General features: G+C 49.1%; 10 protein-coding genes and 1 long non-coding RNA gene across 41 annotated transcripts in view; 3 read left to right on the plus strand and 8 right to left on the minus strand.

Annotated features, from left to right (window-relative positions):
- Positions 1-1,262: 1,262 nt before the first annotated feature.
- On the minus strand, positions 1,263-42,496 carry MAN1C1 (mannosidase alpha class 1C member 1). 2 transcript variants are annotated; one of them, XM_015883364.3, is made up of 13 exons: positions 42,278-42,496; positions 41,014-41,942; positions 29,020-29,116; positions 17,233-17,348; positions 15,647-15,727; positions 13,601-13,695; positions 10,173-10,296; positions 8,616-8,709; positions 6,160-6,275; positions 5,787-6,006; positions 3,644-3,816; positions 2,745-2,860; positions 1,263-2,115 (listed from the first exon to the last, which is right to left on the minus strand). In XM_015883364.3, exons 2-13 carry the CDS (start codon positions 41,545-41,547, stop codon positions 1,992-1,994), a joined length of 1,890 nt encoding a protein of 629 aa, XP_015738850.2. In that variant the 5' UTR covers positions 41,548-41,942; positions 42,278-42,496; the 3' UTR covers positions 1,263-1,991. The 2 variants fall into 2 exon arrangements, with proteins under 2 accessions (XP_015738850.2, XP_085374530.1); XM_085518404.1 differs by having other exon boundaries at positions 13,430-13,695.
- A 6,433-nt stretch (positions 42,497-48,929) lies between these two features.
- LDLRAP1 (low density lipoprotein receptor adaptor protein 1) lies at positions 48,930-63,470 on the minus strand. 2 transcript variants are annotated; one of them, XM_015883372.3, is made up of 9 exons: positions 63,322-63,470; positions 62,625-62,767; positions 61,176-61,288; positions 58,832-58,946; positions 56,114-56,186; positions 55,652-55,735; positions 54,238-54,368; positions 52,330-52,364; positions 48,930-50,967 (listed from the first exon to the last, which is right to left on the minus strand). In XM_015883372.3, exons 1-9 carry the CDS (start codon positions 63,404-63,406, stop codon positions 50,823-50,825), a joined length of 924 nt encoding a protein of 307 aa, XP_015738858.2. In that variant the 5' UTR covers positions 63,407-63,470; the 3' UTR covers positions 48,930-50,822. The 2 variants fall into 2 exon arrangements, with proteins under 2 accessions (XP_015738858.2, XP_015738859.2); XM_015883373.3 differs by lacking the exon at positions 52,330-52,364.
- Positions 63,471-64,645: 1,175 nt separating this feature from the next.
- Positions 64,646-80,094, minus strand: MACO1 (macoilin 1). 4 transcript variants are annotated; one of them, XM_015883361.3, is made up of 11 exons: positions 79,781-80,094; positions 74,901-75,042; positions 74,104-74,230; positions 72,348-72,471; positions 71,109-71,287; positions 70,130-70,625; positions 67,972-68,130; positions 67,614-67,796; positions 67,169-67,289; positions 66,639-66,813; positions 64,646-65,850 (listed from the first exon to the last, which is right to left on the minus strand). In XM_015883361.3, exons 1-11 carry the CDS (start codon positions 79,858-79,860, stop codon positions 65,648-65,650), a joined length of 1,989 nt encoding a protein of 662 aa, XP_015738847.1. In that variant the 5' UTR covers positions 79,861-80,094; the 3' UTR covers positions 64,646-65,647. The 4 variants fall into 4 exon arrangements, with proteins under 4 accessions (XP_015738847.1, XP_085374534.1, XP_085374536.1 ...); XM_085518408.1 differs by lacking the exon at positions 79,781-80,094 and adding an exon at positions 77,817-77,848; XM_085518410.1 differs by lacking the exon at positions 79,781-80,094 and adding an exon at positions 75,135-75,443.
- Positions 80,095-81,558: 1,464 nt separating this feature from the next.
- On the plus strand, positions 81,559-87,430 carry RHCE (Rh blood group CcEe antigens). Of its 4 annotated transcripts, none has more exons than XM_015883370.3 (10): positions 81,559-81,786; positions 82,666-82,852; positions 82,951-83,101; positions 83,412-83,553; positions 84,136-84,293; positions 84,568-84,705; positions 84,934-85,064; positions 85,496-85,575; positions 86,059-86,132; positions 86,596-87,430. In XM_015883370.3, exons 2-10 carry the CDS (start codon positions 82,716-82,718, stop codon positions 86,620-86,622), a joined length of 1,038 nt encoding a protein of 345 aa, XP_015738856.1. In that variant the 5' UTR covers positions 81,559-81,786; positions 82,666-82,715; the 3' UTR covers positions 86,623-87,430. The 4 variants fall into 4 exon arrangements, 3 of the variants coding, with proteins under 3 accessions (XP_015738856.1, XP_085374538.1, XP_032304813.1); XR_014935286.1 differs by lacking the exon at positions 81,559-81,786 and adding an exon at positions 81,918-82,119 and having other exon boundaries at positions 85,320-85,575; positions 86,596-86,924; XM_032448922.2 differs by lacking the exon at positions 81,559-81,786 and adding an exon at positions 81,940-82,119.
- A 794-nt stretch (positions 87,431-88,224) lies between these two features.
- Positions 88,225-92,514, minus strand: TMEM50A (transmembrane protein 50A). 3 transcript variants are annotated; one of them, XM_015883376.3, is made up of 7 exons: positions 92,487-92,514; positions 92,236-92,339; positions 90,870-90,982; positions 90,005-90,072; positions 89,717-89,809; positions 88,962-89,022; positions 88,225-88,695 (listed from the first exon to the last, which is right to left on the minus strand). In XM_015883376.3, the coding sequence occupies exons 2-7, from the start codon at positions 92,326-92,328 to the stop codon at positions 88,650-88,652; spliced, it is 474 nt and encodes a 157-aa protein (XP_015738862.2). In that variant the 5' UTR covers positions 92,329-92,339; positions 92,487-92,514; the 3' UTR covers positions 88,225-88,649. The 3 variants fall into 3 exon arrangements, with proteins under 3 accessions (XP_015738862.2, XP_085374545.1, XP_085374544.1); XM_085518419.1 differs by having other exon boundaries at positions 92,459-92,514; XM_085518418.1 differs by having other exon boundaries at positions 92,415-92,514.
- Positions 92,515-92,728: 214 nt separating this feature from the next.
- RSRP1 (arginine and serine rich protein 1) lies at positions 92,729-97,620 on the plus strand. 8 transcript variants are annotated; one of them, XR_014935288.1, is made up of 7 exons: positions 92,729-92,910; positions 93,056-93,111; positions 94,202-94,825; positions 95,142-95,296; positions 95,911-95,953; positions 96,195-96,686; positions 97,107-97,620. XR_014935288.1 is itself a non-coding variant. In XM_085518413.1 (6 exons), exons 2-6 carry the CDS (start codon positions 93,073-93,075, stop codon positions 97,287-97,289), a joined length of 1,170 nt encoding a protein of 389 aa, XP_085374539.1. In that variant the 5' UTR covers positions 92,729-92,910; positions 93,056-93,072; the 3' UTR covers positions 97,290-97,620. The 8 variants fall into 8 exon arrangements, 4 of the variants coding, with proteins under 4 accessions (XP_085374539.1, XP_085374540.1, XP_015738857.1 ...); XR_014935289.1 differs by having other exon boundaries at positions 96,606-96,686; XR_014935287.1 differs by lacking the exon at positions 95,911-95,953 and having other exon boundaries at positions 93,056-93,199.
- Positions 97,621-98,010: 390 nt separating this feature from the next.
- Positions 98,011-101,425, minus strand: SYF2 (SYF2 pre-mRNA splicing factor). Of its 2 annotated transcripts, none has more exons than XR_014935290.1 (7): positions 101,362-101,425; positions 101,181-101,285; positions 100,016-100,141; positions 99,366-99,483; positions 99,176-99,285; positions 98,524-98,622; positions 98,011-98,421 (listed from the first exon to the last, which is right to left on the minus strand). XR_014935290.1 is itself a non-coding variant. In XM_015883374.3 (7 exons), exons 1-7 carry the CDS (start codon positions 101,413-101,415, stop codon positions 98,256-98,258), a joined length of 759 nt encoding a protein of 252 aa, XP_015738860.1. In that variant the 5' UTR covers positions 101,416-101,425; the 3' UTR covers positions 98,011-98,255. The 2 variants fall into 2 exon arrangements, 1 of the variants encoding a protein (XP_015738860.1); XM_015883374.3 differs by having other exon boundaries at positions 99,176-99,266.
- Positions 101,426-131,991: 30,566 nt separating this feature from the next.
- Positions 131,992-174,233, plus strand: RUNX3 (RUNX family transcription factor 3). 2 transcript variants are annotated; one of them, XM_085518074.1, is made up of 6 exons: positions 131,992-132,049; positions 145,104-145,348; positions 146,097-146,253; positions 149,677-149,781; positions 162,530-162,694; positions 170,984-174,233. In XM_085518074.1, the coding sequence occupies exons 1-6, from the start codon at positions 131,992-131,994 to the stop codon at positions 171,505-171,507; spliced, it is 1,254 nt and encodes a 417-aa protein (XP_085374200.1). In that variant the 3' UTR covers positions 171,508-174,233. The 2 variants fall into 2 exon arrangements, with proteins under 2 accessions (XP_085374200.1, XP_015739219.2); XM_015883733.3 differs by lacking the exon at positions 131,992-132,049 and having other exon boundaries at positions 144,752-145,348.
- Positions 137,969-141,044, minus strand: LOC107324054 (uncharacterized). Its single transcript, XR_001559396.3, has 2 exons — positions 140,882-141,044; positions 137,969-138,999 (listed from the first exon to the last, which is right to left on the minus strand). It is a non-coding gene; the product is annotated as an uncharacterized LOC107324054 (long non-coding RNA).
- Positions 174,234-186,353: 12,120 nt separating the features above from the next.
- On the minus strand, positions 186,354-203,979 carry CLIC4 (CLIC family member 4). The gene is made up of 6 exons (XM_015883625.3): positions 203,815-203,979; positions 195,969-196,078; positions 192,646-192,771; positions 191,992-192,098; positions 191,026-191,207; positions 186,354-190,503 (listed from the first exon to the last, which is right to left on the minus strand). The coding sequence occupies exons 1-6, from the start codon at positions 203,884-203,886 to the stop codon at positions 190,339-190,341; spliced, it is 762 nt and encodes a 253-aa protein (XP_015739111.1). The 5' UTR covers positions 203,887-203,979; the 3' UTR covers positions 186,354-190,338.
- Positions 203,980-209,345: 5,366 nt separating this feature from the next.
- SRRM1 (serine and arginine repetitive matrix 1) overlaps positions 209,346-218,559 on the minus strand; it is a 15,028-nt gene continuing 5,814 nt past the window's right edge. For 2 of the 12 annotated variants that reach the window (XM_015883626.3, XM_015883635.2), the window contains 13 exons: positions 218,152-218,352; positions 217,456-217,659; positions 216,856-216,975; positions 215,154-215,425; positions 214,927-215,007; positions 214,518-214,604; positions 213,990-214,134; positions 213,426-213,467; positions 212,894-212,998; positions 212,096-212,557; positions 211,027-211,213; positions 210,523-210,717; positions 209,346-210,336 (listed from right to left, as the gene is read on the minus strand). In XM_015883626.3, the coding sequence (XP_015739112.1) occupies positions 210,232-210,336; positions 210,523-210,717; positions 211,027-211,213; positions 212,096-212,557; positions 212,894-212,998; positions 213,426-213,467; positions 213,990-214,134; positions 214,518-214,604; positions 214,927-215,007; positions 215,154-215,425; positions 216,856-216,975; positions 217,456-217,659; positions 218,152-218,352 (2,206 nt within the window). In that variant the 3' untranslated portion in view covers positions 209,346-210,231. Of the gene's footprint in view, positions 210,337-210,522; positions 210,718-211,026; positions 211,214-212,095; positions 212,558-212,893; positions 212,999-213,425; positions 213,468-213,989; positions 214,135-214,517; positions 214,605-214,926; positions 215,008-215,153; positions 215,426-215,998; positions 216,037-216,855; positions 216,976-217,455; positions 217,660-218,151; positions 218,353-218,559 lie in introns of all 12 variants that reach the window. The other 10 variants (XR_014935296.1, XR_014935294.1, XR_014935297.1 and 7 more) reach the window with 10 other exon arrangements.

The raw sequence follows: 218,559 nt of genomic DNA on the forward strand, positions 1-218,559 counted from the left end.
TCCTTGGAGCCAACCTTTACTCCTGTTAAATGCAGACACTCTTAATGCAATGCCTGTGATTAATCCACTGACTTGAGTGACTAACGGTGAGTATCAGTAAGCACAGCCAGGGGTATGTGCACAACTGCAGTCTGCAGGAGTGGAAATTTTAAGGATGGCTGTTTGCAACAAAAAGCTTTTTGTGTGTGTGTGTGTGTGTGACTGGTGCCAACCTCCATATGAGTGGTAAGCAAACTTATCCATCAATAAGCTCTACATCACCAGGCCTGCCGGGCAGCTAAAGGAACTTATTGGTAATGCAGCCACTGAACTGCAAAAAAGCAGTAGCTTTCCTCCATAAGTGTGTGCAACTTTACTAATACCATCCCTGCTCAATTGCGTGCAAGAGCAGAGCAGAGTTTTAACCCTGATCCAAGGGTCTGTTTCTAAAGAAAGACAGAGATACCCCTATTGGGAGTTATGCTTTACCAGGCAAACTGTTCTGAGTGACTCCAAGAACACAGATTTTTACATATGGAATTCCTTCAATCCATTATAGATATTATCTGGGCTCAGCTGACTTGCCAGAAATCAGATCCCTCAGATAAGCCCATTCGTTCCCAACATGTTTATTTACCAATAACCATTCCTCTAGATCAGACTTACCAGTCTGCAGCATTACCCAGGGAACAGAGATAACTCTATATTTGATAACCTGATTTCTCCTGGGCAAATTCACAACCATGGATTTCAAAACACAGTTTTTGTCCCCACAACTTGCTCCAAGCAACTCCAAATGGGGGGGAAAAATGCTCCAACTATCGAGGGCTGTGCAGCTTTGCAATGGCCAGAGGAAAGACAGGCAGGAGCAAGCAGCCCACATCCAGCCCCAGCTGCAAGAACTGCTAACCCACACTGAGATCCCAGGATCTCAGCACAGCCATCCTCTGCTCAGAGTCACACACTGAGCACACACAGGGCGAACAGCAGGGACACACAGAACAATCTGGCTTCCATTTTTTGCTTCCTTTTTTCTCCTGTTACTTCATTCCAGAAGCAAACTTACCTGGGGATTATTCATTTCATTTCTGCTAGAAAATAAGGTATCCAGTAGAACTCCTGCTAACCTATAGCAGTGAGCAAGCAGTTTAAAACAGTGGTGCAGATGGGAACTGCTGTCTGTATTCTGCATAAATAACGCTGGAAATCAACGTATCTTGAGCAACATTCCTGAAATCAACCAGTCATTTCAACAAGCACAACATAACAAGCCTTTGGCCTACGGCTTTAAAGTAGGATCAACCCAGAAATGCTTTTTATTGAACAAGACCTATATTCTGTTTCACGGATCTGACTATTACAGCAGTGGAATTATTACAAGGGATTCGTAACATTGAGTTCCAAATAAAAGTAGAAAAGCACAAAAACGATACTGGAAAGTTAAATGGGATTTGATGTGTGGTAAATGTGTTTTCAGAGCACAGGGGAGAAAAAAAAAGACGACTATAAAAATACATCAGGATAAAGAATTTCGCTGACAGGTTTTGCTTCAGTTACAGTTTTGACACCACTTGGAAAGCACAGGAGATTGAAAACTGATAATTAGAAAGGTGATAAATCCAATGGTATATAAAAGGCAAAAATGAAACAAAAAATGAAAGGAGGAGTGTGTGTGTGTGTTGTGGGGAAGTCTGGCTCACGGAAAACTTCCAGTCCTTTGGCCACTAGAAAGCAAAGTCAGTGGATTTCATATAAATTCTCTGTAGAAAGGAATGTCTATGAACTGTGTACAGTATGGCCCAGAATAAACATCTCATTATCAGGCTATTAGAGCTCCTCACAGAGGAAAATAAGGTGCTTACGTCATGGTTTCATCTTCCCAATAGAATACTGTCCGGAATTGGACTTGTGCCCCAAAATACCATTTCAGGAACGACACAAATTCCTTTAATGGAAAGGAAATGCAGTAACCTGCCGATGTTGTGGGCGCAGGGTGCTGGGCAATGGCCTCACTATTGCACGCTTGCTTTAGGTTTAAAGTTTGAGTGGTTGACTGGCAGGGGGTGAGCCTCCGTGTTGAACACCCAGTCGTCCAGAGACAGCACGTCGTCTTCACAGAACAGAAGGTAAAGGTACCTGCAGCCATCGGGGCAAGAGGGAAGGAGATGGACACAAGGGGAGATTAAAAGAAGCTCAGCTGGGACTCCAAGCATGCATAAGAGAGCCAGACTGCGATGGGGCTGCTGCCAGACTCAGCTCCCACAACACATGGTGACAGGTTTCCTGACAGCCTGCTCCACTCTCTTGCTGAAAGCTGCCGTCCCTGGATGAAGCACAGCAAAGTGGTGCGAGCACCTGTGCTCAGCCACCCCACAAACGCTACGTCAAGACACTGCCAGAGGCAGATCTGCAGCAAGGGACAGCAAATCCACACCACAGTCAAACCTCCCCTTTGTGTGGGGCATTAAATTGACAGAGGGGACAGCTGACACTTAAACCACCAGAGCTTCCCACTCATTTAGAATAGCTCTGGGTGGAAGGAAGAGTTCTCTAAACCCATCATGTAAGAAGAGTCCTGCAGACTGCATCTAACAGCAATAGTTCTACAGAGGATGTTACTAAAGCTTTGCCACACCCACACCCTTGGCCCAAATTTCCCCACAGAAAATTAAAAAGCTTTCCTTAATAGAGATTTATGCAGGCAAAATTGTTGATCTTGCAAGAATTGTGCTATTCTGACATGACCTTTGTGATACCAGACTTACTTCAGAGTCTCTGCAAGGAAAAAACTCTGCTGCATGTTGTCATGGGTTGGGACCGTGGTGTAAACATCTCGGATGCCAGAAAAACCAGCCTCTACTCTGCAGTGTTTTTCCAGGGCCTGAGAAAGGAGAAGAAATCTCAGTAACATACAACAGCACGGACCAACACATTAATGGTGGTCTGCATTGAAAGTCCACTTTACAAATCAAATCCAGAGTTCGTAGCAGGGTGAGGCAGAAGCTGAAGTTAACTGGTGGTTACTCCAGCCTCCAGGAATAAAGCTAGCTCTAATGCAACAGCAAGAGGAACATAAACTGCCTCAGCTGGGTGATTGATTGACCTTGACATTACACACAGCAAAAACAGATCTCAAGTGGCAACTCCAGCTGCTTGCGGAGCCTCTTTTCCAGCATACCAGGTGAATGATGGATCTGCCACTGAAATGCAGTCCCTGCTACGATGCAGGGCAGCAGCCAAACAATATGAGCTAGGAAGAGGTGAGGGGTTTTCTGGTTGGGACGTTGTAAGGAGAAGAAGACAATAAGACAAAGGGCAAAGCCAGGCTTGCTGATTTCCCTGGTGAAACCAATGGTTCAGAGCACTCCATATACAAGGCTGACTCCTCTTTGCAGAAAGCTGTCACATCAACATCAGTTTTTGCTGGCTGCAGCACTCCCTTCTCCGTGAACTTTGGCTCTGTTGACTGATTTCAGTAGAGCCCAAAAGGGTGAAGAAAACATTCACTACAACCAGCAAAGAAGTGGCACAGAATGAAGCTATTTTGTTTCCTTCTGCCCCACTGCAAATGCTTTTCAATCCCTCACGTTTTAAGTAATTCCTGCTCTTTTTCCTAACTCAAAGGAGAGATTCTTGTTAGAAGAAGAGAGTTTTCCAGCCATACCTTCACGACCTCCCAGCCCCACTGCCTGTACTTGACATCGTGTGTCAGCCTCCACATGTACACGTAGCTTTCCACCACTTCTGGGCGCAGGATGTAGTAGCGCTCGCTGAGTCTGGTTGCCATGGCTTCAGTTCCAGCATCAAAACGAAAGGCTTCAGGGCCAAGTTTGGTATCTAAACAAAATCACACACGGTAATAATCAGTTTGAGCAAGCAAGTAAACAGACTGTCCAGGTGCTTTTATGCTGCTCAGGATGCAGACACTTGACTCAGGCTTGCATGAGGTCAGAACAGAAGATCAGTCATGCCTGTGTACACGTGTCAGAGTTGCTGCTCATCCTGTGGTGTCTGGCTACCATTTAAGCTGAGGATGAAATGTTTTTGGGGGTGAATACAACTGACAAAAAAACAAAGACCTGGACCAGATCTGAGTGTGGAGAGAGGAGAGTTCATCACTGCAAACAAACTTAGGGTCCAGGTGAGAGCATACAGAGAGGCTGACCATTTCCTAACGCCTCAAAGAGAAAAGTCAAACCCTGTGACTGAACCTGCCACCACTGGGATATCAATGCACTGCTCCCAGACTGGGGGGTTGTTGTTTCACAGCCACCAGTAGAGCAGATTGAGCCATTTCAACTGCACTGGTGCATGGAAGCTACAAGGGGAGGTACCTGGGACCTGCAACCACTTCCTCTGCCTTTCCTTCTTGACTACTGACAGCCGTAAAAAAAGGACATCATGTGGATGGGGAAAGCTTAATCCGTTTCACTGATATTCATGAATAAAACATGACAAGTACCTTGATTTTTTTTGAGTGCCCCTTACACAAAGCTCTCAATCTCTCACAAACATCAGCTAGCACTCAAATCACACCTTCAAGAGGTACTTCCATCACCATGCCACATCAGGCTTCTCTTGCTGCACCTACACATCATGTACTACATGGCTGTGTTTCAGGTAGTCATTTTATTTTTATACATACTTTGCACACTTTCTCTGGGCCCTCCTATCTACATGGGGATCTAATAGTGTCTGCGAGTTGTGCTATTTGCTGAGAGCTGGTGCACAGACACTCTGCACACAATGAGCCTGCAGAGATGACAGCACTGTAATCAGTGTGGGCAGGCCTGCCATTGTCCTTTTTATGCTGATGGATACTCTTAAAGGTGAAAATTGGCTGCAGGCACTCACAGCCAGAGGATTTTTAGTTTGGGAGATTTGCTTTATTTCTCTAAGTGCTGGGGGGGGGGGGGAGAACACTAAAAAAATCACCTACCTCATTTGCAAATATAATGTCAGGTTAACCTAAAGCTTGTTAGACAAGTGTGCCAGACCACAACTGCCAATACAGTCTTGCTGATTTGGTGAAACAATCTTTGCAAGCAGTGCAGACAGGATGTGTTTGACAAGGTCTTGGAAAGGTGACTGCTGCTTTTCTGCCTGCAGGCTCAGAAGAGCTATAGAGATGCTTTCAAAGAAGGGAGTAGAGTCCAAAGCAAGCTTATCTTGCTGAAAGCCCTGTAGGCAGAAAATTTACCCAGTCTCTCATTCATTGCCAGTCACTGCTCTCCCAAAGCACTGACTGATAAGCACACTGTGTAGGTGAAATACATTGTACTGGACTTGTGAAAATGAAAGACTTAACCAGTCTCTCCTTAGACAGCAGGGAAGGGATGAGTAATTTCATTTTTCCAGTTCCTATCAGCAGCTGCAGGTCTCCTGCTGGCCTTCTCAGCTGCTCTGCTCCATACAGCGAGACACCTTGCAGTTAACCACTGTTAATCTCCTACTTTTGTTTGCACAGGGATGTGAAAGGATAGACTTGAACTGTAGTCTTGCTGGGAGAAGGCTACTTCTGGGATTGCTCTGGGACTGGGAGGCAGGCCTATGATTCAGCTCTGGCTTCATCTCCCAGCTCTACCACAAGAGCACACATCTCTGTCCCTATGCTCCCCTTATCTCCCTCTGCTATGCAAAAGACAGTTTTATCTTCTAGATAAAAAACAAGTGAAAATTAGAAGGAGGGATGAAGTTGTTGCTGAAGCACAAAACACTCTGTTGCAACCCTCTGCCACATGAAAACTGAGTCTCTCAAGCTGCAGACTCTTCCTTACTAATTATTTCCAGGCAGCCCACAGGTTTACCTGAGCGTGCATAAGACTCATGACACGTGTTTGTTATTTCTGCAGCAAGATCCATGTAGTGTTGCTTCTTCTCCTCTCCACCATGCTCGGCTCCCAGTGCTATCATGCCCCCAGAGAAGCAAGCCAAGTGGCCCATTTTGTGGTCCAAGATGCCGCCCCTCCATTCAGCGATGTAGGTCAATCCTCCCGCAGATTTTTTGACCAAGTGCTTTTCTATTGCCTAAGGAGGTGAAAAGCAGGATCTTAGGAGACTTAGTGGGTAGGGTGAGGAGTGAATATCAGATGAACTCAAAGACATACAACACTTCTAGCAGAAACAATCTGATGAAGAGCATCCCCCACCAAAGACACAGTGCACCACCCCGCTCCTTACCTCTAGTGCATCATCGTACATCTTTTTTGCTTCAGAGTCCTTCTTGTCTGACATCAGCCACGACTTGATGAGGTACTCATAGAAGCTGTCTCCGAGCCCTCCAATAGAGACATGGTCTGCAGTGGGAAAGCCAAAGAAGAGCTCAGACTCAGGACATGCAGTATGTAGCTGTGTTAGCAAGAGCAAATAACCACGTCCTGTTTGATGCCTTTTTCTTTCCTCCTTTCCAGTTTTCTCGGAAGAGTTTTCAGCATCACTTCTTTAGAAAGGAAGAAAGGTGGAAAGTGCAATCCAAAGAAAAGCTTTCTTTCCCTTTATAAAACATTTTACAAGTTCACTGAAGCCATCTGGATGTCGTATTTTCCAAGTTATTGGTACTACAACTTAGAGATACTTCTCGTTTATGAAGCAGTCATCATAAATCCCAGTCCCATAAACAAAGTGCAATGGCAGGTATTGACAGACCTCCACCTACACGAAGCTGCCAGGTGCTGTCTCCCTGCCTCAGGAAAATGCATGTTAGATCAGCTTAGCTGCCAGAAAGGGACTGCTGCAGGGACCTCCAGGTTCTGCCATTGGTATTCCTGTCTCATAGCGGGATGGGAAAGGCAGCTGGTGTATTAAAACAGCAGTGTCAGCTATAAGGATGTGTACTGAGTATTTTTCTTCTGGAGAACTCCGACTTTCAAGGCTACCTCATCAGATGCTTTGACCTTAGCAGAGAGGAGGACGCGAACAAACTGCACACTGACACAGGAAGGACAGCTGCAGGTTTCTGCAGGGAACTGCTGGATGGATGAATATCTTTAAACCATACCACAGGGGAAAAAAGCAACAGCAACTCTCTGAAGCAGCCAAGAACGCCCCTTCTTAGAAGAACAAGAGAAATTTCCCCCTATGGACTGAACAGTCCCTGTTAATTAACTCTGTCCACCTCTGTGCCTGCACGCTTCCTCATTTTAAACATAAGCAGGTGCAGCAGGGTTTTGGAGTTAGCTGCTCAGATTTTTATTTCCCCTTTTACTGTATGTATCTAATGCCCCGAGGCTTGTTCTAAATGCTAAGTCCTACCAGTAGGAGAGAGCAACAGCCACACATTTTCCTGACCTTAAAAGCAAACATGACTTGCATGGTATGTCCAACGATCCATGGAACAATCCATAGCAGGCACATGGATCCAGGAGAAAAAAACAACAACAAAAGAGCCCAGAGTGTTTACAAACAACGGCTGCACGATCTGTCTCCAAAGAGATCTCTGTAATCTTAAGTGTGTCGCTCATAAAATCACCAAAGCAGGAGCTCTGGTACATAATTGCTTTCCATATGGCAGCAGCTCTGCCAGTGTTTTCCTCCGAGGCACCACACACAAACAAATCTTTCCTTTCAGCAGGGGACTGCACCCTGATATCCTGAAGGTACCAACTACAGATACAGCACTACCTCTTCGTTTAGAATTGCTGCCCAGCCAGGTCAAAGATTCGCCTCTTTAGAAAATCACTGCAATTCCAAGAAAAACATCTTCCTGCAAAGAGCTTTAATGATGAGAGAAAATGAGAGTCTGGCACCTACAGGGAACATCTCTGTGGCAGACAGCAGCTGCCTCCCCACTTTGGCCCTAATCTATCTTGCATCAGCAATGTTGTAGATGCAGAAGAGGCTGATTAGCCTTTTCTCACTGGAATATGGATTCAGACCACAAATGTCACATTATGATCAACAGCCACAGCAGTCTGTGCTGTAAGGTGCCCCCATGACGTGACAGTCTAGGAGAATGAACACCCATACTCCTTTTGTGTAAGCTTCTGTACCCCAGAAAAAATAATCAGAGGCTGCTTTTAATAAGCTGTGAGCACCAGCAGGCAATGGGTCTGTCTGTATGTCAGCAAGGAACAGGAGTTCAGAATAACAAAGCCAAATTTGTGGACAGAAATAGAGTTAGTGGTAGAAAAGATTAATCCTGAGTATCAAGCTGAGTATTTTAGACATCTGAATTAAAAGCACAGCTCCTCAGTTTCCCAAAGATTCAATCAGGATGAGTTATGGCAACAGCAGGTCGAAGAGGCAGGCGCTCCTCCTCTCAGTGCTAACAAATAGGAAGCATCAGGGCTGCATCTGTGAAGGTGTCACATCAGCTGTTGGGAGTAACACAAAGGAAGCAGCACTACAGGGGTAAAGGAGAAGACTGGAAATTCGTTTTCCAGGTGGAACATCTCACAGCAGCTCTGCAGAGATAAATGTGGAAGGAAAGCTGAACTGCTTAGGAAGGGATTGGAATGAGTGGGAAGATCAATCCGTGGGACAAAGAAGCTCTGGTTTAACGAGACAGCTGCGCTCATTCGAGATACTTTGTTGGGACTCTGCTCAAGCCAATCTCTGCCCCTGACAACTGCTTCCTCAAAAAGAATGGACAGACCAAAATGCAGCACGCAGGACACTGAGCACAAACTGATACCTACGCTGCACCCAATTCCCCGTCACAGGGCTGAGAAAGTTGGGATAAAGGCCCTGTGGTTTCTCCACTCTTTTCAGGACTTTGCGGATGTTGAGCACCTAGGAGAGAACAGAGACAGGAATTATGTTACTCCACTGCTGAAAAAATCCAACATCAATTGGATTTCACCATCATGGAGAGCTCTGTCATTCACCAGAGTCACCCCCTGGCTGAACACAGCCACCATTGCAAGCAGAACATGCTGATGGTGGCTCTGCAGTGAGAGACCTTCGTGCTGCACTCCTCAGTGCTATCCAGTTCTGTGGGATTCTAACAGTGGTTCTAAAAGCCCTGCAAGGCCCCAGCTCTGCAAGCATGAGAAGTGCTTTCCCAGCACTAGCTCAGAAACAATCCCAAAGGGTGGAAATGGATGGGACAGGGAAGGTGATTTATTTTTTCAAGACACAAATGGACAGGACAGGATGAGTGACTCACGTTCACCATGTGGTCACTTCACAAGATGAGCTGGTGCCTTCAGTTCCAACAACCAACAGCCCCTTTAATATGCTAGAACAGTCTTGCACTCCCAAGCCTCTCCTGGCTTCACCCCAATTAAATCCAACGAGCCTTTCCCATAAGGGATGCCATTAAATGGGAAGCGGCATAAATATTCTACTAAAGCCTACAGAGCAGCTAATATACTCTATAAACCTTTTATAAAATCAGACAATCTGTGTGTAAAAGCTGGCTGCAGCCCACAGTTGATACTTCCAACTAAGTCGTCGGGCTGCATAATATTTACTGACTTTTAGTAGCATGGTGTTTGAATAAAGACGCAGATGGATTTTACTCCTGCTAAAATCACACAAGTCCCAAGCTGCAAATTAATGAGTTGATCTGTTTCTCTGAAGTCATCTCCCACAGGATGAGCTGTTTGAGCCCCTATCATCCTACGTTTTCTCTCTCAGAGGGGATAAAGATGAATGGCATACAATTTCTGTAGTACAGAGCAGACATGGGCAGCTCAGGGGAGTCCAATAGAAAAGTTCTGCCCTTACAACTCCACAGGCATAAGAGGCAAAGAGGAAAACACTGGGGACAGTGGCTTGGTTTGGCTCCAAATGCCACAGTTCGAACCTGGAATACAGATGCAATTTTGGCTGTCAGTGTTGCATCTTCTTGCACTTATGTTTCCAGTGCTCCCCTCTCCCTTCCTTCCTTACAAGTTTTGGAAAGAGGCGGACAAAGGGGCTGGCAGCAAATGTAAATGCTCAGAGAAAACATTGGGGTTAATGCTTTACAAAGACAATTGGTGTGATGGGACCCATGAGAAGAGCTATTAGCAACCCTTTTAGGAGCTGGTGCATGGGATGCTCTGAGCCTTGTGACCTGTGCACCTTGCAGGACAGAGGTTCCTCAACTCATGCCCCACTCCGGAAGGTTTCTCCTCTGCAGACTTTACTGGTGTTGGGAAGAGGGGACAGCTGCTATGCTCCCTGCTGCGGGCAAACCGAAGTGCTGCTCTAATCCAGCCCCGCCCAATGAGGATGAAGTTACCAATGATGGAGTTGGAAGTACTTGCCTTTTCTGCAAACACTGGGTTTCCAGAGAGCTCGGTGAGGTGCAGGAATTCTAAGTGCAAGGTACCAAATTCTGCTAAGATGCTGCTTCCGGCAGATGCCCAACCCCAACTCCAACTCATGCCGCTGGAAGGAGAGAAAAGAGAATCTTCAATGCCAGGAAAACACAGCCAAAGCCTGAGGTCACCCCGCTGCCCCAGTGCAAACCATGCCTTTCCTTCTTGTGCTCTGCACCTCTCTGAGAGCTGCACAGACACTGAAGGTGACCTCTGCCCCTGGGTCAAAATAGCCTCTGCAGGTTCTTGCTGAGGGAAGCGGGGCTGAGCTGCCTCAGAAGCAGCACGGCTTTTATTTTCACTTCTCTTTGCAAGAACTGCTTGCGGTTGGTACAGATGAGGCAGCACATTTCCAGTGCTTTTGGGGGAGAATAGTGGATAGCATCTAAAAGCCAGGCTATGAAAACAGAAGCACTTATGTTCTTTACAAAAGGCTAAAACTAATGATCTTTCTGAGGCAAAAAAAGGTTTCTCCTCCATGTGGTCTAAGGAAAACCATTCCAGGTCCAGAGCAGTTTGCATCACCTCCAGGCAAAAAGAGCTATTAGATAAGCAACATGCTTCCAGCTTCAGACAGCTCAGTCACTCAATGCCACCCACCAGCCTTCTATCTAAAGGGTCAGAGTGCTCTACGACCAACTTTTGCTTTGAAAGCATTGTGGCTAAAATGGGTACCCCAATAACATCAAATGTCAATGGATGAAGGTGTTTATGGATGGGCGGAAAGGCTCAGAGTGCTCTGCCCAGAGTGACACTGGCGTGGGTGACACGTTAGACACATCTGCTGAAGCTGGCAGGAGCTGCCCCAAGGATGGGTGCACTAATTGATCCCTAATTGATTGGTGTTCTCTTATGTATCGCTAATTACTGCACTGAAGGTGGGTTGTAACAAATATAACCTCACAAGCAAACTGAGCTCATTTAGATGAGAGTTCGGAAGCAGCTGAATGGGGCTGTGTTAATTGCAACAGCAGCTCTGTGGGGTCACAGTGGCTGACAACTCTCCCTTGGGAACTTCCACCCAAAAAATGCAGCAAGCTGCTGCCTGTAGGAGCCCTGCTGCCAAGAATCCAAGCTCTGGGTGACAAATCACAGTAAAACTCAGGGATAAGTAGTCTGGAGGAAACAGAGCATGTCTGCTATTTGCCCTGGGGTTAAAGAACAGCCTAAAAATGACCCCTTGCAGGAAAACATTTTTTCAGCATTAGACTAGACAAACTGGATCTTCACACGTGCCCTATTCTACAGCATCTCAGAAGAAACCACCTTTTCAAGGATCCTTGTCTACAAGACAAAGGAAGATGCCTCTTCACAGCCCCTTTGTGAGTTTGCCTTTAACACTGCCCAGTGCAGCAACACCAAAAGTAAATGTATTATCTTCCCTCAACCCAAAGTAGCAAAACTGCCAAGCCAAAAGAGAGACCAGGAGAGGGGGGTGATGAGGAAGGATCTGGGGATGCAGAGAGCTTAGGGAAGCAGTGAAGAAGAAGAGACAGGGAGCTGGAACAGGAGAGGAATCACAGTGTAACACAGAGCGCAGAGCAGCAGCTTTTGTGAAGATGATGTACTTTAGGACCTGGCAGACAACATGGCAATCAGATCGCCAGGATGGAAAACAAGATCCTCTATGGGATATGATACTGAAGCCTGTGTGAGAACACATAGTAATAGGAAACTCATCTCTGGGGAGGGGACAAGAGGAAAATGCCCTGTGAGGTGCAGGAACAGAGAACAGCAGCTAGCTATAGGAAGAGCAGATGGAGATGTCTTTCTATTTGGGTCCTCAAAAACTGACTTAAAGCCAACTTTAGTTTGCTTCCAATTTCTGAACACCGTTCCTAGCCACCTACTAAAGCTACCACCAACAAAAGCCTACAGGTGCTACAAGACCTGTGCTTTTGAGCTGATGAGGACTCTGCAATTAACATGTACTTGGAGAAGTCGGACTGGTGAGGCAATCCCTCCCTGCAAAACTCCTCTGGGTTTTGGCTTGACATGCAGGTTCTCACAGCACCACTTCTTTGCTCTGTTTCCATTTCCACACGCTATCTCAAACTGAATAACTCCCATCACATTCCAGCACCAGCAAGACAACAGATTTAGCTCACATCATCCTTACTCCTAAATCAATTGATGCTCTGAGCCCTCACAGCAGTTTCGTAGCCCTGATGCCAGAGCCCATGCCATTACCATGGTGGATTGAGGGCTCAGTTTCATTCCTATTTTCTTTGCACTTAGAAAAGGTCATCAGCAAAACATTTAGGGAATGTCTAGCCAGACACAGATGGTTTCAATTGTCTTCACAAAGGGCACGGGAGGATTTGGCATTTCTGTGAAAGGTTATTCTATGCTGAGTCTTTATCAGTTACAGAAGAAGCAAAATGTCTCTCCTGTAAAAAGAGACCAAGTCCTGGTGGCAGTGGATTGAATTTGCAGCAGAATCACATGCAGATGGAACAACCAAAGGGTGACAGTGGGATTTAAGCAATGGATCACTAAGAGCCAAACATCTGACAGTCTTGCACTTCACAGATGGGAGCCAAACAGGAGATCTGGGCTGAGAGATGAGTAATGATTTTCATGGCTGCTGTTCTGAATTTGGCAAGGGGGGAGAATGAAAGGCTTTTGTTAACCCACATTTCCTGCTGTCTGTGTCTCAGCTGGCACGCAGCTTTTAGCCAGGGGAATTTGTCAGTAGGCATCAAGAAGAACCAATGAGCCCTTATTGGCAGGGAACAATGTCTGCTGGTGAGAATCAGAGACTGTGAGTCCAGCCTGCAAGTTTGTCTCTCTTTTCCAAACATCCTTCAACAAGCTATTTAAGCCAGCTCTCCAAAAGCTCCACTCCAGCAAGAGGCCACCACCTACCTAAAATCAAATGCTGTGGCTCTAAGTGAAGGCTACACACCTTGCTGAGAGCTGCCAGCAGGGAGAGAAATAGAGGATCTGTATCTCCTCCCTTTCTCGCACAGAACTGTTAGTCAGGCCCATCCCATTCCTTTCCAAATCTCTACAGCAATGGAACCTGGATAAATTCCTGTGCATCTGATTGGGCACACTGCAAAACGTACAGACTGCAAATAACCTTTTCAAAGAAAATGAGAATGAAGAAAACGTTACTGCAGCGGGGAGGCCTGCCAAGAATTAAAGGAAGAAACTGTGGATAGTCCAAAATTAATAAGACACAGCTGGCTTTGAGTCACCTGCAATCTCTGCCAAGGCACTTCTTGGTTCTGAGTTGGCAAAACAAATGACCTCGAAGAATCTGCACTAGAGGGGGGGGCAGCTCTGAGAAACTGCTGCTGCTCCTGCTTGGGTGCTGGTCTTTTACATTCAATAATAATATGACATGCTTGTAAGGACACGTGTCTTGCCTGCCCAGATTTATGACGCCACGTGGGATACCAGTAGGGGTGTTAAAAGCTGGCAAGAGTTTCTCTCCGAGTTCCAAAGCTTTACTCTTGAACACCTGTCAAAAGACAAAGAGAGGATAAGTGTTTGATGGGCTGCTCATGAACACGGGTCACCCTGGACTCTTTTAAGCCCACCTTTTCAAACCAGCCATTATAAAAAACTAAAAAGCTCTGTCCCACACGGCTCTACCACTTCAGTGATCTGACCGATAAACCTCAGTGATCTGAACTGACCCAAAGATTGTTCTTTAGGCACAAACTCTGTGATTTTCCCAGCATGGAAGTGCACACTGAATTAAAATCGAAAGACATCTTCCTAGGGTGAAGCCTTGTCAGATTTACAACATGTTACTCTACTTGTTGTCAACTGCAGCCTCAAAACACACCATTCCCAACTTGCAGTTCAGTTCCATGAGGGATTCCGAGTTCCATGGCTAAGCTGTTCCCTTCCCATTCATAATGCCTGAGTTTTTGAGCTTTCAAATCAAATTACAGCTTATGGTGCCTCGCAGCACAGAATCATCATACATAATTATTTTGGAACAAACTGCTGTAAGCACTAATCTTTGCTCCAGAGCTTAGTCCAGATCAAGAGAAGCTTGTAGGTGACTTAAGAGATAAAGCAGAAGCCTTTTACCTCTACCCCCCTCCTGTATCAGCCCAAGCTGTCACAGTAATTCCAAGAAAGAAGGAATTTACTGCTCTAAAATCACAGCACTGAGGAAACCTGAGCTCTCCTGGGGGCTATCAGCCTATTGATATGCTTACAAGGAGGTAGGGATTTGACTCAGAAGTCAAAGCCAGAGGGCAGGGACTTGAATTTCTCCAGGCTGAACCTGGTGCATATCTGACAGGTGCTGCCCTGGCTGCTGACTGCACTTTGTGAGGTCGCTGCTGGAGTTTTACAGCTCAATGTGGTTTCTTTTTGCTGTTGACCTGAAGGCTGCCGAAGCTGTGACTGGGCATGGCCTTGAGTGAGGGCACTGAGTCTTTGAGAGCTTTCCCAGGGCAGAAATCAGACAGAAGTCATTCCTGGAAGTCATTTAAATGCAACTCAATTAACAGAGCGGCTGCAAGGATCAATGGTGCCACTTTGCAGTGATAAGCCATCTCATCCAACTACAGTGGGCAGAACACAGCCACAGTCAGCGTATGGCACAAGAGTTAAAGTCTCATTTAATAGCCAGTCTTACAGCTCTTTCACTCACAAAACTCCCTCTTGGAACAGAGTTGTTGCTTCCCTAAGGCCTCTGGGGCAAAGCAATGACCTCTTAATCTCTCTACAGCCAGCTGTAAAATTCCAGTCTGGTTGTATTACAAAACAGATTATGGCACTAAGCCCTTGCCTCTATCAGGATTGAGAGAAAGAAGGGAAGCGGGAATGAGAGCCTCCTGCTTTAACCAGCGCTGCAGGAGGAAGGCAGCATCCATAAATGGCCGCTCCACAACACCATGATGTGGGCTCAGCCCCATAGCACACACCTGCTGGGCACCAGCACACAGCATGGAGCTGTACCACTTTGTCACATGAGCTGGCAGGATACAGGAACCCTGCCTGGCAGTTTGACAGGCCTTCCTTCCCTGTGCCCCAGGGCACTTCATCTGACAAATTAATGCTGCAGACTGTTCAGGCAAAGTTTGGAGCAACTGCCACCAACCAGTTGCCTTCCTTTGGTTGGAAAAGGACTAGGAGTGATGTTTGATGTAATACTGCCCATGTTTAGAATACAAAGGAACAACAATAAATACAAACATCGCTGCAAGTGGCATTTCAGTGCAGAGCAACGTATCCAAACTGCCCACAAAAGGAAAACTCTGTGCAAATGAGCCATGCAAAGTAATGACATGAGAATTAAAGAATATGAGTGGCGTTCTGATATACACAAAAACAACAAGTTTAGCCTGTTGTTATGGTGAGATCATCCGACTCTCAGAGAAAAGCTGATGGAGAAACCCTTTCAGCTCAGCCTTGGTAACAGAGTGATACACAGAGCTGCTGACACAAACCTCTTCTCCAGTTAAGTAGTACGCAGCCAGGAGTCCTCCGATGTAGCGGATGTTCACCTCGAACAAGGATGCTTCTCCATTCTGAAAACACACAACGATACACCTGAGTGCCAAGTCCACACACACAAATGGCAGCTGAGCAGACTGCAGACAGATCCCAAAGTCTCCCAGTCCCAGTGCAGGACTCCACACCTTCCCATCTCAATGTACTTTGTCTGCTCTACAATGATAGCAGGAGGAGAAGCACCCAAACTGCCCATTCATCCCCAGCTAACAATATCTAAATCAGTTAAGGCAGATTTACAGCCCAGCCATTCAACCCTGTCTTGGGTTACACTTTGCAAAACTCTATGAGATGTATGCTTTAAAGAACAAATTGCACAGCCATATGGAAGAACACTCTCTGTTTTTTGGTGAAGGCTGCATTGCGTTCAATAGAGTCTCCATTCAATACCTTCCTGCACAAGGTAGGTTCTGTCATCCAAGGACTCAGCCCAATTCACAGCATCAGAAAGGCCCACAGTGTGCATGCAGCCATGGGTGTGCTCAGAGAGAGGCAAACTGCATGACAGCCATCTGCACCACAGCCAGCAGACAGAGGTGGATATGGTTCACTGAACCAGTCACTCAAGAACCACTCACCTGGAGCAAGTGTTGCTCTACCTACCCAACCAATGATGAGCAAATGTCAGAAAGGACTGCATTCAAAACAGAATGCAGGCTCCAAGCTGGTCAGTCTGCATGATAAATGATTCCTACCCTCATGCAAATGCATAAAGCTGCAACGTGGAAAGATAGTTTGCCAACACAGCACTTTCAGTGAGCAAGGCAAAGTGAAGGGACAGCGGGCCCTGAGCACCAGGCTGTTCTCTCTGCAGACTACAAACCAGAGCAAATGCTCTCTTGAGATGAGGATTGCAGGAGGCAGCACAGGGCATCCAGTTTCAAGCTGGGCCCTGTGAATCTCTGCCTCGCTCTTTGGGGCTGTCAGAGTCACTTGCACAGAACCATTTTGACTTCACCTCCCTGTTCCTCTCTGCTGGGCTTTCTGACACCACCAATCAACCCACAGCATTCATCCTTGTCTCTGCAGATCAGCCTATCCCGCAGACTAAGATTAAAAGCTTTTATGAGATCCAGATGAATTATTTCCCAGTTGATTTTGTCCCTTGTTTATCGATTCAGTAACGTGCTGAGAGCATTCATCACGTTGATCAAATGTGGTCTTCCTTTCATGAATATGTGAATGCCAGTCATGCCCACTCACACAATGAGGTAACTGCATGCATTTTTCTTTGTGCCAGACAACTAAGCTGGCATTAAAACAGAGAAGTTGGAGCTGTGGTTTGATGTGAGCACTCTCTGCATTCCACTGATGTGATTCCATCAGCTCTCCTAGTAATCACAGAATGGTTTGGGTTGGAAAGGACAGCAGCGATCATCTACGTAGCTTGCTCCAAAAGTAATGCACCTTTCAAAGCTGCCCCTGCTCAAATGACTTTTAGAAAAGGCTCTGCAATTAGAACTGGCCAAACATGCACTGAGGGTTCCGAGATACACACAAGCACTCCCAGTAACAGACTCACCACGTTCAAGTCAAAACTCTTCTCCACCCATGTTTTTGCTTCTTGGAATTCCTCCTCCAGTTCCATGATGTACAGAGTGTCTAAGGCATCTACTACCGTCGCTCCTCGAAGACCTCCTGCATTGCAAACAGAACAGTGTGATGAAGGCAATCTTTTTTGTCCCTACGTCATTCTGATGGGGCTGAGATAAGCAGGCGTTCCTAGTCCCAGTAATGGGGATACCTGGATGGGACTCAGAGTGAACACAGCTCAGGCTCAGATCTTCTGGGAGGATCCATGAGCTCTGAGACCCAAAAGATGTTACATTGGAGAGGCCAATTTTCAAAGGCCTGATGCTGTTCAGAACTACTGCCTCTAAAGAGCAGCTCAAGATCCACACTTCAAACATCAGTCATGACTGTAACACTTGGACTCGTTTCCCAGCTCTTGTCCCAGACAAAACATTCAGGCAATTCCAATTCTAATGTTCGCTCAGCTGCAAACCCAAATGCAGCCTGTTCCTAATTCAGTTCTAAGCATAGCCCTCTTTTGAGGGAAGAGGGCTGCATTTGCACTGTGCAGGAGACCAGGACAGGACTCTGATCACTGTGTCCTGATGCAGTGTTCACTATCCAAGGCACAAAGTACTTTTGTACCACATCACAATGCAAGGTTTGCCATTAGCACAACGTGCAAACGACAGAGCTGTGGGTATCTCTGGGGATGGCACATGGAAGGCAGCAGTTTGGGCACTTTGCAGCTTTGCTGTCATCCCTCTGTGGATGCAGTGCAGCAGGGCCATAGATATGATGATGTTTTTATCACATCAGCTCCTTTGTTTTGCTACCTGACTTTAAAACACCATCCCACATTCTGCCAGCAATCCCTGCCTGCCCACACCAGGCTGGCACTTTCTGCAACACCTTCAGTTCTACTTCAGCTGTAGTTTTCTTTGAGAGGAAAACCCAGCCAAGGAACTACCGGAGAGAAGAGAGGAAGGCAAAGGTGAGACACGTGTCAGAAATCTTAAATATTTGGCTTTTCTCATTGAAAAGAGACATCATACCCCTACCCAAAGAATTGCTCATACCCACCCATTTCTTGCGGGGCTCGTTTATGCTTTCAGCACTTGTCTCCTGCGCAAAAGGCATCCTGCCTTATTTTGTTGATGTTACAAGCCTGCAGTTTTGACACTTTTTCAGCCAGTCAGCACATCATTGCTTTAATAAAAACCCAACCAAGACTTCAGTGCTCAGCCAGATTGCTGGCTTTCGGACGCTGTCTGCATGAAAAAACAGGGACTGTGGAGAAGAGATGAAGGCAGCCTCTAGAAATCCATTTATTCCTACCAGGCTTGCAGAATGTTCATCTAACTGAAGCTGTCTTCCAGCGTGCAATAGATGGAATCAAACAGCCTCTCGATCAACTGATGGCAACCAAAAAAGTCAACCGAGCTGAGGTTTGTCGTGCTTTCCAAAAGCAGAGGTGATAACATTGCTGCAGTCAGAGCTCTCTTTATCGACTCTAATGATCCTTCAGTATTAATGATTACGTCTTTTTATACTTACATATAAAGAAGAAAACGTGGACACAAGCAAAACGTTTCTAAAAGAGAAGGAAGGGAAGCAAGCACTACTGGAGGAACAGCCTGTTACTGTGACAATTCTAATAACACCAATGGGGTTGGTTTGATTTGATGATATCCCTCCCAGGTCTCTGCTTGGACTTTGTTTCATCAGATCACGACAGAGCTCATGACACAGCATCCAATGGCTGGGACTGCACTCAGCTGCCCAAAGGCAGCGCTGAACACATCCTGAAACGTTTGTCAGATTGCACACACAGCCATTGATACCAGCAGGGATATTTGCTTGCCGTGCTGATTAAATTGAGAGACGTTAAAAAAGAATCCACTTTCCAGATCTATACAATACAATGTGATGGATATGACCAAAAGAGAAGCAGGTTTGGAAGGAGAAGGAATCAAAACCCACCATCACTTCTGACTTTTTCTGATGCTCCCCTGCCCAGCAGCCACTTCCATCCTCACTGCACTCCAGCTGAGGGTTCTGAAGCACAAACCCTCACGTGCAAACCTTCCAAACGTGCCCCAAAAACGTAGCAATGACATTTAACAAGACTTTGAGTCTGAGTTTCTGAAGTCTGAGTTACTGAAGGACTTTGCAGTATGACGGCAAGCAACAGGGGCTCTGCCTGGAGCTCCATCTGCGGGAGAATGCAGCAGCTCATGGAAGCAACACAAACGTTCATCTCTGTGGCCCCTCAGACTGAAGGAGGTCCTGTACCACCGCATCCCAAGCTGCGAGCATTCTCTCCTTTATGCACGAGAAGAATGGAGACAGCCATGTAGGCAACAAGGCTGCTCTGTTCCCACTCCCACCCACCCAGGGCGATCACCATCCATCCCCTCACTTGTGAGCACTGCTACAGAAATCACAAACAAATGTTACATTAATTAACATAACGCCCGTGAAAGGTGCAGAATGGAGCATGATGCAGAGAGAAGGAGGCATTGTATGACTGCTGTCCCCCATGGAGCCTCTGTGGGAACACGCTGTGATGTCGGCCTAAAGGAGCCAGACTGTTCAACTGATACTATCTCAGAGGGGCCTTTAGAAAGCACCCATAAAGCCCTTAGCAGCTCCTTCCAGTTCGAGGTGCATCAGCTGAATAGAAGGTCTCAGAATCCACAGCTCTCCCTCTATCCCTGAGTCCTTTCTGGTGCCTGCTAGCTCATGTGCCCATTAAAGCCACCTGCAGCAAGAGTTTGCAGGACAAAGCACACACCCAAAGTTTCACTGTGAGGTTTAACACACATTCACCAGACCAGAAGGGCAATGCTTTGGAAGACACACACTGAATCTCAATAAACAGAGCCCCCTGACACGTGCACAGGTTTCACCCACTTGCACATCCCACAGCCCTGCTCCTTCTTCAGGCTCCCAGCAGGGCCTTGTGGGGAAGAGAAAAGGGAACAACACTCTTCTTCTCAATGTGCCATTTAAAGGGAGGCCATGAGAGGCAGTCAGAGGTGGAGAACACCAGCCCACCACCTGCCAAGCATGCAAAGACCAACTGCAGCCTGAAAAGCACTGCAAAGCACCAAGCTGGGACTTACACCAATGGTGGTAACTCAACTGCTGTTGCATCTGTACCCCTGGTTTTTCTCTCCTTCAGCCTCACTGAAGCTATGCAGAACAGAACGCAGTCATATCAGAGACAGCTGCAAGTTTTCATACAGCTTCTTGCAGCTCAGAACAGCCTCTGTCTCCACTTCTGCACCCTGCAGTGCAAGGGAAGCACACAGAACTGCCCAGATTTAACAGCAATTTTGTGACCAAGGAGCAGAGAGCAAAGGACAAGAGCCAGGGGAAAGGGACAGAAGTGGACTGTGTAGAAAGAAAAACGACAGTCTGCAGAGCGCTTGCAAAAGCATCCAGGATATTTTCAATGCATTCCCTTGGCACCAGGAAATAAATTGCAGCTCTGACTGTGTTCAAAAAGTGGTTCACCTTCCCTGGCTGTGCTGCTGCTCCATCAGTTCCACCTGCTGAAGCACTGCCTGTAAGTGAGGCGACCTCCCAGCTTGCTGGTGACAGACCCTGAGCTTCGTGCGGTCCTGTCAGCTGCCATCCCAAAAAAGCCCCATTGCACACCTGTAAGTGGGAGCAGGGCCTTCGTCCTATGGCTGCTCTAACAAGGTGTCAGTGACTCACTGACAAGGGAAGAGAAGATACTTAGGCAACAGAGTGACTCACCAGCAACAAAGCATGATTCATTCACCTTCATCCTTCCTCAAAGGCTCTGTATGAAGCAGGATGGAGAACAGCAGGCCCAAAGAGAAGGGACAGCTGGTGCAGCCGCTAACATTTCAGGATCTCTGTCCAGAATTGCATGACACACTCCTGCATGCTCTCCTCCCCAAGGCATTCCCAGCTCCAAACAGCTCTCCTACCTAATGGACAATGCTTTGCAGTTGCACATTCAGGGGGTCAAACAGCAGCCATTAACCAAAACTAGTGATGGTGTGGTCCAATGGGGTGTACAGGAAAGCTGGGTAGGGGCTTCTTTGTCAGGGAATGTAAGGACAGATAAGAAGATAATGGTTTTAAAGTAGAACCAGGTTGGATGGGATCCTGGGCAGACTGATCTAGAAGAAGGTGCCCCTGCCAGGGGTGGAGTAGAAGCAGGTTAAGGTCCCTTCCAACCCAAACCATCCTACAATCACACTGCTGTTACAAACTGACACAGAGACAGATGGAAGCCCCAGCTAACCTCAGCATCACAGCCACCCAGGAGGCAGCGCCAATGCACCAAGCCACTATGGCAAGCCAAAGAAGCTAAAGAATATTGTCTCTAAAGTACTGGAGACAGAACCTGTGGGGCCCTGCCATACCATGTGGCACATCATTCATCATGAAATTTCTCAGTGAAGAGAAACCAGATCCTGCATTTCCAACAAAACCATTTAAAATAAATGCATATATCTGTACAGGAATGCATTGTGCCAGTGCTTAAAATGAACAGTGCAAGTCATAAGGAAGCCATCGTACCTCAGCCTGCACACAGCAGAGCTGTGTAAGTGCTACAGGAGAGAGCGTCAAAAAGCTTTTTTGCTAATTATAATCACCAAGTTTGCAAGAGAAAAGCAGGAGGATGAGGGGATGGAATTCAGATCAGTGCAATGCAGACCCAGATCGAAAACGAAAGGGCTCGACTCCCACTGTTCCCATGTCACATCACATTTGTCAGAACAAAAATTAGTGCTGAAATCTTGTTAGGAATAAAAATTTGGATGCTGTTCCTACCAAGTATGACAAACCTGTTAACTATTCAGGCACAGGAGACTCCAGTCATTAATGGCTATTTATCTTCACCTCCCGGAGGGTCGGCAACACAGGGCAAAACAAGAACGAGAAGCACCGAGATCCCTTCTTCTCATCATGCTGCTGGTGAAGGCTTCAAAAGATTGAGCTGGCTTTGATTAAAATCAGTGCCTTGTTAAAACAGGAGTCTGACAAGCAGCCATCGCTGAGCACTGCTTTCCTTGTTCCCTTCGGTTCCTTTTGAACATTGATACCGCTTGAAGACCAGACTCAACTCCTGACATCTATCAGGAGGTTTGTGCAGGCTGGGAGCTGCAGCCAGACTGCATCAGGAAGGATGGAAAAGACCTCTAAAATCACCCAATCCAACCATCCACCAACCACCAATAACCCCTCACTAAACAACATCCCTCACTCAACTCAGTACAACATCTTTGATCATTGAAAACATGCTCTACATGAAGATTTACCTCTTTGTGGGGTGCTCTGGGCCAGACAAAATGAATGGTTGGGAGACTGGTCCTTCTGAGATATAGATCTGTACTTAGGTCAGAGCTCCCTACTCACTCCAGGCCTCTCTTATTACCCACTCTTATTTTTCAACCTGCAAATCGGGTAGCTGTAACACAGAGTAATTTTGTTTTCTTTATAACTACATCTGAGCAACAAGGAAGCAGCAAATACAGAGAAAGGGGACATGGAATTAGTTTGAGACTTAGAAATGACCTGTTTCTTTATCAGTATGTTCTCAAGCTTAAAAACGAAAGGTTCTGCAAGCTTTCAGACAACCTCATCTTTCTTTGCTTTCCAAATAAAGCGCTGCACCTGTACTTCATGGAAAGGAGGAGAACAAAATAAAGGTGTTTGGCACGAGAATGAATTGCTCACCACAGTAACAGCCTTCAGGTAGTTACCTCCTTCAGTGGAAGGAATGACATAAGAAGCATGTACTGCCAAGTGATTATTAAGCATTGAATACCTGGCAGCACCCAGTTTAATATTTCTCCCCCAGTTTCTCCAACCACTTTTTGATGTGCAGTGACCCTCCATCAACAGGTGACATCCCACCATCAGGTGACCCCAAACTCCCCAGTGCTCAAATCAAACTGTGTCTGCTTGCGAGTGCCATGGAGGAAGAAGTGCTTTGCCTGAGCCTCGGGAATATAAATCTCAATACAGAAGAGATACTGCAAATCCGCTCACCGTGTGTATTCAGTTTCCCATGGCACAGATTCTATTGCAGGCAGACTAAGTTGGCTACGGAGAGAGCTCAGCGGAAAATGGAAAGCAATACTTGTTCAAAAGCCCCTTTGGGGAAAGAGATTTTCTCCTTTGTTTTGGCTGTTGGTGAGCCAGCAGGGATTGTTTTGGGGAAAAATAGGTAATTGGACAAGCAAGGAGTAATTCTGGGTAACACAGCTGAAGGAGATTAAAGGGAAGATGACAGCAGCAAATACAGGTGGGGAAAACACTGTTGGTTTCTTCTGGATGTTTGAAATTCATTTTAGGCTGGTTAAAGGTAACCTGATTATGTTAAAGGTAACCTGATTATGCATTATTTATTGCTTCGTCATACACCTCCTTGAAGACGTGCTTCATTTAACATGAAGGGCCCCAACAGGCCCATTAAAATAAACACACACATTCTACCTGCAACTATTATCCACGAACTTTGAGAGATATAGTCATCAGTTAATGAGCAGAGACTGCTAATTGATGTTAGAATTCAAAGGTGAGACGCTTCATTATAATAAAAGAGAAGGTGCCCTTCTACCTTCCTATCACACAGCCCAGAAAGTGCCCATGGCAGATGCGTTGTGACAACACAAGAGGGAGATGATCAGAGACAAGTCAAGGCAGCACTTTCCCTCAGCAGATGAGACTCATCCTGGAGAAGCTCTGCAAAACAGACACTGCCTTTCTAGGTAGGGCTCTAAAGTCTTACAGTCTGGGTTTTTACCTGCAGTCTAGGTGAGCAAACATTGCTTCCCATTGTGTGTTCACAGAAATGCTCTGGTCCTGAACAAAGTCCAGTTGTGAGAGCACACTTCAGAGATGGAAGAAACTGCCTTTTGCTTCAAACATGAATTTAATAGGATTACTTATGCTGTTCATTATGAAACTGAATTGCAAGATCTGCATTTGGACACCTGCTTTCAGACCAGATACAGTGAAGCTGTCATTACTGGTCATGAGCTGAGCTAGGTGAGCAGGGAAAGGATCTAAATACGCACTGTTTGTGAATGCAGTGGGTCAGGAGAATGCACACGGTCCATTACCACATCTAAGCCGATGAGCAGGAACACAATTAAGCCATTTCAACTCGGAACCATCTGTCCATATTCCTTTCTTCTCCCATGAGGAGAAAGTCACACCAACAAGACTGCAGCTGAAAGGCTCCAAACGCTCTCCAGTGTCTTACAGAACAGGATTATGTTTCAAGATAACCTTGAAAACTGGGAAAAATCTTCTGAAATAACCAGGATGCAATCCAATTGGAACACAAAGTATTTCGCCCAGAGGGAAGAACAACAAAGCCTAAGGAATAGACGGTTAGACAGCACTCTGCAAAGAACGATGCCAAGACTACAGCAAATAAATTCAGCTCAAGTTGACGTTGTAATGTTGCAAAAGGAACAAAGCTCACCTCAGGATGGGTCACTGGTGTGTGCTGCAAGTGAGACATGGAAGGGCTCTCACACTCCACCCTGGTGGAGCCTCAGCTTGAACAGAATCCACGTCAAGAAGCACACAGCTCATGTAGAAAGTTTGGAGGGAAGCAAAGAGCAGGAGGGCAGGGTCTTAAAACTAAAGCATGGAGGCAGAATGACTCTACTGAATTCCCAACATCTGGTATCTTAAGAATGGAAAGACTAAATGTTCCTTTTCATCCTGTGATCACTCGTTAAGGTGAATGGGGATTGCAGGTGAGCAGGAAGCCTCGTGAATGTGCCCTCCTGGAGATGCACCAAAGCAGTGCTGTAGAAAGGAAGCGCTACACAGAATGCTTTCTGATCCATGCAAACCCCCGAAGCTATCTTAGTGACAGAGCACATCACAGCACAATTTTGGATGTACACAGAAGTCAGGAAATTAAAAGGGCTGGTTCCCACAGCAACCAGGATGCAGCCTGCCAAGAGAGAAGGAACGTTATAGCCTAGTCAGAAAGTGCTAATTTTAACACCTACGTGGGGCAGCTTCCACTTCCAGGTGCCTGAAGAGGGCCTCAATGAGGGCGATGCAAGTTCTCTACTCTCACCTGCAGGGAAAAGCTTGATCCTTAGTTTCCTTGATCTTGAATTATCGGCTCCTGTTTGCAGAACACAGCACAGATTTGAGTTTGGAAATGAAGATATGACACAGACAGATGATGGCTGATGTGAACAGCATCACCTGGAATGCTGTGCTCATGGACCACGCTACACTGCAGTGCTCACTAAGTGCCTTCCTAACCTCCAGCTCCATGAAGAAATGATATTGCTGTGTCATCAGATAGTCAAATTGAAGCACTATGGTTAGAATTAAGCCTAACTTAGGTGTTCTTAACTGCGTGGCTCCATCAGAGCAAGGATATTCTGAGCACGTTTAAATTAGTATGGAAACAATCTCATGAAACACCTTTATTTTCCAGCACTGACCTTTTTTCCTCATTATTTCTATTGGGAGCTGCAAATACAGTGGCAGGGAGTAGCAGGTTGGGTTTTTTTTGGGGTGGTATAATAAAACATCACAAGAATGATGATTGATTTTACTAAGCACCAAAAACCCTCCCAGATTTTGCACACTGATGCCTCCAGCAAAGGCTAAGCTGTTTTCCTGAACTTACATAAAGGAAATTCTCCCTGGAGAGATGAACAATCATAAGGGCTGAAAGAGTGCTTTTAATAATTATAAAGGTCCTCAAATGGAACAAATGCCCACCCCAACACATAGACCAACCCTGAGAACGCTGAAAGCTGATGCCCTGTGGGATGATGTAACATCTGCTGATCAAGAGAGGTAAGAGACCTCCCTCATCCCAAAAGGCAGCAGAGATGAAAAAGTAATAATACCAGAAATGAAAACTTGGCAGAATTATAGAAAAGGAATTTCTGTAGCAGAAACCATTTTAAATGCAATCTCCTGGAGGCAAACAGAAAGCTATCAAAGTTTAGCAGCAATCTGGATGAGTAACCAGTGAGACAGGCAACGAAGGTGGCAAGAAACTCAGCAACAGCACGAGAAAGTGTGTGATAAAGCAGTTTAGTTCTAGGTGAGAAATCCAACACAGCAAAGCCAGGTCTGAACCTGTCTAATCTCTTCAGAATTTTCAAGAGTGAATTAAAAACAAAGAAAATAAATGGGTTTTCTGCCACACCATTTAGAGCTATCCGTCCCCTCTGAATAAATGAGGGAAAACCAAACACAGGAGGATAAGATAAGAAAGCCAGAAGCCCCCGGATAGTTCAAACATAAAAAGATGGCACTGAAAACATGGCTTTTAATTGTTAACTCCTTCTGCTCCTGGTGGCAAATGTCTGCAGGTGGGTTCGTGCCTGCAGCAGGAATTACACACAGTATGAATGGGAGCAAGAAGACTAAATACCCTCAGTGCTTCTGCAGCTCGTGCCCTTTCCAAAGCAGAGGAGCTGAAAATGTTTGTATTCAATGCAGCACATCCCACATCATCACCCAGCTGGCACAGAGGGGTGCCATAGAAATACCTGGGCTGGATGCTGAATGTCAGCTCAAGCCAGCTGGAAGGGCCAACCCCCACATTGCATTTGCTGTAGGGTTGCCACCAATACCTCTGTAACCTGGAGAAGCAGCAGGGAAGGCCAGCCATGCTCACTCCCAGTTGTCTGCCTTTTAATCACACGCTCAATAACTCTGCAGATGAGACAATTATTTCTGCATAATTAATGCCTGGAATGAGGCACAAACAACACATATATGGGCAGCATTAAAAAGGAGCCTAAAGACAAGCTCATTGTATCCTTAGATATGTTCCCCAGTGAGTAAAATAAAGGAGAAAGCAAACAAGGGTTTGTCCCAGCCCATCCACACAGCAGCTCCTCTGCGCTCCTCAGCATCTTGAAGAGAAGGCCCAAAGAATGTTCTCTAAGCACTGCAACCCCAGAGGATTTTCTCCCTTCTGTTTTCATTTGCTGCTCTATTGGCCGTTTTTCCTCATTTTGTTTGTTTGTTTCCTTATCCTCCCTTTTACTGCTCTGACAGATCCCAAGACACTGTCCTACTTTTAGGCCTCATTAAACTCAAAACTGTGCTCGGGGTCAATGGGAAGTTCATTAAACTCATGAAGGAGCATGGGATGATTAACAGTTTTACTGAGGTAATGTGAAATTTGTTCCATTTCTCACCAAAGACAGGCCAAGACCAAAGCCCAGCCATCCAAACTTTGCAGCTGTCCTCGTATCCAAAGAGCTGAAGAGAGATTGCAGATGCAAACACAAATACTGGAACGTGCACCCATGCTTTGCTTCTTAGGCCAGGACTCTTCCCCCAGGTCTGCTTTTATTTTCTAAGACTTAAACCTCAATCTTCAACTCTGAAGGGACTTCAGTCTACCTGGTTCAAATCAAACGTTTTCAAGAGCTGCTGAACACAGCAAAGCAGATCTGGTCTACATCAGCCCCACAATAAGGATGTTAATAGTGAAGGTGTTTGAAGAAGCCCACAGGACACGATGTGACATTAATAGTGCTTTTGTTTTTCTCCTGTTCCAGCTTTTCAAATGAGCATTTCAAGCTGTAATAAAAACGTAAAAGCTTTCACTATTTTTCTCTGTTCTGTCTTCAAGCTCCTTCAGGAATTTTGACACGCGTACTAGAAAGAAGTTGTAAAGTGCTTAACTAAGAGCTGAAGTTAATGCAAATCCTCAACTCTGGGTATTCTTGGGGTGGAAAAAGAGGAAGGGAAAGGAAGAACAAACCCAAATCACCGCTCCTGACAGAAGTGAGACTATGTAAGTGCAGTATCTGGGCATACACAGCCTGTGCAACACAGTGCTCACTTCCCAAATTGCATACTTCAGGACCCCAGCAACTGTTAACACAGCTTCCATACAACATACAGATACCGCAACCAGATGTAATTAACTCTTCTGGTATCTCTGCAGGAACAAAAGAGACAAGTGCCTCATCTGCGGCAACAGAAGGATTTGACAGTGGTGCCACAAGCGGAACCCACAGGTTTCTCCTCCCACAGCTGTGGTTGAACTGCAATGCAGCCCTTCTTCCTCTGCCATCTCCACCAGGGGATCTCCTCAGCCAAGCAGCACTGCTGCTCTTCAAGGTTATGGGCACCGTAGGGGACACTATTTCCACCTTCAAACATCCACTTGCACACATCTCGAGCTCCCACAAGCTAAAGAGGCTCCTACAGGAGGCCACATGTCATACAACCCACATTAGAAATGGGCTGGGACACCTGGAGAGCATCACGTCAGAATGAGCATGAGAACAGCACTGCAATTATGCAAGTGGCTCACAAAGGGAAAAGGTAATTTGCTAAAGAGCAGAATTATGCAAGTAACCACGTGGCATAAAGAGCCTGAAATATTCATTCACTCGTTCAATATTTCATGGAATTCACGTCTTGCTCAGCAGTGGAGCAATGACAGAAAAATGCTCAGTTTGGTCAGGTCCTGAGATATATAAACTTAAGCAAAACAGTGGAATTGACAGATTTGGACCGACTTTATGTTTTAACAAACATACAGCTTGGTTTTAATGTTAATCCTGGATGTGTTTGGTGCCAGATCTGCACACAGAGATGATGCAGGTTGAGCACTGAGACTGCCAGCAAGAAGGCATGGGTAGCATGGAAGGCATGGTGCATCACTTCATAAAATGGAAGAAGAAAGATCAAATGTGCTGCAGAACCCTCACTGCATTGGTGAGAAAGGAGTGATGTGGACGTGTAACCTTAAAAACAAGACTGAAATGGATGCAGAACTCACCAAACATGTTACCGATGTGGCCGTTCTTAGTCAGCGGTCGCAGCTCATTCTTTCCAAGCGCGTATTGCTTGTAGTTATCCCAAGCAAATTTCATCATCTGCAAAAAGAAAAAGTGAATTATAGCACTGAGCTCAAAGTTTTCGGAACTTCAGTTCTGGGAAGAGATGATATTTTCCCAGATGCTGGTAGAACTGGCAGCTGATGGCTCGTTAATTATAACATCCTTAATCCGCATGGAACACCGAATGAATGGGGCTGCTTTCAGTGCAGTGCTGAGTGGCCTCAAACTCAGCTCCCCGAGTGCATTTCTGAAGCACTGCAGTGTTAAACATACCAAGAGCCTGTTTTTACCCCACACCATACAAACCAAGCAGGAGCTATGGAAATGTGCCTCAGGCTCTGAATGACCAGCACCTACTGGAGGAGCACTGGGGTTCTGGAATGGTCATTAGAATGGGCTAAAAATGTAAGGCTGAACCTGATGTACATCTAAATACAGAGATGTTCATTTCAGAGTTTACACATTTCTTTGTGATATTGACAACAGGAGTCAATTGAAATGTAAACCCACCCACCTGACAGCAGGGACATGTACAGCTTTGGCAAAGAAGGACACAATGTGTTCAATACTGAGCAAGCAGAAAAAGAAAATGGTCTCTAAGGATTGCAGAGCAGCTTTTCCTTCTATTAACAGAGCACCTTCACTAGGAAGAAAGGGGAGATCCAGGGCATTTGGGCATCTCCCTATCAAAATTCAGCAGTGCTTTCTTACCAGAGGCCTGCAGATGGGCTGGGTGTTTTCTGAGGACCCCTTCCAAGTCAAGCAATTCCTTCTGGGCTACATGAGCCATCCTGCCCACGCTCAGCACATGAACCTTCCCTGGAGGACTGCAAGGTTTGTGTGTGTTCCAACACACGCACCAGCACAGCTTTTCCTCTCCTCCTGCCCCTTTGGCTTCATCTCATTGGAAAAAATTAAACTTCTCTTTAGCTAAGAGAGACCAGGATTTGTCAGCTTCTAAGGAGCGCTTCAAATAAAGCTCCCTTTTATAAGGCACAGCCCAGCTCTGAGCAAGTTCAGCCCCAGCATCTCAGCGACCCACGTATCCTTTGATTCAGAAAACGAACTACATTCTTCTCCAGCATCATTCAACAAAGAGTCTTCCAAAATCCTTCAGGCAAACAGGAAACGTGAGAGAACACAACAGTTTGAAACAAACCTCGGAGTGATGCTGCCCAGCAGCTATAATAGCATTCACTGCTTTATTTCAGGACCAGAAGACACAGGTTACTTCGGTCTGAGGTTCCTGTTGTCATTTCAGCTCTTGCTTTTGTCCTCCACTCTGGCTGTGTGTTCTACAAACCCAACACAGCCTCAGGCACAGCCCTACCTCACCAGCACGTGCACAGAATGTCCATCTCCAGGTTCCATAGCAGAATTCCACCCAGCTGGTCACATGAACTCAGGAAAACATGCACTGATGGATAACATTCAGACCCCCACACTGCCAGGAGAAGGAAAGGGGGACAAAGCAAGTCAGCCCAGGCTCTGAGCACTCACTGAGGGTTAATCAGTCGCTCACATTCACTGTCCCGAGGAAAAGAAGTAATGATGGGGGAAGGAAGAAACCCTCCATAAAACGCACTTGAATATACACCAACCATCTGCCTTGGGATATTCATTTCCTATAGATCTGGTTGTTTTGTTTTTCTCCAGCGGCAGCACTATTCAAAATGGGGAGTTTTCTTCCTTTAGCATCATAACAAAACTGATCTGTAAGGAACCCTGAACTCACAGCTTCACCTTGCAGCTTTCTGCAGGAAAGTTGGTTTGGTTTTTTTCCCCTCCATAGAAGTGACTGACCGGGTTTGCACGCAAGAAAGGAAATAGGTGGGTAATCATCTTTGGGTCATTTCTCTTCTAAATCAGAGCCTAGGAAGGACTCACCCTTCCCGCACATGGACAGGATGTGGAAACAACTACTTTGCTGCACAGAACTCCTCACACTGTAATTCTGAGTCAGCAGCATTTTAAGCCAAGTAGGAAATTTCAAGCTATTTCCTTCCCTCGCCAGTTCTAACCCTTCTATTTGAGAAGGTCAGAAGGCTCTTCCTCAAAGCACGCAAGAAGCCCAAGCTGCATTTTTCAGGATGGTACAAGAAGTCCCACAATGAAATGGTTCCCTGGGCTGTGCTGGCTGTGGTGCCTTCAACCTTCCTGCCCTCTCCTGTCCCGTGCTGCTGATCAGGCACACAGAGATGGATGAGGCTGGATCTGCTGCCTACTCATACTAAAGGGCTGTCAGTTTTCCTTTGCTCATTGCTTTTTAACCCCATGCATTGGAAAGGCATGATGCACAACACGGAGCTTTCATTTTCCAGGATCCAGCTTTCACTTTGCCAGCAAAGTGCTGTTCTGTTCCTTCTGCTTTCTGCAGTTGTATTTCCATTCCAAATTCATGAGCGCATCTTCCAGACCACCAAAGAGATCCATCACGTTTCTAGAAGTGGGGACTTCACGTTTCTAAGCTGTATGGGGGACTGCGATGTACTCTGCAGGATTTTCTTCCTGCCAAGTCTCCAAGCACCGAGCTGAAACAGAAGGGGCTGGAGCCGAGATGTGCAAGATGGAAAACTGCACAGTACATCCACATAAACAAGGCATATTTTATGCCATTCTAATCATGATAGATCACCACACATCAGCAACAACGCAATATCATTTTAGACGTGAAAAATGGCACCAGAACCACGAAAATCACAGAGACTGATCTGCAATTTTAGGTTCTGTTCTTACCATGCTGCCTGCCATCTAACAGGCAGCAGTCCCAGCTTTTAGCTGATTTATAGCAGATGCTTCCAGAATCATCAGAGAACAGCTGGGGGTGGAAGAGACCTCCAAAGACAACCTTGTGCCAACCCCCAGCCCTAGGCAGACACCTTCCATTAGGTTGCCCATCCAACCTGGCCTCAAACACTTCCAGAGATGGGGCACCAGCGAGTCCTTCGGGCTGCCTGCTCCAACATCACACCATCCTCATAGTGAGGAGCCTCTTCCCAACATCAAACCCCTCTTTCAGCTTTTGTCCCCCCTTCTCTGCAGCTGCAGGAATACCAGCTGCCACATCAGCTCTGAAAACAAGACCTGCTCTTTCCTATCTCCTCCCCATCTCCCTGCCAGCTGCCCCACAGCTCTGTTCAAACCCAGACCTTCTCTCCTGCTGTATGATGTTGAATAGTTTCCCCAGCTGGGTTAAATAGATAATTTGACAGATAACAACAGACAGATTCATAGAATCCTTAGAGTGGGAAGGGACCTTTAACAGCCATCTAGTTCAACTGCCTTGCCACGAGCAGGGACATCCAGAGCCCCATTACATTGCTCAGAGCACATCCAGCCTAGCCTTGAAAGTCTCCAGGGACCACTTTTATCTGCTGCTTTCTCAGTAGTACTTCAGACTTTAAAATATCCGCATAAAAACCACGTCAGAACATTAGAAGGCAGCTAGAATTTATCTGCAAGTCTGCAGCAAAGCTGAGCTACCTCTCAAGCAGCTGCTTTTGCCATCGTTCTACCCAGCTTTTCCTTAAACACAAGGTAAAACCTCGTGTTTCCATACCCAGAGCCCCAGCCTGAGCACACAACTGCAGCCAGGTGCTCCAGCTCCTCCTAACAGCATCCGCTGCACAACTCAAACCCTTCTCCACTGAGGGACATTTATCTGCCTATGGTTTCATGTTAGAGGGTAAGCAGACACTCTATGTTATTTGCGTTAGACAGGACAAAGGCAAGGCCAGCAGGCTGCTCTACACCAGAGGAAAGGGAGAACAGCACAGAGTGGCCCCAGTGCTGTTACTGTCAGCAACAAGGACAGAAATAGAACTCAAGAGTCTCTTCCTGACGCACAGCCCCTGCTAGGAAAGCTGAATGGGAGAGAGAACAGAAAAACAGAATCAAACTAGCTCCTAATTAAACTCTTAACGCAACTAGATTTAACCATGTCAAGAGGGAATAAAAACACAACCATTTGATGGGACTGTCTCAGGCATTAAGACCCAGCTGGATCCAGCTGCATCTAAATCTGGAAGCATCGCAGCAAGAACAGCTGATTCTGCAGATACAGTTCCTTAACGAGATGCCGGGATGTAAAAGGATGTAAAAGGTTTGAAAACAAACTTGTAAGCCTGGACCAAAGCACAGGGCACTGTACAGAGAGGAGAAAAGCTGCAGTCCCATCTTCTTCACTTCGTAGAATCAAAGCTTATGAGAAAGTCTATCAGAAACAGAAGTTACTTGTGCTCTTGGCCCCTCCACAACAGATCAAACAACTGATGTTCCACAGTGCAATCAAAGCAGATGCTGTAGTAACAAAAGCAAACTGTTTACAAGGGTGAACAGTGAAAGGACAAGCGGGAATGGATTTAAACTGAGACAGGGGAGATTTAGGTTGGATCTTAGGAGGAAGTTTTTCCCCCAGAGGGTGGTGACGCACTGGAACAGGTTGCCCAAGGAGGCTGTGGATGCCCCATCCCTGCAGGCATTCGAGGCCAGGCTGGATGTGGCTCTGGGCAGCCTGGGCTGCTGGTTGGTGACCCTGCACACAGCAGGGGGTTGGAACTGGATAATCACTGTGGTCCTTTTCAACCAAGGCTGTTCTAAGATGTTCTGTGAAAAACAGCAGTGATAAAGATTCCTCTGCCCCTGTGCTTAAGCTGCTTTTCAGGCACTTGCTGTCACAACGTTCAGAGATTGCACTTTGTGATGTACAAGTTGCACCCAGAGGAACCAACTCTCTTAATTGTGCACATCTGGAGCACTACAAAACGCTTTCAGAGGCAGAAGATAGCAGAATGCACAGAAACAACAGCAGAAAGCAGGACATCCATTACCGAGAGGGTATTTTAACTTGTGAGAACATACCTATGAGCCACACCATGCTGTGTGATGCCTCCATGTGATGCTAGTCTCAGGAATTACTGCATGTGCTGCTGTTTCCAAGTGCAAAGTTGCCATATCCACATGAACACATTCAGACTTTCATGCACAAAGAGGCACAGCAAGCAAATGTTTTGCCCGGCACTACTGCAACGTCAGAAACCATTACCTTTACAGGCTAATGTGATGCTTCACCTCACAAACCTATTTTGCTAACAGTCACGTATCAGGAGACGCCTGTCAAACATGCAACGATTATTTCCAGTGCTGCTGCTGGGGTGGATGGACAAAGACAGGCAGCTAGAACCCAAAAGTGAGCAATGTGCTTTGTGTGATGCTGTTACTTGGGTTCCTTTTCTAACTCCAGGTTGGACAGTTTGGTAATGGCTTTTCTTAGTGACTACTACTTCATTGCAGCATGCTTTGAGGAATATCTGAGCAATGAGTTAGGCAGTAATTGTACTTCTACAAATGTCACCTTGAAGTTCCCCTCTGGAGTTCTGTGCCTGCAGTACAAGTCATGCAGGAACCCCCCCAGCTCTGTGCTGTACCCACAGGCTGCCTTAAGGCTTCCTACATCTCAGGTTCATCCCATCACACACACAGAGTCTTCCTAAATCCCAGTTACACACAAAGACTACAAATTCTCTTCAGAAGTGACCAACATTCCAGATGGATTATATACAACGAGCAGCTGAACCAAGCCTGAATCCATCTGCTTCTCACCAAGTACCTCCACATTCACGGGCAAGGTGGGTGGAACCACAAACACTGAGCAAGATTGCTTTCCCAGACATGCATTACGACAAGGCAAGCCATTTTCACGTTCCCTAAAGACACCATCTGAAAGAGATTCTCATTTCTGGAGAGCCAGAGCCCAAGGGGATGCTCTAAAAGATGCTGCTGCCATCACTAATCAAAAATGGGCAGATTGCAAGGAAAAAAAGTGTCATGGTCCCTTATTTTTTTTTTTTCCCCCTTTCTAGAAGGAAAATAATAAATCAAACAGGAAAAAACCCCACGTATCTGGAAGGTATTGAGCCTGTCTGTTGGACAGCCTGGGGGACAGATGTCAAACAGATGAATTATAAAAAGAAACAGAAGATACAAGGCTTTGTACTCCTGAGCTTTGGATGTGCGACCACAACTGGCGTGCTTTGTTGGTATGGAATATAATTGCCACCGGAATGACTAAACAGGGGCCAGAATCTGTGCATAAATCTGCCCTTGAGCCATACTGAAGTCAGCCAATAAAGCCTTCCTTGCCCACAGCAAAAATACCCATACAGTCACTATGAAGCACGGTTATGAAAATTACAGTGCACCAGAAGGCTCTGAAAGCAGCAGCCCAAAGCTCTAGTGCAGCTGAAGCCAACAGTTCCAAAGTGTCTTCATATGTAAAAAGTGAAGTCCACCCTCACAATTAAGCACATCCTTCCCCAGGAAGAGGAGATTCTCAGCCTGGGACACCACAAAATGCTTTTGAATGGGAGAAAGGTGGAAGTCAGGATAGGGAGCCAGGAGATAAACAGAACTGATTTACACCACAGCTTGAGGTGCAGTCTCTGCCACTGATGATCTGAAATAACTGAACCTCTCACATCCTTTAATCAGGAAACGTAAATCACAGCTTTGAATGGAGCTTTGATCCACGCTATAAGAAAGGAGTCCTTCTACACTGGGGGAAAAAAAGAAAACAGAAAGGTTAGCACAGTCACAGGTTCACTCAATGGCTCAACACACACTTCATTCTTTCCATTTCAGGACCAAGTATTTGATCTGCCCTTCCAACACGAGCAAATTGTCAACTGCTTGACACATGAATGATTCAGGAGCCCAAAAAGCACAGTCATAAGCAGATGAGAGAGCTGGAGGAGGAAAGAAAAAGAAACCAAAGGGAACATACAAGCAAGAGGTAACCTGTATCACTGCACACAATGTTCTGCATTGGGAGAACTGACACGGGGAGCAGAAGAAACGTGTTTGAAAACTGTCTTTGTCTCAGCTTAACCACTAAAAGAGAAAAGAGGGAAGAGCTGCTGGCACACCTGGTGCTTTATCTCACTATGGGATGGCTAAACAGGAGAGACTGGGAGAAGCAGCTGAGTTTCATCATCTCTTGCTTGATCACCTGCTGTCCATCTGTCTTTGCAGTCCCTGCTCAGAGGGACAGATTGAAGCACCGCTGTCCTCTTCCCCTTTCAAGAACTACTTGTGATATGAACTTCTGAAGAGAGGAACAGAGCAATCCTTAAGCATTAAGCAGTCAGTAGAGATTAGTTCAATGATTTATCAAAGGTAATAGCTAATAAAATGTACAAGAAACTTAGTCGCAGCCTTCCTATGGCCTCTTGTATGAAAGTACTGGAAGAAACTCTTAAACCACGGTAGCAAGTTTATTAACCAGAAGCTGATAAACTCTTTCAAGAGACCCTCAGTCAACAATAAATCACACAAATGAGCTTGCAAGGACTGGATCTTTAATAGAAACGGAGTTGGTGGAGTGGATGTTAGAATGCTGCTGGCAGGAGGAAGAGGAATCACTTTCACATAGCCTCCCATCACAAGAAGGACTAGGACTACTTCTATTCTATGACCTGGCCCCAGCACCATTCCAACACTGTCTCAGACAGCTGCCACAGGAGAATCATTAACTCAGCAGGCAACGGCTTCCTGGTTGTTGGAGGGCTCACAGCACTCAGAACAAATGTCTGATAGATAAGATAACCAAACACAATTATGACGTTTCAGGACTGAGAAACCCGGTCCATTATTCTTTGCAGCTTTCCTCTTACATCATTCCATGCACTAACAAACAAAAACACAGCAGCTGAAGGAGTACCTGACAGCAACACATTGCCCTCTTTCAGGTTCCTCAGTGGTGAACCACACAATGGGAAAGCAGCAAACCAACAGCAAATGGCTCTCCACCAAAATCCAGTCCTGAGCACATTTCTATTTTTGTCAATTACCTCTAGTGACAAACTGTCAAGATATTTGCATTTAGAAGACTGATCTACCTTAGTATGTGCCTGCTAATCTGCAGTGATGCAGAATAACTGCGTGCATGGGCTCTGACAGCCTTCTCTCCCCTGGGATCTGATTATCAAAAGCAAATGCATCTTTAGAGCAGCGTTAAAAGAGGCCAGCAGACAGCAAGGAGAGGCAAAGGCAGGTGGAGATGAGAAGAAAAGCCAGGATGAAAGGAATTGCTGCGTAAAACAAATGGGTTTCAGTATTACCAGTCCTGGAGGACATACAGCATGTGTTGAACCTTAGAGCACTGCACCAGAGGAGGAGTAGAAAAACTGACTGAATTTGGCATATCCCCCTATTCAAAAGGGACAAAGGACTCTGCCAGGTTAAGGGATGGGGTGTGCTCCAACATCAGGCAAAGAAACTTTCCTTTTGTACCTGAAGAGTAAAAGAACCATTGAATCTACTTCACCACTCACATTTTTTCCTCCATCTTCGTGACTGGAAGAAAGCCAGCTCGTTCCACTTCATCCACAGACACTTTCTGGTCCAGCTGCTTGCAGTGGTTGCTCTTAAGCACTAGATGGTATTAACAGGGTTGGTATAAAAATACTTTACAGTAACGCTGTTCTCTCTCCCCACTGCTTCCTCACCTATGAGACACACAAGAGCACGACTGCAGGAAGCAGTCTGTTCTGCTTCATCCATCATCAGCAAAACTGTCAGCTCAGCTCCAACAGCAAAACCTTTATTACTTGTTATGATGCGAAAGGCAGAAACCACACAGTATGATTTTCCCAGATCTGAGGCCGAGTTTGCAGTAGCAGCAGTTGGAGGGGAAATCATTCTGACTTTGCACTGAAGCAATTTGATCTGAAAATTGTTGAGAGTGAATAAATATGGAATCCCACTGTGGCGTTTTTGCAGTCACTTTCTGACTACAAACAGCCCGTTGTTGTTGTTGCCTTTTGAATACCTGTTATTAGCTGGTTTTTGACATGTGTTATTAACACATACGATGTACTATTCCCTCCGAAGCCATGCACGACTGATTACAGAACTAATATGTTTTCAGACATCACTTTAAGAGGTGAATAATCAAAGAGACCTCTTTAAAACGTCCCCACCTTCAATGTGGGGAGATGGTTATTTGCTTCTATTGAAGTTATCTGCAAGAAGTCTGAGTGCCCACAGTAACACACAGCTGCACGTCCCAGGCAACCCTCCAGGTGACCAAGGACCCTTCACAGAGCACAGCCTATGCAATACAGGTGCTTTCCTTTTCCTTCTCTGGAAAACAACTGCTTATCGATGCCAGACTTGTCTTCAACGAGACAAATTGAATCTAAGGAGCCTACCACTCTAAGTTACCCTCCAGTGCAAATGAGAACACTTGCACGCACACGTCAGCTCAGCTAATTGCGGTACTTTCTCCTAACAGGCTTCAACACCTCATTTAAACTTACTAATCTACTTCCTCTCTGTTCTGTACCACCGTTAAAACAAAGCACAGAGTCAAAGAGGATGCATACCCCCTATTCAGACTCAATCTGCAGCCAGCTCTGCTGCTCCTACTGCTGCCTACAGCTCTCCCAGACAGCAGCCGAGCAGAAGATACTGAAGAGGTGAATTTTACACTCCAGACAACATTATATTTTAAGCAGAACAAAATGTAGCAGTAACACATTAGTTGGCAGCTTACACAGAGCCTCAACACTACAACCACATCCTCTTCTTTGGTAGAGCACCAAGAAGTTTAGATGTGGGGTGGTGAGGAGGACGTTCTTGAATCACACCAGGTTCGAAAAGACCCTTCAGATCATCAAGTCCAACCATCACCCAATGCTACCCAGTCTGTTAAACCACATCCTTCAACACCACGGCCACACAGCTCTTGGGTGGACTCCAGCACCTCTTTGGGCAGCCTGTTCCAACACCAAGCATCCATTCTGCAAAGAAATCCTTCCCAACACCCAAAGCAAACCTCCCTGATGCAACGTCAGGCTGTTTGCTTGGGTCTTGCCAAGTGAGGAAAGGGACCAAACCCCTCCTTGCTCCAATACTGATGAACTCCCAGGACTTCTCCTTGCATCACAGCTTTGTGCCTGTCCACGACTTTGATTTATAACAACATGTTCTGGAGACAGTAACCTAACGTGTCCTTTTCTTGGCTATAAATTACCCTGCCCCTCCAACGCAGAACTGCTCTTCCAGCAATTTGGACACATTTCCTGCACATTTCCTGTGCCCAAAGCTACATCATCACATTTCATTTCCTCCCGAAGAAATACCATCAGAAAACCCTTAATCACTGAGTTTTGATCTTAATCACACGTGTGTGTGGCCACACTTCAGTTCAATGGACTAGAATAACCTGATGGAAGTTTTTAGTAGCCTTATGTCATTATGCCTGTCCATCTCATGTCAGAACAGGAGTGCTGGGATTGGATATCGGTAAGGAACCTACAGAGGAAAGAGAAATAAAACCAAGCATGCATTATCGCTTCCTTATTCCTCCCCCCCGACAATGTGGTGAAAAAACAGAATCTATAGTTCTTGGTTAACTGGGTCACGGATTGCAGTGCAATGTCTGTAAGGCTGCCAGGCTTTTACGCACCAAATGTGGGCATGAGGCCAAGCTCTCCCCTCCATCACACCCACGTCACCCTGCTGACGATGGTACCAGCCTTGTTGGGGTCTGAACCAGCACTGCAAGCAGAGCCCCGAGGATAACTCCACCTGTAGCAAGCGACAGAACAGCCTGCAGAACAGTCAGCCCCAAGCCTTAATGAATCATCATGTCTGAGCTTGGAGGGAACCTTAAGGATCATCTCATTCCAACCCCTGCTGTGGGCTGGGTGCACCCCACCAGCTCAGGCTGCCCAGGATCCCATCCAACACAGCGCCCCCAGGGATGGGGCACCCACAGCTCTGCACAGCAGTGCCAGTGTCTCACCGGCCTCTGAGTAAGGAATTTCTTCTTAACACCTATCAGAAATCTCCCCTCTTTCAGTTTAAAGCCACTCTCACTTGTCCTGTCCCTCTCAGGCTGTGTCAGTCAGTCCCCCTCCTGCTTGTACTCCTTCCAGTACTGAAGAGGCCACAGCAAGGTCTCCCTGCAGCCTCCTCTTCTCCAAGCTAAACAAGCCCAACTCCTTCAGCATTCCTTCATAGGAGGTGCTCCAGCCCTCTGATCATCTTCCTGGCATCCTCTGGACCTGCTCCAACAGCTCCATATCCCTCTTGTGCCGGGGGCCCAGAAACGGGCACAGTGCTGCAGATGGGGCCTCAATGAGGGCAGAGCAGAGGGTAACCCCCCCCCCCACACACACACACTGCCACCCCTCTGCTGATGCAGCCCAGGGCACTGTCAGCCTTCCAGCACACACAGCTGGCTCACACCCAGCTTATCCCCCACCAGGGCTGCGCTCAAGGAGCTCATCTCCCAGCAAAGCCTTCTCTCTGTGACCACGAAGGCACATCCATCTGTACATCCCCACAGCCGGGCACGGTTCCATCATCTCCCACCAGCTTTCACGTTTTCAAACACCACATCTCGGGTGGGAACCTCTTCAACAACCACACAAGCATGTTTCTGAATAACGCTAAAGCTGAAATCTCCCTTTCACCTGGATTCGGTGCTTTCCAGCCCCATGCTGTTACACTACCCTAAGAGTAAGAGGTGTGCATGTGTGCACAGACATCACACCTGCCAACGTTGTCACGAGTAGAGATGCTCCCCCCACAACTCATCATCCTCCCTGGATGGAGAAGGGAGAGGTGATGGCACCTGGATTGGGAACTCAAGGAAATGAGAGATGTGTGGGCTGACAAGGGGTGATGAGGACAGAGCTGTGAGGGGATGGATGGAGTGATTGAGCAGGGCAGGGCTGTGAGTGGGACAATGCAGCTGCGAGGTGAGGAAGAGGAGGGGTAGGAAGGCAGTGAGGGTACCCATGGCAGGGGGATGGGGGGAAGGCGCCAGCATAGAGGGCATGAAGCTATAAGGTGCATGAAGCTATAAGGTGAGGGCAGGGCTGGGGCACGAGGCTGTGAGCAGAGCGGTTCGTGCGGGTCCTCACCTCTTTGATCTTCATCTTTCGGGCTCGGATGTCGGGGTCCTGGTCGGGCCGCTCGCCCCGCACCGGGTGACGGAGGCTTTGGCGGAACCGCTCATAGTCGAAGCGGAACGGAGCTCTGGACTCGCGGGGAGCCCCGGTACCGACCTCGGCCGGGCGTTCGCCGTCGGGTCCCTGCGGGCGGGATGCCGGGGCCGTGTGTGCCGCCGGGGCGGCGTTGCGGGCTCGGAGCTTCTCCCGAAGGCGACGCGGGGCTGCGGGGCTGGCGTGGCGGGGCTCGGCGGCGGCGGGCGGGCTGCGGGGCAGCTCGGTGTCCCGCGTGGACGACGATGATGATGAAGAGGAGGATGAAGAGGTGGCCCGGCGGGGCAGGAAAAGGCGTTTGAAACGAGAAGAGTCAGGCAGGAGGAAAAGGGCCCCGAAACACAGCGTGAGCAGGCCCGAAAGGAACAGCAGGAAAAGGAACTTCTGCGGCAGCCGCAGCCCCAACGCAGCCGGCCAGCCCGGCATCCCCGGCAGCTTCCGCGGCAGCACCATGGAGCGGCGGATCGCGGCCGGCGGGTGGGACCCTACGGGGTGGGACCCTCGGGGGTGGGACCGTCCACCGGCAGCACCGCAGCCAAGGGCTCAGGGCTCAGGGCTCACGGACGCGGCTCCGCGGGGCCGCACGTGTGTGGGTGCGGGGCTCGATGCTCCGCTGGGCTCCGCCGCTGCCTGGTGTCCTGCGGGCGGGCGATGCGGGGCGGGGCGGCGGCGCTGCCCGAGGGGTCGGCGGGGCGCGGAGCGGCGGCTCAGGGTCCGGCCGGCCGGCATGAAGGCGGCGGGCAGCGCATCCCGGGTGCAGGACGGCGGCTTCCAGGCTGGGCTCACCGGGAGGTGCCGGGCAGCAGCGATGCCGCCCGTTCAGGCGGTGGGTTCATGCTGCGGCATCGCTGCGGGAGGACAAGGGGAAGAGCGTTAGAGCGCGTTATTCGCACGGAGGAGCCGCAGCCCCCCCGGCTGCTCCCCCACCCTCCAGTCTCGTTCTCCCTCTCCCATGGGCTCCATGGCCCGTCGGATCGCTCCTGCCCGGCTGTGCTGTCCGGAGCGGAGCTGAAGCGTGTTATTTAGCTCCAATAGATCTCAGCACATCACCGCTCTCTCAAACCCCATCTCTGTGTTACTCACATCCCCTCTGCTCTCCAGTTTAACTTTCAACCCACAAAGCAAGATCCCACACCTCGCTTCCAAGCCCCGCAGCGCTCACCCGGGACAGCCCGTTACTCACCACACGCTCCGCTCCGGCTGACAGCGAGCACAGCCCGCCTCGTTACCTCAGGAGGCGGCACCGGGCATCACCTGCCCGTATCTCACAAGGGGAGCTCCGCTCTCCTGCCTGCATGGCTCAGGCCGGCTCTAAGCACATTCAACCCGCTCCTTATGGGCTCTTAACCGCTCCGTACCGATGAGCCCCGGTCCGTACCGTGGCTCCGCCGCCGCTCACTGCGCCAGCTCCCGCAGCACCGCCCCTCCTCCCGCCCGCGCCAGCCCAACGGCCATTCTGGAGCCGACCAATCAGCAGCCCGCATCCTGCCCGCCGTGACGTTAGCCCCGCCCATCGTCTCGCCCCGCCTTCGCTTGCTATTGGTTAACGGGTGGAGCTCGGCCTCGCTCATTGGTTGTTCTGAATGTCAGGAAAGCCGCGAGGCCCGCCCGCTTGTTTACCACAGTTGCTGGGCTCGAGGAGGCGGTGAGAGTGTGATGGTTGGGGGGCTCTGAGGGGGCGCGTTGTGGGCTCTGAGGTACCTTGAGCTGAGAGAACACGTTTGGGGAAGCGGGCTCGATGCCTGAGGGGCTGCACGACCCTTACAGCCCGTCCTGGTCGAGGCACCCCTGGAAGGAGCCTTGTCTCTGTGGGTTGACAGCCACTCCTCCCTTTCTATAGATAACTCCTGCCATGGAGCACACCTGAGGCCCAAATCCTTAAATCCTCATTGTGCGCTACGCTCACTGCACAGACAGCAGCTCAGTCTGATGCTCACCTCATGAGTTACCACCATACCTGAGGTGGAGGCAGCAGGCTGAAGTGTTTCTCCTCATTAATGCTTATTAAAAGTACATGTCTGTCACAGGATGAGAGGTGAGAGTGAAATAAAGGCCCCCACCCAAACCTAAAGCACTCTGAGGATGCTGACGAGCAGCACCGGGGGGTGGAGGGTCTATTAGGGGGAAGAGTGATAGGATGAAGGGGAATGGTTCTAAGCTAAAAGAGAGAAAGCCTAAAGTTGGATGTTGGGAGAAAATTCTTGCTGTTCTTTGCTGCCCAGAGGAACATGGGTGTCCCCCCACCACCCTGAGGTGCTCAAGGTCAGGTCGGATGGGTCTCAGGTCACCTCCAGCCCAACCATTGTATGGTACAGAGCAGCAGCAGGAGGGCGGCTCCCAGGAAAGGGTAAACCACAGGCACGGAAGTATTGATGTGCCTAAACTTAGAAAAGCTAAAAGAGAACATTTTGTAGGCTGCAGAGGAGCTGTGAGGAAAGCAATCATCTGCTGTTTGCATCTTCCTGCGTACAGGGAAACAGGAGCACGTTCCTTCCTCATGAATAACTAAAACCACAGGAGAAAAAGAAGCGCTTTGATTTCTGGGTCTAGCAGGGGCCCACGTTTTAAACGGTTCAACCAATAATTGGTTCTGCTGACATTTCTTACTCAAAGTGCTGACGGTGCTATGAAGCAGGGAGGCAGAGCAGGATTGTGGGGAGGCTGTTGACCCAAGGCCTGTTAACCATACAGCTTTACCAGCCTCCTTCCACCCACATGACAGCCGCAGGTCTTCATCTAGTCAAAATAAAAATAATGAGTAGCTCTTGTGCTTTCAGATCGCTGCTGGCTGCCCTGTGAACCTTGGCCTCATATTCCCTCAGAGGCAAAGCTGCACCTTGATGATGGTTTGGAATCTGCACCATCTCCTGTGGTTTACAGGCAGGACCAGTTTGGCTTGGGTAAGGAAGACGTACAGACCACTTTCTCTGCTTGCTCTTCTGTCTGGAGCAGCTGCTTGAGGAGCGCTCAGTGCACTGCTCTTGTTTCCCTGCCCCATAGCTGCACTGGGGGGAGAGGGGTACACGTGGCTGCTCTGTTGGACAGGTTGCATGGGAGCCATGCTGAGTGCATCAGACACTCCAAAGGCTCCTTGGAGTCTCTTTGCAAAGGATATTTTGGCTTTGCTTCGTCATACACTTTCATAATGCAGTTCAGAAGATGGGAGGAAACCTGAAAGCCACCTGCCAGCTCTGTTATTTTCAGCACTGGTTCAGTTGGGAAGGCTTTTATAGCCTGTCTTTATCAGGGACCTACTTACCAGCACTCCTCTAGGGAGCATTGCTCCGTGAGCTTCTATCATTCCTTTTCTGATCTCTTTAACACCCAGCTTCAGCCTTACACTGAAGAGGAAAAAAAAAAAAGCATTCACCTCCAGATCTCTTCCCTGGGGAGGCCTCGAGCAGCAGACTGCATCAAAACAAACAGAACAACAACAGCATTCCCACTATTGTGGTGGTTCCTTGATCTTAGTGATGGCCCCAGGACTGTAAAGGTCAGACAGCGCTGCCTGCTAAGAGGATCTGGCAGCATCAGGGAGGGTAAGAAAATACGCAGCTGAGAACAAATCGAAGGGATGCCTCTCTTGGGCTGGAACAGCACTCATCCATAGCCAGAATGCCTTCAACTCCAAAAATCCAAAGATTTTTAGGTATCACAGCAATGACAGGTTAGAACAGGCAGATGGAGGACAGGCTCTGTATTGGTTTGAGTTAAAGTGGTTAGTTCTGCAACCAACCAGAGGGAAACAAACCCAACAACAAAACCTAACCTCAAACCACCCTTCCTCACCTGCATACAGCGAGGCCCGGTGTCTATTTAAGCACTTTGGTATGTGTGAGCTGTTGTGGCTCTCATCACTTTATCTAGCTGTGATCAGGAAAGGGAGAATCCATACAGACAAACTGGCAGATGCGTTACGCATACAACAGCCTGAAACTATCTTGAAGTGGGGCTCATCTGCACGTGGGGAGAATGAGCACAGCAATCCCTGAAGGCCTGTAATGACTCAGAACAGAAGAAATCCATCTGGTATTGATTATTCCAAGGTTTAAAGGCAAGCGGTGAGGACACAAGAGAAGCCTAGATAATTAGAAACTTTGTTACCTGCTATGTGAATGGGAATTGCAGATGCACAAGCCGTGTAGTAGAGTGCTAGTGGAGTCTGCTGGTAGCTTATAGCACAAAGCACTACGGCATTGTTAGGTTAGACCAGGTAATGATGCATTGCTGGGATTGGTTTGGTAGGAACTATTCTAAAAGACGCCAGAAAGGCTTAATTGTAATAATAGCAGGATCGTGGCAATGCCACCACAGCAGTACAGATATACAGCCAGATGTGTTCAGCCAACAGCATGGGTTCCCTCCAACGACAGCGTGGAGTACCAGTCTATGCATGGCACAAGAAAACCAATGCATAAAGTAGCTGATAAAGATGTAATGGTGCTTTGGAGCTGCCTTCCTTTACCTTCCCCCTTCACCCCAATGACCCTGCCATCATCTGCTGGTCATCTTGTGCTGCTAAGGAGCAGGCTGGCAGGCTGAAAGCAGAACAGGACCTGCTTAGAGTCACTGCCATGTGTTACAGATGTTGGGCAGAAGCATCCAGAGCTGCTCGTGGGTTTCTGGTTAGCCTGATGTTTTGTATCCTGAGCTTTGCTCTGAGGATGCTGTATTTTTAAATGTGATCACTGTAACTCTGCTATGTCAGGTAGGAAGTAAAAAGAAGCAATTTGGGGCTCAGCAGGAATGCACCTCCTTATGCAGTTTGGGTAATGAGACAAGAGAATGCCTGTAACTGAAGAGTTCTGCTCCTGCCTCTGCTGGCTCTTCATTAGTCCTGGTCCCGACAGACTGTGCCCTCATTTTCAGAGCATGAAAAGCAGAACTGGAAAGGCACAGGGCATCAAGGGCAGAATGAAACACCCGTGAAATACAGTGAGCTGCACTAGCTAAGATTCTCCCATCGCAGTTATAAAGCAACTTGTGTGCTTACCCTATTTGGGGCCCATTTCAATAGCTTTACTAGAATCTTTTCCCATTCTTCCTTCACAAAAGGAAAGGCTTGGCCCTCTCAGTGCTGTTTGTGTCCATGGACAGTCATGTCTTGCTGGTTAACTCTCGCCTACTGCCCAGGCACCCACCTTACCAGCAAAAGCACTCCCAGGTAGCTGAGGACACAGCCTCTGGGATTCATTTAATTACTCTGAGAAATGAGAATATGAGCTCAGAGAAACCTCGAGTTAATAAGCTCCACCTAAAGGTTAGAGAAAACCTGCTGGATCCTATGCCTGACACTGCACAGCTGAGAGGTGAGGCCAGAGAACTGCTGGCTTTAACTTGCAGTCTGGTAGCAAAGGTCAGGGCTCAGAATATCTGTACGACTCTGCATGCTCAACCTGAAAGGAACATTTCTGACTCCTGCTGGACCCAGGGCTTTAACAGAACATGAGAGTGAACTGGATTATCTTCTGGCTCACGCTTCAATCACAAAATTACAGGTTTCTGTTGAAGACCATGTAAGAGTCCCGTGATTTCATAGCAGACACAAAGAATGTGATTTTAAAACATGAGCCAGATCTGCAGGTCTGACATATTTTTTTGCATCATTCTGCCTTCTTTGCCCACCCACCTTCTTTTTTTTTAACATGCATACAAAACCAATTTGATCTAGAAGCCACTGACAGACACTACAGCAAGTTCCTGTACCAGCATTTGCTTACCATCACCTTGATGACAACTACCTTCAGAACCTGAAAGCTGTCTCCTCCGAGCTTGTTCCTTTTCATGCTCACATGACACTTCCTTACAGGTAAATCAAAACAGGAAAAGAACCCCAACACATTCTCTTGTTTCTCTCGGCGATCCACAGCCACTCGTTGGCACATCAGCTGTTCTTCTGCGGAGGTTAAATGACAAGTAACGTTCTGTTTGTCGAAAGATTGCTTCATTCAACAGTAATTTGCATGTTCTGCTCTGCACATCTATCATCCTTCAATTGCAGCCTCCTCTGGGGAAAAATGCAGGAAATGATGACCCAGGAACGTACTGCACAACAGTGGGAAATGAAGGACATAAAAAGCAAATTGCTGAACATGAGGAATGTCAGATACACACAAAGCTTTGGTGTTGTTATGCATGTGAACACTTATTAAGTCTCGATTCTTTGCCTGAGATTTCTAAGCATGTAAAGAAGTTTACTACCACAATTTCAACTGCAGTAACACAGGAGCTCAGAGGAAGGCCATCAGTGTGGACTGGTGGGGCTTTTCTCCTGAAAGCTAGAACTGCTTCAGGTCAGAAGGAGATCAAGGAGACTCAGATGTAGAGACAGCATCCAAAAGATGACTGGGCACAGTTTCACACTGATGGGCTTTTACGCATCAGCTCTGTTGGAGTGACTTTCAGGGGATAGCAAATAAGAATTCTACAAGGAGAGAACACAAGATCGACTCGAGTTGCCATCTAACAGGCAGATTCCCAACAGAGCAAGCTGAGCAACCCTTCCCCTCACCTTGTACTTTGCCTGAACACTTTAAAGCAGAATTAACACCAGCTGAACCTGATGGAAATTCTCCTGTTTGACATGATTTAACCAGAAGGCTCCAACTCAGCTGACAAAACCTCACGTGAAGTGAGGATTGTGAGAGCAAGCCTGAATTCCCAACTCTGTGTAACGAAGCACGCTGGCAATTATTAGGTTTAGATCTTTGTGTAAGGAGAATATTGATGGAGAAAGTGCTGTGTATACAGTTGTTTATCTGAAAAAACAATCCACAAAATAATCCATTAAAACCCTGCACCTCTGGGACTGCCTTTGAAAGGCATGTGATGTGACTCAAGTTAGAGAAGTGATCAGCCTACAATAATTCCGATGTTCCTGTTGCTATGGATACTTTTTTATATTTCTTTTTTTAAGTGAAGCATACCATTATAATTTCAATTTCCACTAACAACAACCCAAAAAGCAGCATACTAAAAGTAATAAAAAATGCCAGCCACAAAATTGTTTTATTTTTTACTGTCAAGTTTTATGCTCGTGCTGTGACAGCACCCAGAAGTGATAAATTTGCCACATCTTAATGCTGTTACACTTCTTTTTGTGCATGGCTCTGGCTGGGGCTCACGTTCTGAGCGTGCAGTGCAGGCGACAGCCAAGTGACGGCCCTGCTGCTGAAATGTCACGCTCAAATTCACGCTGCTCAACAGGAGGGTTTTGTTTGAGGCAAGAACTGAGAAGAAGCAAGTTTGGGGGCTGGGGAGGCTGTTAGGAACATAGAAACACAATGGTACGAGTCAAGTAGCTCCTGCAAAGCATCCCTGCATTAAAAAAAAGGGGGCTGGAGTGGCATGACCAGAAATAGGATTATTAGAAACCGCCCCTGTGATTTGCGGGGAGAGGGCGTTTCTTTGCTGATTGCAGGCAGTGACAAAACTTCATCCTGGGATGCTTTCCTTTCACACTGCTTGAGACTGGAGTTTTTGTTAGGGATGAAAGCGCTGATGGTGATGGCTGGAAAGAGAAACAACCTTCAGAAGCACAGAGTGGGAAACCTGCATTTCAGCTTGCAGAGTGGCTGAAAGCCCCAAGGGCACGGGATCACCCAGAGCTCATTTCAAAACAGCCACATCCAGCAGCAAAATACGCTATTTCATGTGTAACCACCAACGTCCTTCTGCATGGATGGCCCTGCAAACAAGCTCCCCTTCTCCAGTTGTTTCCAGTTGCTCACTGCTACGCACCAAGGGAGAAAGAAAACCCAACCAGGTAGAAATACAAAGTTTTCTAAGCATTAAAGATGCCAGGGTAAAGAAGTGAAGTCAAACCAGCACAAACATTCAAAGTAATAATAATAGTAATAATAAAAAAAGGTAAAGCTTTTATTTTTCTCCATACATTCTTTTTTTTTTCTTAAAAAATATCTACATACATATATAGCACTGTGTATATCAGCGTATGCTCCTCGAAACTCTAGAAAATAAAAGAATATCGTCGTACAGAGAAAGCCCCACAGTCCATTCCTGCAACACCATTTCCTTCTTAGCGAGATGAGCACTCCCCAGAGCTCAGCACAACTCGTTTGCTACCACTTCTGTTCTCTTAGCATTGCTTCTGCAATGGGTCCACATCCCTAGCTCTGCAGAAAGGGCAAACTTGGAGTAACTCCCTCAATCACAAGAGACTGATGCTCCACGTGACATCAAGTCAAGGGCACAGTGCTTTGAGGACTGCTCTGAACACAGACCTTGTTGCCTGTTTATCTGCAACGTTATTAAGAGATGTGATGAGCTGGCTTCACAAGTCATCAACACCTCATCGGGGTAACAGGCAAAAAAATCAGATCTCAGTGCCATTGAGCTGTTTCCTAAGAAATTCCTATAGCTGACCAAGATCTTTGTTTGTTTGTTTGCAAGCAGCCTTAGGAGTTACAAAGAGCTGTCTGGGGAATGAATTAGTGTTTCAAAACAAAGTTCTGAGTTACAAATCTATAAAACAGCTTAGTATACTTCACAGAAGGCCACAAACACTGCAAACTGTCAGTGCGACTATTTAGGATCATTAAACTTAATCTTTTAATTGGCATAAGCTTTATACCTCCATTACTTTGTTTAAATTCCAGGAGCAGATGAAAACAGCTTCCCAAGCCTCATGGGAGATGCAGCTGTCGGAGGAAGGAGTGGAGCACCACTGACAGGGGCACCTTCTGCTCATTAAACATACAGGTATTGGTCTTGCCTAATCCAATTCCTTTCGAGTCTATTGAGCAGGCAACTACCAAATGTTTCTGAGACTGTCAAAAGGCATGCACAGCCAAATCCACTTAGCACAGCTCAGAACACAGATCTATTGTGCTACACAACCTGCAACTTCCAACGCACTTTAGAAAAACAGATTATTACTGCCTGCTGTTTTTTGCTTTTAAACCAACCATGCAACTGAGCCTTGGTATTTCAAGTCATAACAGAAACAACGAATGTGAGCAGTCAGTTTTGATACAGCTGCAGCACCACGGTTTCTTTTTGGGGGTGGGGAGGGAAGGAGCTTCTGAAGAGAAGTTACAGGCACTGCTTACTTTGCCATTTTGGACCATTACTTTCAGCTCAAGTTTTAAAGTGCAAAACTTATACAGTCTTTGGATAAGAAGTGTCAATTCACTCAAGAAGCTGGCAAAGGAAAAGCCAGAACATGTACGGGTGATTGACAACTGAGAGTATCACATTCACAACAAAAGCAAGATCTGTGCTACCTCTTTCAGCACTGATAGCAGCTGCTGCAACTCTCCTCCCCTCAGCCTAGGCAGGTGTCATGTTGTTCAAGAAACAGTGGTTGTGCTTTCATCTGCATTTCCATCTGCAGACCTTTGTCTAGAAATGTGTATACAATATGTATGCTTTGGTGTTGCATAGTATTTGTCAGGGAGGAGCAGGCACTACTGATGGCATATTGCCACCTGATACTGCAGATGCTCTACACGCCTTTCAGTAATATATGTAAACGGTAACAGCTATGAATAAATACCTTCAGGAGCATCTCATAGTTTAGATAAAAGTAAGGTAAAAAACAATCCACGTTAGATGTCTAAAACTTTGGTCTAAGCTGTGCTGTAACTTCATCTGACTTGGTAAAGACCCCTCAGAAGAATCCCTTGTATACAGCACCTGGAAGAGCACGATTTAGTCCACAGACTTTTAGTGGTTATTCTGTTAACAGCTGTTAGATGAATCTGACTTCAGAACATGAACAGGTCATCTTTCTCGCCTGTATTTGAATCTATTTTATTCCAATCTACAGACGAGAGCATTTCTGCACTCTGGATGTCTTGAGCCGTCAGTCCTGTGTCGAGAACGTAAGGGTTTGTTCTTGACTGAGCAAGCCTAAGAGGGGAGAAAAACAAAAAGTAAGAACACAAATGCATGTAGTTCATAGCTCGGATGCTTGACACAACTGTAATGCCGAAGCCAAACTTCAAAGTCCTCCAACTGAAAGAAGTAATTCAACAAGGGGAGAGATGACAACATTTGCAGCTCTCTCAGGTTTGTTGCAGCTTTTCTGCTTGTTCATCCCAGCATCACCCTAAATCCAGGGAATTTGCAGTCTGCACATCCCATACATTCACACTGTGACACAACAGTGCTTTTTTTCCTCCTCTGAGCACTTCCTGGAGGCTGCATCACTAAATGGGATCTTATCTCAGCATAAAGGCTGCGTTGACCAAAGGAGCAGCCTCACTGCAATGACTCAGTAATACTGCCTTACCCAAAGGCCAAGGGTAATGTGACGGCTCCATGTCCAGCAGTGCAAAAGCCTGCAGCCAACACTTTAGTTAAGCAGAGCAAGGAACAAAGCTGAGAAAACTGATGACATTACGTCAACATCAAGCAGTCCCTTTACAGATCAGGTCTTGGGACAGGGTTGCCGTGGAAATGGAAGCTGTAAATCATTCCCAAAACGTGAACATGACAGAGAGCTCCATTTCCTTAGGGCTAAGCAAGCAGTTTTTTCACTTGGCCATGTGCCTGTCACCCTCTACAAGCCTGCTTGCACGAGGGGCAGAGAGGGTAACTCACCTGAAAGAAAATGGATTTGTTTAACATTGCTGGATTGCTTGGTGGCAGACCCCCCAAGGGCAAATCTTAATCTGGACTAGAAAGTGAATTAAGCCACATGGCTTTATAGCCTTAAAGTCTGGATGTTCTCAGGTACATCAGTTCAAAACTGGTGCATCAGAGTTGCCTTGATGTGACCAAGCTGCAACAGGCACCAATACAACATGATTCGTCAGGGAGGGAGCATGTTGCCTACAGCATTTTGCTGTTGGTTTGGGGAAAGATAAGACCAAGGTGCCAGGATTTGGCCAAACCACACTTAGGGAAGAGAGTAAAGAGTAAAGATCCCCATACCAGAAGCTGGGACCAGCACTGCCACACCTATCACAGGGGCTTGAAACAATCTGCTTCAAACATCTCTGAAAAGCAAGGGTGGACATGCTGGCTGCTCAGGGAATTAGATTTCCTATCACACACAGTCTCTCTTCATCCTTAAAAGGCTGTCAAAATATATGGCTTATCAGCCAGCCGCAAAGCCTATCTTTCAATTAAGAGTTGAGGTACTGATGGGGCTTGCTGCCTAGGTCAGATCATGACAGCTGATTAGATTAGAAGCATTATTAAAAAACACAGGCCCCCCTGGGCTAGTCCCCAGTGGTGTGAACTTGTAAAGGGTGTTATTAGAATTACCTTGAAAATGCCTCGTCGAGATCATCATCCATTTCCTTTTTCAAAGAGATAAAAAGAGAGAAAAGTAGTTGCTAAGGGAATGCACAAAAGTGTATTTAGAGATCTGGCTCCACACTTCAGCACAGCAGACAAAAATGTATATACGGACCTCTGAGTGCCCAAAGCAATGCTCCTATCAGCAATTTGCCTCCTTAAGCAAGCTTTATCTCACTCTCCACGCAAGCCATGGCATAAAAAGAAGTAATTCTGAGCAGTCCAGGCTTGCTCAGAGCAGGTCTCAGGACTTAGGCTAGGGATGCTGCACTCTCCTTGCAGCTCTGGGACAGAGGAGGGGATTGTCTCTTTCTCACTGTCCCCAGACCAGGCTAGTACTACCTTGCTGCCTGTACACACTGGATCTGGCCTATTAGATGAAACAAATTCCCATCTGGGCCAGCCAGACCCCTCTAAAGAAGCCAACACCTCCCAGCTCCTTGCTTGAAAATTGCCACCATGCTCCAAGCCGAGAACTGGTTCCAAAGCATCTGCATGCTGAGCCCTCCACCAACCCCAGCCTGCTCTGCTTTCAATGCAAAGCATAAGATATTGTTTTGACTGAAAGCATCTGTCTGCTCTTTATGCAGGAAAAACATTTTGGGCAGAGCTGATAGGCAGCAACTTAGCACCAAGCAAAGGGAGCCGTTGCCCTCAGCTCCTGCCATGCAACTGGCACACACTGTAGGTTTTTGCCAGGAGGATGAATCTGGACAAAGCTCAGCAAGATGTTTTGGGCACTCCACAGGGCTTTTCTGGATCAAGAACTTGGAAAGCAACAGTGCACCAGCAAAGGGCTGGACCTGTGTTGTCTGAAAACAACTCTGTGATCCTTTTTTCTCTGATCTGTTCTTTGGAGGGTTCCAAGGAAAAGCTTTTGAATTGATCAGGGGAGAAAGGTTTCCTGTGCAGGAACACGGCCCTTTGAGAGGGCTTTGCTACGGGCAGACTTGACTATGCCCAAAATTTTATGATGCATTGGCAGGTGATGTAATAAGTAAAATATGAGAACTCTGCAAGAAGGGAGGATCAGAGACTGCTGATAAGCCTGCAGGCTTTGGAACTGATCTTCAGGTTTAACCTGAAAAGCCTCAGGCTCAGACCTGGCAGATTCAAGAAACAGGCGCCATGCAAAGGCCATTATCATTCAGCTCCCAAATATTAACAGTGTGTATCCAGAGAGAAAACATGGCAGGGCCCAGGTCACAGGTTGGGGATGGTGGAGGTTCCAAGATCAGCCCCTGCCTTGTTGGTGATGCAGCATTTTGGTGTGCAAGAAACTCCCCCATGGATGCACACCCAGATACATCACCTAGATCGTTACTTTTCTATGACTGGTCCATGAAACAGCTGAGCCAGATGACTCTGGACATTTTAGAGAAGCCATCCATGTTCACACAAACAAGACAGTTACAAACAGGAATGAGGTAAAACTAAGATTAATAACAAACATTAACACAACCTGGTTTTAGTGAGCAGTAAACAAAAGCCATCAGCATAGTGTTTTTTCCCCCTGGACAGGATAGTTAGGCAGTCTCTCATTTAAGTGACAAACCATTGAGAAGCACTATGCAAGAGTAAATAATATTCAATTATCTGACGGTAGCATTTTTTCACAGTGGCTTGCAATTGCTTTAATTTATTTGCTGATCCTAACAAGGACTCACAAACTAAGCAATCATTTCTAGTAGGACACCAAAACCCAGCTCGCTTGGGCAAGTCTGAAATCCTTAATAAGCAGCTCAGCTGCCCAAGAGCTCCCAAAGGGTCTTGTCCAAGAGAGGGCACCAAAAGAAGACCTGGAGCACACAAGGATTGAGGTAGCATCACTCCCTGCCAGCTCAGCAGATTCTGTGGTGCCCTGGGCAAACTTACCCACACCACGTTGTTATTTACAGAGGAGCTGGGCCCAAACACGCTGTTATCTAAATGTGTGGGGTTTTCACTGCTGGTGAGGAGCAATTTGGCAGGATCTTCTAAATCCACCAAGTTCCCTGTGGCTGCAGCTGTGAACAGAGGAGAGAGGGAATGAGGCACAAACATAAAACCAAGCCTTTTCTGCAGCAATTGCTTTCCCTTGAGGGGAGAAGTCAGGGGGAGGCAGTGAATTCCTTTCAGCACAGCCCTGAATTTTAGTGTGGAAAAGCTGCATTCATACTGGTTTCCACCCACATAATTCAAGATGCTCCTATCAGGCACCAAAGACCCCCGAACAGGGATGCAGGGGAGTCAGTCAGCTTGTCCCTCCACCAGCCATCAGGGAAGGCTCTTGGGTATGTGCTTACATCCAAAATGGGTAATGGTCAGACTATGGCAAAGCTGAGACATCCCACCCCAAAGCTTCATAGCCCAGGGCTGGGCTGGGAACAGCAACCACAGGGTGGGAACCTGGGCAACATCCTCAGCTCAGCTCATGGCATCAATTCAGCATCTTGCAAAGAGGCATCTTTATTCCATAGGATGAAGGGGAATTCACAGGGTAAAGAGCAGTTCATAGCCTGATGGCCACTGTTGTACCATAGGCTATGTTCTTTCAGGGAAGCTTTCAATCACCCCCCATAACCCGGTGATATGGGCAGATGCAGAAATGCCCCAGCTGCAAAGCATCAGCATGTGGCCAGGGAGACAAGAGAGCCCATTTCTATACCACTTGCAGCCTTGGACCTCATTTGTTCTGATCTGCCACCATTTGTGACAGATTCCTCCAGTCCTGGGCCTTCATATGAAAGAATGAGATGCTCCAGTCTGGGATTAAGCCCAGTTTAATGCTATTTTCCTCTGTGTCAAATCCTCTTATCTCCGAGGCCAGCACAGAAGGGAGATTAGCCTTTTGTCCCATTTCTCCCTGGCTATACATCTATAGCGTTTCAGAGGACCCCTGGCCAGACACTGAGCTATGAGAGCTTTTACCATTTGTTTTATTTTCACGCAGCCAATAGAACAGCAAGTCCTTCAGGTCCAACACAAACCCCAAATTAAACTTAGCATGTGAGGACCCACGCAAAGTTTGTAAAGACATTACAGCCAATTTGCCTCAGGCAAAAGTAAACAGATTTGGGGTGACAGCAGCTGCGTACAAAGGGATGTAAGAGATACTTAAAGGGAAGATAGAAAGATCTGGCAGGCAGACACTGAGTCCAGGGCAACATCTCTGCTACAACCAGAGTGTTTGCTTCTTATTGATCAAAGCCCTCCTAGGAAAATGCCCATGCAGGAAAAAACCCACAGACATTAGGCTGCTTCCCATCCCCAAAGCTGAAGAAAACCTTTGCTGCTGATTGTGACTTACATGCATCAGGGCAAGAAGGGGCAGCTGAGTTTGGGCTGCTCACCCCTTCTCCTTCCAAGATGGACCTTTCCCGTTTCTCCTTCTCTGCAAAAGAAGGAAACCCCGTGACTGCCTGCAGAGCACATGCCTTTTGCAAGGAGAGCTACGACAGGCCACTTCTGCCCAGAGCAGCCCAGGTCTGAGTATGTTTTATAATCTGCTGGAAGGTAAAAGCAAAAATATCCACAGTGGTGGGGTCTGAGGTACTACAGAGAAGCACTCAGCTCTCCAAACCCCACTTACAAGAAAGGAGCACAGCCAAAATTCAGCCTGATTTACAAGGCTGTCTAGAGATGGATGATGCTTTAAATCATGCCAGAGATTGGACCAACCTTAACAGCAGCCTTGAAATCAGGAGCTGGAAAAACCCAAAGTCATTCCTTGAACTTTCATGTGAAGAGTAGGAAAAGGAATAAAACTCACCTTCCTTGGAGGCTTGCCAGAACTCAAATGCTATTTTGAATGCCTGAGCTACAGTGAGGGTGACTGCCTGGGCCTGAAATGAGAATGGTTAAGCAACATGTTAGTAGATGGGGTTCTGCTTTGCAAATTGACATTAACGTGGATCCAACCAGTCCTCCGCTCCGTGCACTCCCCCACTGCCTGGCTGTGGAGGGGTGACAAAATATTGATGGAAACAGCAATTTTCTCTATGTAGGACATGGAGCCCATTGGAGACATGTCTTTAGCTGTAACAGCAAGATGGAGGAGGCAGGGAGATGGCTGTCAGAGGCATCCAGCTGACAAGCAAGGAGAGAAAAGCCCCTCCCAACCACAGGGCGCACAGCTCGTCATGCATCCCACACCTAAATACAATCTCAACAAACACAACCGCTGCACGGCTGCAGGCTTGTGCTCGTGGCTCTCTGCTACAGGGCCAGGCTGTGCAACACCCACTGCAGAGCATCACCCACCAGAACAACCAACACTGCCAAGGGACTCAGCACCCAAACAGCCCGGACCACACCGCTGTCAGCAGGACACGCCAGAGCCAGGGCAGGATGTCCACCCATCCCACTTCAGCACTGTGCCAGTCCACGTGCATGAGAACACTCTGAGAGCAGCAGGCAAAAGGCAAAGTGAGATCTTCCCCCTTCCCCCAAGCTAAGCTGGAGCCATACAGGCTTAAAGCAGTAATTCAGGTTTGCTTTGGAACGGCCTTGAGCTGGACACGCACACAGCCAGGGCTGCAGCAGGATACCTTCACCTTCAGTCCCTTCATTCCTCCCTCAGCTGGGAACCTGAGTAGCATTTAGGAAAAGAAAAAAACAACACAGCAACCAAGCATACCTTAAATAACCCACACTGCTTGAGATATATAAATAGTGACATAATTGCCAGTTTCATTAGGAGAAGGCAGATCTCACTGGCAGCTTAAAGTGCAAGGAGATAGCAAGTAACACAGCAAGGCTGGAATGCTGTACGAGCCTTGAGGCATAAGTTTATGAAGTTACAACCCAAGCAAACCCAGATCCTGGAGTGTAACCCACACACAGCCCCCTGTGGGTTGAGGGGGGAGCACTGAAGAACAAACTCCTCCCAGAAGCCACGTGCTCCAGCATGGGAGGAAGAGAGGAGTCACAGCAAACCTATGTGAGCCACTTAAGCCTTGCAAGACAGGAGAGCTCATTTGAATGTCAGAGCTATTTACATCTTTCATCAAAGTGCAAATGTTTTATGGGAAAAACGTAAATATGGTAATTAAGTATGAAACTCCTCACAGCTGTTTACAATTTAAGCTGTCACATCTGAATCCAGTTTAATAGACCCAGCTACTGTTGAGAATTACTCATGAACTAAAAATACAGACTAATTATAATGCTGTTGACTGCTAGCAACGCGTATGTTCAAGGACCCTGCCCTGGGGAAGGGGCAGTCACTGGTCTGGGAGCAGGACAACACCTCACCAGCACGACCTCCATGCATTTTACAGACAAAGAAGAAAAGTATTTCTGGTTTTTGCCTGAAAAGGTCTTGGAGAACTTCATTTTGGAAGGAAGTATTGAGCTGATGTACCACCAAGGTAAGTCCTTCACAACTGGAGAGAGTTACATTTCAATTTGCAGAGCAAGGTTTATCTTCACCATGCAAGGACAGAAGAACAGGCTACAGATGGGAGCTACAACTTGTAGCTTCCATTATTGCCTCCTTACAGAAAGAAACAAAGAACTGGGCACAAGTCGTGCCATTGGCTTGCCAGAGACAGATGCTCACAAGGTCCCAGGGGTTGCTGCTCTGGATTGCACCAAAAGGAACAGCTCCTGCAGCTTCTTGGGATGTTGCCTCCCTGCTAGCAAGGGAGCAGATCTAGGCTCATTGCTCAGGCCCAACAGGTCCCTCCAGAGGAAAGATTGCTGGGGCCAAAGGGTCTGATCTATCCCACCTCTGCCATTTATTGCCAGACCCAGATCTTGCTCTACTTGAGATCCCTGAGGGCTTTCCCCTTGTCGCTATGTGGAGACAGTGCACACTGACCCACTTCTCTCCCCTGCTAGCTTGCAAAATGCTGGATCCTTGCCCAACTGAGAGCCTTCCCTCCTCAAGATGCACTGAATCAGCAGGAAAAAATCCCAGAAGCAGGTTTAAAGCAAGACAGAGACTGGTTTCAAAGAAAACAGCATGGTAAGCCTTATGCCACTGGCTAAATGCCTCCCATCACCAAGGCAGCCCCCAGGCTACCAGCCTCCTCAGGGACCCCCTCACCTGCCTCTCCAGAGAGCCAGACTCCGGCAGCTCTAGGAAGTAGCTGCTGAGCAGGGAAAAGAATCCCAGAACCTGTGACTGCAGCAAGGCAGGAGGATTTCAGGTCAATCGTTCTCACCCCAGCTCCAGATCCTGGGGGCAGAAGGGCTTTTCTGTCTGAGTGAGACTAGCTGAATCCAGCCTTGAGTTCTGCCTCCCTCCTCCCTGCATCTGCTCCACAGCAGTGCTGGGTCCCTCTGGAGACCAACTGCTTGTCCATGGGCAGCCATTAACTGCCTGCAAACAGGTAGCAGCACTGCATTAGAGCAGTGGGTGCCCTGCCATGGTCTTTGGATGAGGAAGAACCCTCCTTCACTACACCTATGTGCAAAGCTGATATTGCAGCCCCTCTGCTTCCTCCTCCTAAAGCCACATCCCCATTTCTTCCTCTGAACTGACCATTTTCCGTTTGGTACAAAGGAAGGCATGGCACTCCAGGTTCTCATTGAGCTGGTTCTGGGCAATGTAGGCAAACACTTTATCGTGGATCTTGTCTGCCGTGCAGTAGGATATCCTGAAAGACAGAATGAAACGTCTTGTCTGGGGCACTGCACGCACAGATCAACCAACCTGTCCAAAACCTGCTCCTGCACCAGGTCTTTGAGCAGCACGGCCAAGCAGGGAAGGCATAGGGAGCACAAGAGCATTACCCAGCTTTGAGGTGACAGAGGAGTTAATGCCACTGGTTTAACTGCAAGAGATGCTCAGTACAACTGCTGGCCACTTTGCAGCCAGCCACAACACAGCACGAACTGTGCATGTGGCACAGAGGTAGGAGAGAACGGAAAGCATTTCACCTTGCCAGAAAAGGATAGGTTCAAGAAGGCAAGTGAAGACTCTGCGGTGTAGCAGTCTGGGACTGCCCCTAACAAATGCTCTGCCTTCAGAGACTGGACATTTTTCCTTAGAGAACAAGCTTACAAAGAGAGAAAAGGACTTGTTCTTGGGGTTCCCACGTGCTTTCTTGAATCAGGGCAGGAAACTGAAGCAGGAGCTGTCAGAAAGGCTGAAATTCAGGCCTTGAGACCTACAGCAGCAGATGCACGGGGTGCTGCAAGAGCCCTGACTGAAGATGAGCCCTGACCAAAGGAGGCTCAGCATCCCTTGTGGGAACATCCCTGCTACAGGTGCATCCCTCCCAGTCCCCCAGCGGGGCTTACTCCAGAACACTCAAGAAGGCTCTGAGAAGAGCAACAGGCTGAACAGTCTGGGGAGATCTTGTTGAGACCAAGAGCTCAGCTCCATTCTGCAGGGCAGCACGTCCCTTGTCACCAGCCACTGCCATCTCCCAGGGACCTTCTGGACCAGAAGCTTTGGGACCAAGCACTTTGTCTGAAGGCAGTAAGCACTGGCTGGAGCAGCCCTGGACATTTAGAGCAAGGAGGCAGGAGCTAGCAGCAAGCAAAGCCTCTTCCCTGAGCATGCAGCAGATCTAACAGGTAATACTGGAGAGAGAAAACTCAACAAATAAATAGAACACTTTCACCAAAGTTCTCCTATTGCCTGGCGTCGCCTTTTCAGCTTGTGTTTTTACTGCCCCAAAGACTTTGCAGGGAAGGGACAGGAACATCTCAGTTCCCAGCAGATTCTGAGACTTAAAAAGACACATTCTGTATTTCTTTACACCGCATTAGTTTCTCACTGTGTGTGAGGACACCTCTGCTCAACAACCCGTGTTGTGTTGTATAGAGCTGAGCTGTGCTCTGGATTAGAGAGGCACTTGGAAATTACTCCTTTCTCCCATTTACTCTCAAAGAAGCATCACCGCTCTTCTATGAACAGTGACACAAGCTATGAAAGGTCACCTACACAGACAGGTGGCTGTTTTCCTGCAAACCTTCTGAACATTTGAGGCCCACAGCTCTGCTCACATGAGGTTTTACACCATGCAGCGATACTGGTTTTGGTGCCATCATGCTCAGGGCTGCTTCACTCAGCTCCACTCTTAAGCAGTAGTTTCATCTCTGTGGGAGGTGGCTGCAGTCAATGCTTAGTAAGCAAGTAAGTTAATAGTCCTTCTATAGAGTGCCCCAGCCCAGAGCTCCCCATGTTACATTTAGCACAGTGGCACAGCACATGAAGAATGAAGGACAGAAAGTGGAGCGTGTGACGAGTGAAAGGAGAATGGATAGAAGTGATGGGAAGGGACAGATCTGGACTTAGCTCTGCTCCTCCAGGCCTGCATCTGACTCCAACCGGGTACTCTTTGAAAATATACTTACAAAATCCAGGATTGAATATGGGATAATCCAGTCTCACCCTCCCCTCCCACACTGGTATTAGGTCTCAGCAGCTGCCTAAGCCCTGCTCTTTGTCAGAGTGATGTAAACACATTAGAGGCAAAAAGCAGGGCGCGCAGCAGCCAGCCCCAGAGCCTGCGTCCTCATCTGTTCAGCAATGCTCCGACCATCCTCACATCCACCTCCTGCCCTTACCTGCTTCAGCATTTCTTCAGCCAAGCCACACGTGGCCACGGGGTGCTTGGCTACGGATCAGCAGCGTGCCCACACAGAACATTCAGGATCACATCTTTCCTTACCCCGCTGCTGGACACATTTAACACAGGAGACATCTATTTGTCTTAAATTTAGCAACCACATTGCTTTGCTTTAAGATGTGATGGCCAGAGAGATGTCAGCTCAGGCCCAAATGGAGGTCAGAGCTCAGATGCCAGCACAGACTGGCCCCTTATGCTGGACACGGGCAGAGAGGAGGGCTCAGGGCAGGCTGTCCCATAACACACCTGTATATGGAGACGTTCTCAATCAGCTCGTTAGTTCCACTGTCATTTAGCACAATCCCTCTGGGCGACACTTTCAGTGTAACTTTCTGCAGTTTCTTTCCACTTGCTTTTGCCTTTGGAAGGAAAAGAGGGAGGGGGAAGTTACAGGCTTTAAGTAGAGATATCCAAAGCTATACCAGCACAACAGAAGGCACCAACCCTGATAGAAGCTGTGCTGAGGGCAGGGCAGCCCTGCAGGATGTGGGATCCCAGGCAGCCAGCTCCGAGATGCACTACCACATCCTGTTCAAGCAGCAAAGCACCCTCTGTACCACGGACAGGATGCAAGCTTAAAAAGTAATGACTCAAGTAGCACTTTCTCTTATTTATTACCCTGCTTTCAGGAGTCAGGCTACACACAGCTTATTGCTGATCTCTCCTAAGAAATATCTGTCTCATTGCAGCCCAAAAACCTGAACCAATGGGAGGGTCACCAGAGCTGCGTCCAGATCAGCTGATGGTGAGTCCTGCCCCCAGGGGTGGGCTCAGCCCTGGGGCATTTATTTAAAGGCTCCATTCTCACTCTGTCAGAGCAGACACAAAGGGCTCTGCCAGCATCTCCCATCTCATGAGAGCACTCCCTTCCCTTACAGCTCAGCATAAGTCAGGAAAGGATCCGTTGTTACCCAGCACAGTTCACCACTCCATTGCGTCCTATGGCAGTTAACGGCACCATTGGGTCTCTGACTCATTCAGAGTTATAATGGCTTAAAGAAACATTCATTTTATTTGGACAGCCCAGCGAGCAGGGGCACTGGGGAGGCTCTATTATAGGACAGCTGAAAATTGGCCCCTCTTGCATGATGAGTGGTTGCACTGCTTGAGAATTCCAGGCTGGATGTGGCTCTGGGCAGCCTGGTCTGCTGGTTGGTGACCCTGCACTTAGCGGGGGGGTGAAAATAGATGATCACTGCAGTCCCTTTCAACCCAGACCATCCTGTGATTCCATGGAGTAAATCACCCTGCTTCCTTCTCCCTCTCAGTTCTCCAAATCCTGGGAAAGAAAGCTCAAAAATGCAAACCAGGCCCAGGCCCAGAGCTCGGTCACGTGCTGGCAGCTCTCAGAGCACTGTGTCTATCTTCCATGAAGAGAGCCTGATGTTCCCAGGTCACAGCTTTCCTCCACATCCAGGGTCAGCCAAGCTTATCAAGCAGCACCAGAACCCAGACACACCAACAGCTTCCTGCAGCACAACCCTGGCCTGAAAGGCTTCCCAGCACAGCCCTGCATTACTACCTGCAGCGCCAGATACAGCAGGGATGCCCTGCTCACCTCCAGAAGGTGAAACCCGCAGCCCTGATGCTCCCCAAGCCTGCAGGTGGAACCCTTTGCCTTCAGATCTGCAGCTTCTAAAATAACCCCAATGACAGGAGGTGACGTGGGCCTGTTCTGCAGCCGCAGATACTCACGGTGGCCACGATCCTTTTGACAGCAGCAGCAGACAGCTCCTCACCCTTCGGCTGCTCCACCAGCGTCATGCCCAGGTACTTGAGGCTGAACAGCACCCCTTCCAGCAGCGTCTCTCGGGTATCGGTCCAGTTCTCCGGGAGCTCTAACAAAGCAAGAAAGAAGCCCTCAGAGTTCCATACAGACAAGAAGAGCTTGCTGGGTGGGCACTGCATTTTGTCGCCTGCGACCCATCTGTCCTGCCATGCTGGATTTCATGAGGCATTAGTGGAGTGTCACAGCCCCGTCCTGCAGTGCGGGGTGACTCAGAAGGAACCTCCATGCTGCGATACAGGGAGGTGTGCGCTGACAGGCAGGTGCTGCTCGGCCCCATTACAGCACACACAAGCTGTAATGCAGCAGGTTGAGTGTTACCCCATAGTGCAGCCCCACAGCCCGGCTCAGAACGGGCTTTTCTGCCTCACCTCGTGCATCCGGCCCGTACAGAGCGGGGCAGGGATGGGAGCAGCCATCAAGTTGGCTCCAGCCCTGCAGCCGCCTCCCCATCGTGCGCTCCGTACAGCCCCGGAACGTAGCGCTGATCCCGACCCGACCCGCAGCGCCCCCCACCCCGAGCCCGGGGGCAGAACCGGGCCCGAACCGCGCGGTGCGGGACGGGGGAAGGAGGGAGAGGGGAAAGGGGAGTTGAAGGGCTCTCACTGTGATGGCGGCCGGCGGCCCAGGGCGGTTTGGTGGCGCTGGGGCTGCGCAGCAGAGCGCGACCCGCCGAGCGCAGCGCGTCCATCCCGGTACCGGACTACGGGACTATGAGACTGCGGGACCAACTCCAACGCGCCGCCGCTCCGCGCATCGGGGGCGGGGCTTAAAGGGGGGGAGCACAGCGCCACGGCGTGACGTTACGTTACGCAATGGGACGCTAAGTGACGTAACGACGCAACGCCAGGCGGTTGGAGGCGGTTGGAGGCGGTTGGAGGCGGTTGGAGGCGGTTGGAGGCGGTTGGAGGCGGTTGGAGGCGGTTGGAGCCGGTTGGAGCCGGAGGTTTCCACAGGGCCTTCCGTCTGGCGCAGCGCTCTGTGGCAGCTCAGCTTCTTCGACTGGGATCTAATAGAAATGGATTCTCGCCCCTTTTTTCCCCCCTTCCCGTAGAGCCGATGCATACGGGGTCTGTTGTCTCAGTACTGAGCTACGGTTGCATACGTGGCTGCAGTCAGAGCGCAGGCCTTGAGGTGAGAACGCGGCTGTGCCCATAGTGCTGTTTCCCACCCTCACATTGGCTGCAATAGGCCCCACAGGGCTGTGCTGACAGCTGTGACCACACAGAGATAAGGACACGGCCAGGGCCAGATAGTGAGTGCGAACGGTGCTGAAGGAGGCAGCAAAATGGGGAACCTCAGCAGCAAAGAGATGGGGATGATATTCCATCATGGGAACCTCCAGCAGCTCTGAGTAACACTGCTATGGTAAGGATTGAACCCCTGGTGGTACAGGTTACAGCCCTGGTGGGGCTCCAGGTTTATCCCATAAGGCAATATCCGTGCTGGAAATAATGAAACCTTAATGCTTGTACTGCCCTGTGGGTCCTGTGTCCTTGTTTCTTCTCATCAGCTGCACCAAATGGCAGGAAACCTCAACAAAAAGCCTTTCAGAAGCACTTTGTCTTTCCAGGCTCCACAATATTAGGTTCATTCTGCTCACTCTGCTCATGCCTGATGCAGTTTTATCTCCCATCCATCCAACCCACCCTCCAAATCACCTGCAGCCCTTTGGAAGTCAGCAGTGCAAACGTTTGTTCTGCCAGCCTACATTATGGTACTATGGTTAAACTGGTTGGACTTGATCTTTGAGGTCTTTTCCAACCTGGGCAATTCTATTCTACACATCTTAATTTAAACCTTTGTGCAATTAAAAAAGCCTCTTTAAAAACCTCCTCGGCACAAAAGGCTGAAGAAATGAAACATTCAGCTCCGTTTTAAGTTTTCACACTTGGGGGTGATAGAAAAAAAAGTAATGATAATAAAAAAAAAAACCAGAACTGCAGCTTTTATTAGCCAGCTTTACAGTCTCTTGTATACAGTACATTGCACAGCTCTGCCTTCACAACGCTTCCTGGGTTAATATTGTGCCTTCTGTGATGCTGTATCAAGGCAAGTTACAGAACACTGCTGAGTTTCTATCGAAATGAACAGGAGGTGGAACCTTGGTTTATAATGAACATCCAAATTACCATGTACAATTTGCAGCAGACTCTGTAATGAGCTTGATATAAAGCTAGATGACAGCGAAGGGGGGAAAAATAGTTTATAAACTATCAAGTTTCCTCTTGAAATGTCTTTTCCCAAGGCACTGTGAACAAGACTGTCAGCAGTTCTCAATGACCAGAGACACCAATGGGAGCATAAATAATTCACACAACGACCACCTCACCCATTTCCTCCTCCTTTCCCTTAAACAACACCCCTGAATTTTGTTTGGTCCTCGGAGGGGGGGGGACTCAAATTCTCTTCCTCAACACCGTATGCTTGTATTTAACACATCTAGCAATCAAAGCTTTGTTGGATTATTTCACCCTTTCACTGGCAAAACAAAAAGGTTTTCCCTCACTCAATGGATCTGATTGGCAAATTCAACTCAATCGTTAAAATAAAATAAAACAACAGGAGAAGAAAGGGTTCCAAACCAAGCAAAGCCCTGTATTTTCAAGAGGAAACCATGCACAAGTACATAAGAAGGCAAAAATTGGCTACTTGAAAACCAAGAATTGTTTTTAATGCATTGGCCAAGGAAAATAAATTGCAAAGTTCTGTGAGGTTCTCTAAAAATTTACAAGAAAAAACTGATGTTCAGCTCCGGTCGATCCAGATGGGTGATGGGTTTATTATTTTTTTTTTTATGTTTTTTTTCTTGTTTTTAATGACAACAAATAACAGTCTCACACGATACGATTTCATCTCGGACTGCAAAGAGACGCTCCTGTGTGAAGCCTTCGGTACGACAACGTCACCGGGCAAAACCAAGAGTTGGCATTCATTTCTTCATGGGCTGATAAACGGAGGCGTTGGGATCAAGTCCAGAAGGGCTGGTCTCCACAAATTTGGAAGAATAATGTGGGGAAACGGGGCTCAGCGTGCTGGTGGCTGCGGTGTAGGTTATGCTGGGCATCACCGCCATCACTTCGGCAATCTTCTGTTTTAGCTCCTTGATTTCCTGATCTTTCTGAATGATTTGCCCTGAAATGGCAAAGAGCATCGCTGAGGAACAGCCGCACCTTCCCACCTTCCTGCTCATCCCGTGAAGCCAAACAGCCAGAAGGGATTCAGCTTTTTGATATCCTAACAGCAAAAGCAGACCCGGTGGAGCTGCCCCTCTGTGCAGATGAATTACATTTAAGGTACCACATCGCACCAGCAGATCCTCTATTCCATTTTGCAATGTTTGGATCCACAACTGCACAGTGCCAAAATATGATCTTTATTCTGCACTGTCCCGTTTGCATTTCACAACCACCTCAAGGGGGGGTTATTAAATGCATTATTTCCCTTATTTTCAAAGCTGTCTGCACTGTTTTTCTACACCCTCCCCCAAGTTGTGCACACTCACAAACTCATTACAGCTACATAAAGAGCACAGGAAAAAACACTCTCATTCTAAGAAAACCTTCCTGCAAAAGAAGAAGAACTTCGAGGAAATTCAACAGCTGCTAAACCAAGAGCTCACTTCCGTTTGCTGCAGGGCCTGCCCAGCTACCAGACAGCCCAGCAGGGTTAAGTGCTGGCTCCAAGCGCCCTCTGGTGGCACTCCGACACGGTCACCTCTCTGCTCACCAACAGGGGGACTTTTGGGTTTTAATCCCCTCATTTCATTTTATTTTCTTTAGGAGATTCATGGACAGGGCTAACAGACAGCTCGGCTATTTTCTCTTCTAGCTCTTCCAAAGAAGTTCTCCAGCTCTGAGGAACAGGGCGGTTTGGGACCCCAAGATTCCCCAGCCCCAACCCTCCCCACCACCGTGTGTTACCTTGGGCAATCTCGAGCTGCCGTTTTGCATCTCCTAATGCAGAGAAAAGATCCAGCTTGATCCGTGTCTCTGCGCTCAGGCTGTTCTCTAAGTGCTGTGTTTTATCCTGCATGGCTGAAAGTGCTGACATCAACACCTCCGTATCCTTCTCGTTTTCCTTGTACTTCCTCAGTTCCTGTAGGAGCAATGAGGACAAATATTATTCCTGTAGGTTTCATGGATGAGATGTACTGAGAAGTCTCCCTTCCCTACAGTGCACCACTGGGCCTGGTATTAATACAATCCAATTAAAATGATGGTTAATTGAGGATGCTGTAATATCACCTGCAGTAATTACACACGACCATCACACAAGCCATTAAAGCCATATTGTACAAAGAGCAGTTACAGTGCAGTGAGCAGGTTCCATTTCTTCTGCTCCTCAGCTCCTTACTGTCTGTACCACTGAGACCTTTTGCTCGTCCCTTCCAGCTGAGAGTCTCAAAGCACTCGCTGTGAAGCTGCTCTAAGCCCTGGCACTTTCTTGTTACCTGAACTTTCATTTCTAGCTCTCGTATCTGATCTTCTTTCAGCTTGATGTCAATGGTCAGCTTCTTGCACTCTGTCTCCAGCTCTCGGATTCGATTCCTTAAAGTTTCGGTACATTCTCCTCTGCGGGAAAAGTATTGAAAGAGAAAACTGAATAAGAGCAGGAGGCTGTCAGCTCATTACATGACAAGTACTATCGGGATTGTAGGGTAAGAAAGGAAAGGTAACTTTGTTCTGTTCAGTAAGAGATTTTCCCCATGGCATTAATAAAGAACTCCAAAGAGTTGCCCAACTTTACACCTCGAGGACTGGGAAGTTGGGGGTCTGACCCACACAGGGCACAACAGCTCTCTGCCAGCACAGCCTCCATACAGCTGGTAACTCAGTGCCTCCATCATCTGAGACATTCTGTGGAGCTGATGTTCCTAATGGGGCAGATCCACATACCTTGTAGCAGCAGCAAATGCAACAGCACGTGCAGCGGTGGCTTCTTCCAACTTCTTTCTCTTCTTTTCTTCCATGAGCTGTTTTTCTACGAAGGCTCTTGCCTCTTGCTCTGCCTTCAGTTTCTTCTCCAGCTGGCTGATCATCTGCTTGTCTTTTTGTTTCATTTGTACAGCATTGTGCAATCTGGAAGGTGACAGGTATGAGATTTAACACAGGTTTTCACTTACAACACTTGTTCCCAAGCGAGTCTTCCTTTCTTGCAAGCAAGCACCTCCTACTTTACAAAGACTTAACATTTCCCCCTCCAGCAAACTGCAGCCATCAGCACCCAACTCACACAGCTCTGCAGAGCACCTACTTGTTCTGGAGCAGTTCGTTTTCCTGCCGGAGCTGTCCGATCTCAGACCGAATTCCCCGCTCTGTGTTACTCAAAGAGCTGATCTGGCTGCGCAGCTCCTGCTCGATCTGCCTGCTTGCTTGCAGGTCAGCCTTTAACTTTTTAATGTCTTGTTCCAACCTAAGACAGACAATTTGAAAAGAGAGCGTTCAGTTTAAAGGACTTTCCTGTTACCCAAAGGTTCCAATGCATTGGATGATCAGCTCGGAAATGATGCCTCTCTTTGCTGCATCACCTCGTAGGTAACTCTACACATGCAGCTCTACATACAGCTATGCACACACTTTGTAAACCCACAGGAATCCTGGTCCCCTCCATGCACTGCAGCACTGTAGAACACGTGATGGAATCACCTCCATCCCTCCAAGCAGAAACAAAACTGATAAGGCTGAGAAACCCCCATGGCTGACAGGTGACCACAAGAGCCCATTATTGCTTTTCTCACCCAATTCAGGCTGTGTTGACGTCGCACCGCACTCCTGAATTCTTACTAAACACAATTGGGTTTTTTCCTTGAAGCACAAGTTGTACATGTGTCACCTTATCCATAATTCAGGACTCGGTGAATTTAGTTTCAATTCCTCCTGAACTGAGAGAATCTGCCACACTCATCATTGCAGCCTTAACAAGTCATGCAAGCTTATTAATAGATTTTCATCCCAAATGAGTTAAATAAACACAGTAGTTTGTAAGGAGAGGCCTCCAGCTCACCTCTGTGCTCCCCACAGGACTAAAAAAATACATCCTAAATGTACGCATAGGTAGAAGAAAAACCATAGTGGGCAAACAGGAATGGCACGAAGCAAATGAATGCTTCATGCTGAGGACAACAAGTTATTTCTACACCTTGAGCTTCAACATGAATTCAAGTGCCCTCCCCATATGAGTTAGGAAGCCAATAACCCATCACAGTGCAAGGACTGAATGTTTCCTGCCTGCTTTCTCTCATTAAGACATCAGATCCTGCATTCTCTACTGTGAGCCACATGCTCATCTTCAGCCCCCAAATGCTCTGCTGTAAAAAAGCAAATCCAAGCTCTTCTCTGTACACAGACACGAGGCTGGTTTCTTTCATTTCTCATCACCAGAAACACGGACATGCTTTCTCTTTTCTTAAGCGCTGCTGCCTATCATTACCAATCTCAGTAATGAAGTACATGACTGAGCAGTCACCTCCACAGTGGCTCGTTTCCCTTATTGCCTTGGGAAGGCAAAGCCAGCTTAGGCTGCTGCTTCCAGCTGCCCATAACCCACTGATGAACCGAGTGTCCCTTCGCTTACAACTGCTCCATCATCACCTGGCTACAAAAACTGAAGCTCTACGTGACCCAGTGTGCTTTGCTATGAGACCTGTCCTTTGTTTTGCTCTCTCGTGGCCCCATCTGTTGCTGTGAGCCCCTGCTGCCAATGAGAGCGTGCAGCACTGCAGTTCTGCTGTAGCAGCTCCTCAGGGCACACTCCAGGTGAGCAGACATCAAGATGTGAGCTCTCCCATCTTCACAGCTCTGTTAAAGCACCGTGGCCTGCATTTAAACTGATACGTCAGCAGTAATGCACACAGCAAGCTCAGGTTGTGGCTTCAAGGAGTCGCAGGGCAGCCGACACTTTGCATTTGTCCTTGTGAATTAAAAGCAAAAGCCAAACATTTCAAGGGGGGAAATAGAGAAACCCCACCACCAAATGAGACACCAAAACCTGCCCAGGTACCACCGAACCCCTCCGAATTCCCTGGAGGTGGAAAGGTCACCTGGGAATGTTTGCTAAGAACACATGCACCAAGCTCTGCAATGAGCATCGTCCATGTTCTCCTCACGCCTTCCCTCCAATGACTGGCACAGTCACCCACAAAGCCCCACAACACCCTGTGAGGTCGGTGAGCACCACATCCCAAGGGACACAGGAAGCTGTTTGATGTAGTCTGCACGGCCAACAGGAGGTAAAAGCCAGGAGGAGAAGCCCAGCAGGCTGCCTGCTGCCTTACCCCATCACAAACCAGCTCTGTCCTCTCTATGGGATGATAAGTTACATTTCCCTTAGAAGACCAACTAAGAAAATAAAACCCCAAACAATCCCAATGGCACCACGAGAGGCCAGGACGCTGCAACCCAATGAAACTCACCTCACCAACGCATCTGGTTTGCTGAGCTGGTTATTGGGAATACAGTTCTCCATTAAGTCCTTATGTGCGCTCGGGCTCTTGCTCGGACACTTCTGTTTCTTCTCATTCTTAGTGGATGCTGAAGGGATGCTCCCATTGGTCGCACTGTGGCTGCGGGGGGAGGAGTTCACAACCCCACTGACATTTTTGTAGTTTTTGGACGAGGCAGTGCATGAGTCCTCCTTTAAGAGGTTTTCTGTACTTCCTACAAGGTCGTTATTTAACCTTTTACTATTGATATGGTTTTCCATATATTCGATCTCTTGTATTTTAGAGTCTACAGGTTGCAATATGTTGTTATTGATTCCAAGGTTGTGTTTCTTAGCATCCTTGTCCTTTTCTTTCCCTTTTTCTCTATATTCCAGCTCTGGTAATGTTGCAGATAACTTCTTATTTGCTGGAATGCCTCCATTGTGCTGCAAAAGCATCGAGGAATCCATCTCAGATAAACCTTTGGCTGCAATACCAAAGAAAATAAAGGAAAAAACACCCATTAGTTCGTTAAAATCAATCAATATTACGACACAAAGAGAAATGATGGAGTCTGCAACCATCTCTTCTGCAGAAGGCAATTGTTAAGAGTCGGCTTAGGGGGACAGGGGAGGTTTAGGTTGATATTAGGAGGAAGTTTTTCACCCAGAGGGTGGTGTTGACTGGAACATGTTGCCCAAGGAGGCTGTGGATGCCCCATCCCTGCGGGCATTCAAGGCCAGGCTGGATGTGGCTCTGGGCAGCCTGGGCTGCTGGTTGGTGACCCTGCACACAGCAGGGGGTTGGAACTGGATGACCATTGGGGTCCTTTCCAACCCAACATTCTATGACAAGACCCACCCCAACCCAAACAAAAGGTTTATTTCAGCCTTCCTTTAGGATCACAATGGATGAAAGCAGCAGAACTTTGAGGTTCTGGCAGCATGAAAAAGCAGGAGGTGCAGCTCACCTTCCTCTGCCTCCCTCTCCTGTCGCTGCAGCATCTGCTGCTCCGGGGGCAGTGCTTGCTGCAGGAGCTGCATGTAGAACTCGTTCTCTTTCTGCACTTCTTTCTGTTTTCTTAAACGCATTTTGTAGCTGACGTAGCTTTTAAAGCCAAAGCCCAAACTGACGACAGGGTAACCAATGCTAAAGGGGAAAAAAAAAGAAGAGCAACTTTATTATTCCGCATGGAAATTAATGAACTTTTTTGCTGTGCTAGAATTAAAACGTAGAGACTTTGTTACCAAGCCTCGGTTCGTTACAGACAGACTAATTGTAACATAAATGATGACAACAATGCAACTGCAGGGTGCATAGCAGTGCCAGCTGCTGGACAAGCACAAGGTGCAACTGTGCATCTCTCCAGGAGGTAACAGCCAACTGCAATCCAGCTTGTTCCTGAGGGGCCACGCAAACATCTCCATACAAAAGTACAACGTCTTTGGTAAAGCCTTGTAAGAAAGCACCACGAATCTGCATTCTGAACACAGAAGGTGTCCTACACTGGGGAGAACTCCCATCTAAATGACTGCATTAACCATGGAAGTCTTCCCACTCCTTGCTCAGTAACAGCACTGTGCAATCTGCATTTCTAAGTACGCAAGAACCATTTGCATATGCATCTGCCAAAGCTCCTTTTGTGATGCTGAGCAAAGCCAGCTGTAGCTCCAGTTTGAAAACCCTGATGACAAGCTGAGATGTCTGCATCTAATTCAGCAATAGAAAGACTTTTCTTCGCAGCTCCTGAGCTGGTTTTGTAACCTGAGCTGAATTCAGTTCGTGTTTAAGGGGTTTATTTGCACAGAGTGGACAACAGAAATGAAAACGACAGATGCCAAATTAACGAGGGCCATCCCACAGGGAAACAGGACCAAAGTCTGAGAACAAAAGAGGGCACGCATTAAACCCAGCACAGCATCGTGGTAGAGAACTGCACCTCTGCTTCCTGAAGGAGGGGACAGAGAGGGATCCTTCATTAGGGAAAATCTGCTTAACATCACAAATCTCTTCAGGATAACCACACTTGGTTAACATGTAACATGTATTATGGATGCAATGCCTAAGGTGAGAGCTGTGAGAGGGAGAATCAAGCAGCCAAACCCTGAACCAACATCCGAAGCCTTGAGTATCGATCCCTCTGGTTTAATAATCTCTGGTTTAATAATAAAGGCTTAATAACAAAAGTCAATGAGCAAAGGGGACTTACCAGTGTGCTGCGAAGGGACGGCAAAGGTCCACATGGAAGTTCTTTAAATCTTTAAATCTAATTGCTGCTTCGATATAAACAAAGAGTATCCACAGTGATACTGTTGGTAGACACACACCCCTCTCTGCGGAGGGGAGAGAGATGGAAGGAGAAACAAAGGGAAAGAGAGAGAAACACCTCAGTATTATACTACAAGGCATTCTGAAGTCAGTTTTAAAGGTTTCCAAAGGACAACGGGCAATTTTCAGACATTTATAAACGGAATGGTGAGAGCCTGGGATGCTTTTTTGCTTGGTAAAGTATTGAGGGTGTCTTTAAAGCTGTTCTGAATGTTTGCCTCCTTATCTTGTTCGATTACAACCAGCAGAGGTGGAGCAAACAGCACGGAGCGGCACAACACCGTATATAGACTGGGAATGTGAGTGCAAGGAGCTGCAGATGAGCTCATGTTACAGCTGCCAACCTCACAGCCAGCACTGCTTCCCCACCCCGAGCTCAGGATCTGCCAGGCCCAGCACTGAGCAGATGGGCTCCAGGAGCCGCTTATGGCAGAGGAATGGAGGGCAGCACATGGATCCTTCCAAGCCAAGCAGAGCACAGCTCAGCTCTCAACCCCTTTGGCCAATGGAAGCCACCACTGCTGCCTGTTATTGCTGCTGTAGGATCCCAGGACTCAATTACAGCTCCGTGCCCCAAACTTCATCAAGTTCTTGGCTACGCGCCGACGTCAATGTCTCGTGTGCTTATTTGGAAACAGGTCTCCAGTTTGGAGCTGTGGGTGCTATTTTGAGGCCCTGATGTGATTTGCTTTGCTCTATTTACTATGCTCTCTACTTTGGTCTCTCTTGAAGCGCTTTCTTTGATGCGAATTGGAGACCTGTGGTAAAATCCCTCTGCTACAAGGGATGGCTCTGGTAGGTAAAAACACTACCTAAAAAGATACCTAAAAAAGAGCATATTCCCATTGACTTAAATTAGCCTTAAAGAAAAATTAACTCCTAAGGCTGCAGGGAATCAGAGCTGAACAGCTGAAGTTCAACCCGGCCCATCAGGTTCTGCCTTTACTCTGTGAACAACTCAAGACAAAGCTTCGACATCTTAACGCAAACCTAAAAATAAACCCAGGTTTGGGGTTTTATTTTTAATCTATTTTACATTGGGCAGCAGCTGGTTCAGAGTCTTTTCCATGAACTCCCACGCTGTCATTATTACCCACGATTAACTCGTCAGGGAGGCACCAGCAAACTGAGAAGGTGATCTGTGCCACCCTGCAAGCTCCCATCATCTGACTGCAAGACTAACACACAAACACCACCAAAGCCCCAACCATCAAGGTCCTGGGGGACAAAAAGCTGCCTTTAAGCAAAGCAAGGAGTCTGCCTGTATTAAATCCATTGGGATATAGGGTGATATCCCAATTAAACTGCGTGTTGGTTGAGCAGTGGGAAGGGTACGGTATCATTTCAGAGCTCTTGTATTTGCTCAGTGCTTGTTGAGCTGTGCAGGAGAGCTCTGGAGTCAGGAACTCCTGCTGACAGACCTTCAGTTCCAGCAGTTAATCATTAAGTGATGATTAACCACAAGATGTACAAAGAGAGACGACATAAAGATACCAAGGATAACAAAAAGAACATTTCTCACCTGGAAATAAAGTACATCAAAGCAAACGTCACAAATAGGGGTTCAGCACGTTATTAAGAACTAATTAAGATGCATATTCTAATCAGTATGTTTTAGTTGAAGAACAGTGACCTACCTGTGTGCCAGACATACTGTACCCACACATACGTGCTGGCAGCAAAGAACAGCCATTGTATCGGGATGAAGAGCAGACATATTATATTTGATGTGAACGCCACACAAACAAAAAACACTGAAAAAGCCTAAAAAGAAAAGGAGGGTGGGGGGAAAGAAGAGAATTTCAGTTTATTCCAGCAAACAACACCAGGGAGGCCAGCATAGAAACGAGTGTTACTTATAGTCAAGGTAAAGAAGTGACTGCACCAGTAGGGTTGGGAGGGATCATGAAGATCACCCAAGCAAACAGAGCAGCCTGGCTGATGGCAGGGCACATCTGTCCAACTATGAGCCAACATGTGCAGTCAGACCATATCCGTGTCCCATCCAGTCCTCCTGCATGGCCCCAAGCTGCTGCATTTACTCCTTGCTTTGTTGGAAGGTCACTGACACACAGTGTTGATGTTGTCTTATCATGACCAGATTCTACCACATAATAAAAATCAGCGGCGTCACTTACCCTCCCCGAGCGGTAAATATTTAAACAGGAAAGGGCTTAAAGAAAGCTCTAATAGAGGAGGATCCAAACAAATGCCCTTATCTCAGGAATTCAGACGCTATCTGCCTCCAGTGAATACTTGGATAGCGATGTGTTCCGCTTCCACAGCAGATGAAAGGGGCAATGTGAGAAGGAAGAGATTTGAGCTCAGGTCACTTTGTGGAGCTGAGCATCTAAACTGCCTCTAAACAAGGTGTGGAACATAGAGATCACCCTGACACCTAACAGGAGATCCATCAGCTCCGTGCTGTACTCACCAAGCCCTGGTATCTGAAGGAATCGTAAACGCTCCTGATGAAGAGCCAGAAGGGCCACAGATACTCAAATCTGAACTCCAGGACAAAGTCTGCTAACAGCACCAGCGCCCAAACCACCAGGAACTTCAGGTACAGGAAGGTACTGCAGGGAGAGAAGAAAAGTCACCTCGGTCAGCACTTCCAATGAAAGGCTGGGGGAGAAAATACAGTGAGCAAACAACCGTATGAACTTACCAACTCTTTGATTTAATGAACTAAAAGGTCAGGAATAAAAGCTGCCAGTAACAGGAGGGAAGATTTCATACAAAATAATCCATCTACAGGCTGTCTTCCATTAAAATCAAGCCTCGTCTCACACATTCAACTGCATTTATTGTTACAGCAGTAAGGAAGGCGGCGAGTTGCTCTGACCATCCGCTCAGCCCCCAGCTCCCTTTTGCTTTGCAGTGTGTTTGTCCAAAGCAAAGCCAGGCAAACAGAGACGCTGCCACAGCTGCAGTGCTCTGCTCCGCTCCTGCTCCACGCTCCCCCATCCTCGGGGCTGAGACGTTTCTGCCTCCCCCTCCTCACACCGCAGCTGTTCTCCCATTGTCTGCTGCGCTGAGCACAAACCCCACGATGGCCAATAAATGAAGGTATATTTTAAGCCTTTAACTACAGCCATCGGGAAGAGTGTTTTGATGCCGAGCTGTCAAAGGGGTATATTTAAACATATCTACGTTCAAACAAATACATCCATGTAGGGGAAAAAAAAAACAACCAACAACACCAAAAAGCCAACAACAAAAAGGGTGTATTTGCAGCACGCTGCAGCTGGGGGGGATCCTTGGGAGGAACACACAGATCCCATCCACAAAGGCACAGTGACACCCTCCAAATGGGATTATGTGCATAGAACCACGGCCCAAAGGCAGCAGTAGCCCCCTCCTCCCCCTGCTTTCTATCAGCCCTTCCCAGTGCTGCTTCTCCCTCTATTGTCCCCCTGTGCCATACGCTGCTGCTCTGTGACCCCACACCTGCAGCTCTGACACCCACTGATGCTGCTGCAAAGGAATGCATAAATCCAGGCAATCAGTTTGCTGACCCACAGGAGGAGGATTCCTATGGGGGGAGCATGGGATGAAGGGGGGGGGGCTTTACACCAAGAGGTGAATTGAGGTCAGGTGTGAGCAGGAGCTGCTTTACTCAAAGGTCAAACGGCAACAGAATGGAATGGGGCTTTGGTGGGAAGGATCCTGCTCTGTTGCACCACTAATGGGACTCAATGGGGACCAAGCAAGCAGCACTTTGAAAGACATCAAGGAAGAGGAGCAGCAACAAGTCAACTCCGATTGCCTCGACAACAAGCAGCCACAAATACCTCAATGAACAGCTCAAATCCTAATGCACGTGCAGTGCCAAAGACAAAAGGATGCTGAGTGTAAAATGATGGCAACGGAGCTGAAAAGGCATAAAGCAAAGGTCTGAATGTCAACTGTGGAGACAAGAGACCTCCTGAGCCCACTCACCAGCCCTTGGGTGGCTCTGAAAGCACGGCTATGTCCTAAAGATCACAGCATCCCTTGCACAGGTAATACCTGTACATTGCTCAGGTCTTTGCTGTGCTTTATATGTGATATTAGCTTGGCAGGATAAGAAATGATGGCACCCAAAATACAAGGAGCAGCTTGAAGGATACAGAGGGCTGCATGTTTGCAGGTTGGTTGCCATGAAGGGCTGAAGGAATCAGCTCCCAAACTCTCCAGCATCGCAGCTCTCAGCTCCGCTCCCCACTATGTGAGTTCAATGAAGGTCTGGGATGAGGGTGGGACAATTGGGCTTCAATTAAAAAGCAAACACAAACCCTACAAGATTCAAACACGCTCATCAAGCTGTTTGCTCAGCCTCTGCTCTGTTTGTAGCGCTGCGATGCTGCCCCCTGATAGCTGCACTGACTGGGTTTGTGCAGGGCAGCAATTAAGATAAGTTGGGTAAATAGCTGCAGTAACCAGAGTCATTTTAATGAGCTGGAATCCAGTCGTTATAGAGACGCTGCCTGTATGTGACATCCCTGAATGATGAGGAGAAAGTGAGGGCAAAAACCAACCTATGGCACTAAGGCAACTCACATAATAACTTCCAACCATCGCTTTAACCATCCAGGCATCACTTTAACCATCCCAGCATCATGTACTAACATCCAAGCACTGCTTGCTCAACAACAGGAGCCCAAAACAAGACGCTCCCATATCAAGCAGAGCTTCCCCAAGAGGTGAGGAGCTCATGGCAATGACTGTCATACACGGAGCTGCCCACCGACCTGCTGCCTCCTATAAGGCAGCAGCTGCAGGTTGGGGCTTAGTGAGCAGCCAAAGCTCAGCGGGGCTGGAAGCAGAAACAGGACGCTGTACTGATACAACTTTATGAAGCCAGATATCACAGATTTTATAGTTTTCATAGACTTTATAGATTCACCAAGGTTGGAAAAGGCCACTGGGACCACACAGCCCAACCGTGGCCTTATGACCATGTCCCTCAGCTCCACATCCACTCTTATTGCAGCCCCAATGACACTGAGCCCCCAACCCCCTCCAGCTGGTGACGGTACCATCACATCGCTGCTCTCTCCCAGCTCTTATCCCCCCATAAACCATGGGGCCGCCTGTTACCTGTGCTCACACAGACTGGGGGGCTGAGGCTGGTGCCCTCCCCTCTCATACTCCCCCACTCCCCGCTCCATCCATTACCTGCTGTATCTCCCATTATACCCTGCTCTATCCGTTACCTGCCATAGATCCCCATCATGCCCCGCTCTATCCGTTACCTGCCGTATCTCCCATCATATCCGTTACCTGCTGTAGATCCCCATTATACCCCACTCTATCCATTACCTGCCATAGATCCCCATTACCCATTATACCCCATTATATCCGTTACCTGCCGTAGATCCCCATTACCCCTGGCCCACCCGTTACCTGCCGTATCTCCCATCATATCTGTTACCTGCCATAGATCCCCATTATACCCCACTCTATCCATTACCTGCCATATCTCCCATTACCCCTGGCCCACCCATTGCCTGCCGTAGATCCCCATTACCCATTACATCCCGCTCTATTATACCCCATCATTACCTGCCATAGATCCCCATTACCCCGCTCTATCCGTTACCTGCCGTAGATCCCCATTCTACCCCATTCTACCCATTACCTGCCGTATCTCCCATTACCCCCCATCATATCCGTTACCTGCCATAGATCCCCATTATACCCTATCACACCCCATTACACCATTACCTGCCGTAGATCCCCTCAGCGATGCGGTTCCATTACATTACCCATTACCTGCCGTGTATCCCCATTATACCCTATCACACCCCATTATACCCTATCACACCCTATACATATCCGTTCCCTGCCGTAGATCCCCATTATACCCTATCACACCCATTACCTGCTGTAGATCCCCTCAGCGATGCGGTTCCATTCCGTTACCCATTACCTGCCATAGATCCCCATTACCCCCCGTTATATCCGTTACCTGCCGTAGATCCCCTCAGCGATGCGGTTCCATTCCATTACCCGTTATGTTACCCATTACCCCCATAGATCCCCATTACCCCCCATTATCCGTTACCTGCCGTAGATCCCCATTATATCCTATCATACCCCATCACACTCGTTACCTGCCATAGATCCCCATTATACATTACCCCCATAGATCCCCATTACCCCCATTACCCCCCATTACCCCCATTATATCCGTTACCTGCCATAGATCCCCATTATCCATTACCCCATAGATCCCCATTATATCCTATCATATCCGTTACCTGCCGTAGATCCCCTCACCGATGCGGTTCGATTCCATTATCCATTACCCCCATAGATCCCCATTATACCCTATTACACTCGTTACCTGCCATAGATCCCCATTACCCCCATTACCCCCATTCTATCCGTTACCTGCCGTAGATCCCCTCAGCGATGCGGTTCCATTCCATTACCCATTACCTGCCATAGATCCCCATTATCCATTACCCCATAGATCCCCATTATATCCTATCACACCGTTACCTGCCGTAGATCCCCTGAGCGATGCGGTTCCATTCCATTACCCGTTACATTACCCATTACCCCATAGATCCCCATTGCCCCCATTACCCCCGTTATATCCGTTACCTGCCGTATATGCCCTCAGCGATGCGGTTCCATTCCGTTACCCATTACCTGCCACAGATCCCCATTATCCATTACCCCATAGACCCCCATTATACCGTATCACACCGTTACCTGCCGTAAATCCCCTCAGCGATGCGGTTCCATTCCGTTACCCATTACCTGCCGTAGATCCCCATTATCCATTACCCCATAGATCCCCATTACCCCCATTACCCCCGTTATATCCGTTACCTGCCGTAGATCCCCTCAGCGATGCGGTTCCATTCCATTACCCGTTACGTTACCCATTACCCCCATAGATCCCCATTATCCATTACCCCATAGATCCCCATTATACCCTATCACCCCCCATCACACCGTTACCTGCCGTATATCTCCCATTATACCGTATCACACCGTTACCTGCCGTAAATCCCCTCAGCGATGCGGTTCCATTCCGTTACCCATTACCTGCCATAGATCCCCATTACCCCCATTACCCCCCATTATCCATTACCCCATAGATCCCCATTACCCCCGTTATATCCGTTACCTGCCGTAGATCCCCTCAGCGATGCGGTTCCATTCCGTTACCCATTACCCCATAGATCCCCATTACCCCCATTACCCCCGTTATATCCGTTACCTGCCGTAGATCCCCTCAGCGATGCGGTTCCATTACGTTACCCATTACCCCCATAGATCCCCATTACCCCCATTATATCCTATCATATCCGTTACCTGCCGTAAATCCCCTCAGCGATGCGGTTCCTCCTCAGCGGTCTCCTCAACTTGCTGCACTCCGCGCTCCGCCGCTTCATGTTCCCCGGCCCGTCACGGCACCATGCGGCCTCGTCTCCTCGTCTCCTCCTCCTCCGTCCTTTTCCCTTCTGCCGTTTTTTGGCTTTTTTTCCCTTTTATTCTTTTTTTTTTTTTCTTCTAATTTTTTTTTCTTTTTTTTTTTTTTTTCTAACCCGGGAAACAAAGAAATAAAAATAATTCCTGGTCCGGCCCTCCCCGCCGCGGCTCTCCGCGCAGCCGCCGCGCAGCGCCCCGCCCTCCCCGGCAACACCCAATCAAACGGCTGGTGACGCAAGAATGACGGCTCTGTGGACCAATCAGCGGTGGGAAAAGGCAGACGGACGGCTGAGATGCCCTATGAGAGTGCCGCGATGTTGGTCCCGCCCCGCGTCATCGAGCGTCCCGCCCACGCGTTTAATTGACGGCCGCGACAGCCTATCGCAGAGCAGGGATTGTGAACTGACGGCTCTTCAGCCAATCGCGAAGCAGCTCTCGCTTTCCTCCCGCCTACTGCCCGTCAACGCTGGTTCCGTCCGTGCTGTGATTGACAGCAGCGCTGCCCAATAGGAAAGAGGAGCGGAGCTGAAAGGACAGCTCAGCCATCCAGTCGGAAGCGGAAGAAGGCGGGCTCAATTTCCTCTGTCTCCGCAGCCCCGAAGGGCCGCCCCTCAGATTGATTGACAGCCCCGCTGACAAATCACATCGCAGAGCTCAGGGAGCGCCACAACAACGCGGCTCTGTGCGGACAGCAGCACGGAAACACATTGAGGAGATTGACAGGAGAGCGGACCAATGGCGGAGCAGGAAGGGGGCGGGGCGTCTCAGATCGGCCCAAACACGGACGGCGTTGGGAGACGAGCCAATCAGAAGCCAGGAAAGCAGCGAGCCTTCGACCAATGGGAAGCCCGTCCCTAAGGCAGGGCCTGTGGGTGGGGGGGGCGCTCAACTAATGGGAAGAGGAGGCGGAACCGGAACAGGCCTTAACCCCGCCCCTTCCGGTTAGGCCTGCCGCGTCATGGGGTCGGGGCCTGTCGGGGCCTGTCGGGGCCTGTCGGGGCCTGTCGGGGCCTGTCGGGGCCTGTCGGGGCCTGTCGGGGCCTGTCGGGGCCTGTCGGGGCCTGTCGGGGCCTGTCGCCTTTGGGATGTGTTCTTGTGTTCCCCCATTGTTTGTGCTGGAAGAATTTGTAGTAAATGTCCGAAAAAAGGGGGAAAAAAAGGGGTAATTTTGTTGAACTTCACACATCCAGGATGGCGGCTGGAGGGCAGGATCCCGGCTGTGGTTCCCAGGTTGCAGATGGCAGCGCTGTGATGGTGAAGTCACTGCAGCCCCAGCTCTGTTTGTTGCTGTAGAGCTGATAGTTCTAAAGCAGCTCAGCTGACATTGAACAAGGTCTGAGTTACCCACCAAAGCTGCCAAACCCCCCCCAAAAGGAGCTGGGTGGGATGGTGGGTGTCCATTTAACATGGGATGCAGCAGCTTTGCCACACAGCCCTGTGCTGTGTGCCCCAAATGCTGCCTTTAATGGCTCCTTGTTTAAAGAAAATACATGTAAGGACACACAAAGCACAGGGCACCTCACAGCTGCGCTGTGGCAATAGAAGCTGATGCAGGTTAGGATGGAATCAGGCTGGTTCGCAGTTAAAAGCCTGCACTGTGTCTGTCTGCAGCTTCCAGGCCTGGCGTTACCCAGGGGGATGTTGTGGCTGGTGGGTTGTAGATTAACAAAGGTGAGAAGCACAAGTGGAATCTCAGCAGAGCCTTCCCTGAGGTCACAGCGGTGCCTACAAGCAATATAAAGAAACAATGATATTGCATGAGCCTTCTGCTCCTGTGAGCCTGTGTTCTGCTCTGGCCATTCAGCAGATATGAGGAGCTGCAGCAGCTGGACACCATGGGATAAATATCCATTAGAACTCCAGCACTGACCATTTACATGGCTCTGTTTGTGAGTATGTTTGAGTTTAATCCATGTCAGCTGAGTCTGGGTTCCTGACGTGCACCAGATAAGGACTGCTGGTTGCTGATGCCTCTTTGGCTTTTTATCTCGCTTTTATTCCCACTCCCCCCTCCTTAACTGTAGCTTTGAGGTGACACAAACACTGTTGATAGGAGAAACTCTTAACGTGCTTGTGCTGAAGTCTCACCTGGTGCACAATGCCTGCTGCTTACCGCAGCTTTCGATGCAGTGTGCCATGGCTGATCCTCTCTCTGGAAGCTGCCTTCATCGTCCTCTTTTACTTCTTGTTCTCAGATGTGGGTGCAGGAATTCATTATGCAGGTAAGACCGTGATAGGATGGATTGAATGCAGGCTTATCTTTTGCATTGGGATGTATTGTATTCGTATTGTATTCATTGTATCATATTGGGATGTACTGTATCATATTCATTGTATTCATTGGGATGTATTGTATTCATTGTATTCATAGTTACATATATGAAAGCAAAGGCAGTCAACAGAGTGCTATGCAATAGAGATTGCATTGCTCATCCGTTTTCCGCTGTCCCTATGTGTATAAATTCCATAATATATGGGATATATTATAGATATAGGAGTATAAGTAACTCCTGAGGACAGGCAGTGCTCTGGGTGCAGAACTGCTGAGGTCTCAGCATGGGAAAGGGCTGTAAAACTAAACTTCAGTGTGGCATCATCTTTCTGTTTCCACATGGAGGAGAAATAAAGCTTTGGGTTTCCTTAAACTAGTTACTAAAGGTGCCTGATGTTTAATGGAAAGATTTCTTAGCTCATTGTTGTATTTTTAAGGCAGAAATGCAGCCTGTTTGAATCACTTTCCTGCTCTTCTGCTCTCTTCTGTCACACAGCCCTGCAGGATGTCAGCCACGTGCTGGTTTTTGGCTTTGGCTTTTTCCTGATGTTTTTGAAGCGATACAGTTTTAGCAGCGTGGGATTCAACCTCCTGATCATCGTCCTTGGTGTCCAGTGCTCCATCCTGATGGAAAATGTACCAGTTCTCCTGAGTGACAGAACACTGGAAGGCAGCCTGAGCAGGTAATGAGTTCTGTTGTTCCTTCTTCATTGCCTGAGTACACTCCTGACATGGAATTGTAATGTTTTCTTCTTCTTTTCTTTCCTTCTTTTCATTATAGCATAGTGCAAGCTGCTATGAGCATGGTTGCTGTGGTCATCTCCATTGGAGCTGTTCTTGGGATGATTAATCCCATGCAATCAATTGTGATGACAATTGTAGAGATCATAGTTTTCTGTATGAGCAGATGGATCAACGAGAACATCCTGGAGGTAATGGGGGGGGAGTTTCACAGGGACGTTGGAAATGTTGCTGTTTCCACTGTGAATGATAGATGTGTACAGTAGAGGTAGAGTTGCATTTAACACAGTGTCAATGCACTCCAAGCTCTCTGTAGATGAACTGTGTGTGTAGGAGCTACAGTGAGCTCATATAAATTAACTTGGCATTAAAAGCTCACGTTTAAAGCGTAAACCAAGTGACTTCATAGGGAGGCTGCATGAGTTGACTGTATCAGGATCTGCATTGAAGGGCTCCAGTGGCACAAGATAACTTACAAATGTCATTGCTCTATTGATGCAGGTTTCATACCACGTGAGCATGATGCACGTTCACTTGTTTGGGGCATACTTTGGTCTGGCTGTATCCTCACGTTTCTCTGAGCCATCACCAAGGTCTGACAAGAATGCAAGTACTTCACAATCGGACTTGTTGGCAATGTTGGGTGAGACATTTGGTTTCATGTTTCAGCAGGGAAAAAGAGACTGCAGTGAGAGCACAAGGAAAGCAGAACAGCAGGTTGACTGTGCCCTCCTCTCTCAATTAAGTTGTCTCTTTGGGGTTTGTATGGACATGTTGGTCAGGGACTTGTGCTCTGAGGTTATGGCTTGTATTTCAGTAGTGCTTACAGTTCCCATCTGGGGCTGAAATGCTGTTTGCAAAATCAAGGTGCTGTAGTGTGATATGGCAATGCAGTCCCTGCCTAGTCCTGTGAGCGGTAAGATAAAAACATGCTGAAGGGGGGGGAACGGGATACAGACAGGAGTATGAGAAGAGGTCTGAGTGGTGATATTAGAGTTCCATTTTATTCCTAAAGCAGCCATGTATTTTCTTCATTAGTGTGACTTGTGCTGTGTAACTTAGGCTGCAGTGGCATGGCTGTCTGTACTGCAATGGGCAGGAACTTCTCTTTGAATGAAGAAGTTGAAATGAATGCAAAAATATGGGTTGGAACCATCCAGAGACAGTCAATAGTAGATTTACTGTGTTTCAGGATAGGTAATAATTGCTTGTCTTTGTCTCCAAGGCACTCTCTTTCTCTGGGTGTTCTGGCCAAGCTTCAATTCTATACTGGCACTGGAAAAGAATAAAGCAATCCTCAACACCTGCTTAGCACTTGCAGTGAGCGCCGTAACTGCCTTTGCCTTGTCTGGTCTGACCACAAAGGATGGCAAGTTCAGAATGGTAAGACATGAGAGAGAATGACGGTGTGGAAAAGCTGTTCTGTTACTCTCAGTAATACATTGAGGGGTATAATAGCTATTAAATGAAAGCAAATCCGAGTTTCCAGCGTGTCAGTTATAATTAAGCTGCCAAGCAGAAGACTGAAGAAACTAACTTAGAAATGGTATTCTCTGATGGAAACTCACTGTATACAAAGTCCAAAACCAGCCTGATGTACTGTGTACAACAAGCAACCACTGAATTTCCCCTCTCTATTTGTTACTTTGTTTTACAGTCCCATATCCACAGGGCAGCAATGGCTGGTGGGGTGACTATTGGTTATGCAGCAAGCAGCATCAACTATCCCTGGATTGCAATGATTTTGGGTCTGCTTGCTAGTGTGATAAGCATATTGGGATCCTTCTGTTTACAGGTAACACTCAAAACCTGAAATTCCTTTTTGTATAAACGTTGTAAACTTATTTTCCAGTGTGACGTACCTCAAGGTCAGCTTCTTTTTAGAGAAGATTAAACCTGAAGTCTTGAGCAGGATGTGGGATTGGAAGTTAAGAGACTGAAGTTAATTTGCTAACTGGAAGATAGGCACCGTCCTGTTATCAACCTGTGTTCTCATATATCAGGTTTTTTTCTCTCTTCCCAGAGTTGCTTCAACCCTCCTCTCAAGATTCACGATGCATCTGGAGTTCATTTCACGTTTGGTTTGCCTGCTGTGCTTGGAGCTCTTGCCCAGGTTGTTTTCTTTGTAATGGAAATCCAGACTACGTTACCGAGGTACGTGAAGGTTTGTCCTTAAGTGTAAAATAAGTTTATTTAATCGTTACTGGAGGGTGCCCTGAGTGTTCTCATAATTGCAGAAGGCTTGGAAGACTTCACAGATAAATCATGTTAGGTTTTAGTCCTAGATTTGGCCCTTAAGAGCAGTGTACAGAGGAGATGAAGGCTGGGAAAGTGCATCCTTCCCACAAGTTCTGTGGTTTTCTCAGCTTACACAGGAATGAATCACAGTGCAGCATAACTTGGTTGTAGGCTCCTGCTCAGCTCTCTTAAAACAGCCAACTGCAGCTGTATAGAGATCTGGATACAGGAATTGAGATGTGATGGCAGCAGATCCGTGCACAGGGACCACGTGGGGCAGACACATCCACAGGCTGAATGTTCCAGTCAGCAGCTGTCAAAGGTGAAACACTTGTTTTGCTTTTCAGCATTGGTTACCAGGTCATATTGAACATCGGGGCTTTCTGTTTCACCATCAGCACTGCCTTGATTGCAGGCCTTATTACAGGTAAGCATGAAAAACATGTTTCATCTTCCATGTTTTCCTTTGGAGAAGGGCTGTGTCTTCCTATTGCAGCTGTTACCACGTCAGCATCCTTTGCAAACAGACACCAGTATAACTGGGGTGCTAATGGATAAATCTATGGATAAATATTGACCTAGAAGCAGTTGGGAACATTTAACACCAAGGACTCTTCATGGATAGGCTTTGAAGAAGAGACGTATACAGACATTTCATGTGAGAAGTTAAAGACTTTTTATATATCCTTAGAATCTGGTAGGTTGTTTAATGGGTTTTTACCTATAAGCTTCTCTGTAGTTAAGGTCAACTTGAGCCACGGGGCTCTGCTGAAGTGTTTTGTTCTGATCTTGTGTTTTAGCCTATGTTACATTTGGATGTGTGTTATTAAGAAGCCTTCAGTTACACAGCCTTCCCCTTTCCATGATACATGTACAGATATACATCCATCCTATGTGTTTTTACAACTAGGTTTAATCCTAAACCTCAAACTGTTGAAGCCCACCCCTGTCTCCAAGTACTTTGACGACCAGATGTACTGGGAGGTAAGTTCCTTTTCAATGTAAGATTAACCACATGGCAGTACGCATAGCATCCATTTCAGGGTACATTTGAATGCCCTGTTTGTTCAGCTTTTTGAAGCCACATATTCTTCAGATCTCATTCCTGTTGGTGGGCACATGGCTAAATGTAAGATGATCTTTGTTGTAACACATAATATCCATGCTTTTAGATACCCTATGCTTCATAGACAGGACCTTGAAGAAACTAGAGTGGCCAAGAGAAGGATTTTTACAAGGCAGTTCTATGGGTGGAAGGCTCTTTTTATGACAACTCCTGGCCTTCATTGAGTGTTGAGTGCATAAACACAGACCTTGTGTGCATTTAGGTGCTGAATGTGACCCGCTACAGAACCAGCTCCTGATAAGGTTCTGCATCACCTCTTCCATGCGTTGATTTGATGTTGATTGATGAAATGTTCTGATATAAGAATATCTGTCTTCACAGTTTCCTCATTTGGCTGTTGGATTTTGAGTGGATGAAACCAAAAAGACCTGACTGAGATCTGTATTTATCGCCTGAGAGAATGAGTAACTACGATGAAACAGCACTTAATTATCAATTAACACACTTAAAAAAGCATTCCCAATGGACACGTGAAAAGTCTGCAATAAAACGTTCATTATTCCTGAACAATCAGGACATATATTTACAGATGGAGAAATGTATAATCCATTTTCTTCTGTTTTGATAATTTTACCTTAACTATTTTTGTAGTATATGTACAGAAAGCTGCTGTCATGGCTTATCAATTAAAAGGTGTGGAAGCTTTTAAAGCTGTATTTAGTTCAAATGTGCGCAGTGCACTTACTCTGATCCAGCGCAGTGCTGAAGTTCTTGTTTATAATTTAATTTATATATATATATCGAAGGCCTTGTTAAGCAGAGATTTGATGACTGAGATGGAACTCCACGCTGTGCCAGAATGAACTCATATTATCTCTATAAAGAAAAACCTGTTGTTGGCTCAGCCTATTTGGAAGATCTGATGGCAAGAAATGACGAGCAGAACCCCCTGGGTTTCTACTGGGGGGGCAGCCAACCTGGCAATGATTCCTTGAGTACTGCCAGCTAAAGGCCTTCCTTTTGATTTGAATGAGGTAAAGCAGATTCCTGCTCGTAGAGTACTCCAGCTGAGACATGCAGGGGCTTCGGTGCTCAGAGGATGCTGTGAAAACATGTTTTTAAGTGGATGTTGGTCTTAATTTTTTTCTTCATTTCAAATTAGTTGATGGTTTTTTTTTTTTTCTAACTGCTTACATAATTAAAGAAGTGGACCCTTGGTTGTTTGTATTTACTCAGCATGCTTGGAAGGAATGAAGAACAGTAACATAACAAGAGATGGAGCATTCGATCCAGTAATGTTTGCAGACCTCTAATTTGTTCTTTAGGGAAGAAAGCAGATTACTGCAATTAAGGAAGCTGAGACAGAGTTCTAAGTTACTTATAGAGGAAGTGAAAGTTTCTTATTTCACAAAACAGCCAGTGATCTACTTAGTTATCAGCTGACAGTGCCATTCAGCGTGGATACCTACACATTTATAAGCCTCCTTATCACACATTTAGCACATTACTGCCCTGGCTGAACTTGTGGCCTTCAGTTCCTTACATTGCAGCAACCCAATGAACATAACTTCTTATGTGTTTCTGATGTCTTCCAGCAGGAGTAGTTGTAAGGAACTGCACTTCACTCCTCTGTTTCTCTCACTTTGCTCTCTGATTTCTTCAGCAAGTAACCAAGATGTATGTATAGGAAGGAGCAAAACAGCTCCTCTTGTATCTCAAAGAGTTCAAATGAGTATGGACCAGAATTCTCTCTTAGAAGGACCGTCCCCTGCCAGCTGAGGAGTGTTCTTCCCTCTTTTTATTGTGGTTAGGGATTAAGTTTACAGCAAGCTTTGTGGATGAGCTCCTTACAGCCAGAACCAGTATGTAACTCAAACCTGTGTCCCTACAATGTCAGCAGCAACAGTGAGTTGTTCGCTGCCCTCACCATCACTGTATTAAACACTCAGGGAAAAACAAAGTCTAAAGCAGCACAGCTTTATGAAGGAAAAAAACCACGAACCAGTCAAATTTGAAAGTGAAGAACTGTTTATACTGTCCAGATATAGGAAATACTTAATAAATATATGTTAAAAAGTTGTTTTAAAGCAAAGAGGGCTTGGGTTGTAAATATCATAGAAAGTGTTAAATGGTTAAATGTGTTCATCTCCCACTATTCTATTTACTTAGAGCAAACATCATACAAAAGTGACTTCCAGTGCTACCTGTAGCAGTTTTACACGTCAGAAACACAACACTGAAATCAACAGAGCTGCTTTTTGGGGTATTTTTTCCTTTAAAACGCAACCAGGATCTTTTAGTGCTGAGATTTCACTTCCCCATGTTTCTTTTTACCCTTAGTGATGATTGAAGGGCACCGCATACAAAATGGTTGTACAAAACTTCCACACAGCTAAAAAAGAACCGACATGGCCAATGCACTTCCATCAGTGTGTTCACTGCCACAGATCCTCTGTGCGGCCAAATTTGAAGACCAGTCCTCTGTTTGAAACAAGAAAGGCACACAGGCACATAAGGGGGAGGATTAAATACCAAATAATACTTTAACTACGTTATTTTTGTGAGTAGGTTGTAGTGTTTGTCAACCCACATCCTGTTCCTGCAGCAAAACCTACGCAGGCAGATCAGTGAGTGCACTTTATTCACCCCAAAAATAGAGCTGAAATAAAACCCAGACTGCAGCAAGCTTTGGTTTTGATCATTAAAAACCAATTAGGTAAGAAATGAACGAAGGATGAGAAGCTTACCCGAAAAAGATGAATGCATTCTGGAAAAATACAGCAATTCCTGGGTACACAACTGCTTTCTCTACAAGAAAACAACACAAAACACCCCATTAATATTTCATAAGTCCTTTTCTCTTCCAAGAGATCACACAACAGAATCCTGCTGCTGCTCCTACCACAGAATAGATGTGCCTAATATGGGTTGTTCTCTCCTAGAGTTAAGAGAGCACTGTGCACCTTTTGCATCTGTTTCATGCTCTGACAAGGTGGTTCCCTCCCATCTGTTACCCCCAGTGCAAAGTAATTTCAATGGCTTTCATACCTCCCCCCCCCTTCCCCAGTTATTCAGCTTTCCAAATAACTGAATAATCAAAGATGTGCATTCAGATCTAACACTCATGAATCATAACACTCACTATGACGTGGGATTACACATCCCCTTTGGATTGCACTTGTGTAACCTGATACATGTACATGTGCACATTCACTATGATGGCAAGCTGCAGAATGGAGCACTAGCATGAAATTAATGTGCCCAGGTGTCTCTGAAACCCCCCTGTGAACTGTGTAATGCCAAAACTAAAGAGAACATCAATTAAAACCCAACCAGTTTCTACTGAGGCTAACAGGACAGTCTGTGCCCTACAAAACAGACTGACAAGAGCTTAAATGACAGCAATGGGGTGTTAAAATCCTCCATACGTTAGAAGAAAGAAAAGAATAACGGATAGGGAAGAATTAGAAAGGGTCAGGCCATGCTTCATGCTGTATCTTACCTTTAACGACGTATCCTCCAAACAGAATCCACATGGAAGCAATCAGAGAGCCAAAAGCCATCATAAAGCCAATGAAGAGCCAGATCCGAGCACCTTAAAAAGAAGACGTGGGTGTTCTATGCCCATTCCTGTGTACAGATACCAGTAACTTTCAAGATGCTTCAGTTCCAGAGCACTTTATGTGACCCACTTGAGCCATGCACATAAATCAGTGCATGCACTGGTGCAGCTGTTATAGCTCGTCCAAGGGTGACTGACTGCAGGTATTTGTGTGTGCACAGCACTCACCTGTTTGTCCCAGGCAGCCTTCGCTGTAACTGTCACCCCTCACTTGTCCATTAGAAACTGCGTTGATCCTGAACGTGCAAAACAGGATGAAAAAGGGTAAAGATTAATAAAGCAAGAAGGAAAATGTTTATAGAACAGTAAGGGAAATTCCTTAGGAACAAATTGAGACATAATGCATTTCTTACGTGTATTTTATTTTTTCAAAATGGGAAACATGCTAAAACTTAAACACGTTGCTCTGCTTTTCTTCCACTTTTAATGCTTTGATTTATATGCTACTCCATTTTCAATGGCTCCTTACCACAGGCAAATGTAAGGCACATGATCCTAGGCTGCATCACACAAAGCATGACCAGCAGCTCAAGGGAGGCGGTTCTCCCCCTCTGCTCTGCTCTCATGAGACCACAGTGCAGTGCAGCATTCAGCTCTGGGACCCCCACCATAAGAAGGGAAGAAGGTTTCAGTGTAGGAACAGGACAAAAGGTTTTAGGACAGAATAGGACAGAATGGTTTGAAGCTAAAAGGAGAGATTTGGATGAGATAATTAGGAAGAAATGTTATCACTTAGAGGGCAATGAGGCCATGGCACCCAGAGCTGTGGCTGCACAGTGCCAGTATCCAAGGCAAAACTGCATGGGGCCCTAAGCAGCCTGGTCAGAGCATCCCAGCTTATGGTGTGGGGGGGTTGGACTTGGTGATGATTAAAATCCCTTTAACCCAAACCATTTTGTGATATTAGCAACACTCAGACCCTGATTTGTTATTTTCACTTATCTCCCAATTTAAAGCCTACGTTATTTATTTTAATTCTGAATTTCACAGAAGTTCCAGGTGTGCACAGCTCTGATCAGGACATTACACTTACATTAGGAATGCAATGGTGGCTATAACCCCACAGGCATGATACGAATGGTTGAAGTCTTCCATGGTAGGGTACTTCACAGCTGCATCTATGATTATCCACCAACCTGTAAAAAACTATTAAAAGCAAAAGTACAATAGTTTAAAACACAGATAGAAAAGGTTTGACCAAACAAACCCAAACAAACAGCACAGCTGCCTCTACCATCAGCTTAGTCAGGTACATGCTAAACACAAACCCCATGATTTAGCTGCTCCAAGAATTGTAGGGGCTGGAAGGGACATCTAAGAGCCCTTTATCATCTCTGTGAACCTCTGATGGACTCTCTCCAGTAGATCCCTGCCTTTTTTTGTATTGGGGAGCCCAGAACTGGATACAGTACTGAAGGAGAGAGGGGTAGGATCACCTCCCTTGCCCTGCTGGCCACTCTTTTTAATGCACCCCAAGATGCCATTGGCCTTCTTGGCCACCAGGGCACACTGCTGGCTTATGGCCCACCAGGTCCTTCATTACAGAGCTCCTCCCCAGCAGGTCAACCACCAACCTGTATGGATGCATGTAGTTATTCCATTGCCCCCCAGGTGCAATAGTCATCACTTGCTCTTGTTAAACACCTCTCTGCCCAGCTCTTCAGCTTGTCCAAGTCTTACTGAAAGGCAGCACAGCCTTCAGGTGTGTCAGCCACCCCTCCCAGCTTAACATCATCAGCACTATCCCTTTAATAAAGTGAAACTGTTGAACAGGACCAGCCCCAGCACTGCCCCCTGCGAACACCAATACACTGAGCTCTGTCAGTCACATCCACCCCACACTCCCTATGGCTGCAGTGGGGTGGGCAGCACCAATTGCCTTCTGTGGGTGCTGTATAGAGCAGGGGGGGGGGATGCACAGAGCATAGAGGGGCTGGGGGGGGGGGGGGGGGGGGGAGGTCTATCTGTTCCTATAATGGCTTCATGGAGCCTCCTTTGAGCCCGTTTCCTCACACACCAGCGCTCCGGCTGCACAGAGCACAGAGGGGCTGGAGGTGTGGGGGTCTATCTGTCCCTATAATAGCTTAATGGAGCCTCCTTTGATCCTGTTTCCTCACACACCCGTTTCCTGCACAGAGCATAGAGGGGCTGGATGGGGATCTATCTGTCCCCATAACAGCTTAATGGAGCCTCCTTTGATCCCATTTCCTCACACACCAGCACTCTGGCTGCACAGAGGGGCTGGGTGGGTGTCTATCTGTCTCCATAACAGCTTAATGGAGCCTCCTTTGACGCCGTTTCCTCACACACCAGCACAGAGCACAGAGGGGCTGGGTGGGGGTCTATCTGTCCCTATAATGGCGAAATAGAGCCTCCTTATACCCCGTTTCCTCACACACCAGCACTCCAGCGGCCACAGACGCGATGGTGTTCCGCTTCTCCCCCCAGTCCACACACTCGGAACACCTCAGGCCCTCCAGGAAACCGGACATCTTTCAACGCTCTGAAGAAGGCGAGAAAACAAAATAAAACGAATCAAATCGCCACAACCGCGTTTCTCACACAGTAAATAACCCACCACAGCAATTATCGCTCTAAAAAGCCGCATTATATTGTCCTCACACAGAACACGGCCCGACCCGCCGCTCACCTCACGGCTCCACCGACGCGCTCAGTGCGCATGCGCAGCACGCAACAGCAGCTCCCCGCCTCCAGCGCGCAGGCGCGTAGAGGGCGGCGAATGGGTTCTTCTGCGCATGCGCTGTAGTACGGAAAGGGAGGGGGGAGTAGGGTGAGTGCAGGCAGTGCGCATGTGCACAAAGCCCGCGCATGCGCAGTCCGCTCCGTTACGTAAGCGGGGAGTGACGTTCTGGAAGGTTCGCGGCCGCTCTCAGTCCGCGCTCTGCTCGCGGTGGGGTCGGTTGTGTCCGCTCGTTGCTCCGGCGGTTCGGATCGCGGCGCGTTGTCTGGGCCCGGCCGTTCGTTATGGGTGTAACACACGAAGCCGGGTTGTCCCCTCGGGCGTCACCGTCGGAGCAGGATCCGTGTGGGGGGGGAGCGGCTGCGTGCAGCGGGTGAGGAGGAGCGGGGGGAGCGGTGCGGCCTAGGGCTGAGGGGGGAGATGGGCCGGGTGGGAGGTGGGGTGTATTGTATTGTATTGTTGGCTGTGGGCTGGTGCTGTGCTATGGCAGCACCTCATTTACCGCTGTGTTATTGCAGGAGCGCCATAGGGACCCATGGGAGTCAACAACGGGGATGTCCGGCGGCCCCCAGCGGTAAGCGGCCTCACCAGAAGCCCCCCTGGCCTCCGAGCTGGATGTGGGGGGGTGGAAGGGGTATATCTGGCCTCTGAGCTGTATGGAGGTGGGTGGGAGGGGTATATCTGACCTCTGAGCTGTATGTGGGGGGGTGGGAGGGGTATATCGGGTGTTCCCATGGGCTGTGCAGTGCCTGTGACCTTGGGTCTCTGCTTGGAGGTGATGGGTGGAACTTCCTGCAGCTGTTTGAGGAGCTTAATCAGCTCTTAGAGCTGGCTCGGTAGCTCTTATTGATAGTAAGCAGTGAGTCTGAGCTCAGTGGTTCAGCAGACAAGCCTTGAGAAGCAGAGTGTTAACACAGTACTTATAATATAGGACCACTGGGCAGAGAAGCTGTTTTGATGTGTTCCCTTAACGAATTTTACCCTATGATCCCGGATCTGTGTCTTATACTACACATGTAAGATTCTACTGGTGTAGTTTAGTGGCATAATTTAGTTGTGATCATTGGCCTATTATAAAGCTGTGGATGTAAAGCATGATGTCTATTCTGACCTTGAAAGTAGATGTTTGTTTTGCCCCTCCTGGTGCAGTAGTCTGCGCTTAAAACAGATGGGAACTTGAGTACCTTGAAAGCTTTGTTTGGGGTAAGGAAATAGCAGTAAATTTCATCTTCACAAAAGTTGTGTGAGGGGCATTAAAGCCAATGCAAACCTTTCAAAACTAGTGGCTTACACTAACGCATTCTTAAACTTTCATATAGAACCATAGAATGACCAAGGTTGGAAGAGACCTCTAAGATCATCCAGTCCAGCCGTCCTACCACCAGTATTTCCTCACTAAACAACGTTCTTCAGCACAAGATCTAAACATTTCTTCACCACTTCCTGAGCAGCCTGTCCCAGAGGTCTGACCACAGGACAGGAAATGATGCTGCTCATAATTGTCAGGCATAAAACATGCTCATAATTGTCAGGAAAGATTGTCAGCGTTGAATTGTCCTTGAACTTCTTGTTTGTGTGTTGTGCCATAATAATTGATGGTGTGTATGTCAATTGCTGTCTGTAAATGATTCGTGTCTTCATTTGCTTCTGTCTTCTTTACCCAGGAACAGAGACTGGATACTGCAGAACAACAAGCAAAACAGAACTGGGCTCTGAAAGTACCTGCAAGGAAGAAGTAGTGGCTCGTAAGAGCAGTGATATGGCAAACTGCATGGATGATTTGAGTCTGAATTCACCAAAGAAAAGAGAGAATTGTTTGAGATCCAAAAGAAGCTGCAGCAGGTCATCATCAAGGTCATCCAGTCGATCTTCCTGCAGCTCCCAGTCCAGTTCGAGTACGTCATCTTCAGCTTCCTCCAGGAGCTGGAGTCGGTCCAGATCCAGGTCTAGGGATCGAAGATACAGTTCCCGAAGGTACAGAAGATGCTCCCGTTCCTATTCAAGAAGCCGCTCAAGATCGCGTGGCTACAGGAGGTACAGAGGAAGGTACCACTCCAGGCACTACAGGAGGTACCACCGCTCTCCTCCGAGGTACAGATCACGCAGTAGGTCGTGGTCCCGTGGAAGATCATATTACAGAAGGTCCTATTCAAGAAGCAGGTCACGTTCCAGAGGCCGAAGAAACTATGGGTTTGGGCGGACAGTGTACCCTGAGACTTACAGGAGCTGGAGGAGCAGGTCACGAACCAGGTCTCGGAGTAGGTCACCTCTGCACTTGAGTGAGAAAGGTACTTGGACTTTGGGTGTGAGCATTGGAAACGGGTCTTTTATTGACTAGATAAATTGTAGTTACTTTATAGAGCCTATCTGATAAAAGGAGGTTGCAAAGAATCTTGCTACATCTATAAAAATATATTAAGAAGGGGGGTATAAACAGCAGTTGAGAGCATATCTTTGTATTTCAACTGAAGCTGTATCTCTCAAGTTGAGATGAAAATCCATCAGAGTTAATGTTTCAGTGCAGATGTGGTTTGGCTGCAGTTCTTAGGGTTGTATTGGAAGGATACGTATCTCATGTTAAAAATCAATTATGTCTTCTTTTAGAAAAGAGGGAGCTTCTGGAAATTGCAAAGGCTAATGCTGCAAAAGCTCTGGGAACAGACAATATAGTCTTGCCTGCTAGCTTGAAGATCCGCACTGCTTCTAAGGAGACCAGCAGTATTAAGAAAGAACATGAAGACTCTGGGGAGTCGGATGAGGTAAGTACGAACTGGAGTGTTGGGAATGAAAAGGTCAGCACATAAAGACTTGTGGTGTGCATGGATGTGCCACGATTCTTTTTTCCTTATTGAGGAGTTTGTTAATTAAAAGTTGAAACTCCTGAACAGAGAACTGAGGTTGACCAGAATGCTAAAAAGTGCTTTAGAAACCACTGTAGACTTTGCTTTTCACTGCAAGTACACTGGATTCTGAAGGGCAGTGGATTCAGGGCCGGGCTGGATGGGGTCCCAGTGGCAACCAGCCTGTGGCTGGGGTTGGAGCTGGATGATCTTTAAGGTCCCTTCCAACCCAAGCTGTGCTGTGGCTCTGCTGCATGCAGGCTTTCCTTGGTGTTACAACATTAGGAAGGGGAGAGAATTGTAGTTCTTGCAGCTTCTCAATGGTAGCATTGTATTGCTCATTACAGAAACTATTTTTTTCTTGATCTAAAACAAGGAGACTCCTTAGCAAACCTGTTATTTTTTTTCTTGTTAAGGTTAATTTTACTACCTTTTCTAACAGTTAAAAGCTTTTCATATGTAATATACTATTTCCCAGAAGTTACATACCCGAACACACAATGCATTTTACATGCTTTATTTCTGTCTTATAGAAATCATGACTATGGTTCCAGACATGATGAAGAAAATCTGTTGGTAATTAAGGGTCTTGTGGGCTGTAGCTACTGTGAATTTAAGGGAGGGAGAAACTTCAGCATCTTAAACTGAGCTGTAGTTTGGCTGTGTTAATGCTTTGTTAATCTGATTGATAGTAAATGCAAAACTGCAGTAACTTTACATCTATCCAATGCTGCTATTTCAAATGGAAGTAAATTTGCTAAAGGTTTTAGACAAATGGTACAGGCATCCCTTTCATAATATATGCAATATATTCCAGATGTTGAGAGAGTACAGAAGAAGAGGCCTGCATCACTTGCAGATAAGTTTATTGTTGTTATCCAAAGCTCTGCAGGATTAACGTGCAGAACTTCATGCGACTTATTCTGACACTACATTTCATTGTATGGCATTCCATGCTTTGAATCATTTGAATACTCTTTAAAGCTGTAAGTGGGGCATGGATATCAGGTCATAGCAGGTCCTTGAATCGGCACAAGGACCTTGATTAAAAATACTGGTTTTCACATTGAACTCAATGCTGATCTATTGGCACATTTGGTAGCTTCTGGCTACTTTTGTTGTAAATATCTGAAACAACTGTACTGGGAAGTTATTAACTTGTAAAGGCTGCCTTAACCTACAGAGGGTGTTGTATCCTCCCACTGAAGTGCTGTGTGCTTTTCTCTAGCAACCCAAAGGACTGACAGAAGTCATAACCAAAAGTGGAATGGAGAGAGCAACCGCACGGAGCATCTCGTTCAGCCCTAATGTGAGTGTGCTTTCCGGAGATGGAAATCCCATAATTAATCCCTCTTGTATCAGTCTCCACAGCAATGATTGCCAAATCAAACATCTTAGCAATGGTAACGCTTGGAGGGCTTTGCAGTTCCTTTCCTGAAGGAGCTGGATCAGTTCTTCAGCAGTACAGTGCTGTTTTAATGTACTACAGTAGTGTTTAAATGCAGATGTTTCTGCACATAACGCTCAGTGCTGTGAGCTTTTTGTTTCTGGTATTTCATGCTGCAACTTGAAGTTGCGTCTTTGGTTGTGTTTGAGTAATGCAGGGGTGGGGTGGTTATTCAGCATTCTGGGTTAGTTAAGTGTCTTGTCAACACAAGCCTCTTAAAGTTGTTGGGTCTTTGTATGTCCTTTGTCTTTCCACTGGTTTAAAATGTAATTTCTTTTCCAGAATACAATGGCAAAGCCAGTACAACAGAAGCCAGCGAGCCATGTTGTTAAAGAACCATCCATTTCTCCAGGAAGAGAAGATGACAAAAAGGGAAGTCCCTATGGGCAGTGGGTTCCTGTCAAGAAGGAGGAGAAAAAGTTCCTAAACTTCTCACCCAAATCCACACTGTTCCGAGCACGCTAGAATAGCTCTGTTCCTCAGACTGAGTATCGTAATACCTGCGTAGTGAGGTGTGACCTTTTCTGATCAGCTTGTTGAGTATTTATTTTGATATCTTTAATTTTGGAATCTTAGGTTTCTCTTTCAGATGTAAAGCGCAGTGATCCAGAAGCCACAGATGGAATCTTGTGTATATTTGTAAATATTTTTGTATTGCTTTAATGGACTAGAACTTAACAGGTGGGTAATTTTTTCTAAAGACTAGTTCAGTAGCTGTTAATTTTGAACAGTTAAACTACATTGTGTAACAGTTTACTTCAAGAAAATAAACTTCACTTTTGCACTGGCATCCGTATATCAAGTATTGGGCTCTTATTTTTTTTCTCTCTAGTGGTTATTTCCAGCTTTAAATTCCACTTATTGGAAGGTGTGACAAGATAGTTTTAAAGGTCACCTTGAAAACAGACCTTCATACTGGTGTCATTCCTGTCCAGGCTCTGGCAAATTGAGGGTCTGTAGGTAACTGTGGTGGATACCCCTCTGCAAATGGCAGTTTTGTGTCTGGCTGCCCTGTGAAGCCATCACCATTCCATCTTAAGCCTCTTTTTTATTAATAGCTCTTTATTTCTATATAATTGAAGTGAGACTGGGCTGGAAGACTGTTGAAGTGTTACTAAATAGAGTAGTATGATTTTGACTTGTATTTTCATCTTGCTAAACAAGCATCTTCAGATACTGACACACCTTTAATCAGTGAGAGTTTATTTAGAATATGACATTGGAGGAGCTGGCTGCTCAGCAAGTAAAGCTTATATACAACTGCAGGCATACAGTGTGCACATCTACTGTATGAAACACACCATCTTACTTTGGAAACCCCCTGAAGCAATGTGTATTTCTTTTGCTGAAGCTTAAAATTGTTTGCAGAATCACCCTGAACTTTAACAGGCAGAGGAGGGCTGTAGGGTGTGCTCTGCTGGGTGTCCCAGTTCAGACAGCTGTTCCTCTCTCCAAGTTCTGTTTGATTTCAGCCGTGTACTTCCCATAGAAGCGCTCTGCCTTCTTATTGAACTTGGCATTTCTCTCATTGATGTAATCAATATCCGCATCATCGTTGTAAGGACGTCTCCGGCTGTACTTCTCACGCTTCTCAATTCTGCAAGGCAAACATCAGTGTTTAAAGGCCTGCAGGTGGGTCTGTGCACTTAATTAAAGAATGGCACATGGAGGAATGGTGAAATTGATCTTGTTTACTCACTGTTTCTCAAGATCTGCAACCATTCTGTCAATCCCTTCCTTATCTGGCACGTGAGTTCCATGGAGGAGGCTGTCAGATGTTGGATAGAGCGCTTCACCACTGGTAACAGCAGAAGAGCAGCAGTTTACAGATACAATAGATTTAATCTTGCAAGGCATTTAATTTCTAACTGTAGGAGTTAGATGCAATGAGAACATGCTGATCCTAAACTTAAACATGCCTATACAGGATAAAGAACTCAGCACTAAAGTCTTTGTATCTATTTAAATGCAAACATGGCAATTTCTAATATCAAAACCTGCTGAAAAATAAAACTAAGCACCAAAACCCCCCAAAGCATTAAAGAAAACAAATACAGCCAAGAAATAGCAAACAACTCGCCCATCTAAATAACTTCACAGTGGTAGCAGTGTTGCTTCAAAGCCATTAATTGTGAGCTTGAAAGGAAAAAAACCACCTCATAAACTGCAATAATGTCTTCTACCTATTGAAGTAGAGAGTGGAAGCATCACATTATCAAGCAGGTCATACACATTTCATGTTAAAATAGTACATGTAACAACATACACGTGCTGAAATGTTTGGTTTTTTAAGTCTTAAGCAGTCATTTATAAAGCCAGTACTGCTGACAGGTGACTGAAGTGGCACTTACTACTGCTCCTTCAGCTTCTCATACTGCTCCAGGTCGGGTTTGATCTGCCTTGTCAGCCTCTGGTACTGACGCAGCTGAGCAGCCGCGTAATCTAATAAGAAAACAAATGACTGTTAAGGTGAAGGATTTTATTTCATGATTCTACTTGAAATATTAACACACATTAAGACAATAGTGCAATTAAACACACCTGAGAATCCTAGATCTGGATTCTTCCTCTTCTTTTTCCTTTCCCATCTCTCTGCATCCTCAGCACTGATCTCTAACAGTTTAACCCGCTCGTAGTCTTCTCCTCTTGCTGCACATTCCTAATAGGGCACAAATATTGAGCAACAAGGATTAAACTCAAAGCTTACACAGATCAATAGGGTCAGCCTCAAGTGCAGAACTAACATATACATACATACTCAAGAGTTTAATTGGGTTTTCTTAGGGGGAAAGGGGAATGAGGAAACACAACACAGGGTAACAAGGGTAAGTTCTTCACTAGGAGAGTGGTGAGGCCCTGGAACAGGCTGCCCAGGGAGGTTGTGGATGCTCCGTCCTTGGAGGTGTTCAAGGCCAGGTTGGACGGGGCCATGGGCAACCTGATCTATGGGGTCTCTATGGGGTCTGTGTGGTCTCTATGGGGATCTATGGGGTCTCCTGGGCAACCTGATCTAGTAAATGTGTATGTTTGGTGGCCCTGCCAGGCAGGGGGGTTGGAACTACATGATCCTTGAGGTCCCTTCCAACCTGGGTCATTCTGTGATTCTGTAACTTGAGTCAAAGCTCTCTAGACTCAATGAAAGGGGAGCGTCACTGCAGCACTCCAGAAAGCCACAACTTTGCTCTTCTTACCTTCTTCTTCTCCTCCACCTTCAGCTCCCACTCCAGTCGTGCTTTCTTGGCTTCCCAGTTGGGTGGTAATTTGAGCCTTTTGTCTTCCTCCACCACTTCCTGGTGATTCAGTTTGCGAGCTTCATTCTGGGAACAAAACATTCCATAGCAAAGTGATGACACGGCACTATGTGAGCACTAAAACCCAGACCCCAGGTGACTGAGGTGGCTCAATAAGGTGCAGGTATCTGAGCTCTGCAGTTCCCGACACAGCTCACTCAGTAACGCTGTATTAGACATAAGGCTACAAAACCCCTTTATGGGAAGGACCGAATCGACTATGGGCAACGAATCCCTCTGGGGTGGCAGCGGCCGCAACCGACCCACACCCGAACTGGGCCAGTTCTCCCATCGCTTCCCCCCGTATCACCAGCAGCACAGGTGAGCACAGTCCCGTCCCATCCTGTCCCATCCCATCCCATCCCATCCATCCATCCCATCCCATCCTAACCCATCCCTTCCCATCCATCCCATCCCATTCACCCCACCCCATCCATCCCATCCATCCCATAATATCCCATCCCATCCCATCCTTCCCACCCCATCCATTCCATAATATCTCACCCCATCCATCCCATAATATCCTATCCCATTCATCCCATAATATCCCATCCCATCCATCCCATAATATCCCATCCCATCCATCCCATAATATCCCATCCCATCCATCCCATAATATCCCATCCATCCCATAATATCCCATCCATCCCATAATATCCCATCCCATCCCATAATATCCCATCCATCCCATAATATCCCATCCCATCCCATAATATCCCATCCCATCCCATCCATCCCACAATATCCCATCCCATCCCACCCATCCCATCCCATAATATCCCATCCCATCCATCCCATAATATCCCATCCCATCCATCCCATAATATCCCATCCATCCCATCCCATCCATCCCATAATATCCCATCCATCCCATAATATCCCATCCCATCCCATCCCATCCATCCCATAATATCCCATCCCATCCATCCCATAATATCCCATCCCATCCCATCCCATAATATCCCATCCCATCCATCCCATAATATCCCATCCCATCCATCCCATAATATCCTATCCCATCCCATCCCATCCCATAATATCCCATCCATCCCGTCCCGTCCCGTACCCGCTTTAAGTGCAGCTCTCTGAACCTCCTCAGTCGCTCTTCTCGCTTCTGCGCCGCCGCCGTCGCCGCGCTGTGCTGCGCCTCGTCCTCCGATCCCGAGGATCCCTGAAACAACCCCGCTCAGCCTCCTATGGCACAAAGGCCGACATACCCCCCCCCCATCCCTCCGCCGCGGCCTCACCCCGTCACCGGGATCCCCCAAACCGCCCAGCGCTGACACCGCCGCCGCCGCCATTTTGCACTGCGAGCACTTCCGCTTCCTCCCCGGCACGAACTTCCGCTTCCTCTCACTGCGCGTCGAGCGCCCCCTGGCGGCCGGGAGGTCCCAGCGCTGTGTATGGCTGTAGGGTCACCTCGTGGTGCTGCGACGTCTTAACCCTAATGCTGTGCTCCTGCCGGGCAGTCACCCTGAAATCACTCTATATTTAATGAACACCGCTATATCAACACATAGACACCCATCCTCCCCAGATGGGGAATCAATGGGGTGATGCAAAGCTGCCGTGAGGAAGCAGCTGGTGGGGTATCAGATAGCGATACACAGCGATGCTCTGCAGGAGCTCCAAACCCCATAATCAAACCCCATATCAGAGCTGTGTTACATGGCCATGCCCCGATCTGAGCCTTCCTGCCAGCAGAGGGAGGTCTATCACCGGCGGATACATTATATGTATTACATATATGGCACTCATATGTGCCGTATAATACATACATTATATGTATTACATTATATACATTATATACATTATATACATTATACATTATAAATTATACATTATATGGATGCGGAGGCGGCTCTGGAGCCCGCAGCGATCCCTGTTCTCCTTTAACTTCAGTGTCTCCTCTAATTGCATCTCAAAATTGCCCAGGAGATTGGCAGCTCTGGCCTTGATTTGGTGCTTGGCTTCATTGCATCCATCCCCACAACATGGGAACTGCCCGCTGGTTTCGGATCATTGAGCTTTTAGGGAGCAGAAGTGGATGGGGCTGGGCCGTGAAGCTCCCCCATAAGTTCTTTCTTTTGCCAACTGCAGCAGTTTTTATGCAGGGAGGAAAAACACACGCTGTGGTTTAAGCAAGGTGCTGCTGTAGGCTCAGCTCTATGCCCAGGTGGTGCTTAAAACCCTTCCAGGCAATGTCCTGCGACACCAGACACTCCTCACCCCCTCCAAGTAGGCTGAGCAGCAGGGAACGAAGGCAGCTGAGCCCCATAACAGAGCACTGACCCCTCCAAAACAGGCAGCCCTTCCTTTCCATTTAATCACAGAAAACCGAATGGCTTCTATGTGTTGTGCAGTGCTTTGACCCAGCCAAGAACCCTTCCCTTCTTATAGAAGAAACTCAAGAGGTTTTCCTGCCTCCTGCACATTCAATTCTAGCTCTGATTCCAGCCCATGGAACCCAACTCCTGCTGCAGGTTGCTGAGCGTGTCCCCAGCTTAATGCCACTACTGCAAATCACAGCCTGCCTTGAAAAGAGCAGGGAATGCACCCGAAGGGCCGGATCCTGCTCTGGCTGACAGTGAGTACACACAGATCTGCTCTCGCTGTCATTTACAGTTAATTTATTTTTAGATTTCAAGAATGTTTTTCTTTCTCATGAGCGCAGAATTGGCGCTGCTGGGTTGTGTGTGTGTGTGTGTGTGTTTATTGGGGTTGTAGCTGTGGGTTGTAGCTGCCTCCATTGTCTTCTCCAGTTCTGCCTCCCCTGCAGTGCCGACATGAAGAATTCCAGTTACACATTGTACAGGGGATGGGAGCTCGGAGGAACTGACTCATCTCGGTTATATTTGTCTTTTTCAAAGGGGAAGGTCCTTTTTTTTCTTGAGTGGGGAAACAGCAGCGATGAGCTCCCACCCCACTACAGCAAAACTGAGGTTGTCTTTAGGGGTCTGGTGGGTGACCTCTATGAGTGCACCATGGTGTGTTCACAGCATGGAGCTGCTGGGGTTGCTCCAGCAGTTTGGGTAGAAGCAAAGGGAGCGTGTGGAGCTGTTTCTCAGAAACACAGTGGTGGCTCCAATGTGACAGAGGCCACCATGTGCTCCCCAGGACACAGCCAAGCCTGTGTGCCCTGTAGGTAGCGAGCCCTGGATCTGAGGACAGTTCCCACTCACAGGGCTTGGCTGAGCCCCTGGGAGGCTGCCACTGCTCCTGGCGTCATGCAGAGTGTGAGGACAGAGCCCAGAAGGGTTCGTGCCATTCCTCTTCGTGCCAGAGAAGCATAAAGGGAAGATGTTGCTGGTTCCAACTGCAGCAGTTTTTATGCAGGGACAAAAAACACACGCTGTGGTTTAAGCGAAGTGCTGCTGCAGGCCCAGCTCTATGCCCAGGTGGTGCTGAAAACCCTTCCATTCCATGTTGGTCAGCATCCCTGCCCAAAGTGACAGCCATGCAGTGCTGCTTCTGCCCTATAGTTCTGCCTCCAGCTCTTTGCTTGCAGGTCTGATCTGCTGCAACTCCCAGGGCAAACCTACACGTGCAGAGATGTGCTTTGGATTTGCTGGGAGCTGGATCTGCCATGCCATGGATTGGATGTGCATTGCTGTGGCTTGGGTGTGCTGTAGCGTGGTTTGTGTGTGCATCACCACAACCCAGACCCACAGCTACAACGTGGAGCTGCTGGTCAGCCCTGTGGCATGTGGGCATTGCACAGGGTGTGGGCACTATGTGGGGGCTGCAGGGACAGAGAGATGTGGGTGCCCCATCCCTGGAGGTGCCCAAGGCCATGGATAGAGCTGTGGGCAGTCTGTGCTATTGGGGGGCACCCAGCCCATGGGCAGGGATGGGACTGGAGAGGCTTTGGAGTCCATTCCAACCCAACCATTCTGCTGTTCTCTGTCCTGCGAGCGACCTGTAGGGTGCAGCTCCCCAGCTGCTGCGTGTTGCATTGGTGCTGTCACATGTTATGTGCCACATGGGGCTTCTTGCGTGTCAGAAGGGAGCCGTGAGCGTGCTGGGGGATGTGATAAGGCCCCGGCATGCGGTGGCGTGAGCACAGCTCTCCTGTGCTGTCCCAGCAGCTGCTGGAGCCGCTTCCACTTCCTGCCCTGCCCTGCACAGCGCGGCTCCGTGCTGTTCAACAGCTGCTGCACTCCATCCTGTTTCGTGATGAAAGGTGCTTTATAAGCGGAAGGACGTTCTGATGAACAGGAGGAATGATGTACAGGCAGGGCTGGTGACAAGGCTCATCCCAGTCCTGGTGCTTGTGATGGGTGGCAGTGCTGGGGGAAGGATGTCCTTAGGGGTGGGAGAACCCCTTCTATGATTATGGGGGAGCTGGGGGGCTGCCTGGAGCAGCAGGATATGGGCAGCACCCTGTGCCTGGAGCCTTCCTGCCCGGCCATGCTGCAAAGCCCTTTGCAAGCAGAAGCGTTGGGTGAAGGAGGGGAAATCAGGCCTAGAACTTGTGTTGGACCAAATCAAACCTGCAAGAAAAACATTGATGCAGTGAGATGGATCCAGCAAGACCTCACTGCAGCCTTCCAGTTCTTGAAGGCAGCCTGCAAGCAGGAGGGAGACTGACTTTTTGCACAGTCTGATAGGGACGGGACAACTGGATGGCTTTGAACTAAAAGAGGAGAGATATTGGTTATTGATTGGAAGAAACGCTTTACTTAGAGGGCAGTGAGGCACTGGCACTGCTGCCCAGAGCTGTGAGTGCCCCATCCCTGGAGGTGTCCTTGGCTATGGATGGAGCTCTGGGCAGCCTGTCCTGGTGGGGGGCACCCAGCCCATAGCAGGGGCTGGAATTGGATGGTCTTCAAGATCCCCTCCAACCTCAACCATTCTGTGATCCTATGACTGAAGATAAGATTAATCAGGATGTATTTACTGATCGAAACAGATCTAACGTGCTGCTGTATTGCACATAGACACGAGCCATGAGGAAATTTGGATAGGGGAAAAGTGAAGACTGTTCTGTAGGGAGAAGAGAAGCTGGTTTTCTTTCAGTCCTATTCCTTTCAATCATAGACTATGGTTTGTGTCCTATTGGGTTGCAATTATAATCTTTCAGATCAGACACATAATCATTGGGCTGGAGAGCAAAAAGTACCTGGGTAATGTGCTTAACAGAAATTAACCTGGTTATGTTTGTACTCTATTGAAAATGAGAAAGTGCTGATGGTCAAAATCAATTCCTCCACAGCCAAATTACTGCAGGGCCGGCTTAGGGTTTCAGCTAAATGCTCAACCCTCAAACAATGATCCTAATTGTATTGAATTAGGCTCCTGATCATATAGTTCAAATGAAGGCAACGGTTTGCATTTGATGCTACTGGGTGGGCAAAGTGGAAGGCTCACCCCAATGGGGGGCAATGGGTGAGCTGTGCTCAAAGTTCCCTTCTTTCATATTGCACCAGTCTGGGATTGCAGCTGAGAATGGGATGTTGGGATGGAAGACATGCAGTGCAACCCTAAGGGAGAAGGGAAGGAGCAGCAATGCATCCCACTGCTGTTGGCCCCAGCCTGGCCCATCACCTCCCATAGTGACCCTGCAGCAGGAGCACTGTAATGCACCCAAAGCTTCCCCATAATGTCTCAAGGTCCCATGGAGGTGGAACAGGAGCAGCCCTCACCTTCTCCTTGCTGGTAAATCACAGTTTCCATGGGGGGGGATGTTTCTTTTGGAGGCTTCTTAAGTGCCTGCAGAGCGGGGCAGCTCACTGCATTGCTCAGCTCTTGCCCGGTTACATCTTTTCCCTTTAAAAGCCGGAACCTTGTGGAGTTTCCTGGATGAGAGCACCTCAGTCATTAACTGTGAATTTCAAATGAAGCAGATTTACAGTAGATATCAAAGAAAGATGCCACTGCAGAACAGTGGGAGAGCTGCAGGGCTGCTCAACAGTATTTTGCCCCTTTTCAGGCTCAGATTGGGAACAGCCAACCCATGCGCTGCCCTTGAGCATCCCTCACTGTGCAGTGGGATCGTGCTCTGTGCAGCCAATACAGGAGGCACTGCTGGGCCCCACTGGGATGGGAATAACTGCAGGTCCCCATGCGGCAGCACGGATCCATCAGTGGGGACAGGAGCTCCTCTGGGAGAACGCAACAAGTGGCAATTAATTAACTGTCAGTAAAGGGGAAGAATGGGACCCGTGGTCCTACTGTTGGTATAAGGAAGTGGGGGGAGAAGGGGGTGGTGGGCAGCATGGAGAGGGCACTCCCATTGGGAAGCATGCAGGGGATATGGGACCTTGGAGTTACTCCTCCCTGCACCACACAGGGATCCCCAACCCAGCCCTGTGATGCTCCAGGCGTTGTCCCATAGGCAGAGGTGGCTGCAGGGCTGTGGGTCATGTCGCATCATCCCGGATCGATGCACATTTTGGTGTGTGAGTTATTAGCCCGCTGTCATAAACTATCTCAAAACCACAAAAGTAAAAGGATAAATCTCCCTGTTTACCTCCAGCGTGTTGTTTTGCAGTACCAAAGTCTGCTCAATATCACGTCCTCCAAACTTGTGCACAAATAAAGCCAGTTTTGGGGGATTTTAGGCAACTTCTGCTGGTTTCCATCACTTGATGTTATGGGAGGACCCCCTCAGCCCTTCACCCCTGATCTGTTGTTTGTAAACGAGCACTGATGTTCATTTTGATGCATTTTTGCCACCACAAATTGAGCTCTTCCCGTCTGATTATCGCTTTCTTGCGACCCCCCTGCATGGGAAGCACACTTCAGCTGTCGTTAAATATTAAAGGGCAGCCAATGCTGGTAAGCAGCAGCACCTCACCCTGAGCTGTGGTCCATCAGCAGCACAGCCCTCCCAGTGCTCCCAGTACAGCACACTGGGGCTGCAGTCCCTCTGTCCTGTAGGGTTAGGGTTAGTGCTTGCAGAGCTGGGTGCAACAAGTGCTGCTGAATTGATTTCTTCTGAGGGCTGATTTCGGCCCCTAAAGCGTTAAGTGAGTGCTAAGCCTTATAAAATTACCCTTTCAGCTACTATTTCTGCACTAAAGGCTTTCGGCGACAAGATATGCCAAAGCATCTGATGAAGTAATATGTCTATTCTCATTTGTGACATTTATTATTAACAGGGAGAGAGAGGGGGAAAGAAAAAAAAGCCCAGCCAGAAAGAACTCTTAATTGAAGGACTATTGTGCCGTGGTAACTGCTATTAAATTAATCTGCTGCATTCCTTTCCACCCACACACTTTAAAACTTCCTGGTTATAATTAGAACCATTTAAAACCAATTTGACACTCCTTGGATGATGCAGTTCAGCTGCTTAATATGGTGAAACTTTGGTGAAAGGAGCAGAGGGGCTGCGGGCGAGCTGGATTTGCTTGGCTCTCATGGAGGTGCAGAGCTGGGAGCTGCTGTGTGTGTGCACAAAAAAGGGTTTGCATGCAGGGAAATGCAAGCTCAGGTCCGACCCATCTTGTGCAGGGAGCCCGTTGAGCTGTGGGCCGTTCAGTGCTTTGTGGTCGTGGTGCAGGAGGTGCTTGGAGCATCCTTTGCCTACGGGAGGGACAGTGAGTGCAGAGTGATGGATGCACCAGAATACAGGAATACACTGATGCGAAGCCTTTGGCTGAGCTTAGAATGCATTGGGCTGCACCACTGAGAAGTGATGCCCGCTTTGAGGCCTCAGCTCGGGGTTAAAACCCTCCGAGGGTGCGGATCTGGGGCTGGATTCGGGTTTGATGCTGGGGAACAAACAGCGGAACCGTGAGCCCGGAGGGGTCACTTCTGCAAACGTGTTCCTGCTCCGCCTCCCCGTAACCACCTGCGTGGCACCGCGACGGTATCGGCTCCGGCAGAGCCTCGACCACCTCCAGGCACAGCCGGTTCCTCTCTGAGCCCTGGAAGATCCCTTTAGTCACGGTATCTTTCCTGTCACCTTCTGTTTCCTTCTGCATTTGGCTCTCAGCTCGGTGACATGTGTTCGCCAGCGCCGCGCTAAGCAGCTCCAGGCGCGGCTCCTTGGGACCGCTTCCTCCCGCAGCGCCCACCTTGCTGCCGATCCCATAGACATTCAAAGGGGAAGGGGGAGAAAAACCCCATTATCTGCATTTCAAACACCTTCCCTCTCCCACTGCAGCGTGACCGACCCCCTTCCCATCTCAACAAAGCAGTTTATTTATCTACTATTTCTCTATATTGTTTTTTTTGCTCTCTTGCTTTTTCCCTCCCAACTTTTGGAAGGGATAAAAAAAAAACAACGACCCAACAAGAAAAGGCACAAAACCAAAACGAGGATATTTCTGCTACCCCAGTAACTGTGCAAAAATGCTGCGTGCTTGTGCTGCTGCTCTGCGGGAGGTGTAACGAGAAGCAGTGGCTGCGGGCTGCAGCCAGCAAGGGTAAAATTAGCAGAGCTCCGCGCCGGCCGCACTGTGCATCCCTCGTCTTGGAGTGGGATGAGTTGTCTTTGTTTCCCTCTGAGCTTGGATCTGAACCAGGGTCTGCTCTGTGTGTGTGTAGGACATAACGGAGAGCTGCAGATTTTGGTCTTTTAGGGGATAAGGAAAGGAGGGTACGGGGTGGTTTTAGGTGTTGAAGTCGCAGTGTGAGGCTGTGGTGTAGTCAGAGCTTAGGGGGATGTCATAGCTTGGGCTGTAGCTCTATTGTATCTATAGAAATATCTATTAAAGCAAGTCAGGATTAGGACGTGGACGATGCAATATGGGAGTCAGTGCTGCTGGATTGGAGGGTCTGACAGACAGCTTGGCTGGAAGTGATTTAGGCGTCAAAGGGAGTAAGTCAGTAGAATAAAAACCCGATGCGTATTAGCAGGAGGATGGTAATAACCAACATGTGCTTCCACAGGCCAGCACGTGGTTGGCAACCTGACTTAGTGGCATGCAACCTGACCTAATGGTAGGCAACCTGAGTTTGAGGTTGGCAGCTGTGCCATGGCTGGGGTATTGGTCTGAAATGTGCAACCCAACCCCACCATGCTCTGGTTCTCTGACAGCTGGCACTGAGGCTGCTCTGTCCCCATGTCAGACATCTCAACACATGGCTGTGATTTGGGAAGGCACCATATAACCAGCTCAGGGCTCAGTGTGATAGTTAACACTGTTCCTTGTATCTGGAGCATCCTTTGGCAATGTGGCGTTAAGAACATCTTAATTGCTTTTTTAACCTGAACTCAGCTCCTTTCCACCTGCTGAGTGATGGACCCAGAGCACAGCGGTGTGTTATTAGGGGAAAACATCAGCCTGGCAAAACACGAGTGCCTAAAAGCAGAAGCAGGAGTGGGTCTCATCACTTGAAAGCCTGAAATGCTGAGAGCAGCTCCTTGGGAAGGCAGCAAGCTGGGCGCAGATGTGGCCATGGAAGTGGAGCACAACACTTGCTTCCTTCCTGGGAATGGAAAAGAGGGATGGGCTGAAATTGAGGGGATGTAGCAAGGAGCAGCTCTGTGAGAAATCCTCAGGATCCTGCAGGGTCAGAAATGGAGCACAGGATGGGAGGAGATGTGGAGCAGAGCCTGGTACCTGAGCTGCCCACAGGGTTGGGGTAATTGGGAGTTAATTAAGGTCTGCTTTGGGAGATGTGAGGCTTGTAAAAGCACTGCTGCTCTGTGGGGCTGCTGTGGTGCCCACATTTCTAATGGGGTGTCTCAGCCCTGGGAAAGCTGAGGGCTGGAAAGTAGCAGAAGGGTAAAATTGGGGCTGCCCTGGGCTGTCCCACTGCTTGGGCTCTGGATGGGGAATGGGATCATCCTCTGCAGCCCCCAGGCTGGCAGCATCATGTTGGTCCCTGTCCCGCTGGGATTGGGGTGCAGTCCTCGTGTTTCCCTCCCTGGAAATACCCACAAATCTCCTCACTAACCCAATTAAGAAAAGCAAATCGACCTTTTCTCTTCTGGACTGCCTGCAAAAGTCCTGCGGATGGCTTTAAGAGGCGGCCAAGGGATGTTTCTAAGCACCAAAAAGAATAATAAATAAAATCTCTGATGGGAGCACCAGCAAAGGAGAGTGCTTTATTTTGAAGCACTGACTCAAGGCATTTGACAGTTCTGACTTTTAAGATGATACTTCAGGAAACGGAATGGAACTCGCAGAGCATTTTGATGTCGCTATGAGCCCAGGTTTAATGGAGGAGCTCTCCCTGAAGCTGCTCCCATCTGCTGACAGCATGCGGGGCTGAGCTGCTCTGTCAGTTGTCCAAATGTGTGTGGGGGGAGATACCAAGGAAGGAGGCTCCCTTGGCTGCTGGAATTAGGCTGGGTGCAGGTTCACCAAACCACCCCATTTTTGATGCAGCAATAGTTCAGCTTTCTGCACTTTCCTGCTCTCTTTGCTCATCTGCTCTCCTGTTATCCCTGTGGGTCCCTTTCCTTGCACTCCTTTAAACTCCAAACCTATGGCTGGTTTTGGTGTTGGCAGGGTGTTGGTGGGGGCTGGAGAGCAGCACTGAGTCCTGTGGGCTCCACTCTGTGCCGTATGTGGGCAGGAGGATCTTCCCCTTCTGCCTCCATAGACAGCTTGGCTGCTCCCAGAGGTTGTCCACCCAATAACCCACCCTTCAAACCCACATCTCTCTACTGTAGACATAAAGATGTAAAGTCTTCAGCACTTCGATCTGAGCTCCTCAGAGAGGATCAGCCCCTTCTGTGGCACAGACAATGATCCATCCGTGGTGGTGGGACGTGCTCTGTGTCCACAAATTCCTTCCATCCCACATGAGGTCAACAGGAGCGAAACCTACACAACAAAGCTCTGTGCACCTTGGGTCACCATGGCATTAAATATATATGGGGAGAAAATTAGTTTAATCAACTCGCTGCAGCATCAATTAATATTTTAGTCCAAATGTCGAACTCCAGTTTAACACACTGGTTAAATCTCAGCTGGAAAGAAACCACTGTGGTTCTCCACCTCCCTTTTTTTTTCTTAAACCCAGGTTGGTTTCCCCAGCCCCATCTCTGCCTATGGGGGCTATTGGAGCCACCGACCTCCAGTGGGGTTGCTGGAGAGCATTAGCTGCCTGCAGCTGGCCGAGCTGTTTGCCCTTTATCTGAACAAATAATTAGTAGCGGTTTAAAAAGTCCCCTTCTCCCCCTCCCTGCTCCCTTTTATAGGTACAATAATCAGATAAAATATTTCTGGAAGACTATTTACAAACTTCCCCATAGCCATCAATCTTACCGTTAAGAAGGAACGGAGGAAGATCTCTAACCTCAAGAAGCTGCTAATGCAACCAAGCTATTTAATGGTGGCGTGGATCTTTTTTTTCCCCCTCCTGCTGCCATTACTATGGAATACATAATAACATCAATAATTAAATATAAATTGGATTTAATATTTTATGCTGGCGACATGTAATTTACACTCTACCCGAGAAATCAAAAGGTCATGTCTGAAGTAAAGGCAAGAAGTAGGGGGAGATGTTCATGGAACGAGTCCTGCTCCCTTCCTGATGGGCTCCTGGTGAAAGGGATCCTCAAGAATTTCTCCAGGGAGGGAAACAAGAGCTTTGCTTGGGGTGGAAAAGGAGAAGTGCGGGTCTGATGGCCCTTAACATGGGGTGTGCATGGTTTTCTGGCTTTGTTCAGCCCCACATCTGATTGCTTTTGATTCAGCAGTGCTCCTCAGCCCGCATTTGTTCATAGAATGGTTTGAGTTGGAAGGAATCCTTATAAGCTGCCCGGTCCCACCCTGCTGCCATGCACAGGGACACCTATGGCTCCATCAGAGCTCCATCTCCCCACCTTGGGTGTCTCCAGAGATGGGGCACCACAGCCCCATTGGGTTCCTGAGCTCCTGGCAGTGCCATGGCAAAGGGGCTGTGCTTCTTTGCAATGCTATCCGCATCAGTGCTGCGTCTGAGCCTCCTGCAAGAAACGCTGCTCAGGAGCCCAAGGAGATGCATAAATAATTCCAGGCTGGCAGTGCTATCACTGCATCGATTTTTGTGGGATTACGGTAGATTTCCATGGCTTGCCAATGGAACAGTCTCCATTAATGCAGTGGTAATTCAGGAACTGCCTGTGTTATTTCTGGAATGTTTGAAACATTTTCTTTTATTATTATTATTATTATTATTATTATTATTATTATTATTATTATTATTATTATTATTATTATTATTATTATTCCCCCTTTGGGTCACCCAACACCTTGTCCAGTTTTCACACACATACATGGGAGTTTGCATCAGCTCTGGGTTGTATCACCCTGGGCTGCTGACTTTATATCTGTGATTGCTTAAAAGTAGGACAAATCAGACACCCCTTATGCAGATGTGGGGTCTTGGAGCTTTCCAGTTCTCCATCTCCTTAATTCCCTTCTCTAGGAACTGGCCAGCAGCACGGGGCTGTGTCTGTAGGATGAAGGATGGGGAGAGAGGATCCCCATCATGGCTGGGATAAGTTATTGCTCAAGACTGTGGGCAAAGAGGTTTGGGGTTTGTCTGGGTTGCCCAGAGTAGATTTCTCTGCAAGTGGGGCTTCTGCTTTTTTAAAGGTTGTGCAACACATCTGGGGAAAGCAATTCTTGATTCTTCTTCTTCTTCTGCAGGGTGAGATGGGGAAGTTGCTGGAAACCAGCACAGATCATGGCTGCCTTCGGTGTCTCAGTGGGCATGAAGGTGGGGGAGGCAGGCAGGTGTACTGCTGAGCTATGGGGCTGCTCTGCTTGTTCTGGGTCTGTGCAAGGTGTGTGTGTGGGGGGGGCTGAAAAATGAGATATGAGAGTTGGTGAAATGCAGATCCCTTCAGGGAGAGATGCAAGGAGCTGAACCAGCTCATCCCAGGTGGAGTTAAGAAACCCTTACCACTTCATCCTGAGGGTGGTGATGCACTGGAACAGGTTGCCCAAGGAGGCTGTGGATGCCCCATCCCTGCAGGCATTCAAGGCCAGGCTGGATGTGGCTCTGGGCAGCCTGGGCTGCTGGTTGGAGACCCTGCACACAGCAGGGGGTTGGAACTGGATGAGCATTGGGGTCCTTTTCAACACAGGCCATTCTATGATTCTATGAACTGATGAAAGGAGTCTGTCCAGGAGAGCATGCTGTCTGTGACCAAGGTGGAAAAATCCTCATCAATGCTTGTGTTAATTAACGTGTTTTCTAATCTTTTTAAAGTCTCCATGGCCAAGTTAAATCCAAGCCTACCATAGCTGACTTTCCAGGCCCTCCAGGAGTTATAAAACTCCACGATAGTCACTCAGAAGTGGGCAGAAAAGGCCCTGTTTAATTTGGAAAGCCGCAGACGTGGCCAAAATATCTCTGGCTTTTCACAGAGCTCTGACAGAGAAAAGGACTTTTGGAGCAGCCAAACCCCCATGGGGGCATTTTGGAAACCGTGCTGGGTGGAAAGGCCAGATCCTGCCTCCAGACCTGGGTTCAAGCACACTACAGGCTGAGCTTTATAAGGTCATGCAGCTTTCAGCACCCTTTTATGAGGCTTTGGAGTCCAGTAGGAAAAAGAGCTACTTGGGTTTTTGTTTTTGGTCCAGGCTAAATGGTTTTGATCAAAAGCGTGCTGTCATTTTATGCCTCTTTCCCTCATCCAACCCACGGGGTCGATCAGCACCTGCCTGCTGGAGGAGGAAGGACCTAATGAATTGCAAAGGGATGAAGCTGTACCTGTTTACTCAGGGCTATGCTTTAGTGGGCTCTGTGTGGGGTGTTTTTTTCTGTTGTTCCAAGCCAACTATGGAAAATCCATATAAACATCCCATTCTCGCAGCTCGAGGTGCCCCTGAAAGTGGAAACACCTGGTTTCAAAGGGCAGCCCTGAGTCTGAATGGCTCTTAATGGTACAGTTTGACTTTTATGTACAGTGTAATGCAACTTGGGGGCTGGCTTGGAAACACTCAAAGGAAACCGTCTCTTAGGGGACACAACCGTGACAAACTCAGTGGAGGAAATCTCAGTCTAAGTTGTTCTGCTTCTGCCACATCAACATCCTCGTGTTTCTGGTGCTTTACACCTGTTTTGAAGCCCCAAGCAACCCGAATTCTTGAAAGATGCACGCAGCAAAGTTGCACTCCCATTGACGTACTGTTATTTTCCATCTTTATCCATCCCCAGATGCAGCAGGAATGGCTCCCTTCAGGCCACTCATCACAGGGAAATGCTTTTAAGACCTTTAACAGTCGCGCGCTCTATTTTGTGAGGTGCCTGGTTTATAGTCTGGAAGAGTCACTCTGATGAATGGCTTCAGTAATGTTTTGCAAAGGGCCGAACTGAGTGATTGATGGGCAGCGTTCAGGTCGCTGATAGCCAGTCACTTAATCTGCAATCAGCACTGTCCTGATCAATTTGAGAGGCAGCTGGCTCATGTGCGGCCAGGAGGGGATGTGGAGGTCTTATGGGATTACTGCTCAGAGAAACACAGCCAAAATCAGGGCTGGGTTATCTATGAGAGTCAGATTAATCCCAGTTGACAATCTGGGTTTTATCCTTTGATATCCAGGTGTAAGGATGCCAATACCAAGGATGCTGTCATACTATCCCAATGCAAGCCCCAATGGTGACTTTCTGGTCATGTTTAACTGCTCATCACCTGGGGATTTGCTAGGAAAGGGTGGGTGTAGCACAGAGGGGTTTGGTCACAGGCAAGGGGTGATGGTTGGATGGATGATCTTCATGGTCTTTCCAACCTTAATGGTTCCATGATTCTCTTTCCCCCATTGCAAAGAGACACGATCCCCCCTGACTGGGTTTACTCCCAGCAAGAGAAGTTCAAGAACTCACTGTTTCACCAAAGCAACCTTTTGCATCACAAAGCAATTATTGCTAACAGCTCTAAGGTTTTACTTACCCAACTTGATTCGCCTTGTCACGTCCCATTAACTTCTAATTCAGCACTAATCCCTGCCCTGAAATATATAATGAAAGACGTTCAAAATATATCAAAATGGCATCGGTATTGATTTATTAATGCTAGGGAATGCTGCCCTAATTGAATTTAGATCCAGGAAGTAAGTTAATGTAGCTGACAGTGATACAGGAACCCAATCTCCCCAGCGCACAGAATTATGACTTTTTTTCCTCTCTTTGTTGTCAGATGGATAAATAACAAATCAATTTAAATTTCAATGATGTTGCTAAAAACAAGGCAGCACCTGCCTGGACCAATCACTCGGATGGGGCTTCAGCTGCCAGTGAAGGTCAGGGGAGTTCAGCAGGTGGTGAAGGACATCCCCATGTTTTGCTTGGGTTTCTTGGGCTGTGTTTCTCATGTAGCTCCGGGTTGATAACCTTGTTGATCAGATCTATTGGGGTACCTGGTAGCTGTTTTCAGCCTGTTGTCCTAACTCAGAGGGTTTGGATTCCCTACAACCCACCTGGGCATGGTCTTGTAGGTGCTGCCAATAGGGATGAAACTATAGGGCTGCTCTGTGGCAACGTGGGTCCCATCCCTGGTGTCTGGCTCATCTCTACATCTGACCTGCCCAGAAACTCCTACCTGTTGGGGTGTGTGTATGCAGTCAGATCCCTGCAGGGGAGCAGGAGCTCCATTCAGTGCTATCTCCTGATGTGGGCCCATGGTTGTGCCTTGAGTGTTGGCTGTGAACCATTTAATTAACACTCAGCCTCCGAATAAACCAGGCATGAAGAGCTGCTGCTGATCACACCTGGGGCCAAGCAATATCACCATCCTGGGGTCCCAGAGGACCCTGCTGTGCTGAGACCTGAGGTATCTGCAGTGCTGTTCAGGTGTGTGATGCTCCTTGTTGCCCTTCCCTGTGCCATGCAGTCTGGTTATTCAGCATTGCCTTTTTATTTCCTTGTCCATCTGGCTTCAGACTTGACCCAGAACCCGTCATTTTTGCCAAGCAGAAATACTCTGGGCTTGTGTTTGAAATCCAGCCCTGCTGGGGTTGGTATGGTCAAGAAAGCAGAGGAGCCTGAGTTAATTAAATCAACAGCTAACAGTGGAGGTTACCCACAAAAGTGAACCTTGGTGCCCCTAAAACCACTGACCAGAGAACGGCTGGAAAAAAACGAAACCACAGTTGGAGTGAAATGGAAAAAGAAATCTTCAGCTCTATATCACTTCAGCTAGCCACAGGTATCAGAATATTAATTGCTCTTTGACTTGATTTTGTTGTGGGATTAAGGGCACATTGTGGCTTATGAAGATATTCTAGGAGCCACAAGGATGGATGCAAAATCCATCTGTGAAGCGTTTCTTCGCCTGCTGCGATGCAGGGTGCAACTGCTGCAGCATTCCCCTTTGCAGCTCCTCATCTCTGTGCTGGGAACCACAGTACAAGGTGCCACCCACCCTAAGGGTTAGGATGCAGGAAGATGTGTGGGGCAGTTGGAGGCCGGGCTGAGAAGCACAGTGGATTTCCATTTCTCTGCAGCAATGTCCCCATGCATGTAGCATTGGCTGCTGCGGCACTGAAAGAGTGGCTCTGTGCCTTTTCCAAGCCCATAAATCCACGAGATCAGAGCGGGGGGATCCAATCCAGCCCATAAGTCACGGGATGTCAAATAAAACCGTGGACATTAAAACTTTACTACAGTGAATAGTTTTAATTTCCGGGCTCAAACAGCTGTTCTGACACTAATGGCAGATGAAAGCTCTGAGTTCCTGGTCAGGGCACCCCCAGCCTGGCCGGGACGCAGCCAGGAGCACGGGCTGCTAACAATGCATCCCTTTATCCCCTGAAACTTGGATCCATTAACCCCAGAGATGTTAATTACAGCAGAAATTACCTATGAAAGGTTTTGCTCAGGAGCCTGAATGATTGCAGCCAGTAATAACTTTGCTTTTTTTCCTTTGTGTGGTGCAATTAGTTTGGGGTTTGGGGGGGGGGGCTGGTTGTCAAGTTATTTTCTTCTATTTATTATAATGTTTGTCACTGATGTAATAATTAACAACTTCTGACTGTGGGCTTTGTGCCCATCACAGGGCTTGCTGCAGCCCTGGGGCCATGGAGGCATTGGGTGTTTGGGTTCTGCAGTTGGCATGGGAGCATGGAGGTGGTAACTGGGGGGTAGATGTCTGACCCAGACCCCTTGGGAAGAGGTGGGAGATCTCCATCCAAGCCCTCACTTTGTTGCTTCTTTCTTCTCTCTGGGTTGGGGAATCGTGGGGCAGGGAAGGGCCACGTATGGGCCCGGGTGCTTGCTGAACCCACTGTCCCCTGGAGTAGAGGTTGTGTGGGGAAAGACATCAATTATGGAAGTGGGAGAAGAGTCAAGACCTTAAAGAAGAAGTAGAACACCAGAAAACCACCTCGTCTGGCTCCATCTCAAAGTGGAACCCCACGGGTGACTGTGCGGTGGGTGATGCTTGGGGCCAGTTCTGCACAATGGGGTCGAGAAACCCTTTTCAGGGGGTGGGATGCTCTTATACATTGAAAGGAGTGGGTGGGATGGGGAAGCCATGGGGTTACAGAGTTTGCAGGGCTGGAGAACCATGTCCCAGGCTGGGAACAAAGGGAGAAGTGGGGAAAGGCCACCTCAGGGGGTGACCACTGCTGGGAATGGCCGCAGTGTCACGGGGAGGAGAACAGAAATGAGACATCACACAGCTGAGAGCTGCTGGGTGGCAGGCGGTGCTGTTCCACATCCACATCATTCACAGCAAGCATCCTGTTAGCTGCTGGGAAAAGGGGCTACAAAAGGACCCAAAGCCCCTGGGTGTCCCCAAGTGTGACCCTGGCTGCTAACAGCTCGGGGCTGTGTGACAGAGGTGCTGGTGCTGCTCTGCACCCTTCAAGGCCATGACATCTCCCCCAGGGAAGGTCAGGGGTGTGAGAGCTCAGAAACCAAGGAGGGTAAATGCAGAGATGAATGCCCGACGTGTCACTTGGTTCCATCTACGATGGGAGAACCCCCAGGGAGCTTGGAGTGGAAAATGTAGTGTTCCCCATCCCAGCCCACTGCTTGCTTAATGAGCGCATTAACAACAAGCCCTGCTTTATTTATTTCAATTTCAAAATCTCCAAAGACGTTCCTATATATAAGCAGGGCATCAGATCCCACCCCTGTAATGGGTCATTAATGTATTTTAAGAGAGAGAGACAAGTTTGAGTTGGCAGAGAAGAGGATCAAAAATGCTTTTATAGCAAAATGACCAAGAGTGCCTTTTTGATTGCCTCTGAACGCCCGGCGAATAAATGAATAATAGAAAAATAAATGAATAATAGATATATCAGCGGACAGGATATGGTAATGCGAGATAATAACTCACCCTATGCCCCTGCCAGAGTATTTGTTTAACAGAACCAACTGGGAAAGTCAATATAGAAGGTGTGGGGAAAGGATGAAGCTCTGCTGTGCTGCAGGTACAGGGGGGGACATGATGGATATGGGCACCCATGGGACAGAGGCAGCCTTGGGATACGGACATCCATAGGACAGGGGCATCCATGGAACAAGGGTGTTCACAGGACAGGGATACAAACGGGACAGGGACACCCAAAGGACAGGGACACCCAAGGGATACGGCCACCTGCGGCCGCCTCGGAGCCGCTTCGGAGCGCTGTGCGCTAGAGGGAGACAAAGCCCCGCGCTGCGGAGCGGGGTGCGGGGTGGGAGCCGGCTGTGACCCACGGGACGGACATCCCCATCCCACCGCCCCGCTGGGGTCGGGTCCCTCCAGCCTCACTCGGGAGCTGCTGTGGGGCTGGGTGGGTCTAAGGGTGAGCTGAGCACCTCTGGGTGCAGCAGATGGTGTCACTACCCCCCTCCTTCCTCGCCCCGAGGTGGCACCGGGACACGTGGAGGCACCGGGCTTTCCCCCGTGGTGAGGTGCCCGGGTTGTGCTCTATGTGCCACCCCGGGTGGCCTCGGCTGCTGCTGTGACGGCGATCGATGTCCCCAACCGCTGATGCGGCCCGTGGGGCAGCGCCTTCCGCTGATCAATAGGCATTAAGGGGGCTGGAGACGGGGCCATTTGTGGCTTTGCCATCGGAGCCACCGGCCACGGGCAGCAAGAGGTTCTGCAGCCAAATGGGGAGCGCGATCGGGGTTACCACGGCCGGACTGCAGCCGTGGTGAGGCCATCCCGGTGCTTGAAGCACTGGAAACAAGGGGGTTGGATTTCTGTGTGACAGGGACTCCCTGGGCAGGATGCTGTCCCCGAGCAGCAGTCAGAACTGCTCCTCCAAGGAGCACCGTTATTTGCTCTTGTGATTAGATGTGATTTCCCTCTTTATTCCTTCCCCCGTGAGGACGTGGTGTTTGCTGGCACCCTCTGATCCCCCGGCTGTGTCTCCTGGGGACACGGCCACCCCACTGCTGTGCTCCCATCACTGCTGCCCCATATGTGTGGGTCAATGCAGGGCTTCAGCTGGCCAAACATGACAAAAATTTCTTGACTTCAAGGGACTACGCTGACTTCTGCTGGCTGAGGACTTAACCTGATGGCTGCATCCTGTAAGCACAACCTTTACACCTTTCCTACCGTTGAGTTAACCAGAGCAGCATATGGAATCGTGAACCTCAGGGAACCTGAGACCCAGGGACTGAGTCTGCCCTGAGCTCTCCGTGTCAATTCCCCTTTGGAGTCCGAGGCAGTTTTCCAACAAAGAGCACAGGATTAGTTCTGAGCCTCCACCATCCCACTCTCTGTTTCACTGTGGTTTTGTTTGCACCTTTTTTCCCCCTTTTGATCTATTTCTTCCCGGTAGAAAACACACTTTCTCTCCCTGAGAGATGCTATCTCACAGCATTGCCACCCTCAGCCAACTCAGGGACGGCCGTAAAACAAAACAAATCACCCCGAAAATTACAACGAGCAGAGCTTTTTGTTGCTGTTAGCTTCTTGTCAGCCGCAGCTGAGGTTTTTCTCCTTCACTTTTCCCACTTTTGCCCGTGACCACGGGGCCAGACAGCTCCTTTCCTTTCCGAACCATCGCGAAGATGCTCGACTGCGCACCTGAGCTCCTCCGCTCCCCCCGCCCCACTCAGCGCCGTGCAAACTCCCGTCCTGCCGACTCAGCCGTTGGCACGCCGCGATCTGAGCTCGTATTTAGCTCCTGGAAATAATTAAGGCGGCGAAAACACGCTCTGAGCTGCGGCATCGGGACCGGAGGGATGATGGGGGGGGTGGGGGAACGACCTGGCGGCTGCTGGAGGAGGGCGGTGCGTGGGGCACGGGGCTGGCACAGCACTTTGTGCTGCTGACAGCACGATTTGGGCCAGGTGTCAGACGCTGCCGCTGCGTTTTTGCCGAGAATATCCTCTGCGGTTTGTTTGAGGGCTGAGGGATGCAAATGAGCTCTTGCTTTAGTTTGTTTATTTGTTTAGGGCCGTGGTCTGCCTTTTCTGGCTTCTAATTTGGACTCGTCCGAGCGGCCTCATTTGCTTAGCGAGCCCATCTGTGCCAGGGCTTCAAAAAATAACCCTTTTTCTGGCACATTTTCCCTTGGCACTGAGCTCATCCAGTGGAGCTCTGGGCTCCTGCGGGCTCAGCAGCTGAGCAATGCCGCGGGGTGGGCACAGGAGGCGGTGCTCCTCCTCCTCCTGCATCACTCCCCTGGCACCCGTTGCTGGCCTTGGGTTTGAGGACACCTGATAAAACCCCCTGAAAGACCAGGAGTTCTGTGACCTGCATGCAGTGCCTCCCAGCTGGTGGGAGGATAGAGGAGGGCAATAGGATGGGAATATTGTGAAACGCCTTGTTAGGAACAGAACAACCCAGCAGCCCCCAAAACAGCCTGCATTCATAGAGTCACAGAATGGCTTAGGTTGGAGGGGACCTTCAGAACCATCCAGTTCCAAGCCCTGCCATAGTCTGGGTGCCCCCCCACCAGCTCAGGCTGCCCAGGCTCCCATCCATGGCCTTGGGCACCTCCAGGGATGGACGCTGGGCCATCACACTGATCACCCCATGTCCTTCTAGCCTTGCCCTTTGAGACCCCCATGCTGTGACATCTGCAGGTACTGTCCTGAAGCCATTCCCATCACTGAAGTGCTGGTGATAACATCAACCAAGGCTTTCATTGTCAACTAAAGTAAGTCATGATGACGTTTAACACAGTGTCTCTATAGGAAGGAGCTGCTCTTCAGGACCTCAAAGTGTCGCATTTCATCTCAAGGCAAACCATCCCTGCATTAAGTTGGGATAGAGGGAAGAAGGCCACAGTTCTGTTTTCCTAATAGTCTGTACTCTTGATGAAAATGGCTCTGTCATTAGAAACCACAGGTTCCCCACTGCTGACATCTCCATTAATGAAGGAATCATTTCTATTTGCAGGTCAAGAGCTGTGGTTTGCAACCGGTTACACTAATGAAGACTGTGGCATGCCCAGCTTCATCTGGCTTTGCACCAACACCCATGGAGAATTTGACCCACGCCACCGAGTTCTTCTCCCAAGGAGTAATTTGGGGCATATCCCCAACCCCTTATGGGACAGTTTGTTCTTCAGTTCGGGGATGGGGAGGCAGGGAGAAACCTGGGGGGAGGCCACAACTTTCTCTGTTGTATCAGAGGATATAATTAGGCAGCTCCCTCACTCTTTTCTTAACACAGAAGAGGAATGTGCAGTTATGTGATCACAGTTTGCTGCAGTGAATTATTTAGTCAGTCTGTCCCGGAGCATGTTGTTGAAGCTAATGTTGCTTGTACTAATGTAGGAAATCATTAAAGATCAATAAAGAAATCATTAGCAGTGTGACGCCCTTACCAAACCGCCCGAGCTACAGATATACCACTTAATCCGGCCATAAAAACAGCACCATGAGCTCATTTTAATGGGTGTCAGCAAGATTGATTGACTGAGGGCAAAGGTTATAACAGCAATTTGGGAGCAGGACCGCTAATGCACTTGTAGATCTTTGGTACACTTTAATGCAAGTTAAACAGAAAATGCCCTAGAAACCACAGAGAGTCCTTTTGTGCAGATGGTTTGAAAGACTTTCAGATGTAATGCAAGATTTAGGAATAGAACAGCACAATAACGCAGACGGATTTGGATTAGTTAAAGCACAACGAGCCACGTGTTTGCTCAGTAATGGGGATGGGGCTGCGGTGTCCACCCTTGCTCCAGACAGCAGCATTAGGGCTGTACTTGGTTGGCCCCATGCTTTGGAAGGACACTGCGGGGCATTGAGCTCCCAAGGCCTTCAAGGTGCCTGATGTCCTCGGTGGTGAAATAGCCCTGAAAAGCAGTATTTGTATGGCAGTCCTGATGGAGGGCACTGGATGAAGCAGACAAATCCCAATACCGAAGAGGGGAAATTGTGGTGGTACCAGCAGCACGCTAAAGCAATTAGTGGGCAGTGCTGCTGGGCTCCACCGTTGGATTCTGTGGTCATTCACATTTAATGAAACCCCATCCCAACAAAGACACGCCGGCTGCGACCTCCTCATCCTTCACGTTGGCCACAGGCACACCACAGCGGTATCAAGAGTGATTCAAGGCATTAAGGAAAATTACTTATTGCCAGAGAGCGGGCTAATGAAAAAACACAACCCAAGTGACCAAACTTAGAGAGTCTGAAATAATGGCAGTGTGGTTTTTCTTTCCTCGCTCATTGGGTTTAAATTATTGGCGTTGGACGTAGGGACAAAGCCATCCATTAATTACTCTTTTCGTTAGAGGTTTCCTTCTTTGGGTTGAGAGGCAATTTGGGAGATGCTGTGTAGGAAAACAATGAGGTGGTTGCGGTGCCTCAGTTTCCCCACTGAGGAAAACAGGAGGGAGCTCCCCCAGAGCTGGGAGGTGGAAGGAGCAGCCTATGAGATCCCAAGGGAGCCCGGTGGTCCCAATGCGTTGCCTTCCTGCTGCTCCTTGCACCTCTCCTGGCCTTGGCATGGGGTCTGACTCATGGTTTGGGTTTTGCTTCCATGCTGGGCTGAGTGCAAATGCTTGCGTGCTCCGACTCCAGCTCTGTTTCCATCAAGGAAGTGCTTGTTCCCTTCCCTGCCCCAAACAACGTCATGAAAACCCATCTCTTCTCATATATCCTCTTTCTTTGGCATGGCTGAAATATGGGAGCAGCACGAGTTGTTCATCAATTTGCACTTCATTCTCTCTACTGAAATTTATGGTTTTATTCCCAGGCAAGAGAAAAAGGCTCATTTGCATATTCAAATTTCCCTTCCCTAATTATTTCTTCTTAAATTACTCTCCCACATGCTGGGATTTTCTGCTTTGCTACACAGCTATCGGTGATCCAGGCTCAAAAGGGTCATGGGTCTGCAAATGCTGCTCCAGGTGCAACTTCCAGCCCCAGACCTGGAGCTCATTGGGTCGTGTCAGACCCAAAAACCAATGGGGCAACAAAATGTGGCACAAGCATCAGTTCCTCCCCATGACTCTGTGACCCATCACTGCAGAACCCACCTCATTTGTGGGACGCTTCCTCAGTCCCTTCTGCCCAACAGGTGACCACCACCACTGAATGTTTAATTATAAATGGCCTAATAACCCATCACTAATGAAGCATGGAGCCCTCGGATGAAGTGGATGCAGCTTGCATTAGCCGCCGATTGCTCATGACAACTTAATAAAACCCTCATTATCTGCTACCAGCTGGGAGAAAGGTTAGATCCCTGTTTAATAAGTAATTCCTAATGAAAAGTGTGGGGCTGGTAATCAAGGAAGTGCAGCGGCCGTGGTCGCGAGTGTTTATGGGATGGGGGTTTTCTCAGTGCATTATTCCTAAGCTGGTGGCTGCAGCTGGCTGGGTGTGTGCAGAGCATAGGGCTGGGCACTGTGTGGGGCTGCTGCTGCAAAGAGTAGCATCCTGCTGGCATGGGGGGGGGGGGTTAATAGGGGGGTTGAATTTCTCCAGCCAAGAGAGAAGGAGGGGATGCGCGACAGCAAAGTCCTTTCTAGCCTTGCTAGAAAGACCGATCCTTGTAGAGCGTGCAGCACTGGCTGCTCTTCACCCCAGAGAGCTGCAGGTGGGGGAGGTTGGGGGGGTCACTGGGAGCCACATCTCCTTCCCCTCCCACCCTCCCTCCCCAGTGCAATGGGGGCTGCAAACCACCATGGGGCCATCGGCCACCAGTGACTTCCTCCGCGCGGCGCAGACTTCTGCTTGGGGTGCGTGAGCCGCTGCCACAACCTCCCCCCCAGGGCCGGAAGCTGCTGCGTGTTGTGTCTGCTCCACCGCTGAGAAAAGGCCATTTCATGAGTTCGTGCAGCAGCTTTGTCTGCAGGGGGGTGGGGGGGAGAAAAAAACACCCTCCTCCGCTTCTTCCTGGCCGCAGGTGATGGCGGGTATCAGCCCTGGGGGGGACAATATCCAGCTCCAGGCTTTGTGCCCCCGTCTTGCTGTGCTCCTTCACCTACTTCTCCTTCATCTCCACAGTCCCAGAGGTTTGGGGGTAGAAGTGGTGCAAAGCCATCACTGATCCATCCTGCATCTACACTGGTGTCACCCCCAAGAGGTGTGCGGGTGAGGGCTGGGGCTGCTGCAGCCCTTCCTATCACCAAGGGATGTGTTTGGGGAGCGGATGCTGTGGTGTGAGCACAGACCCCGTCCGGCCCCAGCACCAGGATGGTTTCACATCAGTTATCTGGGTCGCAGATAAGGTGACTTCTGGCCCATGGCTTTGTGTCACCGCAGGGTTCCTGTTGAGTTCAAAAGTGTCTGTGGGTAGAGCAGGCCCTGGGTTTCAAATCCCTCCAATAGTGCAGAGCCAGAGCCGCAGTCCTTGTCCTGGTGTGGTTCCTGCTCCTCGTGTGGTGGAGGCTTTTCCATCTTTCACTTGATCATTGAGTGATAGAATGTGTTGGGTTGGAACAGACCTTAAAGATCATAGAACCATAAATGTGTTGCATTGGAAGGGTCCTTAAAGATGATAGAACCATAGTATAGCTTGGCTTTGGGTTGGAAAGGTCCCTAAGGGTCATAGAACTATAGAATGGCTTGGATTGGGGTTGGAAGGGTCCTCAAGGGTCATAGAACCACAGAATGACTTGGATTTGGGTTGGAAGGGTTCTTAAAGGTCATAGAACCATAGAATGAGTTGGGTTTGTGTTGGAAGGGTCCTTAAATGTCACAGAATGGGTTGTGTTTGGGTTGGAAGAGCTCTTAAAGACTTGAAAATCACAGAATTGTTCAGCTTTGGGTTGGAAGGGTCCTTAAAGATCCAAGAACTGTAGGATGGTTGGGTTTGGATTTGAAGGGTCCTTGCAGTGCCTTGCCCCCCATCCCCTGCCATGGGCTGGCTGCTCTCCTCAAGCTCATCTTGCTCAGGGCCTCATCTGCAGCTTTGGGCCCCCCGTTGCAGCCATTCCAACATCTCCCCACCATGTGTGCCCTGCCTGCTCCTTGCCTGCCGGTTCCTCTTGAACATGAATGAAATGTGGTTTTGTGATTTCTTTCTTTCTTTCTTTTTAATTTAATGAATCGATTTTTGTTTTACTCCCAGGTTGAGTCACCTGCAGAACCGAGCTGAAAATGATTCAGAACAAATTACAAGAATTCAAAACTTCAAATCTCACGGCGGTTTCGTTTCATGAGGAGATCTACTGATGCCTGCAGGGAGGTGCAACCCCCGGCAGCTCACGTCAGCAGCGCTCGATGGAGCCTCTGTGACCCCGCAGGCATCTCCATGCTGATATTTCCCATAGGGGCAGCCCCCTTCCTGGCTCCCAGTGCAGGTCAGTGTTATGAATTGGGTCCCACACCCAGGGTCTGGAGCTGGGGGAGAGGAAAGAACCCTGCATGGTACACACACGAGGACAGCAAGAGACCCAAAATTGTGCCTTTTTCACCCGGAAAAGTGCCACTTCAAAAGCCTGTGCTACTCCAGCTAAGGGTAAACTCAGGTCAGGAGTGCCTTAGAGCTTCCTTGCCCATCCTCCAGTCACTCCAGAGGGGAGATTTCAGGTGCTGTTTGTTGGTTTATTCCAGGCAGGGGCTGTTATTCATGGTTTGAAGAGAAAAAAAAAAATAAAAATTTAAAAATAAATAAATAAGAGGGGAAAAAAAAAAGCCCCACTAACACCATTTTTGGATCTTTCTTTCTTCAAAGCTCTGACCTCATTCTTGTGAGCAGGAGGTGGCTGCTCCGGGTCCGAAGCGCTCATTGCTGCCGCTGGGCTTTGAGTTGCTTCTTTTTTTCTCTCTCTCTTTCGTTTCTTTCTTTTTTCTTTCCCCTCTCTCTTGCTCTGACTGTGACTCACCCGGCAGCGCCGACACTGAGTCCACAGCTCAGAGAAACCACAGTCAGAGGCAGTTTCCCACGCCCTGCTCTCGCAATGGGCTCCGTCAGTGGTGGATGTGCCTCCCTGTGCACGTGGATGGTTCTCCTCTCAGGTTGTTCCCATCACTAAAAGCACTCAGGAGCAAATTTCCCCCCCCGAAACCTCGTGGAGAAAGTTCTGCCTCCCCTTCTGAAGTGCTTTTGTGCCTTTTGTTGGCAGGTTTTGCCCCAGTAGTTGTATTTAGAGCTGATCCTTCCATCCGTGGGATCTGCAGCGCTTCTGCCTTGGGCTGAGATTGTGGATGGAGAAGGCAGCAATCAAGAATCACAGCAGTTTAACACGGATTGAATGGAAGACATCAGACATCCACGACTGCACCTGGCTGGGGGGTGTTGGTGGTTGTCCCTCCTTGTGTTTGGGCACCAATCTCTTCTCATGGCTTCTTTTGGAGCCAACAGCTGCATGTGGCAGCTGATGGATCCGACACATCTGCACCTGATCTGCACCTGCCCAGGGATGCACCCAGCCCTTGGATTTCAATGAAAAGCATCCCTACATCCCACTGAAAAATGCTGTTTTCAGTAAACGTGGGCTGCAGCAAAAGGATCTTTCTGGGCAATCAGGTTAAAAAATAACCTGGAGATGCAGATGCCAGCCCTCATTTCCCTTGCAGTCCAATGCTTGGGGGTCTGCAGCTTTGTTCTGCCTTTGGAAAGAGGAAGGAAGAAGGCTGAACTTGATCCTATTTGCTGGTCCCTGTGTACTTGAGGGCAAGACAGGTTTATGGAGAAGGACATATAGGAAAAATAGAGCTGAATCCCTTCTATAGCACAAGATGCTGCAGTTCAGGGCTTTTCCCAGGGCCTCCAGTGCCACAGTGAGGCATCAGGATTGTAATTCCAAATCACACATATGTACCCCAGGAAGGACTTTGGTGACTCCCCAAGATCTCTTCTCTACAATTCTTGTGATGATGTTAATGTATTTTCTGCTTTTTGGGACTGTGCAGCATTAAAGTGTTTCCAAGTGCCCTTTCATTTGGTAAGGGTGAAAGTGTGAAGTAGGATGGGATGAAGTTAGGAAGGAGGATGGGATGAACACCATGTCTGGGGGTTTCCTCTCCCTGCTGGTGGTGGAGATCCCTAACTCTCACTCTCAGCCCACAGCAGGCTGTAGGATAGCACACAGTTTTCTAATGGCTTCAGAAGCCTCCTGCTGGCACACTGCAGCCCACACTGCTTTTGGAGACCTCATCCCACAGGACATAGGGATCCTTCACAGGGTAATGCTGGGACCCTCCTGAGAGCCTCACTTCTGGCCCCAGAGTGTGAGAAATGGCAGCTCCTCCCTGGGTGCCAGGTCAGCAGCCGGCTGTGCCCTGTGGCTTTCACATTTTAGTGAGCAGCTCTTTTTATCACAGAGGCGCTGGGGTCGGATCAATAAGAGCTGCTCTTTCCACACTGCCTTTGCAGATTTACACGATGCCAAATCCCAAACGGATTCGCTTTACTGCAGGGTGGAGAGCCCAGATCCATAGGGCACGCGTGAGCCTTTGAACCAGGCAGCTTCCCACGTCTGCTGCCCTACATCCAAGGCACGAGGCGGTCACGCCACTGCTTTGCTATGAGCAAAGCTGCTAACTAAATAAAAACAAATATGAATGCAGCAGGGTGCAAGGGCTGCTCTGAGTCTCCCTTCGAGCCCCAGACTTGGGCACCCCATAAGCCCTCTGCCCTCTCAAACCTGGAAGGGAGAAGTGTGGGGATCTGCAGCTGCTCTGCTGTTCCTTTAAGAGATGCTTGTATGGGATCCAGCCATGTTCTGGGGTCAGCAGAGCAGGATCCCATCCTGCCAGGTGTGCAGTTTGCTGTGCATGAGAAGGAAAGAGAAGATGGAAAAAGTATTTCCTCAAAGTAAGAGATGCACCACACACTGAGATGAGAAGAGGATTTGGGTGGATGAATCCAGGTGATGCCCTGTTAAGGAATGGATGAGGCAATACTGTGGGACTGGAAGGAACTCAACAGAAAAAGCAATGCAGACTAATGGTCATCCTTTGGTCTTTGGGCTCATTTTACCCCTGATTTAGACCTCGTGCATCCCACCACATCAGGGCTAATAGTGTGTGTGTTGTGGCTGTGCGGTGGGGTGCAGACCTCAGGGCTTCTCCCATGGTCCTCCTCCTCCACACTGGTCAGTGTGGGGTTACTGCTGCTCTGCTCATCCTTATGGGAGATGTGTGGAGTGGGAACCCACCAACAGCCGCCTTGGTTTCCTTGGCTTTTGCACAGAGCTCTTCTTGGGTAACGCATGCTCTGAGACCACAGACCAGACACAAAAATTCACACCATTTGCCATAAATTGTTTGTTTTCACATCACTGTTTGCGAGAGGAGCTGTTAAAACGGATGGGTGATTTTTGTATGTTCCCCTTGTTATTTTGTAATGGGAAAACTCAGGGAAGAAAGGGACCTTCCTCGTGCTCTGCGAATGGGTTGAGGTTGGGCTTATTTTTAGATTCTCTCCCTCTGTGTGGTTGGATGCAGCCCCGCAGGGAGCAGCCGCAGGGTATCCATGGTGTGACACCATTGAGGGATGCCACTGAGCAGCCAAAGTCATCACCTGGGGGTGTGATTCTGCTCTGGGGGCCATTCCCCTCCAAGTCACCCTGAGCACCCCCCATTGCAGCTCTGCTGTTCATCTCCTCCATCCCACTTGCTCTCCCTTATCTGACCCCACAGCTGCACCCATGGGGCTCATGTGGGCCCCTGTGCTTTTTTGCTGGCAACTGAAATCAGAGAATCAAAGAATCTCATCATGACTGGGTTGGAAGGGACCTTGCAGCTTTGCAGCTGGCAGCACACAGGGGCTGGGGCTTGTGGAGATGAGTGCACTGAAGGACAGGGATGTGGTCCATGGAGGTGCCAGCAGCGTGTGATCCCAGGGTCGGATGGAGGGCACTGCGTGACCGTGGTGTGACCAGTGATGGTGCAACCACCGCCCCAAGCAGAGCCGGGTGCCCGGCAGTGTGGGGCTGTGTGCTGCTTTGTGGTGCACTCAGCTGCAATTTCTCCACTTTGCTCTCAGCCCTGAGGTAGTGAAAGGAGAGATAAAAGCCCTGCAGGGCTGTGCTCTTGCTCTGACAGGGTGAGAGGGGCCCCAGGCCCAGGTGGTGTCCTGCAGGAGCACCCTTCCCCAGAGCCCCTCAGGGCTCCAAAGACCCCCACATGGGCGCAGGGTCTGTGCTTCAAGGCAGCACTGAGTGCCTGCATGTTGCCCCTGACTCCTGGCCTCTTCCTAAAAACACTTTCTTCATTTCTCTCCTTGTTCCCCCATCACCCCAGGGCTGTGGTCCATTCTCTGGACAATCCCCCGACCCACTGCAGATTCCCTCTGCTTGCAGCTCACCCCATAGCTCTAGGACTCGGGAGCTTTTCTTTAACCCTTCAGATGCATTGAGAAAGGAGTGACCGCGTGGCCGGTCCCTGCTCCAGGGGATCAGCAGAGCATCCGGGTTATAATGGCATCATTGTGCCTCTGGGCCACGGGCGCGTGCAACGAGGGTCCTGGCAGTGCATGGCGTTAGCAGAGCAGCCTGGCGCCGGCGAGGCTGAGGATGATGGCTGGGATGGAGGCGATCACATGCCTTGTTTCCCATGGCTGAAGCCACAGCAGGGGTGGAGGAGGGCTGTGCTGCAGGGGCATGGCCACCAGGCAGGGGAATGGGGCAAGCAAAGCTGAACTGCAGCTTCAGGACATCTGACAGCTGCATCAGCTTAAAGGTAACCTTCCAAAAGGTGATGGCACACTGCAGGGCTAAGGGCATGGATTTGTCTGCTCTCAGCCCTAATGAAGAGGGGTTTTAATCCTCATCACCCCATGCCTTGTTTTCCCACGTGAAACTACCATCCCACCTCACTTGTTGCAATTGCAACTGTGCTTGGGAAGCACCATGCATGCTGCAGTGGTTTCCTATGGGCCAAACTAGCAGGTGCTGACACCCTGAGCTCTGCCTTTTGTTTGGCACCTGGTTGCACATGGATGCACGTACAGCAGTGCTGGATCTGCTGTCCTGCAGCCCTGGGGCTGGGTTTGGTGGTGCTGTTCCCAGAGGTGAGAGCTGCGGTGTAGGAGTGGAGGGCGGCTGCAGACAGCTGTGGTTTTAGCAGCACCATAGGGGAAGTCAACGGGCTGGTAAAGCCCCTGTGTCAGTTTGCTTACGGCAACCTGTTTGCAGCAGCCAGTGTCAGTTCTTTCTGAGCAGAGGAGGGTAAAACGCTGGGTTTGCTAAACTAGAAATGCATGGCTGCTCCTGCAGCTTGTAGCACTGGGGCAGCACTGCAGCTCCTGCACCATGCACAGGATGGGAAGGAGCAGCTGGGGCTCTGTTTGCAGGGGGAGGGCAACAAAGGCTCAGTGGATTTTGCTCAGTGCTTTGCAACTTCATTCACAGCAATGTCTGGAAATTTGGATGCAACAAATGAAGGATTTCATGTGGGCTTTGTCTTGCAATTGCTTCCTAAAGGTTCCTATAGGAGAGGCATTTTGGATTTCCATGTGTTTCCATACTGGTTGCTGGAGGTGCCTGTTGCTCTCACCCAAATGCAATCAATGCACTTAATGAAGCAGCACTGATCTCCATGACCCACACTGGGAGTTCTATGTAGGTATGGCATACAGATAGCAAGGGATGACCCCTTGCTTGTAGACTACAGAATAAACCCTTACATCTGAAGGAGCAAACTTAGAGCCTCACCTGCGGAGGAAATGTCCTGATTCCAAAGAGCTGGAGGGGAAACATTACAATTGCAGCCCATGTTGTGGATTGCAGAGGGACAGTAGCCAAGGCCAGTGGTCTCAGCTGTTCCTGAGGGGCTTGGTGCTGTGTCTGTGGGGATGGCATAGTCATGATTTAGGGAAAACGAGGTGGTGGGAGGGTGACCAAGAGGAAAAGACCCCACCAGAGCCCACAGGTAGCACAGCTGATGGAGGTTTGCTTGGTGTTCCCAGCTGGCACGTGATGAAGGGCAGAAATAGAGCCTTAAAAGCACCTTCCCCTCCTCCCATCCTCACTTTTCTCCCTGGTTACCCTACTGGGCCTTGAGCCAGATGGAGGCTGAACCTCCCACCCTTTTTCTGCATGGAAAGAGATGTAAAAACCCCAAAGCAGCCCCAAAAGCAATGACAGCAGGTCTCTGCACTGTGGAGAGCCATGTTTATTCTGCCGCATGTGCTTCAGATTTTTGCTTAATGCTAATTCACATAAAATCCCTGTGAAGAAGAGCCACCCATCTACACATATGGAAGCAGTCTCCGCTCCAGTGGTTGTCTGCAAGGGCCAGGAGTCAGAAAGCACAGCTCAAAACGATGGCTCAGATGAGTGGCGAATGTGGGAGAAGAGGCAGTTAAAAGGAGAAAACCACTGCCTGTAAATGGGCCGTTACTTCAATCACCCAATTAGGAACCTATGGGCTCTCTCCTCTGTTTCTTCTCAGGCAACAACGTGATTAATTGAAGAGAAAACCTCTCGGCGCTCCTGTCTGTTTCTCACCACGAGCCAACGAACACAAGCCATAAAATTATTATTAAAAAAGAGGAAAAAAACCCAACCCAGCCACCACAACCACCGCCGAGGCCATTGATGGCACGGATCAGGTGATGCTGCGCTCCCAACCACAACACTACGAGTGAGCCAGACAACCTGCGCTGCTTTCCTCTTCCTCCCCATCCCTCCTCCTCTTCCTGCAGCTGCTCAAGGAGAGCCCAACCACGGGGTGAGGGGATGGCTTCCAACGGCGTCTTCGATTCCTTCGCTGCCTACTCCTCCACTTTCCTGCGCGGTGAGTGCAACAGGAAACGCTGCTGGGGTTGTGTTTGCTTATTGATCTTGTGAAGGAACCAACCAGCGTTGGGTCGTGCAGCAGCTTTGCTGTACATCTCCTCTCCCTTCTCCTCACTGGGGTGTTCTGTTGGGTTCCCAACGTGGTGCGCCGTTGTCGTCCTCATGCAGGTTTGGTGTGTGGTTTCCTCCTGTTTGTTTTTTTCCATGTGGTTGCGTTCCTGTTGGGAAAGGGAGGGTTGGCATGGAGTTTGTGCTGTGTTGAGTCCTGTAGGATCATTGGAAGGACCCTTGTGGGTCATCTGCTTTGACGTCCATGCAGTAAATAGGGATACCCAGAGCTCTGTCACTGCTCAAAGCCCCATCCGTTGACCTGGGGTGTTTGCAAGGATGGGACAATTCCAAATGCTGCTCATAGGAGTATCATGAATGCTGTGCAGGTGAGCTGCTAGGCATGTGCAGAGTGATGTTCTTGATTCTGAAACCAATGAGTGAGGGAGCAGTGTGAGGAATTCAGGCTGCCCACAGCTCTTGCTGGGGAGCATGGCTGCAAGGTGTGGGATGAGACCTTTACAGGAGGAGGCTCCATGCTTGTAAAGAGTTGGGCAGAGCTCCATGAGCTGCTGCCTTTTCCTTTCCTGGCTTTGCAGATATAGTTAAGGAGTACAAGCAAAATGTTGAGCTGATCATGGCCAGAAAGACCCACATCCTGAGCAACAGCTCTGCAGATGGTTCATTTGGACTGAACCTGAATAGAATGGGGCAGGGTGACCCCCAAAACCCATCCCTACTGAAGGAGCAGAACAGCAGATGCTGTAATTCAGTGGGGCCATCTGACTACGTGACAAGAAATGCATCAGACATAGACCGGATTTTGGCCTATTTCTGAGAAAACCAAATGTTACGTGTGCTTTTGAGGCAGATCAGTGGGGTCAGCATGCAGTACCAAGAGGTTCCCTGTGTCCTTCTAAGCACTGAGGAGGAGCCAGAGTTTTGCAAACAGACACAAGGACCATATTTGTCCTGCTGCCCTGCACTCAGGGATGATGGCACTACAGATGTGTCCTTTGTGCTCCACGGAGATAATTAAAGGCAGTCCCATGGCAAGGAAATAAGAGAAGCTTATAAAGAACATTTGCATGGCTCTTTTTAATCTGTACTTCTGCCTCCAAAGCCAGATGAAGTGGTGATGAGGTTTAACTGGGCTTGCTTGTTCAGAAATAAAAAGAGAGCAAGAAACAGAACGATCACGTCTTGTTTGCAATTTCCATACAAATAGGAACTCATAAAAGCAATAAACATCTTTGTTTCAGACATAATTTTTATTAAAAGGGAGAGAATTAAATGATCGCTCCAAGGCTGGAATGTGGCCAAATGGTTTTCTATGTGGAACTCAGAGCATCTTCTCCTGCACAGAACCGTTAAGGATGGAAAAGACCTTTAAGATCATTCAATCCAGACGTCCACCTGCCACCAACACTGTGCAATGACCATGTCCCCAAGTGCCACATCTCCAAGGTTCTTGAACACTTCCAGGGATGGTGACCCTCCCACCTCCCCAAGCATCCCACACCAATGCATTAACACTCTCAGAGAAGTCTTTCCTCATATCCATGGCTTTGCACACAGTTACGTTTGGGTGAGCACTGCAAAACAGCCATGAACATTCACTTAAATTCCTCCTGGCTTTTTTGGATTCAACTCCATTCTTATTTATTTATTTTTCTTAACTTTTCTGGTGATATCCATGAAAACAGAGGTCAGTTTGCACAAACATTTAAGGAATGAAATTAAAACCCCCCCAAAGATATCTCTTAGTCTCAAAACACTTTGTTTTTTGTAAGAAAAAGTTGTTTTCTACTCTCCATTGGAGTGGCACATTGGGGGCCATCTGGGGAGCCCGAGCTGCATGCTGGGGCCACAAAGTCTGTGTTGTCTCCATTCATCCCCCCCACTCCTGGGGAAGGCTGTGCGTTGCTCCGACCGCCTGTCAGTGGCTCTGCCTGTTCCAAGGACACCCTGCTGGCTCGTGGCATGTCTTTATTTTATTATTTTATTATTTTTTTATATATAATATATTTCTGTTTGTGTGTTTTGGGGTGGGGGAATGGGCATAAATCCATTGTCTTTCGTCGCCTTGTTATGATCTGATGGGGGTAGGGAGACAGTGGCATTTCCCTGTGTTGAGCACTTTAATTCATGATGATTTCTTAGACTTGATCTCCTCTGATATGTCGTCAGCGTTTGCGGTCCACTGTTTTGGCCGCGTACAGTTTGGGAAACAAAGAATGAGCTGTGTGCTTGGATCCACACATGGTTGGCATTAGGAGCAAGAATGCAACTTCCCATCCGAAGCAGCAGGGCTGAGCCACGGCCACGCCATAAATATCCCCAAATGGAGCTGATAGCAGGAGCCCGTGGAGCAGCCCAGTGGGATGGCCCCAGGCTCAGCCCCATGGGTTCATGTTCCCTTTTCCTCCCATTGCATGCTGCATTTGCACCCAGTTCTTCTTATGGCCACATCCAGCCAGAGTGAGAAGAAAATGTCATTGTTTGGGGTCATGTTTGTTTGTTTGGGGTCATTGTTGTGGTCATGCTGAAAACGGGTTTAATCAGCACTCCCATCCCTTCCATTCTGAACACAGAAGTCCCTTGGAAGCCTTGACCATCCCTTTGGTTGGGGCTCCTCGGTGCTTTTTATGTTGGGTTTGTTTTTTTCCCCCCATTTTAGAGCTCACACCACTTTCACACGTTTCCTGTCCTATGCAGAAAGCATCACTCTGAAAGCCAATGGTGTGAGCTGAGCACTGCTCTGCAATGCCTTCCTGAGAAACCACGCTGGACACTGGAGCAAATGCTCTTCCCAACCAAGTCTGGTTGGCTTTCAAGAGATTCAGTTTTAATTGCTGGCCAAAACCCACCAGCTTTGCCCTGTTGCTGGACCAACATGGGTTTAGAGACAAGATTTGTCATGGTTTTGGTGTGTGCCAACACCCAGGCGCTCTCCCATTGGCCTCTCATATCCAACATGGTGCATAACCACCATTCATCCTGGCCTTGCCCACCCCATCCTGGGGTTGGGGTTGCTGTGAGGTTGAGGGAAGCATTTTGCATTTTGCTATGCAATAAGGTGAGGAAGAATTCCTCTGTGCTCGTGCAAGATGTCAGCAGTAGAAGTGGGACCATGTTGAGGTCTCCTGGGGGGCTTCAACCCACAGCATCCTCCTTGGCTCTTCCATTTCTCTACATTTTATTTTCTTATTTATTCTATTTATTTACTTATTTTTTTAATAGAGTGGGACAGTCAATGCGTCTGCAGTCTGGGGGTATTTTCCATAACATAAACATATTAAAAGAAAAGGGAAAATCAAAAAGAAACAATGATTTTTCCATTCCCGCTGGAAGAAGCGAGCGCCTTTGGAACATGAGGAATGGATTACACAAGCTATTGTAAAATAAAATATAAAAACAGCCAAAATAGGAGAAGGCAGAGAGATTGTTTTTAAAAGAAGAAGCCGTCCTCAGTGGGGAAGGGAGACAGAAAAATGTGCTTTTTTCAACAGTCCCTGTTGTGCGGGAGGGACCTGCAGGAGCCCAACCTCTGCCTTTGGGATGGTCATATCCTGGATGGGAGGGCTGCAGGGGAGAGGCTCTGGGTCTGTATTTCAGATTGGGAAGATGAAGGCTGGGCAGGGCATTTTTTGTCAGTTGTGTGTGTTAGTCTGCTATATTGGGCTGTGATTTCACAACGCAGCCTGGTTTGTGTTAAAATAACTCCTAAAAAAAGTAAAAAATAAAATAAAATATGAAAACAAAACGGTAGGAATGATGTTAGCAGCATAACCCTGGATGTGAATCAGCCCTTAGACCAGAGTCTGCACTGGGACCAAAGCCTTCCCATCTCCTCACACCCCCTGTACCTTCTAGGAGGCCATAGCATAGAGATGGGCTCCATGTGCCACCGGTGCCTGTGGTCACAACGTGGGGTGAGTTGGGTGCTACAGACTGATGCATTTGCTTTCTGATCCCTGGGATGAGCACGTGGGTTGTTATGGGAGAGGCATGCTTGCTCCCTGCTGATCACTGCAGGGACATCCTTTTACCAGTGCAATGGGGTTGCATGGTGTGCTGTGATGCAGATGGATGCTTGATCCCATGCACAGAAAGCTGTAGCTGTCGCTTCTTTGCAGCCTGGCAGACATGAAGTTGCAGATGCGGGTTGTGCTGTTCCCTTTAAACTCAAAGCATATGCATTGAGATCATTCCGGGACGGAGCACAGTGCCATGGTTTTGGTGACTTGAAGTCAGGAATAAACTGCTTAGTGGGGACTTGTGCCATTTTCCCTCATTAGGAGAGGGAGAAAGAGTTGGCCAGGGAATTTAAAGAGTAAATCAGATGTGCTGTTCCAGGATTAAGCCCTTGTTCCTCAGCTCCTTTGTACCATGGCTGCATTTTACTGCCCACTTTTGTGCCCAATTACCTTCAACCCTATAATTAAACACCTCCTTTCATTAGCCCTGGGTCAGTTTGGCAAATCTCACAAAAGGAGCGAGCCCACCACTTTTTCCATGAGCTCAGCCCAAGTGCCAGCCTGGGGAGCAGCAGCCCCAGCCCTGAGCACGGTGGTGGGGCTGCAGCCAGGTCCCCATTGGGGCGGTGAGGATTCCTCTGGCTCCATCCTCACCTCCCACATCAAAGCCCCAAACCTTGGGAGCTCCACTGGCATTAAAGTCCCGAGTATGTGCTTTAAGCTCTCCCTCCTGCTGCAGCTCACAGGGTGTCAGACCCTCATTTGCTCCACATTAGTGCTGCCTGTTTATTACTGCACCTTGAGCTGGGCGTGGAGCTGCAACTTCCCTTGTTTGTTTAATTTCCCCCCCTAAAATTGATGGGTCTGCTCCTTGTTAGCTCTGCTTTGCCAGCTCTCCCCTTCTGGCGCTGTGTGTGGCAGCCCCTGGGATGGCTTCACTGCCCCTGTGGATGCTGGGGTGGATGGAACCCACTGGCACAGGCTTCTTTGTGTTGTTTGAGTCTGTTTGTGTCAGGGTTGCACAGGTGTTTTGTGATGTACGAGAGATGGAGAGGGCAGTTGGGAGACCTGAAGGTGCTGAGAGCCAAATCTGTGCACTTCAGTCCTTAGCCCTCTCCACCTGTGGTTCTCCTCATTGCCTTCCTTAGGTCAGTGGAGGAACAGACACCAATGAAGCAGTTTCTGGTTTGCCCAACCAGCACAGGACATCCTCAGCCTTGAGAAACATGGTTGGACCTGACAGGCTGGAAAACAAATAGGTTTGGTTAATGCTGAAGAAGGGAGGAGGTGAAGCACTGGTATTGCTGCACAGCACTGTGGGTATCCCATCCCTGGAGGTGCCCAAGGCCATGGATAGGGCCCTGGGCAGCCTGAGCTGGTGGGGGGCACCCAGCCCATGGGTATATGGGTATATATAACTGGAATATCTTTGAAGTCCTCCCTAACCTCAGCCATTCTGAGACTCCATGACAGGCTTGTGATGGTGGGGCGGGTTGGGATGCGCTCCTGCAATGGGGAATTCACACTTTATATCCCTAGACTTTGGATGCAGACGTTCCACCACCCATCCCCACCACCTCACCACGGCTGTGGCTGCATTTCAGTGGTAGAGCAAAGCCAGTGAGACATCAAAAGCCCCAATCCTTCTAAAACGCAATCCCACTGACATAAATGGAAGTCAAGAGCGCTTGCTGTTGGCAGGGTTGGCTCATACGTGCGCGTTCAATTGGCACAGCAGATTGAAATGTCAAGAATGTGAGCCTGCTGGGGCTCGCATTGCTTTCCTTGAAGGAGCATCACCCCAATGGGAGCTGGGTGCTCCTCGAGGCCAGATATAAGCCGTGCACGGGGCAGCAGTGTGGGGCAGGTTGTGGTGCTGGGGTTGGTGCAAACACCATTATCGCTGCTCTGCAGATGGAAGCTGCAGCACTTGCTGGAGCCCACGAGCAACTTGTCCGGGGTCCTTGGGGAAGGCTGCGGTGGAGCTGTGAATTGAACCCAGACAACTTGCTTCCTCCGCCAATGTCTTCTCCCGGAGCCCACGCTTCCTGCCAGCGAGGGCCCTCTGTTCAGTTTTAGGAGAAAATGTAAAAATATTCTCCAAAACCACACGAGCTCTTCCAGTTTTGGAGGTTCAGGCGGTCCCTTCAGCCAGACACAGAATGGCTCCTGCCCAAGGAAACAGCTGAGGTTGCATTTTGCAGATAAGATCCCCGCTCTCCCCACAAAGCTGGCTGCTCATGAGAGACCCAAAGCCACGACCGCCTTGTCTGGACAAGTTCTCCATTTCTCTGGGCTCTGGCCCTAACCTGCTGCTGAACCACTTCGCTTCCCAGCCCGCGGCCTCGGCTGTGTCAGACAGCTGACCCAGGCAGACAGACAGCTCCAAACTTTGCTAAGAAACTTCTGCAAACAGGAGTTCATTGAGGGCCTGGAGGTAGCCGTAATCTTACCAAGCTGCAGGAGATGGATGTGCAGCAAATAGTGACTTAACAACGTCCCTTAAACAGCGCTGCACTTGATTTGTTCATAGTCAGAAAGCAGAAAAGTACCTTCTGTGTAGCTGTATGTTTGTGACTAATTCCATCCAGGTCAGGGGGGTTTTGTTGGATGCCTGTACAGGGTGAGATGTGGTCTGAGCTCTCTTTGGGGCTTCTTTTCTGCAGCTGTTCTATACAATCCAACTTAGCAGCCGGGAGGGGGGGGGTTGTTGGCAATGAGAATCTCTCTTAGAAATGTGAACAGAGAGTGTTTGCACCGGAAAAAATAATCCGAGGAAGGAGCAGAAGCGGCGCTGCCCAAAGCCCATCGAGTCAGAGCCGTCCGACCGCAGCTCCGCTGTGACACTGCAGTGATAGAGCAGCACCCGGCCTCATTCGTAGAAGTGAAACTGGTGAATAATTGCAGAAAGCAAACCAGCCTGGAAGGAAAAAATAACAGCCTGAGCATGAAGGACAATTTGCTATTGGAAGCAGAGGGCAGTTTTGTCTAAATGACTTCACTGTGCGTTGGCCACTGATGGATGTCTGAGGTTGCACTGTGTCACCGGAGGGGAACTGTCACTGGTTCTCTGCAGAATGCCACAGTCTGTGGACATGGCCATGAGCAGGAGCTGATCCCATGGGGATGAGGAACAGTTTGTGCAGGAGAAGCTGCTCGTTGCAAGGAAACGTGCAGGGCGTGATGATGGCAGTGGCACTGCAAAGGGGCTGGCAAGGCAGACTGAGCTCTACGTGCATCACCTGCCCTGAGCTATGGGGTGACATTACTGAGCTGTTCGCCTGTGACTTCACATCTCCCTCTGTAACTGGTGTGATCTGCAGGGAATGGCTGAGAGCTGCGATTCTGAGAGCATATGGCATCTCTTTGGGGGTTTGGTGTGTTCCCAGTGTAGGTATATCACCAAGTGGGACAGCCCCCCTGGGAGGACCCCAGAAACATGGGGGTGCTGGGCAAGCAGCTTGAGCTGCAACATGGATCAGGGGCAGCAACAGAATGCAGAGAGCTGGGAGCTGCCCCTGGAGCTGAGCTGATGCTCACAGGCAGCAGTCTGCTTGTGCTGCACTGAGCAACACACTGCAGGGTGCAGAGACCTGCTGCTCCCCTCCTGTCGCACTCCTGCAGCTGGATGTGATCTGCTTGCTGCTCACCTTGCAGCTTCTTCAGGCTCCACTGCTGCAATCTCTCTGTGCATCCTGTCTTTCACCTGTGCTTAATTTTGGCTTTGGTTCTGTTCTCTTGCTGAACAACCACCACCACTCTGTGCCTGCACAGCTAACTGCAGCCATCTGCCTGCAGACAGGTGGGGAAACCCTCACCTGGATGAAAGCAGTTGGGTTGGGCTTGCTAACAAACCACATATTCATGGAGCACCTCCTGCAACGTGCCGCCCTCCCAGCTGCTGGCTCTGTGCTTTGGGGTTCTGCCCAACCCAGGCTGTAATTCCCTGCTGGGAGGGGATGGGGGAAAGCAGATGGTGGGGGAGAAGGGCTGAGATTTGGGGTTGCTCTCCCATCTCCATCACGAGGTGGCTGCACCTGCCTCTAAAGCTGGTTTTGTCAAGATGTAGCACTAAGATGCTCTATCAGACCTGAGCCAAGAGAGACAAGAGTTCCAACCAGCACCAGCTGCACACTGCCAGCTCTCCCCCCTCGGCCCTTCCTGAGCCCCCATGTCTGCACCCACCCCCATGGGGATTCCCAGCCAGCACAGCCCCAAGACAGCAACAGCTGAGCCTGCACCCTGAGCACAACCTGCAGTGGGGATGTAGGTGAGAGTGGGGAACGTGAGCACTTCCCAGTGGCCGCTTTCTCTCCGCTCACATCCAACTTCCCCATCAGCCCAGGGGGGAGCACCAGCATCACAGCAGCGTTGGGAAACGCGAGCAGGGAAACACCACTGCACGCTCAGCACGGGGAGGGGGTGCTGCCCTTCCGTGACAGCCGCTCTCCTCGAGCTCACAAATCACACTGTGCCTTTTTTTTGCCTCTGCCCCGTCGTACTTTTCTCGCCGTCATGTGCCTTTCGGTTCCGCTTTCCACCATCCAGACGTTTCCCCTTTTTCTTTCCTTTGGAATTTTTTTTTTAATTCTTATTATTTCTCCCCATCGTGCTGTGGGGTTATGAAGGGCTCCAGGCGGTGCCTCCATGGTCCCTCCGGTTGGGAACGGGTGAAAAGTGTCCTCCATCCCCATAGGGTCCAGCAAGAACATCACATCCTCAAAACCCCTCCAAAACAAGCAAGACCCCCCCAGCACTCCAATAGCTCCAAATCAAGCCCTGTGCTTCCAGTTGTTACCCACCTTGGGGCCTTTTTGGAGGAGATGGGATGTCCTCAGGTGCTCCGTAACCTTTGCATGAATGGATCCTTTTCTCTGCATAAGCACATTCTTAAAGGAACATCAGGCTTTCATTCTCCACTTCAACCATCGCGCTTCTCTGTTCACTTGTTTAAATCAAGCATAAAGCTCTGACTGTTCTTTGAATATTTATGACCAGTTTTTATCTCATGCCATGCATACAAAACATACTTGATTTCTTTCCTAAAAGTTTTTTCAAGTGCAAAGTTTTAAAAACATGTGGCTTTTATTGCAGGCAGGAATGAATAACAGCATTCCACCAGTAACCACATTAAATGGAACAGTAATATTCATATGCGTAAGGGCAAAAGCTGTCTTGTTTCCTATTTGCAGTTGAACTCTGAAAATAATTAAGAACTAAAAGGATCTGACAGTCATTAGGATCTTTTAAAGAAGGAGTGGAAGTGGCAGATGGGACCCATGCTCACAAGTCTCTGCCATGCGCTATCAATAGCACCGAGGATGAGCGCCCTGGACACGCTCTTCGTTGCTGCCATTGAGGGGAGAAGAGAATCGTGGTTCTGAACAATGTAGAACGGTGCTTTTGTGACTTCAGAACCACAGGATTCACGTCAGTGGCTCTCGTGCTCCTCTGTGCATCACACCCCGTCCTGTCGGGCTGTGCACGGTTGTGGGTGTTGGTGCTGCAAGCGGCGCCTGCAGGACTTTGCAAGGGGAGAAGTGCATCTCAGCTCTTATTGCATGCTCTGTGCCAACAGCAGCAGCACTGCTGAGGCTGCATCCTGCAGCACAGTGCACGGCAGTGACTAAAGCCCTCCCTGGGCAGCAGGCAGGGAATTTCACATTGAATTTCCCAAGTGATGGCATTTGGGGCTGAAACTCCCAGCAATGCCTTCCTCCTCTTCCAGCTGCTTCATGTGAGGATCCTGCCATGCCCAAGGCTGCTGGTGCAGACAGTGAGGTGTGATGGGGTTAATGGATGTCCCTGCTCAGGTTTTGGTGACAGCTGTGGCCCTGGCAGTGCCTGGTGCAGCCCTGCTGGAGCCATCAGCAGGACGGGACACACAGCTGGTCCCAGCCCTTCCAGTGAGTTACATTTGGGGCAGACGCTGCCTTTTCTCCCCACAGTTTTCCCCTATTTCTTCCCCTGAGCACAGCAGCTTCCCTCCTGCAGGATCTTCCAGTTGCAGCACCCATCGTTGCCTCTAGAGAACCCGTTTTGTCGGTGACACTCAGGGGTTAAAGCTGTCACCATCGCACACCCCATTGGATCGAGCATCTGCTGTTTGATTTATGAATGAATAGCACGCTCCCTCCCTGCATGCTGCTCTCAGATCCCCATCCCTTCACTACAAAACAGATCCAGACACCCGCATGGCCCTACTGAGCACTGTGCTCCTGAGACAGAGTTTGAGATGAATTTTTAATAGAAAGCTTCCTATAAGGCCCTGCACCCGTCGAAGCGAGAGGCTCTGCTGCTAAATAGCAGCTCAAATGAATTACCAGCTACACAGGAGGCTGTGGGGGAAGCAATCCCAACAAGTAATGATTTAAAGAGCCGCTGACCTCCCCGCAGTGTGAACGGGAGCGTCAGTGCCATGAGGAAGTGTGGGGCCACAAAACGAAGCATTGGGTTGTGGGGATGAGTCCACCTTCATTGCTCTGAAGGGGAAAAAGCCAATGGGGGAGGACAGAGGGTGACTTCAGGGTGGCTGCTGGGGATGGGCAGGGTGCAATACCTTGTGCAGCTGGGAATATCCCCCCGGGGACCTGGTGTTTGGGGATGGCATTTACTTATATGGCACCTTGAGGACACGGAGATGATGTAAGTGGTATAAAAAGGGATTGGAGAACTTTGTGGGCAGCAGGGCTGTGTGTGAGCACTGACCTCCATCGCCCCTGGGTGAGGAGGGAACAGCAATCAGACTATAGGAAGCACCCAGGGTTGCTGGTGAGCAACTTCACCTCACTAAAAGTTGGGCCAGAAGAAACACATTTGCATGAAGCTTAATGAAAGGCAAGAGCCTTCTAGGGAGGACAGTGCTCACCCAGCCCTGAGCACAGCCGTGTGTCACCACATCAGCAGCTGTGAAAGCCCCGAGGATTTCCCAGGGGTGTAAAGAAGGGCTGAGACCCACTGTGGGATGGGGCTGCCCCGTAGGAATAGGGCTGCTCTATGTGAGCTCCCTGGGGCTGACGTGCCCCATGTTGGGTGTTCAGGCCTTTCCTGGCCACCCATGGATGGAGCATCTTCTCACTCAGTGGCTGCAGTGAAGAGAAAGGGAAGCAGCCACCTCTGCAGGTGGGGAGCAGGCTGGGAGGAAGGGGCCGAGGTGACGCTGTGTTCTGCAGGGATGTGGGCTTTTAGGCAGAGCCACTTTAAAGGCAGGTTCCCAGCAGGACAGGATAAAAAGAGACAGGAAAGGAAGGAAATGTAAAGCCACTAAACCTGGAACCGAGCATCGTGCTGACCCCAGGGCTGTCCCAGCACTGCGCCTCGCTGCAGCGATGCTCCCCTACTTTATCCCAATGCACCGGCGAGGGAGAACCGGTGGGAGCCCTCCGAGCCACCTCGGAGGTGATGGGATGGGCCCGTTGGGGGTGTGTGGAGGGAAGCGGGGGGCGCTGGGCTGAGGCTGGGGGAAGCCCAGGACCGGAGTCCCGCCGCTCTGGGCCGGACAGCAGCCACAGGGGGGCGGGGGGAGGCTGTGCCGGGCCGGACCGCTGATCCCTCCGCCCGCCCCGTCGCGGAACCGCGGCGCCAACGAGCGGTGTTTGGGTCTCACTGCAGCGCTGCCAGCCCGCGGGGCACTGCGCAGGCGTCGTGTGCCCCCCCCTCACGAACACACCATCTCCGTGCCACCCCCGGGGAATCCCATGGGGATGGAGGGGGGGGGAACGGAGCCCAGGCCAAAGCCGACCCGCCCGCAGTGTCACACTCCGGGCTCCGCGAGGGGAGGGAGGAGGAAGAGCGTTTCTCCCCCCCGCGGCTGAACGGGGGCAGAAAATAGCGCTGAGAGCAGCGGTGAGCGGGGAGATTTCCCCTAAAAAGGGCAGGAGAGCAGCGGGACGGGGCTTAACGGGGCGAGGGGAACCTCAGCTCCTCCCGCACTGCTCCCTGTTAACAGAACGTCTTCGAAGAGGCAAACAAACGGGGGGGAAATAAAGCAAACACGGGGTTATTTCTGTTTTCGCTCCTGTCCTCGGCTCTGCGGGACTGGAGGGCGGCTCGGGCCCCTCCACAAACTGCGGGTTGGGGAGAAGAACGTTGTATTCGTTAACGGGGAGTTTTAAAAGGAAAAGAAAACAAAGCGAAGTGAAGTTGCGTTCCGCATCGCTCCCAACGTGCCCACAGCCGCGGGCTGCCCCTTCGGACCCCCCCGGACAGGGGCAGACGCTCCGTGACACCCCCCGGGGCTGCCCCCACCCGCCCCCGGTGCGTTTCTCCTCCCGGTTCGGCGTTGCCAAGAAGACACCGACGTCTCCGTTTCGTTCTCGCAGACGCGGTCGCTTCGCTAACGATTGCGGTGGGGTCTGGCCGTGCCCGCTCCCGCTGCGGACGCCCCGGGACCGCTGTGGGGTGGAGGCGGTGTCCAGAGGAGGAGGGCAGAGGTTCTCCCCGCCCCGCGACGGCTGAGCTGCAGCGGGGGCACGGCCGGTGAGCGGCCCCAAAGCCCCGACGGGCGCTCGCTCAGCCCGTACGGACCGACGGGGCGGGACCCGGTAAGGCGGGGCCTGCGTTAAGGGAGGCAACGCCCCTTTCTGCGCTGCCCACGCCCCTCTGCCTCCCGGGAGCCGGGCGGGGGGCGGGGGGAAGGCCCCCCATTGGTGATGCACAACGTCACTCACGGCCGGTCCGCCCCCCCACCGGGGCCGGCAGTAAATACGGTGTCGGGCGGTGCGGCGGCACTGGGAGCTGCTGTCGGGGCCGCCCGGCGGAGGGGAGCAGCCCACAGCCCGGCCGCGACGTGGCTCTGCCGGGGCTCCGTGTCGCCGTTTCCCGGACGGGGCGGACGGGACAGCGGCGAGGCCGTCGCAGGCGCTTCCCGGGGCCGGGAACGAGCAGCCCCCTTCACAGCTCCGCCGAGAACGGGGGTCTACCGGGACGGGGCCCGGTTGCTCGCGGCGAACTCCGCCGCTCAACTCGTACCCCCCGGCCGCGGCGGCTCCTTGACACCCTCCGTTGTGATGCGTATTCCCGTAGATCCGAGCACCAGCAGGCGCTTCACACCCCCCTCCACAGCGTTCCCCTGCGGTAAGATGGGAGAGAACAGCGGGGCGCTGGGGGCCGCCGCCGCGGGCGGTCGGGCGCGGCCCGAGGTGCGCTCCGTCGTGGACGTGCTGGCGGATCACGCCGGCGAATTGGTGCGAACCGACAGCCCCAACTTCTTGTGCTCCGTGCTGCCGTCACACTGGAGATGCAACAAGACGCTGCCCGTCGCCTTCAAGGTAAGAGGAGACCTCCTTAGGGGGGACCCGGGGGGGCTGCGGGGCTCCGGGTGCCTCTCCCCCCCTCTCGCCGCTGTCTCTCCGCCCCTCTCGCTTTAACTCGCTCCTGACATCACCTTGAGGAGAACCGCTCTTGTTATTTTTAATCAAGTCTCCGCGTTGCCCTCCGGTCACGGCATCTTAGATATTCCGTACAGTTAGGAGCTCTCAGGCAACTTTGAAATGTAATGAGAGCGGAGGTTAATTAGCTTCCCGGGAGAGAAGGTTACAAGGAAGGGAGAGCCGAGCCGCGAGCGGAGGGCGAAGCGCCGCAACGGCAGCACCGCGGTGCGTTCGGACGGGGCGGCCCGAGCTTGGGATGGGGAGCGGGGCCGGGAGCGGTTCCGAGGGACCCGCAGGGATGGGGGGTGTCTGCAGTGCGGGGCTGCAATGTGGGGCCCGGCCCTGGGCACGTTCCTCCGCTGCGCCCCGAGCACCGCAGTGCAGTTATCCCGAATCGAACCCCCCCCATCCAGCGGCTCCCTGCTGCTACACGGTAGAGCCTCGGCCCTCCGGAGCCTCTCGCTGCTTTCTAACCTCTGTTCTAAGCTCGCTTTTCCTTTCCCCTTCGTTTTCTTTATTAACTATCATTGGGAGCCCGAATTGCTTTTGGTTTTGCTTTGTCTTTGAGGAGGGGGAGGAGAACCGTGGAGCGGTTCGGCTCAGACCGCGGTCACCTCAACCTGAATTCCCCTCGTCCTGCCCTCAGGTCGTGGCTCTCGGAGACGTTCCCGACGGGACCGTGGTGACGGTGATGGCCGGGAACGACGAGAACTACTCCGCGGAGCTCCGCAACGCCTCGGCCGTGATGAAGAACCAAGTGGCGAGATTTAACGACCTCCGATTTGTCGGGAGAAGCGGCAGGGGTAGGTGTCGGCCGGGGAATGGTTGGTCGTCTTGTTCGGGGTTTATTTTCTTCCAAGGAAGAAAGAAAGGGGAAGAGGGGAAAAAAAACCAAACAAACAGCTCTTTATTTTTATTCATTTAACGGCGTTTTTCTCTCGAACCGATGGAGCCGGTTGTGTTGTGGGGTGTGCAGGAAGGAACCCCCCACAATCCCAACCACGGCATCAAAGTGGTTCCTGAATGGGTCGTGTGTACGGCTCTCTGCTCCTCCCGACTATTTTCCTCCTGTGATGTTCGAGGGAGTTTGGGGAAAGGGAAAGAAAAAACCCCATTGTGAAGCTTGAGGGTGTTAAAGCAGCCCCTGCCCGGTGCGGGGCTGAAACCCTCGACCTCAGCGCTGCGGAATTGAGGGAAATGCGGTGTCGGAGGAGGGCAGAGCTCGTTGTTGACCGACGGAAGCGGGGCGGTGCGGTTCTCCTGGGCACAGCGGTGTCCCGCGGGTGGGAGTTGCGGGGAGATTCGTTCTTAGAGCCGTGGGAGATGCGGGAGCCGAGCGGTGCTTTGTGGGGAAGGCGCACTTGTTTTCCCCGTGCTGCACGGGAAACCAGAAGGGAGATGTTACCTTCTGGCTCTGTCCTTTAGCCCCGCACCGATGGTGGGGATGGTTTCTGACAGCAAACCATCCAGGAAATGATTCTGTGCCATCTCCAGAGCAGAACGAATCCCCTGCAAACAGCTGGAAGGAAATCCTTCCCCCCCCCCTCCCAGCCGCGTCCTACCTGAATTCCCGACAGCGTCAATAGCTTTTCAGCATTTCATCACCAATAAACGCTGCAGACTGAACCACTTAATTCATTCCAAAAAGGCAAAGAAAAGCAGAATGCTACACGTTAATGGCCATCTGGTAGCATTTTCTCAATCTCTGGATGTACACATACGACGTCGGATATATTTTGACTTCTCTGCATTAATTAAAAGCAGCGATGTTAGGAATTATTTGCATGTAATAACTGTTTACTTGTTCCTCTTTATGAAACTTGAATAGTTTACATTCTTTCATACATTTCCTTTTTCCTGTTGGCTCCTTCTCCAAGTTGCCGTTTCTTTAAAACCTCCCCGCTTAACTGCTTGCAGGTTGATGGGTGGAAAATGTTTCTTCTTTTATGAATTAAGCCTTCATTTCTGCAATCAATTACTCCCTTCGGCTCTTTTCTTTCTGGTTTGTTGTTGTTGTTTCTTGTTTTCTTCCCCCAATTTTTCAAACTCAACCCAACCTTGGATGCATTCAGAACTTTCCTTCTCTGCTCTCCCGTGTTGGAAGCGAGCAGCGCTCTGCACATCCCTCCTTCCTCCCTCTCTCGCACCTTGAGAAGGAGCAGAGATCGAGGCTGTTTTCTTCCCCTATTCTGGTGGGTGGTTGGGCTGTGCTCCCCCTCAAGCCGAGGTGCTCGGAGGGATATTTAATGCTCAGAATCGTTCCGGTTGGGTTTTTAGCCCGGGTGTCGCTCTTACCTTCCTGTTTCACTCCTACAAACCCGGCGCTGGTTTTGTTTATATCGATGAAAATCTGAATTTGCTGCTCGGTGTTTTGTTGGAGCAGAGCTGTGTGTGTATTCGTGTAAATGAGGTGTGTGTGTATAAAGACGCTGTGCCCTCAAACCGGCTTCGGGAGGCTCTCGTTTTGTGAACGCTGAACGGTTCGGTACCGGGTTGTGTTCGCACTGCGGGCAGAGGCAGGAGCGGGTCCGTACCTCGCAGTCTCCATCTGTAAAACAAAGGGAGGAGACCTCGAGCATGAGCTGGGTTTGCTGCAAACGCTGTGCTCGAGCAGCCCGTCCGTACGGCGGTCCCCAAACGAAAGCCGGGGTTAGAGGGGGGTTTAGGGGGTGCGCTGCCCTTGGGGAGCCCCATTGCTGGGCTGGGGTGCGGGATGGAGCTCTGGGTGCGGCCGTCGGGGCCGGGAGAGGTGAATGGAGGAATAGGAGGAGAAGGAGCGTCAGCCCGGGTTTCCCGAGAAGGAGAGAAATGAGTTTAAAACGGTGCTGAGTAATAATGGTCGTTTTCGATTCATGGGAGCTGGCAGAGAGAGGCAGAAGGGTCGCGGCTGTGGTTGTGTGAGCGGGGAGGGGACACCGAAATGCGGGGAGATGATCACCTGGAGAAGGAGCATCGAGTTAACGACAACAAAGGAATAAGAAATAAATCCGAGCCTGCAGAACCAGCACGGAGCTGCAGCTCTGCTCGGGGTCTCCCTCCCAACCGATGCTTTTCTCCTCGTGAAAATCCCTCCTAAAATAATGATCCTTAATAACTCTCACCCGTTCGCTCGGGTTGCGCAGCTCCGCTCCCGTCGGCTTTTAAGCTGACGTGGTTTATGCGGATCCCCGGCGCTGTGCGGCTGCGGAATGGGTCCGAAGTGAGAGGTGAGGGCTGGAGGGGGGGCACAACTCCTTCTTGTGTACAGAATGAGCTGAAAGCATCGCTTGGTGCTGGGATTTTTGCAGAGCTGCTTCTGCAGGGTGTTCTCCGGAGGCGATAATAACAGGAGTAGATGGAAGAAGGAATTATTATTGTTATTATTTCCTCCTAGCTGTATAAATAGCCTTTATTTTTTGCTGTGGGTGCTTTCAGGTCCACCCTTAGCGTCAGATGGTGGCTGATCTGAGAAACCTGAATCGGGGGAAGAGGGAGTGGGGAAGCTCTCCCTGCAGAGCTGAGGGCGATGCTTTGGGGTGAACTCTGCTCACCCTTCAGCTCTGCAAGCACCCGATGCCTTCATTATCCTGCAGGGCGGGGGAGGCTCAGCTGGAGCTGCTCCCTTGCAGCCCCATGGACTCAGAGAGCTTCAGGTGCCGTACGATGGGCAGGGTGGGGGGTGTATGGCTGCTGCTGTCTTGCCCTCCTTCCAAGCTGGTGCTGCATTCCCAAACCTGGCTTCGGAGATCATTTCTTCCTTGCCTCCCCCTATTTCTTTCTTTTTTTCCCCCTCCCCCATCATTATTATTATTATTTAATAATAAAGGTAGCAACTTTGGTGCTTCAGTAGCGTCACTACGGTCCCCTGTGGTGATGGAATGTCTCCTGGCAATGGGTTTCTGATGGGTTCCTGGTCCAATGTCCAGCACTGTGTTTTGGGGCTGAATTCCTGTGGGGAGAAAGGAATTGTCTGGGTGGGGGGATTGATGTGGGGACAAAGGGTTATCTAGGAAAGTCAGGGCTGTTCTGAGCCAGTCCAGGCCTCTCTGCTGCAGCAGTGGAACCCTGGCAGAGCCAGCCAAGCTTTGTGGCTCAGTCATAATGCCTCTGAAATGAAATGATGCATGTTGGAGTTTGGTGTATGTGAATATTTATGTCTGAGCACCCTCCAGCAGGAGCCATTTGCTCTCAAAGGAAGCAAACCCATGTGAGTCTCCTTTCTTATTTTTCCCTTTACCTTTACTTAGGAAAAAGCTTCACCCTGACAATCACAGTGTTCACCAACCCCACCCAGGTCGCTACGTACCACCGAGCCATTAAAGTCACTGTGGATGGACCTCGGGAGCCACGACGTGAGTTCTGTGCTTTGTTTGGTATGGGGGGGGCTTGGGGGTCCCAACAGTGTGAGGGGTTGGGTTGCCAGCAGCCTGAGCTTTCCTCATCTATAGGGGAAGGACATGGCTTCATTATAGCATGGAGCTAACGAGGTGCTGGTGCAGCTGGGGATGTGCAGAGCGTTGCAGGTTGGGGGTGTTGAGTTGGAATTGCTGCTCCCCAATCCCCCAGGCTGCCCTGTGCGTTCTCCCTGCTTGTGGGGCATCTGCAGCTCGCTGCCAGTTTTGCTTTCAGGTTGCACAGCCTCTGGCTGGCAGCAGCCACCGGTGGAGAATGAGGAAAAACCAAGCAGGCAGCTCAACCACAGAACCACCCCTCTGTGTGATGGGGATGCAGGCAGTGGGGCTTTGCGATGGCAGCCCATTGCTGCCCATTTCTGAGGTCGGTGTGACTGGGGCTCCCTGCTCTCAGAAGGGTTGGGAGTGAGCAGTGCTCTGTGTGCCCTCATCCCGGCCTCGCCGTCCTCCTGCTCACCCAGCACCACCCTGAGGATATAAAGCCCAGTTCATTCGCTTTGCGTGTGAAGCTGTCGGTGCCCAAATGGAAGGGAAGCAGTTTGATCCTTCTAAACATGCTTCAGAAAACATTTTCTGTTGACACTGTCGCCGGGCCATCGGCACCCCTTGATGTCAGGCCAAGCTGAGGCTGTTCCCTCTATAAGAGGGTTTTATTTACGTTGCTTCCTCTTGATTTTTCACCCCCTCCTTTTTTAAAATTCTTTTAATTATTTTTTTTCTTTGCTCGTTATTTAATTTTGGAGCCTGTGCTGCTGGGGGGGTGTATGTGATCTGCAGGGTTGGGATGCTCATTTGCAAAGCTGGCACCCAGGAGATGCAGCTCTGCTGGGTTTGGGTCAGTTGGTTCTTAGACCCAAAGCTCAGCCCTGCAGGTGGAGGGCATTGCAGGTCGTGGTGGGCGCTGTAGAACCTGAGGACAGGAGGTGTGTTATTGCACAACATCTCCAGCTCAGGAATAGAAACCAACCAGGCCTCCTGACTCCTGCTCAGCCCCTTATCTGCTGCATCACATTGCCTTTCTAATAATAATAATCATCATCACCATCACAGGGAATATATAAATAATAATACACGGAGAGATAGTTACTACTCTTAGCGTTTGGTTTGCTCTGATTTCACCGATACTCCGTGCTCACCAAACCCCAGCTGAATCACAGCTGCTCCTCCTCCTGCATTTCAACACAAGGACCGGCTGCCGCCGATCTTTAATTTAAAGGCTCTGATATGGAGGCACGGGGTTACACCGGGCGGGAGCTGTGGGTTTGAGCTGTGGGCACGTTCTCCCTGCTCTGTTTGCGTTGGTGCCATGCCTTCGTTTGGCACCATTAGCCAAAACCTGCTATGGAGCAGCCTGCTCTGCCTCTCGCTTGGTTTGCCCGAGGGATGCTGTCCTGGGATGCAAGGTCAGCGCTTTGCTGCTGTGCTTTTGGCTTTTCTTTTGTTCTGATCTGCATACCTGTGCTGGAGATGTCGGCTCCTTAAGGAGGTCTGTGTGGTGTTTGCGTGTTGGTTGTGCCTTTATCTTGTGGGTTCATCAGAGCATCGAATGGCTGAGGTTGGAGGTGTCCGTAGAGTCCACCCAGTTCCAGCCCCCACCATGGGCTGGGTGCCCCCTACGAGCTCAGTCTGCATGGAACCCCCTCCCTGCTCCCCTTCCCCACAAATCATTCACCTGAGCAGTTTAGACCCAAGTTGTTTTTTTAATAGCTTTTCTTTTCTCCTTTTCAGATGGTTTTACATTTGTTAGCAGGAAAGGGACCTACGTTTAATTTGACCCTTGTTTGGTGAAAATCCAGTCTATAGTGGGGAGATGGGGGGTGGTTTTCTCCGTCATTATACTCATTGCTTTGCATTTTTTGAATGAACCTACCATTAAAACTAAAACAAAAGATCCTTTTGCCCCTCCCCATCCATCCATGTGTGCACCCATGATGTGGAACTGCTGGTGGTTTGGGCTTGAGATGTCACAGGTGGTTTTCTGGTCTGGCTGCCACTGGGGGGCTCTGGCACAGCACTGCTCACCTGGAGGAGCCCCGGGGCTTTGGCTGAGCCCTACGGCTCCCACTGCCATCCCTGCTCTGCTTTGGGAGGTGAGAGCCACTGCCAGGGCTTGTGGTTATTTGTCATGTGTGTACAGTGCAGGTATTTCATAGATGAGTGTATCTGTGTGGATGTGCATTGTGAATATAGGTGAAAATTGTGCTTTTTTGCCCCTTCTTGGCAGCAGTGTTGCAAACAAGAGGGACGTGGTGAGCGTTGGGTGTAGGAGCGGTGTTGGGGCTGGGGAGGGGTTTGGTGTGACCGTGCAGAAAAGCATCCTTCATACAGAAAGAATTGGCCATTTGTCTTGGGATCCTGGGAAAGCCCTGGGCACCGTCTTCTCAGATGCGGTGAAATTCCTCCAGCAAACATTCTCGTGGGGTTTTTGGCCAGAACCGTGGCTCCTCTCCATGCCCCACCTCTGAGCTTCCCATTCATCTTCCACCCCTGTCCCATCGCTTCATCTCAGCCCTTGAGCAACTCTTTTCACTCAAGCTGTGCCCAGAAAACATCTGAGGAGTTGGAGATCAAGTTGAGTTGGGTGAGAAATGGCAGCGAACCGGGCTGCAGCTGGAGCTCATGGCAGGGCTTTGGGAGGGGGATGAGCTGGGCTGGGGGACAGCAGGTTGGGCACTGGGACCCACAGCTCTGAGCCCATGGAGCCCTTCTGAGCTCCCAGCACTGCCTTGTCCCCACAGCTCCTTTGCTCCATTCTTTCTATTGCATTCTGCTTTTGCTGCAGGTTTGATCTGCAGAGGACATCTTTTGTTTCTTTGGAGTTGACACCTTAGCTCTAAACAAGTGGCGTGTCAGGTGCCGAGTGTTGACATATTCTGTGCAAACAGGAAGTAATAAAATATTTGAGCTTCCTGTGGAATTTCCTTCCCCCCCCCTTTCTCTGCAGCTCTCCATTTAGCAGAAAACCTGACTTTGAAGCTCTGCTGCAGTCCTCATGCGGAGGCTCTCCCACCTACAGGAGGCAGAACGTGGAGAAGGGAATAGCTGGGAGCTATGCAGGGCTGTGTAGTCTATATCTGGATAAATGAGAGCATCTCCAGGGCCTCCCCTCACACCTCCCTGTTGGCTGCCTTCCCTTTCCCCTTCCCTTCCTAAGGTTCTGTCCTCCTCCTCACTGTCACTTTGTGCCAACCCTTTCCACTTTCTCCTCTCCCCACTCCTTCTGCCCATCTCCTGGGAACTCTTTGTAATCTCCTGCTTTCATCCTTTCAGTGTCTTTTCTATTTGTTTTACGCTGCTGCTCAGCCTTCCTTTAACACTCATCCCCCAGCTTTATACAGCCCTTAACCCCATGCTTTCACTTCCTACCCCATCCTGATCACCTTGGTGAGGAGTGAGGGGAATTGAAGCAGAGTGGATCACCCACCCATAGCCCTGTGGGGCAGCACATACGTATGCAGCTGTGTCACCAGGAGCACACCCACCTCTCAGGCTGTGGGAGGTGGGGATGCTCAGAGCCCTCTGCTTCCCTGCTGAATGCTGGACCACTTGCTATAGAAGGTCGGGAGAAGCTGGGGGATGGAGATGTGTTCTACTTATTATTATTACTTTATTTAATCCCTCTTCCAGCAAAAAGCATGTGGGGATGGAGCAGGGTGCTGGGCACAGACCTGTGTGCTTTTGCTCTTCAGCTTCATTCTCTCTTCTCCTGCACTGATGAGAAGGAAAGCAAGGATGGGCAGGGCAACACATGGGGTTCCATCATCCTATTGACCCCAGCACACTGTGGGGCTGTGCTGGATGTGTGCACTGACAGCTCTGAATGCAGGGGATGGGCTGCAGCCTTGTCCTCAGCACCCTGTGTGCCCGTAGCTTCTCACCTCCCACATTTCTTAGCTGTTTCCAGGATCCACGCTGGGTTTTGCTTTGATGTTCTCAAGAACTGGGCTGAAGGTTTTCCTCCCTGCCTGTCCCCTGCATGCAATGTCAGGCTGAGCTGCAGCCCAGCCACGCACTCTCAGCTGGGAAATGGAGAACCTGTAGTGTGCAAAGAGTGGAAACCTTCCTTCCTGCCCCTTCTCTGTGTCTGAGCGAGGTGCTATTGGAGGTGTTGGTGACGCCTCTCCCCCAAGAATGAGGGGGTTGGGGGTGTGAGGTTGCACTCCAGCAGCCTATGTGTTGAAGGGCTCATGGCTGCAAGCAGAAAGGGGAGGAGAGAAAGACTCCCCAAAATAGAGGAAAGGCTGAGCTGGGAATGGGGAACATCTGCCTGAATAGGGCTGCCCCCAGCCCTATTTCTTCTAGTGGTGGTAACAATCCTTCCTGACCTGCCCCAGGTACAGCACCCACAAGCCACCCTGGGAAACCAATTTGGTGCTTTTCTTTGGCTCCAAAGGTGGATCTGAATCTTTTTTTTTTTCCCTCGAATTCTGGTGGGTTTGTTCAAAGGGATTTTACTTTTGATTCTCAGATAGTCCTCTGGTTCGAGGAAGAGGAGGAGGATATATGGGGCTGTGCTAGTGAGGTTCCCATATCCACCTCCTCCCCCCCCCCCCCATCCCCACAGCTGCAGAGCAGTCAGATTTGTATCTAGAGACAGCGAAACCAACAGGAAAGGGAAAATCGGAGCAATGATCTTCATCAGAATAAACTCCCCAGTGTGACGGTAGCAACTTGGAGCTGCCAGGTGTCCCCTATAGGATATGCTGCCTAAGCTGAGCCTCCTATCCACTCAGATTTGGGGCTGTGGGTGCACCCCTTGTGTTGCCTTATGCTGAGACATTATGGCTGTATTATGCAAAGCTGATTCTTTACAGCACCTTGTTTTCAAGTCTTCATGGCTTAAATGCCACAAAAAGCACAAAAGTGTGTTAATTGTACAGTGAACGTGATTGTTTCCATACTGACTTCTCATTTTTGAAGTCATCAGTGTTTTCTGGCCAAACTCCTTTGGCAGCTCCTTTAACAAAGAGCATCACTTTGGGACTTCCCTTTAAAAGAAAAGCAGTAAAAAAAAGAGGGAAGGATCATCCAGGAACGTTCTGATTACCTCTGAGAAATGCAGATTGCTTCTGTGCTTGCATTTAGGCTGGGCTGTGAGCTGCGTCGTGCCAGTTGTACGACTGCAGATCTTTATCTTGGCAAAAAGGGTTTCTCATGGGGATGCATGAAACTTGAATTCGAGCTGTCCTTGTATTGCTGGCCGGGCTTGCTGCTGAACTGCTCCCATGGGGCGACAGTTTGGGGTATGATGAGGGTCTTTTGTGTTCTTCTTTTGCTTCTTCTGAGTGAGATATAAACAAACAAATGCTTCCCAGTTTATCTGGGATCTATTAAAACAATAATAGTAATAATAATGTACAAAATAGAAAGTAAAAAGAAGAGGAAAAATAGCTGACCTCAGCGCTTCGGGAACAGTTATTTGCCTACTGTACAATCATTAATTTGTTCTAATTTCAAGCAAGGTGCTTAAACTACACCAATTTCCCACCTCTCCTGACCTGCCCCCTTCCCTGGGGAGGAAGAGGAGGAAATCCTCAGTGACCATTTCCTGCTTCCATTCTGGCTCATGGCGCGTGGTGCTGCCTCTGCCTCTTCTATGCTGCGGGGTTTGGGCTCTCTATTCCCACCCCATCCCAACCTGGAGGAGCAGAAGGGGCTCTGGGCACGTTGTGGTGTCGGTGCAGTGTCCATTTGCTCTTTCAAAATGAAAGCAGGTGCTGGGCTGATGGCAGTGAGATGATGTGCGTCCCAAAGGCTCTCCCTGTGCCTCCTCCTTTGGGGGTGCAGGGAATCAGTGCAAAGCTCTGAGCTGCCGAGTTCACGCAGGAGTCCTTGCAGATCAGTACTTGCTGCGGAGCAGGGTTGCTCTGTTTGTATTCCCATTGCTAATGTGTTTTGATCCCAGCGGGTAAATCTGAACCCTTTGGTATCTGCTGAGACCATCCAGGGCATTGTTTTCTTGCAGAGGCAGTTCGGGACTGCTGTTGATACATGCATGGCAGGCAATTATGTTAAACTACCTCCTCTAATTTCTTATAGGCACTGCTACCCTGTTAACCCCTTCTGGGCAAAGGCACGAGTCGGGGTTCAGCTTGAGGGGTGGCAAACGCTGCCTGGAGGATTGCATGGACCTCAAAGCCCTCCTAGGAGGGCAATGTCCCCCGGCTGCAGCTTTGCATCACCCACTCCTTTAACCCCAGCCTTGAAAGAAGCAATAACAGTGCAACCCAAATTATACAGGCTCTGTTGAATTGGCTCCTCTAATTATTTTATTTGCTGCATGCAGTGCATTCCACCTCTGCTTTTATAATCACCCAGTGCATAATAACTGCAAAATCATTTCACTTAAAAACGACCGATATTTTCTAAGCAAAGCAGCATTGGGAGGCAGAGCAGGGAAATTATTTCTTGCTCCCGGTGTACAAAGAATCTTTGTTGAGATTGGTTGCAACACCTCCTGCTTTTGAAGGCTTTGGAAAACCCCAGGGTACGGCTGGAGGAGAGCAGAACCCGATTCTGCTCTGGGTTTGCAAAGGAAAGAATGAGTTGGGATTGGAGATGAGGGTGTTGAGATTGTGTTTGGAAGAGGTTGTAGTGGAGCAGATTTGATGGCTGGGAAGCAGAGGTCTGGTGAAGGATGCTTCCAGAAGGATCGGTGGTGGTTGGATGTGAGCAGGGATTGTACAGATAGATAGTGAAATAAATGGCTGCTGGATGGGACTGTGTTTAATCTGTGCTAAGAGATGAGCTGAGATGGGGCAGGAGGGGATGTGTTTCCCAGCACACACAAGGGCCGAAGAGGAGTGTTTGTACTGAGGGTGTTGTGAGCTTTGCAAAGGGGCACTTCATTGTGATGGTGGAGGGCAGCGAGTTGAATGGGAGCACAGAGTGTCTATGGGGGCTGTTGGTGGGGATGGTTGAGCTGCAGCCGGGGCTGCACCGTGTATGATCATTGACCCTGCTTTCCATGGGCAGGATTTGCAAGCTCAGGAAGGCAGCACAAAGGGTCTACAATTGAAAAGAAATTGAAAAGAAAGTCAATGCTAAAAGGCAAGTTTCATTTCAGGGAAGATAGCAGCTAAAGGACCAAAACTATCAAACAAAACCACAAGATCACATCAGATATCAGGGCAGGACACGTCTCGTTTCTCCCCCTCGAAGGCTTTATCAGCACAACCAATCGCTTCAGTGATGTGGCAGAGGGAGGAAGAGGATTTGACTCAGAGTGAGATGAAATTGAGTTCTTAAGACCCCGCTCTTTGCTGCTGGAGACCCATCACCTGTTCTGAAATGTGGCAGAGATAAATCATATCCTGCAGCGGAAGGGGCTTAGATACTATTCTGCATTATTTTATCTTCCTCTTTCCAGTGAATCTATGCACTGAGTGGGAGAGGGAGGAGCAGCAAACCAGAAATGGGGGGCAGCCCCGTGCTGCAGCCTCTGAGCCACGGCACCAGGGATGTTGGTAGAGGGATGGGGCCAAAGCTGTGCTTCCCTGTCAGGGCTGCTGGTGTGGGAACACAGCTCTGCTGCTGTTTCCCTAGAGGAGCACTGTGCAAAGCATTAAGGGAGCCATGCAGGTAACGTTGCTTTGGGGCTCTCACGGTGTTGCATTGAGAGTGCTGGCAAAGCTCGACAGGAGCTGTAATTATCCAACATACCAGCCAGTCTCTGGAGATGGAGCTGGGAGCTCAGTCCTGGGATCGGGGGATATTAACATTCAAATGTCAGGGCTCTGCTCCAGCTCTGTCCTAGGGCAAAGGGGAAACCCAAGGCTCAGCATCCTCAAACCTTGGGAAAGTTTGGATCTGATCTGTGTGGTGTTATTGGGAGTGCAGGACCGGCTGGGAAGAGCTCCTGCATTCACTTGGCTGCTGCCTGGCCCTGCAGCATCAGGCACATCTCGTATGCATTAGCTGTAACGCTGCACATTCCTTGCACGGATCTGAACCCAGCAGATGATCCTCCCTGTCCGAGGCAGAGTATCCTAATCCTAACCAGTGTCACCCAAAGGAATTTGATGCGCTTGCCCTAATGGAACAGGTTATTAGGTGGGAAAAACCAGCTATACTGGTACCACGCAGGTTCCATTTCGAATTGTTAGATAGCAGGCATTAACTCACTGCCTGCTGCAAACTGGCAGAACTCCACCGATCTGCACACTGACAGCTAATGTATGCACTTGGAAATCTGATCTCAGACTCCACTGAGGCAATACCAGCTGGATGTGCTTGAGATCTGTCTGCTTCCTCCCCAGCACCCAGCCTGGAAATCTTTGAATTGGGTTTTTTTTGCCTAATTCCGTGAGAACTGGATGGCAGCCCATAGCTGAGCTCTGCCTTCCTGGAAATGGGAGCAGAAGCAGCAAGGGAGGATGGTGGGGTTTTTTTTAACACCTTGCTATGAGAGATGCAGGATTTCCCACCAACGTGCCGGGTGAAGTTCTCAGTTCTTCACTCAAGACCTTTAAAACCCTTTTGATTCACCCTGCAGCCCCAGAGCCAGGTTATTTTTTCAGGGGTATTTAAGGATGGGAAGACCTGGTGAACTTTACCCCTGTCTGCTGCTGGGATTCCCACCAGCTTTATTTAATTCCTTTGCACATCCAGACTCAGTTCTCCTATGGAAAGCCCAGGAATGGGGAGCCTGTATCCCTCAGGGGTCTGTGCTAAAGCTGCACAGAGATTTGGGTGCGATGCTCCTTTCAGCCTATGAGCCACAGCTCCTGTGTCATTAGGAGCTGCTGAAAGTCCTATCCAAGGTTTGTTTTCCTCCCAGAGAGCTGAGTTTGGGGGTGTGCTGGTATCAGCAAAGCTCCCAGCACGATGGGGTTTATCGGAAGCTGTGTGTTTGCGTGGCCTCCTGTCATGGGGTGGGCAGGGAGGTGAAGCCAAGGGACCAACCCACAAGTGAGAGGAGATTAGGGGCTTGCGAACCAGCTAATCAATACCAGCCTGCATATAATGAACATCTCTCCCACTGCTGCAGCTTCAGACAGTAAAAACCCACTGTAAGTGCAACGTATCTCTGTGCTTCCTGCCAGCTGGCTGCAAGCCAGTATGTTTGCTTCAAAAAAGAGGGATTTTTGTTTTCAGCCTTTTAGAAGCAGCCAATTCATCTCAGACCACCACCAGCTAAAAAGGCTCCCGAAATTAGCAGCTTTTTTTTTTGCTTTTTTTTTTTTTAATTTTATTTTTTTCCTTTTTAATTCTCTCCCCCACCCCCTTAAATATTGTTTTCCTTTCGTTGTTGGAGTCGGTGTAAATCCTCTGTGTTGCGACACGCTGCCCTGCTCTCAAAGCTGCAGGAAGACAGTAGCAGCAGTGTCTCATGAAAGCCAGAGGAAACCAAAGCAGAGCCTCGCCGTGACTGATTCTCTTTCCAAATGGCGTAAGCAGGCCGACTTTGGCCATGTGAATAATGACTTATCTGTGCTTCACTTTGTTCAGCAGCAGAAGAGACGGTCCCTGCAAACCTTTCCCTCTTTCCCTCTTAGCAATGGGCTGGTGCTGCTGCTCAAAGGGCTCTGCAGAGCTCCCCATCCTCTCCTCCCATCCTTTGGTGGCTGTGGGACCCACTGTGTGCTTCTTGGATGGGTATTTCCCATTGTGAGCCTTGAGCTAGAGGTGTGTGTCCAGGGAGGGTTGGAGGGGCACTCACATCCTGCACTGTAGGTATGCAAAGATGAAACCACTGAGCCCTGTGCTGTGAGGGACAGCCCTGATGTTCCCATAACACGGGTGCTTCTCATGTGGCTTGCTCCCAGAGCTCATGCTGGTACTTGAGGCTCAGACTGGAAAAAAATTCAACCCTCTGTAGAGGATTGGCGCATCTCTCTGAAGTAGCTCTTTTGAGGGCTTCGGGAGGGACGTTAAAGGTGTTTTGTGCACTGAGATGGAGTTTTATCCGCTGCTGATTGCTTTCTTGTGGTCCATTCTCGTGGACGTGTAGATGCTGAGCTGTTAGACTGCGTGGCTGCTCCTTGGTTGGGCTGCAGAGCTGGGCTGGTGCTCGAGCAGAGCCTGGGAAGGAAGCAGGTGGGTGCTGGTGGGCACACAATGGGCTGTACAGCTGTTGGAGCTCAGTTGGAGCTGCTACTGTCTCCTGGTTCTCATCTCCTCCTTAGTGGAGTGAAGGAAACGATCTGCAAATGCATGTGTTAATGAACACCCCCCCTGCCCTGAGCTGAAATGCTCTGTGCTTCCTTTGCTCCAGCTTGCTGCCAGTGCTTCGCAGCAAGACACCCAGGGAGGGATGAGCCACTTCCCACTATCTGCTCCCCTTCCTTTGGTAGCACAGGGCTGCACTCTGCCCAGCCCCTGTGTCTCCTGGCCATGGCTCCATCTGCCCCCACATGTAAAGAAACCTGGCACCCCAGCATCTGTACTGGGCTAAAACCAATTGAACAGCACTGAGAGTTGGGTACTGTTTGCACCATGACGTTCCTGGAGTCCCTTTTTGGTCAGCTTTGTGTTTGCACCTTGGAAACCTTGGGAAGCTTTGCTGGGCACTGCAGGTAACCCTGCAGCCACATCAGGTTGTTCTACTGGCAAGAAAAGTAGGCTCTGTGTAGTGTTTGGAATCTTTCAGTGCAGAAACTTGCCTTTAAATCAGCTTTGAGGGCCTGAGCTTCAGTGCAGCACTGACTTTTGCTGTCAGCTTTCCAAGAAAACAGCCCGAACTTCCAGGATACACCCTATTAGTGGCCTAAGTGTCACAGCTCTCCCAGCTGGGAGGTGTTTGATGGGGTTGCTTGTTTGCTGGGCTGATGCAGATCTCATTCCTGCACCAGGATTTGAGGTGATCTGTCCAAATTTGCACGTCATCACGCTGAGTGTCAGCATTAGATGATTCAGGGAGCTGAAGCCTCCTCTGACTGATTTCTTGGGTTGAGGTCTGACGCTGTTTGAAGTCAATTGAAAATCCACCCACTGACTTCAGGAGGCTTTGAGTCAGTCCCTGGGTTAAGCTTGAAACCACCTTCCTTTTCTCTAAGGTATGAGCTATTGTTCGTTTGACGGCGCTGGTTTCCTCTGCATGTCAGCTGTGGGCAGATGGGGAAGGGCTTTTAATGAAGCCAACCGCTGCAGAAATGAAAAAGCTCAGGTTGTTCTGATGAAAGAAACCCATTAATAGCAATTCTCTCTTGCGTGACAAAGTCTGACGTCCCCAGCTCTCAGTGACAAGCAGCAGGAAGTGCTGGGGAGACAGCTTGTACCGAGCAGGGCTGGTAGTCCATGGGGCTGCTGCTTTTTAACTCATTCACTTCCTTTCCCCATACAACAAAGTGCTGCCCCAACTCAGCCCCATGGATGGAGTTTGGCGTGGCCAACATGCACCAGGGAGGGCGTGGGGAAACTGGCCAGGGTTTGAGCCCCACTACTACTCACTTCCTAACCCAGCCCCAGTATTTGTTTTGGCTTGCATCCACATTGAGTTTTCTACATTATTTTTATCAGGGCAGCCTTAGGTTTGAGGTTTTCTTTGCTGGTAATGGCTCTGCCTGCACACAAACCATCCTGTTCCAAGGGATACTGCTGTTTACTGAAGGGACTGCAGTGCAGCACAGCGTGGCTGTGTGAAGCCCTTAGTTCAGTCGTGAGGCTGAATAATACTTAAATGCATCAACATCACTTGATTTGCACTTCAGGCTTTTCTGTGTCCTGTGCCAAACACTGCTGCAGGACGGGGTTTCGGCTGAGGTAGGGGCAGAGAGTCACATTTCCATTACATTTCAGTGCAGTTTGGTCTTCGCAGTCCTTTTGGATCCCCTGCAAAGTCCTGCCTGAAAGAAGTGCTCAAGGAAAAACTTATTTAAACCTTTTTTTCTTACTGTGTGTGTCCAGACAGTGAGATGTGGCCCCAGCAAGACACCTCGCTGCATGCCCATCTCCTCCCTGTGTTCTCCTTGTCAAGGAGCCTCTGATAACATACAGGTACTTGAGGTCTTAGGCACAGGGAGATTAGAAGAGATCTCTTATGGTGTGAATTCGAGGTTTCCTTGGCTTACTTCACACAGCAGGGAAATGTGTTTTCAGAACACCATTGGGTTTTGCTTTCTGCTGGGAGCCCTTTTGGAGCACATCCTGTTCTGTGCCATCAGCACATTGGCACTGGGGCTGGAGTTGTGCAGGGGAACAACATGGAGACATCAGAGCACAGGGCTGGAGCTGATGCTGGAGTCAGGGCTGAGCTTCCCAGAGGCTCCACAAAGCTGGGAGCGCAGCCCAAGTCAATCAGAGGCAAGATGGGGAGATAGCAGATGCCAGGCTGAAGGAGGGGAAAGTCTGGGGACCTTCTGTGACTTTGCTATAAACTGACACCGTGCTCACGCCAAGCAGATGTGGGGCCCTCCAGCTTCGTGCGGGTGTAACTGAGGCTGGAATCCAGCCCAGGGAGAGAGAAGCCGTTCGGCAACGATTAATGTAGTAAAATGGGAAAGTTATGTATCAAGTGTATTTCATGCGCCTCTTGCCTCAGGCCTATTAGCATAAATTTAATCATTATTATTGCCCCATTCCAGCAGCTGCTACCTAAGGAGCTGGGAGCACTTTGCAAATGCTCGTTAGCTGCTGCTTTAGGGCTGGGAGAAGGGAACGCAACAAAGCAAAGTGGTGCCATGGGTAGAGCTGGGCACCCACCAAAAGTGAACAGATTGGGACACCATCCTCTCTTATCACCTTCCAGGGCACAGACAAAAGCTAGAAGACCAAACCAAACCCTTCGCTGACCGCTATGGGGAGCTGGAACGGCTGCGCCAGTCCATGAGGGTCACCCCAACAACACCCAGCCCCCGTGGATCCCTCAGCACCCCGAGCCACTTTGGGTCACAGGCTCAGACTCCCATCCAAGGTAAGGCTGGTATGCATCTCCAAGGCTGGGGTGGGGTTTTGTCCCCGGGAGCCTCCTCACACCCATGGGGTGAGCAGTTGGCTGCTGAGCTGCACGCTCCAGTGGTTTCACCCAGTAAAACCGAGCAGCTCCAGTCGGAATGCTGGGAGAGCAAAGCAACGTGCTTGGAATCCAGTCGCTCTTTTGATATGAAGGCACTGTGCAGACGGTTAAGCAGCAACTATAAAGGGTGTATTGCACTTTACATGCTAATCCAAGTGGTTTCTTATCTTGTTGCGCTGTGTTGATGCCAAGCCCAGCAATCCACCGCCTCACTCCAGCCTCATTCCCCACATGTATGCACACCTGCACAGGCGCATGCACAGCCTTTGCTCTTCCCATGTGTGCTATCAGTGGCTCTGAGCCCTCAGGTGCTCCGTGTGTCTGCCTGGCAGCTGCCAGCAAAGAGGTTGGGACCGCAGCCTGCCCATTCTGCATGCTGGAGTTTCATCCCCAAGGTGTAGGCATTGCACGTGAAGCAATCTGGCTGCTTTGCTGCACTGCTCAGCACTGCTGTAATTCAGGGAGCTGTTCTCCCATCTGCATGGTACATGATACACGGTTCCCGTGTGTTTTTAATCACGGTGTTGCTTTCCTTTGAGAATCAGGTCTATGGGGTATTATTGAAGCGATGCGCGCTTTGAGTTGCGGTGTGTAGTTGTCTCCGTTGGAAGGTTTGGGGCTGAAAGTCTCAAAAGCCCCAATGCTGCACTATCAGAGGCGATGTAGATGTTTGATGACCCCAGTTCTGTTGGGCAGAGGCACCAGAATTTATGTATGTCTCATCGAAATCAAATCTCTGTGCTTGGAATTTCCATTGATAGCAGCACGGTTTGCGAGGAGTGCGTTTTGGGTAGGATGATCATTGGATTCTTGTTTAAGAAAAGAGAGGCTGAGTTTTATAGACTCATCTCATTGGCTGTACAATAGAGATTCTTTGGAGGGGGGTGGAAGAGGGGGGAAGAATAGTTTAAATTAGCACAGTTGTCTGTAGTGCCAGAAACCCAGAGAGCATCATTTGGAGCAAAGAATCAGGTGATGACACAAATGCAGAAAGAAAAATGGAACGGGCCACGAGTCACCGCCTGGGCCAGATTCCCAAATGTCAGTGACAGCAGGAGTGGAGACGCACAGAATTAGCCCATCCCAAATCGTTCCTGCAGAGCGTATCCAAAGGACCAGGAATGCTGCAAAGCTGCTCTTGGTGCGCGCTCCGCTCTCGGCTTCTCTGCTTCCAAATTGGAGGAACCGTCTTAAAAACCAGGAGCAGAATTGACTCAGTGATTTTAATTGCAGCCGTGTCCTTTGGACGCAGTGCTGGTTATAACCGAGCAGAATAATAATCATAAAAAAAGCCCCTCTTGCTCTCTCACACACACAGCTTATTCACAAAGATCGTAATTTTTACCCGAGCAAGTGGAGGCTGCCCCATGCCAAGAACAACACAGGAGTTAACAGGCCTGTAATTCTCACGACTTGGCACGTTCTCAGGTAACACACACGAGAAGCTGATTAGCAAAAGCATAATGAGATACTGGTTAGGATGGATGGATGGATGGATGGGGCAGGCTGAAGTTCATCGGTCCCTGCTGTCTCTTGCTGGGTGCTGCTGATCCTCCTGTCCCCATCCCCTCTCCTGGTGGCCTCCCAGTTCTGCATTGTGTGAGCGATCCCTAATCTGCTTGTGGCCAAACTGGTGAGCTGAAGTGCTCAGAACAGCCTTGGCCACCAAGGGACACACAGATCCTGGGTCCTCAAGCAGGGCACGTGGAGGTTGTGAGGCAGGAAGGAACTCAGGAGATGGGGTTTGTCTTTTGCATGAACTGAGGTCCTTTGGAGCTGTTTGCTCTGTCCTCCCCTCTGGCTGCATTGGGGATTGTGGTGTAAATGGGAGAGGAATTGGCCCTCAGCCTTTTGCAGGCTTTCCGTGCAGCAGCTCCTGGGGGTTATAAATATCTCCTGTAAAGTGCTCACTGTGATGCTGAGCATCTCCCAGCAACACCACCCAGCAGGAGAGCACCAATGGGCCCCGAGGGCTGTGCCAGCAATGCAGTGCCCTCTGCCCAGGGTCAGTTTGTTGCAGAGGCTCCAGCCTTGCTTTGCCCCTTGCAGCTGAGCAGGGAACCATTCTGTTCTGCTGGAACAGACGTCTGCAGCCCCAAACGTGCCGGGTTTGTTGGCCACATCCACTGTGCTGGGAGAGAAAATGAGAAACCCAGTGGGCTGGGCAGAGCCATTGGCCTCCACTGAGGGTTTGGCCCAATTTTCTCCCAGCGAGGTCTGGAAAATCCAAGGTTTTGAAATCCTGGCTCTCCCATCTCTGCAGCGAGGCACCACGCTGTCATTAGGATGGCCTGAAATGGTTCCTGATTATGGGGCACACGATGCCAGAGCCTTGCGTGCTGGCTTCATTGCGACTGTTGTCTTCAAGCTTTAAATAAAATAAGAAGGAAAAAAATCAAGTAGCTCTCAAAAGCGAAGCAAGATGTTAAAGGAACTTGCTGCTGGCTGCCTCTTGGGCCCTTTGCTCTGGGGAAGTGGGCTGCTGACAGGCACATCCTTTGGGAGCACCCAGACAGCCCTGCAGCCTCACTGCCCTGCCTGTGCTCCGGCAGCTCCATCTGAACTGCTTTATTCCCATTGCAACAGAGCAGGACCGCCCAGGCGGCCGTCTCCTGCATGCTGGCCTCGTGGTGGAAACATCTCCAATTGCTCAGGAGGAGCTGTGTGCATCATCCAGCAGCACGGAGAGGCCTTGAGTGCATGGGGACAATTGCAAAGTGATTTTAAATACGGTCTCTGCAGTAATAGAGTGAGCTGCTGTGAATGATGCACTGAACATCTTCATGTTGCTGCAGCAAAACCGAGATCCCTTGAGCTCACAGCACCGTAAACGTCTGCTGGATGCTTTAGTCTGCTGGTGAACAGCCTCAGCTCTCATCTGGTCGCTGCCCAGTCAAACCAGTTGGGTTTGTGATCCGTTTCTCAACAACCCATTTCTCAAATGGGGTGTTTTGAACACAGGCTGCTCAGCAGCAAAGCGCTTCATACGCAGCCAAAGTAAAATCTCTCTTTCTCTCCCTTTCTTTCTTTTTAAATATACATTTTAAAGTATTAGATTACTTTTAAGCAGCTTCTTGGCATAGCCAGCGAGTGCCCCATTGTTTCCGAAATGCAACGTGGCTGCTCTGAGGTTAAGTCCTGAATTATGGGCCCAGCAAATACACTGAATTGCTGCTTCCTAATCCCTGTCCAGATCGACTTATGGTTTCTTTAAAATATCCGTTTCTTAATGGATCAAAACATTCTACCGTGGGCAGAGGCTAAATTGTTTCCAAAGGAAGCCAGGCAAGCATTAGTGGGAAGAAAACATATTGTGGGATTCGGCTTCAGCCTCGGAGGAAGGAACACATCGAGGATGGTTTCCGGGCTCTGAATGTGCACCCATCTCTATGCAGCTCCCCATGGCACTGCTGCTGTGTGATGGGTGCTGGGGGTGATGGTGGGAGAGGGCATCCCACGTGTTGTGGGTGCAGGCAGAGCTGTGGTCTGACTGCAGGCGGGGTTGTAAATCCTGCTGCTTCCTTTAGCGTCGTCAGGGCTCGTTTGAATGTTGCTGTTGGGTTGTTTTGATTTTTAATACTCTTTGGATGCAGGTAAAGAGCAGAGCACATGGAGGCTGCTGGGGGGGCTGCAGTGTAGGCAGTGCTCCTGCTCAGCCCACCCACCCGTGGCAATTAGCACTGTTAGCTCGTTAGTTCAGGGCGGTGTGGGGATGGTGAGGGAAGGGGGGCTGGGGGGGGGTATTGAGGACAGGCAGCAGGCTTGTTTAGTCTAGCAGAGGGCAGGCTGGGAGCAGAGCGGGTTGCTCTGTAAATACATCCAGGGCATAAACAGCGAGGATGGGGAGAGCTGATGTAAGAGGTGGTGGCACAGAACAGGGGGGAACTCAGCCGGCTGGAAGGGGGGGGAGAGGAGGGCAGGGTGAGGGCAACGAGGGGTGGGCCAAACACCCCATGGACCTCGAAGAGATGTGGGGTGGGGGGAGCTGGGGGCTGCCCCCACTGTGGGGGTGTAGAGGGGGGGCAGAAAGCAGAGCTGGACTGCAGGGTGCTGGGCTTGCAGATAGAAAAGCAAGAAGCAAAGGTGATGGGTGCTCTCGAGGTGGTGCCTGGCCATAAGCGCCGTGCTCTGCTGTGTTTGGGTTTTTCTTTTCAGGCTCAGCAGAGGAAGTATTTGCACCGGGTTTGTGCACTGCTACTATCAGATACAGAACAATTGCTCCATGGGTGTGTAACAACGGATGCTGTTCACACCCTCATTTTTTTTTATATATATATATGTATTTTTTTCTCAACACCTCCCCCTCCCCCCCAAAATAAAACCCGCTCTATTTTCTGCAGGGTGAGAGGAAGAGGCCGTTTTCTTTTTTAGTTGGCTCTGACTGGGAAACAAATGAACTTGTTCACATGTGTGACAGAGCCGTGGGAGCGTGGCTGTGTGTGTGGGTGGCAGGAGAGCAATGCTTGTCTAGAGATGAGCTGGATCCGGGGGGCTCAGTGCACCCCATACCCCTTCCCCTGTAGCCCCATCGTTGGCCACTGCCCCTTTGTGCTTGGATGGAGCCCTGGGAGCAGAGGAAGGAGGCAGAGAGAGGTCAGAAAGATGCCAAAAAAACCATCCAAGCAACGTGGAAATGATGGGAGGAAAAAGAGAGCAGGAGGTGTAGATGGAAAGAGGATTTCTGTCCCTGCTCCGTCTCGCGCACGAGTGCGTATTATATACATGAGCATAAAATATCATTAGTGTTTACATTGTCGTCAATCATCATGGCATAAGGCAGGAAAGGAGCTTGCTTTCCCTCGGGCTAAATTTTTCAGGACAATTTTGCAAGGCACGTATGTGCATATAAATAAAGCAGTGATATTTGGCCGGGCTGCAGATATTTATATGTTCTGTACACACAGAAAGTTCCACGTTATCAAGTTCCCTTTAGATTCCCTTTATTCTCTCTGCCTACCACACGCTATGTGGATTAGTGGCTGTTGCATGGTATACCTTCAAGCTCCCTTTTATTGCTGACTTATGGGATAAACCATTGCACCTTCACATCTCCAAAGTGGGGACCAGAGGGTGGTCCCTGGGGGGATATGGAGTCACTCAGGTTCCATGCATCACATTGCTTTGGCTCCATGAGGGCTGCAAGCACCCACCAGCCCTGACCTGCTTCAGTCCACATCTCCTTGGAGGTGAAAACAGAGCTGCTGTGACACCTGAGAGTGGTTGTGATATCAGCAAAGGGGCTGAGGGTCTGTTACTATCAGGCTCTATGAGTTGGGGGGGGGATGTGGGGGTCCTCTCAAAGTGCAGATTGCAGCTGCATGATTACATAGCAGGGTGTGCCTTGGCCTCGTGGTCCCCTGGGCAGCACGGCCCTAACGAGGAGACAGTGGCATTACTAATCAGGGCTTTGACCTTTACATGGCTTTTATTTAATACACATTCCTCACTTCCCCAAACTCCCATCCAAAACATTGACATTTCCGCTGATAGATTGGGTCAGATTTTGGAGTAGTTGGGGGGGCTCAATTCCTTCTTACAATGGTTAAATTCTTACAGCTAAATGGGCTTATTCAGTTAGTGCAGCAGCTGGTGCGATTTCGAGAAGAAAATAAACATTTCCTTCAAATATTTTGATTGGCAACTGGACAACTGAAATACTCAAAGCTCGGATTGCCAGGGCCCAAAAAAGCAAATGGGGGTTGGATGGCGAGCGAGCAGAGCACACTGCGTGCACCCTGCGAGCCTGTGCTGGAATGGGGACAACCCTGGGGATGGGGACAACCCGACGTGACTTTTGTCTGTTACACCAAAGTGGCTGAGGGTGCAATTCCCCCCAGGGTTTGCTTAGCGTGTAGCTGGAGGGCTGCTTTGTTGCTGAGTGAGGTGGATGTGATGGGTTTTACGGCCAATCTCCACATGGGGTTGTCCCTAAGCCCTCCCCCCCAAGAGCCCATCTTCGGACGCAGGGAATGGGGGAGGCTGTGGGATCTAAGCGCAGCCCCGACGTATGGAGCGATCCGGAGCTTCTCTCCGCCCGGCGGCCGCCCGGCTCCCTCTAGCGGCTCCTCCGGCTCGGATCGCGGCCCCGTGCCCTCTGCCGGTAGCCGGACCGACTCACGACCCCGGGCGGCGGGGCTGCTGTGCGGTGCGAGACCGACGGAGGGCAGCGGAGATGGGGAGCGCGACCGTCTGCCGCTGTTCGAGCGCCTCGGGACAGCTCTCGTGGGGTTGGGGTAGACTCAGAGCGGTGGGGATAGCAGAGAGATGGAGTGTTTGTAATAGGGGAGACTTCAGCCCAGCGGTGAGGATGAGAGCTCAGCTGTAATTAGTGCTTTCACACTCTCGTGTCTGAATTAGCAGCAAGTACCAATTGCCAAGTGTTACAAATTCCAGCCAAGAAAACGGAGCTTTTAAAGGACCCTTTGAGTGTCGTGGAGCAGAAGGGAAATGTGCCCCAAGCACTCGTGTTTTATTTCCATTTCCATTTTCTGGAGTATCATTTACGTGTGTTTGGGAGCCAACAGGCACGGTCTGATTGCTGGGGGCCATCATTGGCTCTGGGGCAGCAGCTGAGCATCACTCTGCTTTTAGGGGCTTTGGAGCCCGTGTGCTTTGCAGCAGTGCAGCTTTGCAGTGGGACAGAGCATCCTGCAGGCAGGCCAGGGTGTGAAACCAGCTCGGTTTGTTCAGTTGTGAGTGCTTTTCCAGCCAGCCCCAAGCACGCAGCCCTCACTGCAGTGCTCAGAGGGGCGGCAGGGCGTTGCAGTTTGTGACAGCTTTGAGCTGCTCCTCTCTTATCTCACACCAAAGCCACAGCCACGTTCCCCACGCAGGCACTCCTCTGCCTTTCTCCTGCTTGGAGCCTGCGTGGGAAGCGGGCACCGCCTGCTCCTCTGAGGGCTGCAGGACTCACCCAGACCAGGAGGGGTGCAAGGTCCAATCCCTCCCCATCTGCAGCCCCATCATGAGCTGCAGCCTCTGCTCAGCTAGAAGGAAGCAGCTCAGGTGTTTTGTTTTGTTATTTTCTTGGGGAAACACTGCAGGGATTTCCCCATAGTTTGGACGAGCGTGTTTTGTCCTGCAGAGCATGGGGAGGATGTGAGCCTGGAGAGAAAGACTCTACGGCCAAAGGACATTCTGCTCCCAAAGCAGCGAGGTGCAGCTCCCTGCCTTTAGCGAGGGAAAGCTGCCTCCAGACAGCCCACAGCTCTGAGCTTGGTGTGTCAGTTGCATGCTCTGTGCTGGAACTCAATGATAGCCGTGCCCTCCTGCACAGCCGGTGCCAGAGCTGAGCTGAGGGGAGCAGGATTTCAGCAGGAGAGCAAAACTTTCTGACTTGGGAGCCCCCAGCACAGAGGACTGTGGAAGGAAATGGTCTCAGGGCAGCAGGGGTGGGTAAGAAACCTCTCAGGATCCTCCAGGAGCTGCTGGTGTTGGCTCCCCTTCCCTCTGGGCTTCCTGCAAAGGAAGGACCTGACAGCACCGGGCTGTACCCCGCTGTGCATCCGTACCCCCTGAGAAGGGAGCCGGGCAGCATCCCCCACGCTGACCCAGGGCTCCCTTCCCCCAGTAAAGCCTGAATTTCTCACTCTCTTTCTCCTCTTGCATGGAGAAAAATACACAGAGCGAAGCAAGCGAGGGGATGTTGTGGCTCCTAGCTTGGGAGTTTTCAGCCGTGTGTTTATCAGCTCCATCCCCTGATGGTATCAGCACGAACAGGCCACCCACAAGAAGGCTCAGCAGCCCAGTCTGGGCTCCAGCTTTTCCTCCCTGGCTCTATGTGTGTACATAGCGTTGGCTATCTCGGGAGCGGTTGTCTGGGGCTGCATCCATCTATTTACTACACAGCTGATGTCATGGCTAAACATTTTCTTTTTCTTTCTTTGTTTATGAGGTGGGTTTTGTTGTTGTTGGTTTTATTTTAATCTACCAGAGACAAATAGACCCCTGGAGGAGCCAGCTTAAGTCGTGTCCCTTCTTGGATGGGAAACAATAAATTTCAGGACAGGAAATGGGAACGACTCAAACGAGATGGGTTGGGGATTTTTGTCTTTAAGTCTCCCAGCTCTCCTCCCCAGCAGACCCTAGAGATGTTCTTTCCCTCTGGCTTTAATTCCTCATGCAGAGCATGGCTGCACACTGCCAGCACAACGCTCTGACCGCCCGCTCTCTCCCTGCACCCCACAGGAACATCAGAGCTCAGCCCCTTTTCGGACCCACGGCAGTTCGACCGCTCCTTCCCCACGCTGCCAACCCTCACTGAGACCAGGTTCTCGGACCCACGGATGCATTACCCCGGTGCCATGTCAGCTGCCTTCCCCTACACCGCAACCCCCTCAGCCACAGGCATTGGGGGCATCAGCATGACCAGCATGCCCACCACCACGCGCTTCCATCACACCTACCTGCCACCCCCCTACCCCGGCTCCACGCAGAACCAGAGTGGACCCTTCCAGACCAACCCATCTCCTTATCATTTGTATTACGGGACGTCATCGGGCTCCTATCAGTTCTCCATGGTGGCGGGGGGTGAACGCTCTCCCACCCGGATGCTCTCTTCGTGTACGAGCAGCTCGGCGGGGAACAACTTAATGAACCCCAACCTGGGCAATCAGAACGACGGGGTGGATGCGGACGGGAGCCACAGTAACTCACCAACAACCATGTCGACTACTGGGAGGATGGATGAGTCAGTCTGGAGACCCTACTAGGAGGAGGGCAGCTGGGCACCGAGAGCTTTAACCGGATCGGCCGCCGTGACGTTACTCCTTTTGCATCAGAATGATGCCGAGGGAAAAGGTAAACCAAAGTCTCCCAAATCAAAAGCAAAGCAGGAGGAATCCTCTACACACAACCACGGGCAAACATCAAGCAAAGCTGGGCCGGGACCTACGTTACATTTCAAGATGAACGTCCACGAGGCTTGAATTTGTCGCTTGATGTGGTTCCTTTCATATGGTTTTAATATGTGGATTGTACATAGGGAAAAAAAAAAGATGAGTGGATTCAGATGTTTGTTTACTGCCCGACACTTCTCGGTCATCTCACTTGCACCCTCATCCCCACACAGAGCATTCAGGAGTCAGGGAAAGCTCGCCCTTCTGCCAAGCGCTCCAGAGACAAGAGCAGGAGATGATCCGAGCCATCTCTCTGCCAAAGCACAAAGACTGAACTGAAAAAAAAAGGATAAAAAAGAAAAAGGAAAGAAACCTTTGTCTCCTCTCATTCCCTCCCAGCAGTTCAGGGCTCCTGCCCAGCAAAGAGCTGCGGGGCCGCGCTCTGGTTTACAGCACAAGTTTTGGGGCTGTGTGTTCCTCGTGGGTCGGCATCAGCCACGCAAACAGGAGCTGTGATGGGATGGTGGCTGTTCCTTGCTGGCAGCAAAGGTTGCATTGTTCATTTCTGTGCATTGCTGTCATTTTTTAGGCAGCGGCGTGGCTGATCCCGCTCCCGGCAGGCCCTCCCTTCTCCTCTATGTTTACATATGAGATGTACTTTTTACATGATGCGTTGTGTTTTGTTTGCTCTCTCTTTGCCTGACCTCACCGTTCGGTTCTTTGCTCCTCTTAGCAGATCTCAGCGATGATGATGGTGGTGTGTGAAGTGAAGGAGGTGTTGGGGGGCAACCCAAGATGGGTCAGATGCACTTCCCAGCTCGTGAGCTGCTGTGGGGCTGGCAACATTTGGCACCGCATTACTGTGGGTCTCTGGGTCTTCCTTCGATCCTCTCTGGGTGCCAACACACACAGCTGGTGGCAGAGTCCTCCTCCTGCTGTGATTCTTTCCTGTGTTTTCACCCTGAGTGGATCAATACACCGTGATTTGTTTTATTAAGTAACAGCTGACACTCATCAGTGCGAGCTGAAAGCGCCAACTGAGACCTGGAGAAAGGAGCGCCTTCTATTCAGCCCCTTTGATGGTGGGAAGGTTGTGAAGCAATGCCAGCTGTCATTCCATATCCCCTCCTTTCCCCCGGCTGTCCTGGAGTGCTGGTGTCAGCTCAGCAGCTGAAGGACCAGCACTCAGAATCATTGTGGAACCAGTGGGGGATCTATCAGAGCCCCAGTGCACACCATGGTTCCATCCATTCCCACCAGTGCTGGGCTGGTGGTGGCTGGACATGATGACCTGAGAGGTCTATTCCAGTCTAATTCCACGGCCCACATTGTGCCTCTGTGCACAAGCATAAGAAAACATAAACCCAACATCCCATCCTTCCCTGCTGAATTTATGCCCCCTTATGGCCCCAACACCTCTTGCCAAATCTCAGTTGGAAGCTCATCAGCAATCAGTTCTAATTGCACTACCATGTCAAGACGGGAGCAAGGCGTCCCCATCTAAGCTGCGATGACCACTCAGTGAGTTAAACGTGCAACAAGAGAAACAACTCTTCAATAAGACTCATCCCCCCAAAAAAAATTCTCTTCCCCAGCAAAACTGCAATGTTCACGTCCTTAAGCAGCAGCGGGCACTGTTGGGTGCTCCCAGCTGGAGAAACTGGACTGGAGCAGCCTGTGTTTGGATGCATTTATGTTGGTCATCCGATCGCACCACTGGTTGAAAGCACAAGCAGAAAAGGCATTTGTAGGACTAGCTTAATTTAAGACTGTTCGTAGTGGATTACAAAGAATGGCAACGACGTTGTTTTTATGACATATTGTCATGTGAAGGCGTAAATATACGCACCTCGGCGGTATGCAGATGGTCACGAGACAGGCCAATGGTTTTCTTTTTGCTTTGCACTATAATTTGCTTTTTATTATTATTTTGTTTTTTCTTAAAGAAAATGCACAATCGCTTGTACAGTATCAACCCCTTTTTGTCCGGCTCTAAGAATATTTAACTATAAGATCTAATTTTTGATCGTATTTGTTATAATAATATAATTCTTAAATGTGTTGAAGGATCCGATTGCTTCTAATACTTGTAAGTGCAGGGTAAAACGACGACAAAGAGAGAAGGAGATGAGAACAGAGACTGCTGTAGATAAAGAAGGCCAAAGCTGTTGTGTTCTTGTTTTTAATGGTGTCTTACAACGGACATTAAAAAAATAAAAGGAATGCTAGAGATACCAAATAATGTGGTTGTTGTGTAACGTACCGGCCCTACTTGAAGGCAATGCCCTCTATTTAATATGTAGCCCATCTTTTTAACCTGTAGCACTTGTCACTGGGGTGGGGGGAGGTGGGTGGGGGGTCAGGGTGGGGAGGGGCTGCTCCTGGTGAAGTCATTGGGGACGTCGCTGCTGCGTTGGCTTCCAGGAGATGGCCGGGTTCCTCCTTGCCATTGGTACGAAGCCATAGCAAAGTGGTCAGTTCTGCTTTTCCATTATTGGTGTCGATGTTCTTATCCATTGTACATGATTATATTGTCAGGCCTCCGTGTAATCGTTTTAATGGTTTTCCATGTGGAATAATAAACGTACGGTTACAAGTTCCTGGTGCCTCCCGTCTGCTCACTCCTCACCCACAGCGCTGTGTTCTTCCACAGCTGAGCCCAGCTCCTCTTTTGTTGTCTCCCACCTTAGCAAATAATCATTTCACTTCCCCAAAGCTTTTATGTGATGCAGGGCAGGTGGGACAGAGCCTGCCTTGGTGCCATGCCACAGGGCCACATCTTTCCATCATTGTTAATGAGCCTTGTGCAGGGCAGCAGCCAGCACCCCACAGGCAAAGTCCCTTTTGAAGCAGTGGGGCCAGATGAGAGGAGCCTTAGGACCCCTGACCCCCATTGAGAGCCATCACCCACCACCCATCACCCACCACCACCCATTGACCCCACTGACTTCCCACAACCCATCATCCACCTCTAATCTCCCACTGTCCACTGCCTGTTGCTCATCACCCATTGTGTGCTGCACTACAAATAGGGCTGCAGCACAGATCCCACTGCATGGCCATGCCAGGCTGACTGCTCCCCCCAACACCTGCAATTCAGCATCTTTCCCAGTGCCAAACTTAACCCCACGTCCCTGGATCCCCATCACCTCCCAGTCCCCAAACCTAATTCCATATCCCTGGATCCCCATCACCCCCCCAGCTCCCTCCTGCCCCACAGGGCCACATCACTGGGGCTTGAGTCTCATTGCCACCCCTAGACCTTGGGCAGCAGCTGCATAGGGGACATTAACTGCAACCTTGAGCTTCCCCTGAAGCACAGAGCACTCTGCTTTGCACGAGGGCTGCAATTTAATCACAGACACTGTTTTTTTATTGAAGTGATGCAAATAAAGCCAACTGCATAACTGTTCATCCCCTGACAGCAGGCGGGACACGGGGAAAGTGTTTTCTCTTGGGCTGGGCTGGGAGATCAGAAAGCTCTACATTAAAATACAGTCTCATTCTGCTCCCTCTGCTCAGCTCTACAATGCGATGCACTGCCAGGATGCTGACACCTCCATTGCCATCAATGGGAGCAGCCTGGTTGTGAAGGGACTGGGCAGGGCAGGATGGGGAGCTGGGTCCAGGGGGAACATTCTCACCAGCACTGCCCGGTAGAGTATTTCCTTTCCATCAGAGCGACTTGCAAAGCCCCCCCAGCTCCCTGGAAGCACATCTATGTAATTCTTTAAGATGGGTTTGGCACAGGGAGGGGTCCCGGGGGCCGCTGCCCGTCACCATTGGTGGGTTTTGCTGTTTCTGGAGGTCGGCAGAGCTGGGAACACCCAGGTTTGTTCGCTGCCTGCAGCGAAATCGATACCGTGATTTCATTTCTCAGTCGTAAATGAAATGAGCTGTAAAGCCAAGGTGGGTGTTTGAGCCCGAGTGAAAGAATGAATTGTTCTAATGGGGGGACGTTAACGAGGGGATTAAACACGCTGCAAAACCCGGGGGGGTCCGTGGTGTTGTAGGGCCCCCTGGCCACGCACCCCCACCCTCCCTCAGCACTGAGAGCACCCCGACAGACCCCCAACCCATGGGCTGCCTTATCTATTAGCCCCAGAACAAAAAGCACAGTGAGAGCCCTATCGGGATGCAAGGAATGGCAGCCAAGTTCCCCCCCATCCGCCCCTTCGGTTCCGTTGTGTTCCCCTGGAAATCCCCGCAAAGCCAAACACAGGGGCACCAAAAGTTTGGTTTTCATTAAAGCTCGAATGTGAGCAGTTCTGTGGCCTTCAATGGGGCTTTGATTCCTACAGAGGATGGAATGTTTTCGGAACGGTTCTAAAAAATGCTCCCCACCTTCTCCGTCCTCTATCTGCAGAGAGCTGTGGGTTTCCTTCCCCCTACCACCACCACCACCCTCGAGACCCTCTGCATGGAAACCCCATTGGAGCTCATGGCTCGGGGCGGCTCTGTGCTTTCTATTGCAGGACAGGAAAAGAACTCTCATCGACCTGCATTGTGCACAGGGGGACCTTACAGCCATTCTGTACCTGGGGGTCCACGTTTCCATCTGCTCTCAGCATCGCCCATCCCTACCTGCTCAGTGCTGGAGAGCAGCACCCAGTGCTGGTCTGACTGGTTGTGCTGGTGCTCACCTCCACTGCTTCCCTCCCCTCCAATCCTCTCCTCCTTCCTGTCCCTGCTCACTTCCAAAGGCAGACGAAGACTCACGAGGGCAGCTCTAAGAGCCTCCTTACCCAGTGATGGGAGAGACATCGGCGACTGCAGCTCTGCAGGTGGACTTTGCTTTAGATTTTGACTCACAGTACAGGCTTGGCAAATTCTGACCCCTTAAACACAGTGTTTGCTGCATTCCTGGTTGCTGTCTGAGGGCTGGGAGAATGCACGGGTGCACTGAAGGGCTTTAACCCTTTACACACCATCCTCCAGTTCAGGAATGGAGATTATGGGATCATTTATGGGATGCCTGGCTTGGACTTCTCCCTGGCACAGCAGTGGGCAGCAAGCACCGCTCCTGGCAGTCCCATAGCATGGGTGTATGGCACAGCCCCAATGGCACAGTCCCATAGCGCAGCCCTATAGCACAACCCCAATGGCACAGTCCCATAGCACACCCCTATGGCACAGCCCCAATGGCACAGTCCCATAGCACAGCCCCATGGCACAGCCCCAGTGGCACAATCCCAGTGGCACAGCCCTATGGCACAGCCCCAATGGCATAGTCCCATCGCACAGTCCCATAGCACAGCCCTATAGCACAGCCCCATGGCACAGTCCCATAGCACAACCCTATGGCACAATCCCAATGGCATAGTCCCATAGCACAGCCCCATGGCACAGTCCCATAGCACAGCCCTATGGCACAGCCCCATGGCACCACGGCACCATTCCATCTCATCTGCTAATTGCTGAATGCCCAGAGCAGCTCAGCCCACGTGTAGTAGTAACTCATTTTGTTCTGCCACATCAAGATACCACGGATCTGAATCAGCTGTTTTTACAGCTTTTGTAATTGCCAACAAAAGTATTAATAGTTTCAGCTCTGCAGATGAAAAGTGAGGACTGGAAGGAAATGCAGAGCAGTCCCCAGGTGGAGGCTGTGGGCCATGCTGGGGGCTGTGAGTCCAGGTCAGTTGGAGCACAGAATGAACATCAACAGCATCACTGACAGCTTTGCATCCCATCTACTGGCCAGAGCCCAGAGCTCTTCCCCTCCTTCCAGGTCTCTCCTTCCCCATGTGTGGGGAAGCTCTGCCCTTTTGCTAAGGGAGAGCAGTGGGTGCCCAGTCCCATCCTGATGGGTAAAATCAAGGGGGAAATAAACATCTACTTAAAAAGGAGAAGAAAATAAGGGGGCCCCAATGTTTTTTGGTCTGGGATTTTGGAGTGGGTGCAAATCTGAGCCGGCGTTGTCCCTATAACAGAAACAAACCTTGGGCCCAGCCCAAGTGAAAGGAGGAAATTCCAGCCTCCCTTTCATGCTCTTTGCTGCTATAGAAAAGAGCTGAAGCTGCCAGAAAGTTAAAGAACTCAGCATTGCACGGCCTATCCCTCCTGAATGACATGAACCCCTCCTGCTCTGAGTACAGCCAGCACTCAGCATGGAGGAATGCAACGCACCTGCAGCAATAAGGAGCAAATGGGCCACGGCTGCAGCACACCCCATTCACCTGTGGTGCAGTGTGAGAGCACAGAGAGAGAGGATGAGGAGATGCAAGCTGTCCTGCATCAACCTCACTGGGGCCAAGGGGAGGATGGGGAAGGTGCAAGCTCAAAACCACATTGTGGTCAGCTCTTATGGCACATGGTGATTCTGTCCCCCCCTTCCCAGCACAGGGACCAGCAAGACGTGGGATGTGCAGAAGGGAGCTGCATGGATGTGGTGCAAACTGCCCTGCATGGAGAGAGACCCTGTGTTGTTGTTAGCAGCAGCACTGAAGGAGAGAGAGGAGAAGGACCAGAACCAAAACCACACAGCGATGGTTTGTGGGAACAGTTTGCTTTGACCACAGGAAATGGCACATGTGTGTGAGCTGCTGCCATGGGACAGATGGGAGCACAGGGACACAGCAAAGGGATGCACAGACACAGCCAGGCACTGAGCAGCTCCTTCCCCAAAGAAAGCAGCACTGCTGCTGCACACAGTGATATCTCCAGGAGCTCTCCTGGCATGGCTGTAACTGAGATGGGCTGCGTGGTGATGGAGCAGCACTGCTGCTGCGTGCAGGGCTTTGAAATGCAAAAAGGCAGAGAGGTGTGTTGTGTTGGTGCAGCTCCGCTGTGGTCTGAGCCTAACAAAGTGCACAATGCAAACGGGCTGATCGGCAGGCAGATGCAGAGCAAGAAGCATCTCGCATGTAAATCGTATTTACCACTAATTAAATGCACAAAGAAGATTTTTTTTTTTTTTTCCGGGCATTCAAGGTTGCTGCTGCAAAGCCTGAGCGCCCACACACGCACACACCCATCGCCTCTGTGAAATGACAGCTTTTTTTTGCACACGAAGCAGTTCCTTTCCACGTGTGTCTATTGGGTGAGCGCCCGCTGGGACGCTGCTCTGTGCTCCCTTCATGATGGGATGGCATGAGGCCACATCCAGAGGCAGGGAGATGGGAGAGCTCTTGGGTTCTGAGCACAGCTGGGTGGAGGGGAGATGTGCAACAAGGCCCGTCTCCCAAGGAAAACTGGCTGTGAGGTTTGGTGTGTTGGCTGTTCTGCTGGCACCCAACTGGAGGAGGCCGTGTGCCAGCATGGGGGGACAGTGTGAGCTGTGAGCCCAGCAGCAGCCCCTGATCAGCTGGGCACCAACGTGGATGCTGGAGGGATTTGTTTCTGAGCAGCTCTGGCTGCCACAAGGGAGAATCACAGCTACTAAGGCTGGGGAAGACCTCAAAGATCATCAACTCCAGCTCATCCCACTGTAACTTCAAATAGAACTATAGAATCACTGAGGTTGGAGAACACCTCTATGATCCCCAGCCCCAACCCCAACCCATCCCACCATGACCCCAAATAGAACTATAGAATCATTAAGGTTGGAGCAGACCTCCAGGATCTCCAACTCCAACCCCAACTCATCCCACCATGACCCCAGACTGAACCATAGAATCACTGGGGTTGGAGTACAGCTCCGTGATCCTCTCGTCCACCCCCAACCCATCCCACCATGACCCTAAACAGAACCATTCTTCTCCAACCATCAAGATTGGAGAAGACCTCTGAGATCTCCAACCTCAACCCATCCACATCGACTGTGTCTCCACATTCCTTAAACACCCCTAGGGACCCCAGCACTCCCTGGGCAGCCTGTGCCAACACACTACACCACCACTCTTGAGCAGAAATGTTTCCTATCACCCAACCTGACTTTCCTTTGGTGTGATGGAATCTGTCACCCCCTGCACCACAAAGCAGGCAGGGAGCTGATGGGGTCATGGAGCAGAGGAAAGAGGTCCATGAGCAGTTGTGCAGCTGGGTTGGAGGCAGCTGGCCTGTAGGACTCAGTATGGACACAGATCATTCACTGAGTGCCCAGCACCCTTGATCCCAAAGCGAGGAGAGGAGGGAAGAGCAGCCCTCACCCTTACGCAAGAAGCAGCGACGCCGCGGGCTCAGCAGGACGGCTCTGGGGAGAGATTGCATTCCAGGGGATGGTGAGGGGGAAATGTGGCATGCAAAGGGCGGTTTGCAAAGCCTGCTCCACCCAAGGGAGATGCAGGGGGCACCGACACAGGGCCGTGTTTCACAATGCTTTGTGCCCCCCACCGCCCACATTCAGGGCGAGTTTGAAATCTAGATGTCGGCTTTGTATCTCCTGCTCATCTCCAGCTGAAGCATTCCTTCTTGTTTACTGGTCCTTTCCCAGTCACAGGATCCCAGTTGGGAGCAGGAGCCCTCGTTTCCTAGGGACATCTTGCATTCATTAGGACATGTTGTTATTGACTTACAAGGCTGCTAATTCTCAAGGTCCAATTTAGCCCTCAAAACCACTAACATGTGTGCTGGGGAGTTGCTACATCACAGTGCTTGGCTGAGTGCTGCTCTCAGAGCCAGCACAGATGGAACCCCGACTTGCAGCCATCTCCCCATCAGGGCTGAGATTTGGCTCCTCAGTGCTGGTGCACTGAGCTCCAGCCTCACACATGGTATGGCTCCATGGGTCTGCTTAGGTTGGTGGAGGAGCTCAAACACTGGGAGCGATGCACAGGGCAGAGTGGCCGAGGTACCAGGAGACCCATTGGGGTGAGCTTGACACTTGGTGCCCCATGGAACCACTTGGAAGAGCCCCATCAGGGTGAGCAATTTGCTTGGAGTCCTGAAGGACGCCTGGAGCCCCATAGAACCACTTGGAAGAGCCCCATTAGGGTGAGCATAATGCTTGTTGCCCCATAGGATGCCTGGAGCCCCATAGAACCACCCAGCAGCCGCAGTCAGGCGTCTTCTCCGGGCGAATTCATGTGGCTGAGACGGTGCCTCGGCCGCAGATGAACTGCAGCAGTGACCACAGATGGGCTCCATGTCTGCACCCAGCGCTCAGCAAAACAGGTTTCCTTAACTCCCCATCTCGAGGGATTTCTCCCCACCTTTGGTACCCAGCGGGGAGGGGCAGGCTCCTCACTTGCCTCCCAGTGGCCCCACTGACTATATATAGCGAACCCAAGCTCCCAACCGGAGCCCCCGGGGGCTCTGACTCACGCACAGAGGTGGATGAAAGTCGGTGGCTGCGGCAATTACAGCCCCCAGCTGCAGCCCCACCCGGCGCGATGTGCAGCCCCCGCAGCGGCGGTGCCTGAACCGCACCTGGAGCAGCGCCTGCACCGCTGTGTTTATAGATGGGGAATGAAAGTGGTGCTGGAGTGACTGCTGGCTGTGATGGCAGAGAGACCACGCAGGGGTGTATGGGGTCACAGCATCTCACATCACCAACCCCAACCCCAACCCATCCCCACTGACCGTCTCCCCACGTGCCACGTCTCCATGTTCCTCCATCAGCTCCAGGGATGGTGATCACACCGTTCCAATGTATTGCCATGCTCTGAGAGAAGAAATCATTCCTAATATCCAGCCTGACCCTCCCCTGGCACAACCTGAGGCCATCAGCTCACACCTGGTGCAAAGGATCGCCCGTCTGTCACAGCATCGTTTGAGCTGGAGCGGGCACTTGAAGGCCATGGGGTCCTGCACCCTGCCATGCACAGACACCCACAGTGCTCAGACCCTGCAATGCAAACAGGGGGTGCAGGAAGGAAAGAGCGACCTGCCAGCCTGACGACAGCCTTCCTGCTGGAGGAGTACAGCGCTGTGTGGTTTTGCTCCACCACCACCATAGCTGGGCCATTCTGCAGAGCTCTCCTGCTTCTCAAAGCAGCTCACCCCACAGGCGTGCACGAGCACAGAGAGCTCTTCCCTTGGCCTTTCATCTGCCCTAATAACAGGCCTGCTGCGGCACCTATAGAAACTTGCTTGTAGGAAAGAGAAAGGGCTTGTCCAGGGCCACAGAAACGATGTGAGGGATGGAACAGTTCCCCACAGGGACAGGCCCTGAGGGTCCCCTATAACTCCAATGATCCCATGATTAAAATACACATCCATCCTTCTCCATGTATAAGTGGCTGCGGCAGAACAGCCCACCAATAGCGAGTCAGGGTTTCCCTTCTGCCCCTCTGACAAAGAGCAAATCCAGCCCTGGAGGGCAATGCAGCCACCCCATAAAGCTCTGTCCTGGGGTGACTTTCTGCTGCTGCTCTGGGTTTCCAGATGCATCATTCAGCTCCTCAGGGTGGTCGTGGTGCTGGAGCTGGACACAGTGCTGTCCCAGCCTGACTGCTCTGCTTTGCCCTCTGCACACTCTGACCACCACAGGACCCCCCTCAACCCCGGCACAGGGTGGGATGGACATGAGGGCTCCCAGGGGCAGCTTTCTATAGGACGGCAGCTCAGAGCCGATGCTTCCAAGGAGATGTTAGAGCAGCGAAAGCACACAGAGCATTATGCATGGTCTCACCTTCATGCCTGGAGGAAAAGAGTGGGCAGAGCAAAGCCACTGAAACCAGCAGGGCCAAGCACAAGGTTTGCAGACTGGAGTTGTCTGTGGGAAGGCTTTGGCCAGGCGTGGAGGGGGAGGTGATCTGCCTGACATTGCTGTGCTCCCTCTTATCCAGCACATGGTGCAGCAAAAGCCTGGGGCAGCAGAGCCCAGAGCTGTGAGCAAACCCTCCCCATTCAGTGCTGATGGGAAGGCAGCACCTCTGGTGTGGAAACCCAAAGACATCCACCATCCACCAGTGGAGCCATCGCTCCTCACTGCAGGATGCACTGGGAGCTGAGAACAGAACATGGGCACACTGACACGTCCTGCAGTGCCACACCATTACACTGCACTGATCTCCGTGCAGAGATGCACTCAGGCTGGGCAGAGATCAGCATCACAGTGAGGGTGTAAACAGGGCAATGCGGAGCATCAGCTCCACTTTCCCACCATCAACGCTCCCATTCGCTCCCAGGAATCGCTCCAGTTTCACTCTGGGAATTCAGACTCCACTCCTGATAAAGCCTTCCAGCCCCAACCTCAGCGTAGGGGTACAACGAGCCATCGCCTTTCCTTATCTATTCCCACCAGACATGCTCGGGGACAACACACCGGGGCTCTGTCCTGGCCCTTCTGCTGAGTGCAAGAGGCACTTCGCCCTCTGCATGCACCGAAATGGGCTCATTGCTGAGCTCAGCTCCACCAGGAGATCCTTGGGAGCGGTGCTTCACCCCCAGTTGGGTCGCAGCTCCCAGCTGCCCTGCAGTCAGCGCTGTGTCGGTGCAGCGCCCGCAGCCATAACCCGGGGGGGACCCCCAACGAAGCAGCAGAGCTCAGCTATTCCTGGGAACCAGTCGTAACTTGCCTCGGTTTCAAGGCCTCCTCTTATCTTTTGCAGCAACTCATTGTGAAATCTCACCGCTGGAGATGTTAACAGCCAAGATTTATGGCTTCTGTAGTTTCCCTTTAATGGCTTCAGCTGGGGAAGCGCTGGCGAAGGATGAAAGATGCTGGCACGGGATGGATGTCAGGAGAAGACTTCAAAGGCTCCCAACGCACCGAGTCGCGCTGTGATACTCGGGATCCTTCTTAAACCCATCCAATACTCAGCAGCCTCTCCCTCCTGAGCTCAGCCACAGACCCACAGCCCAGCAGCCGTGTCTCATTCATTCACCCAATACTCAGAACAGCCTTGTTCCGTGGCAAGTATTCCTGAGTGGCTGATTCTGGTTCTAAGTCCAGAATACACTCTGAAATGTGTTAGAACCCATCGCAGTGGGCTTAGAAATGGGGTAGAACCCATCGCAGGGGGCTTAAAATTGGATAGAACCCATCGCAGGGGGCTTAGAAATGGGGTAGAACCCATTGCTGTGGATTTAGAAGTAGGGTAGAATTCATTGATGTGGATTTATGGGGTAGAACCTATTGCTGTGGGCTTAGAAATGGGGTAGAACCCACTGGAATGGCGATGACTGCAGTATATATCGGCCCAGCCGATTGCTCATTGAGTGGGGGCAGCAAGGCAAAGAGCCACTGCCTTCCTGAAAACACCAACTGCAGGAACTCCCAGTCCCCATAGGAAATATTGCCTGGGGAAATTAAAATTAAGAAGAGCTGAAGCAGCACACGCCTGCCCACACCTTAAGCCCACACCTTAAGCCCACGCACATGAGCAGGAGCTGAAGTGATGCTCAATGTTCTCCCACCCCACGTCCCTGTGACCCACACGTTCATTTATGATGCCACCCTCCATGCACACAGCTCTCCATGCTCCCCCTGTGCCCCAAATCACAAGTCAAGCACTGCTCCATCACACGGGGCTGCTTCAGATGCACCCAAAGCAGGAGCCTGTGGGTATCCATCAACCCAGCCAGATCTCATGGAAAATCCCAGCAGTGAGCTGCGGTGTTGGTAGGAAAGCACAGAGCAGAAGCTGCTGTGAGCAGTGCATGGACAGAAAAGGCCACTTCAAGCAGCGCAGCCTCCCAACTCTTCCCCATATCACTTCAATCAGACTCCTTAAAATAAGAATTCCATCTGCAGACCGACAGTCATCTCCCAGGTCCTGCCAAGCCCTTTGCCGTAGGCAAAGCGGTTGAGACGTCCCTTAGCATCAATTCTGTTTGTTTATTTATAAAGTTCACGTTTGATCTTTGTTTAGTAACCGTTTTCATCTCTCTGTCCAGTGGTAAGAACACAGCAGCTCTTCTCCTGACTCAAAAGAATCATGAGTTCTCTTTGCTGGCTCTGGAAACCCTCCAGCATCAGCTCTGAGTGCAGCAAGACCGAGTGCATCCGGACCAGCACAGCACTGCTTACCTGCAGACCTTCCTTTTCCTCTCCTAGTTAACACAGGCAGCTCTTTGCTCTTCGCATCTTTTCCTGCTGAGCACAGCAGATCACCCCAAACTCCAAGAAAATCCTGCTGTTGCAGAGAAAGCACTGAAGTGAAGCCCTATGGAATCATCCTGCACATATCTGGGATTGTAACATCAAATCATCATGAAGCCACTCACCCTTCTCCAACACCATCTCCTGCTTCAGGCCATTAAAACTACCATCACCATGGGCCCACTGTCATCCCCAGACCCAATACTATAGATCCATTGCCATCCCAGACCCAATAACATAGACCTATTGTCATCCCAGACCCATCACCATGGACCCATGGCCATCCCAGGTCCATCACCATGTGCCCACTGCCATCCCAGACCCATCACCATGGACCCATTGCCATCCCAGACCCAATGCTGCCATGGATCCATCACCATGGACCCATCACCGTCCCAAGCCTGTGACTCACACAGCACTTTGGGAACCACTACAGTCAAACACAACCCCAATCACTGAGTCACTGCATCCACCCTTTCTCCTGGAGACTTGGAGACTGCAAAGACTGTTCAGACACTCAGCTCATACGCTCAGCCTTCCTTGTAACCAGCGTCCAAAAGCCCTCAGGCAACCACCTCCAACCAGCTCCCTTTCCATCCCACTCAACACAAAGGTTTGTCCGCTTTCCTCTCTCCTTCCATAGGAATCTCAGCTGCCCTCAGACAAGGTGCTTTATTCCTACCCCAACGAGGACCCTGCAGGGTTTCTTTGGCCTTTCAGCTGCTGCATTTTGTTGGTTGGAAGAAACAATGAGAAAATTGTGTCTGCATTTTTCCACGCTGCAATTAATATCACTGAAGTGTTATGAAAAACGGTTCGGTTCCACCTCCCCTGCCATAAAAGGTCACATGAAACGTGTCACATGAAACGTCTTAAAGTGGTTTCCAGTGAGAAGCGTGAAGGCTATCGGCTAATTGGGAGCAGCAAGTTATAATTAGAGGAAATATTCAGCCTTCACAACTCCTTTGTAGCTCAACCCCATCCCCTCTCAGTGCGTGTGGAACATAAAGATGGTGTTCTCCCACCTCGTGGTTGTGTGTCTATGTGAGCAAACTCCAAGTGACTGCAGATCTCACTGCAAAACCCTGATCACAGCCCCCATGGTCAGCACATCTGTACATACAGTGATACAGGGATGGAATCCCACCAAGGGTTTAATGGCTCCTTCTCCTACTCTTTCGTGTGCCTTGCTTACCTGCACAAGCTCTCACTCAAGATGATGGCATCACAGACCATGGGCTCTGGGGATGTCATCTGGATTCCACACATTTCCTTTCAAAAGGGAAAAATCAGCCTTGAATGAACCTCAGACACTCACAAGACAAGGGAGCATCATCTCACCCCATCTCAAGTTCCACCACTGGCTGGTGGTCTCTGCTCCAAGACCACAAACCCACCTACACCCAAACAGGGGCACCCAGTGCTGACCACAACCAGCTCAGATATACCTACAGGCACAAGGCAGCAAGGAGCCAGGGTGAAACATGGGCTAAGAGCACTGAAAGTCACAGTCTGTGATTTATGTAGACACAAATTCAGCTCCTGAGATGGCGACTTGGGAGCAATAAAGTTGGAAACAATACTGAAAACACATTAAAATTGTCATGGTCACCCATTCTCTTCCAGTTTAAATTGGAAAATGTGGTATTCAGGACAGCAACGAGATACTCAAAGTTTAAATTCTTATGAGTTTCCCCATAAGAATGTGGAAAATGGAGGGCAGGCACAAACCTTTCCCTTCCCAACTTGTCAACTTCAACGAGAAGCCCTCAATGACAACAGAAGCATCTGCTTGGTAGTGAAAATATACTTTTATTTTTAACAATAGCTGCCAGCAGTACACTGGGATATCTGTCAAAGATGTTCCAGAGGGTGAAAGACAGAAGCAAACGACAACAGATCGGATCAACTCTTTCAAGCAGTTCTGCAAACAACGCTCCCATTCCCCATACCTGCACTGGGAGTCTCCATAACCCATCCTGCTCCAATCCCCCCCTTCCCTGTGTGCGAACACAGCATAAGTTTGTGGCACGGGTTCTGAGGCAGATTAAGGGTTTTTCACTCTGGATAAAGCTTTCTTCTGAAGAGAAAGGTTAATGGGATGCATTCAGATCGCGCTCTGAGTGGCAAAGGGTGGAAAAAAAATATGTTGACTGCACTTTGCCACTTTTTGTTCTCCATCGAGATAGGCATCAGCGGGTTTGGCGCAGGCATCTTCCATTTATTCATGTCTGAGCTCCTTTGATATGAAATGCTAATTTGCTACTTTAGCATAAAAACTCGATTACATCTCCCCTCTTATCATGGAACGACACGCAGCTCTCCATCGGTCCAGGCATGCCCGGCACAGGGGAATAAAACAAACCCCACTGATTTGATGGGAAAATGCAAACGTAGGAGAGCTGTGGCTGCTCCCATCCATAAGGGCCATTGACACAGAGCAGCAGACGGGCAGGACAGTGTGGAATGTTCCAGAAGTTCCCATGGCTCTTGGTCAACCCGCAGCTGGGTACGTGTAGGGGAATCTCTTGGAGAAGGAAAGCTTTGTTAACAAGTTAAAAACCAACCCAGAAAGAAAATCATGCCTATACTCTCATCTGCTCTCCCACACAAAACCAGCTGGGTTTTTCAGTTCAGGGAACAGAAGTCACCTGTTATAATGGAAATGCAATGTTTCAGCTTGGGATTAGAACAAGTTGCTCAGCGTGCTAATACATGCAGCCAGCCTGCAAACTGGAATGCCTACTTGAAAGGGTAACTGCTTCAGAAGGGGCTAGGAGCATCATTTTAAATTTAAACAGGGCTAGATTAATTGCTGTTTGATGAAATTAAAAATGCATTCAAAGATCAGATTGTAAACAAGTTGACAGAAGTCAAGAATTTACATAGTTATGAAAGGGCTTTTTTTTATTATTATTATTATTTTTTTTTTCTTTAATTAATGTCAGGCTGCTGATTGGGGCCAGATGAAAGCGCTCTGCCCACACCAGACGCGAAGGCTTCGCACCACCCCGGCGATGCATGGAGAGCTCACCTGGGGGGAGAGCAGTGCTGAGCCCCATTGAGTCCTGCTGAAGCCACAAGGGATGGCCAACTTCTGCCCCAGCTGTGCCATAGGAAGCCAAGAGGACAGCTGTCACACATCACCACCTTTGGAATTACCAACCTGGCGCTTGCTTGAGTTATGCCCCTAAGAGAAAGGCTCCAACGCTCAGCACTGCGTTGTGCGGATAGAAAACATACATTCGTTACAGCAAGAGCCTCAGCTTTGTTTACAAGCGTTCAGACGGCATCATTATAATACTTTGTGCTGAATACGGTGTATTACAATGGTCTGAAGATTGCCTGGAAAGCAGGGAGAATATATTATCATTACGAGACAGCACGCCTGCTGCTGCTTGAGCAGGTTTGGCATTTGCGTGCATTGATATGCAGGCAGCACGCACAGGAGAAGCTGCACAAAGCTGCTCCATGCTGACATGCATGCAGGCGTGCTAAGTGCAGCAGCCAACGTGCTCTTAGAGCCTCAGACAGCTCCAAGAGCCGATGGGGGCTTTAAAAGGGGAGCTCAGAATGGAACAAACTGATGACATCCCTTCCTATTCTCTGTTTTGAAGGGTTAACCGTACAAACGAGGAGCACCACAACAACCTTTTCAAACCCTGCGTCAACACAAGTGCTGTTATCTGACAAAAGAAGTCATCCCTGTCATTGCAGCAGAGGCTGAACCCCTACACAGAGGATCGTTATGGCTGAGAAACTTCAGTCAGGGTGAGAACATGACATCAGAACACAATAACTAATAAAGGGCAACAATTAATTCTTCCTAACCAGGTTGCTCTGCAGGGTTTTGTTTCAGTGCCTGAACACTCCTGTAATAAGTCACAGTAAGGTCTAAGTGTATCTATGGTTTCCTTAGAAGGACGTGTAACAGGACTGCCAATCGCCTTTGCATTGCAGTTCTAGCTCTAGGAAGGCAGGACAAGGCACCACAAGCCACGTGTACAAACGCACATCTCTTACTTTACCTCTTCTACATCAAGCTAACGTCACGGGTACGTAAAGTAGCAAAAGCAGGACGCTTAGAAAAGTCGGGCTTACCAAAAATCATAGTGTATAAAAGTGTTTATGTGAGCGCCTTCGTGTTATTGCAGAATGCCAAATATTCCAAGCACAACCGAGCAGGAATAGCACTTCTGAAACCAGTTCAATACAAAAGTAGCTTTACAAAAAAAGATAGGCATAGAAGTCTAGTGTTCTTTGGAGTCGTTTATGGTGATCTCTTAAAAAATGACTGAGCTGTTTATTCTGTGCACCAAAAATCATTCGTCTGAAACAAGGAAACCATTTTCCCCACTTTAGAAATACTTAAAAATTGGTTCTTAAAAAAAATAAACCTGCAGTGCTATTCCTCAGTGTTGCAGTAAAAAGGTCATGCATAGTAGTGCAACGATTGTGATCATGCAAAGCTGCAATCCAGATGCACAGAAAGCAGATCAGATAAATGCAGCACACAGGGCTGGATCCCACGCACCCTTTCTTGACAGGAGTAACTAACAGATATCCTTTCAGGTTCAAAAAAGAAAAGGGAACGCTATAGTTTAAGGCAAGTGTTATCTTTAAAAGGTCACTTCAGCTTTCTTTAGGACAAACATAAAGTCAAACAGCTTACAAAAGTTCCCAGAGAGGCTCCAACTCCAAGGGCTCTCAGCGTTCAGTTTTGCATCGCCCATCATTGCACTGCTATCCACCACGTACAGCAGCTACTCGTCGCTAACGTTCACACGTTTTCGCTTAGGACAGCAAAGATTTGTAAGTAAATATCACCAGAAAGACCTATACAAAATAAAGGCTCTTAACTACCAAAAAAAAAAAGCCACTTGAAATGCTTAAGGTGAACAGATGGCAAGCATCCAATTCATTTGGTTTCGTGATGTTAAAGGGCATCCTGACAGGAATTCATTTGCTGCAACTCAGAATTTGGGGTAAGAGTAAGCTGTCAGTTGCTGTGCTGTTGTTTGATCTCACCACGTTCTTGGAGACACAACTAAATGTTACCTCTGCACCGTGAGCTCCTGGCTGTAGTGCACAAACCTGGATTTAAACTCCCTGATGTTCGAGGTCGTTCAAATCCAAGTTTCACGTGTGAGTCCATTCTCAACCATTACTGTGATTTCAAATCCAAGAGAATTATAATATATATGTGTATTTATATATCTATATATATATATCTATTTTAAAAGCATTGCCAAATAGTTCTCAAATGGCTTTTTCTGGAGACTAAGTTCCCTTCTATATGAAAACAGGATAGACCACAGGTACAGCTCGATGCGTTGCACATATGACAACTGTTATAGAACTTCTGGATGAGCAATAAATTCCAAAATACATAAATATTCCTTGTACCATACAGAAAGACAGGTATATCCCACACCAATTTGTAGATGGGGACCAAATGTTTGCAAAGAAAAGGAATGGGGGCAAGAGAACTCTTCATATTGAAGAACCCAACGCCCCACAATGGTAACATAACTGCATTAATAATATGACTTGCCATGAAAAAGAGGTAAGGAAAAACAAGCCCATAATTAAGTCTGCAAACTTTAGGGAATTACTGTACCTGGTCTATCCACCATAACTTGGAATAAACTGCGAGTTCATGCAAAAAAACAAACCAAAACGAAACAAAAACATTGCTATCTTATATGAAAAGAGCAGTCTGTTAGAAGCATTGTTACGGAATACGCAAGAAGTCGTCTCTTTTTTGCAAGTGCTGTTTACTTAGTAAGTCTCTTGGCTACATCACTGTAAGCTATTTCAATTTCTTTGTCTCCAGGACAGGTATTGGTGAACTCATCCCTGCTGTAAGCATTGGTCAGGTATCTCCAAATCCCCGTCATTTCTTTGGGGATCTCAAAGTTGCGATATTTTTTGGCCACCACCTGGAATAGAAGGATTAGATCACAGACTGACACACATGAAGCGCTTCTCCATCCCTCCTCATTCTCTCACTCTGTTGCCCTTCCAACACACGCATGTTCTGCAGAACCCGTCCCTCTGGGATATGCCCAGACCCGACACCACACTGCCTCACGCCGGCTTTAATTCTGTCCTCACAAAGCAAACACTCCTGCAGCCAGGCAGAAGCTTAATCTGTGGCTCCATCTGCAGTACAAAACGTACAGAGGTCACTGGAAGCAGTGAGAAGAGACCAAGCCAAGCTTATGCAGGTCCACCTCCTCCCCTGCACTTACTGTGCTACCTCCCTTTCAGTTTTCTATACTCCCCCCATACATCGAGCTCCCTATACTGCCACATATACCACCATATCCTATACTACCATACTTTTCTGCTAATATCACCCTTAAATTTAGGTGGGATCCTACACATGCTTGGAAGGAGCTAAACTCCAACATGCCATAGACTGTGTCATCCCCTCATGTAACACCCTGCAGGCCATTTACCTTCACAATGTGTAGTTTGGGCAGCAGGTTGCAGTCTGCTAGTGTCATCTCATTGCCATCCAAAAACTTGCGGGTAGAAACTGTGATATCCTCCATGCTGTTCTCATCTATCTCATCGGGAAGAGGAGAGTTCAGGTACTCATCCAATTTCTGGAGGGTTTTCAAGAGGCCACGTTCTAAGCCTGGAGAGGAAGGAGTTCAGAACAAGAACAAGAAAAATGAACTCCAGCAAGCAAGTTTCAAAGCAAATTAATCCTTTCAACAGCAACACCAGATGTGAAATACAAAATCCACATCACTGTGCTCCCCAGAACAGGAGGCACAGTGCAGCACTGCCAGTCCTTGCACAGCTTCTGTAGCAACAACACTGCTGGTGTTGGCTTGGAATTCACTTGTGGTGACTTGGAACACTGAGACACAACTGGAATCCCTTTAAATATCACACAGACGCATGTTATCTAGAAGTTGGTTTACACATGAGCTTGCAGCACTTTAAAATTGCTCTAAGAGTGTTTATTTTTGGTTTAAAAAGTGGCTTATGTCAGTTCCTTAAGACTTTTCCTAACTGGCTTAAAGTAATTAGCATTAAGCTAAGCTATTCATTTAAACGTAATCTCTTTAATGTCACATGCTCAGCTGCAAGGCAGGACTGAGCAAGCAGCTGTGGAGGTTCTGAACATCCAGCAGCAGAGGGCAGCAGAACCCATAGAAACAAAAGGCATTTCTCAGCAGGAGAAAGCACACAGCTATTGTGCCAGCCTGCCATACACACACAGCCCAGAACACACCCATTTATTGCCAGGGCAGAACAGAACGCTGGAATACCTCCGTGTTAAAGCCACTGTTTCCTTCTTGTCTTCCATAGCAGCTGTTTTTCAACTCAATGCAATGGAAAGATTGCATGGGTTGTAATTAATGCTGAGAAAACACTGCAGTGTGTGCACAGTACTGACTGCAGGGACTTACCTTCATTAGCCTCCGGCCTGGAATTTTTGATAAATGCAGAAAATTTGGCAAAAATATCCATTCCAGCAGTGTAGGACTCCGGGTGCTTTGGAGAAAGTTTCAGGTATCTAGAAAGCAAAAAGCAAAATGATGATGGTCAGCAGGAATCAACTCATAGGAAACGGCTCCTTCAGCAGAGCTGTGACACAGCAGAGTAGAGCAAAGGGGCAAAGAAATCACAGGCCCCAGATCTTTGAACAGAAGAGGAAGGCCTTGCCACATTAAGGCAGTGTCTGCACTTTGCCACTGCCCCATGGCTGTAGTTTAGAGCCCACATTTCACACGCTTGTGCTGTGTAATCTAATTATCTCAAGAAGTGCTCGATATTTTCAGCCATCACTTCCAAATACTCAACGCTCTTATCCCCGGGACTCGCCGTCATGTCTGATATAATGAGCTGGATGTTAGAGAATTACTTCCAATTTGCATTTTGTAATCATCAATTCCGTGTGATCATCCACAATCCATCTGCTTACAGAGTAAAAGAACTCCAAACTATTCCCAAAGCCCCATCTTCCATTTATGGCTGCCAAAGGAGTTCCTAATTAGCGCAGGGAATCCCTCTAAGGACACCCCACCTAATTGAAGGTGACACATTCTCATTTGAACACTTACTTTGGTGGAGCCAAAACTTCTTCCAGGAACTCTTCAATCTTGTTCACATCCGTTTTCACTTCACCATTATAAGTTATAAAGGGTGGGTGGGTGCCTGGAGCCAAATTTTGAAGGTCTGCTGGTTTTCTAGGGTGAAATACAAAGGGATTCAGAAATAAGCTCAGCACATCCACCACCCCACCTACAATGCTACAATCCCAAAAGCACTGCTGGAGGTTCCCCAATTTCTTTGGCAGCTCAGAAAGCATATTACCAGTTTTCTATGGGAAAACAGCCTCATATGTCCATTAATGTTCTCTTACCAACAATTCAAGTGCTTAAGAACAGCCACTTCCTTCCTACCTTCTGGATGGGGTTTATTATGGTACAACATTGGACAGCACGGCTGGGACAGGGAGATCCACAGCTCTACACCCCCAACATGCTTTCTCTTTTCCAAGATCTGGACTACAGAGTTTATATATAGCGTAATCTGCAGGCAGAGATAATCCCCCCCACTCTGCACAGAGCTCCTCTGCAAATAACCAAACCTGAAGCCAAGCTAAGGCTCTCTGCTCCATAAGGAATTGGCTTCTCCCTCCTGTAGTGGGGCTGGAAAGGCTCCTGGCCATGCTGTGCAGGGAAGCAGGTTGGTAATGTGAACAAACACGGCCAGCATGAGAAAGCAGAGCTTTGGGGGGCAGCACTCAGACACTGTTAAGCAGCACAGTGACAGGTCTGCTCTGGAAATGCAGCTTCTCTTACAAGATTAAGGTCCCAATGCCACAGTTTTCCCCTCCTGCCCACTACAAGGAAACAGCAATGGGACACGGTGCCACACAGTACTTACTTAGGGCAGGGCTGAGCACTTGGCTGGACGTGTAAAAACTGAATAAGGATTTTCATTCTTAAGACCATTAAATCCCCTGCTTTCAGCCAGGTGGCAGAAGTCAGACGTTCGTGCAAGAAATTAACCATTTTCAGTCAATTTTTAAGCTTCCACGAAGGATGAATTGTCACTGCCCTCTTCCTTTTAGGGTTTAAGGTCTGCCATTGGTGAAAGCATTAACTTTAGCTGAACACTTCATTGAAATACAGCTCTGCAACCCACAACAATTACAGGAAGCCATTGTGGCTCGCTTCCAGTTCTGTATTTTGCCTAGATAACATTCCTCAAAGGGGACATCGTGTTAAAAACCAGCACAGGAGGACCACCAGAATTACAGCAACACTACAACAAAGAGGTTTTTAACTTCTCAAACAGCCTAATCCAACAAACCAACCAAAGCCTCACTTCCCACACTCCTTCCTAAAGGATCAGTGCACATATCTCAAGGGTTGATACATCATGAACCCCTATTGCCACTCCACTTGGACCATGTGTATCTTTGTTAACCTGAGGTTAACAGCCTGAGCCCCAAATATGACACAGAATCTTGTCTGAGTCAGAAGGGACCCTTAAGGGTCACTTGGTCCAGCTCCCAAGTGATGCACATCCATGTCCACTCCACTGTGTGATTTACAACGATGGCAGCACTGAAATGAGAGCCCAAAGAGCAACGTGAAGGAAACACCAGCAGGAAACAAACCCAACACTGACACCAGTTCCTAAGCAGCATTTCACGCTGCTGAAGGTGCACTCAGCCCTGGGCTGAGTTAACATTTATTTAATCTTCACCTGCCAACTAAAAATGACACAATGGAGATGTTTAAAATAGGATTTCGAAACCCAACTGAAGGCAGCCCGGCCCTGAGTGCTGCTACAAGCCCAACAATGCTCTCGGGCTGATTTATGTACTGTAACTCCGCTCGTCAGCAGCACAAATCAGATGAAATGCTGCTTCTGTGAAGGGAAAGAATAAAGGCTCTGTCTGACCACACAGAGGGAAGAAACGCGTTATTTCTTCGACAGAGCTGTGCTTCCCACTTTGTTTGCCCATATGCCCGTGTTGTGTCCTCAGAGGAGAACTGAGGGCTGCAAAATGTTCCCTGTGAGTGCAGCGTGATGCTCGGTGCAAGTATGGAAGGGAAAAAGACATGTCACAAAGTCAATGAACCCAGACTCATTTTTTCCAGCATCCCAAGCTGTTAACTTGTGAGCTGATACATCCAGCCCTGACCTTTGGAGCTGCACAGACAAAGCTGCTTTTACCCTTGAGCACAAGTCACCCTGGGGCTGAAGCATGGTCTGCAAGGAAATGCTGCCTTTTGGCTAGCAAAATAAATCCAGGTGCAAAAAGCACTGCGACATGACTTACATCTGCAGTAACACCCCACGTTGGCCAAAGAGCATCTTAAAGCTGCAAACAATGGACAAAAGCTGCTTTTTTTTCATGACCCTCTGTTGGAGTGGTCTGCCTCAGACTTATGGCAGAGAATTAGGTAATACTGGTCATTGAAAACCAGCATTGTCAGAGTCAGAACGGAGGGGGAGGGTGGAGGATGTTTTATTTCTTGAAGTGAAAGCAAACCAAATCAGCCCCTCCAAAACCAGATTAAAAGAATAAAGCGAGTCCAGCAGGATGCACACATTTGACACTCTGCTCTTTGGAGAATGCAGCATTTCTATTGGCTCCAAAAATAAGCTCTGTGTGCACAAGCAGTTTCTCCTCTCCAGAGAGTTCAGCCAACTGACGTCACACTGGGGCTGTGCAAACACTGATCCCACCAGAGAGAAGCAGACCTCTGCTGAATGGGGCATGACTGACTAATAACATACACCCAGCCTCAGCAAACTGAGATTGCTCCGTTCCCATCTCTCCCATTCAGTTTTTCCTTCCACAAGGACAGAAGTCACAGCTCAGGTGACAAGCAGCCACTCCTACATTCTCAGTGCATGATAACCAACCTCACCTTAATATCCTTAAAGAGAAGAGTGGCTGCATGTTATTATTTGTGACAGTTCTCCAGCATCTGTTGGCTATTGGATCAAAATTGCAACCCTCAATGCTCTGCTTGCAGAGACCCCACGTTACTGATTGGTTCTGCAGGTGAAGAACAGAGCAAGTTTTTCACCCAGAGGGTGGTGACGCACTGGAACATGTTGCCCAAGGAGGCTGTGGGTGCCCCATCCCTGCAGGCATTCAAGGCCAGGCTGGATGTGGCTCTGGGCAGCCTGGTCTGCTGGTTGGTGACCCTGCACACAGCAGGGGGGTAAAACCATTCTATGGTGCTATGATAATAATTACAGACACTACTAACATTTAAACCATGGTTGTCGCTTAGTATTTCCAAAGATTATATATATTATGCTTCAGAAAAACCATGCAAGACTTAGAAGCCCCATGCAAACGTCTGTCACAGCACTGCGCTCAGGCTCATGAGATGCACCAAACATTCCTTACCTCTTCAGGTCAACTGTTGTGACACTGAACACCACTCCCTTCAGCCAAAGGATCATGAAGAGCCTCTGTGAGAAAGGGCAGTTTCCTATGCTTTCCCCGTCGCTTCCAGCCTGCAGGAGAGAGCAGATCACAGCTGTTAGAAGGTGCTCAAAGCTCTTCATGCAGAAACAGACACTGCAGCAAACCATGGGCATCACTGCCTGCACATCGTTAACTCTCCCATAGAGCAGAGCAGGCTGCAGGATGCACCCAATGCACCGAACAGAGCACCCAGAGGTATCCCCATACAACACACATTGGTAGGCACCCTCAGAGCACACAGCACACTTCACACACTGGGCCTCTGTGTTATTTTATTTCTGTGTGTTTTCCCCTTGGATCACGTTGTTTTGGTAGCAGATACACCTCAAACTGCAGAGCAATTCACCCCGAGCAGCCACACGTTCAAAAGCACTTTTCCAATGTTGTTTGTTGGATTGATTCCTTCGCCTTCCCCGAGGCACAGCAATTAATTACAGCCATCTTCCAGTCCATTGCTCATCTCACTGCATGGCACTGCAGCGAGCCAACTGCAAGCAGCAGCTCCAAACCTTGGCTGTACCAAACGGGTGTTACGACGAAGAACAGAGCTGTGCACGCTGCAACTTTGCTGCTTTTATTCCAAAGACATTTCTTCTAATAGGAAACTTATCAACAAGTGCTGCCACAAGAAAGGTTATTGTATAACAGCAGTGAGCAACCCCAGGGCAGCCGGCCATGGCACACATCCCATCACAGCTCTGACAGTGCAGTGTGTAGAGCTGAGCTGGAAAATCTGAGTGGGATAGAAGCAGACAGTGGAAACCTTGAGTCCTGGTGTAAAGTCTGAGCTCTGCTTTGGGAGTTGAGGCTGCTGTATATTAAAAAGCTACAGGGTTTTGTGTATTATTACAGAACACTTCCAAGGTGACTTCAATCAACCTGGTCTTTGGGTACATGTTGATTCCTCCATTGCTGCTGGTATGAGACCGTACTATAGGACACACTGACTGTCCTCCTCTGACACTGCAATAAGAAATGATGTGAGATGTGGGGCAGACGACTGGAAGGGCTGAATGCAAAGCCTGGGCTCTGACCGGTGGGGATCCATTCAAACAAAAGCAGAGTAAGGTCTGGGCACTCACCAAAGGATCTGCTGTTTCTCCAGCTCTCTGCCAGTTCCTGGCCACTGAGTGGGGCCCCATTGGGGAGAGCACAGTCAGACTGTGCAAGTGACAGAGCTGAGCAGCAGCACTTCCAAAGGGCAGGGAAGAAAAGAAGCTTTTTCAGCCCAAGTGCCTCTTTTACCTTTAAAACAATTCAGATGCCTTCCTGCAGGCACCAGGAGGATTCAAACTGATTTCTGCCGCCCTCAATTCGTGCTTTGCTGTGGACAACACACAAGCCATTTGAATTCAAACCTTTCCCAGTTCCACTAATGAACCTTTGAAGAAGGAAAGTCGCTGGGTTTTGTGCTTGCTTTTTGCTTTGAATACACTGCAAAGAGCAGCCAAGCCTGGGTGCTCAGCTCAACACACAGCTTTCTGTCGTGCATACGGCCACTGTAAGGATGGGAGCTGCTGCACCATGAGCAGCATGTGTTCCTGCTTCCCACCATCCCACCCTAAGTAACATACCTATATATATATACACCCTATGTGTATATATATATAGTAATACATATATATATAGGAGCAGAAATGATTCTGTAGTACAGAATTGATCTCAGCCTTCAAGGGTGACCAAGCACAATGCTGGGCTCAGCCCATGAATCCACCCTTAAGGACACAGAGCTCTGCTCACTCATCTTTAATTCAGCACTCCTGACACCAAAGCCAGCCAGCAAAGCTAACTAACAGGACACAAGCTGCTGAGGGCTCATCTCACCTGCACTCACATCTTCTTTTTCACCATGGAGTTATATCATTTCCAGGGGAGGACTGAAGGATCGCAGCTGAAATGAAGCACTCTCCACCTCAAGGAGCGGTGCTACAAATGTTGGGCCACATGGAACCCAATGCAAAACTGCTTTGGGAACAAAAAGTAGTTGGGACTTTATGGCACAGCACAGAACCATGGCTTTCAGAAAGGCTTTTCTATCTGCATTCATAGGGTTGTCCCATTTCTGCTCCAAAAAGTCCCAAGTTATTCTGAGCACATACTGGAAAAGGAATGCGGTCAGAACGCCAAGAAACTTCTGGCTTCAATGCTCTTGAGGCAAGGGATTCTGCTTTGTAAGTGCTTGCCCAAGAGGCCCGTTCCCATCTTCCTGCTGCTGCTCAGACCTCCGTGCTGTGTCACTGGGAGCAGCACTGTGCATTGCTGCATTGCTCCTCGGGTCACACATAGACTTATGCAGGGAGATGGGTTGGTCAATGTCTTTGCAAGAGCCGCTTCAGAGCCATTTCCTCCACTGCAATAGGTGGAAATTCAAGCAAACAGACTAATAATAATAATAATAATAGAAGAGAAAGGCTTGAACTCAGCAAGCTGTATCTTAGCTTTAACTAAAAAAAACACTCTGCTGGGAAGACGACGTGAGAAAGCAGCACGGTGCATGCCCATGGCCCCAAAGAGCAGATAACCATCGCTCCTGCATGTTTCATGAGCAGTGAGCTCATCCAAAATAATAAGCAAATCATCCCATACGGAGCAGGGTTTGAAAAGGAAACGCTGGACGGGGAACTAACAAAGTGATCCAAGTGAAAGAACACACAGCAGCTCCAAGCCCAGGGGTGGAAACGCAGACAGGAGCGGTCCGACGTTCCCCACCTAATACACACAACAGCCCAGCAGTATCAGCCTCAATCCTTCCAGCTCAGCTCTGGCTTTTATCTCGCCAAGCTGGATAAACAGAATTCCGTGCTGCTTGCAGGGCAAGGCTTGTAGATAAGATGTGCAGGAGGAGGGGTGGGCGGGCACCACCTGGGGCAGAGCAGTGGGACAGCACAAGTGATCCCTATATGAGCCATATTGATGAGCACAACCCCTCTCTTCAACCTTCATATGGGAGCTTCGAGCTTGCTAATGCTCCATCAGCTTAGCTGCGCTCATACATGGATACAAACCAATACAAACCTGCCTGTGATGATTAACTTGTGGGTTCCATATGATGATCGTCACCCACCCCACCCAGGGTAACAGCAGCCTTAGCACTGCTGGCTCTGGGGTGAGCTGCATAATCTTCCCTTGATTCATCACCAACTCCCACATCAGCCAACATCCACACAAACCCAACCAGCACTTCAGGATCAATGAATGAACAAATGGAGCTCCTTAAAATGGGAAAGAAAACGTTTATCAGCCCATCCAAACAGCCCTTCCATTGCTGGGCCATGCATCCAGCTCACACAGCAGAGCCCATTTCAGGATGGAGATGTATTTAGCCTTGTGATGTCATTCCTATCCAAACCATGAGCAGATCTGGGCAGCTAATACAACTAATACAGCAAGTTGGGGTTATTATTGATAGCCCATATGTGACTTCCTCCTGACCTGAGGTAGGAAAAATAAGCAACCTCACCATTTCCACCCCTTATACACCAAGGCAATGCCTTTAACAAAAGGTTGTAACAAACCCAGATAAGATAAATGTGGCCAAACACAGGGCAATCTGCTATGACACATTCTCGCAATATTATTAAGTAGGAAACTGCCAATTGGGCTGCTGACTATTCAGTATTATGGGTCTGTCTATAGTAAATCCATCACCTGGGAGTTCCAACGTGTGAAAGCAGCAATACAGCTCAAAACCAACCAGAGAGAAACCAGCCACAGCTGTGAAAGAACTGCCTAGAAATGAAAACATTGCTCAAATTCTCCCAACTCACTGAAGCAGAGCTGCAGTTCTGAACCTGCACCCCCTGCTAAGCGGCCACTCAAAGCAAGATCAAAACACCATCCCAGGCTGAAATGGGTTGGAATTTGGATTGTGGGGCTGCTAAAGCATCAAGGTTTGCTTGCTGTTGCTGTGCCAGCCCTGAGTGCATCCCACATCCCTTAGCACCGGGATCTCTTTGCATGCAAAGCAGAGCTTCATCCTTCAGGACACTCTGCCTCATTAGGATCCAGCACAGCGTGGCACAACGGGGGCAGCTCAAACAGTGCTTTGAAGGACTAAAGCAACAGCCCCGTTGCTTTCTTTTTTTGCTTTATTTTTAGACAAAACCACCACCACCCCGTTTCCTTCACTTAAAAATAGCAGCCTTCCAAAGCACAGCCCAAAGTCTGGCCAAAAGAGTCATTCTTTAACAGAGCCAACAAGCTCTGAAGCCGATCCAGTAGCACTGAGTGATCTCGTTTAGCTCTTGCCATGAAAATACACAGATATGACTTCACTCCTGGATTACACTCCTATATTTAGTTTATACCTAATATGGACATTCAGTGCACTGAACGCAGTCATTTCCTCTCCTTGCCCTTTGTCTGGCCAACAATACGAGGAATCAGGCTGAACTCCTGGAGAACTCGGGCACACAAAGAGGGCTGTAATTAATAGCAGCTTAGCTTATGCTTTTAACTTCTGCATAAACAAACACGGCATTCAGGGCCCTGAAAATCAGACCGAGTCGGAGGAAAAAACAAGAAAATAAGAAATCCAAACGAGCTGAAAGAAATTAACCATTATCTTTTAAAGGACAACACGCCAAGTAAAGAATTTACAGCCCTTGACGTCAAGGTCCTATTTCAGCTCCTATGGGACACAAAGCGGTTCTGTTTAAGGGTGTTTTAGCTATTAAGTGTTGGTGTAGAACAGTGCAGGCCTCGTGTTGTGGCATTGCACAGGATAAAGGAGCAGAATGCAACACTGGGGAGCAATGGAGCTCCTGGATCTCATCTTTTTAATGGTGTGCATTGAAGTTTGTGCTTGCAACCCCCTGAGTGCAAAGTCCACCGGAGCACACATTGCTGTTTAGCTGAAAGTCCAATGAACTCTGGCTGGGATCCCGGAGACGACAACAAACTGGTGAGTGCTGGTGGTAAAAGAGAGCTGCAGACCCACTGTGCTCATATGGCCACCTACAGCCCCCCACCACACCAGGCTGTGCCCATGAGGGATTACCACGTTACACACCTCCTACACATCCATCCCTCACCTCTCAGCCATCAGCCATCCTGACCTCCCGACAGGGCAGCTCTTTTAAGAGGATTCCCCCTTGGGACAGATGAGGAGATTCATCCCTCACTATGGCACTGCAGCCCATACAACACCTCTATGGCTGTGACTCCTTCAAGACCCACCACCAGCAGATCCTGACCAATAAATCACTGCTCCTCCACATCATCCTTGGAGGGATAATTGCTTTCCAGGCCCACTTCCCATTGCTTTGCATTGTATAAAAGAGGAAAAGCTTGCAGTCCAGCAGAGGACATACCCAAATAGCCACCACACATGGGTTCACAGGGATCCCCAACAGCTCTTGTGCTCATAGAACAGCAAAACCCTCACCGTGCAGGCTGAGATGTTCTCAAGTGTTACATTAAAACCTCCAAAAGGTGCATAGGGAAGAGCCTCACCTAACAGGATTATCAAGCAGCGCCTGCCCCTGACAGGAGCAGTGCTGGGAAGCGATGCTGTGCCTCCAGCTTTGCTGTGCCTCCAGCTTTGCTGTGCCTCCCATCAATAAGCTCTGATTCACACAAAGCACAAGTTGCTGTGCATCCCCCTCCTGCCGTATGAACAGCCCAACATCCCATAGCACAAAGAGCCCACCTGCCCAATTCCCATTTATTAAAGGATACTGATTAAATGTGAACTCACAGCTGCTCTCTGCAGAGCAACACACAGAAACGACCTGGTTCTCAAAGCAGGAGCCCACTTTCCCAATGACACCCCACAGGAAGCTGCCAGATACCCATTAACACCTCATTAATTGCCAGGCTGCGCTGTGAAGATGGGATATTCCCCAGCCATCCCCTACACCTACAGCATCCCAGTGCCTCCTGTTAGCAGACAGCAGCCCACAGACTTCCTGTTGGTTGGGTTTCCCTTCTCACACACCTGCTGTCACCTTGCTATTACCTGCCCTGATCCCTCCCTGCCCTCTGGGATGCCAAAGGCCGCGCTGCGGGCAGCTCCCATCCCCACCTCCTTTGTACACAGGCTCCGTCCTGTGGTTTCCACACATGAGTGGGTCCTGTTTGACCAAAGCAGTCGGGCACGTTTCTTATTTACAGTGAAAATCCACATTTGATCTCCTAAATTGCAACTCTAAGTGGCCTGGGTGCATTAGATTCAAACCACAAGGCCTGAGCTCGTGGCAATGTGGTCTTCACTGCTCTGCGATGCCACCGGGCCTCCCCATTAATAATACATGCACACACAAGAGGAAAGGAAATGAAACCCATCCCCTACCAGCTCTCAAAGGAAAGACTTGAAATGCATTTGCGCCTTGTTTAAAAGGGGGCTGCAGGCACAGCTCCTCAAGTCACCCATTGGGAGCCCCAAGGAACACATCATTATGTCCATCCCCTTCTTCTTCACATCCTCCATCACAGCCCATGCAAATACCCCTTACAACAGACTCAGGGTGCACTGACCCCACTGGGTTAACAACATCCATCCCCCAAAGCAGCTCCCCTTGTTCTACAGTCCTGCTTCCCCAGCTTTAACCATTACAACCCCCTCTCTCCATGCTCAGGACACGCAGTTGCTGCCCTTCATCCACACACACTTGGCACTGATTTCTCCCTTGATCCCAAAGTCCTGCTGCCCCATAGGAACAGCTGCAGGCTGACAGCACTGGGGCAGAACCCAAAGCCCATGTGCTGTGCAATGCAGGGGGGGGGGCCCGAAACAAACCCATTCTAACACTCACTCAGCAACTCCAGGCTCTGCCAGACTGGAACAACACAAAGCTGTGAAACAAACACAGACGCCGAGCTTCCCATTGATAGAAAGACACGAAGCCAAAACTCAGAGCTCCTCAAGGAAGGCGCTACGAGTGGCTTTCATTTGCTGCTTGTATTTGCATGGAGCAACCCACTAGTCCCATAAGCATCAATGCAGTGTGGGACAGGGAGCAACGCCCAGCGCCGGCTTTGGGGTGGCTTTGGGGTGGAGATGCTTTTCCTTTGCAGGATCTTCCAGGGAAACAACCCGTACCTGAAGAGCACGAAGGGCCAACAAGCCCCAAATGCCTCCTAACCTGAACCGTGTCCTGCAGGCAGGTAGAGCTGCAGAAAGGCTTCCTACATGCTAAAGTTACATGCAAAGAGTGACAGAAACTCCTTGCTTTTTCCCTTCCATAGACACCAACGTGTGTATTTTTGCCTACAAAGCCATTTTTGCTTATTTTCATACATAAAACACCTCTTATACAGCACCAAAAGGGCAACACCCGACCTGCCGATGGTTCGGCACAGCTCCATCCCACCGAGCCCCATTGCGGGGCTGCACGTCCCGGTGTTCGGGGGCGGTGACACCGAACAAACGGAGTCACCGTTGGTAAAGTTTAACGCATAAAAACGCTTTGTTCGAGCGGCTCTATTCAAAAGCAGCTCCGAGAGCAACGAGAACGCATGTAGCCGTTTAACCTCCGGTACTTCTGATACCGATAGGGACCGATGGGTTCGGATGGGGCTGATCGGACCGATGGGTTCCGTTGGGTTCCGTTGGGTTCCGTTGGGTTCCGATGGGACCGACGAGCCGCCCGCCTCGCCCCGCCCCTCCCGGCCCTTTGTGCGCGGCCGCCACGGGCGTCACCCGCCGCCGCCCCGCAGCTCCGGGCCGCACAACACAGAACCGACAGAACCGTAAACGGTACCGGGACGAACCCAACGGGGTGAACCGACAACCGGAGAGCCCCGAAAGGCGAACGGAGCGTACCTTAACGAACAGCTCGATGACGGGTTCTTTATCGCCTTCCTTCAGCCCGTTGACCGGCACGGACAGCGCCATGCTGGCTGTAACCGCCGCTTCTCGCCTCAACCCGCCGGTACCGACGCCGGTTCCGAAGCTCCGCCGTTCGCCTCGCCCGCCCCGCGCGACTGCGGCCCGCGCCGGGAATGGGGGCGGAGCCAGAACGGAGAGGCGTGGTCTGATTGGAGGTGGTCATAGAAAGGGGGCGGGGCTTAACGAGATGGTAGCGTTAAGTGGGCGGGGCTAAGGTGGAGGTGGGCGGGGCTAAAGAGCTCGGGGCGCGCCGGCGGGAGCGCGCACCGCGTGGCCCTGAACGGGCGCTGTGATGGGGGGGGGAGCTGGGCTGAGCTGCAGCCTAGATTGACTTTGAGTTTGTGCCTTTGAGTTTGTGCCTTTGAGTTATTCAGGCAGCTGAGCTGAGCTGCAGCCTAGTTTGTGCCTTTGAGTTTGTGTCTTTGAGTTATTCAGGCCAAGGGCTGAGGAATAAGGGGCAGAAAATGCGCAGATTTTGGGTGGAGGTGGAATGGAATGAAATGGTGTTTAGCTCGGAATAGAGCATCGAGAATTGAATATTCCGGCTCCGAGGGAGGTTTCCCTGTTTGTTTTATGGAGTCCAAGGAGCCGCTGTGACTCACGGGGTGGAGGTGACACCGTAACCAAACAGCGCCCGGCCCTACCGGGAAACCTCCGCCTGCAATTAATGGCAGAGCTGTGCCACAAAGGCCGCCTTCAGCACAGCGGGGATGGGGGGGATTAAGGGGGGTGGATCGGCCCTGCCCGCTGCTCAACGTCTCTTGGCTTATTTGACTTTCAGATGACAATTTCCTGCTGTCCCGAGCCCCTCCTCCTCTCCATTCAAACACACCTCCGGTTTCGGAGCGGTTCGAAACGTTGCCGTTTGTTTCTTAGTTCTTTAATTGCTGGCTACGTACCGGTTCGTTTCTTCAATTCTCGCTCTCAATTCATCTGAACGAGCTTTAGGAAACAAACAGCGGCGGCTCCCACCTCTCCCAGCTGCAAGAAACGAGGTAGAAAAGCAAAGTGACGCGTTAAGAACTGTTTGCACAAAGCCCCGGAGCCGGAACAAAGCAATGCCGGCCTCCCACCACCAACCACCACCTCCGCACTGAGCAGCAGGTCGCTCCCTCCCTGTTATTTCATGCTGCTTTATTTTTCCCCCCTGGCCTGGCAGCAGCACAGCGTGCCATTGTTTCACCTCTCAGCACTGTGGCCTTTACACAGAGGTTTTCCATCCCGTGTTTTCCAAGAGCTTTGGAAAGAGGAGGAGGTGGATGTTGTACCCACAGCGCTGTGTGTGAGCGTGGGGCAGCAGCTTAACAACCCCCCACACCCCCACCATGGCTCTGGGAAGAAAGGAAGGGCTTTAAATGAGGCCTGCAAGCACGAGGCTGGCGTGGGCACAACAGGGCAGGGGTGGGTGAGGCTGTATGAGGAACCTGCCCACGGGCACCTATTAAAAGAAGGGCAGAAACCACAGTGAAAAACACAACACAGAGCTCTCACCCAGAGCTATTCAAGATCCTGGGCCAAGCTGCAGGCAACATGCAGAGCCCCATAGAGGCACCAGCTCCCCTCACCTCCTGCATGGATACACAGAGAGATGTGGGGCTGCAGTCATCCCCCAGCACCAGGTTGCAATGCTTTGTTGCTCCAGCAGCACTTGCTCCATGCTCACCCCATCCACGTGGAGGCGAGCAGCCGTCTGTCTGTCTGTCTGTCTGTGTGTCAGACAGTTGGCGGTTTGCTGCAGCACTCAGCCAGCTGTCCTCAGGCAGCTCATTCTTTAAAGGGGTGAATGCCAAATTGCAGCACCAACTGCAGGCACACACAGTGAGCAGCTGAGGACGCAGCATCGTGTGCCCAAAGCCAACGCTGTGAATGCGATGCCAACAGCTCACAGCATCACTGCGTGCTGAATGGGCTCCACCCCATCATTTCTTGCTCTCCCCTCTATTGCACAGCCCCACTGTTAGTGCAGCTCTGGGCACAAAGGGCGAAGGGCTGCTTGTTCCTAGGAAGCGTTCATTAAGAAGTAATTGCAGCTCAGCGTCGCTTAACGATCTCGGTGCTTCCCATGCTTTGCTCTGGTTGTTGGCATATGGGCCTGACCCCGGGGAGCTGGATGGTAATTAACGCGTCCTGCGTTCAGTGTTTGCACTCATGGCACTGAGAGAACAGAAGTGGACAAAGCACGTATTGTCTGCACTGCGTTGGGTCCCCGCACTGGGTTACAGCAGAGCTCCCACCTCGCTCCCTTCAGTGCCACTGAAGCACTGGGGAAGGGGAACGGCTCTATGGTCCACCTCTGTTTCCTCCTGGGAACCCAGCACCAAACCCTCAGTCTATACAAAGTCACAAAGTCTTTGTAGACACGGGATAATCCATCCTCACAGCAGAGAAGAGAAGGCTGAGAGGGGATCTGATCAGGGTCTGTATGGTGGGGGGTTGGGAGGATGGGGCTGGGCTCTGTTGGATGCTGACCTGAGACCTCCATATCTCCTCCACCCGCAGACCTGGAGGGAACAGCCCTGACCCTCTCAGAACTTCTTTGGGCTTCTCTGGCTGCCGTGGTGTCAGCACTGCTCTGTCCTGGGGGTGGCACACGGAGCATGGATCGCATTTCCTCCTCTCTGAGTCACCGTAGAAGGAGCCAGATTTTTCCAAAGGCCTCGAGAAAAGAAAAGGAAATGCATTTGGTGACGAGAAGCAAAGGTCACACAGTGCTACCAGGGCTTATAAACCATATTTGTACTGCAGCAACATCTGCAGCTCTCAACGCAACAGCAGGAATTGCTCCACCCCCCCCAACACCCCACAGCCCCACACTGCAGGCACAGAGCTGAGTGTGAACGCAAAGCCACAGGGATGGGGTGAGCAGCGATCCTGCAGGCAGAGCTCTCCTAACTACCCACAGCTGCCTGCAGCACACGCTCTGCCTGCTTGGGCTGAAATTCTGGTCGTTGTGAGCAACAGGTATTTAGTTTTGCAATTGTAATCATCACCTCTTTAAGCCTGGTGGCTTTTCTGTAGCAATGCTGTGAGGTTGTGATAACAACGGCCACTTGGAGCCTCACATTGAGGCACTTCCACCTCAGGATCCTCCAAGTTCATTCCAGGTGACAGCAATGGGACCCTGAAATTCAAATGACACCATAACAGCAATGTGCATTTTGAGATGACAATCCCAAATCCTCCCCATCTGCCCCTCATCCATTGGGGTTGGTGCTCACCTGGGAGGCAGCAGATTTGGGGCTCCTTGGTAGAGTGGCAAAGCCCTGCTGTGTAGGGAAGGTCCACGCCATCTGCCTGCCATTATCCTGCTAATCCTGCCCTGCTGCTGGTGAATACTTTGCATGGATGGATGCAGGGGGGGAATCACACCGCCATGCCCGGCTCCATACAGCCACCTTTCCCCAGGGTGCTTTTCCTGAGCCAGAGAGCAGAGCTGAAGCTGAAAGCAGAGCCTGTGAGAACAGCATCCTGTACTCCCAGAGCATAAATAATGGAAAGAGTCATTTGCGTGCTTGTAACGGATTAAAAAGAAATAAGAAAGAGCTGAGTTGTGTTTTGTGATGGTCCCCCTGCGTCGGTACATGAGAACATGCAGGGATTTTAATAAGCAGAGCCTCAGTTTTGTCTCATATCACAGCAGTGACAAAGGTAACTCTTCCACATCAGTGCTCAGGAAGTGGTGGCACTGCCAAAGCATTGCCCTGCATGGACTCTGAGCCCTTCACATCCAGCTCCCACCCAGTTAACAGATGTATCTGTGGATGTTGTTCAACACCCCATTTCTTTCTTTTTCCCCCCTCTTCTCCCAAAGCTGCACAGGTAAACAATCCCCAGCACAAGTTTGGGGGTGAGCAATGTCCTCCTGCAACATCCCTGCCTGGAAATGGAACCCAAATACAGATTAAGGTCTTTCAGATCCCCGTGCATTTTACACAGCAGGAGAGCAGACTCTGCCCTGAACACGAATCCAATTCCCTTAGAGTGCAGAACTTCTATGGCAAAGCATAGCAAGTGCTCCATGCAAATCTCCCAGAGCCACACAAGTGGAAAAGTTCAGTCCTACAGTGAGCTCCTATGGACTTTAAGTTATTGCACACACCTGCTATTGTTTCCTGTGCGTTGACACAACAAACACATCATTCTTTACTAAGAAGCAGAGATATCAAGTTGTCAGTGACTCATTCCATCCTTACGTTCACTCCCGTGGACTGACTGTTATCTGAATTATTACAATCTAATTAAGCTTGATCATTCTTTTTTTCCTGCGTAGTGAGAACTGTTGCATTAAGTCAGTGCCACAAACCCATTCACCTGTCACTGCAGGAGGGCTGCCTTGACTAACATGTAAACACACAGTATTAGCAGATCCAGAACAAAAAGGACTGCGTGATTCACAGCCTGGGGATGCTGTGATGCTGTTTGAGGCGTCCTACACGGTCACCTTGTGAGCTGCAGCATCGTGGCTACAGGGGCGAGGTACAGAGATATGAGCTTAAACCGAGACTGAGTGGTAAACATCTCACCATCAGTGTGACTCTGGATGATGTGATGTCTATTACAATTAATTAAGAGAGGAAGGAATCCTATGCCAACAGCTCAGCACCACAGGACGCCACAGCACAGACACAAACACTGAAGGATGATCATATCAGAATGATTTTGTACTGAAAGCATCCACACAGCAGCATCCAAAAGTGAGAAACAGTGCCCTAATCCATAAGGGAAGGCTTGCAGTCCCTTGACAAGGATTTGGATGCAATATGGAATCTGGCTGAGTAGGAAAGAATCAAAATATGAAGCTAAATCCCATTCAAAAGTGAAACGCTCCTCAAAAAGCACACTTAATTGCTCTTTTCCAACTTTAATTATTCCTTATGGATCGACATACAGAAGAAACAAGAAGGGGGGACCCTAAGAGCAGAACCTCCAAAGGCAAAAGAAACACTGTTGTGTCTGCAGAGTCACAGCACCAAACGTCACTCACGTGTTGTTCAGGATGTGTTCCTCCAGAATGTTCTTCCATTTATTACACACACACACAATGCTGCATGAACCGTGTTTATAAGCACTCCAGCATTCCATATACACTTGGGCTAAGAAACAAGAGATGAGGAAATGAAGAAAGAAGCAGCTTTGAAGACAGCCCTGCCATTAGGCACCTGCAGAACATCAGCTTCGCTCAAAGATCCCACACCACGTCAGATAAAAGGACTAATTAGATATCTACACTTAATTGTGCACACCAAGAAGTAGGACTGGTTTCCAAACCAGGCTGCAGCCCTCCTTCCAGAGCAGCCTCAGACTCCACAACTGATTTGGTTTCTGAACCAGAAGTTAAATGAATGGACAGCAACAACCTCCCAGGTACCAGGATTCCTTAGATAATTCCTTATCTTTGTATTCGTTAACCCTGTACAAAAGAAAGCTGCTTAGCCAAGCGTTCATATAAAAATAGGCGAGGTCTCTTTAAATTTAGAAATTTATTTTGTTTAATCCACAAGCTTTATATAGCTTTAGTTAAAAAAACAAAAACAAAACAAAACAGTGAAAACATGACAATATCCAAAGGTCAGGTTCCTCCCACTTCCAAAGACCACATCTCTGAAAGTGGCTCACACCATTCAGAGGAACCCTAACGAGACAAGATTTATGAATGGGGCAACGACATCTCACAAACAGAATTTATGGAACTGAAGGAATTGTTCTGGGATTGCTGATCATGGAAACTGCCCTTTAAAAAAATAAACAGAACAAAAAATACAAATGAAATTCCAGTGTTCCAAATCAACATGTTACATCAATATAAACCCACAGTGTCCTGGTAAACAACATGCTTTCATTTATGTACCACTCTAAATTGCTATTCTTGATTTGCTTTAATGGAGACTGTACAGGCAACAGTAGAAAGCATTAAAATATACGTACTTCCTTGGTAATTCTGCAGTGGTTTTACTTCTGGGCAGGCTTACAAACCACAAAGGTTAGTAGCGTAATGTGAGTGGATACAAAAGAAGTCAAATGAGACCCCCACAAATCATTCTAAAAGGCTCTGTTGAATTTCAAAGAAACCAGGGAGCTGATGGTCATGTCAAAAACCTTCAAAACAAACCCCTACTGCTTCTAAGAAGTCTCGCTCTAAAGGAAATTATGTTGACTGTCAATGAAAGAATGTCACTAGTACACTGTGGACACCTTTTGCAATGTAAATCCATGCCCTTTGTACATGGTGAACCTCAACCTAGCAATTATTACAACAAATGTTATATTCTAAAGCTCAAACACATTTAGCAATTTGAAATTGAATTCTGAGTACAAACCAAATAAAATGTACATTATATCAAAGGATTCGACCTAAGATGGGGGGGACACCTGTGCCTTCCTCATGGACCTCAGTGCCTTCTCTCGCAGGTGCTTTTCTAGATCATCAAGGTTGTCCTCTGGTTCACTTTCTGTCTCCTTGAAAAAAAGAGAAAGCATTTCTTCACAAACTGGAAGCTGAGCTGGAGGGCTGCAGCCCAAGTAATGTAAAGCATCAATTAAAACCACACCGTATTTCTGAAACAGGACTGCTATTCGTTATCAAGAGCACTGCAGGCACTCACATCTATCTGAAACACTAAATCATAGGAACCAAACTCATACCTTCTTGGGTTCTGTCTCTGCTTCCTGCTCTTCCTGTGCTGAGGTGGTATCCGCTGCAGCTACAGCAGCAGCTGCTGCAGCCACTGCAGCCTTTTCCTTCTTATGCTTTTTGTGTTTCTTGTGCTTTTTATCCTTTTTATGCTTCTTATCCTTCTTTTTCTTCTTCTTTTTTCCGCCCCCTTCTTGATCTGAATTCTGTAATAAACAATTCAACAGATATAACATATTCCCAAGACTCCTGAACTCTGGGAAAAGAAACCCACAGCCACAGCAGGCAATTCAGATGGGCCATACAACTCCTAACACTGAAGGAAACACAGCCTGCCTTCAGAACTGGGAGGGTACACAAAGGCACTTCCCTTAGTCTCAGAAGTGCTGAGCTAGAAACACGTATTACAAATATTTAATTATAAAACTATGGAGTCTCCCCAAGGTTACTCAGTCCAGCAACTGAGTGCCACTATGAAAATAATACCATGCAACCCCCAAAAAACAAACAAATACCCTTGCAGGCGATGGGCTCTGAGTTGGACTTTTAGCCTTTTTTGCAGGTGACCAGTTAGCAGAAGGGGAACGAGATCGAGCAGGAGATGGAGGCCCTTGGTGCTTTTTTGGAGCTGGCTCAGGTGATCCCGACGCAGACCGTGATGAAGACACCCGTCTGGCAGATCTCGGACTTGGGGTGGAAGCCCTTGGAAACAGAAAAGCTACACTTAGATTCTAGCATTAGAGATGTAAGAGATGAAACAAAGGAGTAAAAATTTCACAAGTCAAATGAATGGATACTCTTGTAACCCGGTTAAGCAGACACTTAAATAAAATACAGAATATAGCTACTGTGCTGGCATATATCACAAAGGGCAAAATGATCTTACATCAGTGTGCATCTGTAATGCAAAAGGATACTGCAATACGATAGCTTGTTAAGTAATAAGACTACTGTTGGTCAGGAGTAATTGCTCCCTTTTTTCCTGATATGATTAATTTATAACTCTATTAAAACCTCAAGAGAATAGCAAAGCTATTTCACCATCCAGTTAAGAGTGCAAACATTCAGCTACAATTTTTTTCCCTGAAGGGGTAAGGAAGCACACTGCGCTTCTGACAACCTGTTCACAAAAGCAGCAATCCCACTACAGATAACTGCTAACATTAAGTACTTTTACATCTTGTGCAACCAGGTAGGAAATTATTTACGCTGATAAAAAGCAGGAGCTCCCTTCTGCAGTAAGCTTTAAGATAAGACAAAGTTCATTTCACTTTAAGCAACAGTGGGAACAAAATTTCTAAGTTTTGGCCTGCTTGCTCCCAGTGCTTTGCTGTGCTACTAGCAGACTCTACAGCCTCTCCAATGCTTCTCCCTGCACTTCAGATTAAAAGCACCCACTGAAATAAAGTTCAGGAAAATCCCCTCAGGATTCAGCAGTACAAAAGTGGAAGCTGAGGAGCACCTCCACCCACTCAAGCAACCTCAGGATACATGGGAGCCATTGCTCATGTGATCCCCTAGCTACCTGTAATGTATCATTTAAAAAACCAAAAACCAACAACAAATTAGATGGATTTTTTTTACTTTGTCTTCTTCGGTTCAGGTGTTCTTGACACCCTCCTGATGGGTCTAGTGCTTGGAGATGGAGACTGTCTTCTCTGGGGCGATGTTGACGCTCCCCTTCGCAGTGGTGGTGGACTTGAAGAGGTATGAGAAGCTCTAGGCCTTGGTGAAGGTGAATGCCTTTTGTTTTGTGGTGGAGAACGTGTTTCCCGATTGGACCTACTGGGAGGAGAACCCTTCCGGTGCTTGGAAGATATGGATGGTGAGCGCCTCTTAGCAGCTGGAGAGCTCCTTTGTTTTGGTGGTGGTGAATGGGAGACTCTGCGTTTTGACTGCGGAGAAGGTGAAGCTCGTCTTTTGGGTGGAGGAGGAGGAGAAGCTGTTCTTCTCTTTGGAGGTGGAGAAGGAGAATATCGCCTCTGTATTGGAGGGGAGTACCTCCGTGGAGAGGGTGAGCGTCTGCGTGGGGGTGGTGATGGAGACCTACAAAGAAAATAAATGTTTAGGTACCATACAGGCATGGAAATCAGTTACAAGTGTCATTCTCTGTGGCTAAGAAGAATTACACAAATGTTCCTCTAAACTTAGTTAATACTTCACTCAACAGCAAGCTTCTTGGGAAAGTTTGATATTCAGTGACTGATACAGCAATCAAACCACAAGCAGACCAAAGCAACTACCTCAGAAAATCTCAACAGCAAAACTACATCCCCCTCAGCAAGCTGTGAATCAAGGAATGGGTTCCCTACAGCACATTTCCTGTATGGGTCACAGCTGGAAGTCAACAAACCCAAAATGACCAAAACCAGAACACGGTACCTTCGGCGGGGCAATGAGGGCGAGCGCCTTCGCCTGGGAGGTGGGGGTGGGGAAGGAGAGCGTCGTCGCCGGGCAGGTGGGGGGGATGGGCTCCTCCTCCTCCTACTGCAGAAATAAAGGGATTACTCAGAAAAGTTGCAACTAAGCCATGAGTTTATTCTTCTCATTCCATTATGTAATATTATCTCGCTGGTGTGCTTTTTATTCTACTAGAACTGCTAATGAGGGGATAAAAAGGGAGATCCCTTAATGAGCCAGAACAGCTAACAACCACCTTCCTCAACACAGTGATATGAAAGTTAGGTGTACAGGGTGGAAGGAACTCAATGTTTTTGTCCTGTTAGACACTCCCAGCAGCAGCCTGAACCACACACAGACTGTCTTGGGTGGAAGGGACTCCAAGGATCATGAAGCACATTGGTGCTGTGAGTGTGCAAATTCAAAGGAAAGGATTACTTTATCTGTGACAAAAGAAGAACCTAAATGACTTTCAATATTTAAATCCTGTTAAAGAGATGAATTTCTAACCAACCTTTTCATCACTGGTGATTGCCATCTCTTTTCCATCTGCATCCTGACAGCAGTGGAAGGAAAACAAAACAAAGACAAAAAAAATCTAACTGCCCAATATTTGAGGCAGAAATGAACACATTCCAATAAATTCAGATTAATTCTCAACAGATAAAGAGAATGCAATCTTGGAATCTAACCAGGCATCCCTCATGTGACATGCAGTGCTAGATGCTTCAAGGATAGATAACAAAAAGCAGCCTGTATTGAAAATCCACTTTACCTCAGTGATATCAACAGTTGCCAGTTTTAAGAGAATTACATCAGCTTTTGTTCAAGCTTAGTTCACAGTAGGGGCTTTAAAGTATTACATCTCAAATCACAAAGTCTAAAGAGGAAGCCAGCAGTATAACCAGCACCAAGATCTTGGTTCACTTCTTTAAGTTACTTTGGAGAAAGAAAGACTATCTGCTTGCACAGAGGACACAGCTTAGTCCTTTCGGGTAACTGCTGACAGATCAACACATGAACTCAACAGCTACCAAAGAAAAAAAGAGGAGTTGTGCTCATAGGAAGAAGCTGTTACCGAGGGGAAGGCTCCTTCTGTCGTTTTCGTGGGGATGGAGATGGACTGCGTGAATGGGAATGGCGGCGGCGGCGCCCAACCTCCCCATTCTTCACATTCGATCTCTTCGGTCTTTCCTCCTCAGATGAAGATGAGGAGCCAGAATCTATAAATGGAGAAGAATTACCCTCTGGAAAACGATTCTACACTAAGTCAGAAGTCCATGATACTAGGAAATAACCCATTGCAATAAGAGACTAAAGAAGTGATGGGAAACAACATTTGTGTGTGATGGCAAGAGTTTAAAAGTGCAGCTTTCAAAGATGCCTTACAGGAGATGTGACACAACCTCTAAGAATTAAGCCTTCCTTAATGAAAGTAGCATGAACAATAAATAAAGATACTCCATTATGGGTGGGTAAATACACAGTTAAGTTTGTAATAGCACTGCACACAGCAAAGTCATTTTAAAATCAACATTTGGACTGGGTGATAATTAACTCCTGCAGGAGCATTAGTCCAGGTTTAGGAAATGCAGGTTATCCTTACCAGAAGACGACTGTTGATTTTGCCTTCTGTACTGACGTCTCTGTTGCACAGAATCTGCTGCAGCCATTTTACCTCCCTTATCTTCTTCTGAAAAGATACAGACACAGATAGAATATTCAAATTGAAAATGAATTTTGCCTTATTCAGGCATAAGTAATCAAGCATGCTTTGTTCCTTTTAATTTAAATATCTGAAGATAGCACTGAGTCTGGAGTACATTATGGCTGAGCTTCTCCCAGGAAAGCTCAGGTGGAAGATTTGAGGCAGTATCAACAACCATTTTATGCTTCAGAAAACCTTGTTTCAATGCCAGCTTATCAACAGCACTCGGCACTTTACAAACACCTTTCATCGCTACGCATCTTAGACCAAAAACCCCAAAGGCAGTGTTGACAAGCAAGAACCATACCTGACTCAGACAGCTCAGCTTTCCTTGGTTTTGGTGCTGGTGAAGGAGATTCTCTTTTTTCAGTACTCTTATGCTTGGGTGCTAAAAGAAAACCAAACAAGACACTTCAATTTGTTTCTTTTTTTTTAAAATCCATGCATGTTTTTCTGCTCAAACAAGCTGCAGATGTCATCTTGGAGACGATGAAAGCACAGAGACAAAGATGCTATAAGAAACTCATTTCTTACCTGCCCCCCTGCCAGGTGAAACAGAGCCACGGCTTTTCCTTGCACGATTTGACTGCTGAGGGGTTGGAGATCTGCGTGGTTTGGGAGGTGGACTTGCTGGTGGGGATGGTCTGTGCCTTCGCCTCGGAGGGCTGGCAGAAGGAGACAGCCTACGTGTTTTACGAGGAGGACTGGATACAGTTCTTTTAGGTGGTTTCTTTGGTGGAGATCGGGAACGTGAGGAGGAGGAGGAAGAGCTACTGCCAGATAGAGATGCTGATGACCGTCTTCTCCTGTAAATCAAATGTAGTATTAGACACTGACCTGGCCTAGAAAATGTTTGAGCATGAACACAGAACTGAATTTGTCTGCAAGCACATATACAGAGCCACATACAGCAGCACTTCCAAAACACGACGAACAGCCTCCAGCACTGGTTCTTAATCTCTTCTACAAATCAAACCTTTCCATTATTTTTAAACTACAGCAAGTAAAAAATAAAAATAATAAAAGATGGTTAGTGTTACCTTTACTTGTTTTTTGTCAATCTACAGGCTACAACTAAACTTTTCCTCCTGGGAGCAATTAGTTTTCTTTGGGTTCTCTAACTTTTGGATGGTTAAAAGGATTCTCCATGTTAGCACATGTGATTTAATCACCTTTCAAAACTGATCTATTTCAGAGTTTAGTGTGCAAATATGCTGAGAGGTTTTTACACCGGGAGGCAAAAATTTCAGACAACAATCCTGAACCTGCGTATTCATCCTTATGTTTTAGTTTATCATCTTTCCTTTGTAACTCTAAAAAGATTGGGCCTCTAGAATTCTGCGGCAAAATTTGTGGCAAGTTCTGTTGCAACTGTGTACCTGCAGAATCCACCTTTGGCTGCAGAATTCCTGAGAACCTGGAAAAAAGAAACCCTACCTTGAGTGAGACAAACACTTGCTGAAAGGGAGCTCTTGTACATCCTGCAAGATACACGCTTGATACTTCCCACAGTTTTTGCAATAACTGTGCAAAATGAACATCTTTACAAAGTCAAAAAGAAAGCACTTATCACTTGCTTAAAAAAAGGAAGAACTGCTCCTTCTTAAAAGGAAAGAGTATTGTAACACAGGAAGTGTCGCTGCAGTTCTCTTCCTATGAAGAGGACAGGAATTTATCCTATCCCTACAAAGACAAATCCCTGTTTTGACACTGCCCTGAGTACATAATTCTCTGCAATGCAACTCAGAACTTTCCTACTATAATAACTGCTCATGGATCAAAAATATAACCTTCAACACTAAGGAGCAGAACGTAAAGAGTTCTTATTTTTAAAATCAGAAGAACATGAAGAAATACATTTCAAGTCAAAGCTTAATTTTTTACCTCAACTTTATGTAATGGAACAGTGAGTCATAATCAAAAAAATCCCCACAAATACAATCCAGGGCTTGTTCTAACATTTCCCTTCAAGGGGAAATAAAATCAGCCAAAGGATGCCTCATCCACCTAAGGTGGGAGCTATCCAGAGCCATTTCAAGGTCTGAAGCTGCCATGTTTTGGAAGGTGGACAGCTACCGGCCGGCCCCAAAATACTTACAAAACATGACATGGCAGTTTCTACATCATTCAAATCATATATTACTGGCAGCACTGAGAAAAGATAAATGAGACAGTCCTGATAAACCTCATTCACCAAAATTAACTGAAGAAAAAAAGAAGAAAAGGGAAATCTTACCGCCTCACTGGTGATCTGCTTCTCCTGTGCCTGGGTGGGGGAGGCATTCGCCTTGGAGGAGTCCTCCTCCTCGGAGATGGCCGTCGTCTGGGGCTTGGTCGCCTTCTAGGAGAGTAAGACCTGTCACAATCAGAAATTCCAATGAAAAGCAACCATCTAATTTTTAGACTTGAGGAACACCGTCCTCCGGGCACTGAGTGAGGTTGCTTTTTCTCCAACTGCATAAATCACGATGCCAAGTGCTGCATTCAGCCACAATCAGTGGTTTTAAGTTTACAAATACCTTCAAAGGAATGAAGAGGGGAAAAATAAAAAGAGGAGCAGGAGGAATTTGCAAAATCATCATTATCAGAACTAAAAGGTCCCACAGAGTGCACCATTCCCTCCCTAGTCACCATTAGTCTCTGCAGCCTCTTTCTCATGGACTGACATGAGGACAACAGCTTCCCAAGATGTTTATTCTCATCTGGCCAAAAACGTTCACAGCTCAACATCACTAAAAACACAATTACCCTAACTGAAAGTAAGGCATTAAATGGCAGTTCCAGAAGAAAACATTCAGTTCTCAATCTCTGCCATCAAGATAAATTGAAGCCCTACCTTGACCGTGATCTGTGACGCCTTCTTGGTCGAGAATGAGATGGAGAACGTGATCGAGACCTTGACCTTGATTTAGAGCGAGTTGGGGATCTCTGACGAGTTTTCTCTTTCTCCTTTTCTCTCTCCTTCTTTGAATTACGTTCTGGTGAAATTTCTTTTGTCTCTGGTACAGGAGGTTCAGACTTAGGAGCTTTTGGGATATCACTATTAAAAAGAAAGACTTCATTTACAAGCACATACAAACTGTAGCCACAGGAGTAGCAAGTTTAGAAGCTGACACCACATGCCCCAACACAGAACATCCCCTTGCCCTTCTGTCATGTTAAAGATCCCACTCTACAACCATGAAAAGAATTAGAATATGGTGCAGTGATTCAAGACAAGTAAGAGTAACACCAAGAGTAAGGCTGTGCATTAGCTTGCAGGAAAACAAGATGACATTGTCAGAAGCAGAAAGGACGCCCAGTGTAATGAAACAACAGTGGCAGTTTAGGATTCTGCCCTTAGAATTCTATACAAGAAAAAGAAACCCTACTGAAAATTCTTAGACAAATACTCTTGTCATTTTAGAGGAACCGGGAGAAGTACACATTACCTGTAGTCCAGCTTGGGGGAATAATCTTGCATTAACATGCATTAAGATCATTCCCATTCGTTAAGAATCAATATGCCATTCTCTACAGTTATCGCACCCACCTGTTCGAAGTCGCCTCTTGAACAACGGTCTCCTTTGGTTTCACAGAGGGTTCTGGCTCAGGAGTTGCCTCCTTCTTTTCTGGAGCAGGCGTAGCACTGCGGCTCTTGGTTCTGTGATGAGGGGAGCGAGAATGGCTGCGCTTCCGCTCCCGCCTGACGGGTGATGATCTCCTCCTGGGGGAAGGAGACCTGGATTTGCGTCTGGGAAAAAAGAAGCAGTTCATAATGAAACAACATACATAAAAATAAAACTAGTGATTTTCAGGACCTAGAAGCTTTTCTGAATAGAGTTGATTCTCAGTACTCATCTACAACGCATGCAGGAGGACTTAGAATTTCTACTAGTAATTTACAGCCAAATTAATATCACAAACTTCAAAAAGACAAAGCCTGGAACAGATGAACCAC

Source organism: Coturnix japonica, chromosome 17 (assembly GCF_054131305.1).
Source record: "Coturnix japonica strain WE chromosome 17, WE-NBRP24, whole genome shotgun sequence".
In the NCBI taxonomy this organism is placed as follows: Eukaryota; Metazoa; Chordata; class Aves; order Galliformes; family Phasianidae; genus Coturnix; species Coturnix japonica.

What these genes read in the sequence shown, in the direction of transcription:
- MAN1C1 (XM_085518404.1), bottom strand. Translation starts at nt 41,547, where the DNA reads ATGGTGCTGCCGCGGAAGCTGCCGGGGATGCCGGGCTGGCCGGCTGCG. An exon ending in ACCCAGTGTTTGCAGAAAAG is followed by an intron (nt 8,710 to 10,172) that starts GCAAGTACTTCC and finishes GTTCTCTCCTAG; the next exon opens with GTGCTCAACATCCGCAAAGT. An exon ending in TGTACGATGATGCACTAGAG is followed by an intron (nt 6,007 to 6,159) that starts GTAAGGAGCGGG and finishes TCACCTCCTTAG; the next exon opens with GCAATAGAAAAGCACTTGGT.
- LDLRAP1 (XM_015883372.3), bottom strand. Translation starts at nt 63,406, where the DNA reads ATGGACGCGCTGCGCTCGGCGGGTCGCGCTCTGCTGCGCAGCCCCAGC. An exon ending in TCAAAAGGATCGTGGCCACC is followed by an intron (nt 61,289 to 62,624) that starts GTGAGTATCTGC and finishes TTCCTTCCAAAG; the next exon opens with GCAAAAGCAAGTGGAAAGAA. An exon ending in CTCGACGAGGCATTTTCAAG is followed by an intron (nt 50,968 to 52,329) that starts GTAATTCTAATA and finishes CTCCCCTCTTAG; the next exon opens with GCTTGCTCAGTCAAGAACAA.
- MACO1 (XM_015883361.3), bottom strand. Translation starts at nt 79,860, where the DNA reads ATGAAGCGGCGGAGCGCGGAGTGCAGCAAGTTGAGGAGACCGCTGAGG. An exon ending in CCTTCAGATACCAGGGCTTG is followed by an intron (nt 74,231 to 74,900) that starts GTGAGTACAGCA and finishes TTTTCTTTTTAG; the next exon opens with GCTTTTTCAGTGTTTTTTGT. An exon ending in ACAGTATGTCTGGCACACAG is followed by an intron (nt 72,472 to 74,103) that starts GTAGGTCACTGT and finishes TCCCCTCCGCAG; the next exon opens with AGAGGGGTGTGTGTCTACCA.
- RHCE (XM_032448922.2), top strand. Translation starts at nt 81,996, where the DNA reads ATGCCTGCTGCTTACCGCAGCTTTCGATGCAGTGTGCCATGGCTGATC. An exon ending in CTGGAAGGCAGCCTGAGCAG is followed by an intron (nt 82,853 to 82,950) that starts GTAATGAGTTCT and finishes TTTTCATTATAG; the next exon opens with CATAGTGCAAGCTGCTATGA. An exon ending in TGGGATCCTTCTGTTTACAG is followed by an intron (nt 84,706 to 84,933) that starts GTAACACTCAAA and finishes CTCTCTTCCCAG; the next exon opens with AGTTGCTTCAACCCTCCTCT.
- TMEM50A (XM_015883376.3), bottom strand. Translation starts at nt 92,328, where the DNA reads ATGTCCGGTTTCCTGGAGGGCCTGAGGTGTTCCGAGTGTGTGGACTGG. An exon ending in CTGTGGCCGCTGGAGTGCTG is followed by an intron (nt 90,983 to 92,235) that starts GTGTGTGAGGAA and finishes TGCTTTTAATAG; the next exon opens with TTTTTTACAGGTTGGTGGAT. An exon ending in GCCACCATTGCATTCCTAAT is followed by an intron (nt 90,073 to 90,869) that starts GTAAGTGTAATG and finishes TTGCACGTTCAG; the next exon opens with GATCAACGCAGTTTCTAATG.
- RSRP1 (XM_015883371.2), top strand. Translation starts at nt 92,822, where the DNA reads ATGGGTGTAACACACGAAGCCGGGTTGTCCCCTCGGGCGTCACCGTCG. An exon ending in ATGTCCGGCGGCCCCCAGCG is followed by an intron (nt 93,112 to 94,201) that starts GTAAGCGGCCTC and finishes TTCTTTACCCAG; the next exon opens with GAACAGAGACTGGATACTGC. An exon ending in TCTGCACTTGAGTGAGAAAG is followed by an intron (nt 94,826 to 95,141) that starts GTACTTGGACTT and finishes GTCTTCTTTTAG; the next exon opens with AAAAGAGGGAGCTTCTGGAA.
- SYF2 (XM_015883374.3), bottom strand. Translation starts at nt 101,415, where the DNA reads ATGGCGGCGGCGGCGGTGTCAGCGCTGGGCGGTTTGGGGGATCCCGGT. An exon ending in AGGTGGAGGAGAAGAAGAAG is followed by an intron (nt 99,484 to 100,015) that starts GTAAGAAGAGCA and finishes GTGCCCTATTAG; the next exon opens with GAATGTGCAGCAAGAGGAGA. An exon ending in GAGAAGCTGAAGGAGCAGTA is followed by an intron (nt 98,623 to 99,175) that starts GTAAGTGCCACT and finishes TGCTGTTACCAG; the next exon opens with TGGTGAAGCGCTCTATCCAA.
- RUNX3 (XM_085518074.1), top strand. Translation starts at nt 131,992, where the DNA reads ATGGCTTCCAACGGCGTCTTCGATTCCTTCGCTGCCTACTCCTCCACT. An exon ending in CTCCTCCACTTTCCTGCGCG is followed by an intron (nt 132,050 to 145,103) that starts GTGAGTGCAACA and finishes GTATTCCCGTAG; the next exon opens with ATCCGAGCACCAGCAGGCGC. An exon ending in TGGACCTCGGGAGCCACGAC is followed by an intron (nt 149,782 to 162,529) that starts GTGAGTTCTGTG and finishes ATCACCTTCCAG; the next exon opens with GGCACAGACAAAAGCTAGAA.
- CLIC4 (XM_015883625.3), bottom strand. Translation starts at nt 203,886, where the DNA reads ATGGCGCTGTCCGTGCCGGTCAACGGGCTGAAGGAAGGCGATAAAGAA. An exon ending in TCATCGAGCTGTTCGTTAAG is followed by an intron (nt 196,079 to 203,814) that starts GTACGCTCCGTT and finishes TCTCTCCTGCAG; the next exon opens with GCTGGAAGCGACGGGGAAAG. An exon ending in CCAAACTACACATTGTGAAG is followed by an intron (nt 190,504 to 191,025) that starts GTAAATGGCCTG and finishes CTTCTATTCCAG; the next exon opens with GTGGTGGCCAAAAAATATCG.